We start from the raw sequence: 242,608 nt of genomic DNA on the forward strand, positions 1-242,608 counted from the left end.
TTAATTTGATTAAAGTTTGTTAACACTGCACGTGAAACCTTTGTAATGCATCATGTTGTTTCTACCTGGCTAGGTGTTATTTATGATATTCATTCCTTACAAATTCCTTTGTTTCAAAGCTAATATACCAGGGCCCAGCTCCCTGCATCTGGCCTGGGGAAGCAGTCCAGGATGGCCCAGAGATTTGGGTCCCTGCACTCACAGGCTGGACACAGAGGAGGCTGCTGGCTTTGGATTGAGTTAGCTCCGACAGTCAGGGTCACTGAGGGAGTGAATCCACCAAGGGAACATCTTCCTCTCTGTTTCTCCTCCTCTCTTTATATCTCACTTTCCAACTAAAAATAAAATAAATCTAAAAATAAATAAGTGAAGTTAAAATGACAAGTAGCATTTTTACTTTCACTAGTATTGAAGAAACATCCAAAATTAAAGAGATGAACTATCATTCAAGAAAGATTGTTTCATTAGTTTATTTGTATTATTAAGTGGTAAGATTTAGTTTATCTCCTTGGTCAAATAAAGTTCAAATGACATTTCCAATGTTTCCTTACAAAATAGTGAGAAAATCTGCTTTCGAATCCAATCCTTTAAGTCTGAAAATCATGGGACCCTTCTGTGTCCCTTTTGCTCATCCATCAGGACACGGTTAGCTCCCAAGCACACAAGTCTATCTCATAGGATTGTTGTGAGTACTAAATAAGCTAGAATTAAGTAAAAATATTAAATAAGAAGAAATGAGTAGATACTATAAGTCACATGAAAAATATATTTATTAAGCACCAGCATTGTGGCACAATAGGTTAAATGGCCTATTGTGACTCAGCCGGTCCATATCCTGGTAATTTGTGCTCAAGTCCCACCTTCCCTTCTGCTTTCAGTTTCTGGCTCATGTGCACCTTTGAAGGAAGCAGGCGATGGCTCACATGCTTCTGCCCCTGCAGCCATGGAAAGACCCTGATGGAGTTCCCTCTCCTTTGCTTCAGCCTGGCCCAAGCCCTAGCTCTTGTGGCCATTTCAAGGATGAACCTGTGGAGAGAAAAATCTGTCTGTTTCCATCTCTTCCTTTTCATCTGTCATCTGTATTTTAAATAAATAAGTAATTCAAAAATGAAAACTACACCAAATGGATAATCTAGTTAGTACAGTGTTTTAAAAGAAATTGTTGAGTACGTGTTCTAAGACCGTGTTTAACTCTTTAAGCCATAATGACAAAAGATGCTTTTGCTATCCAAAACAACCAACAAAGTGCTATGCATTTCATAGCCACTGTTTCCTTTTCAGAATGGTAAATCAGTGATTACATGAATCTATGGACAGTTTTCAAAGCAGGCACTGCATAGGTACTGTTGTGTTCACGAGAAAGCCGAAGTCAACGAGCTCAGTGTCACAGGCAACCGTGAGATGCCTAACAGGAGAGTGGAGGTTTAAATTTTGTCTATTTCCAAAATTCCACAATGATATTCATTTCTATGTTTCATTTGTTTCTATAGAACACGACTTTATGAATAAAGTTTTTGAAAGCTTCTTTCACTTGCTGGTTCCTCAGGGTATAGATAAAAGGGTTCAACATAGGAGCGATTGACGTGTTGAGAATGGCGACTCCTTTGGTCAGTGATGCCCTTTCCTTTGCTGAAGGCTTCACATACATGAATATGCAGCTTCCGTAAGAAATGGAGATGACAATCATATGGGAGGAACAGGTGGAAAAAGCCTTCTTCCTCTGAGTGGCAGATGGGATTCTCAGAATGGTGCTAATGATGCGTACGTAAGACAGGGTCACTAAGGCCAGGGTGAACAGCAGAGTGACAAAGGCGAAGTAAAAGCCAATCATCTCCAAAAGCCGTGTATCTGAGCATGAGAGTTGTAAAATTGGGAAATAGTCACACGAGAAGTGATCAATGACATTGGAAGCACAGAAATCTAACTTGAGGACAAGCATGAGTGGTGGGAAAATAGTCAGAAATCCTCCCAGCCACGAACTGAAGACAAGGAGGGTGCAAATTTTCTTATTCATGATGGTGGTGTAATGGAGAGGCTTGCAGATGGCAACGTAACGATCATAAGACATGGCAGTGAGAAGGAAAAATTCAGACACACCCATGCAGATGAAGAAAAACAACTGAGCCAAGCAATTGTTATAGGAAATGGTCTTGACTTTGGTCACGATTGATCCCAAGAATCTGGGAATGGATACGCTGGTGAATGTAATTTCTAAGAAGGAGAAATTCCGAAGGAAGAAATACATAGGGGTCTTTAAATGTGAGTCTATCAAGGTGAGAATGATGATGGTTAGGTTTCCAGTGACACTCAGTATGTAAGTTAAAAATAAAAAGATAAAAATTACAACCTGAAGCTCTGGGCTGTCTGATATGCCCAAGAGCACAAACTCTGTAATTATTGTGTGATTTCGCATACTGGTTTTCTTTCAATAAAATCTACTGGTGAAAAACAAAACAAAAAGAATAAATGCATATAAAGGATTTGAAGATTTAAATATTGATATTGATAGCTCTGATCCGGTGAAGCAATGGGCTTTTTCCCATGAAGAATTTTTTCAATATCCACTCAATTCAATTAGAGCAAAAAGTTGTACACATTCTCCTGTTAAAGGTGAATAGACTCACACTTGTGTTAAAATTTCACTCACTAGTAACTTTACGTAAAACTACACATAATCCAATTTTCTATAAGCATGAATCATCATTGATTTTTACATTACAATAATGTTTCTGAAATATGTCAATAGTTTCGTTATAGAGAAATTCTTTTTCATTTCCAAAACTCTGAGTTTACGGGTTTAATTTTGGTTTTAATTCTTATTTTATTAAAAAAACTTATAAACCTTAATGATGGATATTGATAACTTCAGCATCATACATGAGCTTCCTAATAAGTATGATTACTTTTGCTCAACGTGTTTTCTTTTAAATACAAATGCATTTGTTTTTGCTATCAAAGAAATAGTAGTATAGAAGTCATCTCAATTGTAAAGAAGAGAAAATTTCTGAAATTGTTGAAAAGACAACAGAAGTCAGATACAACAATTTTCAAACAAGCGGGGTTCAATAAAAATAATTCTATGATATCATAACTTGGGGTGTCACTTTACAATGTTCATGGAATGGAAATTAAAAGTTAAATTTATTTTGGTGCATACAATCATACACACTTTTTTTCATATTATGTAGTTTCCAACAACTTTTAAAGATCCATCTATGCATTGATTTCAAAAGTGTATTTAACTAGAAAAAATAATTTAAAATTTTATTTTCCATAGTTTTCCCCCTTAATGGTATATTCGTTATTTTTTGAGATACCATGTTTTTAATTTACAGTCAAAGGCTTCATGCTTCATTAAATAAAGAGTTGAAAAAGTAAAATTTTCATCAGGATAATAAAACAGGTCTGTAAACACTACTCAGATGAAAGGATGCTCAGCTTCACTCATATAAAGTAAATTAAAACTAGAAAATCAGAATAGTATATAATTCCTACCAATTTTGAACTACCTTTTTATTTATGGGCTTCTTTTTTGTACCTAATTTTATGTTCATTATTTAATCAAAACCTTGCTTGGATAAAACACTATTACTGCCTGAAGATGTAAAGAAGTTTTTTTTGATGTTACTTTACCTAATGATGTCATATTGTCTCCTTTCTTGAAGATCAAATAGTCAGAAAAAGGAAAACTTGTTTGGGATTTACCTCATATAAGCCAACATTCTGTAAAAAACAAAAACAAAAACAAAAACGCAGTCTATGTAACTTTTAATTACTCTGTTCCCTCCTTCTTAGCAACCAGTGTTCTCTCTTTGATCTAAGTTATCAGTGGTATTGTTGTATTTCATTCTTTCCTTGGCACGAATTTGACATTTCAGCAGGTGATAAGCATTTTTCATTCTGCACTTTTCTTCTCCTTATTTCATTTCATTTTATTTTATTCTTGTGATGGTCAGCACTTTTTTCCTTTGAGAGGAGACATATTTTGTTATTAATGCATTGGCCAAACTGAAAGATAAAAAGACAAAGAATCATGGTTTTCAGCAACCATAGATATGCTAAAGTGATACTATAACAATGATGCAATTGATTCCCAAAATTAAACTGAATGAAAGACAAAAATGTATTTGTTTTTCTTCAACAATGTATTTGTTAAACATAATTCCATATATGTCTGTTAGGGAGGTGTCCTGTTTACTTTTGTCTCTATGTAACATCCCTCACATGGAGCAAAAGCAAGCCAGGTGCATGTAAATTTCCCCAACCATAAGTAAAAATAAATTTTATCCATTTTATCATTCTGTACTAAACCTAAATGTTGTTTTGACACAAACTTCAAGAAGCTACTGTTATAATCCTGAGAGAGGTCTTACAGTAAGTTCCAGGAAATCCTACTTTAAGATACAGGAAAGTAAAACATTTCAGGCTTTTCTGTGTGAAATAAAGATTGGATAGGACACTATTTTACCTTCTCTATTCACTGTCTAAATTCCTGAGAGTGGAGACTGAAAGATTCCAGCAGGGATACATCTCAGGGATGTGGTGATACCATGGCATGCCTTTCTGCAAAGCCCAGCAGTGCTGCGAGATTAAAGCCAGCCCAGCAACCAGAAGACACCATCAACTCCTATCCCTTTGGCTGTGTTTTACTTTCCTAATATACGCCTGGCACTTGGGTGGCACTCCAGAGATCATTTGTTCTCAGTTCCTTTGGGGTTGGTTAAATCCAAGACTGAAGTACTCCTCAGTGGACCTTTCATGAAGACTCATTCCTATGTCTTAATCGTTTATACATCTCCATCACCATATAGCAGAGATGACAACACAAACATTTTACTATATTTAAAATCAGAAAAGTACTTGAAACTTCAGCCATCCATTAAAAAAAAATAAACAGCAATGTGCTTAGGTTTATGAAAAGCAAGGATCTGTCATTGTAGCGTGTAATGCCATGTGGAATGGTCCTTGTCTTCCAACCAAGATTCCTTTCCTCCACACCTTTAACCAGTGTTAAACATTTATCCTAAATTCTACTGGATTTTTTCTGTACATTTACACATGTACACATACTTGTCTCTTAAAACACTAATAATATTATACTATTTAAGAGACATCTGGGGCCCGGCGCAGTGGCACAAGTGGTTAAGGTCCTCACCTTGCACGCCCGGGATCCCATATGGGCGCCGGTTCTATCCCGGCAGCCCTGCTTCCCTTCCAGCTCCCTGCCTGTGGCCTGGGAAATCAGTCGAGGACGGCCCAAAGCTTTGGGACCCTGCACCTGCGTGGGAGACCGGGAAGAGGCTCCTGGCTTCGGATCGGCATAGCATCGACCGTTGCGCTCACTTGGGGAGTGAATCATCGGACGGAAGATCTTCCTCTCTGTTTCTCCTCTCTGTATATTCGCCTTTCCAATAAGAAAATAATAAAAATAAATCTTAAAAAAAAAAAGAGACATCTGCACTCCCATGCTTACGTAGCACTATTGAACACAGCCTAGAAATGAGAACAAGCGTCATGTTCATCAACTGATGAATGGATAAAGAACATTATATATCTATAATTATATATAACATATTTAGATATTTATATTAGTATATATTTATATAATATAAAGTTATTATATGATATATATATACACACACACAATGCAATGATAGTCATAAGAAGTTGACATTCTGTCCCTTGTAGCCACATTGATGAAACCAGAGGTCATTGTGATAAGCCAAGCAAACCAACAATGTGTAGAAAGGTAAATATCACATGACATTTGTGATATTTGATCACTAATATGTGGAGTATAGAAAAAGAGATGATCTTGGGCCTGGCACAGTAGCCTAGTCCTCGCGTTGCATGTGCTGGGATCCCCTATGCGCACCAGTTCATGTCCCGGCTGCTCCACTTCTCATCTAGCTTTCCACTTGTGGTCTGGGAAAGCAATTGAGGATGGTCCAAAACTTTGGGACCTTGCACCCATGTGGGACACATGGAAGAAGCTCCTGGCTCCTGGCTTTGGATCAGCTCAGCTCCAGCCATTGTGGCTGCTTGGGGAGTGAACCAGTGGATGGAAGATCTTTCTCTCTGTCTGTCCTCCTCTGTAAATGTGGTACCCATAAATATGCACAATTTCTGGATCTCTTTTTAATTATTTCATTCCTCCCTAACATTTTGAATTTTTTAAAAAAATAATGTTTATTTATTTTTAAAGGCAGAGTGACAGAGAAAGGAAGAGTGAAAGAGAGAGATATAGATATATATGTGTGTGTGTATGGGAGGGAGGGAGAGAGAGAGAAAGAGAGATCCATCACATACTAGTTTAGGTCCTGTTGACCAAAGTGGACAATGCTGATCCAAGCCTGAGCCAAGAGCCAGGAACTCCATCCAGCTCTCCTGTTTGGATGGCAGGGAGCAAGCACTTAGGTCACATTCCTCTGCTTTCTGAGGTGCATTAATTGGAATCTGGATTGAGAGCAGAACGGCCAGAGATTAAAACATCACTGTGATGTGGGGGTGACAGGATGGCAAGCAATGGTTAGCAGTGGCTTAAACTGTCTCATCACAATGCAAACTCCCATCTTGAATTTTGGATTGTTGATACCCACTTTACCTCTTTCTATATTGCCTGTATGTTAGCATACTCATTATTTTCTTAATAACTTTGGGTTTTGGTGGTTTTCTGTTTTGAGTGTGTTAAGAACTGTTCAATGTTGTGTTTTGCTTGATGGGCACTGAATCCAAAGACACAGTTCTGTACTTATTTTCTGACTGTGAAAGGTTGGATTAATATTGGGTGGCTGTTTCCTGTCTCTGGGTACTGGGGTGGTTGGGAGGGTAGGTGTGGTTTTTTTCTCATTGCTTCCCACCTCCCCCCAGATACAGGAAAAAGAAATGGAAATCTTGGAAACAATGATCACACCCACATTTCTCGAACCCTTGTTCCTTTCCACCCTGAATCAATCACGAAAACATCATCTAAAATAAAAATTAAAAAAACCCAAAACAAGACCACTACCTTAAATACTATACAAAAATCAACTCACAATGAAGGACAAGACAGGAAATCATTGAGCTGCTAGAGGAAAACATACATGGAACATTACAAGACATCGCAAAGACTTCTTGGGTGAGATCCGTAAGTATAGGCAATAAAGGGAAAAAATAGACTCATGGGATTACATCAAGCAAGACGTTTCCATGCAGCAAAGGGAACACACAAAGTAATGAATAGAATAGGAGAAAATATTCACAAAGTACATATCTGATTAAGGATTAATGAACAGAATATAAGGAACTCAGGAAACTCAGCAGCAAAATGAGCACTCCTGTCAAGAAATGAGCTAGGACAATGAGCATGTATTTTACAAAGGATGATATACAAATGTCCGAACAACACATGAATTAATTTTTAGGATCACTGACCATCAGAGAAATACACATAAAAGCACAAATAAGTTTTATCTTACCATAGTTAGAAAGGCTATCATGCAAAAATGAAAAAAATAACACATCCTGATGGGGATGCATGGAAGTGGCACCCTAACACACAGTTGGTGGGAATACTAACTAGTTCAGCCATTCTGGAAGGCAGGATGGCCATTTCTTCTGAATCCGAAAATAAATCTACGATGTGACCCAGCCATGCCTCTCAAAGACGATGAAATCAGTATATGAAAGACCTGTCTCCAGGTGTGTAGCAGCTCAACTCACAATAACTAAGAAATAGAATCAACCCAGATGTGCATTAACTGATGACTGGGTAAATAAATTGTAGTATATATACATAGTAGAATAGTACTCAGCCAGAAATAACAATGAACCCTGTTTGCAACAATATAAATGTAACTGGAAACTGTCATTCTTGGAGAAATAAGCTAGTCCCTGAAAGGCGGGTATAAGAAATTATCCCTGACTTTTGGTAAATAATATATAGGGTGTAAAAATAACATGATGCATGTGAGTTAATGTGTCGTTTTGGGATTTGGTCATTATTTATAGTCCTCGTTTAAACTCTTAATGAACGAATTTTTCTACCTATTATTTGTTGAAAATCTTTTTTAGTGAAGGGTCAACCCTATGAATATAAGAAAAATCTGAAGTGTGCCATTGTCAAAATTAAAAGAAAAACTGTGAAAAAGAATGAGGAGCAAGGATGGAGTGTGGGATGAAGGGAGGGTAGTGTGTAAAATATTGTGCTCTGAAATAAATTATAAACATGACATGATTATGCTTTATACAAATAATAAAGTAAAAAATAGGTAAACAAAATAGAAATACAATTATAAAATTAATACACATTTTAAAAAATGGTAATGCTGAGAAATATAATGTGTTTAATTCAGTGTGGAAAATACTCATTCTTTTGCAAAGTAATTCTACTTCTAGGTAATCACACATAACAAAAAATAAAAATGTGAGGAACATTTTTCTTTTTGATTTTTAATAATAGAGAACAGATTTCATGTATTTTACAGGTACATTCTTGTTTTAAATTTATTTATTTTTATTGCAAATTCAGATATGCAGACAGGAGGAGAGACAAAGAGGAAGATCATTCTTCCACTGATTCACTCCCCAAGTGACCACAATGGCTGGAGCTGAGCCAATCCGAAGCCAGGACCCAGGAGCCTCTTCCATGTCTCTCATGCAGGTGCTGTGTCCCAAGGCTTTGGGCTGTCCTCAATTACTTTCCCAGGCCACAGGCAGGTAGCTGGATGGGAAGTGGGCTTCTGGGACTAGAACTGTGCCCACATGGGATCCCTGTACGTTCAAGGCGAGGACTTTAGTCACTAAGCTACGGTGCCAGGACAGATAGGTACATTCTAATATAACAGCACTTCCCTCTTTTCCTCTCTCCTTCCCTCAATTCTCTATCCCTCTTTTCTTTCTTTGATTTAAAATGTTTACAAACATATCATTCCAAGCCACTCTAAAGTTACAGACATTATACATAACTGACCATAATAGTCAGCAAGTAAACGGTAGATTGCAGTTGCACAGGTGTGTAAACCAGAGCTAAAAACAGGTCACATTACAAGATGTCTCTTTAATTCCTATATATCTTTTGTATTCTATATTAATTACCCCATTTCAGAGAAAAACATATGCTGGTTGTCTTTTTCAAACTGGCTTATTTTACTAAGTATCAAGGCTTTCACTTGTACCATTTTGTTGCAAAAGACAAGATCTTGTTCTTCTTGTGGCTGAGTAGTATTCCATGATGCAGATACACCACACGTTCTTTGCCCATTATCAGTAGAGGTGTTTCTGAGTTGGTTTTGTGTTTTAACTGTTGAGCTGCAATAAACATGAGTGTACAAGTAACTGGTTCACATGCTGATTTTACTCTATTTGGGTAAATTCTCAGGGTAGTATGGCTAGCTCATATTGTAGATCTATTTTCAGATATTTGAGGGATTGCTCTCTTGTCTTGCAGAACATCTATACTAGCTTGCATTCTCACCAACAGATTTAGTTTTTACCCTACATCCTCAGTGAGATTTATATTTCTTATTATTTTTATTTTTAGAGGATGGCTATTTTAACTGGGATGAGGTGAAACCTCCTTGTGTGTGTGTGTTTTTTTTTTTAATTTGCATCTTCCTGATGGCCAGTAATCCTGCACATTTTTTCATGTGTCTGTTGGCCATTTGTATCTCATCCTTTGACTAATGCCTTTTCATGTCATTTGTCAACTTTTTAGCATGATTGCTTACTGGGAAACACTTTACTAGCAAATCATTTATACTAGTAAGACATTAAAATAATGTAAATGTTTTACAGTAGACAAACCAAATAACGATTTAACTCAGAAGCAGTGTGATAACTGCTACTGCTACTTAGCTCGGTGTTCTTAAGAAGCACACATGTATATGTGTACCAGTATTCATTACACTGCGTATATAAATCAACTTGGGATTTTCACTGTTCCCAGAGAGAGAACAGGCTGGTGACATTGCTGCTAGCTGGCTTGCGACTTTCCTAAATCACCTTTGATGAACCTCAGGGGTATATTCTCTTGAACTTTTCCTTAAAGTAGACTACTGGGGTGGCTATTGTGGGGGGTGGGTGGGGGACAAATAATTAGCAGTTTCTTGACACTGATTCCTATAGAAGAGTTTTATTTCAATAGATTCCCTTGAGTCTATACTAAATAGAAAGTGGTAAGGTTGCAGCATATTATAAGTATGTAGTTGGCTGTGTAGTATCTTTTTCTTGAAAAGCATTTGCTTTGAGCAGATGACTTTCTGGTTTTTAAGTTTTAAGTTACATTTCTCTTATTTTAAGGAGCAAAAGTGAAGTTTTGAGTAATAGGAATCTCAACTGTCTGCAAATTTCACAGTTTTAACTCATCTAGTCTGAAAGGTAGATCACCATTAAAATAATTAACATCTGAATGTCAAATTTCACAGTGAGCCTGACTTTGTGGGAATGTGGAAATTCTTTACAGAGCCACAGTGTGTGCATGCTGCCCCTCCAAAGAGAAATCAGTGGGAATAGAGCTCTCTACTGGAGAACAAAACAGAGTCAGAAAAGTGAGTAAAGTGGCCATCTGTTGTTAGTATGTAACTCTTGCATGTACACCAAGGGAAAGGATAGCCTAGAGAAGGTATATTAATTATAATTTTAGCTTAATTTCAAATTCAGAAACTGAAATGCATGTACTCTTAATCCAGTTTGAGGGGAGGGTTTACATTTAAGCACAAAATTCATATTTTTTAATCCCCTTAAATCCTAATTTAGTTTACGATTATGTATTAATAGATGTGAAATCTATTCACATTCTGTGACATCGGAATTTATATTCTGTGATTTGACTTATGAATTAGGTGGTATCCTAGGTGAAGTGATGCAAAAAACAAAAAACACAACTGGCCAGTAACTTTTATTTATAATTTGAGAGAATTTTTCTAGAACAATGTATTAGAGTCATGTATAGAAATTGGCTAACTCCTAGAAGATTTTTCAAATCAGATGTAGAGGAAGACTCAAAGTTTTAGATATTATGTCAGATGCATATATGTGTGCATATATCTATAGATATGTATCACAAAGGTATGTGTAGATGTATCAGAAATGTGTATGTACATCAGAAATGTAATATAAAATACAAATTTTTGATTGTACAGTATCTGGTACCTACACAGACTAAGTCATCATTTTAAAGAATTCACTAATATCTGATTCAAAGATAATATTGTGTATATAATATATAAATGTTATTTTCTTCCAAGTCAGTTCAGAAAGTGGGCTTTGAGAAGGATAGCAATATAAATAAAAGAAATGCAAAATACTGAAGAAAGAGAGCACTAAACATCTCTTTTAAAAGTGTGTGAATAATGCACTTTTAAAAGATGCACTTTTAAATGAAATGCTATAGTTCATATTATGGGCATAGTATACATGGAACTAAATAAAATTGTTATCTGCAGAAAGAAATACAGGAGATAACATTTTTATTGAGATATTCAATAGCTTTAAAAATATAGAGAAAGCAAAAAAAAAATGCCAAAATTATAGAAGCATATGAAAATACATTTCAAAAGGGTGAATTGAGTAGAACACATACTGTTCTTACTGGAATATGAGATTTCTTATTTTTCAGGTTTATTTTGTCTCATTTGCCTCATATGGTGGTAAGTCACTGCCATTTTAATACAGAAAAGAGAATCGAGAACACGGATGATAATACTGGTGTAATCTCAGTGCAGAGGAAATTCCAGAATCTATTGAACCTAACTTGTTCTCAGAAAGGTGTATTTACTTTTATTTGAAAGGCAGATTTTAGAGAGAGAGCAGGAGAGACAGAGACAAAGGTCTTCCATCTGCTAATACACTCCCCAAATGGCTGCAACGACCAGAGCTTGCCATTCTGAAGCCAGGAGTAAGAAGCTTCTTCTGGGTCTCCCATACCACTGCTGGGGCCCAAGGACTTGGGACACCCTTCCATGTATCCAAGGTTACAAGCAGAAAACTGGATAAGTTGAGCAGCCAGAATATGAACCAATGACCATATGGGATGTGAATGCTGAAGATGGGAAGTTAAGCTTATACTGGTCGTTGAAGCTGAAACAGTTTTACCATTAGAAACTGATATATGTTTTGTCACTGAAAAGCTCAAGAGTTGTGATATGATCACAAATGTTAATTTTGAAATATCACCCTGATGATCATCATGAAATCAATTTACCACAGTTTGTCTAGTTTGGATCAAAATAACAGGAAAGTAAATCTTAAGTAATGACCATGATTCGATTTAAATTATACATGGAGATCAATATCCATTTAGAAGTGATAGCAAAAAATCAATATGTTCCAATTGTATCTATAATTCAGATTCTGGAGACAAAATTTGAGGAATGCCAAAATGAGAAGTACTAGGTTATTAAACATGATTTTGTGTTCATCTGTGGTGCATACTTCTATGTCATACAGCCTTAAGCTATAAGAAGTAATTCTAAAAGAATATTTTTCCAAAAAAAGATTGTTTGAAAAGATATATTTTTCTGGATTAGGACATGTAACTACTAGCATCTATGGTGTTATTTAACAATCATAATAGGAAGATGGAATTAGAAGATTACTTTGGTGCAAAAATAATTGAAACCTGTGGGTATATTTTCATAATTTGTACAATGTGAACATTTGAAGTTGTCTACAATTGATAGGAACATATGAGCCTACGCATGTTTATATGAGTGTATTCTGATGTTGCTCCTTTTTTTCCGACGCAACTTTGGCAAGGCTCAGAGGAAAAAAAAATGAAGAATCAGTCCATGGAGATACAGTTCATCCTTGCAGGACTGACAGACAACCCACAACTGCAAATTGCTGTCTTTCTGTTTCTGTTTCTCAACTACGTCTTGAGCCTGACGGGGAACTTAGTCATTATCGTCCTCACTCTGCTAGATCTTCGTCTCAAGACCCCCATGTATTTCTTCCTCCGCAATTTCTCCTTCCTAGAGGTCATATTTACAACTGTGTGCATTCCAAGATTCTTGATAACCATTGTGACTAAAGACAAAACCATCTCTTATAACAGTTGTGTAGCTCAATTGTTTTTCATTCTTTTATTGGGAGTCACAGAGTTTTACCTCCTGGCTGCCATGTCCTATGACCGCTATGTTGCCATCTGTAAACCACTGCATTACCCACTCATCATGAACAGCAAAGTGTGCTACCAACTTGTCCTCAGCTGCTGGGTCACTGGATTCCTTATCATCTTCCCTCCTTTAGTCCTGGGACTCCAGCTAGATTTCTGTGCTTCTAAAATAATTGATCACTTTATGTGTGAAACTTCCCCTATTCTGCAGATATCTTGCACAGACACACATGTGCTAGAGTTGATGTCTTTCATCTTAGCTGTTGTGACGCTCCTGGTCACGTTGGCATTGGTGATTATCTCTTATGCTTGCATCATCAAGACTATTCTGAAATTTCCTTCTGCCCAGCAAAGAAGAAAAGCTTTTTCCACGTGTGCTTCCCATATGATTGTTGTCTCCATGACATATGCTAGCTGTATCTTTATGTATATTAAACCCTCAGCAAGAGAAAGAGTGTCTGTCTCCAAAGGAATTGCTTTGCTGTATACTTCAGTTGCTCCTTTATTGAACCCCTTCATCTATACTCTAAGGAACCAACAGGTAAAAGATGTCTTCCAGGATATTATACAAAAAATTTTTAGTTTAACAAGAAAAACGTTGTAAGAATATCATCCCAATTACAACCTTACCATAAAAATGAAAGAAAAAAATATTTCGATGATGTCTTTCTACCTCATGAGTTATCCTATTATTATCTATTTATTATTTTTCAATTATTATTTGGAAAATAGAGATATATATAGGCTGAATCATGCACTGACAGACCATAATGAGCTTGTTTCCTGTTGCTTGCCTAGCAAGCAATGTCAAGGTCTGAATCAGGCTGAAGACAAAAGCTGAGAACCCAATCCAGGCTTCCCATTTTACATAGGACAACTCTGCTGTCTCCCACAGCTTGCATTAGCAGGAAGAAAGAATTGGGAACTGGAATTGGAATTTGAACCTAAGCGCTCCGATACAGGATGTGGTTATCTTTTGCTTTAAATTTTTTTTTTCCATTTTTATTTCAAAGACTGTGAGACAGAGACAGTTTTAGAGAAATCTTTCGTCCTCTGGTTCAGTTTCCAAATGCTGACAACAGCAAAGGTTAGGCCACGCTGAAACGAGGGTTCCAGAAATCAACCCAGACCTCACACAAATGTGACATGGACCCAGATACGCGAGCCACCACCTGATGCATCGCAGTTTGTGCTGGAACCAGAGACAGAGCCGGGACTCAAACCCGTGTCCTCTGAAATGAGTATACAGGCCTCTCCAGCGTTGTTTTTACCTGCTGTACCAAAGGTCTACCAACTAGTCTCCATATTTTAACCAATTTATCCTTTAGCATATCTATTTCCAGAAACCGTGAACAATAAAATACTCCTGGTGTAATTGTTACTGACTTCTGTAATTCGTTGATTAACTGAACTTTTTAAGGTATGCGTTGAGCTCTCTCCCTCTCTGACCCCCTCTCTCCTTCTCTCCCTCCCTCTCTCTTCCTCCTTTCCCTCTCTTCACCCCCTCATCCTCCCTTCCTCTCTCTTTTCTTCTCTCCCTCCCTTGCTCTCCCTTTTTCCCTCTCCTTATTCACCTCTCAATAACAGAAGTATGGTAGTCCTTGCCTGTGATGCCAGCACCCCATATGGACACTGGTTCTAGTCCCAGCTGCTCCACTTCTGATACAACTCTCTAATAATGGTCTGGAAGGGCAGTGGAGGATGGCCCAAGTCCTTGGGCTTCTGTACTCAATGAGAGAGCCAGAAGAAGCTCCTGGCACCCAGAGCTGAGAATCAAACCCAGGCACTCTGATGTAAAACATGTGCATTCCAACCACTAGACCAAATGCTTGCTCCTGTTTATAATTAACACTATAAGTATACATACATAGGAAAAACAGTGTGATGTTCACACATGTGTATAATACATAATAATCAAACCAGCATGCTTGCTATATCCTTAGCCTAAAACATTTTATGTTTTTGTGATGCACCAAGTTATCATTGCTGATATTTCTGAGTTAATTTTTTTCTGGGAAACAGTCAAAATGTACTCTGCTAATTATGCATTACATTTTTCCTGGGATTATAATCTTGACATCTCCAATTATAGAAGTCATTGAAAATATATTGAAGATATAAAATTTAATATTAACTCCTCAGGGAGATCACTTTTGGGAATGATTTTCACTATGAACTGTCAGGGTGGTAAATCAGAGTACTGTTACTTTAAACACTCACGGATATTGTTGAAGTTTGGCATAGAGATGTAAATACAAGCAACAGAGATAGAGATAGTTAAGAGAAATACGTTAGAGATGTTATTAAACTTTCTGATTGTGGAGATAACGGCATGGAGGAATTGAGATAATTCACATTTTCTTAAAGATTCATCCATTTTTATTGGAAAGGCAGATTTACAGAGAGGAGAAACAGAGAGATCTTCCATCTGCTGCTTTATGCCCCCAAGTGGCCATAATAGCTGGAGCTGTGCCAATCCAAAGCTAGGAGCTGGGAGCTTCTTCCTGGTCTCCCATGTGGATGTAAGGTTCCAAGGCTTTGGGCCATCCTTCCCTGCCTTCCTAGTCCATAAACAGGGAGCTGAATGGTAAGTAGAGCACCTGAGACCAAGCCGGCACTGCAGGGGGAGGATTAGCAAGTGGAGCCACTGCGCCCGTGTTTTTTACTCCCAACACATATTTATATGTATGAATTTCAAAAATTGTTTTAAAAAGTAATTCATTTAAAAGTAAGAGTTACATAGAAAGAGGTAGAAAAAGAGAGCTCTTTCAACTGCTGGCTAACTCTCCAGATGACCACAATGGCCAGAGCTGGACGAGTCTAAAGCCAGGGGCCAGGAACTCAAACTGGGTATCCCACATGGATGGCACAGATTCAAACACTTCAGCTGCTTTTTAATTTTGCTTTTATTTTTTAAAGATTTATTTAATTTTATTGGAAAGTCAGAGGAAGAGAGAAAGAGAAGATCCTCTGTCTGCTGATTCACTCCCCAACTGGCCACAATGGGTAGAGCTGAACCAATCTTAAGCCAGGAGACAGGAGCTTCCCCCAGGTCTCCCACACAGGTGCAGGGTTCCAAGGCTTTGGCCATCCTTGACTGATTTCCCAGGCCATAAGCAGGGAGCTGGATGGGAAGCAGGGCCTCCAGAACTAGAACCAGAAACCACATGGGATCCTGGGGAGTGTAAGACGAGGACTTTAGCCACTAGGTAACTGTGCCAGGACCTGCTTTTATTTTTTAAAACTGTGTCTCCCAAGGCATTAGGTGGGAATTACATCAGAAGTAGAGCAGCCAGGACACAAACCACCGACCATCTATATGAGTTGCCAACATGACAGGTGGCAGCTTTACATGCTCAGCCACAGCACCAGCCCCCAAATTTCAAAATGTTTTACAGCACAATAAACATCTTCATATTTTCTTATCCAGGGCCATTATGAATTATCCACATGTACATTAAATGATTTTCATGGAGTGTTTTATGAGAGTGTTTCATAGAAGTTTGGGGGCACATAGAAAATAATGAAAAAAATATGTTCTCCAAAAAACCAGATTTGTTTTCAAATAATCAAAATGAACAAAAAGTCAACAAGAAACTGTTTTAGGGTGCTGCATTGTGGACATTTACTATCTGCTTCGTTTCTGTCTTGGTAGGCATGAAGCTATGTCTTAGGTTCCAATTACTTACTTTCTAAATAGTCCCTTAAGTCATCTTCTTACCCTGCAGGGAAATATTCTAACACTTTGTTTTGCCTTTCATTTTTCAAACCTTTCTTCCTTACCAGCCCTCCCCATTTGTTTTAGCAGTCCAGGTTTCCTGGAATCCTAGTCATTGTAATAAACACATACACAGATGACACCATTAGAAATGACTCCCTCATTCTCTCTCTCTATAGATACAGGTTTTCAGCTGCACAGAAATTTCCTCTTAGAATTCCAAAGCCAAAAAAAAAAAAGTAGCGTTTTCTTTTATTGGAGCTTTAGGAATTCACAGGATAAATTTTAACCAGTGACTAGTTATTAATACTTTGGTTCATTGCTTTTGAGTATTTTGTTAAATAATATAATATAATATAATATAATATAATATAATATAATATAATATAATATAATATAATATAATATAATATAATATAATATAATATAATATAATATAAATTTCTCCTGTGCCTGTATCTACAGATATTTTCAAATTTTCTCTATATGACAGAATCTCAAAAGGACAAATACTGTATATGCTGTCTCTAATAATATAAGGAAACCATAATGCAAACTAGGCTTTTGTGTTTTCTTTTTATTACTTATGTGTTGGTTATTCAGTGACAAATTTTTTCGACTCTATGTTGCTGTATTTTTTTTTCATTTTGTTTTTTGTTTTAACTTCATATCTGTTGTTGACCTTATTTCCTGACTTCTCATTTAAGGAAATGTATAGTGATGGGATAATAGAGACTACCATATCCAGATATGACAATATAATGCAATATGCATCCCTACTTCCACATCAAAGATGGATTCTCAATGAAACTGTTGGACATATCTAGAAAATGGGATGCTGGACTGTCTGACATTGTCTGTACCAGCAATGTCAGGGCACACTTTTGTAGCAGACTGATGGAATTATAATTTGTTATGAAGGGCTATACTATTGTAACAGTATGGGGAAAATCAGTGGGTGAGAAGTTGGGGGGAATCCCAGACCCTACATAATTGTACTATAAAATACAAAATTTAAAAGAGTGAATTTGAAAAAAAAACATATTTGAATCATTTAAAAAGTATATGTACACACACACACACACACACACACACACATATATATATATATATCAAGGTTCACTTGTGCAGCACATTGAGGATATATAACTATTATTTATAAGGAGTGATACTTGTACATAAAGATAGCATTTAACGATGGGTGTTGTGGCTCTGAGGTAAGCCATTACTCATGATGCCTACATGCCTTATCAGAAGGCTCTCAAGTCCTGACTATAATTTTGATCAATATTCGTAATGATGTGCAGGTAATGATTCAAGTTCTTGGGTCCTCATGCCATGTGTAGGAGGGCTAGTTGGTTATCCTGGCTTCAACCTGACCAGTCTGGCTGTGACAGACATTTACTGATTGAATCAACAAATGGAAGAGCTCTTTCTCAGTCTTCCTCTCTCTAGCTCTCTGCCTCCCTCCATGTCAGCCATTGTGACATTCTCCTTTTAAATAAGCAAATGAATAAATATTTTAAAAAAGAGCAGAATTTCAGGGCCAATACCAAGGTGCAGTAGACTGTGCCTATGACTGTGGTGTAGCAATCCCATATTAGTGCCATTTTGTGTCCTGGCTGTTCCACTTCTGATCCAGCTCCCTGTTAATAAGTGTGGGAAAGCAGAGGAAGATGGCTCAAGTCCTTGGGCCCCTGTACCCACATAGGGGATGCAATGCAAGCTCCTGGATCCTGCTTTGAATCAGCTGAGCCCTGACCACTGAAACCACTTGAGAATAATTCAGCATACAGGAAATCACTTCATCTCTTTCTCCTTTGCTCTGTGTAACTCTGCAATTCAAATAAAAGTTTTACAATCCTAAGAAAGGATAGAATTTAATCTTCCAGATTGAAGAAAACTATTTACTAGAGTATGTTGAAGATCTGATCAGAAAGGATGCAGAGGGGTGCAGATGCCATGTAAATACTCCAGGGGAAGACAGGCATACCTGTGAATTACTGCAGTTGAAGACTGTCTAACTTCAAGGGTCATAGTCCAACAGCACATTATTTATATACAAATTTTGTTTCATTGTTTTGAACATTACAGAATTTTTGAAGAATATCCCTAAAAGCTGCTTTCACCTGCTGGTTCCTTAGAGTATAAATGAAGGGGCTCAGTAAAGGCGCAATGGAAGTATTAAGCACAGCTACACCTTTAGTTAAAGTTACCCTTTCCTTTGCTGATGTCTTCAAGTACATAAAGATACAGCTCCCATAAGTAATAGAGATGACCACCATGTGTGAGGAACAGGTGGAAAAAGCCTTTGTCCTTTGTTGAGCAGAAGGAAATTTGAGGATGGTTTTGATGATGAATGTGTAGGAGAGGACCACTAACAGCAGTGTGATGACAAGTGTCACAATAGCTAAGACAAAAGCCATCAGTTCTATGACACGTGTGTCTGTGCATGAGAGTTGCAGGATGGGAGAGGTGTCACATAGGAAGTGATCAATGGTTTTGGAAGCACAGAAATCTAGCTGGAGTACCAGCACTGAAGGAGGAAAGATGATAAGGAATCCAGTGACCCAGCAGCTGAGGACAAGTTGGTAGCACACTTTGCTGTTCATGATGAGTGGGTAATGCAGTGGTTTACAGATGGCAACATAGCGGTCATAGGACATGGCAGCCAGGAGGTAAAACTCTGTACTTCCTATTAAAAAGAAGAAGAACAATTGAGTTGCACAATTATTGTAGGAAATTGTTTTGTCTCCAGTCAGAATGCTGATCAGGAACCGTGGAATGCAGACTGTGGTAAAGGAAATTTCTAGGAAGGAGAAATTGCGGAGGAAGAAATACATGGGGGTCTTGAGGTGGGGATGCAGCAGGGTGAGGAGGATGATGGCTAAGTTCCCCGTCAGGCTCAAGACGTAATTGAAAAACAGGAACAGGAAAACCACAATCTGGAGCACAGGGTCATCTGTCAGCCCCAGTAGGATGAACTCTATTTCCTTTGATTGATTGTTCATTTTTCTCGTGTCTTGTCACATCTGTAGAAAATAAAAATTAATAACACCAGCATGAAAAGAATTTCTTAACTTTAAGGCATTGGAAAATGCCTACTCAGAAACTTATGTGAAAATAACTATGTGAAAATAACACTCACAAATCAACCTAGAAATCGCCAGAATGGATATACCCCAAAGTCTGCCCATCACATTTGTAAGACCACACAGTCTTCTGTTTTCCTAAATTGGATGCATCCTCCGTACCATTCTCTAGGAGTCTTGGTCTCAATCGTTATAATTGTGGTTCTACATTTTAATTAGTCTTAATCTGTTACCTATGTTTCAAACGCTTTATCCTAACATATAATTTATGTATTTCACATGTTTTGAATTTTTGCATTTATCTTACATCTGAAGTCATTTATTACCTAAGCAACACAATGGGTATAGGAGCTAGTTTTATTTGTTGTAATAACTAACAACTTAGATTTCAACGTAGTAATAAGGAAAAAGTCAAAGAGGGAGCAACTCAAGGAGAAAAATACAAGTCTTAAATTACATGTGAAACATTGTGAATGTGATAATGATCCCACTGCCAGGAATGGTTAATGGTATTACCAAGACATAACAAACAAACAAATAAATAAAGCCCAGCACGATAGCCTACTGGCTAAAGTTCTCTTCTTGTGTTCTTGTGTTCTCTTCAGGATCGCATATGGGTGCCAGTTCATGTCCCAGTGACCCCGCTTCCCATCCAGCTCCCTGCTTATGGCCTGGGAAAGCAGTGCAAGATGGTCCAAGGCATTGGGACCCTGCAACTGTGTGGGAGACCCCAAGGAGGCTCTGGTCTCCTGGCTTCAAATCGGCTCTGCTCCAGCCATTGCGGTTGCTTGGGGAGTGAATCATTACATGAAAGATCTTCCTCTCTGTTTCTTTTCCTCTCTGTATATCTGACTTTCCAATAAAAATAAAATAAATCTTTAAAAAGCTAAAACAATTTCTTAAAAAATAAAGAAGATAATGCAACTTTCAAATGCTAGTAATCAGTTACACTGGTTTTAAAAAGAACATAGTTTTAAAAATGTGTTCAATTTCTACATTCTGTGTTTTTGTGTTAATAATACATTAAAACTAACAATTATTATAAAAATATTGACAAATAGTATGCACACTATATTAAGCAAAGTGGGGGCAGATATTGCAATACTATTGATTAAGCCAACACTAGGGATGCTTGTGTTACATGTAAGAACACTTGTTTGTGCTGGAGTGATGGCTCAGTGTCTAAAATCCTTGTCCATTCCATCCATCTCCCTGCTTGTGCCCTGGGAAAGCAGTCGAGGACGGCCCAAAGCCTTGGTACCTGACACCCACATGGGAGATCCGGGAGAAGTATCTGGTTTCTAGCTTCAGATTAGTTCAGCTCCAGCCACTGCGGTTACTTACGGAATGAACCAACAGACAAAAGATCTTTCTGTCTCTCTTTCTCTCTGAAATCTGCCTTTCTAATAAAAACAAATATTTTTTTAAAAGAATAGTTATTCAAGACCAGATTCCTTGTTATGAAGTGATTTTCTTCATGCTTAATAATTTTTAGTGCAAAATCTAATTTTATGATGGTCATTATTGCTGTAACTGCGCACAGTTAGTTCCCACTCTTAAATAATTTAGTTATCTGTTTACTTTCATCTATCAAATGCAGAGACAGAGACAGCCATACGTTTTTCATCTGTTGGCTTGTTTCCCAAAATCTTGTGACAACCACCATTTGGCTAGGCAGAAGGCAGGATTCAGTAACTCCATCCAAGCCTGTTGGTGTCAGGAGCCCATGTCCTCAGCCGTCACTTGCTGCTCTCCAAGGTGCTGGATCATAAGCAGAGGGGGATTTTGAATCTTGGCATTTGGATATGGGCTGCAGTATATTAAACCCTGCACCAAATGCCAGCATTGCTAAACATGAATTTGAGCGCTTTTGTTAGGTGTATGTGTGCTTACATCTTCCTGAAAGATTAAACCTTTTATCATTATGAAGTGCTTCTCTCTTTATCCCTTAAAAGGGGAGAGGAATAGGTTCTTTCACTTCTTCAGCTGTCTGCTAATGTGCCTGTGAAAGCAGAGAGAATTATCCAAGTGCTTGTGTTCCTTCCACCAATGTATGAGATCCTGAGTGTGTGCCGGCTCTTGGCTTTGGATTGGTCCAACCCTAGCTGTAGTGGGCATTTGTGGAACAAATCAGAATTTGAGAGATCTCCCTCTCCTTCTCTTTTTCATCTTTCAAATAACAGTAAACAAATATTTGAAAAAAATTGAAAACGAGTGGTGGTGTTTCTTATATAATAGTGCAAAAGTATTTAAAATATATAACCAGAGAAATAAGTCTAAGTCAATAACCAGAATTTCCTCACTATTTCTTTTACCTCAATGAATCAAAATTCTTCACTCTGATTCTTGAGTGATTTTTCTGAATAATGAAATTGGCTGTCACATATGTCAATATTAGAAAGAGGGAACAACTAGTTGCTTTTCTTGTGAAGGTTTCTATCCCCTCATCTCTGAAGAGACACTATTTCCTCCAATGCCATTTAATTATGAGCAGTTCAGTAATGCTGATGACATGGTAAGAAATAATGGTTTCTCTTGCAGTTCTGGTTTTGAGTATCAACAGGGCATAGTGATGCTTAAAGAAACAAAGATTGATAGAAGATGATAAATACACAAATGAATTAGGAAATATTCTGAGGAAGGAAAAATAAAATATAAAAAAATATTAAGGTGTTTGGAAACCTAAATATAAAAAACACAAAGTGTTTTTTTGGAAGTCAAAGAATGAGCTCAAGAAAAAAATAAAGATTTAAATTGTGTAAGTAAACCTATCAATAAAGGAACAATAATGAAAACACCTAATACAGAATAATGCTTAATACAGAAACATTTCCTAAAGCGTAGACTGAAAACATCAACATATTTTAAGGTACCACAAACTAGACAGAAAAAAAAAGAGTACCTGATAAATTTCAAACTCACAGAGGGCGGTAGGTTTCACTTTGGAGAGAAATTTTGGATAATATTTATAGTCACAACAAAATAGCACTCCTTAAATGCCAGGCAAGTAAGAAATGAATACAAAGTGACAATAATACATGGATGTATCAAGAACAAAGTATTCAACAACAATTATTTTCAGTTGTTTGCCTGTATTATTCAGAACAAAATGGTTGAATATAAAAAGTTGAACTGTATTGAGGCTTCCATTTAGAGGAGGAAATCAGATTAAGAGAAGCTGTTTTCAGAAGTGATGATTTAGAAAGCAAATTGTGGAGCATTCTTTGTTTAAAAATTATGTTGTTGGCATCAAAACAAATCATTACAAATGACCACTTAAAGTTAACATCATTTCACTGAGGATGTCAGTAAAATTATTTCTAAGTATATAATTGATGCTCAGTTGTTTCCCACACAGATAGGGTGGGATGACACAGATATTCCAGCCAGAAATAGCAGCAAGAGCAGAAGAAAAGGGTGAAGCATGGCCTGTTTAAAAACGATTGTGACTGTTCAGTCATCTCTGATAGAACCATTGAACTAGTGGGAAATACAGTGTCTCTCAGCCTGGATTGAGCTAACATAATGCATCTAGATTGCTGTGAAGCCATATTTTATAAATCTGTCGTCATTTAGACCAGCCATCCCCTGGCAACATTGCTACAAATGCGTGATTATTCAGCACGCCAAGAAAAATTCCAACGCATCAAGAAATAGACACCCCCCAATTCAACAATCACACCAGTCCCTTTCCATTCCCTGTAAATGAAGACAAACTCAAGTCACACTATAAAATCATCTGAATACAAGCCGAAGAAGGTGACTGGGTTAAGCTTTGTTAGGCATCACAAAATCTGATAAGTACGTAAGATAACATTTTTCAATTTAAATCATTCATGTATATTATTTATAATCTTTCACTCAAAAACACCTGCAAACCAAAATAACAGATCTTTTAGCAATTTAACAGTTCCTATTATCAGCTATGTTATGAAAAATGAATGCATTCACCTAATTTATATAAAGAGAACAGATCTCATGTATTCTATGGATGCAGTTCTACGTAAACACCTGGACACTTAGTCACCTGCCCTTCAATACTCAACTCATCATGAGGTAATAGGAGCGTACTGCTGCTAATTTCTTCCCACGAAGCACTTCATTCTTTTAAAATATTTGATTAAACTTCATGTTGTCTTACAATTTTTTTTGAAAAAAAAAATTTTATGTAATACAGGGAAACTACTAGATTTCCCTCCTGGCTACAACTGACACATGCTCAGCATTGGATACTTTTGAAAAGATACAGTGCAATATGAAATTAACTGTGTGCTGAACCCACAGACAGCCTTCTGTGTCTTATAGGGAGACATTTAACAATAATAAAGAATCCTCAGGGCAGCTGAGAGTCAAGAACATCATCCCCTTAGGGACTGTGACGCTGTATTCCAGAAGTGCCGTCTGAAGACACAGCAACACACAAGTGTAAGCACACACTTTCTTCTGTTGACTCTCCTTCCAGAAGATTCAGTAACGAATGTCACGACCTGTGATTGCTTACCATGTACCATGCTTTGGAAATCTCAGATAAATGGTTCAGTAGTTACAAGTGAATTGTAATACTAGTTCCCATAAATTAACATATTCATGAATATTCCACATTCATCTTTTCTTATTTTTTTTTTCTATCAATTTTTTTTTCTATTTTCTTCCACTTAGGAAAACCTGGGTTTCTACATGTGGAAGTTTGAAACAAGACTCTTACCTTATTTACTAGATAAAAATCAATCCCCCCAAAAGATGAAATATCCAAACCCAGAAACTGAAGCCGTCAACTTACTACAGGACAACACAGGAGAGAGACTACAACACAACAGCTTAGGCAAAGACACCTTAGCTAAGACCCCCAAGGCATAGGCAACAACATTAAAAATAGGTAACTGAGATTCTGTCTCACTAAGAAGCTTCTGCACATGAAAAGGAACCATTAACAATGTGAAGAGGCAATGGGCAGAATGGGAGGAGAGATCTGCAAACTATGTGTCCAATAATGGGTTCGTATCTGGAATATTTAAGGAGTACAAGAGATTCTTCAACAACAAATTAGAAAGCCCAATTTAAGAAACACACGAAGGATTTTTAAATTTTTAAATTTTTAATTTTTATTGGAAAGGCAGACCAGATTAATGCAGAGATAAAGAGACAAAAATCTTTCATTTGCTGGTTCACTCCCCAAAGGCCGCAATGGCTGAACATGAGCTGATCCAAGCTCAGGACATTGGAGCTTTCTCTGGGTCTCCCACATGGGTGCAGTGTCCCAAGGCTTTGGTCCTTCCTCTACTGCTTTCCCAGACCATTAAGCAGGGAACAGGATGGGAAGTAGAGCAGCAGGGATACAAACTGGCACTCCAAAATAAAATAGTGATATCTGAAGCAGAGGCTTAATCTGATGTGTTATAACACCTGCCCTAAGCTCACCCTTGGATATGAGACATGGAGGCTTATCTTCATTCTGCTGGCTGTCTGCACCCAATTTTCCCTGTAAGTTTATTTAAAAGACTTCTTTTTATAATTAACTTTCTGGCACTTTCTTCAAAAATTGTTTAGTTGTAGATATGAGGGTTTATATCTAGTATCTGTTCTGTTTGTGGATCTGCTTTCATGCCGTACCATGCTGTTTTAATTACTGTAGCCTTGTAAAATAGTTTAGTCAGGTAATATAATGTTTCTGCTTTGTCCTTTTGCTCAAGTTGCTTGGGCCATTAGATCCACACAAATTTCATCAATGCTTTTGCTAGTTCTGTGGAAAAAAACATAGTGGTTGCTTTTAATCTGTAAGTTACTTCCACTAGTATGCACATCTTAACAATACTTTTTTTTTATAATCTGGAAACAATGGGCTATTTGTCCATTTCTTTGTGTTTTTTATAATTTTTTTCACCATTAATTTTAGTTTTTCTGTGTAGTTTTAAAAAATTATTTCATTATACTTATTCCCTGGTGCTTTATTTTTGTCTATCTATTTATGTTTGCCTAACTATTTAAGTGGAATTATTCCCCTGCTTTTTTCTCAGCTTATTGACTAGTTGTTTATAGTCATGTTGCTAATTTTTGCACATTTGCTTTAGATCGTACAATCTTCCTGAATTTGTTTATTACTGCTAGTATTTCTTCAGTGGAATCTGGGGTTTTCTGTACATAACGTCGTGTGCAAACAGTTTGAGTTTGTTTCTTCCTATTGGCCAATTCCTGTAACTAGTATATCAATGCTATGTTGAATAAAAGTGGTGAGAATGAATGATTTCCTCTTGTTATGTGCTTAAAGTTTTAATGTTCAACATGATGCAAGCATTTGGCTTCTTGTATGTGCCCCTATTACACAGGAGCATTTCATCCTATAATATATTTGGCTAAAGTTTGTATCACAAAGCCATGTTGAATTTTAACAAATCTCTTTTCTCTATCTTTTGAAAGGTAGAAGATTTTTGAATCATGGGGCAAAGCCTATAAGAGAGATAAATGTTTTCTTTTTAAGATTTATTTTTTATTTTTTGATTGGAAAGTCAGATATACAGAAAGGAGAAGAGACAGAGAGGAAGATCTTCCATCCGATGATTCACTCCCCAAGCGGCAGCTATGGTCAGAGCTGAGCCTGTCTGAAGCCAGGAACCCGGAGTCTCTTCCAGGTCTCCCAAGCGGATTCAGGGTCCCAAGGCTCTGGGCCATCAAGCACTGATTTCCCAGGCCACAAGCAGGGAGCAGGATGTGAACCAGGGTTGCTGGGATTGGAACAAGCACCCATATGGGATCTGGGCACATGCAAGGTGAGGACTTGAGCCGCTAGGCTACTGTGCTGGATCCAAAGACAAAAGTTTTCTGAGTAATGGGTCAGTTCACTTTTCTGTTGTACAACCGCCTACTTGTCCTTGCACTTTCTATTAAGAATTGAAGTAGCATGCAAACCTCACCAGATGTAGTCACTCAAACTTGATTTTTCAGCATCAAAATAAACTTATTTCCTTCATTTTACTCAGCCTCAGGTATCCTCAGGTATCCTGTTAAGAGCAATAGGACACAGATTAAGAATCAGGATTAATGGATTCAAGTTCAATTAACTTTTTAAAAAGATTTGTTGACTTTTATTTCAAAGGAAAATTTAGAGAAAGAGAGAGAGGTAGACAGTTTTCCAGTCACTGATTCACTCTCCAAATGGCTGCAATGACCGGAGCTGAGTCAATACAAATCCAGGAGCCAGGAGTCTCTTCCAGATCACCCATGTAGGTGCAGGGTCCCAAGGCTTTGAGCCATCCTCTACTGCTTTCCCGGGCCGTAAGCAGAAAGCTGGATGGAAAGTGGAGCAGCAGAGACATGAACTGGTGCCCATATAGCACACCAGTGACTCAGGCTAAAAGATTAGCCTGTTGAGGCATGGCACCTGTCCCAAATTTCATTAACTTTTAGAAAAATACCTTTGTCTTTCATTTATCTGACCCTTCAATTTGAAACGACTGAGTACAATTAGGTTATGACTGGGAGATTAAAAAGTGAAACTATAAATACAAGAATTGAGCACCCAGATTTGGTGTGAGCAGAAATATGAAAAAACCTGGCATGTGGTGCAACGTGGAGGAGTTCTAACAATGCTTATTTTCAGAAACTTCCTCAGAAGAAAGTTTCTGTTGCAGATGTCTCGTTGTACCACATTAGCGTTAAATGCAACTGTTGCACCCATCGTTCTCCGGTAGCTAACTTACCAAGATAGCAGAGGCAATAAGAGGCTACTCTGGCACCTGCACATGCCCCCAGCCACCTACCTACTCCTCTGGCAAAACACAAACAGAGAGTTTAACCACCCCTATTCTGTCATGAAATGGGACAAATTTCCCATGAGGGATAACTGGAAGAACAAGGAAGGAATGAAGGAAATTCAATGACATCAAAACAAACAACACTGTAAAGAAATGGGTGAAGGTAATGAACAGACATTTTTCAAAAGCACAGATTCAAATGGCTGATAGACTCATGGAAAAATGCTCAGGCTCCCTAGCTTTCAGAGAAATATTAATGAAAACCATGTTGGGTTCCATCTAAGGTCAGTGAGATTGACCTACATTCAGGACTCTATTAACAACATCTGCTGTTGTAGATGTGGGGAGAAAGGCACCCCTCTTCACTGTTGGGGGGAGTGTAGGCTAATACAACCACTGTGGAAGTCAGCATGGGGGTCCTAAGAGCACTGAAAATTGATATGCCATATGACCCAGTTATGCCACTTCTGGAAATATACCTGAGGGAAATGAAGTCTACATATGAGAAAGGGATCTGTACTCCTGTATTTACAGCGGCACAATCTATAATCGCAAAGATTTGGGAACAACCCAGATGTTTGTCATAAGAGGAGTAGAAAAAGAAATCATGGTACATCTACTCTGTGGAATACTACTCAGCCATGAAAAAGTTTGAAGTTTTTCCATTTGCAGCCAAATGGTCCTAAGTAGAGACCATTATACTCAGTGGAATAAGTCAATCCCAAAAGACAAATATCATATATTCTCTCTGATATAAGGCAGCCTTCATGCAAAATACAAGCTCAATAGATACAAAGGTAAGCATGTATACATTTATTTATCTGCAGGATCTGCTTAATGAAGGGAAGTATACCATGAAGTGGGAATATCTCTACTTCTGAATAAAAGATGGACTCCCAGTGAAGCTGTTAAGTACATCTTGACACTGGAACGCTGGACTTTGTCAGGATACATTTAAATTGCAGAATGATGGGCTTGGGACTGTTGTTAATGGGCTGAACTATTGATACAATATGGGGAAAACACCGAGAGGGTGGGGGAAGGTTGAAGGAGAAAGCCCTGAGCCTAAGGAATTACATCCTGAAAACAAAGAATTTTTAAAAAAGAGACTAAAACTATAATCCATGAAACATCTAACAACAACAACAACAACAACAAAAGTATTGCAGTATCTTTTCCAAAAATAGATACTGACTTGGAGCCCGAAGAGCTACCAGTTATCTGTAAGGTAATGTAGGGGGCAATGTTAATATGTAATCTGCATGATTATAGTTACAGACTTGGGTGTCTCAGTCTAAAATTATAAACAATTATTTCCATAGGACCTCACACACCAACCTTGTTTTTAACTTTTTTGATGAGTTCTGAGTATTGGCTTGTCACACAGTGACTTCTCACCTAAGAAACAGACCAGTAGAAAAACAGAGGATTTGGCAAATTGAACAAGCATATTTCTAATGAACAAAGGGAGACTTCTTTGTTCATTTGTGTGTTTGCTTTCTTATCTGAATGTTAAGGAAAATGTTGCCAAACAGGGAAAATGTAAGTACTTTTAAAATCAAGCCCTTACAAAGACCGGGAATTTATTAACCCTGGAATCCCCCAACTGATGCTACCGGTACATTTTATGGACAGCATTCATCCGGTACCTTCTCCACATGGCTATTTATCGGACTCCACAGAGGGGCAACTAAAATGAACTTCAATTTGCAGCTGGATGCTTGAAAGTCAGGAAATCCTGTCTCTGGCAGACTTTTCTGCTTATTTCAATTTGCATGGAACAGGGGGCTAGACAAGGACACTCTAGTAAGATGAAAATTCACACCCTTCTTGGCTTTTGGCAATAATGTAATTTTGGCAGAGAAGAGAGAAAGACAAATATCACAAAACAAAGTAGGCATTTGTTTCCATCTCCTTTAAGCATTCAGGCTGGGGTTTTTAAACACTTCCATTACCGTTTGTACCTGCGTGTTCATAGCAATGCAGTGATGACAGGGCCATGGATATGTTTTGTCCTGTTGATCAGCCGTGTCACGTGTGTTTACTCATTCATGATTCCAAATGCCATTCCTTCATCTCAGCATTATTGCAGTAGAAACGAATAAACTGGAAAAGAAATTTGATTTCATGTAAGGGTAATTATTAGAGTTGCACAAGTGGTCTCCATTGACCTCTAGTCCCATCACAAGAACAAGCTGAAGAAAGGGCAAGTGAGTAAATCATCTATTCTTTGGAAGAGAAGAGTGCTTACTTAGAGAAAATGTAAGGGGTCAGCATTGTGAACTTGTGGGTTAAACCACTGCCTCCACTTTAGTATTCCATATAGACACTGGTTCGAGTCCCTGCTGCTCCACTTCCAATCCATCTGCCTGCTAATTTGCCTATAAAAGCAGTAGAAGACGGCCCATGTGCTTAAGCTCCTATAACAATGTAGGAGCTCCAGATGAAGCTCCTGGCTCCCCGGTTTGGTTTGGTCTGGCCCAACCCTGGCTGATATGACCACTGTTTGAATGCACCAATGGATGAAAAATTTATGTGTGTGTGTGTCTCTCCCCCACTCCATCTTGCAAAAACAAATAAATATTTTGAAAAGAAACAAACTTTTATTCTCAAGAGAGTGTCACAGACTTCAGATAAGAAGCAGAAACTACTATGAAACATGGAATACTTAACAAACCAACAACGCTAATAACAAGCTAATAATCATATACTTAGCTAAAAGCACCATTTTGCCTGAGTCCCACCAACCACTCACTCCCACACAAAATCATTTTTATTACTTCCAAATCCTCCTCCACACATCTGTGATTTCAAAATAAGAATGCATGTGAGAGAGCAACCACAGAAAAAAGTGGTTCATCCTGAACCCTCTGGTGTCTTAGTTTGAAGTAGATTCTCTCCAAACACAAATTGTGCTTTGCAAAACACTTAGTGCCTGGGGAGAACAGTTGTATAGATATAAGCATATAAGCTGCTGATCCTCTGGGAAGTGGTGGTTTGGGATTTTACAGACTTCTGAGAGTTCTTCAAATAATTTCCTTGATGGTACAAAAAAGGGAAAAAAAAGGAAACATAGGAACGCCACTAGATCGAGAGTGGATACATTTTAGGCATGATACCTAGACATGGAGCCAATCCAGAAATAAGTAACAGTGAAGTGGGAACTTAATGCACTCCTGTGCCTGCAACGAAGTAGCAATTCAAATCACTCCTTGGTTTGCCATTGCATGGATTGTGGGGCAGCATGGGACTGATTCAGAGAGGAAGTGTGTGCAATCCAGCAGAAAGGAAGAGAGAATCCCTGAGGCACAGATGGTAGCGTCTGAATATTTATTTTATGTGTGTCTATATTTTAAAAGATATTTCCACATGTACGGCAAATGCTTGCATTTTAATGTTCTAAAGTCACGCTTATTTTGAACTCAAAAAATAAACATAAGCAATATTTCTAAAGTTAAAAATAGCACTTCCTATAAGATACTTTCTTTGTTAAATGTTACCACTTTTAATCTTTTTCTCCCCAAACCTTTAGGAAAAGTAGAGAAAGAAGATGAACAATGTAGTAATGATTATGAATTGAAAAGCTATTAAAACTCTTAAGTTGATTTGATTTTCAGGATATCCAACAGAGCTGAATACTCAGGGGCCAACTTCTCATGGTTTGATCACGTGAATTCTAGTTATTTATTGTAGTATATGCTAAGGGGTCATTATTGTGTATAATTGTCAAACTCTTACTAAGGGATAATATGACGGGAGATTTAGGTGTTTTAGGTACATGGATTCCTACAAAGTTTGTTAATGGGTATTTTGTGTAATGAAGAAAATTCTACAGCAGACTCTCTCACAATAAGCAGAAAGCTCAAGGAATACACAAAAGGAAAAGGCACTATGCGTGTCTACATTTTTAACTTATAGGACACTGAAGCACTTTTTAAAGAAATGGAACAGAAAGATAATCATTTTGGTGCAAAGAGACTTTGAAACCAGTGAATGTGGTGGTAATAGGAAAAATTACACCTAGATTTCCAAAATAAATTTGCTATTTATTTCAATTTTTCTTTTTAAAAATTTTGTATTGCTATAAAGAGAACAGATTTTACAGGTACATTTAAAATGTTTTTATTTATTTTAATTTGAAAGTCAGATACAGAGAGAGGAAGAGAAAAAGAGAGGAAGGTCTTCTGACCAATGATTCACTGCCCAGGTAGCTGCAAAGGCAGGAGCTGAGCTGATCCGAAGCCAGGAGCCTAGAGCCTTTTCTGGGTCTCCCATATTGGTGCAGGGTCCCAAGGCTTTGAGCCATCTTCCTTCCAAGGCACAAGCAGGGAGCTGGATGGGAAGTGGGGTCACTGAGATTAGAACCAGCACCCACAATGGATCCCAGTGCATGCAAGGTGGGGAATTTCGCCACTTAGGCTACTGTGCTGAGCCCTGTAGATACAGTTTTAACAAGAATGATCTACAAACTTGTCAAGTCCCTTTGTGCCTGGTTTTAAGCACAGAACTCGATTATTGCTGCTGAGGGAACATCACAGGCTTCTATATTTCGTTTCTATAGTTCCTTTTCTGTGGAACTTTTCGCTATATCTCATTCTAGAAACTAATTTCACTATTACTGCAAACAACTTTAGTTTTCTTCAAATGTTTATTTTTGTGTATGTATGTTCCTTCCTCATAATCATCCTGATGTCCTGGGGATACAAAATATTGTGTTTTACGGGGCCAGGCAAGCACAAAAACTTAACTGTTTTATGTACTTGATGGTGAAGATGTCGTGAAAGCAATTCCCTTCAGAATTACTACTCATGTTAAACCCCAATATCCAATTTGCTAGCTCAGAACGCCAGCACAACCTTCTAGAGAAGCTAGCCAGGATTAGTATCTTACATGGAATGCTACCTGGTTATGTGAGTATCCTTTTAATAAGAAAACCTTTATTTCTGATTTTTGCAGCACTTTTTGGGGATTCATTATGCTTTTGGAATTTGTCAGATTGTCCTCTTCCGTATCAGGTCATGCTGAACTCAAATTATTGAGGCTTCCTCTCGTTACTGTAGAAAAAGAACAGAAATGTGGGTATGAAGAACAGACACAGAAGTGAACTTCACTGGTCAGTATTTCCTTGTTAGAACTTGCACTTAGTCACATCATTTCCTCTAGCTCATAAATATCCCTGGTTTTCTGTTTTCACACAGATCTTTTCTGCATCTCTCACTTTATTACTATTTCATAAGTCCATAATTCTCATGCTTCTGTATTTCTTTCTTCACTTTGTCTATTCCATTCAGAGAACTCTAACCTCAGAGGAAACTGTGGGGGGCTTGCCACACACACACAAGGTACATTGCAGCACTGTTCCTATGGGATTTGGCTGTGAGGTCCAGGCTGAAATGAGGGCGGGGACAACAGCAGTGAAATGTTCTTATTAAGGATAGCAAACAAAATGAATTCCTATATAATATTATTGTTCATTAAAGTTGAATTTGGCCTGGTACAATAGCCCAGCAGCTAAAGTTCTCACCTTGTACACACTGGGATCCCATATGTGTGCTTGTTCTAACGCTGGCTGCTCCACTTTCCATCCAGGTTCTTGTTTGTGGCCTGGGAAAACAGTGGAAGACAGCCCAAAGCCTTGGAATCCTACACCAGCATGGAAGACCCTGAAGAAGCTCCGGGCTCCTGGCTTCAGATCGGCATAACTCTGGCTGTTGCGGTCGTTTGGGGAGTGAATCAGTGGATGGAAGATCTTTCGCTCTGTCTCTCCTCCTCTCTGTATATCTGACTTTCTAACAAAAAAAAATATTTAAAAAATTGGAGCACATTAACCATGAGATTGGTTAAAAAAACACTACCAGACTCTATATTGATTTAGTTAATACAGTGATAAAAGTATACTAGCACCACATGAATGATGGCTAGGCCATACACTTTAAATTAGGTTTTGATGCAAAGCTTTAATTCTATTCAATTAAACTTTTAAATTGCACTGGTTCAAAATTGCATGTCTTTCTTAATGTGATTTATCAAGAGAAACATATTTAAGATTTTTAAAAATTCCTCCTTTTTTACATAAAACTGAAAAATTATTGCAATTATATGGATTTTTATCTAGTGTAATTGTAGGTTAAGGCTTTGTGACCTTATCCAGACACTGTAAAAATGCAAAACATTTTTCTTTATGAAATAGCCATCTTTAAAACATGAATGAACATCAGATTATTCCATCTGAAACACCTCTTAGTTAATGCTAAATTTTAATACAAGTCATCACTATTATTTTCCCATTGACATTGTTCTTGTTTCTCATCTATTCATACGTGATGAATGTCAGAGGACCATAATGGGAAACCACACAAAACTGACAGTGTTCATTCTAGCAGGTCTGACTGATGACCCACTATTCAAAGTCATGCTGTTTCTCTTTCTACTTCTCACCTACTTGCTAAGTATCATGGGCAATCTGACCATCATCACACTCACGCTGTTGGACACTCATCTTAAAACTCCCATGTACTTTTTCCTCCGGAATTTTTCTTTCTTAGAAATTTCCTATACCACTACATGCATCCCGAAATTATTAGTGGTGATGGCCACTGGGGACAAGACTATTTCCTACAATAGCTGTTTCACCCAGGTGTTCTTCGCCTTCTTACTCGGAGCGTCTGAGTTTTACTTGCTGGCAGCCATGTCCTACGACCGCTATGTGGCCATCTGTAAGCCCCTGCATTACACAACCATCATGAGCAGCAAAGTGTGCATGGGGCTTGTGCTCAGCTGTTGGCTTGCAGGTTTCTTTGTCATCTTCCCACCCCTGGTGTTGGGTCTAAATCTTGACTATTGTGCTTCTAATGTCATTGATCACTTCTACTGTGACACCACACCCCTCCTGCAGCTCTCCTGCACAGACACACAGACCCTGGAGAAGATGGGATTTGCCTCTGCGTTGGTGACACTCTTAGTCACGTTGGCAATGGTGATAATGTCATATGTTTTTATTGCCAGCACAATTCTAAAAATCCCTTCAACCAGTCAGAGGAAAAAGGCGTTTTCCACATGTTCTTCTCACATGATTGTGATATCCTTGTCTTACGGCAGTTGCATCTTCATGTATGTCAAACCATCAATGAAACAAACAGTGTCCATCACAAAGGGGATTTCTGTGCTCAATACCTCAGTGGCTCCACTTCTGAACCCTTTCATCTACACGTTACGGAATGAACAGGTGAAAATAGCCTTCCTTAATGTGATGCACAGGGTTGCCAGTTTGTCAAAAAAGTGAATGTTCGATAGAGTTACATAAAGGAAATGAGTTAAAAGTCTTGAATAATATCAATAGTGGCTTCAAAGACAATGTCTCCTTTTTATGCCTTTTTATTGCTTTGGTATTAACCTTGTATATTTTCAAGTGTTATTTTTCATTAAATATTTGGTCTGTGAAACATTTTTTGAAATGTCGAATTCTTAAGCTTTGTTACACTCCCTCTTTTAAATTTGCTACTTTTAAAAACATGAAAAATGTTGTTCTGTAAGCTTATTTTTCACTAGAGCTGTTTTCTCATCTTACTTTCTTCCTTGCGTTTTAAAGAAACTTAGCTTAATTTCTCATATGCCCTATTTGTCTTTTAAGACTTTTAGTGTTCAAGAATGTGAAATTTTTCATAAAGTGTGTTTAATGGGTCACACCATGCAACTATCAACAGTGTACTTTATCTTTGATCCATTACAACAACATAAAATTGGCATTTATGATTATGCAATACTACCAATTAACTAGTATATATTCAAATAAATGAAATGAATGTAACAGCAAGGATTAGTCACTGATGTCTATGTACATCTTATCTATATATGTTTATGAAGGACTATGCAATTGTAATAATAGAGGGCAAATCAGTGGCTGGAGGGATTTAGGAAGGGAGAAGGAAAATCCCCGAGCCTATGGAAATGTATCATAAAATAATAAAATAAATAAATTTTAAAAGTATATTAAATAATTATTATATACAACCATATATTATAAGGAACTAGCTTTTAGATTCTATTTGACAGAAGTTACATTTACCTGATACACCACAATGCCACAATACCAGTTGCATTCATTTTGGTGCAAGTGATAGAATGTCATTCTTTCTATAGCTGAATAGCAACTCATTATGTGTGCTTGTGTGTGTGTCACATTTTTCCTATTCATTCAGTTGCTATTGAATACCTTGATTCTATGTTTTGGCTGTTGTGAGCAGTACTGCTATAAACCTGTGGTATAGGTACCTCTTTAAAGAATTTGTCAACTCTTTGGGGTATTTACACAGTAGCAGGATGACTGGATCATTATAGCAAGTTAAGAAATGGCAAAGAACTTCAAAAAACAGTGCTAAAAAATACAAATGGCTGAACTTGGAGAGATGGTTCAACGACTAAATCCTTGCCTTGCACACCCGGGATGTCTTGGGTGCCAGTTTGTGTCCTGGCTGCTCTACTTCCCATCAAGCTATCTTGCTTGTTGTCTGGAAGAACAGTAGAGGATGCCCCAAAGCCTTGGGACCCTGCACCTGCGTCCAAGACCTGGAAGAAATTCCTGGCTCCTGGCTCCAGCCTTTGCAGCCACTTGCAGAGTGGACCAGTGAACAAAAGGTCTTTTTCTCTGTTTCTCCTTTCCTCTCTGTAATTCTGCTTTTCCAGTGGAAATAAATAAATCTTAAAAATATATACATACAAATGGCTAACAAATACTTTTAAAATGCCCCAACATCATTTATCATCAGAGAAATGCAAATTGGAACTACAATGAGATACCATCTCAACCCGATTAGAATGGCCATTACCCAAAAGACAGAATAACAAGTGCTTTTTTGCTTCCAAATATGAGTAGGAACATTTAGTATTTGTTTTTCTTTGCCTCAATTGTTTTGCTTAGCGTTTAGTTTCTTCAGAATTGATACAAAAGGGATATCTCCACTTTTCATATCAATATTTAGTGTGCTTCCTTCTTTTTGTTTCCAAATTCTTAATTATGTTTGTGGGATTTTGGAAAAGGATATGTGGAACACAATCTAATATTATGGTAGGTCATGCCGAATTCTGTAGAGACGTATTTCAAAGAAGCAACAGTAGCTGTGTGTAACATACAATTTAGGAATCTCTCTGGAAATGGTGTTCCTTGATTTCTGCTCCCATGAGAAGTCTTTTCGCTTATTAGACTATTTTTCTACAAAGACATGGAAGAGCTAAATCTTCCTTGACTTCAAGACAGTTGATTGTCATACCATACTGTGTCAACAACACTTAACATAATAAGATCAGTATAAATTGTAGAAAAGTGGATAATTTGATACCATTTCCTATAATATTGACAAATCAGTTAAAATATTAACAGTGAGAGAACACTGACATTAGTCGTATGTTTTAGGGTGGAAGGAAGTTTTAGGAGGTGGAGGCAGCATCAGTGCTCCAGTGTAAGAAGTTACTGCTGAGTGAAGAACGTTCAACTGAATATAATTACTAAACTTCAGAAGGGTTAGTCTTTTTGCTGCTTTTCACATTTTGACTATTAGATAGATATTGGTGAAGGGTCATAAATATAGTTCAACAATGAGCTGAAACTTAAAATTTTTGATACTTAAGTGATAGTGATAATATTTGGCAAAACCTAATACAATTGCATTTGTTCGCCATTGTTCTCAAATTTTTATAATCTGGTACTGTTCTTGTTTTTTCCTTTTTACAATGCATGTTGGAGGGAGGCATGCTATGTGTGATTGATGATTCAGGACAAAGCAGTTGCTTGATAGGATAAAGTTCCAGTTTACAAATTTGAAAAGGTGCTGGTGTCAATGTCACCCTTTGGATGATTTGTGTAAGTGAAAATATTTTATTACTATTTGTGTTCATTCACAATAACAGTGATGCAGACAGTGAAACACTCTGCATGTGTCTATGATTTTTCGGGGGCAAATTAAACAGAAAAATTTGAGTAATTGTTTCCAGCTGAATTGTGCTCAAGCCATTCTCTTTTCTACTACTTGTATTAGTGCATCTGCCCTTAATGTCTATCTTATCTCTTCATAGTCCCATAAGATCAACTTAAAGACCCATAAAGCCAAATTACCTTCCTGTAAGTTGCCATGGATAATGCCAGAAGTTGTCAACTGTTTGACTCTGTTCGACTCAGCTTTGGGTTCCTCAGATATTTGTTTCTGTATTGTCATACTTCCAAAGAATAATAATTTAGCTTCCAACTGAAGAAAAACCTTTGGATATCCTTAGTGTAGAACAAGTGATCTTATTGAGGTCTGTTTTGTAAAAGAGCTTTCATAGGAAAAAAAAACAAAACCAGAAAAAATGTTTTCCTAACATTATCACTCATTGTTTCGTACGAATTTTTCTTAAACTTGGCTTCTATTTGCATAAACTGTGTAGTTTTGAGGGCATACCTTCTGAAAGTAATCTCTTTCTCTCTGAATCCCTGATGCAAAGTCAAGGCGGAATACTGCCCCACATTTTACACTTCATCTCGCTGTGTGTGACATAATATATGCAGAGCCTTGCAAATAGTGATTGTTACCCAAATAGTTGTCAACAGATGACCATATTCGTTTCATTAATTGTCTTTTTGTCTGACACACAGATAACATTATTTTATTAATTATTTTTATGATTTCCTTGATTCACACAACACTTCAGTGTATTTGTACTGATCAAATTGGGGTGATTAACACTCCCACCCTCCTCTTTGTCATTCCTTTCCAATTGCAACTTTGCAATTCCTCACTTCAACTTGCTTAGACAATATATATGAAAGGTTTTTATGAAGGGTAGTCACCTCTCTGTGCTGTGTGACCCCAGGAAGCGACTGGAACTCTTGTGATGCATTCTCCCCCAGTACCCCCGTCCCGCTGAACCTTTAGTAATCAACGTTTTATGTTCAGACAGGCTTTTTTAAACCTTCTCCATAGGAGGAAGAACATGCAATATTTGTCTTTCAATGTCTGGTTTATTTAATTTCTTGTAATATCCAATCCAGTGCATTTTTTTTTACAAATTCAAAAATTGCATCACTTCGTGTTGGCTGAATAATTACATTATATACATACACAATATTTGCTTTATCTATTCCTATGTTGGCAGTCTCCTTTCTTCCATACCATGGTTACTGTCAATAATGCTAAAATAAATGTGGTGATGCAAATCTCATTTTGATATAATGATTTAATGTCATTTGGGTTTGTAGACAGTAGTGGTGTAGCTGGATAATATAACTTTTCTAATTGTACTTTTAAGGTGTTTTGTACAGTGATCACACTAACCTACAGTCTTACTAGTGCTTTTCAGGCTTTAGGCTATGAACAAGGAGATATAAAGTAGAAATAAAAACAAACAATGTATTAAACATTTCTACTACTATTGTATCTTTACTTACATGGTTATGTAGTTTCAGTGTTGTTAAACTGAGAAATTGTACCATTTTGATTTAGGTTTCCAGAACACTCTTTTTCTTCATCTTATGTTCTCTTTTCTTATATAAGTTGTTTGTGTATTTATTTGAAAGACAGAATGAAAGAGAGGGGTGAGGACCAGAGAGAAAGACGAAGTTTTCATCTGCTCATGCACTGTCCAAATAGCCACAGCAGCTCAGGCAGGGCCCAGCTGAGCCAGGAGCCAGGACTTTCAGGAGGATTCCTACCAAAATGCAAGTACTTAGGCTGCCGTTATGATGACTCCAAGACACATTGGCAGAAAGTTGGGTGGGGAGCAGAGGCAGGACCCAATCCCAGGTGTCCTAGTATGAGATGAGAAGATCCCTAACTTGATAAGCAATAGTGGTGGCTCCATTATTTTCCCTTATAACATTTCCTAGACTTAATTTTAAATGAACTGTTTCTACCACCCTTCATGTTGGTTTTCACATTACTAAAAATTGCCTGTTTTCAAAACCATAACTGAAAGCAGAAATCTAATTCTCTTTTCTACATAGCAACATTACCACGATGTTCAACATGAAATGATACAGAGAGGAACGTGATGTCTCAGATGATTGTCAGGAGTGTGAGGGGCTGAGAATTCCTAGAAGATAAGGCAGATAAACTTGTTCCCTATGTCTTATAAAAATACATCTGAAAAGCAACATATTTACCCATAAAAGGGCAACTTGAGAAGCAGACATGTAGAATGCATTAAACTGCAAAGGTGATCAAGTACTGGTTATTGATCTAGTGTAGGACTGTTTCTTTGGATGTGTGTATAAATGCCAAAATGTTGGTTTTGTATTTCTGTATTTTTGGTTATACTTCACACCTTTTTAAATTTATTAGGGAAATAATATACTATTTCAGCTCTTGCAAGTTACAAAGGGGGGAAAAGTACACTTTTCCAAATTTTGTTGATCTCATAAAACATTTCATGTAGAATTACTTAAATTATACTATATGATATGCAGTTTTACTTCTCTGTCATCACACCCAAGAATTATAAACTACTTGTCTTACGTTTAAAAGAAGAATGCACATTACATTATTGCCTCTGGAACATCACTCTCAAGTTAGCTTAAACGTTAGTTATCAATGTCCTTTTTCCATAGGGCTTATTTTGTTGCCCCCCAATCAGGCCTGGTCACAGTTGGAGGACAGTAATGAGAAAATACACAAAGTGTCAGTGTTCGTCCTGGTTGACTTGGCTCATGACCCAGAACTCCAAGTTGGATTATTTATCACCTATTTCTCATCTACCAAAGGTCACAGATGATCTGCATCATTATGCAAACTCTGGTAAACATTCATTTTCAGATCCCTGTGCTTTTTTTTTTTTTTGCAGAATTACTACTTAAAATTTTCCTTTACTATTGTTTTTATTCCTAAATTGTCCATTAGCATAGCAGCTGTGCACAAAACCATCTCAATATGTTACTGAAGTGACAAATTACTGAGATAATGGATAAATGTATAAATTCAAAAATATTGGATATATAAATATCTTATTAGAATTAAGTTTTGAAAATCAGATAATAAATGAACACTACATTTTAGAGTTACACGTATGACTGATGATCCCCTTGGAAATGAGTAAGAAGGACTTAACTCTGAACAATCCAAGTCTCTGTTTTATAACCTGAATAATTAACTGAAATGTAAGCTGATTTCTGCAAATAGGGAAGTTTCTGAATGGAGATTTTTCTATTGTTTAAAATGAAGAAATACCTCTTTTGATAATGATATTAATTTTTATTTTCTACAGATGTGACAAGACACGAGAAAAATGAACAATCAATCAAAGGAAGTAGAGTTCATCCTACTGGGGCTGACAGATGACCCTGTGCTCCAGATTGTGGTTTTCCTGGTCCTGTTTTTCAATTACGTCTTGAGCCTGACGGGGAACTTAGCCATCATCCTCCTCACCCTGCTGCATCCCCGCCTCAAGACCCCCATGTATTTCTTCCTCCGCAATTTCTCCTTCCTAGAAATTTCCTTTACCACAGTCTGCATTCCACGGTTCCTGATCAGCATTCTGACTGGGGTCAAAACAATTTCCTACAATAATTGTGTAACTCAATTGTTCTTCTTCTTTTTAATAGGAAGTACAGAGTTTTACCTCCTGGCTGCCATGTCCTATGACCGCTATGTTGCCATCTGTAAACCACTGCATTACCCACTCATCATGAACAGCAAAGTGTGCTACCAGCTTGTCCTCAGCTGCTGGGTCACTGGATTCCTTATCATCTTCCCTCCTTTAGTCCTGGGACTCCAGCTAGATTTCTGTGCTTCCAAAACCATTGATCACTTCCTATGTGACACCTCTCCCATCCTGCAACTCTCATGCACAGACACACGTGTCATAGAACTGATGGCTTTTGTCTTAGCTATTGTGACACTTGTCATCACACTGCTGTTAGTGGTCCTCTCCTACACATTCATCATCAAAACCATCCTCAAATTTCCTTCTGCTCAACAAAGGACAAAGGCTTTTTCCACCTGTTCCTCACACATGGTGGTCATCTCTATTACTTATGGGAGCTGTATCTTTATGTACTTGAAGACATCAGCAAAGGAAAGGGTAACTTTAACTAAAGGTGTAGCTGTGCTTAATACTTCCATTGCGCCTTTACTGAACCCCTTCATTTATACTCTAAGGAACCAGCAGGTGAAAGCAGCTTTTAGGGATATTCTTCAAAAATTCTGTAATGTTCAAAACAATGACACAAATCTGATTATAAATAAGATGCTGTTGGAACATGGTGTAGAAATTAAATAATATCTTGAATTACATTATCTTGTGTGTATGCCATTTTTCCATGGTATTCATATGGCTGGCTAGTTGTACAGTTTATTCTGTTCTTTCTATGCTATGGACCAGATGTCCTCTGCAGGCTCCAATGGACTGCCATATCCTCCGGGTGTATATGGGCCTGCCACCTGCTTCTCTATATTTTCCACTGAGTAAGATGAGTTTTCTCAGGCTGGCTGAAGGACACGAGCCAGATGACCCAGGCCCTACCATACTCCCTGCTCCCAGGGCTCATGGACTCGGCACCCACTGCAGTCAGGCCTAAGGACCAGGGCAGGTGACCTAAGCCCTGCTAGATCCCCCCATTCCTGGGGCTCACGGACCCAGCATCCATCATGCAGGAAACTAGGGCCAGGAAACTAGGACTCAGTTACACATCTCAGAGTAAGTTCCAAGATAAAGGTGGGACATAATAAGGACATTTGGGAATAATAAAGGCTCAATTGTTCTGTGTCCAGCCTGCTCTCAGTTCCAGCTCCTGCTGGTGGGTGCTGTGATCTACCCCTGCCAGGTAGACTCCTCAACCCTAGGTTTAATGTGTGCCAGTGAGTAGTATTCAGCGATGGGTACTGCCAACTACCCCAGCTCAGCTCTCCCACATCTACTGGTGCTTTGTTCTGACCATTAAAGGTTGTCCCGTTTCCCCTTCCAAACTGTTCATTTTTAACACCCTGACTTATCTGCACGTACAGTGGCCTTGTCTATGGAGGTTCCTCAATAGTCATTCCTCACCCAGACATGAACCCTCAGGTCCCTGCTCTCCCTCACTTGTGCCATACCCAGGTTCCTTGTAAGCCCATACCCTCAAGTCCCCAGAGAGCACAAATGGATGGCCTGAGGGCTTTGCCCAGTGTCATTGGCACTCTGGCACCTGATATGGTGTTGTGCAAACCACCACTGGTTATGAGAGATCAAGAAGATCCTGGGTGGGCCTGATATGTGATCCCTCCTGCTGTCTACAGACGTACGGGATCAGGAGGACCCTGAAACTACATATTTTCAAAAATCCAATTCATTCTATATACTTTACAGAAACACATACGATTCTTAACTCTGTTATACATGTATACTATATATATTTTTCTTCTCAGGCTATATTTTATTCTGTCTTTTCAGACACTATGTTTCAAGCAAATATTCTTTTAAGCAATATCTATGGCTTTTTAAAAAATTAAATGGAAAAACAAATGTTCTATTAACATAGGTTTATAAGAATATCATGAAGTAAGATGTATCTCTGAAAACAGTTTCCATTGTGATTGATTATATAAATTCTGGTCATCATGCAAAAATTATTTTCAGAGTTTCCTAACACAGTCTGAGCTAGAGATAAAAATCTTCCTAAAGGAAATGTTTATTCAACAACTCTACTTTCTATGTAGTTAGGAAGTGTGAATACATACTTTTTTTATATGTCTACACCTCTATCTATCTAAAGTAAATTACCAACTTTCTGAAAGTCACATGCAAATCACTGACAAGTCACTGCCAGTTAACTTCTATATCCGTTTCAGATAAAGCTGCAAGGGCTTTTTGTTGTTGTTGTTGTTGTTGTTGAATTAGAGGCAGGGTATAAAACCATCAATAAAGTGTTGTGCTGTGTTATTTATTTTTGATAAAACAATGAAATGCTACATTTTTATTAATCTTCATTAAACTATTTATAAATATAACTGCTTTTAAATAGAAATTAAATGACAAATTTCTATAGACTGTGTTTTAAAATAGAAATTACATTGATTTATTTTTAATATACACTTCCAAAGAGGAACACCAATATTGATAGTAATTTTTATTTAATTTACTTAAGCACAAAATACAATAATTAACTGGCACTGTGGCAAAAATATATGTATTAGTTTTACATTGATTGTAATTGAGCAAAAGTAAAGTGAAAAATATTAACCTTTACATGCACTAAATATAACTTTGAAATATAATGCAGAATAACTGAAAATCTTAGACAAAAGCAAACATTAAAATCTCAGCTTGATTTCTTTCAAATACTCACATGGAAAGAAAGTAAGATGAGACAAAATATATCTTTAAGGCTGAAAAAATTATGAAAATACATTTAAAGCTGAACAAGGATAATTGAAAGAGAAAGATAATTAAGAAAATAAAACAATCTCAAGTAAAAAAAATGTGCTTAGGCTTGGTGTGGTAGCCTAGTGGCTAAAGTTCTCATGTTGCACATGCCAGAATTCCATATGGGGTCCGATTCTAATCCTGGCTGCACTACTTCCCGCTTGAGGAGCAAATCAACAGATGGAAGATCTTCCTCTCTGTCTCACCTCCTTTCTGTATATCTGGCTTTCCAGTAAAGATAAATAAATCTTTAAAAAAAAAAAAGAACTGTGCTTTTCAAGGATTCTATTTTGTTGTGCATCACACTGAAAAAACACTGGGAAAAACCAAAGCAATATAAGAGCATAAACAGAAACTACTCTTGAAGACTGCTCTTGTATTATTGGAGACCCTTTACCAATTTCCTTTATATAACTCCATTGAACATTCACTTTTTTGACAAACTGTCAACCCTGTGCATCACATTAAGGAAGGCTATTTTCACCTGTTCATTCCGTAACGTGTAGATGAAAGGGTTCAGAAGTGGAGCCACTGAGGTATTGAGCACAGAAATCCCCTTTGTGATGGACACTATTTGTTTCATTGATGGTTTGACATACATGAAGATGCAACTGCCGTAAGACAAGGATATCACAATCATGTGAGAAGAACATGTGGAAAACGCCTTTTTCCTCTGACTGGTTGAAGGGATTTTTAGAATTGTGCGGGCAATAAAAGCATATGACATTATCACCATTGCCAACGTGACTAAGAGTGTCACCAACGCAGAGGCAAATCCCATCTTCTCCAGGGTCTGTGTGTCTGTGCAAGAGATCTGCATGAGGGGTGTGGTGTCACAGTAGAAGTGATCAATGACATTAGAAGCACAAAAGTCAAGATTTAGACCCAACACCAGGGGTGGGAAGATGACAAAGAAACCTGCAAGCCAACAGCTGAGCACAAGCCCCACACAGACTTTGCTGCTCATGATGGTTGTGTAATGCAGGGGCTTACAGATGGCCACATAGCGGTCGTAGGACATGGCTGCCAGCAAGTAAAACTCAGACGCTCCAAGTAAGAAGGCGAAGAATACCTGGGTGACACAACCATTGTAGGAAATAGTCTTGTCCCCGGTGGCCATCACTGCTAATAATTTCGGGATGCATGTAGTGGTATAGGAAATTTCTAAGAAAGAAAAATTCCGGAGGAAAAAGTGCATGGGAGTTTTAAGATGAGTGTCCAACAGCGTGAGTGTGATGATGGTCAGATTGCCCATGATACTTAGCAAGTAGGTGAGAAGCAGAAAGAAAAACAGCACGACTTTGAATAGTGGGTCATCAGTCAGACCTGCTAGAATGAACACTGTCAGTTTTGTGTGGTTTCCCATTATGGTCCTCTGACATTCATCACGTATGAATAGAGGAAAAAAATCTATGGAAAATAATGGTGACAACTCTTGTTATGGTTAACAAAGTGACATTTTAGGAACAGCAATATGATGAACATTTATGTTTTAAGGGGATTAGAACTGAAGGAAATACAGTTTGCTTTTTTCAGTGTCTCTGAAGATTGACCATAAAATTGAATTTGAATTGTATCAGAAAACAATATTTATTGTTCCAGTTTTTGAAATTGTTTTATATGAATTAGAAGCAAATTTGAAAAGCTTTAAATAAAACAAGGATTCCTCTCTCTCTTGATAATGCACATTAGGATGACATATCACACCCTGCTCCTTTTAATACTTCTATTATACACAATTAAAAGAAAGTTTACATACAAAATCCAGATTGGCATCTGTCATTTGAAGCACATCAAACTGAACTTTCCATACACATGAAGGCAAAGACATACCTTAACCAGTAACAATGAATAGTGATAGGACACATTTGCTGTTTGACTTAACAAATCTGATTGATGGCTGATTAGACCCAGTTTAAAATAAATAATAATGTGGCATAGGGATTAATTTCACTTGGTTTTAGTAAAAAAGAATATCACCTTGATTGCTCTTGTTACTTCTCATCTTTTCTACTCTGTACCCCAATATCAAGGCAGGAGCAATGGGATGGTATTGTAGGTGTGGGCAGGAGCAATGGGATGGTATTGTAGGTGTGGGCAGGATGCATTTGCAGTTTCCACGGAGGGTGAAGTTCTAACAATGGAGTCGCTAAATGATGAATAAGATGTAGGAATGTGGAAGGAATGAGAAATACAGATTCAGAAAATGATATGAAGCAAGAGCTGCAAAGAAAACATCACTGTATGGAAACCAAAAGACAGAAGATGGATTTTTAGAGCTAAGATAATGAGAAAAAAACAAAAAACCTCAAAAATGTAAAATTGGTAAGACATATTATAACAAAAAGATGGTTACTAGTGAAAGTCTCTCCCTCTGCTTCTCTGTTCTTCATCCTCATATTTTTGTTCTTTGTTCATAGGTAAGGTTGGAAACAGGCATAATTTTGACTTCAAGCATGGCCTAAAATAAAAGATGAAAAATATTTAGTAAATTTCAAAGGCACAAGGATGCAGAAAGTGATGCTGACAAAGATTTCAGACACATGTATTCCTGTAGGAAGTGAGGTCATTCACATGTCCACCTAGCACTCCGTCAGAGAGATAATGACCACGGAGAGCTCCTCCCTAATTCTGACACGTACTAAGTGAGTCAGGGGGATGCAGAAGGAAAGCTGGAGACTAGGGTTAAGATTTAAAAAAATGGTAATCCCAATAGTAAATTCTTTCTCAAATACCTTCACCACCAAGAACATCAAATATTGAAGTGATTTTCTGGGAACAAGCACCATGAGAAATGATGCATTTTTTCCCCTTGCGACAAGATGTTGAGATTATTATTTTCCAACTCTAAGATATGTATTATTGCCGAGTAGACAGAGGTACAAATAATAAACATCTAACAATCAATGAAATCTGTTTCCCATCAATACTGAAAGATGTTTACAGAGAATGATTCTAGGATGGATCTAAGAGGCAGATAAAAGAGACGAGACATCCCTCAGCAAAAAGAGCAGCATGAGCAAAAACACAGTACTCACACCTCAGTGTGCATCAGGAACAAATGCCAGAGTTCTGCTGCCAAAACCATGCACCCCGGGACTTCAAAGGCTCATAAAAAATGGAAATACTCGGTGAGCTTATTTTCAAGCTGAAAAACTGAAATCCAAGCACATTTTCACAGATGTTTGAACACCTCATCAAGGCGAATATTTCAAAATTTCTTTGCACCAAATGTACATCACTTTTTCCATTTCTCCCTGAAGTCATGGAGTAGCATCCTGTGCTAATACTGTGGACATACATAAGTGAAAAACTCTGCCTTTTGCGTCCCTTGTACATTCCTTTCAACTTTACATAATTTATCAGTAATCTGTTCTAGATTTTTTTTTCACTATGCAAGTTACTCAGTGGCAACAACTGTAGGAATCAATATATCTAAAACACATAGATCAAAATTTCATAAAGTCATATCATTCTTTTGTTCAACTTTGACACACACACAGCAATTATCCTCAAACACATACTAACTAAAATACATAAGCTTCACATTATGACATCATTGGAAGTGGCCTATGAAAGCTTAGAGGTGTTAAGCATTCTGAATATTAGATACCTTTAAAATAAAAAGGCTTTCCAATTCAAAATTAACATTGTTTACATTAATCTTCTTTCCTCTAATTTCCCTAAATTAAAAAAAATAGAGAAAAAAGATGAATGATTTACTAGTAAAAGTTTAACAAATTTAAGTTACAATATATCTAATAGGAAGTGTTGCCTTTAAAATAGCAATTATTTTCGTTTTTGAGTCTAAAACAAAAAGCTTTTAAATGTAAATGCTTATCTGAAACATAGAAATATCTGAAAAAGATAAAGACACAGATTAATTCAGACAAAACAACCTTGGTTTCAGCAGTGATGTGTTATTTTATCTTGTAATGAACTGAGCACACTGCTATGTCCTTCCTCTCTGAGTCAATTCCATGACAACTCACAATGCATGCCTACCTTTCTCTTTAATTCACAATCTGGGAGGAGGTTTTATCAGCTATTGCATTGTAATTAGAATAGTGTATTAACTTCCCCCATTTGCTCTAGTGTGCTTAACACTAGATTGGATCCTTGCCCAAGTATTACATACAGTGTCAGATAAAGTGTGCCAGCTCTTGATATAATGGAGTTTGGTTGCTTTTTGTATCCTGAAGACAATTACCTGAAGAACTCTCAGAAGGCTATGATATCTAAAATCATCACTTCCCAAAGGATCACCAATTTACATGCTGTACAACTGTTTTCCCCAAGCACTGAGCATTTGGGAAAGCAAAATTTGTATTTGAAGAACAGCTACGTTAAACTGATAATGTGAACTGTCTTAACACGTGCCCTTTGACACTACCATGTTTTGAAATCACAGATGTATAGATGAGGTTTTAGAAGTAGGAAAAAGAGGCATTCTATGTTGGGATGCAAGATGAGAGTAGAAAATGAAGAGCATAACAATTCTTAGACAAAAACCACCTTTAAGGTAAATGAACCATTATTAGATTGGCATGCACACCTGAGCTTTTCACATCCCCTATAATGTTTAATTTCATAGCTTCATTCTGTGATATTGTCTAGAATTCAGAAACTCTGCGTTTTTCCATGGAATAGAATTTTCCTTTGTCTAGTCTTCCTTGTACTTGTTATTGCCTTGGGACTTTCCAGGATAAATGATGGGGGAGGAGGTAATTGGTGTAACTTTTAGGAATTATCCCTTTGCACAAGAGTGCTGCGTTTTCCTTCCTGTTTAGTCCTGCTGAGGCTGAAGTGTAGATATAAATCCAAGCTTCCAGAATCATGAGGAATATATCCATAGCCTCAACACCATGGTGTGTTCACCAGCATATGGCCGTAAGAGTTTATGACACTTAAATGCACAGAATTAAATATCTATTTTGCTGGGAGGTACTTGTATTTCTCATACTGTAGCAAATATATATATTGTCCCAAACAAAAGGTAAGAAGATAAGGTGTTTTTTTTTTTTTATTTAGTCCTACATAAGGTCTCCTTGGTTAGCACTCAACGATTTTCTGGGAAACAGAAGAGGAAGGCCACTCTTCCGAGTCTTGCGGGTCAGAGTTAGAGAACTTGTTTCTCTACTAATACAGCATACAGCTGTAGCTTCATGCTCATGCCAGCTCCCTTTCTCCCAAGTCATACACATAGCAATGTGCAGGTGGAATCTGATGCGTGCTGTAGATACAATGTATCTGTAGGAGGAATGACAAGTTCCAAGTGTGGTAATACCAAATCTTTGAAGAGTATTGTTGTGGAATTCATAGATTAGTAATACTCTGATTGGTAGGGCCCGCTGTGATGACCCAGTGGTTAAATCCTCACCTTGAATCCTCACCTTAACCATGCCAGAAGCCCAAATTCTTTGCCTGCCAGCTCATTCATTCTAGTGTGTGTGTGTGTATGCGTGCGCACACGCAACTGTTGTTAAAGAGCTATTTTATTCCTTTGGAAGCCTTAAATAACCTTGATTTGTTTGCATTTTCTTGTGTCCATACATTGGTTTTGTGTATCTGCTAAATCAGCTTTTTGTATCAACCTAATAAAGTAATTTCATGATCAAAGAATTTCAGTTTCAATGTGTAACATGATTTTGGTTGGATATGTGTTACTTTGGTTCCAGGTGGGCAGTCTAGTGTAGGGTTTACAGATATCCTTTTTTCATAATTTTAATTTTTTAGTTTATGATATAATTCCAAAGGCTATGGAATTTACCTATCTCCTCCTCAAACTTCTCCCCCACAATGATTTCCCCTATTTTATTACAGTAGTATAGTCCTTTATAAGCAGCCCTAAGTCTATCATTCTGCTATTTAAGTACATCCTGGCATTACAGGTACAAACAATGGCAGACAGTTCAGCATCCCATTGTCAAGATATAGTTAACAGTTTCATTGGGAGTCTATCATTGATTTGGAAGTAGAGAACCATACTACATTGTATCTTCACATCTGGATATGATAGTCTCTATTACACAGTTACTATACATTCCCTTAAATGAAAAACTATAAAACAAAATAAAAAACAGGAAGAATGTTGAACAATATATAATGCCAAGAAGTTAAATAATATGTTACTGAATAACCAATATGTTACTGAAGAAATGAAAAAGAAAAGAAAAGAAACCTTCTTTTTTTAAAAAAATTTATTTTTATTTTTATTGGAAAGGTGGATAGACAGAGGAGAGACAGAGAAGATCCTCCGTTCGATGACTCACTCCCCAGGTGGCTGCAACGGCTGGAGCTGAGCCAATCCGAAGCCAGGAGCCTCTTCCAGGTCTCCCACGTGGCTGCAGGGTCCCAAAGCCTTGGGCCATCCTCAACTGCCCTCCCGGGCCACAGGCAGGGAGCTGGATGGGAAGCGGGGCCGCTGGGACTAGAACTGGCACCCAAATGGGATCCCGGGCGTGCAAGGCGAGGACCTTAACCACTGTGCCACCGTGCCAGGTCCCCAGTTTCTAGCTATTTCTTAACGCATTTAAGTTGACATAATAAAAGTGAGCATCACAGACAAGAACTGAAGACATATGCACCAATGTTCATAAGAAAATATATTTTAGCATCACAACTTTTGCCTAATCTAAAATATTCTGAGTCAACTTTTCTTAAATGTAGACATTATCTATAAAGTAGAAAGTTTTATCCTGATCCTCCCCTGTCAAATATGGAGAGTTGAAGGATTTTTTTTTGGATATGTCATCTTTTGTTATCATCTGTAATATTTCGGGCAGATGTCTGACACTTTGTAAGGTATCACTCTGGGACATCTACAACCTGTATCAGGTTCCTGAGTCTGGCTGCCAGCACTCCTCTCCATTCTAGCTTCCTGTTGACATGCACCCTGGGAGGAAGCTGGGGTGGTTTAGGTATCAGGTCCTTGGGAACACTTTAGAACTGGAATGAATTCTCAGCTCCTGGCTGCAGCCTGGCTCCATCCTGATTGTGGATGCACCTGCAGATGGGAAAGCTTTTGCTATTCTCTGGTTCTTTTTCCCAAATAACAAATATTAAAATAAATAAATGGAATATTCTTAATGTTTTCCGATTTCTAAAAACATGTATATCTATGATTTCCAATTGACATGTTTATTTGTATCTTCTCAATGCCCAACTAACAGTTCTCTAAACACATAGACTCAAAGCTTGTCAGTAATGGTTGTGAAATTGCTATTCAACTGCTTGCCCGGAAGCCTAGCAAACTTATGTTTACTTTGAAATAAATTGTGATAAGATCACAGAATAACTTAAAAAGTCAAACAATAGTCCTTCCAATCAGAAATCTTCCACAAGCTCATGTTATCTCCTGTGGAAAGGAGTCAGACAAATACTTATTTAACAAATTCACATTCGCCTATGGAAGGTTCTTTCCTTGGATCAGAGTAAAAGGCCAAAGTGTTTTGCTTTGCACCCCATCAGTCCTTCTATAGCATTTTAATTTGGAAAATTGTCTACTTCACCTAATCCATGTGGCCTCCGTGTTCTGCATGGAAATTCTGTAAGTCTGAGGGATGTTTTGAACACACAGCTGTTTTTCTATACTCTTAACAACACTAGCGGTATTTCCACTTCCTATTGCTAAGGAGTTATAAGAGATTAATGGACATTAAAGACCATTTTATGACAGAAGTGAAATCACGTATGAATCTTAGTTTTATTTTGCTTTTTAAGTTCCATAGATCCTGTGGTTTTCTTCCAAAACAACTCCTCTCTCATGAAGTTTTGAAGAAGTGAACACACGTCACGAAACTTGGCATTTTAGCACTAATTAGTAAATGTCAACTGTAATCTTTCCGATAAGCATTGGCAGAAAACAACTTCATTGAAGTTGTGTTACTGTGCTACTAAAAATACATGGTGTCTTTGAATCTGGGTAAAGCTTTAATATTACCAAACTCTATAATTAAAGAAACACCTTTTAACTGATTTACTCTGATGTTCTACTAAACAGCGAGGAAGAAACTCAGATTCTATATTTCCCAAGAATAAAATCCTTAGATGATAAAATATAGATAATATGTTATTTCCAGTACAAATACATAACAAAGTAAAAGCCTGAGGGTTTTTTTTTCTCCATCTAAGAGAGTATGGGGTGGGGGAGGGGAAACTGGTAAATATACAAAGCATAAGGGTGGTTTTTTTAATTAAAAAAAAAAAAACACTGTCTTTTCCCTATGCTCTCAGCATGAGATAGAGCTTTAGGGTCAGGCTGTGTTGATTTGGCAGCCACAAGGAAAAGTGCAGGTCAAAAAGCATTGTTCTGGATGCAGACACGGAAGAGCTAGGTGCTGCACCCTGCTCTTGCGTTCCTTTACTCACCACCTTACTTCAGTGATGGTCTCACTTCAGTGAGAAAACCTTAACCTTTTTGGTCATGTGCTTAACAGCATCTTTCACTTGTTTGTTTCTTAGTGTATAAATGAAAGGATTCAGCATGGGGGCAACGGAGGTGGTCAATAGGGCTATCCCTTTATTTAATGACACTCTTTCCTTTGCAGAGGGTTTCACGTACATGAAGATGCAGCTTCCATAAGATATGGACACAACCACCATGTGGGAAGAACATGTAGAAAAGGCTTTCTTTCTCTGTTGAGAAGAAGGTATCTTCACAATAGTTCTGAGAATGTGTGTATAGGAGAGAATCACCAACGCCAGCGTGACCAGGAGTGTCAAGATGGCGGACAGAAGCATCATCAACTCTATGGTGTCTGTGTTTGTGCAGGAGAGCTGCAGTATGGGAGAAACATCACAGAAGAAATGATCTATGGTGTTGGCAGCACAGAAATCAAGCTGGAGACCCATAATGAGTGGTGGAAAAATGATCAGGAAACCAGCTAGCCACGAAGCAAAGACCAGCACGTTGCAGATCCTGTGGTTCATGATGGTCGTGTAGTGCAGTGGCTTGCAGATGGCCACATAGCGGTCATAGGACATGGCAGCCAGGAGAAAGAATTCAGTTGCTCCCAAGAGAATAGTGAAAAATAGCTGTGTGGCACAATCATTGTAAGAGATAGACCTATCACCTGTTGCCATACTAACAAGAAATTTGGGGATACAGACAGTTGTGAATGAGATTTCTAAAACTGAGAAATTTCGGAGGAAGAAATACATAGGTGTCTTAAGATGTGAATCCAACAGGCTGAGCGTGATGATGGTTAGGTTCCCGGTAACACTCAGCAGGTAGGTGAATAAAAGGAGAAGAAATATGACCACCTGTAACTGTGGATCATTGGTTATTCCAAGAAGAATAAAGGTTGTCACTGCTGTGTGATTTTTCATAGCTGACTTCTACATTGGAAAAAAAAAGAAGAAGATATTAGAAATGAAGGGCAAGGGCCTGTATAACGCATCCACTTTCCTTGAGGCTTTCCGTAAATATGTTGCTACCCACACCCAACTTCCTTGAATATTCTGTAACTCATTAGCACTAGTCTACAAACATTTCCTGGACATAACCGTAGTTCAGAATTTCACTAACTGGATACAGGTCTTTGAATTTATTTTCTTTCCTCAAGGTCTACAAGTCCAACCATTGCAAAAAACATACCACTGTATTGATTCTAAAGGAAAAACATAAAAGTAAGAAGCACAAAAACTATCCGGTACACATTTTATCCGTCCATGATATTTAAAAGTTTTTCCAACATTCACTTTGCAAGCTCATTCTTTGTGTTTATTACTCTTTTTGGTAGACTGTGCTTTTCCTTAGGGTTTGAACTGAGGAATTTCAGTCTGAAAAACCGACAAAAAGCTGACTGGAATAGAGAGAGTGGGAATTGCAGGCCCTCGTCCAACATGCGCTGAAGATAGGTGGAGAATTGCATCCTCATGGAAGCTTTCCATTCCGCTCGCCTGGTTTTCCTAAAGCCTTGCCTTTACTTTGCTTTTCTCGTTTTCTGCGCCTAGACTGTTTTGTTTTTCATTTTTATTATGAGAAAAATTAGGTTTTTTTCTAAATGTATTGCCAATATTGGTGTTGAGTCATAAATCCTGGCTGTATTACCTCACTTCTCCTGTTGGAGTGCTCTTCTCTGACGTAGTCTCCTGCAGATACAAAGCAGAACTTCACATGCAAGAATTGTACTACTTACCCAGTATGATTTGCTGCAGGTTTGCAGGTACAAAGGTGTGTGTTACAAAATAAGCAACTGAAAACCTAAAGTGAGTCGGATAGTCCCACAAGTTTTCATTTGTACTTCTGTTCTGTGTGTTTTCCCCCAGTCACACTAGCCCCCCCCTTTTTTTCTTCTGTAACTTTATTCACATCACCCCTCTACTTTGTTTCTGACTCAAGACTTATCTTTCAAAATTTTGCTAACTTTAAATTTTTTTTCTTCTTCTTTTCCTATCTTCCTTTAGGTCATGCTCAGGATCTCATGTTTATGTCTTACAAATTCTATCACCCATTCTAAAGAATAATAGTACTTTCCCTAAAATGATTGGGTCGCATGTTTAACTGTATTTGAACTTTACTGTATTTTGTATTCTCCAGATCTGGTGTTTCAAAAAAATAATACAAGCATTTCCAAGGTTCCTTACCTCATTAATCTTTGTTTTCTACTTTTTTACCCTTCTTTTAAAATTCTTTTCAATTGACCATTCTCTAAATGTCTCTATTCCAGCCAGTCAAATATAATTCATGCTCAAATATTGGATTTCATTCAGGTAATTACTGAAGGAAAACAAAAACAAAAACGTTATTTAGGGTGGCAGAGCAGAAAGCTAGGAGTGGATTTATACAGACATGCAGATCTTGTCAATTCTAAATTTGAATTTCTAAAGAAAGGAAACAATAAATTATTTTACAGCATTAGTGAAAGTACTTACAGAAGTCAAGTCTGGTTAAATTACAGCAGGATGACTGCAATGACGGACTGCAGATCCGGGAGCATCTGTGACTCTCGAGAGAACTTACGTGTGAGGTTCTTACAGGATCTGAAAACAGCTTGACATGAAATGTTCACAGAATTCTGTGTAACTCAGTATCTAACAAATATGAAATAAGATTTCTCATATTCAGGAAAATTCACACTTCGCATCATATTTTACATGTCACATTCAAAGCACGTCCTCACAAACCACCGTGTATATTTTAGGCATAAACAATGATAATTATCAGGAAGAAAATAAGAATCTACTTAGCAAAGGCTTTTTTGTACACTGTGAAGAGAATCTGTTGAAAACAGTTTCCGCAAATGCAAGTTTCAAGGATGTCTCACGGTGAAATATAGTGAATGCTTGCTTTGAAATGAAAATCTAACTGCTTGCCATTCTATTTCCACAGTTACCTAAGAAAATAATTTTTGTTGTTCTGGCTTGATGCAACAAGATTAATAAGGTTAAAATAAAGATTTTTTTCCCAAACCTTTAAGTTTTTATGCTAATTATTTTCCCAATTTTATTTTGATGGAACTCCTGGAGAGACCATTTCTGAATTTCGTATATCCGTTATCTCTTTTCATGTTGCTTGAGTCTATCGTTCTTTCTTGATTTCTCACCTAAAAACACGTTAGCACCAGTAAAATACACTTGGGATGTTTAAGGAAAAATATATTTAAGGCAGTAAGTTCTATTTCTTCTTGCAGCTTTTTATTTATTTATTTTTTAGAAAGCAGTACTCTCTCCAATGCATATTAAATCTCAATCGTATTTTCCTTGGCTGAACATAAAAATACTTATTTTTAGCTAGAAAGGAAAGAAAAAGGAGATTTCAGTTACGCTTATTCTGACGGGTTTTTGCCCGTGTGAGAGCAGCGGCCTGCTTTGTAGACCTGCAAGAACGACGGTCCCTTTTGTGTCCTGTACCACTTGTCTCAGGAGGATTACATGACTTCAACACTTCCAAAGGGAAAAAGGTTTCCCTTGAGACCATTGTTCCAGGATGAAAAAAAAAAATGTGTTTAAATTGTTTTCTGCATAAGCTGTGACCCACACCTTTTATGTGAAAGCAAAACACAAACGCACTTTTTGAGGCAGTCATGTGCAGAGCACCCTAAAGCGGTGTGGAGTGGGAAATCAGTCTAGGAAAAAGAGCAGAAAAATGAAAGTCACCCTGGTGTAGTTTGAAAGTCCTCACAGACGAGACTCAAAGTTTGGACTCTGATGGATTTGCTGAGGCGCTCACACCGTGCCGCCCTAGGTTGGGTATCCAAAAGCCGTCTTGTGGAGTGACAGAGATGTTTTCAGAGATCTGTTTATTATTGAAACTCGTTAACCATCACTGGTTAATGCAACAGTGAGTGGGTGGACATTGTCATTTAAAGATTAGAATCATAAAGATCTGAATTTCAGATTCTCAGGATGAGTGACAATCAGCTAGGTTTCCATTTACTCTCGAAGTATCCACATCCAATGAGTAGCAAATCATTAAAATGCATTCTACAGGAAAAAATCCGGTTTTAGGTGCATTTATTTACCTTTCTGCAGTCCCAGGAATGAATGTTTAAAGTAATACTAGCTGCTGCAGCAGATGAATTTTAATGAGTTTGAGGTATTAAACACCAAATATTTTAAAAACATTTTAATGAAGTTAAAGCACATACCGGGAACGCGATTGTCAGAATTACTCAATTATCATAATTAGTTGGCACGTTCACTTTTCACAAACTGATTGTATCCATGTGAACATTACTTGGATAAGGAAACAGAATGTTAACCAGTAATCTGAAATCTCTGCTTCCAATCCTTTTGGATTATTAGTAGTTTAATACTAGTCTCTCTCCTTCATTCCAACAGCCCATCTTAGAAGTGCCAGGTTCTTAAAAATATTTTATTCAGAGATTCATTTATTTTACCTGGAAGTCAGAATTGCTGACAAAGTGAGAGACAGAGAAAGAGAAAAGATTTTCCATCCTCTTGGTAATAGCCCAAAGAGCTGATAACATCCAGAGCTGGGCCAATCCAAAGTCAGGAACTTTTCCAGGATCTTCTAAATAGATACAGACACCCAAGAACTTGAACCATCTTCTGCTGCCTTCCCAGGTCATATGGAGGGAACTGGATTGGAAATGGAGCAACCAGGACTCAAACCTGCAGCCATGTGGAATGATGGCAGCACAAACAGAGGTTTAACCTACAATGCCACTGCACCAACCCCTAAAGGTAAGTTTTGACAAAATATAAAGTCATTTGCTTAAAGCAAAATAAGCGGCATAGATGTCAGATATTTTATTTGTTTGATTGTGGGGTAGATGTTTTCGTTTCAGAGATTTCTTTAATTTCCATCCACATTCCATCAACAAGACCTCAATAATGTCACCACATCTAAATACAAAGAAGCCAGGCTACATGGTGTAGTTGGGTCTAGCAGAAAGTTTGGGGAATAGAAGACCAAAGCTGTGACAGCTGCCTGATCATAATCCAGTGAACTTATACCACCGGAAATTAATAGCCTGTAATATTCTTAAAAATAATTTTAGCCATCCACCTTCAAGTGCCAGCATCCTGTCTGGGCACCAGTCCATGTCACATTCCACTTACCATCCAGCTTCCTGATTGTGGCCTGGGAAAAGTAACAGAGGATGGCTCAAATCCTTGGAACCCTGCACCTGCATGTGAGACTCGAGGAAGCTAATTTAATTTGTACTGCTCTATCCAGAATGTAAAACAAACAAACAAAGGCTGTGAGACCCTCGTGATTCAAGAAAATGACAAAATAATATGTTTCTCTGTGAACTGAGGAGCATTTGTTTGTGTTCAGTGCATGGAACCATTGCATGTGTAACTCATTGGTGGACTCTGGCGCCTCCAGGTTTCGGAGTGGAGACCTCCCTTAGCTGGACTCCTGGCTTCTCTACAAGGAAGTCAGCTTCGGTTGGAAGCTGCCGAGGATCTGAGCCCCTGATGGAGAGCTGGGAATGAATGGGAAGCTTCTACAGTGGAAGGCCATCGCTGGGATGTTAAACTCTGATGACTCCCCTCCTTCCCTGCCAATCCACTGATTCCAGAACGAACTTTCAGAATCACGTGTCCACAGTATCAAGTGCACTGATATCTCATCGGGGCTCTAACTTGAACCTATCAGCTCACTCTTGATTGCAGTTATGGGCAATGTGTTTGAGGGTTCCCATGCATGCCTCCCCCTTGAAGTCATGTCTCAAGCATGTGTCACACACCTTGACTTTAGCCTGGGCCTCGGCAGGAAAGTTACCAGCTCTAGGAGAAACTCATCTGGGGAGGGTGAGGCCCTGAGGGGTAGACATTCCAGCTCTTTCTAGCAGACAATCCTGGAGGTACCTAGGCCCCTTTTAAACGGTCTTGTTGTGGGGTTGGAGTGGTGGTTCAACAGGCTGATCCTCTGCCCTGCATTCCTTGTGAGTGACAGCTTGTGTCCTGGGTGTTTCACTTCTGTTTCAGCTCTGTGTTTATGACCTGAAAAGGCAGTGGAGGATTGGTCATGTTCTTGGGCTATTGCACCCACATGGCTGACCGGAGGCGGACCCTGACTCCTGGTTTTGGATCAGCTCAATTCCAGCCATTGTGGCCACTTGGGGAGTGACCAGTGGATGGAGGATCTGTCTCTGACTCTTCTTTTCTCTGTAAAATCTTTCAAATAAAATAAATAAGTCTTAAAGAGAAAAAAGTAAGTGTCCCTCACCCTTTAAAAAAAAAGGTAGGAATAAAGGTCTTGCTGGAATTGTACTTGTTAGACCATTGGAATGTACTGAGCCACAGTCATGACCTTGGTAATGCACCTTACACTGGGTTTTTCTCTTTTGTGTCTCATTTCCCCTTTATCCATAGCATCATCTAGCGAACTCAAACAACTTGAGCACAAATTCTCCATTCAGGCTCTGCCTTTAGGGGATCCCAAGTGAAGATAGGTAACTTAGATTTAGCAAATCAAAATGTACCCCTAAGGATGAATGTTGGTGTTTTCATTGGTGAAAGCAGCTATACACGGCAGGGGAGAGTCTCACCGAATCCCTCCATACCAGACACAGGCATGAGCTGGCTGACTTCTTCAAAGTAAGGGATGGGACAGAAGTTCATACACCGTACAGCTGCTACATGGGCTACATGAGGAGGAGGAGCCAGTCTCCTGCTTGGTTTAGATCTTGTCAGACGCTTGCAGCTTACTCATCTCCTCGATACCTGTAGTTATCCAGGGGGAGACACTTTCCTGAGATCATTTTTTTGAGATTTATTTATCTGGAAGGCAAAATTACAGACAGGGAAGGAGAGACACAGAAAGAGAGATCTTCCACTTAAAAAGTTGATCTTCCATTTCAAAAGTTGCCGCAACTGGTGCTGCCGGGCCAGGTTGAAGTCAGGAGTCAGGAACTCCATCAGCATCCCCTCTGTGCGTCTGTTACCTTCTGCTGCATTCCCAGGCACATTAGCAGGGAGCTGGATCAGAAGCAGAACAGCCAGTGTCCGCAGGGACGTCAACGCTACAGGTGGTGGGTTAACACACCAACCCATCTTCTTTGTGTTATCGAAAGCCAATCCCCTCATTAATGAAACTCTCCTCAACAACAATACTAAAAGTAATAAAGATAAGAATGTCTGCTCTTTTTTTCTTATGCATGAACAGTGATATGCATAACATGCTTACTCTGGGAGGTAAATTCCATGTTCACCTCCATTAACGAGATGTGGAAACTGAAGTTCAGAGAAGTTCAGTAGGTGGCCCTAGGTCTCAGAGCTGAGCCCAGTTGTAATCTTGGTTTGTCAGAAACTGGAGTAGTGCTATATCCTGTTCTCCATCCACTTGACTGAATATATTTTGCTACATTAGACCAGAGTTTGCTAACCTTGACATTGTTGATATTTTGCATCAGATTGTACGCTGTTGTGAGGCATTTTTGTGCATGGTAGAGTATCAAGCAGCATTCCTGGACTATCACCACTAGATGGCAGCAGCACACTATCTTACCTGCAAGTGGCAATCCCAGAAGTGTTTACAGTAATGACTGCTAAACGCGCTCTGGGGATCCCATGGCATCACGCTTCTCAACCACTGTGTGACCCAACAGAGTCACCTTTTGTTTTGATTTGGATGGAGTTCCCTGACCACGTCTGGAAGCCATTGGATCAGCTGATGTTTAGTTTTCTAATTCAGTTCCAAAGGGGTCTAATGCTTTTTTGAAACTATATTAAAACTCTGCAGGCATATTTGCACAAGTGCATGCCCACATTTTTCTGGGGTAATGATTTATGCTTTTCTTCATGGTTTCAAGCCAGTGCACGAACTCGTCCCATCAACTTTCCATCCTTCAGGCTTCCCAGTCTGATGACTGGGCCTGTATGTCTTATTTTCACCTTTCTCCTTTGTCCTAAATCCTCACAGATGTCACTGCTAGATTGTCATGAAGAGAGGCTCGGAAACATTTTTCTTCTTGTTTAGTGCATTCTCTAATGAGAGGTTATGGACACCCTGACTCCACAATTGGGGTGATTAGTGGTAGCAGTGGAGAGAAAAAAATTTCTAGAGGACCACCAAGTTGTGGAGTAACAGTTTGTGGCTTGGCAGCTTCCATTGGACTAATAGCTTAACACTGCAGCTGAGACCTGAGGCACAGCAGCACCCGCTACCAGCCTGATTTGAGCAGGTGGCTTTGCCTCATCTGAACTCATTCCCTTGGTATCTCATCCCAGAAAGGCCCATGCTGATTGCAAACCCGTGCAGACCCCTGGTTCCCTGTGTGACTTGAGCCCTTGTGGGTCTCAGGGACTGTGCTGGGCACAGTGTCTAGCTGATCCCATATCACGATCCCCAAAAGCCAAGAGAGTAGGAATGCTGCATTCTATTTTAGCCACAGCAACAAAGTGGTGCATGAGGCCATGACCCAGGAACACAGTGTGTGTGTTCCAGGCACAATCCTGGTCATATCTATCCTACTTCCTTGCCCTGGCCCAAGTTATCTTCTGGCTAAATCTTTACCATCACACCTCTGAAAGGTGGCCTGAAGGGGGATGAATTTGTAACTGGAAATATATGAACTTCATTTCACAGGCAATTCTGTTCTCCCATTGGTGGCAGCAGGCCCAGTGGGCCATCTTTTGCTACCTTCCCAGACACATCAGCTGCGTCACTGCACCCCAGTGTGGGCTTTGGGAAAATCAGATTTGTGATTTAGAATAGTATGTTCTGATAATGATGCTGTCAGTACAAACAAGTGGAGAAATGTGGCAGGAGAGAAACTGGAAACCCTGTGGTGTTAAGTCAGGTGAGAGAAAAGGCAGCCTGAGATGCAGGTGTGAGATGCAGGCGTGAGATGCAGACGGGCTGTGTGGGATGCAGGTGTGAGATGCAGGTGTGAGATGCAGACGGGCTATGTGGGATGCAGGTGTGAGATGCAGGTGTGAGATGCAGGCAGGGCTGTGTGGGATGCAGGTGTGAGATGCAGGCGTGAGATGCAGGTGTGAGATGCAGGTGTGAGATGCAGACGGGCTGTGTGGGATGCAGGTGTGAGATGCAGGTGTGAGATGCAGGTGTGAGATGCAGGTGTGAGATGCAGGCAGGGCTGTGTGGGATGCAGGTGTGAGATGCAGGCAGGGCTGTGTGGGATGCAGGTGTGAGATGCAGGCAGGGCTGTGTGGGATGCAGGTGTGAGATGCAGGCAGGGCTGTGTGGGATGGAGGAAGGCACTGATTTTGGAGTCAATGACAGAAGGTGAAGTTTCCCTGAGTGAGGGATCTGCCTTGGTGCTCTCTAGACCCATCTTGGAGATCTTAGGGCACACCACCAACTGAAATAAATACTACAGTACTTTTATAGAAGCAGTTTTAGAGACCAGAATGAAGTTTAGAGATGATAGGAAGTTCCAGGCTCCTGGCCTGAGGAAAGCAATCCAAGGAAGAAAAGATCCCCCCATCCCTCTCTCTCTGGTTCTGCTTCGCCGGCACTTGAAGTTTTAATGAGGCTGGAGAAGACAGAACAGAACGCCTTGATGGAAGGCAAACAGACATAAACAGAATCGTGTCTGGCTTTAAGGAGTTTTCCATCCAGGTAAGTTAACAGAGGGTGATAATGGTAAAAGAGGTTGATGAGGATAATTATCACCACTGCCAAGACTGGCATGCTGGATTGGAGTCAAGCTGCCACATGGGACAGTGGCATCCCACTGAGGAACGCCTGTGTGAGTCCTGGCTGCTCTGCTTACGAGCAGTTTCCTGCTGGCAGTGGAAGTGGTTGGGCCCCTGTGACCACGTGGTTGTCCGGGATGGAGTTTGGGGTTCTTGGCTTCACCCTGTCTGTTGTGGCCATTTGGGGACAAAGACAAACATTAAAAAGAGCAATTACTGTCAGCATTTTTATCATTTATTCTTCATTAAATAATTTTGCAAGGGTTCATGATTAATATTGCCACTGTGGTGCACAATAATTAATAGAGTACTTAATTGCCATGATGACTAATGAGGGAACTGAGGCATGGGGTTGCTAAGTCAGCTGAGTCATCGCGCAGCAAAGCCAGGCTTTGACACAGCAGTCTGAGCTCAGAGGCTGCCCGCTTACACTGTATGTCGGAATTCAATAACGGCAGCTCTTTGATAGGGCTGTGAACATTCAGTTGATATGAGTGTGAAAAGCGCGTGAAACAGTTTCCTGGTTCGCAGTAAGCACTGGTTTATCTCGTCTCCTGCAGTCAAGGCCCACATTGGGTGGAGAGTTGGGATCACTAGATGAACCTTCGAGAAGCACAGGCCTGGGGCATTGCAGGAGCGTATGGGGGGCACCTGATTCCCACAGGGAGAATGGAGAAGAGCCTGCCAGTCGTCCAGAAGCTTCGTTTGTTTTGGGTTCTCACGAGGAAGAGAGGCACCTCGGCCCTGAAGACTTAGGCAGCAGAAGCGGAAGAGGAGAGGGAGACTGTGAGTTTTAAAAGCAAGCAAAATGCTTGAGGAAAATTACACGTGCGACTCGGGGTGGGGGATCCATTAGGTGAGAGGCTGGGAACAGGATGGGAAAGTCCGCGTCTCCAACTCCACTCGGTCTGTGGTTTGCGGGTGATTCGCCACGTAACATCATTACCGGGATACTACCATCATGAGGACGCAAGCGCACACACGCACACAGAGACAGGCGTGAGTCCCTCTGACAAGCAAAATACAAAGAAAAAATAATTCCGCCGCCAAACAAAACCAGGTCGAGTTAGGAACCTGTGTGGGCTGACTTCCGGCGTCCTCCGTTGCTAGGGAAACCGGAAGCGTGCCCTGTGGCCACGCCCACCAACCATAGAGTGCCGGAAGAAGAGGGAAGAGCGGAGGACGTGGGAAGAGAAAAGTGGCCGGAGGTTGCTTGGAGCTCGAGCCAAGATGACCACTCTGGTGCTTGATAACGGGGCCTACAACGCCAAAATCGGCTACAGCCACGAACAGGTCTCGTAAGTGTTGGCGTGCGCCTCGCCGGCCTTCCGTCCCCGCGCGGTGGGGTGCTCGGAACGGGCCGTGCGCGGAAGTGGGCTGCACGCCTGCTTTTGGCAACGGGAAATAAGCGAGGGAAATGGGCTTGTTGGGGTGCACTCCTCAGCCTGGGAGCTGCACAGATGAAGCACCCCAACACCCCCGTCTTGGGGTCAGTCGCATAGGCTGGGGAGGCGTGTGTCCCTGACTGTGGCATTCGTCACAGGGCGTGCTCATCAACTCCGCTTTTGCTCTTAGCCGGTTCACAGAATTTTGCTTTGCTTTCCTCTTCTCCCCTCTTTCATTTGTGTGTGAAGCGGACTGTCAGGGGCTCCTCTTCCTGGGGCGCGTATGTTGAAATGCGGGTAAGGTGCTTGGTGTTGGACTTGAGGGGGGTGCTCTGTGTTAGCCGTGGGCGGGAAAGGAGAAGCGAGCCAGGTGAGAACAACTAAGGGCCAGATGCAAAGCGTGCATGCTTTATTCTCTCGAGGCTGACAGGTTGCTTCTTAAGGCTCTGTCCTCAAGGAACTGTTAACAGGTGGGCAGAATGCTGATGGTGTCCTATGTGAATAAGCAGGTGCAAAATAGTTCGTTGCAGTTGTGGGGTTGATCTGTCTTCCCCATGTGGTGTGAGTTCATGGTAGACATACACCCCAATTTGAAAGTAGATCTGAACTTTCCTACTGTGTAACGTCTTGATCTCGCTGACTGTACATCTTGGGCTCCCTGGGAACTTAATTTTATGGCCAGCATTTTGAACTGCTTCAGTGATATTACGAATTTTCCGTATGAACGTTAGACTGTGAGCTTTACAGAGGCGTGGCTTTCATCTCTGCGAGGGCCCAACAAATAGCCATCCGCAAGGATTTCTTGATGATTGAGAGAGATGAAGGGTCCAGTAAAGGACATGTCACACACACACACACACACACACACACGATGTTTTAGAAATTCTTCGGGGACCAGTGTTGGGGCACGGCAGGTGGAGTCACTACTTGGGGTCCCACATCTCATATCGGAGTCCTGGCTCCCTGTTAATGTCCCTGGGAGGCAGCAGAGGGAGGCTCCAGTCCTAGGGAGACCCAGCTGGATGCCTGGCTCCTGGCTGCAGCCTGGCCCAGCCCTGGCTGTGGTGGGCATTCGAGGAATTGAATTAATGAATGGAAGATTTTGCGTGCGCACACGCGCTCTCTCTCTTTCTCTGCCCTCGAAGTAAAGAAACAAAATTTTTAAAAAATGGAATGAGAAAGCGTTCCTTAAGATAATCATTTTGCTACTGAGAATGGTAGTTCTGTAAGAGGATGTTTAGGAACTAAATGTTTAAGGAAAAATGATGCTATTTGTTTGTTTTTAGGGTTATTCCTAACTGTCAGTTCAGATCAAAAACAGCACGGCTTAAAACTTTCACCGCTAACCAGATCGATGAGATAAAGGACCCTTCCGGACTCTTCTACATCCTGCCCTTTCAGAAGGTAACCTCGCCGTGCGCCCTTTCTAGCGTCGAGGACCCAAGTTTAAAGATAGATTTTAAGTAAGACTGTGTGTATGCATGAGAATACTTCTAAAGCTCTGAGAAAAGATGATTTAAAATTTAACCGAGATGCAACTTAAACCAAGAATTGAAATTCAGTTGTTTTGATGAAAGTAAATAGCTTGGATTTAGTCATTGTTTGTGCGTACTGAATTTTATGTTGAATCTAAGTGGTGGACATGACAAATTCAAAAAGGTACAGAGAAGCATCTCTGTGTATTGGTGTGTCTTTGGAATTCTTAGTATTTTAGCTGTTCTTATTTTGTGATTTTTTTTTTCTTTTTTACTTTAAAAAAAAAATTTCCACATACTTGATTTGCAATTCATGCAGCGTGATTTGGGGAAAGGCAGCTATAAACGAATAGGAAGCAGTGCTGTGTTCATCTGACTTTTGAAAACTGCTCAAATATTCTTAAATAACTAACTTGCTCAAACATTGTTTTAGGGCTACTTGGTGAATTGGGATGTTCAGAGACAAGTTTGGGACTACCTTTTTGGAAAAGAAATGTATCAGGTAACAAATTAGAGTATGTATTCAAATTCTGCTTCTGTGTGTTAGTAAAAAAGTGAAGATGTTAACATTTATACACTTAGGAATACATCGTCAGTCCGTAGTTGAGTCACTTAAATGTGGTTTTCCCCAGCTTTGAGTTTCTGAATTTTTACAGCATACAAGATACAGCTTCCTTGAGTCCGAACGTTAACATTGTGTTCGAGATTTCTGTTAGACACGTTCACCATCCATGTCATTTTAATTTTATCAAGAAAATATTTTTGCCTACGTATCTGAGGGTGTGAATAATATCAGACTGCTTTGTGCTATTAGGAGCAATGGTGTGAGTGTATGTAGCCTAGTGTTGATAATTACTACAAATTATAAAGCATTTTTATTTTCTCTCATAGGTTGATTTTTTGGATACTAATATTATTATCACAGAACCATATTTTAACTTCACTTCAATTCAAGAATCAATGAATGAAATTCTGTTTGAAGAATACCAGTTTCAAGCAGTATTGCGAGTAAATGGTGAGTTAAAGTTTTCATTGAAAGTGAATTATCTGAATACAAACAAGTTAAAGAAACTCTTAAAAGTCCTAATGCTAAGTGGCATTATTTAGGTCTGAAGGCAATAAAATAGAATTTTAAAACTTAGTGGGGTCCAGTGAGGTAGCCTAGCAGCTAAAGTCCTTGCCTTGTGCTCGTTGGGATTCCCAGTGGCTCTTCTTCCCATCCAGCTCCCTGCTTGTGGCCTGGCAAAGCAGTCAAGGGTAGTCCAAAGCTTTGGGACCCTGTACTTGCATGGAAGACCTGGAAGAAGTTCCGGTTCCTGGCTTTGGATCAGCTCAGCTTTGGCTGTTGCAGCCGCTAAAACAGTGAATCAGCGAATGGAAGATCTTCCTCTCTGTCTCTCCTCCTTCTCTGTGTATCTGACTTTCGAATAAAAACAAACAAAAAACCTTAATGGACACTTGGATATTATTACTGTCTTGGGTTATACTAACCAGGCAAGGGAAATGTATTTTTAATTTTGTGGAATATACATTCTATGGGAAAACTACGTGGATTTCTTTCTTTCCTTTTTTACATAAAAGTAAATGTAGTTACTAATTCTATTTTCCATGAACTTCTATAATTATTGTCATATGATATGAAATTGCTGGCCATGTTTCTGATCTCTGAAATATTTACTGAGCTTCCTTTTTTGTCATTGATGTACTTGCTGTTATTGTTCAAAATAACATTAACAGCTTTGTCTGCCAACAGAAGGGTGAACAATCTAAATGTCATTTAGAGGCAAGTTTCTTACAGGATTATATGATTGTGTACAATGAAAATACTCAAATACAAGAAGACTTCCAAAGTATTCCTGGAAAATGGAATTCAAAGATATATCTCTTTTGATGCAAGAATTTAAAAATGCAAGCATATGAAGGGCCCTCAAAGGGTTAATGGGAAAAATGTATATTATGAAAAAGCTGTGCCTGCTATTCAGCTTGCAGGTTTCAAGTCTTAAGCTGTCCACGAGCAGGCGCAGGTTAGGCCAGTTAGGAGCATAGCCTCAAGAAGCATTCTCAACAAGGGCCAATTCCGCTTCCAGGGAACGTATGGCAGTGTCTGGAGACGTTGTCACAGCTGTGATGGAGCCACAGGCACCCAGTGAATAGAGGTTGGGAGAACCTTTTCGAAGGCATGCCACCTAGGTTGCATCCTGGCTCTGCCTCTTCGTGTTGTGTGACTTGACTTCTCCATGCCTCGGGTCCTCCTCATCTCCAAGAAGGATTGTTTGAATGAAATGAATCATGTAGAGTTTAGACTGGAGCCTGGCACACACATTGCTAACTAAATTTTGTAGTATTAACTACCATAAGTGATGAAGAAAATAGTTACTCCTCAAAACCAACACACATTTGTCTTTTTGTGTTCGCTGTGAACTGTGATGCTTTGAAGTTGAGCATTACAGAGGTCTTGCATCGATTCCGATGTCGTGACTTAACGTTTGAGCTTGCTGGTTTCAGCGTTCCAGGTTAACGTGCTTCTCCGTGTTGTCCGTAGCCGGGGCGCTCAGCGCACACAGGTATTTCCGGGACAATCCTTCTGAGCTGTGCTGCATCATTGTCGACAGCGGCTACTCCTTCACGCACATAGTCCCTTACTGCAGAAGTAAAAAGAAGAAAGAAGCAATCATTCGGTAAGCACATGTGATTTTCAATTATTTCTTATTTCTTAATGTTCCTCACGTTGAAATGTGTGATAACCAAATACAAATTCTTTCCTTTTAGGATAAATGTCGGGGGGAAACTCTTAACCAATCATCTGAAAGAGATCATATCTTACAGGTATGACTTAGCTTTGGTTGTTTGAAGGATGCGCTTCCGGGGGACGAACTTCTTGAAGTTACTTAGAATTATCGCTTAACTTATGTCTATGGACAGAGTTCTGTATTGTTGTTTTAAAAAAAAAGAATCACAGATATAAATCCTAATGATATTCATATCAGAAAGCTTTCCTTTCTGGTGTATGTAACCACTGCGTCTGCCCAGAGGCATTTCCACCGTCTAGGGAATGCATTGTTTGTAATAATTTAAGCTTGTTACTAGTGGGCATGGACTTGGTAAATTAACAAGATGTATATAGAGAACAAGGGTCTGAGCCACGAGATCCAAGATCCTTATCCCCATCTCCACGTCCCACGCACTCCGCACAGAGGACCAGGCTTGCATCTGCTTGAAGATGTTCAGCCTCCGTAAGCTCTAAAGACGGGCATGTTTCTGTATTAATCAGTGTTAGTAGGCTACCATTAAAAGATGAGGAATTTAGTGCACTCAGCCATTTCTCAACTCCCTTGCATCCTTAATGTTAATTTTACTATTTTAATTTTTATTGTGTTTTAAAAACAGAATTCTTACATCTCAGTTTCAAATGTATTAGCTTGGAATGATGTGTTAGCGTCAGTATTCCTTTGAAAACTCTCCTGTACTGTTTATGAGAAAGTGAATCTACATTGCTTTCTCTCCTTCTTTCCTTCTTTCTTTCTTATAATTTTTTACTATGAGGCAGAGAGATTTTTGACCCACTAGTTTACACCCCAGACATTAACACATGGAGCCAGGGCCAGGGTGAAGCCAGGAACCCAGAATTCAAGTCGGGTCTTCCACAGGTGTGGCAGGGACCCGGGACTTGAGCCATGGCCAGCCTGCTCCTGGGTGTGCGTTAGCATGAAGCTGGAGTTGGAAGCCGAGATTCGGGCACCTTGTGCAGTGTCTTAACCAGTGCGCTGCGTGTCTGCCCCTCCTTCCTCTTCTGTCTGTCATAGCACTGCTTTCTAAAGAACAGTGTTATTGAGATAGAATTCACATGCTGTATTACAGTGGCTTTTGGTACATATGTATATTAAAACAATCAGTTTTAGAACATTTTCATTAAGAAAGCCCTTAGTCATCGCCCTTAGATCTCATCCTTGCTAGCTTTAATATTTTTTTAAGTTTTATTTTGGAATAATATTGGACTTAGGAACCTTTAAGAATACTTCAAAATCTTTTGTGCCTTTAGTGACATTATATTTACCTGTATTACAATATCAAAATGATGAAATGGACATTGATATACTACTGTTAACTACATATTGTATTCCGTTTTCACCATTTTTACATGCTGTCATTTTTGTGAGTATACACATAGTTCAGTGCACTTTTATGCCATGTATAAGTAGTTTTGGGTTTTTTAAAAATATGGATTTATTTGAAAGGTGGAGTTGCAGAGGGAGGGAGCGATTCCACATCTGGTTTATTCTCCAGATGGCCGTAATGGCACTCCTTTCAGGTCTCCCACAAGGATGCAGGGCCCAAGCCCTTTGGCCATCATTGCGTTCCCGAGAGTGTTAGCAGGGAGCTGAGTCCCAAGTGGAGCAGCTGGGAATCAAATCGTTGCCCATATGGGGTGGTGGTGTCGGAGGCGATGGCTTAAGCTGCTGCTCCACAGCACTGGCTCACCGTGTATGAATTCTTACCACCACCACAAGCAGGATACAGAACTGCACCATCCCCACCGAGGGACCCCGTGTACCATCTGTTCCTGTTTGCTCTGCCATCCCCAGTGTCCTGGCTGGTGTTCACTGGGCATCAGCAGCTCCCGGAGGAGAGTCAGTGCTGGGCTCTCACTGGGCGGTGCTCATCTGCTCTTGGCAAGGAGGCCAAGAAGGGTTATCCTGGCCCGTTTGAACACATCGAGGACCACAGAGCTGAAATAAGTCACTGAAGAGGCAGACCAAACGAGATCGGCTGGGCAGCTCAGAGATCCAGAAACAGAATGGCTTCCTGTCATCCTGGACGTTTGCTTCCAGACTCAGCCTCCGAAACGGATGGTGAAGAAGTAAGCTGGAAAGGCACGGGCAGGCGTGCCTGGGATTCTGCTTTTACAGCTGAAATACTGCACACACACAACACGCTTCAATGGATTTGAAAGAGAGAGAGACTGAATAGTTAGTCTTGAATCAAACTTTTTTAGGAAAAAAAAATTATTTGAAAGGCAGCATAACAGAAAGGGGGAGAGAAACAGAGATCTTTTATCCACCAGGAACTCCACCCACATCTCACACATGAGGGGCAGGGACCAAGTGTTTGGGTGTCATCCTTTGCCTTTCCAGGCACGGGAACTTGATGAGAAGCTGAGCAGCCAGGGTTGTGGGCATCCAAAACAGTGGCTTAACCCACCATGCCACAACATCTACTCTGAACATAAAGTCATTTATTTTGCTTTTGTTTGTTTTGTGTGTTTGTTTTGTTTCCTGTTAATTTAGACCCTTGAGCACTGATGGTCCCGGTAATTGGGTCCCTGGTACTCGTGAGGGAGACATAGGTTGTGATCCTGGCTCCTGGCTTCAGCCCTGTCCTACCTTTTAACGTTGCAGGCATTCGGGGAGTGAAGAAACCGGTGGGAGCTCCTGTTGCTCCCTCCCCCCCTCCTCCCCGCTGTTAAATAAATAAATGAATACATTTTTTTTAAAAATGGTATCATTTCAGTCCAAATTAATGATTTTCAAATGAGGATGTTGCACATTTGTCACATGGACAACCTTGTTGACTGCTGATCAGAACCTAACTCCAAGTATCCAAGTATCCGTTCTGATGAACAATTTAACAATAAGCCAAGAAACTAAAGTTACTTGATACTCTGTCTCCGGAGGCCTGAATAAGTAATGAGATAGTAAGAGATACAGATAAAATGTACTTCATTAATTCTGAGTTGTACTTTTTTCATTTTTCACTCCCTGAAATTATGAATTTTGCAGTGTTGCTTAATACCTTAGAATTGTTACAAGTTACTGAGCAGTTTCTTGTGATGAGTCCAGTGGGACATTGGAGAGAAGGTGAACCACGACACTTTTATTGTTTAAAAGGTTGAAAGGGGAAGCCTACAAGCAAGTAGAAGTTTTTTTTTTCATTTGTTGAGTGCAGGGACTGACTGAGCTATGCATAAGACACACATTATGAGGATTAAACCTTTTACAATCCTATATATAGTTGAAAATATAAAAAGTAAACATGTGTTATATAGTAAAATGTACAGTCAGCTATCTGAGGGACTGGTGCTGCAGTGGGTTAATCTGCCAGCTGCAGTGCTGGCTTCTCATAGTGTGGTTTGAGTCCTAGCTACTTCACTTCTGATCCAGCTCCCTGCTAATGTGCCTGGGAAAGCAGTGAAAGATGACACAAGTGCTTGGCCCCCCATACCCCCTGGGTGGGCCCTGACGGAGCACCAGGCTCCTGGCTTCTACCTGGCCCAGACCTTGCTGCCGTGGCAATTTGAGAATTATCTCTCGTTCTATAGCCTTGCCTTGGACATAAATAAATCTTAAGCAGAAATACATTTGAAGGAAATAAGCTCACTTACTTCTTTTTTTGGCTTTTGAAAGTAAGCCTTTGCTTTCTTGAAATCGCTCATCAAATATTTATTCAATATTTTCTATGTCTCGGTACTGTATGTTGGTTCACAATGCTTCTATAATCAGGAAAGAAATACCAAGTAAGGCCTTGTAGCAAGATTCTACTAAGGGTGGATGGGGTGGGGGGAGAAGTTGGGTGGTTGGTTTTCAGTTTCCTTGTCCAAAAACTGGACCAACAGCCTGTTCTCAGAGAAATAATGTACAGCTTAGAGATAGAGCATTTCATCAGGTTAAAAGTATTTTATGCACTCAAGAGCTGAAGATACTGAAGGGTCAGTTGCTTGAAAATTTAATTCCAGAGAAAATGTTTTAAATGACTAATATACGTTATGTTTAAATTTTTTCAGTTTTATCTTTTTAACTTTTTATCAGGCAGCTTCATGTTATGGATGAAACGCATGTAATTAATCAAGTGAAAGAAGACGTGTGCTATGTCTCTCAGGATTTTTACAAAGATATGGACATTGCAAAGTAAGTGTAAGGATCACCTAAGGCTTGGAATGTTGGTTCTTGCATGGCATTACACATTATTGGAACATTTTATAAATCTCTGTTTTGTTTTCTAGGTTGAAAGGAGAAGAAAATACAGTAATGATAGACTATGTGTTGCCTGATTTCAGTACAATTAAAAAGGGCTTTTGTAAGGTAAATTCTGAGACCCTCGGTATTTGTTCTAGTGAACCCCTCAGCCAGTTTGAAGAGCACCTCCCTTCCAGGGAGGAGGACTGGCAGGTCTGTTAGGGAGCTGTTGCTGACTGTCTTCCCTGGCAGCCCTTGCTCAGGCACAGGGTGTAACTGTGATAATGAATTCCTCATAAAGTGCATGCAGGAAAAGGTCTTCCAACCTAATTGTAGGACATGGGATAACCCTGGAGATAGTCTCATTACTTGTATTATAGCTAGCAATTCTTTTGTCTTTTTATTTAAGAACCACTTAGAAATTGACGATTTTCTTATGAAAATTGTTGACAAGGCTGATCCAAGGTTGGAATTTACTTAGGTTTGGTCTAACAGGGTCAGGTTGTAGTTGAAAAGGGCAAAATCCATAAGTCAAGTGGGTGAACAATCAGAACTCCATAAACATCATAAGTTAATTTCAAGGATAAAGACTGCGTATCTGGTTAGTTCACTTAGACACTGATTTTTGAATCAACACGTAGTAACAAAATGTAAAGTTGTAGCTTTTTTGTACAGGGAAAAAGATTTCCAACTAGAATAGAATCCAACTAGAATAGAATCCGGGTGTCGAGTAAACATTTAAAGGTGGGGGGCAAAGGGAGACAGTCGTAGGATTAAAACACATGACAGATATTCTTAGAGTGCGTCCTTTACAAACTTAGATCTGTATATCATGATAGGCAGTTTCCTTCTTTCTATTTTAAAATGTGTAGAAAGAAGCTGCCAGATTAGTTTTTGGAAAATAGCCAATACAAGTCCGTAATTATTTGTTTCAAGTTAGCAATAGTAGACAAGGTCACATTCTACTGTTTTTTGAGAATCCTGAAACTTCTGAGAACATGATTAATAGGTTATTACATATTACTACGTAAGTTACGTGTCTTGGTAATGTGCCCTAAATTTTGTCTTTTCTTTTAGCCTAGGGAAGAGATGGTATTGAGTGGAAAATATAAATCAGGGGAACAGATTCTTCGTTTGGCCAACGAGAGATTTGCTGTTCCAGAAATTCTTTTTAATCCTTCTGATATAGGCATTCAAGAAATGGGAATTCCCGAAGCTATTGTCTATTCGATTCAGAACTTACCTGAAGGTACGGAACTAACACAGTAACGTATTAACCAGTAGGGGTGTTTCCGAAAAATCCCAAGTTCTGTGAACTCTGTTTAATTAGTTTAGGCTAATAGCGGGTCTCATTTGTGGAGATTTCCACATCCCACAAGAATTGTTTGATTTGTCCTAAATTATAAACTTGATACAGGAACAGTTATTACGGTTTGTTTAAATTTGAAAAAATATATTGCTGCATGAGAGATCAAATTGTCACGTTTTAGAAAACTTTTTTCAAACACCGATCTGTACAGAACAGATCGTAACTTAACACTGAAATCATGTCCGGCTATTGAGGTAGACTGCCTGATTCTGCCCTTTAGCACTGGAGGCACCTGCAGGGTAACTTTTGAGAAGTTAGTGTGGTGCTTCATAGTGAGTTCTGACACATGGCAACTAAGTAATGTTTTTTGTTTCTGTTTCTGTTTTTGTTAAGTGGCTTTTGCTCGCTCCCTCCCTCCTTCCCTTTCTTCCTTCCTTCCCTCCTTCCTTCCTCCCTTTCTTTCTTTCTTTCTTTTTCTTTTTCTTTTTTTTTTTTTTTTTTGTTAAGATTTAGTTATTTTTACTGGAAAGGCAGATATACAGAAAGATTTTCCATCCGCTGCTTCACTCCCAAAGTGGCCGTAGTTGGCCGATCCAAAGCCAGGAGCCAGGAGCTTCTTCCATGTCTCCCATGCGGGTGCAGAGTCCCAAAGCCAGCCTTGGCCCATCCTCCGCTGCTTTCCCAGGCCACAAGCAGGGAGCTGGATGGGAAGTGGAGCTGCCGGGATTAGAACTGGCACTCATATGGGGATCACAGTGTGTGCAAGTTGAGGACTTCAGCCATTAGGCTACCATGTCAGGCCCAGTAAATAATGTTTTATTGTTATCTTCTCAGTTTATAGGTTATATAGATAATGGGGAAAATTTAGCACATGCAATATGCTTTCCTCTCATTTAAAAAAAAGCAAATAATGCTAGCATTGTAACAATGATTTCATGAGTATTTTTATCATAATTTCACATTTGATATAAAGTTGCAGTTAATGATGTTTACAACATTTCATACTAGCCTGCTTTAATGTCATAGCATGAGCCTCAACTCAAGGGCCAGTCTTTACATTCGTAAGCAGTAGCATTCAGCGGGATGGCCAGCACTCACCAGTTCCTGGTGTGTTCCCCAGTAGTGCTTTGTAGGTTTAAGGCTGGCTAACATCCTGCAAGCTGATCATACTTAACATCCTTTTTAAAAGTGTTCCAGATTGTGAGTGCTTTTCACTGCCACAGGTAGGTGTTGCACAATCAATATCTGGCTTAGTGTGATGCAATGGACCGGCTCGGCCAGGAGCAATCAGTCTGACGGGAACAGGACCCCGGGAACGGTGGGCAAGGATTCAGCGAGTGACAGACAGACAGGACAACTCAAGGCAGTTGTATCGGAGTGCATTTTGCAAAAGCAAGGCATCAACTTATATACAATAGATTATTGCAAAGGGACATTTTCTTTGTTTATTCATGTGGTTACATTTCTACAAACAGTTATTCCAGGGAGGCAAGCGGGGCTGTTGAGAAGATTGTTCTCTAACAGCCTGGTGACAGACTGCGGTTGCTGTTTCTTGCGGACGCGGTTTGGCACCAGCTGCAGTTGTAATCATTAAGCGGTTAGCTCTCATTGTGCCTTGTTCCTTACATTGGTTTTAATATTAACCTGTCTGTTTTTCTTAGTTTTTCTTCCTGTGTGGCTTTTGAAGCTATAGATTTCTACTATAATCTTCTTTTTAGGAATTCTCAAAAATAGTCCTAGGTAGGTTTATTAAAGTTAGTGACCTGACAGTTTTTATCCCATACTGCTTGCAATCCTTGTCGTCTCCTGTCAGAAGGCTTCATAGAACTATAAAGGAATATTGAGTCTTTGCTGTGCATAAATAGTATTATTCCAGCCACAAAGATAAGAGCAAAGAGAGTACAGCCAGGAATGCCAAGACCACTAGGAATGCAGCCGAATCCAGGAGGCATCCTTCCTTGAAGCTTCCGCCTCGGCCTGGTGATTTCTCACGCAGGCTCCACTGGAGGTGGTGTGACAGTGTGATTCCCTAAATGTGGGCTCACAGGAACCTCCAATGCGCCAGCTTGCGTGTTCATAGTATGGCGCCAGTGGTCAAAACCTCAGCCTTGCCTTCTGAAGGTGGCCGGGGTCATATTTCACTATGGAAGATCTCTGAATAAACTAAATTTATTACAGATCTAAGATGGACCTCAGGTGACACGGCGTCACAACCGGTAGCTGCAATTACTAGTTGCTTTTACCTACTCCCTCATCTAAATCTTTCCAGAAAGATAAGTGAATGCTTTTCTAATGGTTTTTCATCCCCCCCCCCCCCTTTGTTTGTTTTAAAGAAATGCAGCCGCACTTTTTTAAGAATATTGTTTTGACGGGAGGAAATCCCCTTTTCCCTGGATTTAGGGATCGGGTTTACTCAGAAGTTCGATGTCTCACTCCAACAGATTATGATGTTTCTGTTGTGCTTCCTGAAAAGTAAGTATTCGATGATACAGGATCAGAATATAAAGTTGACTCGTCACTAAGTGATGCACCTCACGGGCCTGGCCCAAAGCCTGGTTCTGCGTGCTGCCAGCTGGACTTCACCTGTTGGATCCTCATTTCTTCCTCTCTTTGGAATTATAGATCTTACGTCTCATGAGTTAAATAGCGTCAGGGATGAAGGATGAAGTACCAGCTCAGCCATTTGCTTCCTAATGAGAACTCGGCTAACCTGACATCACTTCTGTATAGTGAAGCAGTCCTTTGTTCCCGAGACTTTCATAGACGAGAAAATAAGGGAGGCACCTGTTTATCTGTGATGAGAACTGAGTCGTGAGTTAAGTGAGTGTAGGAGGTGCTCGTGGTTTGGATGTAGTTGTACAGTGGAGTTCCTGCGTGTTTCCTGGCTCCAGCTTCCGGCCGTACACATCCTGGGCAGCGGGAGTGCTGGCTTCGAGAACTGGCTTCCTGCCGCTTGTGGTGGAGGCCGGCTTGAGTTCCAGGTCCTGGCTCCAGCCCAGCCCAGGGCCAGCCATCACACACATTTGGATGTGGACTTAGCACATGAGAGGTGTCTTTGCTCGTCTCTGTCTTTCTGTGTCTCCAGAATAGAACAACAACAACAAACATTTAATTCATAAGTCGTTATGGAATTTTTAAAAAATGATCTATTTTAGGTAAAGTTATATACTTGGCATAAAGTTAATATTTAAAGCATTTTATCATTTACCACCTACCCTGTTTATGAGGGAAAAGAGCATCGTTTTTACTTCAGCATTAAAAATAAGGAAGAAGGGCTCATCACCCTAGTCGATCCTTGTTTCTTTATAAAGAAACATGGACTCATGAGCTGCCAGGCGCCTTGGTGTTGAGTTACCAGCAGTGACCCAATGAGAACTCAGTTCTCTGACTTTATTCGGGAGTGCTTACCCACATAGATGTCCGAGGGGCCCCTCCCTAGCGTAGAGGTAAAATTTGCAAGTAACACCTTACATATTTGACCAACCAGAATTAATTTTAGAGTTTTGTTTAAAGCTAAAGGAAAATTTTCCCAAATCAATGTGTCAGATTCTATCAGAATAAGCAGTTATTAAATATCCTATCAGTGTTAATGTTCCTATACTCTATTTTTAAAAAAATTTGTTTATTTTTATTGGAAAGTCAGATTTATAGAGAGGAGGAGAGACAGAGGAAGATCTTCTGTCCATTAGATTCACTCTCCGAATGTCCTCAGTGGCTGGAGCTGTGTTGATCCAAAGCCAGGAGCCCGGAGCCTCTTCTGGATCTCTCATATGGGTCCCAAGGCTTGGGCTGTCCTCAACTGCTTTCCCAGGCCACAAGCAGGGAGCTGGATGGGAAGCTTGGCTGCTGGGATTAGAACCGGCGCCCATGTGAGATCCCGGCACGGGCAAAGCAAGGATTTTAGCCACTAGGTTACTGTGCAGGCTTACAGAGAGAAGGAGCCTTAGAGAGGGGCCTTTCATCCATTGGTTCATTCCCAAAGTGCCTGCAGTGGCTGGAGCTGGGCTGAGGTGAGCTGATGTCAAGATTCTGGAACTCTAATTAAGGTCTGTCAGGTTGTAGCAGGAGCCTGGGTACTTGGGCCTTCTTCTGCTTCTTTCATAGGTACATTAGCAGGGGGTTGGATCAGAAGTGAAACAGCCAGGACGTGAGCCAGCACACCTGCGGGATGCCGGGACGGCAGTCGGTGGCTTAGGCTGCTGCCCACAATGGTAGCACACACTCTTAGAGTGAGAAGCGTATTGCATTTCTATCCTGCAAGCACACATTATAGCCAGAGGACCACAGGAATAGACTTTATTCAGTCTTTATTGTACAACTAGTTATGTATTTTCAAGATATATTGAATTGTGACAAATCTTCATAAAGTTCATTAAAAAATGCATATAGCTTCTGGTTCTTTTTCATTAACTTTTTAAAATCCCCTCATATAAGTAAGTGACTTTTTTTATAAAAAATGAGAAAACGCAGTGCACACAATAAGGGATACTTGTGGATTGACTTTTTTTCTGCACCTTTTTCAATTTTGAAGCTGTGAATTGGGGGGAAAGAAAAGTAGAAATAGAATTGAGTGCAAACACAGTATAATGTCAGTTGCAAAGAGCGAAGCCAAACCACACGCTTTATCTGCTCTCATTTTTTCTGTTCTTTCTGTCTCACTATATTTTGCAAGTGTTTCACTTATTAGAGACAACAAAGTGGAGCCACAAAAGCACAGGGTGCAAAGTAAGTCTAGGATAAACCCTAGGTCCAAACTTGGTCAGTTGTAATCTGTACTCATTTTCCAAGTTTCTACAATGGGCACCATAGGCTGTTTCCTGGGCTGGTGTTGGAGTGAAGATGATGCTTTTCTGCTGTAAGCAGCAGCGGGGCCGGTTATGATACGCTCTTCCGCTTAGAGAATCTGTGATGATGTGATCGTGACCAAGATGTCCTTTCTTTTTGAATTTTCTGTGCTCATGTGGAAGTTGTCTACCTTAAGTCATTTTCTGTTAAATTGTTTAGAGTTTAAATGATTTCCCTGAATTTGGTTGCCATATTTTCATTTTTAATGTTTCAGGCATCTTGTTCATTTATATAAATCGTTTCTTGTAAAATCATCTGGTTTCACTTATGCTGTGTTTATTTGCAGTCCTATTACCTATGCCTGGGAAGGTGGAAAATTGATATCAGAGAACGATGATTTTGAAGATATGGTGGTAACACGAGAAGATTATGAAGAAAATGGACATAGTATCTGTGAAGAGAAATTTGATATTTAAGAAACATTTCTGAAAGAAAATTGTAACTAGTTGTGACTGAAAGGTTTAGTGTCAATGTTTATTTTAAAGGTGAAGCACCTGTTACCTTTCATCCAAAGATACAGTCTTAACTAACTCCCTTGATCGGTGGTAACTTTTCACAGGCTTTTTAAGCAGATTAGAGGAAGCTCTGTGTCACCTCGCCCATGACGTCATGTGGGACCTTGTGAGGTGATGTCGGGTTTGCTTAGGAGACGAAAGAGCGGATCTGTGGTCAGCTTTACTCTTCACCACCGGAAGCACACACACTGTTCCATTATCTTAGAAGGTAGCTTTGCATTACTTTGGAAATTGGCGAAAGTGTTAATAGGCTGATATGATTTCTCTTTTAGACCTAGTATTTTATTTAAAAATAAGCCATTTTTATTTATACATAATAAAGTTGGAAATACTGACATGTATGATGTTTATTTCTTATTTAGAATGAAAAGGTAGCAACCAAAGCCAATTTAGTAGAGATCTTTTCTTCTCTTTTTATGATATATTTATTTGAAAGAGTGAGACAGGGAAAGGGAGACAGAGCGAGCAGGGAGGGGGATTCCTGCCTGCAGTGACTGGGCCAAGCCAGACCCACACGCCTGACGGCTCTGCTGGGGTCTTCCGTGTAGGTGCCTGGGCGCAGACGCGTAAGCCGTCTCTCCGGTCTTCTGTGTAGGTGCCTGGGCGCAGCGTAAGCCGTAAGCCCTGTCTCTCCTGCTTTTCCCACCTTAGCAGGGAGTTGGATCAGATGGGAACTTTGTGGCCACTAACTACTGTGTTGGCAGAAATGTATCATTTCTCTCATAAAGCACACTACACTTTGCACAATAAATATACTTTTGAAGTAAATCAGTTGTTCAAAACTCAATATAATCGTGTTTGTTTTTAAAACTTTCGTTTGATCCACAGTAAACAGATTTTTAAGGTGTTAAAGAACAGCTTTGTGATGTAAGGAAACACGCACCCGATAGTGACTAAGCGCAGTGGGAACTCATCCAGCTGTCTTCTGTAGCATAAAAGACATCAGCAGGGCTGGAGAAAAGCTAAACCAACAGCCTTAGGAAGGACAAAAACCAGGGAAATTGCAGGAATCTTCTAGAGCCTTGCCCTCAAATCAGCTCCCGTATTTAAAATTGTTTTGTGCTCATGAGTCAGATCCTAGCCGTCTGCATGTACAGGGCCCCAAGGCTTTGGGCCATCCTCTGCTGCTGTCCCAGATCCTAAGCAGGTAGCTGGAGCCAAAGCGGAGCAACCGGACTCAAATTGGCACCCATATGGGTTGCTGGCCCTGCTGGCAGAAGCTTATCCTGAACATACTACCCTCCAGCCCAGGTCTTTCTGTTTGTCATGTATGCTCAGATGCTTGGGAACCTGTCACCTACACAGGAGACCTGCATTGCGTTCCAGGCTCCTGACTCAGGAAGCCGGGCCCACCCCTGGGGCCTGGGGACATTTGGAGAGTGAACCAGTAGACAGGATACCTCTATACCTCTCTCGGTCTCTCCCCACTGCCATTATGCTTTACTTTCAAAATAACAATCATGATTGTCAGTTTCTAGAAATTATTTTAAATTGAGGACTAATATTTTAGAACAAAGACTATGTAACTGGTAATTTCATTTATAATAGTTGAATATATATTAAAATATATTGAAAATGTGAATGTATATTCTTATCGATCAGTCCCTTCCTGCCTCACAGCTCTGGTTCTGAGAATGTCCTCAAAATTCCTCTGTAGGCAGTGTTGGTGCCCACATTCCATGTCAGGGCTACTCTACTTCCAGTCCAGATTCCATCTGATTACCCGGGAAGCAGCAGGTGACGGCTCACGTGCTTGAATTCCTTCTGCACATGCAGGAGATCCTTGCTACAGCCTGGCCCAGCCTTGGCTGTTGTGACCTTTTGGCTAGCAAATCAGTGGATGGAAGATCTGTCTTTCATCTGCCCCCAGTAGACAGCAGTGCGCTCAACTGCAGGCACAGCCTGAGCAAGTGGGGATTATCAGCAGGATGTGAGATGGGGGGTCTGTGATGGTTTGGATATACTCCCCCAGCGTGCTAGAAACTTAATCCTTAGTATCAGTACTGTGGTACGGTAAGTTAAGTCACTGCCTGCAGTGGTAGCATCTCATATGGGTGCTGGTTCAAGTCCAACTGTTCTGCTTCAAGCTGGCTCCCTGCGAAAGTGCCTGGGAAAGTAGGGGCGGAGCGCCAAAGTGCTTAGGTCCCTGCACCTAACCTCCTGGCTCCTGGCTTTGACCTGGCCCAGCCCTGGCTGCTGTGGCCATTTGGGGAATGAACCAGCAGATAGGAAATCTCTTCCACTCTCTGTTTTCAGATAAATATATATTGTTTTAGAAACAGTCTTCTCCTTTGGAGGTGAATTATGCCTCTCAAGAAAGAATTCCTGATAGAATAACTTGGCCCCTCCCCCACCTCTTGCACTTTTGCTCATCTATCCTCTGCTATCAGATGAAGCAAAAACAGCTTTGCCAAATGTGGGCACCTTGACCTTGGCCTGCCTAGTCTTTTGAACTGCAAGAAACAAATCTCAGTGGTTGCTTTTTGGTATTCTATGGGTTTTGGGTATTCTGCGATAGCAGCATGGGGACAGAGGATGGAAAATTATCAAGAGAAAACCTGAAGGGCGAGTTAAGATGATTCTGACTACATTGACCTAACAGGATTCTTGCTGAAAACAAGCCCAGGTGGTCAGACATCACCTGGGCAGTGGCGGAGGAGGCGGAACTTGAACCGAGGTGGAGCGTGCTCAGGTCCCGAGGGTGGGGGTTCTGGCCTAAAATGAGATTTTATATGGAAATGCACAGATGGGCCTAGGAGAAAGACTTTGTCATGACTGAGACTGTGACTAACTGAAATGTTCACAGCGCACATCATACATATCACACAAATCTCATACATCATAAAATGTCTTAATTCTCATGACAGCTTACTAAAATTTCTTAAAGGATGCTAAGGGCCAATTGATGAAGGCATTGTACTTGATTTTGTTTATTTACACAGAGAAAGAGTGCTTTGCATATAATAACTCTCCAAAATATGTGGTTTCAAGTTGAAAGGTAATACATACTCTTGGAAATTTAATTCATTCATTCTTTACTGACTCATACATCATATAGCAGCAGCATTTTCTTCAAGAAAATTCTTGATTTTCATTTCTTCAGTGACACAGTAGTCATTCAGTAGCATGTTATTTAACTTCATGGAGATTTTAATTTCTTTTTTCTTCCTGCGGTTGATTTTGTACTGTGGCCTTTCATTTAAGGGGATGTATAGTGTGACTGTGAAGGAGACTGTCATATCCAGATGTGAGGATACAATGCAGTATGCATCTCTACTTCCAGACTAAAGATGGACTCCCAATGAAACTGTTTACTATATCTTGACACTAGGATGCTGGACTCTGCCATTGTCCATGCCTGCCGTGATGGACATATGACTGTGTATGAAGAATTATACTGTAGTAATAATATAGGGGAATTCAGTGGGAATTTGGGGAGGGGGTAAGAGAAATCCCAGGAGCCTATGGAACTGTATCATAAAATAATAATAACAAAATAAGTAATAAAACAAATTACAGCTGTTTAAGGGAATAACTTGAAAATTCTATTATATTAAGGAAGTGTGCACTTTCTTCAGAGAGCTCATATGCCTTTCCTATGGGGAAAACTTTGAAGGAAATTAATATTAGGCACTAATAAGTGATTTCAGTAGCATAATGATCAAGTGAATCAAGCGTACATGAAGACTGAGTTGATTCCTTTTTAAAACCTCCTTAACATATTTTAGACATGATTATAGTTAAAATGCCTGGAAGCCATCTTTTCTTTGCAGTCTTAAGTATGGATGTTTGAAAAACTACCAGATTGGCACATATTCCCAAATGGTAGTTTCTTGTCCCAAAAAGTATCAATTCAAAGCTTCTGGGTGGTGTTTTTGAAATTCCTTAATCAGTTTCTTTTTTTGTTTCAGAGAGATGTTAGGGTTACTGTTAATCTCAAGGGCCAATTGATGAAGATATTGAATTGTCCTTCCCTTTTGATTTTCAAACTCCTTGCGTGTCATGGGTTGGCAAAATGTAAAGTCTAAAGAAAAAAACATACATAAGAATTAGAAAAGCAAGTTAAAAAAATAACTACAACACTAACAGCTACTTATATGCACTTGCCTTAAGCTGAACTATAATTTTTCCAACATGTAAATAATGTGACTTATATTTTCTTTGCTCCAAAGTAATAGCCTCACATACATCATACATATATAGTCTCCAAAGTAATTCCAACAAGGAGCAGAAGCAAGAAACTACACTCCCAGTTCAAGAGGAATACACAAAGAATTTAGTTAGCATGGCTAAATAGATTAGAGGCATGATCAAAACAGAAACAAAGAATTGGGGAATGCTGGCTCTGGGCTGCCTGCTGCTCTCTGAACCATCCTGGCCTGTAGTGCTTCCCGACCCATCTGTGGGTGAGGGTACCTTCACTGACACCTCAGCATCCATATACATGAAAACAATTCTTAGAGTCAACATTTGAATTTCCGAAGCCCATAAATGTCAGAGGTTTTGTTTTACTCTATCTTCACTATAACAGGCTTCAATTAAATACACCTGTGGTGATGCCTTGGCATTAAACTGCCTCCAAAAGTTTAAATGCCCATATTTATTCAGAATCAATACCTTACAACAGCTTACAGTGAGTGCTTGTCGTGTCCTAAGTTTCTGGTAACTTTTCTCTTTAACTCTTCTGTATTCTAAGCTATGGATGTGCAGGTATTATTATCAGTGATTCCTTATTGATGAAGAAACCAAAGCTTGGGACATGTGGCTGGCAAGAGGTCAAGGAAGGATCCATATCCAGGGCTGTCCTGTCTCAGGGCCGGGGGTTTCCATTACTAGCAACAGCGTTCAACTCAACTCTCTTCTAGGGTCTGCATCAGCAGGACGCTGCAGGGAGCAACTGGAACTGGGGATCAAATCTATGCACCCAGCATCTTACCTGCCAGGCTCAGCACCTCCCCTGTTAACCTTTCTTTTCCAGCTGGCCGTGACATACAACCTCTCTAAGCTCCACTTAGCTGATAATAATGGCATAAGTGGGATCATAATTGACTTGCACAGATTATTGTGAAGAACAAATAATAAATCTACTTTAGTGTTCAGCATAGGGTCTGACATTCAATAGGGCTCAGTATTAGTGTCAGTTAAAATAATAACTCAAGTATGTTTATTATAGTCAATGTTACCTATCAATATAACATTTAATGTATTGATATATCAACTACTTAATAACTGCACTGTGAAGTAAATGGTATCACTCTTGCTTTGTGGATGAGGAAACTGAGACAGCAAAGAGCTCACTGATTTACCAGGCATTTTGGCCTTAGCATTCAGAGTTACAGCTTTGATGCTACTTAGTCTCCAATGTGACAACTCCAGAGGATTTGCATTAAAGATACTTTATAGTCTTAAAAAAATTCTAAATTATGAAATCAGATCCGCTGCCACCAGATAAGGACCCTGGAGCCTAACAACTGGGGATTCCATTTCCTTCTTTATAAAATGTGATCCTTCTACAATAGAAGGTGGCAGAGCCAAGAGAATGGAAAACAAGAAGATAACAGAGAATAAAGCAGGAAGTAATAGGGGATTGGTTGGAAGGGGTGGCGAGGACTGGCAGCAGCAATGAGAAACATGGTGTGTAGCTTCATTGTCCCAAGGGAAGCCAACGACGTGCTTCCAAGAACAGAAGAATTTGCCCTGGGGATATTAAAAAATAACCTAAACGCTACCATAGTTAATGATGTCCTATATGTATTACACATTCGCTTCCGGTATCTTTTCACCTCTCCTGGCCACAGCAGTCAGGGATTGGAAGGAGCAACTCCGAATCCATACCTGAGATTGCATCAGGATCTTCTCCATGCCGAAGCTTCTTAAGTTTCCTACTGATGAGATCCAGTAAGGTGACTGGTGTCTGCAGAAAGAGAAGTAGTTTCAAATATGTGACGTGATTCTTTTTTCTTTTTCTATCTAGGAATCCAACATGAGGAAGAAAAAAAAGCCTCTCTATTTTTGACCTATAAGCTAGAAGAAAATTGTAAATGAGGAGGTGGGGCTATGGTGGCTTTTAAAGTCCTGTGAATCATAAATTTGTATGTATTCTTAAGACTCTTTGTACTTTTATATAGCAGCATATTCCCAAAAGCCCACTGGAAAACGCATGAAAAAACTATGAATTTAGAAAATTTTTGTACCACCATATGTTGTGTTTTTTTTTTTTTCCAAAATTTTCTAGAGACAATAAGGGATGTCCCATTCATCATTTCACTACCAAAACGCTCCCAAATAGCCAGTGTTGGGGAGTGGCTGATGCCGGGAGCCAGCAGTGCTGACTGAGTCACTCACAGCAGAAGCATGAGCTCAGTTCCCCGGCCCATCACCACTGCCCCCTAGGCACACTGGCAGGAAACTGGAGCCAGGAGCTGAGCCAGGAATTACACCTGTGCACTCAGATGTATGATACCAGAGTCTCCACTGCAGGCCAAATGCATGCCTCCCTAAACTCACCTAGAACTCCATTCTGTACAAACCTTAACACTATTGCATAAGTTAGTTTTGAGACTACTTTAACAATTAATGAAGTGTTCTCCTGTGGTTATAAAAATATTTGAAGTTCCATGCTAGTATTCATAAAAGTATATTACGGTTCATAAGTTGTGCCCACTAACTCATTCTGTCATTCAATAAAAAGTTAATGTGTCAGATAATGTTCTAACAAGGAATGCACGCACAGATGAAGTTTCTGAATTCAAGGAAGCCATACTCTCAGAGGAGAGAAAATCAGTTTTTCAAAACATCAACAAATATATTTCAGGTACTGATTTAAAGATTTATTTTAATTTATTTGAAAAGCCTCACCCCACCTGCCCCTGCCCCTTGTCTTGTCCCCTGTGGAAGCTCCAGAACCCTTGGCAACCCTTTCTTCACTGTGAGCTTTTTCCCTGAGAAATCGAAGTAGCCCCTGGAGCTAAGGAAGATGATGGCTACTGCTTGGATTGTCCTCTCAGCCTGATTAAAATAAAAGCCTACAAATTTGTGTGTGATCTTAATCTAGCTCAAAATGAGCGAGGCATCTATGGGATCAAATTGTGGGAGCCACAGGCTTGCCTCAGAACAAACTGGGAAGGCAAATTTCTTAATCATCCCCCTGGGTGATTTGGGAATTCCCCCACTCTCAAATGAAGGCAGATAAGAATCACAATGGGAATGTAAACAGAGCCAAGCAGGTGGTTAGGGATCAGGGCCTAAACAGCCGCCTTTCCTAACACCACTGCCCTAATAATACAGTCCCTCTGGAGGGTAACTGTAGCAAGGCTGTGGCCTGGGGGCTCAGTGTTCCTGCAGAGCCAAGGGTCGCTTCCACAGGTGCAGTCTCTCTTGAGGGAAGGCGTATGGATCTTGTGAAGTCTTCTCTCAGTTGAGTCAGGCCAAGTGGCTCCAGGTCTAAGTCTCTTTTTCACGCCCCATGTTGGACGTTGGACACCAGGGAAAATATGTTACTAGAAAAGCCCTGTGGGTTCTTTCGTCAGCTTATTGTAGAAATAAAAAGCCTGTTGCACACAGAAAAGTTTATTTGCAAAGGGATCAGATGAGCAGAGAAGGGAGGCAGAAGGGGAAAGCAGCTCCTGAGAGAGAGCCAGGAGGTGGGGCGCCTCTCAAAGGAGGGAGGGACACCTATAAGAATTTGTTAAAAAGCAGCTGAATTGACCACTTCAGTAATCTGAGCCATAACCTCCGTTTATTATTTTCATGAAAAAACTAGGTTGGAGAGTATGTAACTATGAAGTTACTAGTGATCTTTGAGAATATGTTTCACTCAAAAATTATAAATGGGGGAATCACCTGTACACAGTATTGAACTGAGAAGGAGCTGGCATGGAGGCACAGTGAGTTAAACCATAGCTTGCAGTGCTAGTATGGCATTCTGGATGACTGATCTGAGTACTGGCTACTTCAATCCAGCTCCCTGCTAGCGTGTCTTAGGAAGGCAGCAGAGGATTGCTTGTTAGTCGAGCCCCTGCCGCTCCTGTGGGGAGACCAGGATAGAATTTGCAGCTTCTGACAGGCTTGGTCCAGACCTGGCTGGCATAGCATTTTGGGCAATGAAACAGTGGGTAGGAGAAGTCTAACATTTTGCCTTTCAAACAAATCAGTATTTTAAAACATTGAATAACTGAGGAGATAACTTCAGCTACAGCTGACAGAACTACAACCAAATGCAGTTTTTCTAATCCCAGTGCTGCCCCCTTCTCTTGCCTCCAGATCTCTGGAAGGTTGTTCTTTCTGCATTCCACTTGCCACTTGATCATTTATTCCCAACCCAAAGCCCGAGCTCTCTTTATAAACGTCATCATTCCCTTCCACGGCGATGCTCAGAACCTGCCATCCCTCGGCTTTACTTCAAGGAGAAGCAAGCTACCTGGGTCACTCTTTGCACCACCTGCAGCTCCTGCCTACCAGACTCCAGCACCCACTGAGTCTCTCTGACCTTCCCCCACCCTTAAGGCATTTATCACTTCCTATCAAACTACAGGACTTGATAATTGATTGTCCTTATTGCCTGTCTTCCCTGGATAGAAGCTCCTCTAGGCCTCCTGCCTCTTTGTATTTCGTTCACAGATTCCGATCAGCCAGAACAGTAGCTGGCATGCAGTGCAGCATAAGAAACAAGTTGAATACTTTAATGCATATATTTGCAAATACAGAAAGGTTTTGAAGTCAGCTTCCTTCTCTTTAGTGGATGCAGGGAAACAACATTCCTTTAAACTTTGCTCATTACAGTTACTCAGTAAATTGTTAAGTGGATGATTTGCCTTTTTGCTTGACATAAATAGCTCTGTAATAAATGTGTCCAGGCAAAATGCCAGTGGTACCTTGAAGAGCTCAGCATGGAAGTCCAGTAGGAAGCAGGTCAGTTGTTCTGCCCGGACTTTTAGCAACGATCTGGTTTGCAGAACTGCTTTGGCAAGAGTTTTCATGACCACTGTTTTGTTATCACACTGAAAATAGGAAGATGAACATAAGCATGAGATATTTACAACACAAAAAAAGTTTAAAAAAATTGTAAAGCTATAAATGTTTTCACCTGTTTTTGCAACCTGTAGCCAGTGGGCTCTGATGCAACAGCCATAAAAGTGAGTAGCCGACGTAACTCCTCCCTGACGTTGGGTGATAGCAGTCTTAGGTAGAGCTGGGTTGCTTCAAGCGCTTCTGCTCTCTTCTCATTTTCTGTATGGCAATGACAAAGAAGGCGAAGAGACGATGGGGGGTAGGGTATCTAGCAGTTGGTTAAAATACTAGGATGTTGTATTTGGTTTGCAAGTTGCTCTTTTTTTTTCATTGCAATTCTTACTTGAAAATATTTCAAATACAAAGGGAATTATTTAATTCTACATAATACGAGGTGTGATTACAGCCACATTACCAAATAGTATGATGGTTTTATTTTTGGTTTAAAGATTTATCTGAAAGAGTTACAGAGAGAAAGGGAGACGGAGAGATCTTCCATGCACAGGTTTACTCTTCAAGTGGCATGACAGCCAGAACTCAAACTAGCACCCATAAATGATATTGGTACGGCAGATGATAGCTTTGCCCACTATACCACAACGCTGGCCATGGTATCATGCTTTTAAGATGAAATCATTTGACTACTTATGTGCTGAAAAGGTGACATCATATTATTCAATCTTTGTTGTGCTAAAAGGTCACCAAATTAATAAAAGTTTAGCTTAGTGGCTAAATCTCTGCCTTGCACATGCTGGGATCCCATATGGACACTGGTTCATGTCCCAGTGGCTCCACTTTTCCTCTGGCTCCTTGCTTGTGGCCTGGGAAAGCTGTCGAGGATGGCCCAAAGCCTTGGGACCCTGCACCTGTGTGGGAGACCTGGTAGAGGCTCCTGGCTTCAGATCGGCTTGGCCATGGCAATTGTAGCCACTTGGGGAGTGAAACAATGAATGGGCAGATCTTTCTCTCTGTCTCTCCTCTTTTCTGTAAATCTGCCTTTCTAATTAAAGAAAATAAATCTTAAAAATTATATATATATATATATATATATTATAAGCTGGTGATTCCAGAGATCTCATGCCTCTAATCCTTGTGCTATATCAATATATGTTTCTCAGAAGATTCTGTGATATGTTGTATCTTAGATTTTGGCTTTATAGTATATAAAAAGTGTTCAAAATTTTATAAACATGCATATTATGAAAAAACATATATGGATTTAAAAAATCTTATGCACCAAAATAAACTTCTTAAAAAACATTCTTTTTATAGGAAAGTCAGATTGACAGAGACAAGGAGAGACAGAGAAAGTTCACTAGTTCTTTCTTACCTAAAAGTTCAATAATTCCCAAATGAATATCAAAATAGTCATCAGTTAATAGGCAACATCTCTCTTGTTGACTGTAATATTTTACTATGACATCAAAGAGTAATTTCTTCTGAATATCCAATCTTGCCTCTTCATTTTCGTTTTGCATTAGCTGCTGACTAACTTTAACTATTAATTGGTCAGGGAAATACTCCAAGCATTCAACTGCTGCATTAAGCCAGTTATCAATTCTGGATGGAAAATGCAAAACAAAATAAATCATAGTTAATATTTATAGTTATAAAATACATAATATATCATGTATATTATATATTCATATAGAAATATATTTATAAACACAAACATAGATTTATAAAATATTTATATGTTTATATATATTATATGACATATTATATATAAATGTATAAAATATATAATATATGATATATATTTCTATATAAAATATATAATCATAGTTATTATTTAACTAAAAAAGCACTGTGTAATAAAATTGAAGGTTATCTTTAACCAAATCTAAAGAAAAGTCCATTTTTTGAAGAGAACAAAGTCAACGTGTTTGGCTGGATGATTGAAAGAATGAGTAACAGGATGACTCCCTTGCCAAACACCACCACACTCATGTATTCAACTTGGGCGGATTTAAAATACTTTGGGTGATCTTGTTATTTATTTATAACTGTTTGTCTTTACAGGAGTCTATCGGAATCATTCCATTCCCTTAACAACCATCAACTCCCCTCTCTCACTCTCCCAGGAATAATAATGAGATGATGTGGTTTTATCATTTTTTGAAAATAAGATATTAAACACTTTTACAGTCCAGAGGCTCTGCTTACCCCAAGTACACTGCTTCCTTTTCTGACATCTCCCCCTTTCTCCCTCCCTCCCTCCTTCCACTCCTCACATCCCCTCTTCTTCCTTCATCCATCTCTTCCCTCCTTCCATTTCTCCCCTGACGCATGAACCTTACATTTGACCTAAGGTGTGATTCCTATCTTCTAGATCCTAGTACTGTCAGGAAGAGACAAAAGGTTGTTTTTCTCTTGCAACTCCTACGGCAGGCTGGTTGCTATTTGTTCTCTGCAGCAGCACCTGAAAAACACCTCTGTTCCTTTTCTTAGGGTCTTGAAGCAAGGCAGGGAAGACTCAGCCCTTTGTGGGGAGTTCTTGGCTAGTGTGGAAAAGGGGAACCTGCCTTGTGTAAACAGAACCACATGTGACCAGCCACGTGGGCCCACAAGACTATGATCACTCAAGTCTTCCAGGATCTGGAATCTGGAATCTCCAGGTACTTAGCCTGGGAGTCTGCTGTTCTTTCCTAGTGTTGGCCCACAGGGGGTGGGGGGGGTGGGGGGGAGAGCATACACTAGTTCTCTCTGCTGGCACCTAGCAGAACTCAATATCTTACAAGAAGCTGCTTTATTTAAGAGTGACAAATAGAATAGTGACAAAATCAAAGAGAAGGAAACCCTAGGAAGGGTAACTTATGGATAAGAATTTCCTGAGGGCCCAGTACAGTAGCCTAGTGGCTAAAGTTCTCGCCTTGCATGTGCCAGCAACCCATACAGGTGCTAGTCTGTATTCCAACTGCTCTGCTTCCCGTCCAGCTCCCTGATTGTGGCCTGGGAAAGCAGTAGAAGGTGGCTCAAAGCCTCGTGACCCTGTATCTGCATGGGAAACTTGGAAGAAGCTCCTGGCTCCTGGTTTTGGGACAGCTCAGCCCGTCTGTTACAGTACCTTGGGGAGTGAATCAGCAGATGGAAGATACTTCTCTCTGTATCTCTTTCTCCTGAGGAACCTCAGTCTTTTCTGCTTTTGTGGTTTCTGCCTTGCTTGCTTGGCTTGCGGGCGGGGGTGGGGTGGGGACCTCCAGGACCCACAGCCCAGGTGCTGACCCAGGTGCTGACCCAGGTGCTGACCCAGGTGCTGACCCAGCAGCAGGTCAGGCAGGCAGAGCATTCCTTAGGAAGGAGCCCCTGGTGTGCTTTTTAGATAAGACTTGCTCACTACCCCACAGTCCACCAGTTTGTACTATTTGAAAGATGCTTGCTTCAAACCTACCAATGGAAGCTTGCCAACTTGTTCTTTTTAAAAGTTAACAGCTAGACTGACCAATCACGACTGTGACATTGTGTGGAATTGATCTAAAGTGTATAAAAGCCCCGTGCTGTCTGACCTCGGGGCTGCTGCTCTCCCAGTCCCGGAGGGAGGCGGCTGGGAGCCCAGGCTAGTCTGCATAGACTGTCCTAGCGTTCGCATCAACTTCAGATTCCTGAGGATTTCTGGGGAGCTCAAAATCTGGGGACAATACTCTCTGTAAATCTGCCTTTCCAATAAAAAGAAATAAATCTTTAAAAAAAAAATTACTCCCTCAATCTCTCACCCAGAAATGAAGCTTATTTTATGATAAGGCTTATTTCCTTGGGGTAAAGTTTTTATTTTTTTCTCTCATGTATCTCTCCCCTACCAGACTATGGATTCATTTATAGCAGGAGTAGATAAATCTGTAGAAATTGTGATGATTGTATTATTTTAGGCTCATATAATGGAAATGATACAACTCCGCCTGCTGCAGGAGAGACAACTGATACGTAAATGAATTCACATGAATGAAACCAATTTCCAATGATCTTGCAGATCACAGCCAGTGACTTTGCTAGATCAAATTAAAATTCACAGTGATTCAGGTGCGAAAGATGGTGTCAGCTTACAATATGGACATATTCTCATGTCTTACAGTAAAACATCAAGGGCAAATAGACGAAAAAGTTCTTCAATTGTAAATTGTTTAAAACAGCTAGAAGGTCACTTACTCAGTTAGACACAGGCTTGGAATCAGCTCTCTGTCCAGGCAAGTGTTAGCGATAACAAGGTCTTCCTCCTTGCTTACCCCAAGACTGTGTGTCTTAGCTGGAGCTTTTAAAACATTTTCCAAGAATGGAAGGTGAATCAGCTGCAGAATACATAAGAATGTCTGTTGTCTCCAGATAGCTTCCACAGCTTAGAAAGACAAAGCCAAGCACTGATCACACACATACATAGTCAGCAATGCTAGGAAATTCTTTCACTTCTAAACACAAAATCAAATCTACTTTAATAGCACTAGAATGAATTAATTTAATGACAGGACCATTTAAATTTGCTATGTTGCGATTTTTCTCTCCAAGATTCAGCACTAAATATACATTAGAGTTAAGAGTAATGTTGATTTTATTTTCTGGTTATCTTGATTTAAAAACGCTGTCAGCTAGATTTTAAAGTCAATCTTAAGCTAGTTCCAAATACAAAAAGCTACTAACCACACAAGTTATTTTATACAGCTGAGAGACTATGAAAGTATAAAGACAACTCCTTCCATTCAAAGCAACACAAAGAACTAATATTTTTAAATTCAAATACAGCATTAGGTAAATTCTAAACTTGAGCCTCTGAGCATTTCTGTTGTTAAGTTCTGTTTCACTCTAACCATCAGATTAAGGTCAATGTTTTCTCTTTTAATTAAAACAACTAACAGAAGCAAAAGTTTACTAAATCTTGCAGCGATCTTAACTCAGTACCCTAAGTTTGGCTCACTGTCAGAATTTGTTTGGTTTTAAGATAACTTTGATGGTTTTTGTTTATTTAATTTTTACTTATTATTTGAAAGGGAAAGAGGCAGAGCCATCTTTCATGTACTAATTCATTCTCAAGATGCCGGCAGCAGCCCTGGCTGGGCCATGCTGTAGCCAGGGACCCCGAACCCAACACATGCTTCCCTTGCCAGTGGCCAGGGACCCTTCATTACAATATGCATTACCTGGAAGTGGAGGGGCCAGGATTTGAAAGGGACACTTTGATATGAGCTGTAATGATGCAACTGGTATTCTAACAATGGACCCAAATTCTTAACCCAGCTATAAATTACTTTGAAGAACCAACTTGTGTAAAAAGGGGAGCAATTTCATGTAAAATTCTGGGTTTCAGCTTACTATTAAAAAAAATCATACATTTTCTTCTGCCTGGCCCAGCCCCAGCAGTCATTTAGGGAGATTAACAAGCGGTATATACACACACGTCACTACTCCCCTGCAACTCCACCTTTGATATCAATCCATCAATCAATCTTATTTAAAAAGAGAATGACTTTAGCTTTGTTGATACCACGACAAGAAGTTAAATGACAATAGGAGAAATAGCTTCAATTCTTTGGAAAATGACCCCAAAGATAATTTGGGAAAAATGATACTGTCAGAAACTGTGTACCATAGAAAGGAAGTATAAACAAGAAAAATGAAAATACTGCAGAGGGGAAATAGGAGATCCGACAAAGGAGAGGCAAAAGGTAATTCCCACAACGATGGGAAGAGAGGTCGTGGTGTGACAAGACTGCACCAAGCAGAGAGAGCAACCAGCCATCTCAGGGAAAGGACATCCACAGAAGGGGATGCTGATAAGACACCTGATGCATCTGAATACCCCAAGGGGTGATTTAGATAAATGGTGAAGAGTTTGAAATTGCAAATGTGTTCAAATGTAAAAAAGCTAAGCCAAGCAACAAGTAGAAATACACTTTCTCTAGGAAAACAAAACATTGTAAGGGAAAGGGAATTGCAGTTCAGCTTTGAACAACATTTAAAAAAATATTTACATTACTTCTTTTAAAAAAAAGGATTTATTTGTTTTTATTGGAAATGCAAATTTAGAAGGAGAGACAGAGATCCACAGGTTCACTCCCCAAGTGGCCACGATGGCTGGAGCTGAGCAGATCCAAAGCCAGGAGCCAGGAGCTTCTTCCTGGTCTCCCGTGTGGGTGCAGGGTCCCAAGGCTTTGGGCTGTCCTCTCTGCTTTCCCAGGCCATAGTCGGCAAGGTGGAGCAGCCAGGACAAGAACTGGCACCCATACTGGTTCCTGGGGCTTGGAGGTGAATGATTAGCTAACTGAGCCATAGGTTGAGGCCTCATCATTACTTTCATTTTAATCAGATTAATAATTATGGCGAGATATCCACATAATAGTCAACACATGCCTTCCTTAGTTCATGTTGCATTTATGATATGGTCACACAGTATTTCAAAACATCAATTCTTGTAATTTATCTAATAACTTCATACTGACGTATGTTAGCATACAGCCTTCATGCACATGTTATCTTTGAATAGAAGCTTTGGCCAAAATCACATAAACGTAGCTTATTCTCCTCATTAGGGTAATCTGTTTCTATCTGAAGGATGAAATTTTGATAAGATAGAAATAAGGAAGGAAAGAGGCCCAAACCCCTCTGTGGAAAGTAGATGTGCCAGAAGTTGCAAAATCATAAAGTAGCAATGCCAACATCCTATTTAGAGATGTGAGTTGTAATGGCTGTCTGGGGAACTGAGGGAGAGATCAGCGGGGAGCAGATATTAAAAAAAAAAAAAAACCTTGTAGAGTCATTTGAATGCTTTATAATATGTGTGTGTACCGTAAAGGTAAAAGTAAAAATGTTTAAAGGAACAGGTTTTGCTTCATAGTTAAGTTCTCTATATCCCAGGCTCAGCCCAATCATTCAACCGGTTAATCCTCCACTTTTAAGTGCCAGGATCCCAGATGGGCGCTGGTTCATATCCAGGCTGCTTCATTTCCCATCCAGCTCCCTGATTAAGGTCTGGGAAAGCAACAGAAGATGGCCCTAAGCCAATACAGAGTGTAGCACCTCCAATTAGTTGGGTCATGGTCAGGATGAATGATACACTTCACCTGCCTTGTCTGATGTAACTACACCGTAGAGGGAAGCTCTTCCAGCGAAGCTGAGAGTCAGTAACACACACATTACTTCCATTACATCTACGTCAGTTTTTGGAAACAGTACTAGTGTAAGGGAGGAAAAGGGAAGCTCCAAGGATTTTTAAGGCAGTGAAACTCTTCTCTAAGACTGAGTAATGGATACATTTCAACCTTTCATCATGCATTGTTCCAAACAATGCACATTGTTTCAAATGCACAACACCGAGATGGTGTCCGAAGGTTGACTACCGGCTCTGGCTAGTGATGAAGTGATGACGTGTCAATGCAGGTTTGGTAATACCAGAAAGCACTTCAAGACTGTAGAAAAACACAGACTTAACAGATAAGCTGAGGTGGGCCTGGCGCGACAGCGTAGTGGTTAAAAGTCCTCACCTTGCACGCGCTGGGATCTCATACGGGCACTGGTTCTAATCCCAGCAGCCCTGCTTCCCATCCAGCTCCCTGCTTGTGGCCTGGGAAAGCAGTTGAGGACGGCCCAAAGCTTTGGGACCTGCACCCTGAGGGAGACCTGGAAGAGGCTCCTGGCTTGGCTTAGCTTTGGATTGGCTCAGCTCCAGCCGTGGCGGTCACTTGGGGAGTGAACCATCGGATGGAAGATCTTCCTCTCTGTCTCTCCTCCTCACTGTATATCTGACTTTCCAATAAAAATAAATCTTAAAAAAAAAAAAAAGATAAGCTCACTTTAGTGCAGAAAATATGAAGTCCATCCATAGTGTTTTCATACATACTTTTCATGAACAGAATTCTGGAAGACCCTTCATATGCATGGCTTTATATATATATATACACATATATATATAAATAAATACAAATATATTAACATGTTAACATAAAGGATCCTTGTGGACAGCACTCTGATAACTGGAGAGGGTTTGAACAGGTGGGTGGGAATGTACTGAGAACTCGGTGCTTCCCACTTCACTGCTGCGGACCCAGTATTTGCTTTAAAGACACCTTAAAAAGTCAGTTCTTCATTACAAAGTTCTCAAAACAATAATGCAAACTCAAATTACCTTCTTTTGAAAGCTGGAGAACAGGTTCATTGATCAGGATACGAGGTAAGCGCAGATCCCCACTCACTGCATGAATAAGTTCCTCAGTTCTTTCCTCACAGAGCTCATGTGCTAGAGGATTTGAAATCATTTCATCTTCTGCTCTGCTAAAAAATAATATGTAAACATTTTCATTAAAAACAAGTCTAAAATGTCAAGTATGCAATTTAATTTGTTTATTAAAATTTATTTATACATTGCTTATTTCCAAAAAGGATTTCTGATACCTTACAATAAAAGATAATAAGAAATCAAATAGAATAAAACATGAAGAAGATAAACTAGGATTCTAAATAAAGGCAAATTCTAAAGTTCACATTACTGTGATCGAGTAGAAAAATTTTCTTGCATTTCCACAGACTCCTGATTTTTTTTTTTATTAAGATGTAATTTATTTGTTTGAAAGGCAAAGTTACAAAAAGAAGAGAAGTTGAGAAAGAGGTCTTCCATCTGCTGGTTCTCTCCCCAGATGGTTGCAACAGGCAGAGCTGGGCCAGGCCCAAACCAGCAGTCAGGAGGTCCTGCCCTGTCTGCCATGTAGGTGCTGGGGATTTAGGGTCTTAGGCCATTTTCTGCTGTTTTCTCACACCTTTAGCTGGGAGCTGGACTGCAAGCAGAGCAGCTGGGACCTGGAACCAGCAGGCCAAAGATTAAGCAGCTCTGCCACAACATTGACCTGAATTTCTGGCTTTTATTACATTAGCTAAGTCATTTTTCAAAATTAGAAAGCATATCAATTTTTCAGAGGACATATAAATTCTGAACAATTTAGAGTAAAATATAAAAGTGGATTAGTTTTGTAAAAATTGCCTTCTGCAAAAATCTGACAGAACAATATTCACATCTGGCTCAACAAATACGGTCTTTGCACAGCCTAAACTCAACATTTTGTAGCACCTCGGTTAATACGAACCTGGAAAGATTCTTTGTATTCATGTCACCCATCAGTCCATGCACAGCATCTTTTTTTCTCTTGCAAAAAGCATAAGACGATTTATTGCCTAGAAATCTGTAGAGACTGCTGCTGGAATCTTCAAATTGCAGTTCCCTGTCGTTTTTGAACAGCTTCATTCCGACCGGTTCAAACACTTTATGCGTCATTAGAAGTTGGCAAAGGTGAACTCCTTTAAGACGAGAGATGTCACTGCTACTTAGGCACACGTTCTGCATAAGATGACTTAATACTACATCGACAGCATCAGCGCCAGTGAAGCAGTCTCTGTGTGTTCGTAAATGATGCCTCCTCCTTTTTATTTCCACCTGGGTCTGAAGAGAGTGAATAATACCATCCCATAGCTGAGTGGCTTGAAAACGACCAGAACAACCTGCAAAAACATATAAATAAATATTCTTAATTATACTACTAATAAATATGAGCATCATATGCAATGCTAGTACTTGAAGGAGGATTAGCCAATTGAGCCATCGTGCCAGCCCCTGAATGATTTTGTTTTTAAAAATTAGTTACAGTAAAGCTTTTTTACTGATATAATTCACATACCATAAATCTCACCATTAAATTCTGTATTCTCAGTGCCTTCACAAAGCTGTGCGATCATCACTATTATGTAATTCTAGAACATATCACTCAAAAAAAAAAAAAGCCCTCTAAAGAAAGTAGTCACATTCCCCATCCCAGTAAGCTTTTAATATGTACCAATTATAAGGGAAAAGTGCAATACCTAGAATGTTGTTTCTATATGTTTTGGGGCTTAGAAGCCAAGAATTTAATGTCTCCTCCCTTGGCAATTCTTGTACATGCGATTTTACATGACAGTTTGGTATTTATGACAAAGTGACAAAAAAAACCCTTTTTAAAAAAAAAATCCTTTTGTAATAGAAGCTGCGCTTTCCCGGCCTTTCCCAGGGCACTCCAACAGGAGTCCGCGCCCGCAGCCCGGGACCCGGCAGAACAGGTGGCGCGGGAAGGGGACGTGGTCCTGCCACCGGAGGGGCAGAGTCCACACCGACCGCCGCGTCCCTCCCAGAATCCTAGCCTAACATCCAGGCAGGGCTACCTGTCCTCCTCTTCCGGCAGAAGCCACCTGCAGGGACCCCGGCACGCCGACCACTCCGGCCTGGGCCCGCCAGCTCGCTCTGGCTGCCCAGGTGACGGAACCGAGGAGTCAAAAGAACCGCCATCAGATCCCGCGCGGGCTCCTCCCCGTGCTCCTCGTCCCGCCCCCACCTGACTGAGGGGGCGGGGAGAGAGCCCGGCACCGCCCCTTCCGAGGCCACCGGAAGTGACGTCATGCCAGGCCCGCAGGTCTGTGCGCCTTCTTCCCCCTCCCTTATTCTTGCTCCCCAGTCCCTCCCCTCCCCTCCCCCCTTCCTCCTCCAGCTCCAGCCTCGGCGGCCGCGGGGCTGACCGAGGCTATGGAGTAAACCGGTGACCGCGGCCAGGTGCGGAGACCGAGCAGGGACAGGCAGGTGGCTTTTCTGGGGGCGGGAGTGGGGGTGAGCGATCCCCAGCACCGCCCCTCCCAGGAGGAGAGGAGAAAGGTGAGTGATCACTGGCCCCGGGCAGCCTGGCCCCAGGGGCCGCGCTCTCCCCTGGCTCCCCGGGCTGGCGAGGAGGGTGCCAGGAAAGGACCCGCGCCAGGGGTGGGCCTTCTGGGGGGTCCCCGGGGCCGCCCACTGTTGCCTGGCGACGACGTGGAGCCTGCGGGCCGGCCGGGCCGCGCGAAGCCTGGCAGGGTTGGGTGGGGGGCGACGGCCAGCCCTGGGGAGTGGATCGTCCAGGACCGAGGTCCCCTGGAAGAGGCCTGCAGGCGAAGGGAGACCCGAGACCGGCCTCGTCTGTGGGACGGAGAGGCCCCTACGCGGGCTCCGGAGCTCGGGTTTCCTGAGCGATCTTGGTCAGCCTTTTGGGAAATTGGACGCTACCTTGGGACTGGGGGAGACGCCTCCCCTCAGTCTGAGATCTAGCCCCGTCACTTGGGTCTCCAAGCCCAGGCCTTAGCTCTGACAGTATTTACGATTCTAGCAGGGAAGGTTATTGTGTGTGCGAGGTGGGTGGGGCAGGTGTTTTGTTAAGACCCTAAAGCACCTTGGTGGCTCCTGCCCTCTTGTTGTCCGGAAGCGAGGGAGAGAGAGAGTGGAGGAAGCTTTGGAGCCATAGAGCTCGGGGAAACTTCTTGGGCTCCAACCCCTAGGAGCAGTGTTTGAGGAGACCAGGGTTGTCAGATCCAGCCCATCTCTGTCCGTCTCCAGCGCGAGGCCAGTAGTCAAAGTTGCCAGCTAGGATTTTGTAGATCTAATTCAGGCATAATTCTGCTCGGTGATACTTTAAAAAAAAAATGTTGGATTCCATACATGAAGAGGTTTTCTTAGTGGCATGTCTCCATTCTGGAGATCAGTAGTTCAATGAAAATGTTCCAGGCTGGTGTGTGGTTGTAAAACAGGGGCCATTCTGGTGATGACTTTAAAGACAAGGCCTTGCAGACATTATTTGATTTTCTCTCTCTCTCTCTCCTTTGGATTGGCTTCCTGTCATTCTTTCTTTTGTGTAAATATTCTTCAAAAAGTTCATGGTTTGTGTAAAAACGACTTCTTGGAATCAACATCAAAGTCTCTTAACCCTCCCATTTGCTTTTGGGGGTTTTCTGAAGGAAAGGAGCCTAATGGAAGATAAGGAGATAAGGGCTTTCATCCTGTTGACCTTTTTTCAAACAAATAAAGAAACCTATTGCTTTGTCTCTTGGATCCAAATACAGGCAAGTAAATATGAGCACATTGTATTTTCATACAATAGGATATTTTTGGACAAATTAACCCTATAATTGTGAATTACTACTCATCCTAATGTATTTGAAATCCTTTGACCACTCACCACTCAGGGAAAAACAAACTGGTCGTTTGGTTGTGTTTTTTCACTTGCAGTAGCATCACCATCCATTTCTTTCTGTAGGCGTTAAGGTTTGGCAGTTCCTCTTTCTGCTCATCCTACTTGATGTCTCCTGGGGATTTTGCCTCTTAAGTCTTCCTACTCCTCTTCCTCAGTAGCACGAGCTCTGCCTCTTCTGTGGCCGCTCTGCTGTGCCACACCTGGCCGAGTGGACTTGTCACAGTGTGCTTCTAGGACATCCTGTCAGTAGCTTTTTAAGAAAAGCCGCAACTTGAAGGGGCCTTCCTGTCAGCCTCCTGTCCCAAGGGCAACCTTCCACTCCTTTTCTCCTTTCGCCCCTACCTGTCCTCCTTTTGGTTCTCAGTTCAGGAGCACCACTTCTTCGGGGTATGGAATCTCCTGAGATGTCCAAGCGCCTAGAAGTACTCTTGCTTACTTTAGCCAATTAATGTCAACTCAGCAGTCAGCCATTTCAAAGAAGACGTTCCTGATTGAAATAGTCATGATTCTCATGACACCATGGCAGAGTTGCCATATTTGTTACTCCTTAATAACTTCATAAGATGTTCCTCCTCTTGTATTGAATGTTCAGTGAATGAATTCATGGAACGCTTGCTGGATGTGCCAGGAATGCTGCATCATCATCATCATGAATCCTCACAACACTCAGGGTAGGAGTGGCGTCTTTCCATTTTTGTATATTAGGAAATCATGTTAGGGAGCTTTGCTGCTGGTGACAGCCCTTGTAAGCATCAGAACTGACCTTTGCAATTGGGTTTCCTTGCCACTGAACACTATGCACTTAACCCACTGATTCTCACACTTAATTCTCACAGTTTGTTGTGCATCAAGAATCACCTGCAGGTGCTTGCTCAAGGTGCAAGTACTCTAACCTTTATAAATTCTGGTTCCAAATGTTTGAGGTGGTACATGGCAATCTGTAGTTTTTTAGATGTTTGTGAGAATTTAAAACCCTTGTGTTAGTACTTTGTTGCTTTATGAGTTTGTTTTCACAATTTGTGCTAAAGATGTAATACTTTATTCAGAAAAAAAAAAGTAGGCACTGGCATTTGGCCTAGCAGTTGTGATGTTGCTGTGGTGCTCACGTCCCATGGCAGCACATCTGGGTTCACGCGCGGGCTCTCCTCCAGCTTCATGCTGCTGTGTGCCCTGAGCGGTGGCTGGTCATGGCTCCGGTAATCGACTTCCTGCCACCCGGATGAGAGACCCAGGTGGAATTCACAGGTTCCAGTTTCAGTCTGGCCCTTCTCCTGGCTGTTGCCTTTGGGGAATGAACTAGTAAATGAAGATAGTGGTTTCTGTCTGTGTGTCTGCGTGCCTTTGAAGCAAATAAAATACATCTGTAGAAGAGAACTGTTCAGCTACAAAGAGACCTCAGTGGTCCTTTTAGTGTAAGCTCTTATCAGCTTTGCCTTTTCCCTCTAGCTGGAGGGACTGGCCATTGAGAAGTTACAGCCCTACTGCTACTGCTATTTCCTAAAAATTATTTTCGAAACGTGGCCTTTTGGCTAAAATCAAGTATAGTAAAATCTGATTAGCGCTAAAAACTACCCTAACTGACCTGTGCTTGAAGTTCTTGCAAAAGAATTTACTTGAATGTGGTCACTGCTTAGATGTTATTGCTAATGTTACTTATTTGATGTGTAAGCGTGTGTTGCCTTTTACATTTTCCTTGCACAGTAGTCTCAGGTGTGTAGTGAATGCTGCAGACCAAACTTTTCTTGTTTTTCCCGTTGCACTTCCCGTGACCCTTTTCAAATAGTGAATGCCCAGTAATAATGAATAGCTGCGTACTCACTGTGCATTGCTAAAAGTCTCTACATTTTTTTATGAGTGCTTTTAAAATCAGGCTTATTTTCTGTTACTAATCTGTTCTGATTAACTGATGGCGATAATTAGATAGTTTCACAACAAAAATGGTAATACTCAACTAGTACAGTCTTTGTTCTTCAAACTTCAAAGTTTAAACATGACTTGTGTTTAGGCTGAAGAGTGATCCCAGCCATTTTTTTTTTAAATCCTTTCTCTGAGTACTGCCAAAAGAAGAAATATGTTTTTCAAGACTGAATCTCCAGATTGGCTTTCTATAAACAGGTCTTCATCTGGAATGTGGGTACAAAATTTTTCTCTCTCTAAGGGATAAAAAAGAATATTGGAGTTCATTTGTGTTTCCTTTTTCTACAGTTCTTTGTAGTCAGCATGTATGATTTGGTGCTTATTGTCAGCGTATTCTCTGCTAGGTGCCATGAAACAAAGTTGTTAAGTATAATTTCATTGTGAGGTGTCATTACAGTAACCTTTCTATTTGCATTGCATTAGTTACAATAAAAGCAAGCTAATTTTGCTTTTTTAATATTTATACCTCTGGAAGTAAGGTCTTTGAGGTTGTGTTATTTCAAAATTGAGGAAGTTTCTTTAGGCTAATTTTCACCCATTATTTTCTTGCTGCCTCTAGAGTTCATGACCAAGGCAGAACTGAAAGAACTGCCAGTTCTTTTTCATCTACCTGGCATCAGGTGCTGTAACACTCAGCCCACTTTCTGCCAGGTGAGCATAAAATCTGTGTTACAGGAAATTTGCATACTTGCTCTGCTAAAAGCCAGGTCATGACTTGAGTCATGAGATTCTACTGAAGCTTCCTCAAATCTTAATTTTCCTAATATTTGGGATGGGCAGAGGGCTGAGTTTCCAGTGATTTCTAAGTAATATATAAAGAAAAATGACCAAACATTTCTTTGATTTATACTTTTTGTCTTTGGAAAAATAGGCTTATTTCTGTACTTGTAAATCAAGTGAAAAATTTTTTAAAAAAAATCTGTTATTATAAGAAAAGATACTTGGATTATAAATTTTATTTCTCTCGACTAGCAGTTGCTAATAAATCAAAATCTCATTGAAGTTCAGTGAGATGGCTTAATGGCTTGATGAGATCATTCTGTTCTTACATATCTGTTATTTTCAAGATATTCTTGTGTTCTTCATGGATCTCTTGGGAAGACCTGTTTTTTTAAAAAAAATTATTTAACATTTACTTTGATTGGAAAGGCAGATTTATAGACAGAAGAAGAGACAGAGAGAGAGAGAGAGAGCTCTTCCATCTCCTGGTTCACTCCTCAAATGGCTGCACTAGCCAGAGCTGAGTCAATCCAAAGGCAGTGGCTTTTTCTGGGTCTCCCATGTGGGTGCGGGGCCCAAGGACTTGAGCCATCCTCCACTGCTTTCCCAGGCCACGAGCAGCCACAACCTGAATCGGTACCAATATGTGATGCTGGTGCTGGCTGTTAAGCCACTGCATCGGCCTCTGGAAGATGTTTTTCAAGACCATAGTCTTTATTTGGGCTCATGGAGACCATATTTTTATCTTCCATTTAGACTTTATTTTAGATAATGCAGGTTTTGGTCTGCACATGTAAAAACTTCCTAGGTATCTCCATATGAACATCATTTAGAAATCAACAATTCTGCATGCCCCAAAATTGAGCTGTTTCTCTCACATACTATCAGCTGTTTTACTGTATGTCCTGCCTTCATGAATGGTTTTATCCTCCGCTTCGATTCTGATGGCATGACATTTCTTTTGTCCATTTCCTTTATCTCATTGATTCAAGGTTTTCTTAGTTCTCTGCTTGTTTATTTATTTTTTTTTCTTCTTTCTTGCTGCTATTTCCATACTCCATCAGCCTCCCCACCTTTTAAACTTTGAAATGTGCATTGTTGGCCCGGCGGTGTGGCCCAGCAGCTAAAGTCTTTGCCTTGAATGTGCCAGGATCCCATATGGGTGCCAGTTCTAATCCTGGCTGCCCTGCTTCCCATCCAGCTTCCTGCTTGTGCCCTGGGAAAGCGGTCGAGGACGGCCCAATGTTTTGGAACCCTGTACCCGTGTGGGAGAGCTGGAGGAGCTCCTGGCTCCTGACTCTGGATCCGTGCAGCACTGGCCGTTGCGCTCACTTGGGGAGTGAATCATTTGATGGAAGATATTCTCTCTATCTCGCCTCCTCTCCATATATCTGACTTTGTAATAAAAATAAATACATCTTCAAAAAATATGAAATGTGCAGTGTAGCATGAACATTCATAGCATAGTTGACTTTTAATATATAATAATTATAAAACAACATAACACTTTTTTTTATTAATTACATTGTATTATGTGACACAGTTTCATAGGCTCTGGGATTTCCCTTCCATCCACCATCTCTTCCCCGTCTTCCCTGTCCATATTTCCAAGTGCACTTTCCTTATTTTCTTGCTTTGTATGTATTCTAATTGCAAATATCATCTGTGACTACATATTAACATTTTCTTCAGTCTTGCCATATTTCCTGCCTCTGCCCCTAGTATGTGGTTCATTGTGCTTGGTAGACAGATAGACCATTTTCCTGCTCATGTCTGAGACCTTTCTGGGGCTCATCACAGCTTGCTTGCCTACTAATGAGTGCTCTTGCTGATCTGGCTTTTCTGGTCCCCTTTGCCAGACTTTCTTTTCGTCCAGCTCTTATCTGAAGTGCTGTGTTTTCACTCCTGCAGTTTACCCATTCTCTTGCCCATTCACTCCTACTCGTCATTGGAAGCATCATGTGCATTACTGCTAGGAAATCATTCTGTCCTTTTTGCTGCTGTAACTCTGTACATGTATATTGGGCAATCACTGTGACTCTTTAACTTTTCTATTATTCCTTTCTGCTAAGAATGTTCACAGCCTGTTTTTGCTTAACTCCCTCCTCAGTCTCTTAAATCCATGTGGTACCAGGTACATGGTGTGGACCAGTGTTGACTTTTTAGATCATGGATAGGCAAGCCCAGCTTTGAATATCAGCTCTGAAAACATCCTTTGTTTTCATTCTGAACTCTTGTTTTCAGATCATCCTATAATCTTTCTCCCATGAATAGCTTGGCATTTGATAATTCCCTCTTTTTGGGAATATTCCTCCCCTTTTATTCCTACCTGAAAAACACTGTTTTTGAGCACATCCCCAGGTTCCTCTAGCATGGTACCCATTTACTCCTGTAGTTAGTTGGTACAGTTCTGCACTTTGAGTCTGCAGCTGCTGGACTGAGTCCCTACAAATAAGAGGCATTTTCATGTACATTGTAGTCCCAGGGCATAATAAAGTACACAGCATGTAGTAAGTAGCTGTTCAGGCAGAGTTGGAAGGATGGATACTCAAGTTTAAAATCACTTTACCTCTCCATCAAAATCCACAGCAGATGTTCATGAAGAACAACTTGGCATGACACAATGCTGTTTTCATAATTCCTATAGCAACATTTTCTAACTGCTTGCCGAAATGTCACATTAAATTAAAATAGGAAAGTAAGTGTTTCTGTTTACAAACAGTTCAAATCTTTAATAGAAAAAGATAGGTTATATTTAAATAAATGCAGTTAACGGAAAACTGGATACAGATAAGGGGTACCTTGGTCCAATGATCTTAAAATGTTTTTTGCTTTTGTTTCCAACAAATAATTTTTGAAAGACATTGTATCCCTTTGGCATTCTCAAGTTAACGACAGCTGGAGTTTTGTTGTTGTTTTTAAGAGTTTAAAGATTGTTCCAAGTTTCTAGCTTGCTGTTATTGTCAGTCTTCATCAAAACCTTGAAGTTTGTTTATCGACTGAAATAACTGTGTTCTGATACATCTCTCTTGGACAGCCCTATTCTTTTATATATATATATAATTTACATATATAAAATATGTATATATAACACATGTATTATGTATATAAAATATATAAATTATATTGGAAAGACAGATCAGACTCACAGAGAGGAGAGACAGAAAGATCTTCCATTCACTGATTCACCCCTCCCATGTGGCCGCAGTGGCCAGTGCTGAGCCAATCCAGAGCCAGGAACTTTTCCGGGTCTCCCACATGGATGCAGGGATCCAAGGCTTTGGGCCGTCCTCTGCTGCTTTCCCCAGTCATAGTCAGGGAGCTGGATGGGAAGTTGAACAGCCAGCACACAAACCAAAGCTTGTTTGGTATCCTGACATGTGCAATATGAAGATTTAGTCCCCGAGTCATCATACAAGGTCCCAAACATATTCTTATCTTTTTTTTTTAAAGATTTATTTTTATTATTTTCTTATTGGAAAGGCGGACATACAGACAGGAGAGACAGAGGAAGATCTTCCGTCCGATGATTCACTCCCCAAGTGAGCCCAACGGCCGATGATATGCCGATCCAAAGCCAGGAGCCTCTTCCGGGTCTCCCACGTGGGTGCAGGGTCCCAAGGCTTTGGGCCGTCCTCGACTGCTTTCCCAGGCCACAGGCAGGGAGCTGGAAGGGAAGAGGGGCTGCTGGGATAGAACCGGCGCCCATATGGGATCCCGGGCGTGCAAGGCAAGGACCTTAACCTCTGCGCCACCACGCCGGGCCCCCAAACATATTCTTAATTGTAATTCTCTGATAGAATGAGATCTGTTAACATCTTCCGGGAAGAAGTGAAACACAGCCTTGTTTATTCTTTCTTACCTTTTTGCTTTACTCTTCAGGACTGTTCTCTCAGAATTAATGCATCATCTAGCTTCATGCCCTTTTCTTTGCAAAGATTTTTTTGACTCGCGGAAATGCCCTGTAATAAGACGGAGATGACTAAGAGAAATGCATTTTTTAGTCACCTGGGGAAAGGCTGTGAAGAAAGAAATGATTAAGGAAAATCTTCAGAGCACAGACTTGTTCTGAAGCAAATTACCGTTAGGAAAGAGTACACATGAGGTTGAAGATTATGTTGTGAAAGGGTTTTTCAACTTATTTTGTGCCATGAATCCCTTAGACAAACTAATGAAGGCTACGGATGCTTTTTCAGCATAGTATTTTAAGAATCTATTTGTCTCTACAGATGCCTGCTGGGGTTCTAACAGAATTACAGTGAACCTGTGGGTTGATGGAGGGGGGAAACTGATGCCTTAAAAACACTGAATTTTCTAATTATCACAATTTATCTTTCCATCTATTTAGGGGTTTTTTTTTTCAGTCTCTTAGCAATTTTTCTTTTGTTTTGGTATTTTGATATTCTTGATATTTTGATATTCTTGAATATTCTTGAATATCTTTATCCATTGGTATTTCACATAGGAATATCTATGAACTTTAAAAATATGTTGTTTTTAAATTTTCATTTTTAATTATTTCAAAGAGAGGCAGGAAGATTTTCCATCCTCTGGTTCAGTTCCCAAATACCTTCAGTAAGCAGCGTGGGCCAGGTTGAAGCCAGGATTCTAGAACTGCATTTGGATCTCCCTAGTGGGTGGCAGAGACTCAGCTACTCTGCCATCATTCACTGCCTCCCAGAGTGCATTGGCAAGAAGCTAGAATTGAAATTGGAATTGAGACTGGAACCTAGGCATTCTATGTGGGATTAGACACCTCAGAAACACAGTATTACAATTTCATTGTTTATTTGTATGTAGTATTTTGAAATACCATGTGTTAAAAAAATGAGTTGTTTTTCATTCTGCCATCTTGTTAAACTCATGTGATAGTTCTGGTAACTTCTTCGGAGATTCCTTTGGATGTTATATATTGTAATCATGTTAATCAGGAGAAAAGCGCTTTATTTCTTAACCTGCATAACTTCTTTTCCTGCTTTTATTGCTTTGACCTTACATACATTGGAATATTGAAGTGGCAAGAATGGATATTGCTTTCCAAACTTAAGTAGAATGTGGTCAAAATCTTTTAATATGGGATTAGATGTAGATACTTGAAGAAGCCATTTATCAGGCCCACCGTTTCTGTTCTTATTGTGTGGACAGTTTTTGTTGTGAATGAATGCTGAATATTATGTATTTTTTGATCCCTGTGTGTTCTGAAAAATTTTTTTCAGTTCAATTGTATGGATTTTGTTTGCTAATGTTAGAAAACTGCATTTTTAAGTGAACCACTCGTTTGTGGGGTTGTATTTAACATGCTAATGTTGTGTTAAATTTTTTACATGTTAATAGGGAGTGTCAGTATGATTATATGATTGTTCTGTTATAGTATTACTTGGTTACCTGTTGATGTCAAGGTAACATTGGCTACTTAGCACGAAATGGAAGCTATTCTGTTTTCTGGAATAAGTTGTATGGTTGTGGTATCATTTCTTCCATAATCGTTTGATATGAAAAAATACCTTATTCATAGAGTCTGTAGGACTTATATAGGATTAAAATCCATAGGATTTTGTCCTATTTTTGGAAGGCAGCCGTGCTCACCACTATACCACCAACGCTGTGTTCTATTTTTGTTGCTGGTTACTTGTGTTTACTTCCTTTTCAATTTTCCTGAAAAGTATGGCTGGAATTTTACTAATTTCATTGATTTTTTTTTAAAAGAGATCTTGGCTTCTTTTGTTTTTCAGTAGCATTAGATATTTTCAGATTTGTTTTGTAGCCCAAAGTATATTCTATTTTAATGAGTTTGACATGTATGTATAAAGAACAATTCTCTGATATTAAGTGTTTTACATCAGGTTAGTTGATAGTATTGCTGATGCGATTATATTCTAACTGATTTTCTTTCTACTTGGTCTACCTTTCTTTTGGAGAAGTTATTTGTTTCTTCTGTCAGTTTTTGTTGGGTTTATTTTGCAGCTGTCTTATTGCATAAATACACATTGTAATTGTATCTTCTGGGTAATTGCCAGTGTTACCACTATGAAATGTCTTTTGTGTTGAAATCTCTTCTGTTATCAGCATGGCCACTCCTACTTGGCATGTTTTCATATACTTTTGCTTGTGTCTTCATGTTTTTAAATGAGGGTTTTTAAATTTGTTTTTTATAGGCAGCATAAAGTTACGGCTTGCTGTTTTATACAGTTTGACATCTCTGCTTATATATCGCATAATTATTGATATGGTGTCTGTGTCAACCATCTTTCTTAATGAAAAAGATATTTTTATTTTAAGGCAGATTGATAGAGAGAAGGAGAGTCCAAGAGAGTAAGATCTTGTGTGTTGGTTCACTTCCTAAATAGCCGCCATGGCCAGAGCTGACAAGCTGAGCAGTTAGGAGCCTCTTCCAGGTCTCCCAAGGGTGCAGGGTCCCAAGGCTTTGGGTCACCTTCCGTTGCTTTTCCATGCTGCAACCAAGGAGCTGGACTGAAAAGGAGCAGCCAGGACACAAACCAGTGCCCATATAGGATACTGTCTCTTGCAGGTGCAGGCTTACCCAGTTGAACCTTTACACTGGACCCTAGGTCAGCCTTTTAACTGTTGGTTTTCCATTTGTCACATTTGTTCTTTGTTCTTGTTTCTTTTTGTATTTATCAGTTCATTTTATGGTTCTGTTTTATCTCTACTATTGCCTTTTTAGTTATAATTGTTTATTATTTTAATTGTTCTAGGATTTACAATGTATAATTTGCTTTCAAATATTGTTACACTGTATCACATATAAGGTAGGAATCTTTAAGAAAACCCTTTTGTTTCCTACTGTCCTTTGTTTTGTCATGTTTCTTACTTCCATATTGTAAACATGAGGCGTTTCTATTCTTTTTTCTTCAAATCATCTGTTTTTTACAAGAAAAAAGGAAAGGTCTGTTGGCTTATGATCAGCGGACAAGGCAGGTGTTCCGTCCAGTGCTTCATCGCCAGGTGCTCACATCGGCCACGTGTGAGTCCAGCAGAAACCCAGAGCATGAACTCTGTCCACTTGGGCCCTCTTCCATTGTCTTCCCTGGCACAGCAGCGGGGAGCTGGACTGAAGCAGAGCAGCAGTGACCCGCCCCTCCGATGTGGGATACCAGCATTGCAGGCAGCAGTTTAATAATGCTCTGTGCCATAATGCTGGCCTCGCCAGCTGTCTTTTAGATATTTTTCAGAGAAATCCTTTTATGTACTTCATTTCTTTTGTACATGACACTTTCCATCTTTTTGTTTCTGCTTGAAGAACTTTCTTGGCAGCCAGTGTTGTGGCATGTGGGTGCTGGTTTCTGTCCAGTCCAGAGGATGGCCAAGTGCTGTGGCTGCTGTCACTCCCATGGGAGGTGTGGGTGCAGTTCCACGCTCCTGGCTCTACCCAGCCCAGCCCGGCCCGGGCTGCTGCAGCCATCTGGGGAGTGAACTAGTGGGTGAAATCTCTGTCTTTTCCTCTCTGTAACTCCGCCTTTCAAATAATACATGTCTTTTTTTTTTTTTTTTTTTTTTTAAGGAACTTTCTTTGGTATTGTTTGAAGTGATTATCTGTTGATAACAAGTTCTCTCAGAGTCTGTTTTTCTGACATTTCTTTTGCTTTGGTTTTTGAAGGTTTTTTTTTCTCTTCTACTAAATTTTAAAGATTCATTTATTTCAAAGGCAGAGTTGCAGAGGAGGAGAGGGAGAAGTAGAGAGAGATGTTTGATCTGCTGTTTCTCTCCCCACATGGCTGCACAGCCTGACTGAGCCCAGCTGAGGCCGAAAGCCACGAGCTCCATCTCGGTCTCCCGCATGGGTACCGGGACCCAGACACTTGGACCATCTCTCCCGTTGCTCTCCCAGGCACACTGTCTCGGAGCTGTGTCAGAAGTGGAGCAGCTAGAACTCAAACAACAGCCCACATGTGATGGCAGTGTTGCAAGTGGTAGCTTGATCTGTTAACACCACAATGCTGGTCCCGCATATAATAATGTATCAACTGCTGTATATTGTGCCTTATCCATCAATATTTTTCTTAGTAAATAGTCTTAGGTGATTTCATAGTTAAATTATTATTTAAAAAAATGTGAAAGTATTGCTTCTTTTATAGCATTAGCTTCTTTTGAGTTTTGTGTTATTTCTAGTGTGAAATTTTACTTAGAAGTTCTAAAACCTTAAAAACACGTTAAAGGATTAATGTTATGCAGCTGAATAGCATTCATTCTCTTCCTTCATATTAGAGGCAGCTGTGAATATGCCGTTCTTGCCTGAGAGAATTAAATCTATACTCAAGTGTATTGGCTTCTTTGAAGATAAAAACAACTTGTAATTTTTATGCTGGTGTTTTGGTCATTGTGTGGGGATAGTAAGCTTTCTATGCTAAATTAAACATAAATGTTCATACAAATAAAGATGACTGGTTTTCCCCCGTCTTCCTGTGTTTCCAGGTAACTGGAAGCACCTCCTATTGCAGCCATGGAGTCCATGCTTAATAAACTGAAGAGTACTGTTACAAAAGTCACAGCTGATGTCACCAGTGCTGTAATGGGAAATCCTGTCACCAGGGAATTTGATGTTGGTCGACACATTGCCAGTGGTGGTAATGGGCTGGCTTGGAAGATTTTTAACGGCACAAAGAAATCAACAAAGCAGGTGAGTTAATCAGAGTCCAGTAGGAAAAAAAAAAAAAAACATCCTAAGTTGTATGTAGTGCATGTATGCACTTTTATGTTAAGAAATGCTAGATGGTTTTTGATGGATTCTTACACGGCTCTTGAGTTCTCATTTCCTCTTAGGATATCAAAGAGAAATGCTGTGAAAATGTCCTGAATATCATGGTCAGAGATACACTGTCCATAACATCTTGCAATCTCGTTTTGTTTGTTTAGCAAAGTAAACATGTCAGATGAGCAAATTTGACTTTATTAGAAATAATTAGCAAAGTACATATCTTATTAAAATTTGTCATGACCCTTAAGTTTCCTTTCATATCCATCAGTAAATTATTGACAATATACCCAGTTCTGTTTTTCAACATTGAATTTCTTATTTATTGCATTCTTGGCTTTCTTTTTTCTATAGCCTTTAAAAAAGTAGACCGTTGTAACTATTTTGTGATAAAGCTGATGTTTTTTTACTCTTGGGATATCAATTGTGGAATACAGTCTTTAATGTGTCTTAGGATATACTTGTTACATAGTTATTTTGAAACTAACTTTCCTTTTAGTGAAGAGTGGTTTGAATAGTTGTTGTTTTATACTCTGGTTCCGAAAAATATGGGGGGATCATTAGTGTTTTATATATACATATATATTTTAAATATTAAATACCATGAATTTCTCTTTTTAATTTTTTAATTATCTAAATTTTATTTTTGGTAATTTTTACCTATTTGATTAGAGAGTAAAGGGTTGAGGGCTAGAGGAAAGTGGGTAAGACCTTTGTTTTGACATTCTTGTTTTTCCTTCCTGTATCTGGGTAGTGGGGAAAGATAAAGAAGAGAAGCACCACCCAGCCTCCCAACCATCCCAGGGTGCCCAGTGTGGGCCCTGCTCAGAGATTCTTGCTCGAGTGGTTTTGATAGTTCAGCAGTTCTGTATTGCTGCCGATCTTGCCACTCCAATCACAGTGAGATCTCTCCAGACTCCATTGACTGACACAGTCCACCTTACAGTCTCCATTGCCCATGGATTCACTGCCAACTCTTGGCTGGGCTAGTTGATCAGTTTGTTTTGTCTTCTGTCCTGTTATGGCAGGTGTCCTCTGCAGGCTCCCGTGTTGTGAGTGACAACCTGATGAATATCCACAGGGAATACACCCATGTAACTAACATTCTGATCAAGAAATAACACATCACTAGTAACGGAAGTCTGTTTCTACTTCTTACTCTTACCTCCCATTTCTTCAGCAGTAACCACAATCCTGTCCTTTAACACTGTAGAATAATTTGACCTGTTTCTAAGCTGTATTGAAATGAAATTACATGGTGTGCTGTTGTTTGGCTCCTTAGCATCTTCATGATTGAGTGTAACAAGTGTTTTTTTTTCTCTTTCATTTATTCATAGCGTGCTGTTATGAACATTTCTTATGAGAGCATGAACTGTTGTTGTATGTGTCAGATCAAATAGATATGGAGTTGGTAAATTTTTGTGGCTGTGTTAAATGCTAAACAGTTTTCCCAGAGGCTTATACCAATGAATACTTCCACCAAGTTTATCTGCATCCCTGACAGCATTGTTACATTTCTTTTAAACCTAGGTATTCTGAATGGAAGGTTTATTTAGGTTATGCAAATTAAGAATATTCCATTCTCCCCTTCCTGTTAAACTTTAAAATTTATTGAGTTATGAAGTTTCAATCCCTAAAATATATCTAGGCATATAAATGACACAAAGTTATCTAGTGTTATTTCTATAAATAGTTAACTAGGGAATGTCTTTATTTGTCAAATTCTCTAGTAGACTAGTGCCTGAGTTTCACCAGTTGAGTGTATTACAGCATTTTCATTCATTTTCCTATGCCTTTCATTACTCTGGTGTGAATATGATGGTTTTAAGTGAACAATAAGTGGCAAAAGTGGGATTCCAATTTAGGTTTGTGTAATTGACAACTGGGCTTTGAAGCATGCCACACTGCTATATGTTGCTGATTGTTGTCTCTGTGTAACACAGGAGTGCAATAAGGTCTGTGTTACAACACTTTGTTTAGCCTAATGTGTTAATGTTCAAAGACCTAGAAATGGACAGTCTAATGAGTCTCCTTTGAAGATACTTCATGACTATTGGTCTTGTATGTATCATTTCTCAATTTAGGATCACAGAACGCTGTTACCAGTAACGGAAAAATAACAAAATATAGAGCATTGTTGTTAATCAATGCCATGACACTGATAGCTAGCATTTAGTGAATGTTTATACTGTATCAGGTATTGTGATAAGTTCCTTTCATATGCACTTGTTATTTGTTCTTCACTGATCCTGTAAGGTTTTCCTAATAATGTATCACATAATAATGCCACATAACATCATTAGGAATAACGTATAGGTTGTCACCCATCAGTAAGGCTATTTGCCACCTCTCAGAAGGATTATTTGTTAGTTGATTTATTAAGATGGTGGAACGGGGTAATATATTTTACCTGTAATAACGGAGAGTGATGGTAAGATGGTTTGTGCATTTCGTAGTGGGAATAAGCTGTGAATGCCTTCAGAGAGAGATGGTAGGGGACCAGTTTTATGTACTAGTAACCATTCTTTATTCCACTCCATAGCAAGTTGTGGATAGAGGAGATAGTGTGGAGAGTAGGGCTTATTCATATGTCAAAGATTGTTTGCATATTAGTTTTTATAAGTAAGTGCTTCCTAACTTTACTACTTCCCTTTCAAAAAGCTTTTATAGGGTTACTGATCACTAGGATACCAAGTTTTTTATTTCAGGAAAATGTCACAATGGTGCTGAAATTTTCTGTGGCATGGGTTTATAATGATTTCTATTTGTAGACTAAAGTGAAACTCAACCTTAATTTTGTTCCTTTAATAGGAAGTGGCTGTTTTTGTCTTTGATAAAAAGCTGATTGACAAGTACCAAAAATTTGAAAAGGATCAGATCATCGATTCTCTGAAGCGAGGAGTCCAGCAGCTAACTCGGCTGCGGCATCCTCGGCTGCTTACTGTACAGCATCCTTTAGAGGAGTCAAGGTAAATGCTTACGAAATTCAGATGTGATATTTCCTGAATAATAGTTTTAAAATAACTCTGACGTATATTGCCAGTGAAAACTTCTTACCAGCCGTATGTTAAATACTTACGATCATTTTCTTAAAATTGATTTGCATTGTCTTTGTGTCTCTTTTTGAAATGTTATAATTTTCTTCACATTTCCTATGTGTCTGTTTAATTGTCTCCAACTCCTTTAGACACCCTAGGTTTTTAAACCTTCTGCACAAAATAACCCCAGATTTTTTTTTTTTCTCTTTAGCTGATTCGATTTCTGGCTGTCAATTCAAAAGTCCTTTACAGATGTGCTTTTATCAAGGAGGGTACTTCAGAAAGTTGTTTAATAACTGATTTTAAAAATAATTTTAGTTTGGTACAAAAATTTTGAAATCCATTTTTTCATACTACACATTTTATGAACTTCACATATTTTATAAACTTTATTAAGTCAGTAACTTGTGATCTTCAGTACCTGCTCTTTACTCTCCTGTATGCCTTTCTTAGCCCCTTGGCCACCACCCTCTTAAAGTCAGGGGATTCTTTCAGGACATCTACATCATGTCAAACACTATACTGAGTACTTTATCTTGTTTCACTTCCTGGCGTTTCTCAATTGTGGAAGAGAACAGCAGAGATGTTCTTAAACTGGTGGGGGGCGGGCTTTGAGTGTCGCCTCGAATTCATCACCCCATCCTGAGGCTTCTTTTTTCTTTCTTTCTTTTTTTTTTTGATACCATACCTTACCTTACCTATTCAGAAATATGCTTATGTCTTCTACTACTGTAAGATATTTTAAATTTCTCCTTTTTGTGAGTACACCCTGAAAACTTAAAGTAGCTATCTCTTATATTATAACACTCAGTACTGGGCACCCTTCTAAAATGATTTTTTTTTTTTTTTTTTTTTTTTTTTTAAAGATTTATTTTTATTATTTTTTCATTGGAAAGGCGGATTTACAGAGAGGAGAGACAGAGAGGAAGGTCTTCCGTCCGATGATTCACTCCCCAAGTGAGCGCAACGGGCCGATACTATGCCGATCCGAAGCCAGGAGCCTCTTCCGGGTCTCCCACGCGGGTGCAGGGTCCCAAAGCTTTGGGCTGTCCTCGACTGCTTTCCCAGGCCACAGGCAGGGAGCTGGAAGGGAAGCGGGGCTGCCGGGATTAGAACCGGCGCCCATATGGGATCCCGGGCGTGCAAGGCGAGGACCTTTAACCACTTGCGCCACCGCGCCGGGCCCTCCTTCTAAAATGATTTTATCTTATTTTATTTTATTTGAAAGAGAAGAAATTTCCCCAGCCACTGGTTCACTTTCCAAATGCTCACAGTAGCCAGGAGTGTGAGTGGGGTCAACATCAGGAAGCAGGAAGTGAATCCCACACAGACCTGGATGAGTGAGCCCTCATGTGCTGCCTCTGAGTGTGCGTGTTAGCAGGAGGCTGGAGTTAGAAGCAGAGCCAGCGCTCGGCCAAGGGCTTGGGCGTCCCAAGCAGGGTGTTCACTGCTGTGGCAGATGCCTGTCCTCGTTGTGCTTTCTAAATCCCAAAGTCGACTGGTTGGCCACAGTTAACTGCACTCTCCTGACTGCTGTTTGCTCCGGAGTGTTTTATTCAAGACAGTAAAGTCACCTCACATATATTTTACATTGTGTCTGTAACTTACAGTGAATGGTTACATTGTAATTGTCTTATGGGAGAAGCACCAGAATATTAGCTTCTTTTATACTAATTTAAATATGAGGGAATGATCTTTTGGTGCAGGGGTTTAAGGAGCTGCTTGGTCTGTCCAAACCACACGAGTCTGTCCCGGCTTTGAGTTCCATCTCTGCTTTGAGTTCTGGCTGCTGCTGATGTGTACCCTGGGAGAAATGGCAGAAGGTGGCAGAGTGCCTGGGTCCTTGCTGCTGCTCACTGGGAGACACAGAGCGTTCTGGACTCTATGACCTCCCCTGGTCCTAACTATTGTAGGCATTTAGGAAGTGAGCCAGCCTTGGTTGTCGCACCATTCAGGACCAAGTGGATGAATCTCTCTCTCTCACTGTATGTCTGTCTCTGTTGCTGTGCCTTTGAGGTAAATGAAAATAAGCAAACATGAAAGTGAAAGTTCAGGAGTAAACAACTGGAAAGTAGCTAAGGTTGTAGGAGGTTGCCTTTGAGAAAATATGGCCCTTCTCATATGTGACTGTTTGTAATTGTAACAGAAATTGGTATTTGGAAAGATTAGAAGACCTTAGACTTTGAAGCGTAATTATTTGGATATTGACATGTCTAAAAATGATTGTGGGGTCAAGATAGAGGATCAAAAAATCAGAGTTACTAAAATAAGTGAGTGTTGGAATCATAGGAAAGTGCGAGGAAGACAAAAATATCTGAGCCATTTTTCTCCATGACAGTTAAAGCACTGTGTTAAGGAACTGCGTGCTGGGAGTTGAAGGTAGCATCGCTGAAGGTGAGCGAGCAGGCAGGACAGTTGCATCCTTTCTCTGCTTCAGCCAGGGAAGTCCTGTATGTGTCTCGTTTGTTTCCAGCTTCTGTCTGTGTTTTCATGAGTTTAAGGCAGAAGAAATGTTTCTGAAATATCATGCACAGATGGGAAGCAGAGGTTATAAACTGCCAATAAACAGTAGTATCCAGGCCCTGTGGCTTGATTTTGTTATTGTTTCAGCTTGTAGTTTTCTTCATTGTCAGTTTTTGGGCCCTAAGCACTTGATCGTTAAAGAGGTAAACATTAACATTTGTTGTCCTTATATTCTGTGTATTTTGCGTGACTATCTCACACACTCATTACCATAATGTTTCTAGGTGGATTGGGTATTCTACAGATGGTCACAGTGAGGCCCTGCAGTAGAATCCAGAGTTGCCAAAACAGGGAGTAGAGATGTTGAGAGTTAGGCACCTCTCTGTCTTCCAAGCCTGAACATCTTGATCATTATTCTGTAAGGCTATTGAATGTCAATATATAACATTTTCTGCATTTGTAGATCTTTTAATGCTGTACAACAGAGTAATAATTCTAACAATCTAAAGACTTGTGGACACCTTTCAAAATGATTTGTAAAATAGATCAAAGCTGCTTTGCTTGAAATGGGAATGGGGCATGTGCAGCTGTGCCCTGTCCTTCCTCCCTCATCTAGTCAGCTCTGTGGGGAATCTACAAGTTCCTTTGAACACTTTCTGAAAATTACAGCCTGAGAAATCAGTGTCATGATTGAAATACAACAATATTTTAAATTATTTCCCATTGGTTTCCCCATAAATGATGTCAGTCACTTGAAAAAGCAGAGCTTTTTAATGTGTTGACTTTCTAAACCTTAAAAAAATGTATCACCATTTACAACAGTTTGAAAGCCTGAGTGATTCATCTAATAGAATTGCTAAACAAAGCCTCCTGACCTGTTGGTTTAAGTGTACTGTTACTTACGCTGAAATTAACAAATATAAAAGTCTTCCTTCTTGTTGGCAGTTTAATGGGACAGTTAGTATTTTAAATATATTTGATTTGGACGATGTGTAAAGAAATAGATAATAAGTAGTTAATGATTTCTCTTTTTTAAAAACAGAGATTGTTTGGCATTTTGTACAGAACCAGTTTTTGCCAGTCTAGCCAATGTCCTTGGTAACTTGGAAAACCTTCCTTCCACCGTATCAACGGACATGAAGGATTATAAACTTTATGATGTAGAAACCAAATATGGCTTGCTTCAGGTATGCGCTTTTCTTTAACATGTATAAAAGCTTTTTTTCTTTAAAGTTGTTTTTGGTTGATTCAAATTAGCAAGAGGATGAGCAGTAGGGAGCAAGACTGGAGAGCTAATGAGTTGCTGTGTCCTGTTAGGCCCTGAAATTTAAAAAAAAAAAAAAGGTTTTACTGAGAAAAGAAGGAAGGCCTTTGGCAGCATTAAGGACAGTGAACTGATGACGGCTATGTTGTTTTAAACAAATGACTCCAATTGCTGTCATGAAAATTTTGAGCAGAAATAGAGGTGAGTTAGGTGGTTGCTTCTTTATTCTGGGCCAGACAGGATGTTCATCCAGGGAGTAAGACAAGATGGAATTTAAATGAGTTTTAACAATGGGTGTATCAAGGATTTCTTGTATTAAAAAAGAAAAAAAAAAAAAGAGTATGGTACAGTTCAAAGATTTTTTTGTTTTAAGCTGCCAGACCAAATGAAGTACCACTTAACCGATTGGGGAAAGCAGTGATGGAGAAGAGAAGTTAATTCTGGAGGAAGCTCAGTTTGGAATTCCTTTAACATTTAGATACTTAACAAAACATAGACGGGAAGTGAACTCAGGAAGGCTGATGATCCAGGCTAGACTTCAGAGCAGGAACTCATCCTGGAGATTTGGGGTGTGATCAGCATATACATAATAACTGAGAAAATCAAAAGAAATGGAAAATTGCTGATCTCCAAACATTGAGTGTAAGAAGTAAGAGGAGGAGCCAGAAAGACAAACAATGACTAGAGGAGTTGGAGAAAAACCAAGGAGAGCAGCATTCTGGAAGTTAGGCATTATTAACTGACTGAAGTTTACCATTTCCTAGAAAGAGAAATCCAGCCTTCAGCTTAAGTTTACAGATTCTTTGATAGACTCAAGCACAACATACAAAAAGATCAAATATTAATCTGATGTGAGAGAAAGTGAACCTTGGTCATTTGAATATCTGAAAACTGAGCACAATGCTGTTCAAAAAGATTAAAAATTACTATAGGATGTAAATGTATAAAAATACAAACATCCCACAAATCTGTAACACTAAAAGAGATTCCCTTGCTTTTCAAACTCTAAATAAATTTGGACAGCAAAAGGTGCTTTTATTGTTTTCTTTTGCTTATGTATGTGTAGAGCAAAACTTTATAATAGTCTTACTCTAATTTAAAACAGTTTTCTCCACTAATGCTTGAATTATGGCAATTGAGAAGATACATACTTTTGAACTTATGATGAAATTTGAGTTTTGGTTGATATGCAAAATTCTTGGGAAAATCAGCAATAATATGATTTTTGTGAGAGATTGTAATTGAAAAGTTTTATTTAATGTAAAGATACCTTTTTTTTCCATGTTTACAGGTTTCTGAAGGTTTGTCATTTTTACATAGCAGTGTGAAGATGGTTCATGGAAATATTACTCCTGAAAATATCATTTTAAATAAAAATGGAGCCTGGAAAATAATGGGTTTTGATTTTTGTGTATCATCAACCAATCCCTCCGAACAAGAGGTAATGGATACGTTAGTCTTCTAATATTTTTTTAAAACCGTGGAAATTTGTTGTTATGTCTAGAATGGATCAGGGAATTATAAACCTGATACGTGTGCATTTTACAAATTTTTAATTGTGTTTTATTTATTTGCAGGCAGAGAGATGAGGGAGCAGGGTAAGGAGGGAGAGAGTCAGAGAAGGAGAGAGAGCATGAGAGAGAGAGGCTAGATCTCCATCCACTGGCTCACTCTCTAAATGCCCTCAACAGCTGGGGCAGGGCTAGGCCAAAACCAGGCACTGGGAACTCAGAGCAGGTCTCCCTTGTGAATGGCAATACCCCAGCTACAGAAGCCATCACCTGCCAGCCAGGGTGTGCCATCAGGAGTGGGTCAAGGATTCAAAGCCAACACTCCACTCTGGGATTCCAGCATCCCAGACAGCACCTTCAGTCACTCTAACCACCTCTGAATGTAAATTCAGTGGTTTGCTTTAATTTAAAATATTTAATACATATAATCTCTTTTTGATATTGTTATAGCCAAAATTTCCGTGTAAAGAATGGGATCCAAATTTGCCATCGCTGTGTCTTCCGAATCCTGAATATTTGGCTCCTGAATACATCCTTTCTGTGAGCTGTGAAACAGCCAGTGACATGTATTCTTTAGGAACTGTCATCTACGCTGTATTTAATAAAGGAAAACCTATATTTGAAGTCAACAAACAAGACATTTACAAGAGTTTCAGTAGGCAATTGGACCAGGTATTTGCCTGTAAATATTTTCTTGCATTAAAAATGTAGTAAATGTTGTTTTGATTTTTGTTTAAAATGTGTTTAGAAAACTCCAGAAATGAAATAAAATGTGTGTCTCATTTTAAGTTTACATAGTCACTATAATTTGTTACTATACACTTAAAAAGGCATTTACATGAATATTGGAGTATGGTTTAAAGTTTTGGACATTTTAGGACTAGAAACAATTTGCATATGAAAGATAAATGTTTTAATTGTGTCAGGACAGTCAAATTAGTAATTTGTTCAGCTTATAAATATGCTAAGTACATTTTTGAAGATTTCTTATTAAGACTGAATGTAAGTGCATTCTTTCTGCGTATTTTCTATTCACATGTGACATTATCACTCTCTTGACTAGTTGAGTCGCTTAGGATCTAGTTCACTTACGAGTATACCAGAGGAGGTCCGTGAACATGTGAAACTACTGCTAAATGTAACTCCGACTGTGCGACCAGATGCGGATCAGATGACAAAGGTGAGTGCGCATGTATTCCTTAGAAGGAACAGCAAAGTAGAGAAGTAGATTAAAGTTCCTCTAAAGCAAGATGTGGTCATACATATCATAGTTGTTGGAGCGTCTGTGTTTTTGACCATATTAAGTATTCTTTTCATATTAGAAAGCCAAGTAGTTTGTGTATGTAGCTGCTGTGATGGAAAGCTGCTAGTTGAAATAGAGCTCTGCCGGGTATGCAGACACTCTGGACTCACGGTGCCCTCCATTTTCCTTTCTTAAGCGTAAATTTTAATAAATAACTGGTACTCTTAATGCCCTCAAAATATTTTACTTAATCTTTCAAGACTTTAGGACTGTACTCCTCAAAATTCTTTTTTCCAGCTAGTTTTCAAGTCACAGATTTAAAGTTGAAGAGAAAAATAATTTATCATTTTCTTATTTTGATTTTTACAAAATTCTGTTAAGATAATCTTCAGTATCTTGCTATCTGTATCTGAATATTTTTCATATTCGTATTTTATGTGCCAGTTTCAGATATGAGGGAATCCTTTTAACTTACTGTTTATCAAAATAACTTATTTCCCTATTTTTAGATTCCTTTCTTTGATGATGTTGGTGCAGTGACGCTACAATATTTCGATACTTTATTCCAAAGAGATAATCTCCAGAAATCACAGTTTTTCAAAGGACTGCCGAAGGTTCTATCAAAACTTCCCAAGGTATGTAGTTTATTAGCTTTCTTTATTGTTACCATCATTTTAGAATTTAAATTTTATTTTCAGTTACTGTATTCTGTTAAAGCAATAATACATCATTAGGTACAAAAAAGTTTAGTGAGTTTTTTTTTTTTCAGATTTAATTATCTATTTGAAAGTTAGATAAAGTGAGATCTTCCGTGTGCTGGTTCATTCCCCAGGTGGTCGCAACAGCCAATGCTGAGCCAGGTCAAAGCCCTGAACTTCATGACCCCAGCACTTGGAGTGTCTTCCTCTGCTTTTCCCAGGCCATTCAAAAGGGGCTGTTGGGAAGTGAGCAGCCGATACATCTGTAGAATGCGTGCCTTCAGCACTGACAAGTGTCACATCATAATGCCCCAAGTGGACCTTTATTTGTGTAGTCCACAAAGAAGTTTAACCTCTCAGCTACTCAGAGTTTATCTAGTCCTTTACTGAGATGCTATGAAGAGTAAAGAGGAAATGTGAAGAGAGAGAATGTCTGCTGTCAAGACTCTTAAAGATGATGTAGGTAGAATTGACAGGAATCACACCGCAAGATAATATCTAAATTGTGTGGTATGGTTCATAAGTAATTCAGAAATCAAGAGAAGAAACCTGAGTGAAGATTAATTAGGGAAGTGACCCTATGTCACGCTTTTCCTGATAAATTTTCAATTTGTACTCTTCAACCAGGCATGATTAGCAATAGCATCATCCCGTTTTACTCTCAAGTTTGTACTAGTTCAAGCATATGTTACATAATCACCTTAGCTAAAAGTATTGGAGGTTTTCAACTTAACTAGTATTACAGAACACTTGAACTTAATTTCAGCTTTCTAAACATGTTTCTGCTTTTCAGCGTGTCATCGTGCAGAGGATTTTGCCTTGTTTGACCTCAGAATTTGTAAACCCTGACATGGTACCTTTTGTTTTGCCTAATGTTCTACTAATTGCTGAAGAATGTACCAAAGAAGAGTATGTGAAGTTAATTTTACCTGAACTTGGTCCTGTGTTTAAACAACAGGAGCCAATCCAGGTATGTTGCAGATACTTTTTATACATGTATATACTGTTACTCATAATGATGAGTGACTGAAAGTAAAAGGAATCAGCATGTCAGTGTGTGACATTTTAAAAGTGAGGTGTCTGAGACTTTTCATTAGTCACACAGTATATGTTTGAAATAACCATCTCTAAAATTATAATTAAATTTTGCAGGGAGATTCTGGCTTGCCACAAGTTTCCATCTTAGAAAATAAATTGCAAAGAAATTTTGCATCTAATTTCTATTGCCATTGACTTTATTGAAAGTTAGATTTAGGAGAGGAAATATATATTTTCTTTGTGCACTTTTAGGTATTTTTGTTATCTTTTTAAAAAAATCATTTTAATTGTACTTACTTTGAGTATGTATAAAGTGATAATTTGATACAAACATTCAAAATGTTTGTGTTTAAGTTTTAGACAACTTGTGTCAGCTGTTTGTTTTATTGCTAACAAGAGTACTCTAATCAGAAAAGGGAAATGGTCCCTAACTAAAATAATGTACATGTGTGTTGTAAGTGAAAAAGTATCAGTCTGTCATTCAGATTCTTTGAATATTATTTGCTAGATTCACTCACCTGGATTTGAATCTGGGCTTTGTCTTCTCACTGGAAGTATAAGTTGGATAAAGCATCATTTTAAAGGTTTAATATTCTCATTCCTAAAATGAAAGCGGTGTTGAGACTAAATGGAAATTTTCTGACACATTGTAAAAATTGTTGTATTTCTTCCACAGTATGATCCTTCCCCAAGAATTTTTTTTTTTTAAGATTTATTTTATTATTGGAAAGTCAGATATATATAGAGGAGGAGAGACAGAGAGGAAGAACTTCCAACTGCTGATTCACTGCCCAAATGGCTGCAATGGCTGAAGCTGAGCCAATCTGAAGCCAAGAGCCCAGAGCACCTTTTGGGTCTTCTATGTGGGAGCAGGGTCCCAAGGCTTTGGGTCATCCCTGGCTGCTTTCCCAGGCCACAAGCAGGGAGCTGGATGGGAAGCAGGGCTGCTGGGATTAGAACTGGTGCCCATATGGGATCCTGGGTGAGAACTTTAACCACTAGGCTACTGTGTCTGGCCCCCAGAACTTATTTATTTACTTATTTATTTAAAAGGCAGAGTGATGGAGAGAGAGGGACAGTCAGATCTCTGTCTGCTGGTTCACTCCTCAAATGGCTGGGCCAGGCTGAAGCCAGGGACCATGAAGTTTGTACTGGTCTCCTATGTGGGTGGCAGGGGCCCACCTGCTTGAAGCATATTCTACAGCTTTTCCATGCATGTTAGGGCGCCTGACTCGATTAGAAGTGGAGCACCTAGTGCTCAAACTGGCACTCTGATATGGGGGTGCCAGCATCGTAGACTGAAGTTTAACCCAGGGTGCCACAATATTGGCCCCAGATGTGGCAATAGCATGTTAGTTAACCATCAGTGATCTGATAGAATGGCTGTTGACATTCCCTCCCTTTAAAGGAAGGAAGCAGAGCACAGCGTTCGGGAAGAGAGTCCTGTGGACGAGAGAAAGAGCAAATGAGGAAGCTGTCAGCTTTGAAGCAGACTTCCTGCAAACTCTGGGGTTGACCGGAAGGAAACTTGGCGTAGCCACATGTTCCCGAAAGCATGCCACAGTCCAAACACGGTCTGCAGGAATCTGTCCTCTTAATTGCCTCCATCCTTGGGCATTGTTTTATCCTCAGTTCCCAGTTAAAGTTTCTCAGAAGGAATCTTTAGCAGAGCTTTGACAGAACTAGTGTATTTCCTGAATAGAAGAGGAATGTATTCTTCATCATTTGGATATACAGAGGCAGCTAGCTGAAAAATGAGTGATAAGGGATAATTAGTCCTTTTCGTGCTGTACCTTTTTTGCTCTCAAACTGTCTAGAAGTTGGGTGAGTGAATCTACCTGTTGGAACATCTGATTTTACTGCTTTTAAGGGTTTTTTTTTGTTTTTTTAAACCCAATGGCTTTCTAGTTGGTTTGGTACTTGAGGGTGTGTGGTATATTACCATAAATACGTGAGCTTTAGGAAATGAGTCTTTATTTTCATATCTAACTTGAAAGCAGATGTTAAGTAGTAAAATGCTTCCAGAAGTGTAAAAAACTTGATCTGTGTGTTTTTGTCTTCCATGCCTTCAGGCTAGCAACATGGTGAGTGTCAAAACACTTACTCCTTTGAAGAAACTACCTTTTGTTGTATATTGATTCTCTTTACTGGCCTTACATGCATTGTTTCCTTTTTTTTTCCTAACAGATTTTGCTAATTTTCCTACAAAAAATGGATTTGCTGCTAACTAAAACCCCTCCTGACGAGATAAAAAACAGTGTCCTGCCAATGGTTTACAGAGCGCTAGAAGCTCCTTCGATTCAGATCCAGGTAGATTGATTTACTTTTCTTTCATAGTGATTTTGATTTTTTTTTTAAGATTTATGTATTGGAAAGACAAGTGCAAAGGAGAGGGAGAGATTGGTCGGCTGTCTGCCGGCTCACCCCAGAGGCTGCGCAGTTGTTTGATGTTGTTGTTTTATGGCTCTTCACTCAAGGGGATGTATAGTAACTGTGTAGTAGAGACTATCACATCCGGATGTGAAGATAGAATGCAGTGTGCACCTCTACTTCCAAATCAAAGATGGACTCCCAATGAAACTGTTGAATGTATCTTGACAATAGGATGCTGGACTCTCTGCCATTGTCCCTGTCTACAATGTACACTTAAATAGCAGAATGATGGACTTATAAGTGATTGTGAAGGACTATACTATTATGTTGACGTGGGGGAAGTAAGTGGGGGAAATTGAGGGAGGGAAGAAATTAGTGGAGGGGGGTGTGGAATTGAGGGTAGGAGGAAGGGAACTATGGAACTGTATCATGGAATAATAAAATAAATTAGTTAATTTTTTAAAATGTTAAATCAATCTAATGCAGTTTTTGAAATTGCTCACCTGTTAAATTCAACAAAGAAGTTGTTTTTCATCCCTGCCATCACACCAGTTATCATGTGTAAAGCAAGAGGCTGTCGTTCTGAGAATTTGCCCGTTAGCTTTCCTGGAGGTTTTGTTTTCCGTTTCCTGTTCCTTCAGTTCTTGTCTCCTCCTAGAGCGCTCTCTCTCCCTTAGTTACGGAGCTTAGTAACCGGAACTCAGGATCCGCTTGCTTGTCGCCTCCTGCTCTGACTGGGACTGTCCGGCACTGTCAAGTTGCAGTTTTTTTTTTTTTTTAATATTTGTATTACATCATGTGTATATTAAACAGCTGAGAAACCCCTTAAGGGGACTTTACTTGTTTTCGTACTTGATTTTCTCTCATGTGAAAGATACAGAAGTTACATGTTGCTGTTTTTTAAAATAAATGAGGACTTGTGTTAGCAGGGAAAGAAATGAGGCCGGAGAGTTTTGAATACCATGGACTAGCTGTAATAAACTGCTGTAATAGAGAGTAAGGTCTTCTGAGCCATTTCTCTATCTTGAAAATAGAAACGTAATAGCTGTTCATTTTTTCAACAAGTTACTTAAAGGGTCAAATAATAGAACATATGTGAAAGTTTATTTCAAGCTAAATGACAAATTAGCTCTGCAAATCTAAAACATTTATTTACTGTGTAAGGAAAAGGATAAGACAGTGTTTCCCTGGGATTGATCCAACTTATTTTCTTAATAGGAGTTATGTCTCAACATCATTCCAACCTTTGCAAATCTCATTGACTACCCATCCATGAAAAATGCTTTGATACCAAGAATTAAAAACGCCTGTCTGCAAACATCTTCCCTTGCTGTAAGTGGTTGCATATTAATTTTTATGTTTTATTTCTCAGTGGTAAAATCATTTTTGTATGATCTAATAACACTTTTATAGATTGTTCATATATTTTGTCTTGACTAAAGGTAACATAAATATAATCATTTGAGTGTTTTAATACAAAAAAACTAATATTTTTCCTAATCCTTTTTGTTCTAGCTTGAAATTTCTTTTGTTGTTTTAAAATAATGATGAGAGTTTAACATGGTTTAGAAGGAACGGTTTCCTTTTATAAATTGCTATTGATTTTGGCCATTTGTTTCTAAATTTCTTACTCCTAACTTACTTGTTCCCTTCAGAAGAAGTAAAGAGTACATTAAAGCAAATTAATATGAATAAAATCACTGCAAAAAAAAGGTAGACCAAGGGTAGTTGCTTTTTTTTTAATATAAAATTTATACGAAATTAGTTGTTAGTCAAGGAGTGTAGAATAACAGTTTTTGTTTCCTGACATCAGGAACAATGAATGTCCCCAGCCTTTTAACACTGAGTGTATTGTGTTGCAGTAACATAGGGATGCCACACGTGGAGTTTACATTGACTGTTCTTGTCAAGGCGGCTTTAGAAGAGATGGGTTTTCCTTTAGGGTTCTGTTCTTTACACTGATGTTCAATGATGGGCATAATATTACTTTTGCATTTTATAATACTGGTTCTTTTGGAGAGCCCATCTGTTGTTAATGTAATGTGAATTTAAATAAAAATACTAATGATTTAATGAAATTACTTAAATGGCACATTTTTACCTTATGTCCACGTAAGCCATTTTAGTTCGTGTTTATTGGTAGGCAAACTGAGGTGAAAAGCATAATTCCAAAGTAGAAAAAAATGCGTTGAAATGATAAGCATAAAGTGAAAACAAGAACTTTGAACTTTTTTTTTAAGATTTATTAATTTATTTTCAAAGTGTGAATTACAGAGAGAGAGAGGAAGAAACAAAGAGATATCTTCGTCTGTTAGTTAGCTCCCCCAGATAGCTGCACTGGCTGGTGGTGGCGCAGACCTAAGCTGGCAAGCAGGAGCTTCGTCCGCTCTCCCACTTGGTTTCCTGGGACTCAAGCACTTGGAGCATCTGCTGTCCCAGGCCATTAACAGGGAGATGGGTTAGAAGCAGAGCAGCTGAAACACATACCAACCCCTTTGGGATGGCACTTCTTAATCAACTAAATTAATTTCTGCTTTTCTTAGTTTTTTTTTTTAATTGAGATTTCATAAAACTAATGTGTGACATATTTATCAAAAGCAGTCGAGTGAATAATTTTGATTAAGATCTTCTAGATATTAGGGTTCAGTAATAATAGTGTTAAAGATATGTGTTTTGTTTATTTAAAGATGTTTCTAAAGATATGTATTTACATATATTTATATTTCCATATAAACTTTGTATAAAGACAAATATAGATATGCTGTAATTGTAAAAAATACTTAAGAATATTTTAACACAAGTTACATCAAAATACTGGAATTTGATAAAAGTATTACTTGGCAGGAAGAATATGGTCATTTTTATAATTCAAGTATTCTCCTTAAGGTGTTTTTACTAAATATATATACAGTAAAAACTTTATAGATTATAATTTCTTCACCTAAAAATGTTACAAAATTGGAACTAGTGTGATGGCTCCATTGGTGAATCTTCCACCTGTGAGTGCTGGCATGTCATATGGGTGTTGGTTCGTGTCTTGGCTTCTTCACTTCCCATCCAGCTCCCTGCTTGTGGCCTGGGAAAGCAGTGGGGGATGGCCCAAAGCCTTTGGACCCTGCACCCACATGGGAGACCCGAAAGAAGCTCCTGCCTACTAGCTTCACTTCAGTTCAGCTCTGGCCGTTGCAGCCAAATTAGGAGTGAACCAGTGGATGAAAAATGTTTCTGTCACTCCTCTTTGTAAATCTGCTTTTCTAATAAAAGTAGTAAGAACTGATCTTTTAAAAAAGTTACAAAACTGAGGTCAATTTCGTGGCTTAATGTGACCACCACCTGCCATGCTGGCATCCTATGTGGGCACTGGTTCTGGGTGCCTTTGCTCCACTTGGAATCCAGCTCCCTGCCAATGTTCCTCAGAAAACAAAGCTAGGGGGTCTCGCACATCAGCTGCTGCACCCAAGTGGAAGATCTGGAGATATTCTAGATTCCTGACTGTGACCTGATCTAGCACCAGCCATTGCAGCCATCGCGGCCAAATAGGAAATGAGCCAGGGGAAGGAAGATTCTCTCTCTAATACTGCCTTTCAAACAAATCTTAAAATAAATAAATGTTACAAAATTGAAGCCATTTCTTATGTTTAGCTGACTCTATATGTCCTGGATAAATAATCATGAATTCTTAGCTAAATAAGTAGGTAAAGTTGGTAAGTAAGTGTGTCTTGTATATGGAAATTAGATTTACATTTAAATATTATGTTCTGGATTACAAAGACTTAAGTGACTAATACAATTTACCTCTTTTAATAGGTCCGTGTAAATTCATTAGTGTGCTTAGGAAAGATTTTGGAATACTTGGATAAGTGGTTTGTGCTTGATGATATTCTACCCTTCTTACAACAAATTCCATCCAAGGAGCCTGCAGTCCTCATGGGAATTTTAGGTAGCCAAAAACTTACTGTCACTTGATGCTACTTTATCATTTTACAGTCATGCAAATCAGTCTTCCAAACTATAGAACCATTATACTCTCATGTGTGTAGCATTCAGAGTCAACAAATCTAGGCTAAAAATTGAAACCGTGACATTTCCAAAGGAGGAAGATATTTTACAATCCTAGTATTACAAATATCACAGTATATTTCCTCTGAGATGGTAGAAGGTTAAAAAAAAAGCGAACAGAGCTACTTGCAATGCTGATTCTGATCTGGCAGTAAATCTCTATTTGGGTTTGGTTTGATATTCAGTTTATGAGAGGCAAAGAATTTTCTCTGTATTGTCCTCCCCCAAGTTCAGTGAAGTATAGATGTGTTACTTCTGTTTACAGCAAGGAAGCTGAGAGTCAGAAAAGTTGTTTAGGATCATACAACTGATAACAGGAAGAACCAGTTTTTAAGTTTAGCTATGTCAATCTTAACCAATGTGTTTCACTGCTAAATGATGCACTGTAGAAGCATCTTAGCCTTATAGCACATTCTGTATTACTACTGTAATTATAAAATACTCTGCCAAAAAGCTCTACAGTTGTTTCTAAATACTGAAAATTATTGGAGTCTAACCTGGAAATGCCAGGGATCTGCTGTACTGTTGAAACAGACATCTGTAGAATTATGGGCACATTAACAAATTCATTTTTTACTAACTTTTAAAGTATATTACTCATTTGTTTATTCTTGACATCTCTGCGCATAGTCTGTGTACAAAACTCAATGTAAATATTTGTAGAAATGGTTAGCAAGTGCTGACTGTGGGCTCTATAGACACAGGCGTAGATGCAGTGGTGTGATATGAATCTTTTATGCTCAGGAAGGTTTGACTTGTTGAGTAAGAGTTTGGTATAGAAACAACCCTGGCTCAAATCTTGACTTGCTCAGTTCCTGGAGTAACTTTTTAGTTTCTTCATGTAGTAAATGAGGATTTATTGAGACAAATATGAGAATTCAGTGAAACAAAGGGGAAGTAATGAGCGTAGTGTTCAGAAAATAGCCATTTACTAGATATATAATCCTTGTGGACATTATCAGAATAGTCGGTATGGGTGTGTTTTCAGACTTTGAATTATATGCAGAACATAGAATATTCAGCTAGGAAAACCTGAGTTCAGTTTACCAAAGACTTTAGAAAATATATATGGCACACAGGTTAGATAGGATACTCAGGAAAGGATTGTGTGCTGTTAAATTTGTGTCAAATCTGATATCCTGAAGAAATGAATACTCACTGTACTTTCATATATACAACTTGGGAACAAATCCTTGGGTTTGTGTGCAAGACCTGCAACGTGTATTTATGTGTATTTAGGATAAAGGGACGTTTTCTGTGACCTTATTGCTGTTATGCTAAGAACTGAATCTGGTCCTGGTTAGTTGTATTTATCACTGCATGCACCATAAACTCAGTATCAAATATGTCATGGTATGTAAGTCTAGATAAGGCTGACATTCTGATCTGTTTATAAGAACATCTGTATGTAAGAATTCAATAAGAAAAATCTGTACTGCATTGAACCTTACATGTGAAACCTTATTGAAAGATTTTATGTAGATATACTGTTTTCATGACTTCTGTTAATTTAACCTATACAATTTGTCACTTTCTTTCCTATCAGGGATTTACAAATGTACTTTTACACATAAAAAGTTGGGAATCACCAAAGAGCAACTGGCTGGGAAAGTATTGCCTCATCTGATTCCCCTAAGTATTGAAAACAATCTTAATCTTAATCAGGTAAGAGTATTGGGGGCTTTATTCAATTAATTTTACTTGCTGTTGTCTTGACCTTAAATATACAAATATATTACATATGAAGTATTAAAACAAAGAAATACATGCCACAGTTGAATGAATAAAGTGTGTGATGTGTAAGGGCAAATTTTTGAAGACCTCATGTGGAGATAGTAATGAGAAGGATGTTCAAAGATGTATGGGATTCTGATCATTTTAAATTTAGGGCTGAGAACATTTAAATTTGGGGTGAACTTACAGAGTATATTTGGACAGTGTATCCATTATTTTTACTGCATAAAAAATGACTCCAAACCTAGCAGTTTAAAGCAAAATACATATGTTTTTATGTCATTTCTGTAGTCAGATGAGCCAGGGCACACAGTTTAACTGGGTTCTGTGCTCAGGGTTCCCTCAGTGAGCATTAGGGTGTGGGGATTCCTATGCAGGTCCATAGAGGAATGATTGTTTCTGAGCTCATGCACATGGTTGTGGGCAGGATTCAGTTCCTCTTGGCCTAGTGGGTTGAGGGCCGGCCTTGGTCGCTTTTTTGGGTTGTTGGACTGAATGCTTTGTGTCCTTAGCTCTCAGCTGAATGCCACTGTCCCTCACTGCATGGTCCTCTCGCACATTGTAATAGATTCAAGGAAATGATTCTGTGTTATCTTTGCCATATTCTATTGTTGATCGCAGAACTAACTGACAGGTCCTACCTGCCCTTAAAGATAGGGTTAATTCCTGTCTTTTAGTGGATGACAAAGAGGAGGAAATAGTTGGGCATTGTTCCAGGACTGCCTGCCATAGGCAAGGGATAATCTAATTGGACTGTAAGTTATGTAGAACACAATAGAAGAATAATGGGAGAAGGATACTTGAGATGAGAATGGGTAGATTTAAGTGCTTTGTCTGGTTGTTGAACTTCCAGGACGTGCTAAATGTTTGAGTAAATGGTTTGTGTGTTCAGTGACTGTCACAGACTGCTCTTTGTATACCCTGTTGTAGTAGCTATAAACGTATTCCTCAAGATTAAAAACTTCTCAAAGGCTGGTTGTTAGTTTAGTTTTCTTTGTAACCATAGTCATTAAGGCCAGAAGAGAGAAAATGTGAGTGACAAAATAATGAAAAGCCGTTTTTGTTTATAGACTGAAGTTCAGTAGGAGAGCTTTTGGCACTGGGTAGATTGCTGAGTGGAGCTTTGGAAGTGAGAAATCTAGAATTAATCAGAGCCAGCATCTCCTCTGAAGTAGTAGAGTAAGTCTCCGGAAATTTGTCCTTGGCTTTCGGTTTGGGGCTTGACAGTTTCTTCCTATCTTGGATAGCAGGGTTGGGCGTGAGAGTGACAGTAAAAACTTAAAAGAAGTAGGACAAAAGGCCTCGAACACCCCTGAACTTTTGGTTGTTTCTGTTCTTAATTCTTCTATTTCTGATTTTTAATTTTTTTTGAATTTTTCTAAAAACATATTTTGTAACAATATAATGCCACTGGAAATCTTGTGATTTCCCCCCCGCCCCAGCCTTATGATTTGTTCTTTAGGACCTTTTTTTGTGAACAGACGTCCTTTCACTCCCGTCTTCTGTTTCACGGTAGCTTAGCATGGATGTGATCTGCTTTCCTGTTTATTTCATGATCAAAGTTCCTGATGAAGACTCTTCTCTGTCAGTTTTGGATTATGCTAGAAAAATCAACTTCTGATTTGAAATAAATTGAGTCTGTTACATTAAATTTAAAAAGTAACTCAGGAAAATGCATTTTTAGAATTTTGACTAAACTAGCAGTTGTCATGTAGCAATCACACTGAATAATCTGTAACTTGTATTTGTGGGGTTTCCTAAGATCACTCCCAAATGGAATGACATTCAGTAGGAGGACTCTCAGGACTTAGCATATAGTCATTGCCATGGCTATGATTTATTGTGGTTAATGAATATAAGGCAAGTCTGGGAGCTGGCATTGAGGTAGTGTGTTAACTGCAGCTGATGACAGCATCCCCTATCAAAGTGCTGGTTCTGAGACCCAGATGCTCTGTTTCCCATCGAGCTTCTCACTGATCGAGCTTCTCAAGTATTTGAACCATGCTTCCCATATGGGAGACCAAGATGGTGTTCCCAGCTCCTGGCTGCAGCCTTGCCTTGACCTGGTCATCAGTAGGGGAGTAAACCAGCATGGCAAATATCTGTGTGTCTGTTTTTTCCCCTACCTACTTTCCCTGACTCTTTCAGTGTCTGGGAGAAACCAGACATGAGCTTCCAGAAACTTCCATGGAATCCCAAGTAGTAAGTTATGACAGTAATGTCAAATGTTGCCAACCTTGGACACTCATTAGAAACTCAATCCCTAGAGGTTTAGTTGAGGGCTAATGAAGTAGCACCCTCTGTCTGGCATGTACTCAAATTCCAGACTCACACAGGAAAGCAGGTGGCCAGCATAGAATGCACTCTTTGTGCCATTTAGACACAGTGAACTACTGTTCCCAGTTGATACTCGGAACTTTCCTGAAATTTAGGTTCACAGACACCAGCCACAAGCCAACCCTGGTAAGCGGGTATTTCCCCCTCCACGCCCCCCGATGGTAGCGGTTCAAGCCCAATGTTAACTCTTCTGAACAACTACATGCCAGGGTCAGTCTTGAGCACAGGAAGCATGCATAGAAGAGGACTTACTGAATGAGTCTGCTTACATGAAATACAAAACAGTCTGAACGAATCCATGCTACCTAATGGAATCGTGTTTATGCATAGGGAAAAACTGCGAGAGTGAGCACAAGGAAGCTTTTGAGGTGCAGATAAAATTCTGTTTCTCTGTCTTGTTGCTAGTCACCCTGGGTGTATTTGGTGTGTGAATTTTTTGAACTGTGCCCTTATACAAATAATTTTTTCTGACTGTATTATATCCTAACATAAATATTTAAAAGCCTGGTTAGCAGAAGGGTATGACAAATAACTAAGGAACTGTCTTCGTTCTCATGGTAAGATGTAGAAGCTGCTGATAAAGCGTGCTCCAGCGCAGTAAGCAGAGGAGAGCAGGCCGGTGCTGTTGTCAGTTCTGTGGCAATTGGCCTTTATCCTTTTAGTATCCCCAAGTGAGTTCTTTTGTCGCTTGTTTCCTTATTTGTAAAATAAAGGTAATAGATCTACTTTGAAGAGTAGTAAGGATTGATAAAATAGCATATTTATGAGTACCCAGCATAAAGATGTAGTTAGGATTTGGAGAGAGGAGAACAAAGCAGTTTTCTAGTCTTTATTACACCACCTGGTGGTCTTGAAATAAAATATTTCTGATGATCCTGAAGTGCCATGAGAGGTATTAACGATTAACCAAAGTCTAGCCAGACTTTAAATTATGCTAAGATATGTTGATATACTTTGTGAAATCTCATTACTTGAAAATTGAATTATATTCATGTAGCATTTTACCAACTTTTCAGGAAACAGAATTATTCTAGTGAGACATGTAGTGTTTTATGACAATTTAAATAAAAGTTTCCTGTGCATTACCAAATGTATTATTTCTAGATGGGCATAAATTCAGATGTTCAGTTTTGGATTGTCCTAGAAAAATTAACTTCTTGGACCCTTAAACAACAGCTCTTATATAATCCAGGGTATAAAACTTCTGGAGACATGTTTTCTGGAACTTAAAAACATAATTGTTTTGTTGCCAGAATACAGATATATTTTGAAAGCTTCCTATTTATGCTGAGTTTAAATATATTATTCTTTTTGTGACATTGACTTTGAAAGGATCTTAATCCAGTGGTATGAATAGAGATGATGATGAATTATTTTACTTGATTACATTTGCCAATAATTTGAAATGTTATAATTGTATCAATTCCTTATTCCACAGTTCAATTCTTTCATTTCTGTTATAAAAGAAATGCTTAGTAGATTGGAATCTGAACATAAGACTAAACTGGAGCAACTTCATATAATGCAAGAACAGCAGAAGTAAGTATGTTGCAAATGAATTGCACCATGTCCAAGTGAGATTAAAATGATCTCATCATTAACCTAGAATATAGAATAAATAATTGCTGGACTTTAACTTTTTTTAAGATTTTCAACCTATAAAAACATTTTAATAAGTTAATTCTGGTTAAATAGCATGTTACTAAAAGTGTAGTGTAACATCTGAGTACAAAAGCAAACTTCCGTTTCTGAGAAAAATTCCTTGCCAGCTTAGCCACTGTCATAGTGGTTGCCGAACACCTAGAATACCACTTAAAAATGCTTTCCAATCTGTAAACCCAGGATGTTTCAGTTTTCCCCTTTCTCTTCCTCTAATTCCAGAAACGCTTTTAGAGCATTCACTTCACACGTAGTGCCAAGCAGTCACTTCACTTTCTTTTTAGAGACATTTTAATTACGAAACAGCAGGCCTTAAACAAGGAAAAGGTGGAAATTATTCACCGGTTAGTGCCAGTTTGTTAAAATCTGAACTCTGCTGTTATCTTTGCTCCAGGGCAAATAAATGAATTTAGGTTAGCAAATGACATTTAATCTTGAACCAGAAAATGCCTGGAAACCAGTAAATGGCTAGCGTTCGTGAGCAGAGCTCACAATAGAAACTCTTTAGCCTCCACCCTGATGTAGAATGCAGGCTCTCCAGAAACAAAAACACACCCTGAAGAAGCAGGTGAAATGGCCCTTCCTGTGCTTTGGCTGTTCTGTGAGCAGCATGCCTGACAAGGTTGACCATCTTCACATAGAATTCCAGAAAAATAACTTTTAAATGTCTTTTAAGGGTTGAAACAAAGTTTTGATGAGGGGGAATCAACTCTTCCTTTTTCTTTATCTAAAGCCTGCCTAATTTTTAAGAAAAATCTAGCTTGTTAAACAGTGACTTTACCATTCATTTTCAGTGTCATGGATTCTAAATCTAATCACATTAAGCTCCTCATTCTTGGCGCAGTGGTTAAATTGGTTAACCTTTTGGCAACAGGCACCATGATTCTCTGAATAAATTCTCCAGTCGCTCTCTGCTTGTTGAGCAAGCAGACATTAATAATACAAAATAAATGGAAAGGATTATGACTTTCCTTAAGGAAGTTTCGGTTGATTTTGGGGTCTAATAACTTTCATATGGATAACAGTTTTTAATGTAAGTGTCTTAAAATTTACCTTTATTTTTGTTATAACTCAATTTTCTTCCAGATCTTTGGACTTAGGAAATGCTTCTGAGGAATCAAAAGTTGCAAATATTGGGAATCAGGTAAGATATTTTAATTTTGTTGAAATTCTTTGACAATGTACTTCACTTGGAGAACCTTAATTTTGGGCATTAAAATCACAATTCTGTTCAAGTCTATTCAAACAACTAATTTTCTTTTTCTTAATTTCAGCAGATTGACAAGGTGTTTAACAATATTGGAGCAGACCTTCTGACTGGTGGTGAATCAGAAAATAAAGATGACACATTACAGAATAAACATAAAAAAGTTAGTTTCCTTATTCTTTTTTTAGTATTTTTTATTTCTGTTGTTGGGCTTCCTATAAGCTACATACTTTTTGTTGGTAAATGCCGTTTAATATCTTAATAAGAAACAGTCTATGATTATGAAATGCTTATAGATGAAACATGTTGAGAATAAACATGCTTGACAACCTTCGCTTCCTTTCCCACTCGTCCTCCCACAGGCATCATCTGCCTCGCTTGTCTTTTCTCCTGTACTCTTGCAGTGACAAGTCCTGTGTCTCAGCTCTGCCCCGTCCCCACGGGGTGGCGTCCGCTGTGCACTTGTGCAGGCTGTCTGCCTTGTGAGCTCTCTGATTATTTTTGCTGGCTCTTCACTATATTGAATTCTGTCCTGCTCATTCAGCTAACCTATGCTTTTTTCTTTTCATTTGCTAGCTTGACAAATTTAAATTTTGACAAATTTAAATTTTATGGGCAATCAGATTTTTAACCCTGATACTTTTGAACCATGTCAGATAACATGGTTCTCAATTTGATTTTGATTATGTTTGTGTCTTTTATTTTTGTGGGGAGGGAGGTTGGTGGGGAAATGATGATGCACCCCTTGGGGCTCGTTTCATCGAGGTAATAACATTGACAAGTGACTGATGAGGGACTCAACAGTGCTGCAAGCAGGACTTTGAATACGCTTGATTCTGTCTTTCTAGTAGCTGGAAGATCTGAATGGATTCTTTTATTTGTTTCTTCTTAATATTTTTCTCTCCCTCTGATTTTGAATAGTAAAACTGTAAAATGGTATTTTCCTATTAAGCTTTTGATGACTTTATATTTCTTTATTTGGAGACAGAAATACAGACAGAAGGAGTGGGAAATAGAAAGGGAGATAGACCATGTTCTGATTCTTTCCTCAAATGGCTCAAAAAGCCCTGGCTGGGACAGGCCGAAGCCAAGAGCTGCGTCTGGGTCTCCCTGCTAGGTACACGGGCCCAAGCAGTTGGATCATTTTCTGCTGCTTTCTCAGGTGCACCAGCAAGGAGCGGGGATGGAAATGGAAACTGGCACCCTTATGGGATGCTGGGCTCACAGGCAGTGGCTTAACCTTGGTTCCTTGGTTAGCATTATATGTACACATTATATACATACATACACACATAGATAATTATATATTACATGTACATATGTGTATATGTATATAATACATGTATCTGTGTGTGCGCATGTGTGTGTGTGTGTATATACACACATGTACTTACACACATTCTGCTGAGAACATTATTGTATTCATCTGGAAATATGAGACCAAGGGACTACTCAACGTGGTAGTTTACAGAATTACAAAAATATATTGTGAGTTTTAGTTTATAAAACTTTTAAAAGACAAATAATGAATCTAATGCAGACATTAACAGTAGAATTTGTTTGTTTGTTTTAGCTTTGTATGAGTTCCTAAGATAATTTTTGAGATTCGATTTCTCGTTTTTTTTTTTAGAATAAAGTGACTTAATAACTAATGAATTAAGGTTTTAAAATAATACTTGTTTTTATACTAGAAATATTTTAGCACACATCCTGCTATCTTTTATCTTTAGTTAAATCTTATAGTAATTTCAAGTGTAATTTTATTCATGGCAGGCATAGTTTGCTTTACATTGAAATAGTATTGTTAAAATACCAAGATATGTTTTACTCAAAAAGGCACTTTTGTTTTATAATGTTTTGTTTTACAGTGGAATTATAATGTTGCTTATTTTGCTTTATCTTGTTTAAAGGTATCACTTACACTTGAAGAAAAACAGAAATTAGCAAAAGAACAAGAGCAAGCACAGAAGTTAAAAAGCCAGCAGCCCCTTAAACCCCAGGTGCATACACCTGTTGCTCCGGTCAAGCAGGTCAGAGTTCATTTCTCCTGCATAAGTTCAAGTATAGAACTGTTGAGGAGTTAGATAATCAATTAGTCTCACAGTAGTTTACATAGACCTGTATTTCAAAAACTGATTTGTAATTCCTAAGAAGCATAGGCAGAAAGGATTTCCTGACAGTTCCTCTGTAACCTGCCTGATGTATATAATGTTTCATAACAGTGCTTGTGACCAAGAACAAACTTGATGAATGTAAGAGGGCTTTTTTAAGGTTAGTGCTCATAGTACTAATACAGCTTTGTTCACAGAGAAGTGATCAGGAGTCTTACATTTATGCTCTTAAGTGTTTTTTATGTAGAAGTAATTTTCTGTTTTTGTCTTTTCAGTTCCAGGTAGGATTGTAGCTTGATTTAGGATGTACATAGCCAGTGTTTTTTTATCTTATGTTCCAAGTACTCAGGTGCTAGTGCCATGGCAGCAATGCCCTTCCTGAGAAAGTTTGTAATCCTACTGAATTCAGAAATGTCTTCATCTTAAATACTGCCTTTAAACTATTTTTGTTACTTCCTAATCAGTAAAATTCTTCTGGGATAAAAGGAAAGAAAAAAATATTTGCAGGCCAAGAGGCAAAGTTTGTGGGAAAAATGGAGCTTATTTTGGTGCAGAAAGTTTTGAAATCCATACAGTTTATCTCTAGTACTTGTTTTCTCTGAATATTTTCAAGAATGCTCATGGAAGAATGGAGAAAACAAATTCCAACAAAATTTTGATGGAATTCAAAATCTAAAAATACTGCAGCATCTTTTTATAATACAAATACTAGAGAGAAGAAAGCAGCTCTGTTTTGGAGAAAGAACATTTTGATTAACTATATTTTGTGGTTAATGTTTCCTATCATGACATTAATTGCAAATGTTCATCTGTAAAGACCATGCAGAAATAGGAGGCAAGCTGTATTTGCCCTTTAGAGCGTGGATTGCTTCCTTAGGGTGGTATGATCACCTCAGTTTTAAATTTTCCTTTATGTTTTCATCTGTCAAGTGTTCGCTAAAGTAATTTGGGTTTCTTGGAGGCAGTGATTCTCTCATATTTTTCAGACTAAGGACTTGACAGACACGTTGATGGATAACATGTCGTCTTTGACCAGCCTTTCTGTTGGCACTCCTAAACTTCCTGCTTCAAGTTCCTTCACCTCTGTTCCTTCCTCGGGCCTGGGCATGCTGTTTTCTACACCGATTGATAATACAAAGCGAAATTTGACAAACGGCCTAAACGCCAACATGGGCTTTCAGACTTCGGGATTCGGCATGCCAGTTAATCCAAACCAGAACTTCTTCAGTCATTCAAGCACTGCTGGAGCGACCAAGATGGCTGCGGGACCACCTGCCGCCTTTACAGGTCTCGCTGACTTGAGTGTCCCACTTGCTGCTGGGGTGAAACAGACCCAACAGAGACCCACAGATATGTCTGCCCTTAACAATCTCTTTGGCCCTCAGAAACCCAAAGTTAGTATGAACCAGCTATCACAACAGAAACCAAATCAGTGGCTTAATCAGTTCGCTCCTCCTCAAGTTTCTCCAGGTATGGGTAGTGCAGTAATGGGGACACAGATGAACATGGTAGGACAACCTGCCTTTGGTATGCAGGGCAATCCTTTCTTTAACCCACAGAACTTTGCTCAGCCGCCAACTACGATGACTAACAGCAGTTCAGGCAGCAATGATTTAAAAGATCTTTTTGGGTGAGGTGTCCTGCTCCTGTTTTTGAAGGATTACTTCAGTTTTAGTCACGGAGGAGCTGATTGACATCGTTGTATAGATGGCTTGAAGGAAATGGTTCTGTGACAGAAAACACGGTTTTCCATGCCAGCCAACATAGTAACTGTGTGGACTCCGAACCAGTTGAGTTTTTTAAAGCACTGAGGATTTTTTTTTCCTCTTACCAGTTCCTCTTCAGGTTTTTAAAGATTCAACTCTTAGCAATCTCAAAGAGAAAAACAAACAAACAAATAAAAAAAAACAGATCAACTAAGTTATCTTCAGTAACAGAACTTTCAAATCACATGTTTATTTTGACTTGTAAATCTCTGTGTTATTTTAAAATTGAGTTGACTGTAACTGCAAGTGTATCTGTTGGGTTCCGCTTGGCAGACAGGCTGCCATTCCAAGTCATTGGTCTTCACTTGAATATGTAAAAAATCTTGATGCTGTACTTATTTATTTAGTATGACCAGCTGAGAAGATATAAGCATAAAGGGGAAGATCAGGTCATTGGCTTTTTCCAATTTTATTTGCTTTTCATAGGATGAACTAATATTAAGTACAAAAGACAGAGCAAATGCTGCGAATTATACTTGCCCTGGTTTCATTGGTTTAAAATGCATCATTAACCATCTTATAATGCAAACTGATCATTGTAAACTATATTTTAGCATGATCTGCCTCAAATAGTAATGTATTTTTCTGCATTTACTTGAATGTATTTAGAATCACTTTTTTCCTACTGTATCACAAGAGTGTGTACTTATTTGTACAGGGAATTGACAAAGCATCTGATGTAATTTCCCTGACTTTTGCCTTCATATTTCATTTTGAATTCAAACTTCTGAGGCTACACCATATAAAAATTACATTTTCAAAAGGAGATTTGTAAGAATTAAACTATATTTAATGAGTAAACTTTTGAGAATTCTGCTTTATTGTTTCAAATGTAATAAATTTCTCTAAAAATGAGCAGTTATATCTTCTGGCCACCAATAGATTAATTTTCAGCTTGCTGTGATACTCTGAAATCAGTGTTATGGAAGTTTAATACTTTTTCTAGGAATTTCAGGAACTTTTGTTCACATTTTAATGTCTTTTAATGAGCCATTTTTAGAAAGGAAAGAATAAAATCTTAAGAGGAGACATGCTTTGCTTTTCAAAATCTCTGATGGTTTTCTTTAATTTGCTAATTACTCAACCACTGAGCCTTATGCTACGAATGTCATTTGTATTTTTAAAAGCTATATTCTACCGTTATGTGATAATTTTAGTACTATCTTTTAAAGAACTATATGTGTCTTACAGAGGCTGCCATATAATTTGTGGGTTTTGATTATCTGGAACCAGCAATCATTTAAATAAACCATATGAAGTTCAGTCAGTGTGCTGGTCCTAAGCGCTTATTCATTGAATATTAATATTCACTGAAAATATGTATATACACACATCAAACATACATGTGCTCAATATGTAAAATTCAGACCTCAATCATGAAGTCTAACGTGGTGATACAGTTCCTGTTAGCATGAGTGAAGAGGGTGCTTTCAGATCTGGTGTCTGTGACCTGATTGATGTATGCCCTTGTCTCTTACCCTCAGAGGGACCAATAGGGTTGCTGAAGAAGCTTAACCAAGGAGTGAACAGAACTAGAAGATCAAAATGTTTTTATCAAATACATTCACAGCTTGACAAGATTGTGTTTTTAACATAATAATAGTAATATGACTTTGGGGGAAACTTACATATGGAGTAAAGTTGCTTAATGTTGAATAACTTCTCTTTTCCACAATGCGCTATTCACTATTGAGAAAATGTTCCTTATTTTGTCAAACAACGTAATGTCAGTACTAAATTAATTAGAAGAAAAACTTAATATACCAATTTATGTAACTTGAACTTACAAGTGTGAAAATAGATTATTTGAAAAAAAAAGATGTGTTACATAATTTTCACATGTTAAAATGAACTCATTTATGGACGTAGTGGTGCTATATTTTTACACAACCATTGCTTTACTTTTCTACCTTGAAAAGCAATGGAACTGTTGCCATTGCCTTTTTGTGTTGTGAAATTACAGCTGAAAAAATATTGTGATATGTTTAGGCTTCAGTGTGCCTAATGTGAACAAAATTTCCTAATACTAAAGTACCTTAATATTATTTCAGACATTGGAAGAGTTAAGCCCCTTGTGCTCTGAGTGGAAAGCTGGTAGGTTAAAGACGACCTGCAGACAAAAGTACAGCCATCATTCCCTATCGTTTGGCTTGCTTCTGACTCTTCTTTTAATGCTAAAATGTGTGATATCTGTAGAGAATGTGCATAAGGAAGTGGAATGGTGTAAGTGCAGTTTTGATTTTTATTTTGGAATGCTTATGATCAAATAAGTGAAGGAAGTCTTTTTTTTTTTAAACAACTGTAACATACCTCTGATGTTTGCTTTTACATTTTGAAGGCAAAGATGAATGTGAGAATGCCTAATAGGAAGCAGGGTATTGAAGCAAATAAATTTTAGATTTGATTTTAAAATGTCCATATTAAATTTTGATTGTATATTTATGATTCACTGGTCTTGGAATAATTTTAGAAAAGATGAATCTATTACCATCTAAACTACCTCGGATTTTAGGAAATTACCCACATCGGTGGCTTTCACACTCGCATGCTCTAAGAAACAACTTTGCATTGAAACCACTACAGAAACTATATACTTGAAGCAGAAGTTTTAGAAAATGCATTTCATAAATGTAGCGGATTCCATTTTTTATTCCAGGAAAAATGTTTTAAGTTGATATGGACATTTTGAGGATTTCATGATAGTTAAAATTGAAGTAATCAGCCCTACCTCTTTCTGACCAGTTAGAGAAACAGGGTCCTCAGACTTACAGAACCCCAAGAGGTCGGAGTTGGGAACAGAAGCTGGATTTTATCCTAACTAGCAGCTCAGTGCTCCATGCTCTACTGCACGCCTTACTGTATGGATTCTTGTGGAGGTACTTTATGAAACTGATTTATGCCGTCAGTATGTGTTCCATGCTGACTAGGAGCCATAAATGTTTATATTAAGAAAAATAAAAAGTGTTGAAGAGGGAGAAGTAGGGGAAATGACAGAAAAGAAACCTACATTGTCTAAGTCAGCCTCTGGGCTACCAAATGGATTGTCGCCGAGGAGGTAGGGAGACATGGGTTGGTGGTTAGCCGTTCCCGGATATCTAGCAGAATGAAGGCTCATCACCTTGGGTCGGCATTGTGCATTAAACTGTAATGTACAACACTGGCATCCCCCATGGGGAGAGGGTTGTTTCCCAATGCACCATTTCTGATTGGCTCCCTGGAGGATAGGCCAAGTCCTTGGGCTGACCTGCCTGCTATGGCCATTTGGGGAGTGACCAAACAGATAGAAGATATTCTCTCTCTCTTTCTCTTCCTCTCTTTCTCTCTCTCCCTCTCTCTCTCTCTCACTGTAACTCTGACTACTTTCAAAACAAATACATTTTTAAGAAAAAAGATAAAAAAAAACTTTAAGAAGATGCTCATTTGAAGAACCATTTCACCGAAGTGAAGTTTGTTGGGTATTAATAAACTTGGCCCGGGCCCGGCGCGGTGGCGCAAGTGGTTAAAGGTCCTCGCTTTGCATGCCCGGGATCCTATATGGGCACCGGTTCTAATCCCGGCAACCCCGCTTCCCTTCCAGCTCCCTCCCTGTGGCCTGGGAAAGCAGTCAAGGACGGGCCAAGGCTTTGGGAACCTGCACCCGCGTGGGAGACCCGGAAGAGGCTCCTGGCTTTGGGTTGGCATAGTATCGGCCCGTTGCGCTCACTTGGGGAGTAAATCATCGGATGGAAGATCTTCCTCTCTGTCTCTCCTCTCTGTATATCCGCCTTTCCAATAAAAAAATAATAAAAATAAATCTTTTAAAAAATAAATAAATAAATAAACTTGGCCCATGCAAAGCAGCCAGATGGTTTCAGCCAGCCAGGGAGGACTTAATTATCTAGCATAAGCACAAATGTAATATTTTCCAGTAATTAAAATCAGGTAAGATTAATTTAATATATTTTAACTTAATATATTCAACATGCTATTTTTGTATGGGATTGATTTTATTTTTGGTGCTTAGTCTTTGAGTTCCATTGTATTTTAATTTTTAAAAAAGATTTATTTTATTTGAAGACAAAGTGATAGAGACTGTGCATCCATTGGTTCATTCCCCAGGTAGTCCCAATGGGCAGATTTGGCCTGAGTGGAAGCTAGATCCCAGAACTCCATCTGGGCCTTAGAGCTGAGTCATCCTCACCTGCCTTCCCAGGTGCGTTAGAACAGTCAGGAATTGAACTGGCACTCTGATGTCACTACACTACAATTCTTATCTATATAAGAATGGTGGTTCTTTTTAGTTTGTTTTAATTCTTTTCATGTGTCTGAAAGGCAGAGTGACACAGAGATCTTCCATACATTGACTGATCCTCTAAATGGCCCAAATGCCAGGGCCAGACCAGACCTAAGCAAAGAGCCTAGAACCCAGCCCAGGTCTCCCACATGGTTTGGCAGGGACCCAACTAGCTGAGCCACTGTTCGTTGCTTTCCCAAGGTAAACTGTATCAAAAGGACAGTGAGGACTGAAACCAGGCACTCCACTATGGGATCTGAGCAGTCCATACAGTATTTTTTTTTTTTTTTGATTAGGCAGTTTTATATAGAGGGGAAATGATCTTCCATCTGCTGGTTCATTCCCTAAATGGCCACTATGGCCAGAGCTGAACCAATCCAGAGCCAGGAACCAGGAACTTCCGGGTGCCCACTAGTGAATGCAGGGTCTCAAGGCTCTGGACCATCTTCCATTGCTTTCCCAGGCCACAAGCAGAGAGCCGGATTGGAGCATCTGGGACACGAACTGATGCTCATATGATGTCATGGCACTTGCAAACCAATCAAGCTATCGCACAAGGTCCCCTTAACCACTGCCTGTCCCACAGTTGGCCTTTTTCAATTCAGACTACTCAGATTTGCAAAACTCAAAAGCCGCCTGTGACTAGTCACTGTGTGTTAGTGTGAGTGTGTATGGAAACTGAGTAGCCAAACAAGAGAACTATGGTGATAATGTTTTTGCTATGTGCCACTCGGGCTGTCCTCTAGGAACATTCCTTCATTGTTTGGCAAAATGCCAAGCGTATTCAACAGTGGTTCCTGGAGTGGCACTGCAAAGCAACAATAACAAAAGACACTTGGGTTCTGGATCTCCAGTTTTATCTGCTCCATGAACTCAGCAGCCCGAGCAGGACAGCACTAGCGTAGTTGGCCCTGATGCAGCTCTACCGCTTGACCAGCTGGCTCCCACTCTGGTCGAGGCACTCCCACAAATGTCACTCTCCCGGTCTCCGGTTTGTCTTTGGTTTCCCCCTACTTTTTCTCAGCAGCAATAGTTCTTTTTGCCCATCTTTATGCTTGTTTGAGTTCTCTTTCACTCTTCTCAATACGTACTCAGCTTCTAGTGGTGAACTTTTGGCATTGTTAAACTCCCTATTCAAACTCCAGGCATGATTTTGGATTGTGCTTTGCTGTCAGTAAAAGTGTATGAACTGTATATGCCTAGCTGGGGAGGGCAAAAGTTTGTGGAAACTATTAAAAAGCCTTACACACAAGGCAGATGTTTGACTCATGTATTAAGATGGCACGTGGGAAGTCCCGTTGCTAGAGGGCCTGAGTTGAGCCCCGGCTCTGCTACTTCCATCTTCCTGTGAATGCCTGCTCTGGAAGGCAACAGGTTGATGGCTCAAGTACTTGAGTCCCTGCCACTTAAGCAGAAAATTCAGATTGAGTTCCGAGATACTGATTTCAGTGTGGCCCAGTCCAGCCGTGGCTGTTTGCAGGCATTTAGCTGCCCTAACCAGGGTCTGTCGTGTTGCAGCATGTTAATTTACTTCTTGGGATGCCAGCATCCCAACCTGGAGTGTCAATTCAAGTCCTAGCTGTTTGGTTTAACCATCCAGCACCACCCACCTCACTAATATGCCTGGATAGGCAGCAGATGCTGGCCCAGGTGCCCGGGACCCCTGCCATTCATGTCAGAGACTCAGGTGGGTTTCCCGGCTCTTGGCTTCAGCCTGGTCCAGATGGGGCCATTGCAGCAGTTTTGGGAGCTGAACCAACAGATAAAAGACCTTCTTGTCTATCTGATGCTCTTTTAATTTTTTATGTAAAGGAAGTAAACCAATAGGTCAAAGACCGTTAGCTTTTTGTTTGCCCTTCAAATAAATAAACATTTAAAATTTGCATAAAGGGGCCTGGCATGGTGGCCTAGCAGGTAAAGTCCTTGCCTTGAATGCGCTGGAATCCCATATGGGCACCGGTTCTAATCCTGACAGCTCCACTTCCCATCAAACTCCCTGCTTGTGGCCTGGGAAGGCAGTTGAAGACGGCCCAAAGCCTTGTACTCTGCACCTGTGTGGGAGACCTGGAGGAGGTTCCTGGCTCCTGGCTTTGGATTGGTGCAGCACCAGCTGTTGCAGTCACTTGGGGAGTGAATCATTGGATGGAAGATCTTCCTCTCTGTCTCTCCTCCTCTCTGTATATCTGACTTCCCAATAAAAATAAATAAATCTAAAAAATGCATAAAAATATGTTTTCATTCCATTTTTTTCCTAAATGTTTTCAAGTACTCAGATAAGGGATTTTAAAAAAAATTCTTTCTAAAAATTCTTTGGGAATGTGCCTGTAATGGGAAATACAGATTAGGTACTTTGTACCTACTTGATGCTGATCCGGTTTTGTCTTGTCCGTGCTCCCACGCTGTTGCGGATGTTCCTTTATGTGGTGGTAAAGCCAGTGTTGGACTTGCACACGACGGTAACTGACGCAGGAAACTTACTGTCTAGTTCAGGTTAGGCTATTTCCAAGTTCATGTCCCAACGCTAGCAACAGTGAAGCCACAGCCAAAAGGGGGCATCTCCAGGAGCATACAAGAAAAAACCTAATGAATCTTAACACCAGACGAAGAAGCTGGATGTTTAAAATATGAGGCTTACATTATGGCATCCATGTGTGATGCTTACAGAAAGGGGAGTCTTACACATTTGTTCCTATGTTGGAACAGATCCAAGACATGTTTCTACGAAAATCTTATGTGTGACAACGTGTGCTTTGTGGGTCACTTTGGTGAAGAGATGGAAGAGGCTTTCAGCAACAGACACCCTTGGCAATCAGATTTCCTGTGAGGGCATCAATTCTGTCCTGAGCCTCAGTGAGTCTGTGCATTCTCCCCCAGTAATCCCGGTACTCCCAGGTCTTGTCGGACCAGCATTTAACTCTGTCGCTCCAAGTTACAATTTCCTGTTTGAAAATTATTTGTGGAAGAAGCTGTTTCATTCAAAAATTGAGCAAGTTGTTCATTTCTCTGGAAAGTCTTGACTGAGCCCATCGAGACCTTTATGCCCACGTTGCCTTGCTGGAGCCACAGAGGAAGCTTCCTTTGTCACACTTAGCCTTGAGCTGTGCTGTGAAACCTGCCTTCACACCAGGGATGCCACAGAGTCATTCTAACAAACAATAACTTCTTTAAAAACTGGTTTGCCTTTACCTTGTATACTCTCATAGACCTTTTTAAAATTTTTTAAAGGTTTATTTATTTTTATTGGGAAGTCAGATATACAGAGAGGAGGAGAGACCAGAAAATCTTCTGTCCGTTGATTCACTCCTCCAGTGGCCACTACGGCTGGAGCTGCACCGATTCGAAGCCAGGAGCCCAGAGCCTCTTCCAGGTCTTTAAATACACCAATCTTTTTTTTTTTATTATTTAAATATTTACCCTTCAATTTACAAGTTATCCCAGCTGTAAAGTGAGGGTCACATCTTGTTAGTAATAGATAACACAGTGCTGAGTGCTGAAGACATACTCCCACTTTCCTAACCATTGATACAGATCTCTTACATAAACTCTGCTTAAATGAGAAGTGAATATCTCACTTAGCACAATCTGCATGCATTTGTTCTTCAAAAATATGTTTAAAAGGTGCTATAGGCTTGGTACTATAAGGTTGTTGGGATGCAGATGGGAAGGAGGTATAAGTCTTGCCCTCAAAAAGTTTGTCCTATGGTTCTCAGGCAGCCAGGGAAGTAGTTACCTACAGAACATTGTGCTGCAGCTGGGACTGAGCCCTGAGGAGGAAGGATGCCCGAACTAGTACAGTGGAGAACGTGTCATGGAGGAAATTAGACCCAGGCTTGGTCTTATATGGAGACGTGTGTGTGTGTGTGTGTGTGTGTGTGTGTGTGTGTGTGTGTGTGTGAGAGAGAGAGAGAGAGAGAGAGAGAGAGAGGAATCACGTAGGTATCCTGTGTTCCTGAATTATGCTGCACAGACTGGGAGGGTAGATCAGGTCATTCTCAACATCCTCTTGAATTTATATGAAAGCTTCCAAATTATAGAAAATCTGACCAAGTAACTTGATGACCAAGAAGAGCATAAGAAATGTTAGTTGCTTAAAATGTTTTCTAGTAGTGCCAGAGATGACAGCAAGGAAAGGTCGTAATAAGTGAGTTACTTTATCTAATTTATAATGTTATCTAATGTTTCCAAAGTTTAGGAATCCATATTGAGGAGCTCAGTAATAAATCAATGGAATAAAGAAATCTCTTTTAAGACAGTTGCTGATGACTCGGGGCAAGAATATCTGGCATGCGTGTATTTAGACTTCAAAACTACCAGGAGATGTCACTGTCTTCCAAGTAATCCTCCATTGCATGAACCCTTTTACTGATGCACGTTTTTGAACACAGATTGGCAAAATATGAATAAACATACCTGCCTTATGTTATTGAGTCACAAAAAGGGGATCTCATGAGAAATACCTGTGGAAGGTACGTGGGTTTGCTCTGTCTTGATTTTCAGTATTAAATACTAATAATCCTTATCACTGTTCTGTCTGTCAAAATGATCTGGATACCCAGGGTTCCTTCAGCAACTTCAAGAAAAACGAAGGTGGCAAAATAAACTCCCCCAGATCTTCTTTCTGCTCCAAAGTCCTCCAAAGATTCAATTGTACCCCCATGGTACAACTATGTCTACTAAATGACCATACTTGCTGGAATATTTTAGATTGGGATGCAAATATTATGGAGTCTTTATTTTTTTTCCCCAACTCATCATACATGATATGCAAAGCACAACTAAAGTGCTAGGGTTGGCACGGTGGCATAACAGGCTAATCCTCGGCCGTTGGCACCAGCATTCAGTATGGGTGCTGGTTCCCATCCTGGATGCTCCATTTCCTATCTGGCTTTCTGCTAATGGTCTGGGAAAGCAGATGGCCCAAGATCTCTGGCCCCTGTACTCATGTGGGAGACCAGGAAAAAGCTCCTGGCTCCTAGCTTCAGATCAGCTCAACTCTGGCCATTATAAACAATGGATGGAAGATCTCTCTATTTCTCTTTACCTCTTTCTATAAAATCTGCCTTTCAAATAAAAATAAATTAAAAAGCTAAGGTGTTCCTATGCAGTTAAAACTGGATAGAAAGAGTCATATTTCCCCCATTTTCTCACAAGGGGAGGATTCAATCAAAACCTAAATGGAAGCATACACTATACAGTGCATGGAAAAATGAAATTAGAAGATAAATTAGAGGGGAAAAAAAGATTTTTCCATCATCTATGCAGTCAGAAAACAGATTAAAATACTAATAATTGAGTTTCTTATGCTGAGGCTGTTGGCAGTTATATCCTCCAAGGTCAGATAATACCTAACTTATCCTGGGCCACGCGCTCTCACTCGTGTCTGTGCTCCTACATACCTTTCTTTTGCTTGCCTCACTCTTTCTCACCCTGAAAGTTAATACTACCATCATCTCCTCGTGGCAGCCTTCTCCCACTCCCGTTTTTACAGTGACTTAGGAATGGAGGGCCATATTTAAGTTCTGCAGCCTGTTTCTTGAGCTCTAACACTATGGTTGACAGTACTCAGGGAGCCTATCATCTTTCTGTGGGTGATCAAGAATGCCTTTATTTTGTTTAAAGTTTTATTTATTTATTTGAAAGGCAGAGAGAGTTCCAGAGAGGGAGAGGAAGAGACAGGGAGATACATCTTCCGTCTGCTGCCTAGGTGGCTGCAGCAACTAGGGCTGCGTCAAGCTGAAGCCAGGAGCCAGGAATTCCATCCGGGTCTCCCACGTGGATGGCAGGCGTCCAGGTACTTAGAGCATCGTCCACTGCTTTTCTAAGTGTCCTAGCAGAGAACCGGATTGGAAGTGGAACAGCCAGGAACTGAAGTGGCTCGATGCTCATATGGCATGTCAGTGTTGCACAAGACAGCTTCATCCGCTGTACCACAGCATGAGCACCTACAAAAATGTGTTTGACATAACTCAGGAAAGATGGGCTCCTTTGAAGTACCTCCTGAGGCTGTTTGTGTCCCCTCAGCCTTCTGTTGTAGCACTGCTTGCACTGCGACAGACTCATCCAGTTTCTGATTTATTTGTTTCTTGAAGAAAAATACCGCAGTTCAACCTATCTCACGAGTGTCCAAAGAGGCCACGTAGCAAGCTCTCATGAAAAGGCGCAAGTGAATAAATGGGTGAAAGGAACCTCAGTTATGCGAAGTCTGGCCTTGTATTTTCTTATTTCTATTACCAACAGTTCCAGGATAAAAGTTTTGAGTACAGGCTCTGATGTCAAACTTCTTTAGTATAGATCCCGTCTTGTTCTTCTAGCTGTGTGAACCTGAGTAAACACACGCACACACACACGCACACACACACACACACACGCACACACACACACACACACACACACACACACACACACGCACACGCGCGCGCGCACACACACACACACACACACACACACACACACACTTTGGCTCCTGGAGGACTGGTGTTGTTTTATAGCAAATTAAGATGCCTCTTGCAAGGCTGGTATCCCATGTGAGATCTGGGAAAGTAATGGAAAACAGCCCAAATGTCTAGGCCCCTGTATATATCATGTGGGAAACCTGGATGAAAAGCTTCAGGCTCTGGCTTCTAGTTTTGCCCGATCCTGCCCGGTGGGATCATTTGGGAAGTGAACCAGGCAATGGAAGATCTGCCTCTGTTCTCCCTTCCCTCTAACTCTGCCTTTCAAATACATAAATCTTTACTTTAAAAAATCCATAGACCTGAAGCATAAATTTTAGACATAAGAAAAATTTTAAAGAAAACTAATCATTTAAGTTTCAGAGAAGACAGAAAGGGAGAGAGAGATAGAATATCAGCAGAATGAGCAAGATGCCACCCACTGGCTCAATGGCCCAGAGCTTTAAAGGCTGAGGCTGGGCTCACTGGATGCTGGGAGCCAGGAACTTAGTTGGGGTCAGGAGAGAATATTGGAGTGGAGACCTCAGATTAGGCAATGACTTATTAGCTCTAACAGCAAAAGGACGGTTCACAAAAAGGAATACCTTACATCTCATCAAATTTCAAAGTCTGAACTTCAAAATACTGTATGAAACAAGTGAAAAGATTAACAGCAACCTGGAAAAATATTTGGGAAACACAAATATAATAAAAAACACGCACCCAAATTATACATACCCATGTGCCTCAGTAACAAGCAGACAAAAGACTATTTTAAAGCATGCTTAAAGCATTTGAAAGCAAATTTCACACACACACAAAATCTATCAATGGCTAACAAGCACGTGCAAAGATGGTTAATGCCATTAGTCATCAGGGAAATGCAAATTACAGCCACAATGAAATAGCATTTCACACTCACCAGAATGGTTGTTCTAAAAAGGCAAACAGCAATCTGGCAGGGCTGTGAAGGAAGAGGAGCCCTCACACCTACTGGTGGGATTGTAAACAGTGCAACCACTTTGGAAATTAATTGGGCAGTTTTGGACAAACGTACCATATGATCTAAGAATTCTACTCCTGGTATTTACCCAAGAGAAATGAAAGTATATGTCCACACAGAGAATTGCTTGCACATGATTCCAAAAGTTTCATTCATGAAATTGGAAATAGCCCACATGTCCATTAGCAGGTCAATAAATAGCCAATATGTGGTAAATACACACAATGAAATACTGTTTGTTGATAAAGAAGAAAAAGAAGCCCCTGATTCATGCTGTCGCTCGCACTGATCTCAAATTTAAAACAAAGGGAAAGAAGCCAACCACAAGGGATCTCATGACTTGGTGACAAAATGTCCAGAAAAGGCATCTCAATCCATGACAGCAGAAAGCAGGTCGAGGGTGGAACCTGGTGGGAGGCGGGAAATGGGGATGAACAGTTGGACATGAGCGACATTACTGGGGTGACCGAAGTTGCTTTTCATTTGACTAAGAATCACTGAATTGTTCTCTTGAATGAATTACATGAAATGCAAAATAAAAGAGAAGCAGGAAGATAGAGAGGGAGGGAGACGGAGAGTGGGATGGAGGGAGAGAAGGAGGGAAGAAGACATGCAAAGAGAGAAACAAGACCAGGGGTAAATTCAGCTATTGGCTCTGAAACCCGACTCTGCTACTAGCTAGCTACATGATCACACACGTCTAAGCTGCCTGTTTCCATCAGTATAAAACTAGAGAAAATAAGGTATTAACCACAAAGCAGTGTGGGGGAGACTGCAATGCTATTTAAAAGAATGCTTAACACAGAGTTTGGACCATAGCAAAAGCTCAGTAAATATTAGCAAATAAAGAATGAAATCTTACTGTTTTTAACATGATGGACTCAGCTGGAAACCATTATGCTTAGTGAAATAAGCCAGTCCCCCAAAAGACAGACATCATATGTTCTCTATGATATGTGACAGTAAAAACAAACCCCAAAAAACCCTATAAACTGTACAAGGGAGATCAGCCTACTGGGAAACAATGAGTAAATACAGTATGCGTCTTTACTTCCAAATAATAATAGAATTACCTTTGCTATTTGTAATTATGTTTTAACATTATGTTACTTTATTATACTTGTTATGCTGTGATACATTTACTTACTAGAAAGTGAAGCTTGTAGTGATGGAATGAATGGCTATGCCATTTTAATAACTTGGGGGAAAATAATAGAGTGAAGGGATTTCAGGGAGGGAGAGGGGAGAGACTTTGATCCCCTGTGTTTATAAATCTATTGTGGAAAAAAAAATCTTATAGAAATTGCTAGCAATATTTAACCTATCAAAGATCCAGTTCCGATTTGGATTCATTTAGTTCAAATTCAAGATTTGGACTGCAGCTTGCAAAGGGCAAAGATCGGTCCTGGGATTATGACTCCAGGGAGACGGAAGTGCCGCCCACAGCGCAGTGGTCATTCCTCGGCTGTCCCCACGGGGAGTTGGGCCACGGAGGGAATCTCTGTCTCAGGGGAAGGCTGTGTCAGAGAGACACAGCGTCCAGCAGCCCGGAACGCAGGTGCAATGCAATTGTCCATTCCTAAGTCTAACGAGGACTTTGGTTACACTGAGTTCAGGGGATTTGGAGGTATGGAGGAAGAGGGACCCTTTGCTTTATCTGCCAGGGATCCTAGAGGGCATGATGTCCGGACGAGGCTTGGGGCGCCGGAAGTGACTGTGACGCAGGGTCAGGCTAGTTCCCCTGGTGGCAGTACAGCTTGGATAAACTCCGGAGGCCACAGCTCAGTAGTGTTGTGGACACTGAAGGACAAGAAACAGGGTTCAGGGGTCCCACGGAGGGAATCCGTTGATAGGATGAAAAATTTTTCACCTATTTTTATTTATTTTTTAAAAAATTTTTGCTGGGGACAATGAGGAGCCAGTGCAGGTTCTAAGCAGGTGCCAGGACTGGCTCTGATATCTTAATCAGTGTCCCTAGTCATGTCTACATACCTTCCGGGAGCCTGCTCTGTCCATGGGAAAAAATCAGATGCCCTCCTGCGTGTTCAGGGCCTGGGTTCTGCATTGAGCCCACTCAAGTACAAGTGTTTCTCTGGGCACTGCACCCAGGCTAGCATCCGACTGAACGATTGTTTCACGGCTCCCACAGTGGCTGGGAGCCTGTGAGCAGCCCTCAGAAAAAGCACAGAACTCGTACATGTTTCAGACACTAAGCTTCTCCCCGGGATGCCTGCTCAGGTCCAAGGCTTCTGAATAAGCCTCAGCAGTCAAGGGCAGGTGTTGTGCTGGTTACTATAGCACCCCCTGGAAAGGAACACTCCGGGATAGTCACAGGCTGTGCAGGGAGGTAGGAGGGGCTGGACTAGGCCGCAGGTGCAGCTGCTGCGCTGGGGGCTCCGCATGAGCTGGAACCCACCGTGGCTTCTCCAGCTGCAGGCTGGAGAGAGGCAGCGTTCAGTCCGAGAGTGGCTGTCCCAGGCAATGGCCACCGGCGGTGGCTGCTGCTGACTTGTAGCTTTTTCAAGGGGCTGAATTCCCAGCCAGACAACTCTTGGCTTTTTTTTTTTTTTTCTCCTAGGAGGGACTCCAGAAGGGTTGGGAGAGGAGAAAGTGGTCTTGGAAAATCTGGGCTGCATTTCTTCTCTTTTCTGATTCTAAGCTCTTCCCTCTGTGAGAACGGACTTCCAGGTGCTCCAGGAACCAGAGCAGTCTCCACTCGTGCCAGCAGAAAAGATGCCAGTTTCTGGAACTGGCTGGTGACAGCTTGCAGGTGCCTCTCCGACTCCCTCCCGATTCAAAATGCCGTTCAAAGCTTTTGAGACATTCAAGGAAAAATTTCTGAAACCTGGGAAGGAAGGAGTGAAGAACGCCGTGGGAGACGCACTGGGGACTTTACAAAGGTAAAGTTGGGATGCAAACGTGAGGTTTATTTCTGAGTAGCCTCACGTCAATCAGCAATTGCCTGAGCGACTTTGTATTGTGTTTATAAAACCACAGTTTAATGAAGTGAGGTGGATCAGGGTAGTTAGCTGCTGTGGCCTCTGGTTGTTCCAACAGTTCAAGTTGGGAGGCTGATAGAAAAACTGCATCAGAAAGTATTGCGCTGAATTAAGAATACTTAGTTCTTGTTGAAATAAGTGTGCTGCTGAGAAAGCAGAGTGAGCACTTACAGGAGATGGGGGCAAGGCATATGGTATGTTTGGCCTTGGATCAGAAAAGATTTAAAAGGCAGTATTTCATGTTAACTCAATGGCAAATTTAGTTATGCTGAAATGATTTTTGAGGTTTTTTTGTTGTTGTTGTTGGCAAGAATCATTACCTTGTTTTATATATAGAATCTCTAAAGTGGTTCCTGATTGAGTGGCTTTCAAAAAGGAAAGGAATAGTACAATAATTCGAGGAAACTTAAATAAATTAGTAGTATTCCTTCCAGCACAAAATCTCAAATGACTGTTAAGTGGGAAAATGTTAAGTTCTGTCATTGTATTGAATGAGATTTTAACTCACCCCCCCCAAATATTTTAAAAGTAAAATACAATGTTATTAGAAGGAGAGTTTGTCATGAATGAATGGTTTTATGTGACATTCTAATTTGTAAAATGCTACAGACATAGTAAATGCCTCCTCAGGTTTAATAAATGAGTTAGTCTGTGGTCCTTATGTGCAAGATTCCTTTATTGTGTAAAGATTCTTTTATGTGTAAAGATCTTTATGTGTAAAGATTCCTTTATTTCCTTGGCATAGATATAAAAAATACTTTTGAAAGGCTTTTTGTGTATCTGAATCATCATTTTTGATCTTGGTGAGTCCCCATACCACCCAGCATTGCCCATTTAACTGTGCTATGTCTTTCATCTAAAATCTTGTGCAAAGAAAGGATTGTCTCTAGGTAATGTACACCTGTTTCTGAGACTCTTCCAGCTTCTTGTGTTTTAATAACGTACATGCTCCCTTCAGTGCTAACATTGCCACTGTGCCGTTCTTGTTGTGCTTATGTAATAGGGGAACAGGTTGGGGAGCCTATTGATGTAGTAATTACAGTAAAAAAGATCCAATTGAACCTCCCCTCAATGATCATTTTTAGATGAAAACCTAGCCAGTGACAGCCGCCAAAGAGAATGACTGTACTAACATTTTAGAGGCGAATGTTTGATCCTTTTGTTGCACGTTCCTTGGGGAACCTCTCATTGTGCTGATGTACATTTGATTAAAAATGCAAAAAGAAGGCACAATGCCTTAATTGGCTTTTTTCAAGTGATGGCAGACAAATTTGACAAAGTTAGGAACAAAAATCCATGATTTAGGGTCATGCTCCCCATTATAATCACCCAACTTTACCCGAGTTTTTAAAATGCTTAACAAAAGTACTTTAGAATTTTTGAACTTCATCCTGAGAATGGCCTCTTAGGACAACAGAAAAATGACCAGCACGGTGTTTAAAATCAGTCCTTGTTATTGTGTTGGCTGTCGTAGTTGTAGAGGTTTTAGAAAAAATGAAGCAAAACTCTTCTTTCAATTACCTCAGAAGATTAACTATCAGCAGAGGAAGGAAAAATAGAGGTGACTTGCTGGATCTTCCAAGCTGATCCTCAGCTCCAGTGGTCTAAGCTGAGTTTCAGAATAATCCAAGCCAGCTCTAATGTGCACTTGATATTAGCTGCATGTCTATAAGATAATGATATGAAAGCACTTTGCCAAGAGCCTGGCATATAATGTGCAATTCTTTATTACCCCATTGATTTTCACATAAAATGTGTGTATGTATGTATATATATATAAAGTGAAACTCATGGCAGTTTTCTGCATTACAAAGGGCATTTGGAAATGAAAAACCCCTGCTTCCTAGCCTGGCAGGCAGTGTAAATCATAGATGTTTAGTAATGTTTGAGGCTGACATCATCATCTAAATGGGATCCTTGAGATGCTTTTTAATCAGAGTGTTTTTCCTGCGGGAGGGAGAGGCAAACGCCCAGAGAAGCTTTTCAGAGTTCACACATGGGGTTGATTACAGTCAGGCATCATTAGCCTTCCTGGAAAACAGACATTGTTAAGAAACAGACGAGCAACTAATCAGCTGAAGGAACAACAATCGTTTTGAAGTGTAGGAATATAGGAGATGTACTTGCTTATGGTCTAGTGTTAGACTATACTGAGCTTTAGACCTAGAAATTAATGTTCATGGCAGGGTGCAATAGCCTAGTGGCTAAATTCTCACGTTGTATGTGCCGAGATCCCATATGGGCATCGGTTTGTGCCCTGGCTACTCCACTTCCCATCCAGCTCCATGCTTGTGGCCTGGGAAAGCAGTAGAGGTTGGCTTAAAGCTTTGGGACCCTGCACCTGTGTGGTAGACCCAGAAGAAGCTCCTGACTCCTGGCTTTAGATCAGCTCAGTTCTGGCTGTTGCAGCCACTTGGGGAATGAACCAGTGGATGGACGATCTTTCTATCTCTCCTTCTCTCTGTAAATCTGCCTTTCTAATAAAAATAAATAAATCTTTAGAACAAAAGACCAAGATTAGTGTTTAGAAATTGACATGCAGCTTTGTTCAACCTAAATGACATGTGATGCGTAGGAATATAATGAAATAATGGCAAACACCTACTCGTGTTTTTTAGGCTCTGTAAATGCATTGAATTCTGTGAGAGTACTTCTCAAAGTGTCAAGAGTTGCATGTTCAACGCATGCATCACCTGGGCACCTGACAAAGGCAGGTGTGTTAAGGCATGCTCTGAGATTACACAATCCTGGCTTTCAGTTGCTTTTATTTCTTGCAGGAACTCAGGCCACATGGCTACAAAGGGTGATTCTTTCTAAGTATGGGGAATTTTTGTTCTTCAAGAGCCAAATGTTTAGATACTTGTAACATCATTTGCAGACCATACATAATTATCAATTTAAAAGTCAACCTTCTGTAGATTTCTTGAATTTTGAGTTGTACCTGAAGTTGCCAAAGCAAATGATTTTGTGGACTTTGTATGGCTCGTGGGCCCAGATCCCATGCTCAGCTCCTCCCCGTGGTTTCCCACCTCCCTCAGGGATACCGTTAGTCTCCTTTGCGTGTCCTCTGCGGTTCCGTGCTGTCTGTGGGACCTTGAAAAGTTTCTGACTTAATCTCTGGCATTCTCATCCTGTTCTATTCCACTTGGGACTCTGGCCTTTCTTGCTCATACAGGAATTCCTCACACCACTCCCATCTGGTCCCTTTGCACCACCTGGTCCCTTTGCCTAAATGCTTTTCATCAGAATGGTCTGATGGCTCATTCCTTTGGTTTCTTTCAGCTCCTGCTCAAAAGTCACCTGTCAAGGAAGACTTCCTGGCTGTCCGGTTATAAGATGGTGCTCACCTTCCCTCCTTCCACTTATTCCCCTGTCCTTCCTCGCTATTTCATTGTTATTTTGTTTTATTGCACCCCTGCTTTAGGCAAGGTTCTCTGGGTCCCAAGGCTTTTGGCTGTCCTCTACTGCTTTCCCAGGCCACAAGCAGAAAGCTGGAAGGGAAGTGGAGCAGCCAGGACCTGAACCTGTGCTCATGCGGGATCATGGTGCTTGGAGGTGAAGGATTAGCTAGTTGTACCGACAAGGTTCTCTGAAAGGCAGAGACTGAGAGAAGGATTTGGGTAAGGTCGGAATGTGATGTGTGAAGGGACAAACAGCTCAGTTTTAAAATGTCTAGAAGAAACATGGTAAGCATGATGCAGGAAGAGATGGAATCAGGCTGGGATTTGAGACCACATCCTTTATGAGTAATGCAGCCTTCCAAGAGCCCAGCACGCAGTGGCATAGGGGCCATACCCACTGGGGAGGCTCTACAGTGTCAACAAAAACTGACTGAGAGAACTGTCCCTGTGTGGCAGGTGGGGTCAGGCCTCAATACCTCCATACCAGGCAGTCCTGCATGGGGCATTGATTTAGAGGCGCCTTAGCAGTGGGCAGGTCTCCTGAGATGGAAGCCTTGAAAGCTGTTAGAGTGAACAGTAGCTCCAGGCGTGTGGCCAGCCTGATAAAGGCACCTAGGCATGTGCTCTATAGTGGCTGTCTCAGCCCACTGGCTACACCCTTCAGCTGCACTCGATCCTCCTGGGCAGCTCATTCCACCCAGGCACAGCTGCCCCAAGACTCTGTATGGGGTCACAGTTCCTCAGGAACCTCTCTATCCCTGCTCAGTGCCCCTCACTGCTGTGGGTTTGCCTGTTGTGCTGACACAGACCTTTGTTTCTGAGGGTCTGGCCCTAATCAGGTCAAGATGGCTGTATTTATTCGTTTACAGGTAAAGCCAGATAAAGCAGTATCAAGAAGCGTTTCAATGGATCACTAGCTTCTTAACATATTTCTCCCAGCTTTCATGATGACCCTTGGTCTTTTCTTCTGGCCTTGGCATGAAGATCTCAAAGAGATGGAGTGGCAGTATCAGTCCTTGTGTGTGTATGAATTTTAACATTTCTTGGTACCAAAATAAACATCTTCAAATATTTTTATAAATTATTTGATCATCAGATAATGGCAGAGATAGTGGTAGAGATAAATGCTAGACAGATAAAGGGGGAAAATTCACTCCCCAAAGGCTGCCAATGGTTATGACTGGGTCAGGCTCAAGCCAGAAGCTAGGAGTATCTTCTGGGTCTCCTATGTGGGTGGCAGGGACCCAAGAGCTTGGGCTGTCTTCCACTGCTTTACTCAGGTCATCAGCAGGAAGCTGGATTGAAATAGAGCATCTGAGTTTGGGGCTGGGGAGCAGAGGGGTCATGAGTAAAATAACTACAACATTCTATTTCTGTTCTCATGCTTCACATTTGATGGGATGTCCATTAATGTTCTCAAATAGAAGTGTTCTTTCTTATGAATCACCATTTCTAGACCCATAGAACCTGAAGATGAATATAGAAGATTTGTCAAGTACTTAATTGCGGATGAAGATGAGTGGGACACTCTACTCTGTTTCTCAAACTTATGGCTTGTGCCATGGAAGACAGCACCTGTGCTAATTATTAGCTTATGGAACATACCGTATCCTGCAGCAAAGGGTACAGTCCTCTCAGGACTTCATCTGCAAACAGAGACTTGAGTTGCATTGTAAAGAGCTTTCTCAGCTCCACGAGGCTGCCAGCTTCTGGAAGTGCAATGGCACTATGCTGAGCCCATTGCTGTACTACAAAAGAATGCTTTGGTCTGAGTCCTTGTTATGTGGTATCCCATGTCAGCAAATCTGACCCTCTGTGGGTCCTCAGAGTATAATGCTGGCCGAGACTGACCAGCTAACAAGGCAAAATTATATGTGGGCTATGTGTCAGCCCCATTCAGATGGAGTTGCTACACTTTTCAGGGTGGAAGGGGTCTTAGATAAACCACTTTCCGCCAAGTAGCTGGTTGTCTTCATGGGGACTGTGCCATATCATGGATGTAGCACTGCTTTTGTTGACAATTACAGTACTCAATCAGTCATGCTGGATTGGAACCCATTTATAGCCTCTATTCCTGTTATCATGGCTACTTCTTGCATAAATCTACTTCCTTGGCACTGGGTGGCTGTGAGAACAGAAGCTAGTTAATGTCAGTCATCCAAGTCAGTCTGTCAGTTGGCTGTTCAGCGTGTCTTCCAAGTGGAAGCTCTTCACCATGTGTTCCTATGTGAACTAAAATTTACCACGTTGTGTCCACTCTCACAGGTGAATCCAAATGTCTTTCTCTAAGAAAGAATGCATCAGAACAAGAAAGGCAATCTAGGTTATTTTTGTGGTGGTTTGCTGTGAACCACCATAATCCATTCTTGCTTCTGTATATGTGTGTTTTTGGGAGGAGGTTAGTAGGGAGCCAGAATGTTGAGTTAAATGGAGATATAAAGGAATTACTATTCCTGTTTCCTTCATATTTCTGAAGGTGAAACCGTTCTCTATCATTCTGTAAAATGTAATACTATTTTAAAAAATTTTAAATTTTTAGATGAAAGAGATTCAAGAGAAAGAGAGACAGAGAGAAAGAACTTTCATTCCCCAAATGACAGCAATGGCCAGAGCTGAGCTGATTGGAAGCCAGGAACCATGAGATTCTTCCAATCTCCTATGTGGGTGCAGAATTCCAAGGACTTGAGTCATTCTTTGCTGCTTTCCCAGGCCATAAGCAGGGAACTGGATTGGAAGTGGAGTAGCCAGAACTCAAACTGGCTACCATATGGGATACTGATGCTGTAGGCAGAGAGTTAGCCTACTGTGTCAACAGCACCAGTTCCTGTAATATTATAAATCATCCTACTTGGGAACGACAGTTTCAAGGGTATTTATTATCTAACCTAGGGATGGCAGTTTTGAAGACCTTTATTTGGTCTTTTCTACTAGAGTAGCTCTTGATCTGCAAACCAAGGATCCAATGTAAGAAGAATCTTACCAAATCCTAGATGTCTCCATCCCAATTATGTGGGGATTATGCATGGGGAAATGGCCACTGAGTGGGTCTGTGGATCAAGTGAACCCACCATGGAATGGACCTGAGCCAAGACTCTCCCAAGATCCATGACAACAAGGGGGATATGTTAGCTCTGAGAATATCAACATCAGCTTTCACTTGTATTCTCCAATCTTCACAACTTCAGGGCGTCCTCTCTTTGTTGTATGTTTACCCGAGTAAGTGGCTGTTGATCTCTTTGGAAAATTATTGGAGGAATACAGACTATGGTCTCTTCACATATTGCTGGTTCTTTTGCTGCGGAGACCCAGCTTATCTTTCATCCATTGAACTCTGGCCTTGAAGGTGAACACAACAATGTGCTTTTCTCCACTGGGGATTGGGCCCACCTTAGCCTACTGTTGATATCTTTGTTGTTGATCTTTTTCTGATTGTGAATATAATGCAGTATCTGTTTGGGCTCCTAGAAGCACCAAGTTCTGTCACTCATTTCTTATAGTAAGATCCTACAAGTCTCATTTTAATTTTGCTGCCTTTGTCTAAGAAGGCTAAGCATTGCCCTGTCCTCTACTATTCTAGAATTCTATCATCCGGATTGCTTTAGTTCTGGAGTAGCTCCCCTTGCTGCGAACCTCAATTGTAGCTTTTGAGGCTCTCAGTGGTGCTGGTGGCTCTATTGTCATTGAATTCCTTATGGACTTACTGAAGGGTTGTTCCTTGGAGCCTCCTGAAAAATACAGTTTGTTTTTGCATTTCTCTAGTCTTGTATAGGAAATCGGTGACTGAGTGTCCATCTCTTTGAGACTTTTGATTCCTTTCTCCATAATCTTTTATAACAGTTCCAGCAATACTATTTTTAAAAAGTCAATTAAAGAGAGACATTTTAATTGATCAAGAGTAGGATTAACATGAAGATAAAACAATCATGAATTTTTAAATTTCTAGTGACAGAGATCAAACTTAAATTGGATAGAGGCTATCCAATTTAATTCTTACTAATGTATTTCTATAATTAGATCAAACTGAGAATTCTTTAAACCAGGCATTAAAAATGAAATAGGACTACAAATTAAGTACATGAAACACTGATAGAAAAAAGAGGACATGGACCTGGACCAAAGAAAGGATGTTCTTGTGGCCTTGAGTGTTCTCTCTCAGGATAAAAATTGGCAACAAGAAGAACAATGTTGAGTATGATTATTGCATCATGACCTGATTTCATTGTGTCCCCACTTCAGGTACGTATGCCAAATGGGAAAATGCTCAATTTGAAAGGCAGAAGTCACTGATAGTCAAATGTGCTTCAAAGACATCCTCATCTCATTGATGAGCCACAAGAAACCCAGAAGTCAGTTAAAAACTCATAGTCTTCTCTGAATACAATGCAAAAATTGCTGAAAATCAGTACATAATTACATTAAATTTTATCGTTGGACTCTTCTTAATATTTCTGTTTTATGTAAGCTTCCAAGAACCATCTTTGCTTATTAGAACCATTTTCCTACATGTTTACCAGATGTTAAGTTCTGTGTCATGAAGAAAGTGTCCTTTTTATCACCTTTCCAGGGCTTCTTCAACAAAGCATTGTGATCTAAATGGCTTAAATCAGCCGAAGTCTATTCTATTGTAATTACGGAAGTTCAAAGTCAGGAAATTGGCAGGGCAATGCTCCTTCAGAAGGCCCTAAAGGAGGAGTCATCCTTGTCTCTTCTTGGCCTCTAGTGATTGTGGTAATCCTGGGCACTTTATTTTGTTGAGGCCTTACTCTAATTTCTGCCTCTGTTGTCACATTTTCGCTCCTGCCCTCTCCCATTTCTGGGTCTACAGATCCACATTCAGTTCTTCCTAAAAGAACGTCAGCCACTGGATTAGAGTTATTCAAATCCAATATGATCTCTTCTTAACTTGATTACATTTATAGAGAGCTGATTTTCAACTAAGATCACATTCATAGGTATTGGAGATTAGGACTTCAGCATATCCTTTTGGAGGACACAATTCAATTCCATATTGAGAACTTCTCCCTAATCTATCTTTCTTATCCCATCCTTCTGTGAATCCAGAATGTTCAGGATCCATTCCCAGGCATCCTTTCTTGCTTCCTACTGTAAACATTAGCCATGTCCTGCTCCTTTGGTGTAAAGCCTCGTCCACCTCTGGGAGGTTGGGCACTTTCCCAACATGATTCATGCCAAGGTTCAACTCTAGTTATTGACTTCACGGCCATAGGGGGAAAATGAGAGCAAATCCAGAGAATGGTCCAAAGCAATGAAGGTTCCATCTATCCCCCCAGAGTGAAGTCCTCCTTACTACTCAACTAGTGAGTAATCAATCCCCAGCATCTAATCTTTAGGGTCTACTTTCAAGATCTCCTATGGATCCCCTTACTTTAGAACACTGCTGAAGAGGTAAGCTTCAGGACCCCTAAGACTGTTTAGGAAAACACACAAGTGCCATCGCTGCCTGCCTCAAAGTTGTGATGATATTTATGATTTGTTCCAGAAATTCTGCCATGATAGCCACAGAGGCACCAGTTGCCTTGGCCATTACATTTGCTGCTTTTTGCATTGTCATTTTCCCTGCAGACTGTAGCATTTTTTGTCCCATCCTTCAGTGTTTCCATCCTACCCAGGGATCTCTGATTTGGTGGGATCCACCTCGCACGCCTGTACTATAGCTGCAAGAGAGCCAAGGCAAAGCAACTTTGTCTGCTGCTCAAACGAGACTCAAAAATCAAGAGAAGGTGAAAACATCAGACAGCCATGAATGATGATCATCTACTATATGCTTGCTATTAGTCTAATTTTAATTTTTCCACTTAGGATAGAGATGTGAGTTTGAATGTGTTTTTTTTTCTTTCTTCTTTGTTTTAATTTTAAGAAAAGCAGCATTGTATGTGTAATGTGATTTGACAACTGAGCTCTTGCAGGGGTGACCGTGGGGATAATGGGTACTGTAATAACCTGGGAGCCAGTTTACACACTGGTTGCCTATCCTTATGGTAGAAGAAAGGAAGTAGAAGGATACTGGCTATGTCTTGCCCTCATGTGCCTCCCAGGGTGGTTATTTATTGCACAGATCATTTCCCTTACTCCTCAAAGCAACCATGAGAAGCAGGGTTCATCCCCATTTTCCAGCTCGGGTGATCATTACAGACAGAATTCAAAAATGTCCCCCAATTTTTGTACCAAAACAAACATTTAAAAATTCCATTTCCCACAAACTGAAGTATCCTCATCCTTACCACAATAAGCGAGAGAATGGATTTTATAAATAAGCTGTAGGTTCTGCCCATGTTGTGCTCTAAATGTTGACCAGGTCACATAGGGAACAAAGCCAAGCGTTCGCTACAATTAGTGGGAACATCTGCATGTTCATAGTTCCATCAGTGCCTAAAGGCTACTTAGCATAATTTGTACATTGGGCATCCTGGGGCTTTCTGGGCAGTTGTGGAGGTGGACAGAGGCACACACAATCCCAGGGTGTAAAGCTCCAGCAGTCTGTGACCACAATTGTCCATTTTGGGAAGCAATGACAGATGTCACTCTGATATAAAGACCAAATGCAGTCAGAAACAGAAAGATCACTAATGAGATTAAGCAGCTGTTACAGATTATTCAAGTCTTCTGGTTTAGTAGAGTCTTCTTAAGAAAGCAGGGTTTTTATTTGTTTCTTCCTTTACTCTTAAAGTACTTTCCCACTACTTTTAAAAGATTTATTTGAAAGGTAGAGTTCCAGAGAGAGACAGAGGCAGAGAAAGAAAGATCTTCCAATTGCTGGTTCATTCCCCAAATGGCTGCAATAGTCAGAGCTAGGCCAGGTCGAAGCCAGGAGGCAGGAATTTCATTCATATCTCCCATAGGGGTGCAAAGGCCCAAGCACTTGAGGCATCTTCTGCTGCCTCCTAGTTGTGTTAGGAGGGAGCTGGATTAGAAGTGGAGCAATCAGGACTTGAACCAGTGTTCCTAAGGGATGCTAGCATTTCAAGCAGTGGCTTCACCCTTTACACCACAGCCATGGCCCCAATTCATTACTCTTTCAGCAGGAAATGCAGTGTAGCACATTATTAGAGAAAAATTCTGTAATGGCGCTTGTCTCCCATACCAGTTAACTTGGTTTCCTCACCTGTAAAATGGCACCATAATCTCTACCTGCCTCACGAACTAAGGAGATTTAACTCATTTAATGCTTACAGCAGTCTAGCAGAGTATCTGGAATGTATGTCGTTTTAGTCAACTATGACTGACTTTAATCACAGCAATGCTAACTTTCTAAAATGCAGATTGTATTTGGGTTTCCAATGCTGTTTTCTTGGTATTATTTTTTTCCTTTCACCCCATACACTTTTTCTCCTAATGCTGGAATTTTTTTTTTCTTTCTGTCTGTTCTTTTCACTATGTAGAAAACTTGATGGGACCAATGAGAAGGAAGATCACATTGAACTGAATGAAGAAGGAAGACCCGTGCAGGCCTCCAGGCCCAGGCCCCCGTTCTGTGACTGCCGCTGTTGTGGCATCCCTAAGCGTTACATCATCGCCATCATGAGTGGGCTGGGATTCTGCATCTCCTTTGGGATTCGGTGCAATCTCGGAGTAGCCATCGTAGAAATGGTCAACAACAGCACCGTATATGTCAACGGAAAACCGGAAATTCAGGTTAGTGTTATTTTTAGTGGCAAGTACTTGGATGACTGCAGGTTGTAAACCCCTTGTGGCATGATGAAAGCGTGGCAGTCATTCATTGGCAGGACAAAAACCATGGAAAGTCTACTGTTGAAGCTGGGCACTGTGCTGGGTAAGGAGGAGAGTTGGGTGGGCCCTTCATGGAAGCAAGCAGGTGCTGGCAGTGTGGGGTGACGTGTTGTGCTGGAGTATGCGGAATGCTTGATCATAGATGAGAGCCCTAGTTGCACTTCTATATTGTGAAAGAATTCCCAAAGAGGGAGATCATAGGACCCGGAGGATGAAAAAGGTTTTGGTGAGGAGAGAAGGAAACTTCTTGAAGAAGAAGGAACTTGGAGTATGAAAGAGAAAGAACATGATGTGTTTTAGGAAAGGAACCAAGGACTATTTCATGCCCTGGAATCTTTGGTAATCTCATCAAGACTTATGAGATGTTTGTTAAAATAGTGCTTGGAAACCTTGAAATAAAATATATAGGATTACAATAGAATTTAGTTATGTTACAATGCAGATATCAAAATATTTAAATATTAAGTATGTGACAGTATATATGAGTCAGAGGACAAAATGCATTTGCAGGCATTTGAAGTGCACACATGAGGCTTTGTGATGTGGCAGCAGCTGGGATGGGATCGAGCACAAGTGTGATTCCAGTGAGGGAATACCAGCGTGGCTTGTTGTTCATGGTCATAATCACAGAAGCAGATCTGAGAAGCCAGTGAAAATAAATTGTTCACTTTTTGTCTATCCAAGTTAACTAACCCACAGGATTCCTTCCAGTTAAAAATTAACTGCAAGTTAAAAATTCCCCAATAGTAAGGCCGAGCACCCAAGGCTTGGAGACGTCCATATAAATCAGTGCTTCTTCACACCGATTCTCACCAGTCACACAGGGAATTCTGGAGGGGCTTTGGCAGAGCTGTCCAAGTCTGTGTCCTCTGCCCACGGGGGAGTGGCTGGCCTCCATGAGAGGAAAGTGGAGGCAGCCGACCCCATTCTGCAGCCGTTGACTTAGGCATACACGCTCTGATGTGACTTAAACAAGCAGGCTGTTTGAATGAGTCACTGAACACCTAAAATAAGGCTTGTCTCATAAGGGACGGCCTAGAGAAAGGCTGAGGTCCTGGCAGAGGAAACAAATGAGATTGCGTGCCCAGGGGACACCCAATAAACACATTCTCACCAAACTGAACGCCTGGAACAATCTGTGACTTTGTGGAGAGGCAGCTGCTAGGTCTCTGGTCCTCACCTGTTTCTGGAGAATCATTTAGACTGGAGTTTCCCAAGCCGGAGTCTGGGCAGCTATTGCTCCGTGAGCTGTGCTGTGAACAACTTGCAGGACGTGTTGCTTGTGTGTGCTGTGTCCACTGAGACTCTTCGCGAGAGGGTGGGGGTAGGGGGCTAGTACTTCCTGAACTGACTTGATGGCAGATGGTTGCTCCCTCTCATGCCACTTCTCCCAGCATCATCTGCGACAGCCTTCTGCCGAGCACTGGTTTGGGAAAATTGGATTTGAATCCATTAAAAAGAAGTGTTTAGTTGGCCTGCACGCAGGATCTTTTTTTTTTTTTTTTTTAAACTAAGATAATTCTGCTAGAGGCCAACAGCACCATGGAGATTCTCTGGCAAATGTCTAAGGCCCAGCTGCATGAAAAAATATTCTTCCCTTTTGGGGATGTGAGCTGTGGGTAGACCTGGCTGGGGTGCCGGGGAGGGGGAGAGGTGGATATCATGCATTATTTAAATAAAGAATGATGTATAATATCAATGTTTCAGATGGGTATCACATGCATTCTGTCAGCCTTTTGTGAGCAAGGCCAGCTAATTAAAACTTGTCTGTTGAGGCCAAAATGAGATGCTGCTTTGCATTTATTTGTTGCCTGAAAAGAAGGCTTAGATTAATACAGCCCACCTTGAGGTGTATGGAAGAGACATTCTGATGAACCCAAGGAGCAATGTTAGTGGCTGCATCCTAGTTGCTATGGTTTTGTCCTTTGGCGTCTTAGAGAAACCGAGTAAGATCTAAACTCTATTCAAATAAAAGAAAATATAAAATATACCATATTTTCTCTGATGTCAGAAGTGGAAGTTTGGTAGCATGTCAGAAGTTCTAGTGCATTCTGATTTATAGCAGGTCATTTTTCTCTTGTGCAAACAGAAAGCAACTTGTCTATCAGCTGAGCATGACAAAATGTTGTGAATGGATGGGGTTTGGGTTTGGTTTTCTGTTGTGGGGCGGGGGAGAAGTGGATGTTTGCACTGAGATATTTTCAAAAGCAGGAGACAAATAAGCAGTATGAACAGGAAGGCCTTTCCAACAAATAGTGGCACTACAATGTGTGATTTTTGGCTAATGTGTGAATAACCGCTTTTGGCTAATGTGTGTAACCGCTTTTTTTTTTTCCGTAATGATTATGAGTTGAAAGATGTGAGACATTTACAACACTGGAGTTTCCCAAGCCGGAGTCTGGGCAGCTATTGCTCCGTGAGCAAGTCAGTATGACATTCAGGGAGAATCCCATGATGAGGAAGGGAGGGTCTTGGAAGGAAGTGTAAGCCTGGATACCGGAAGTGGCACTCCTTTTAGTTCTTTGCTAACTCATATTGCTGTTATTACAAAATGGGAATAAAAAGATAATGAAAGAACAGGTGAAATAGTCCATATTGAGTACTTATATTCATTTCCTAAGACTGCAGTAACAAATAACCACTAACTTGATGGCTTAAGACAACAGGAATGCATGCTCTCCCACTTGTGTAGTGCAGAGTCTAAAAGTCAGCTGTGGACAGGGTCCCCCTCTTTTTGAAGGCTTTTGGGGAATCGTTCTTGATTCTTCTAGGAGTTCTTTGGTTTGGGGCTGCCAAACTGCACTCTCTGCCTGCCTCCTCGTGTGGCCTTCTCCTCTCTACTCCTCAGACCTCCCTTTGCCTTTCTTTTATAAGGATATACATTGTCAGATTTATGGCCGTACTACATAATCTAGAACATTTCTTCTTAAGAGCTGTGACTTGTTCCCATCCACAAAGACTTGTTTGCCAACTAAGGTAGCATTAAAAGTTTCTGGAGGTTTAGTAAGGATGTCTTTGGTTGCTATCAGTAATGGTTCATTCATGGACTATTACAATTTTCTTTTTTTTATTGTAAAGATGTTTATTTATTTATTTGAAAGGCAGAATGATAGAAAGAGAGAGAGGAACTTCCATCCACTAGTTCACTTCCCAAATGGCTGGAATAGCTGGGGCTGAGTGAGGCTGAAGCCAGGAGCCAGGGGCTTCATCCAGATCTCCCACGTGGGTGGCAGGGACTCACTCAGGTCACTATTGTTGCTTCTCATGTACATTAGTGGGCAGCTGGATTGGCAGTGGAACATCTGCGACTCGAACTGGCACTCCCATAAGAAGTGTGGGCACTACAAGCAGAAGCTTAATTCATCACGCTACAACATCCATCCCATTTTTAACTTTGGAATATTTCTCTGTAATAATAATGCTTAACCTGAGAGCTACCTCTGTAACATTTTTTTGAAGTTATCTATTTTCATTTGGAAGGCAGGTTTACAGAGAGAAGAGAGACAGAGAGAGGGATCTTCCATTTGCTGGTTACCCCCCAAGTGGCTGCAATGGTTGGAGCCATGACTGGAGCTGGTCCAGTCTGCTGCTAGGGGCCTGGAGCTTCTATGGAGTATCCCACATGATACAGGGGTCCAAGGACCTTGACCGTGTTCCCATATTTTCCCAGGTGCATTAGCAGGAAGCTGGATTGAAAGTATAGCAGTCAGGAGTCAAGTTGGTATCCATATGGGATGCCAGCACTTCTTGCAGAGACAGCCTATTATACCACAGCACTGGCCACTTTTAAGCAAATTTTAAAATGTAAAATACTTGGGGTGTTAAAATAATTAGTGGAAAATTTGTATTATGAAAAACCAGTGCACGGGTTTAAAATATTTGGACTAAAATAAAATTATTTTTTTATTTCAAATATTCTACAAGATTTTTTAAATCCCACATGCATTACTATTGACTATACATATCTGGATAAATACATAGAAGTGGAATTGATGAATCATTTAATAGCTTCTTATTTTTAGTTATTTGATCATCTTCCATATTTGCTTTCCACGGTGGCATTACTATTCTGTCTTCAATCAACAGTGCATGTGTAGTCCAGTTTCCCCATATTCTAGCCAACGATTGTCATCTTATGTTCTTATTTTTGTGATAACGAAGTGATATCTCATTGTGATGCTGATTTCATTTCTGTAACTGTGACATTGAGCATCTTCTGTCATAGCAGGTGGCCATTTCTGTGTCTTCCTTTGGAGAAATATTTATCAAGTTTCTAGTCTCCCACGATGGTCTTGGTAAGGCTCAGATGATGATGAAAGCAGGTCTAAGGGTTCTTCTTGGGTCATTCTTTCAAAGAACCATGGAAATTCCTCCTGTCAGGCAGAAAGGATGATGGGATAGAGAATTAGCAGGGGCATGAAGTGGGACTGAAAACCATTTCAGTTTTCCCTCTGCCTTGAGTTTTTGGATTGTTGTGCAGCTTGAGCCAAAAAAGTCTTGTGTCTCCACAGTGAGAATTTCAATCTCTGTTAGGAGGTGGAGAGAGTGTAGCTTTTGTGGTTAGGGTCGGGGTGGGATCAGAAGGTGGTAGGGTGTCAGGCAGACTAGAGGTTGTGATCTCGACAACTCGCTGGGTCACCTGGGGTGAGTACATGCATGTTTAAGCCTTTGTTTCCTCATCTTCTAAAAACAAATTGATAACAATTATCTGCAAGTGATTGTTCCAAGGATTGGTGCAAGAAGTAACTTGAAAGTAGCTCAACAGAAAGCAGATGACGTTTGTGTTTTAACTTTGCGGTGGCTTCTGTCTCTCTGTGTCCTTGTGGTGACTTAATGAACCCATCATGCCAAGCACAGTCATCTCACTGAAGTCAATCCTGGTTCTTCTGTCTAAAATTTCAGTTCCCTCCCCTCCCCTTCCCTCCCCTCTCTTCCCCTCCCCTCCCTCCCCTCTCCTCTCCTCCCCTCCCCTCTCCTCTCCTCCCCTCCCCATGCTTCATATCCCACTTCCTTGACTGTTTTTCTCCCTTTCATTGTTGGTCACCATTCATTCACCAGTGAGCATCCACACTGGCTTCTTCATAAAGGCAAGGGTTCTTGTTCACTACTGGAACCCAAATGCTCCCAACAAGATGTGACACAAAATAGGTGCAAAATGAACATTTGATGGGAAATTTGAATGAATGATTACTGTGTTATTCTTACTCTTGAACTTTCGTTTCCTAATTGACACAATGCTAAGTATGGTAGAGAAAAGTACACAATGTCATTTAGTGTGTGGCTTGAAGGCCAAGGTGATTCCTGCTTGAATTAGTATTCATATTGTTTGGCAGCTGACCCATATATAGGAAACACTAGGTAAATGCTGACTACATGAACAAATAACTGTGCTATGAATTGTACTAGAAAAATAACTATGGTAAGAGTTCACAAAGCATTATATATTGATAATGAAGAATGCCAACCCCACACTTAAATGTTGACATCAATGATGCTCAAAGCTCTTACTTTATTCATCCACTCAGCAAATATTTACTTGCATCTTCTGATCAGGACATGGAAGCCTTCCTAGAGTGTCTCATCCTTTAGTGTTAGAATCAGACACTGACCTGCCACTCTGAGGACAGCACAAGGTGGCACCAGGGCTGTAAGTTCACAGCTCTGTGGGTCAACCCCAGGGAGAAGAGACTAAGTTGATTTGGGGTGAGATGGTCAGGAAACCTCCTTAGAGGAAAGGCCATTTGCTGTAAGTCTAAAACAAGGAGGTGCTCTCCCTGGAGAAGGAAGTGAGAAAAGGGGCTCCAACCCCTGGGAGTCATTTTCTCAATAGTCTGAGAGTTGTAGAAGGGTATGTGGGATCCACCGTCGCCATTAAAGTAGCAGTAGCGGCAGCCATCAACGAGGCTGCACTGTGTGTCAGCAACTATCCTAAGGCAACGTCTCTCAGGATCCAGGATAAGCCCTGATGCCATCCATCCCAGTGTTCTCCATGGGTGTCCAGAACAGATCTCACTATCCTCATTACGATGGGAGAACCCAAACACTGCTTCTCATTGTGCTCTCACTAAGCTGGCTTCCAAACCAACTAGTAAACCAAGTACTAAACAACCTCGTGACACTGAAAATACCATAGTGACATTATGGTAAGCTGTTGTATTTTCTCTTTCATCACTAATTGGTCGACAAACAGGTATTTAAGTGTGTGCCTGTCTCTCTCCTTTGAAGATGTGCTCTGCGAGAGGTGGGCTTGGTTGTGTTCACTGGCATAGCTTAAGGACACAAGGCAGCCTCCAGAACCATTTATTCAAGAAAGGAAGGAAAGAAATGTCATTGGAACTATGAGGCAGGAGCATCGGTAAGACCTTGGGGTGAAGTGTTTCCTTACAACTCTAACCGTATCTGGTTTCTTGTCTCCAGACAGCGCAGTTTAACTGGGACCCAGAGACAGTGGGCCTGATCCACGGATCTTTCTTCTGGGGCTATATTGTGACCCAGATTCCAGGTGGTTTCATTTCAAACAAGTTTGCTGCTAACAGGTAAGATAAACTGGGCCATCAGTAGTGCTGCACAGGTTACAGTGTGGCTTGGCACCTTTGTAAAGTCTGCATGGCCAACTCCAATTTGAGGTGGAAATAAAAAATGGGAGCCATCCTGATATATGCCATTTGCAGATCTTGATCACAAATGGTTCCTATTCTTTTGTACATTATTGAGAGAGACTTCCCAAATGCCCACAAAAGCTGAGGCTGGGCCAGGGTGAAGCTGAAAGTTGGAAGCTCACGTGGGAAACAGGAACCCAATTACAGGACACAGCACGGCTGCCTTGTGGGGAGTGCAGGAGCAGGAAGTTCAGGTTAGGAGCTGGAGCTGAGCAACAGACACAGGCATCCTAATGTGATAGATACCTGGGCATTTCAGTTCACACCATAAGCACTAGGCTACACGCTCACCTGAACCTATTTCTCAGTGTCACTCTGGACTTAGTCTTTTGACCAAGCTAATTGACCTTGTAATTTAACAAGTTATATGGTAAAAATAACAATGAACTCCAAATCAGGAGAAATTAATCCTGGCTCCTAAATGGCTCACTGTATAACCTCTAGTGAGTCATTTTCCTTCACTCTCAGAGCCTCAGTTTTCTCATCTGTAAAATGAAATCATTGAACTATATTGTATTTTAAGCTTCTGCCTGTGCTGCTGGCTTCGCATGTAGCTGTTGGTTCGTGTCCCAGGTGCTTATCCAACTCCATGCTCATGGCTTGGGAAAGAGCCAGAAGACAGCCAAAGACTTTGGGCCCCTGTACCCATGTGGGAGACCTGGAGGGAGCTTCTGGCTCTTAACTTTAGACCCTCCCAGCTCTAACTGTTGCAGCCATTTGGGAAGTGAACCAGCAGAAGAAGGATCTCTCTTTGTCTCTCCTTCTCCTGCTGTAACTCTGCTTTTTCAAAGAACAAATTTAAAAGAATCAATTCTCTTTCATCAATGACTGTATTTCAAATCTATTACTAGTGACATTCGGCCACTCTATGAACTCATAACAGTTTGTCATGGCAGTAGTAAGGGCTTGCTTCTAACCTACAATATGTGCTTTGCATGTCCTGGAGACTTTACAGTAGGGGTTGGAACAATTAAAAACATCTAAGAACAGGATGAGCAGTGTCAGTGTGGAGTGAGTCCTCGCTCAGCAGAGGTCGTTAAGCAGGAGAGGATGACCACTTGGGGGAGATGCAGAGTAAAACATGCATGAGAGAGGAATGTGGGCAACACCTCCGCTTCCTTCCTAATCCTATTTCTCGTATAATTTTATATTTTGTGCAGTACGCTGCATTTCAGAAAAGTGCGTTTTAAACTCTAAAAACAACTTCTGAAATGGTTGTGAATTTAATTCAGTGATTTAGCCACAAGTATTTGAGAGGTCAAGAGAAAAAAGAAATAGAATAGATCTGTACAGAATGGTAAGTATCTGAGTGCACTGCATGTCAGAGCAGCCATTGGTTTTGGAAACTTAGTTCATTTGTGTATAGGAGCACAGACTGTATTACAAAGTGTATGTTCTTTATGAGTGAAAAGAAAGCCCATTATTATAAGATCTAAAAATATGTAAGCATAGCTTTTTAAAAAACTCATGCTATTATTCAATTTGTGCCTTTGATTTATTGTTACCTATTCTACTCTTGTTAAAATTTTCTTAAATTTATTTTTTAATCTCTTCGCATTTTTTAACAGACTCAATGTAGTTCCTCGATACAGTTCTGTGAATATGACAGTGCCCTCACCTCCTTCTTCCCCGCGCTCTCTCATCCTACTTCCCTCCCCTCCTTTTTTTTTTTTGTTAGCATACATACCTTTACTATACATTACAGTCAAATGCTTGCTTAGTGCTCGAGTAAATAAAGTGTTCAATCAAGTAAAAAGCAAAAAGATTCTAGTTTAGGGAAAATGTAGGCCATCTATTCTTCTTATAAAGTGATGAAAGCGCTAACTATTGGCAGGTTTGGTCTCCTAGGTTACTGCCCACACCTCTGCCCTAATGTGATTGTCTCACATGGGAAAAAGGCTGAAGGGATATTAGCCTGTGGAGGAAGATGAAAAAATGTTGGGTTTTTTTTCTCTTGCCCAGGATATCATGAGCTGAGCAGAGTAGAGTGGGCAGGGGTGCTGCGTGGGGGCTGCGGGCCAGAGCAGGTCTATATCCTCTCTTGGGCTTGTCTGGTCCTGAGGCAGGAGACACTTCCTGGAGGGTTAGCATCCAGGACTGGGGGAATGGTCCAGAGTGGACCATTCACTGGGCAGCTTGGCAGGCCTCCAAGTCCGTTCAGGCTGGTGAAGGGAGCCATCCAAGAAGGCAGCCTAGTGCCAGCACGCCTCAGTCCGAGGACTGGAGCTGGGCAGTCCGAGCCACCAAGTCCAGCACGGAGCGCGGGAGACCTGATGCCTTTACTTCTTGAACTCATTCTTCTGCCGCAGCCTCAGCAGGTCTTCCCAGTAACGGTGCTTTGGTCCTTAGGGTCTTTGGAGCTGCCATCTTCCTAACTTCGACTTTGAACATGTTCATTCCGTCTGCGGCCAGAGTGCATTATGGATGTGTCATGTGCGTCAGAATTCTGCAAGGCCTGGTGGAGGTAAGAATCCAGTCCTTAGGCTTCTTGATATTGACGCGTGGTCTTTTAGAATATTCAGCGGAAGGACCTCCACCCCTTCCTTCCTGCCTTGCTTCTTAAAGTGACATTGCGTTTTAAAGATTTGCTTTTTTTTTATAAGGTAGAGTTACAGAGTGAGTGAGTGAACGAAGACAGATCTTCCATCCGCAAATGGGCACAATGGCTTGGAGCTGGGTCAAGCCCAATTCAAGAGCTGAAAACTGCGCTGACCCTCACTCGGGAGAGCAGGGGCCCAAAGTACTTGAGGCATCTTTCGTTGCGTTCCTAGGCACATTAGCAGGGATCAGAGTGGAACAGCAGAGATTCGAACTGGCTTTCATATGGGATTCTGGCATTGTAGGCTTAACCTGCCGAACAACAACACAATCCCCACCCTCTCCACCAAGCCCTTTTTCGATAGTTTTCCAATTTCCACATTGTCCTGATATCTCAGCTCTCTGGTGATGGCTATAAGGATAATAATAATAATTATTATTAAATATTTATTTTATTTTAGTGTGAAAGAATTATACACAAAGAGAGAGAGAGAGAGACAGACAAAGAGAAAGAGGAGAGAGAGAGAGATCTTTCATTTGCTGGTTCACTCCCCAGGAGCTTCTTCTGGGTCTCCCACGTGGGTGCAGGGGCCTAAGGACTTGAGCCATCCTCCACTGCTCTCCCAGGGCTTAAGCAGGGAGCTGGATGGGAAGTGGAGTAGCTTGGGTACAAACCACAAACTTGGGCTCACTTGGGGTGATGGTGCCACAGACAGAGGCTTAGCCCGCTGTGCCAGGGCGATAGCCTCAGATGGCTGCAACTGTGCATATTTTACTTAAGATGGCTTGTGTTATTTCCCATTAGTATCAATTCACTTAAAATTAATAAAGACACACCCAAAAATCCTTTATTCTGCATTATAGTATTTTGGAAATTATTGCTTTGAATATGCACTAGTCTGCTTTTTGATCTTAACTTAAATATCTAAGCAGAGTTTCTTGGGATGGAAAAGGCTTATTTTAGCTTATAGCATGAAGGTTATGTTTATGGTTGGCAGTCCTGTCGTCTGGTGGAGGCTTGTCATGGCATTGAGGGAGGCACAATTACATAGTGGGCCAAGGAGAGAGAGAGAGAGAGACAGACAGACAGAGAGAGGCAGAAGGGCAGGGATGGAGCTAGGTAAAACTTGACCTCAGATAACAATCTACCCTGTTGTAAGCATCACATCTGAGGATACCTCTCCAATGACCAGAAGACCTCCTACCGGGCATACTTTTAAATGTTATAATTAGATTAAGCCACCATCTTTAATTCATCAATCATTAACATTACAGCATCAAAGTTTAAATATCTTGCTTGAATTTTGGAAAGACAAGTCTTATTTAACTTATCAACCCCATAACACTAGGTTAATTTTTCTAAAATGTATTAGAACATGCTTGTAATAATTAGATTAAGAAAATAAATCGTGGGCCTGGTGCGATGGCACGGTGGATAAGGTCCTCGCCTTGCACGCCCGGGATCCCATGTGGGTACCAGTTCTAGTCCTGGCAGCCCCGCTTCCCATCCAGCTCCTTGCTTGTGACCTGGAAAAGCAGTCGAGGATGGCTCAAAGCTTTGGGACCCTGCACTTGCGTGTGGGAGACCCGGAAGAGGCTCCTGGCTTCATGATGACTCTATCCTCATAATTTATGCATCCCAGAGACCTATCTCCAAACACTGTCATGTTGAGGATTAGGTTTTAACATATGAATCTGGTGGGACAAATAGACATTCAGCCTGTGGCAGGGTCTATGAATTGGTGTTATAAGTTGTAGTCTATATAAAGAAGCAATATCCATGTCTTAAGCAAACAAGAACTGGAGGAAAATGAAATGATCTCTTTCCTACCCCTCTTCTAGGGTGTGACTTACCCGGCTTGCCATGGGATGTGGAGTAAGTGGGCACCACCTTTGGAGAGAAGCCGGCTGGCCACAACCTCCTTTTGTGGTGAGTGTTGTTAGGACTTCAGCTTCAAAGTAACTGAGAGGCCCACTGAGGGCATGAAACAGTCTTTTCTCACGTCCCAGCATCGCAAAGGTGAGTGGCTGTGGCTGCTGGTCATGCTGCTCTGTGAACCGTGCAGGGCTTGGCAGGTGCCCTTCACTAAGAAGGCAAGTGCTTTCCTGAAGTCCCTTCTTGGCTGTAAACTGTACCTGAGCCATACACTGCACTAACTGCAAAAGATAGGAAAGCAAGTGCCTACTTCTGTTGGCTCTCTAGGAAAGGAGAGAAAAGGATTGGATACAGCTGTTGGGTTGGCCATAAGATGACATTTGCCAAGGGTAAATGTGGAAGAATTAGGGTTGTTATGCCTCCCACTTTTCTTTTTTTTTTTTTTAAAGATTTATTTTTATTTTCATTACAAAGTCAGATATACAGAGAGGAGGAGAGACAGAGAGGAAGATCTTCCGTCCGATGATTCACTTTCCAAGTGAGCGCAATGGCTGGTGCTGTGCCGATCTGAAGCCAGGAGCTAGGAGCTCTTCCAGGTCTCCTACATGGGTGCAGAGTCCCAAGGCTTTGGGCTATCCTCGACTGCTTTTCCAGGCTACAAGCAGGGAGCTGGATGGGAAGTGGAGCTGCCAGGATAGAACCGGCACCTATATGGGATCCCGGGCGTTCAAGGCGAGGACTTTAGCTGTTAGACCATGCCGCTGGGCCCCCCACTTTTCCTTTTCCTTTCCTATTTCCTTTGAAATAATATCTCATTGACTTGTACACCATCACACAGACATTGCCCATAGTTACACAAATACAAGTCATGGAGCCAGAGCAAGACTACCTGGTGGTTGTGCTGCAACTTTTCTTACTACACACTACTAACCCTGCATTAGCCCATTTTTGGAAAATGTAATGAAAAACTTGGGATAGACTAACTTTATAAGGAAAAGAGAACCATTCAGTTCCCAGTTCTGAAGACATAAGGCACAAGTGCTAGCAGTGCTCAGCACTGATGAGTGCCATCACTGATGGCAATCGTGATGGATAGCAGGAACACAGGCAAGAGTGAGAGATCGCAACCAGCAAACAGAAAGGTGGGTAGGCTATGGTCCCACAGCCCATCCAAGGCACACCCTCAGTCACCTGAACCCTTCTAGGCCGCCTCTTACTTTCTATTTACCTGTTAAGTAATAATTCTTGTAATAATGATAGAGATCAAATATCTGTCAAACTTGGTGTGAACTGCTCAGCAATGTGCCCAATGTTTGCCTACGCTGGAATTGCAGGCACAGTTGAGATGTCTCCAGACACCCTAACTGGCCTCTTTATTTACATTTCAAGAATACCCCTGGGCCGCCTGCCCCCTGAGCTTGTCTGGACTGTAGAGCTGTGTAAGTCTCTACCCAGCTCACCATGTAGGTTGTTGGATCCCAGACCCTACCTTCTCGGGATGGTTGATTTGTAAGCCTTCTCATTTTGATTTGCCAGCAAAAAACAAGAATGACGAGCAGCCACTCCCCATTCTTAGTGTGTCTTTACAGCCCTGGAAGTGCTGATTTGAAAAATAATTTAGCTCTCAAGGAAAGTAACATGGTCAAGGTCACAGGTCCTATTACCTTTCCCAGCTAAGGTGTGGTCTTGATTTCAAGGGAAAATGTCCTTATAAGGAAAAACAAATCTGGAGGCTAATTGAATGTGAATCTCAAAAGACTTCAGAGTGAGAAGAGACTAGAAAACATCCAGTCACACTGCCTTGCTTAGAACTTAAGGAAACTTGGGATCAGGAAGAAGAAAAGGAGTTATATCTTCAGGGCTTGTGAAGGCCTAGCTGTGAACTCTCCTACCCCTGATTCTGTGACTCTCCCTTCCCTTGCCATCCACGTTCATTTGAAAGCCACATTTGTCTTTCCTGGTTATGGTGAGCGCATGGGGGCCAAGGGGCAGCCTGCTCCCGGGGCAGCCAAAGGAAGGGCTCAAAGCTTGTGGATGACAGGAGAGGGCCTTGGAGCCTTATCTGAAAGGATATGGAAGTCTTTTTCTAAGAGATGATGTAGACGAGCAATTGAAGTTAAGTTGTAGTATTTTCCCAGTGAAACAACACTTATCGTGAAGAGTTTTATTGGATGTGTTCGAGTGAGGGAGGCAGAACTGAGGACCTGTGTTCTGAATTCTGTCACCCACACCTGTGTGACCTCAGGTAATTCATTACCCTCCTTTACCAGGATGATTTTCTTTCTTGTGAAATGTAAATGATATTAGGATCTACTTCCTGATGTTACAGAAGGTTGAATAACATCATAGGAACAAAACACTTAGAAAAGGACTTGGAGTTGAGAGAAGGACAAGGAGCTAAGAACTTCCAGCATGCCAGCCACATGCACAGCCCCAACCTTACCAACTCGTGTGCTAAGTCAACTCCCCTTAACACCTGGCACAGCTGCCACACCCACTCCTCATAGTGCAACTAAGCCTCGCCACTCATCAGATGCCATGATGCCACACAGGCTGCAGTCCCATCTTTTATCCTATGACAAAAAAAAGACCCTTCAGTTTGGCTGTGATAAATTCTCTTGAGGTTGTCCACACCCACTTCTGAGTGAGTATTAAATGCTTTTTTCCCCCTCTCTATCCATGTCTCCTGTTTTATTCTTATGTGTAGGAAGTTAAGAACCTAGACTAACCCAACCCAACCAGGACTCTCCGTCCCCACAACATATTTTGAAGTTCCTATCCCCACCACAACGGTAGGCACTGCATCTCCATGGACCACTTCACATGGACCAGTGAAGTTGCCTTACATGCTTGAGGAATTTCAAGGTTTAAACAAACAAGCAAAAATGGTTGTCATTCCATGTATGATAGTAGCAGTAACAATTGGCATTGTGAGTCCCTCTGAGCTTACAAAACAGCTTCACAGACATCCTTGCCTTGAGCCTCAAACCAACCAGAGATGGACATTTTCATCTTATCACTGCGGAGCAAGAGTCTCAGATATCATGACATTCAGACCCCAGGTACCAGGTATCTTCCCTAGAAGGTCATGGCCAGTTTGGAAAGCTGTGTCCTAATCTGCTTGTCTGCAAGATCTTCCATTTCGCTTTCCTAACGATTTCCCTTATCACTAAGTTGGCAATATAGAATTTCATTTTGAGTTGCTCAGTTTTTCTGAGCTAAGAGAGTTGGTGTTAATTTTTATTTATTTATTATTTATTTGTTTGATGCCCAGCCCAGGGAGGATTTTAGGTAGTAAACTTTTGAATTCAGTTAATATTTGTTGGGAGTTCCCAAGGTTCATGTTTCCTTACCAGATATCCTGGAGTTTCAGCAGATAATGAAGGCTGGGTCACTGCCTCTATTCATTATCTTGTCTAGACAAGATAAACTTAAGTAAGTATATGCAAGGTTAAGTATTTAAAAAATAAGAAAAGTCAAAGAGCAGCACTAAAGTAATTTAAAGGTCTTTTTTCTTCATTTTAGTTTTTAACATTTGTGGTTATCATGTAATACTTATTCACCTTTATGTGGCAAAAGACAATATTTCAACAGGTTAATCTAGTTTTATCTGATCAGATCAGCCAATCAGCATTTCCCCATTTCCTCATGTTTGAAACCTGCTAGCTTCTCTATTCCTGCTCTTCATGTAGCATATAATGTATGGTTGTAATCTGTAGTCACCTTGCACTGCTGTGGTACACACAGTGTCCTGGCTGTTCCACTTCCCAGCCAGCTCTCTGCTTGTGGTCTGGGATAGCAGTAGAGGGCAGCCCAAAGCCTTGGGACCCTACACCCATGTGGCAAGTCTAGAAGAAGCTCCTGGTTTCAAATTGACTGTGGATGGGCTCAAGTCTGACTGTGTGGCCATTTTGGGAATGAACCAGTGGGCAGAAGATCTTTCTGCCTCTCCTTCTTTCCATAAATTCAGATTTCCAATGAAAACAAATAAATTTACAAAATTATTTCCTGTTAAATGCAGTAAGGAGACAAAAAATATAAAAATGATTAATGGCTAAGATTAGGTTATTTTGAGTTAAATTTTCTGTGAAAGGGTTAAGGCAGAGGCAGCTTCATTACTAAGATAATTGAAGATGGACTTTCTGGGAAATCAGCCTGCTCTGTCTCTCAGTTCTCTTGGTTTCTTAGGGGGTCAGATTAGTTCCAGTTTGCCTATGTGGGGCATTAGCAGGAAGTGACTCCATCTTCAATTTTAGTTTAGTCTGTTGGTGTCTAGTACAGAGCCTAGTTTAAAACAACGACTTCCTGTAATTTTTATTTAACAGAAATAAAGATCAGCCAAGAGGCAGATGGGGACAGCAGTTCTACCATCTTGGAATTAAACTGTTTTCTATTAAAAAACCTAAAAATCATAAAAACACGATCTTTTTAATAGTGTGATGTCTTTTGCTTAAAGATTGTTTGTGAGCATCCTCTGAACTGTGAGCCCTGAAGGTCAGATTCTCTGTGTTTCTTTGCTTGTTCTCTTTAGCGCCCAGTATTGTGTCTGGTTGAATCTTCATGATTTTAAAAATTTCTTCCATTTTGAGATTCTACTCCCTGATGTGATTCCAAGTGGTCCTTGAGCAATCCTTGTCTAAGTGCTACCGCAGTCCCCAGAGGAGGTTAAAGGGCAAGCTGATGTCATGCACGGGGAGGCTGCCCGTCTCCCTACGGGTGACAGCCCGGCTCCTGTTCAGTTGGATTCATTCTCGACCTTACCCCAGGGACAGGCTTGCAGGAAGATGGGTCGACTTCCCTCCATGTTTTCTCATTTCAGGTTCCTATGCAGGGGCCGTTGTTGCTATGCCCCTGGCAGGGGTGCTGGTGCAGTACATCGGATGGGCCTCTGTCTTTTACATTTATGGTAAGTGATTTGACTTTGTGAGTTCCAAGGATGATTTGTAGTTATGTAAATGGACTACCCGTGATTCATTTATTTATATTCAAGGTTTTTTTTTTGTTGTTGTTACAAATAGGCAGATTATACCAGTCAACAATGCCAGGAAAATCAACAAAATCCTTTTCTCCTGCTCGAACACAGTGTCATTTGGGTGTGTTTTAAAAAAAATTTAAAAAGAAAAAAATAGAAATAAAGAAGAGAGATTGTATCCTCAAGCCTTTCATGTTTCAACTGCAGGGATGTTTGGAATCCTTTGGTATCTGTTCTGGCTGCTGCAGGCCTACGAGTGTCCAGCCGCTCACCCAACGATATCCAGTGAGGAGAGAACATACATCGAGACAAGCATAGGAGAAGGAGCCAACTTGGTTAGTCTAAGCGTAAGTATTCACGGGCCGATGAAGCCCTTCTTTTTCTCTAGCAGTATTTCTGTTAGTGATGGTGTTGTCCTCTTGAACAATAAGGTGTCCGTATCTTCACTAACAGATGTTTTTATTCCTTAGAAATTTAATACACCGTGGAAAAGATTTTTCACATCCTTGCCAGTCTATGCTATCATTGTGGCAAACTTTTGCCGAAGCTGGACCTTTTACTTGCTTTTAATAAGTCAGCCTGCTTATTTTGAAGAGGTCTTTGGATTTGCCATCAGTAAGGTAAACGCATAGATACTTCAAATACTCTAGAACTTTGAATTTCTTGATGCCCCTGAGCTTATCTGAACATGATAAAATAAATTTGTTGGTCATGATTCAGAATAGATCGTAATAACTTGGCAGTGGGAGAATGCACATACATTCTGTACAGAATACACACAGCTATTTAATTTCTTCTTAGTATGGATCAGAGATGTATTAAATTGCTTTGAAACATTTATGTTCTGTTCGATATCTAAGTGTGTTTGACGTTTTCCCGAGCACTGCACATTAGACAAGGATAAAGAGACTTGAGGGGCTGGGGGTTTCTTTTTCCAATAAACCATTCAGTAGCACTGAGAGCTCATTTTGCAGCTGACTCCTCTTTTCAGAGCTGTGGTTTTATTGGTAGCTCCCATAGTTTGGGATGGTTGAGAAATAACCCCGTGCAGTGTCAATTAAGCTATCTATGTTTTAGGGGCAGTGTTTGTATGGTAAAACATAAAATAACTCGATAAAATCATGAAGCCTCATTGTCACAAAAGAAAGAATAGCAGCCGGGCAGAGGTAGATGTCCACCCAGCTACTGGTACTGTCAGAGTGGACCATGGAAAAACTAGCAAAGTCAGAGAGTGACTGCCAACAGCGAAAGCTTAGCCCACACTAAAGGCATTTGCTAAGCTGCCTGTTGGGGTCTCCATAAGGGATATCACAAGTCAGCTTTGATCTCCAGGAGTTTCTGATATGGTGGAAGAGACAGGTTTTTATTAAACTCATTGACTCATTTGCTCTGTTTTCATTGAGAAAGGCAACAGCGTGTGGATCCTAGCTGTGGGGCTGGGCAGGGGCCTAAGGGTATAGCTTTCAGCAGCTGTGAAAAATAGCTCACTGTTTCATTTCTCCAAGGTGGGTCTCTTGTCAGCAGTGCCGCATATGGTTATGACGATTGTTGTACCTATTGGAGGACAACTGGCTGATTATTTAAGAAGCAGAAAAATTTTGACTACAACAGCTGTCCGAAAAATCATGAACTGTGGAGGTACTGTGGCTTTCATAGTGACATTTGTAGAACTGGAGCAAACAAAACATTTCAGAGGGGAACAGGGGTCTTTGGAATGGACTTTAAAATTCAGCAGATCTTTAGGTAATGCTCATCCTACTGTTGCCACTTGGTCATCAGCCCAAGCTCGTGCAACCTGAGAAGGCATCATAGGCAATGGCTGATAAATTAGGACACAAGTCACAGAAGTGCTTCATTTATCTACTTGAGCACCATAGCAGCATGATTTCCCATTACATATTGTTTATGATTTATCTTTTTCACTTGCCCTTTCATTATTATTTATTTATCTATGTTATTCCTTTTCTGCATATACATGTTTTGGTAAGAAACAGAAAAAAGTATTTTCTCTGGGTAGCTATCTTTCCTCCCAGCATATCTGTGTGCCTGGGTTATGTGTACTTGCGGCCTGTTTCCACACATGCACACGGGTCATTTATTCCCTGATTTACGTTTTGATCATGTAAAGACAGTGCAGTTAAGTGTCCCCCCTCCAAAACAAAACAAAATAAAATAAAACCAAAGGTAGTTGAAAGGAACTGTAGCCTGTGTAATAGTCAGGAACCTTCTGTTTTCTTATCTTGTTTGGTTTTGCTTTTTAAAATGAGCATTATGGAATGCTCTCTATGTCAGATGCTATGTAATTTACAGGAGGAAAATGGAGGCAACATAAAGACTTGCCTGAGTGGTAGATTCTGTGCAAGATAGCAGGTTTGTTTGAGTCCATTGCCAATGCTGACTCACTCTTTGGGGCTGTGTCTCCAGGGACCTGGGGATCAGCCTGAGCTGATGGGAAACTGAGGATGGCACCATCTAAGGGCACGCAGTCACACCTGGGATATTAGATTGAAACAGAGAGGATGTGCATGCTCTAACTCCTGATTGGATTGAGTCAGTCCTTTTTAGAAGGAAGAACATGTAGGGGTCATTTGGGGAATGAACCAACAGACAGATGATCTCGCTCCCTGGTTCTCTCCCCTATTGCTGTTATTCTAACTTTCAAATAAATGCAATATATCATGGGCCCAGCGGTAGCCTAGTGGCTCAAGTCCTTGCCTTGCACATGCCGGGGTCCCACAAGAGTGCCGGTTCTAATCCCGGTGGCCCCACTTCCTATTCAGCTCCTTGCTTGTGACCTGGGAAAGCAGTGAAGGATGGCCCAAAGCCTTGGACTCTGCACTTGCGTGGGAGACCTGGAAGAGGCTCCGGGCTCCTGACTTCGGATTGACTCAGCTCCAGCCATTGCGGCCACTTGGAGAGTGAATCAACAGATGGAAGATCTTCCTCTCTGTCTCTCCTCCTCTCTGTATATCTGCCTTTCCAATAAAAACAAATAAATCTTAAATATATATATATATACATATATATACATATATATATATATATAATAAAAAGAAAAAACTGAAGTTTTTTTTTCAGGAAAAGAGAAGATGGAGAGAGAAGAATATCTTGGTTAGAAATCCACGTAGGTACCACACAACATTGTGGGACTAGAAAACAGCTATCGGAGCTGTAAGAAAGAGCTTAGAACTCCATGTGGGAAAACGGCAGTAAAATACACACTTATTTTGATGCAAAGACTTTCTGCAATCCATGTGGAGTTTCTCATAGTGTACACTTTCTGTAAACCTTAAGACTACCTCCCTCCCCTGCGTCACAAGACAGAGAGGGCTGACTGTGGAATGGATGGGGGAGTAGAGAGGTGAGAGCTGGCAGAAGATCAAGTGGGACCTGGGGCCCCCATTTGTGCAGCTGTGTCCATGTGCCATGTTCAATGTCCTTTCCATCCAATTTCATCTCCCAGTGCCCAATGAAGTTAATCATATGATTGTCTCCAGTTTGGGATAAGGAATGTAAGACGTGAAGGAACTGGCCTAAGGTCACATGATTGGTGATTCTGAAGTAGACTCTGACTTTATAGCCCAGTTTCCAAAGACAGATGATAGAAGATTAGAGAAGAAGAGACTGGGCTTGGTCAGAATGTTCTGCTTTGTTTAGCAGTGGAATGAGGGGAACAGAGATTTGCTTAGGTTGTGTTGTTCCCTTAAAGGCAACTGCAGGTCAGTGGTCTAGACGGGAGTCAGCTGTGTCCAGAATGTCGCTGCACTGATTTCACTTTCTTCCCAGGACAGTCTGTAGGCTGGTGAGTGCTATCTGTGTCAACTTCCTGCCTGATGTTGGCTGGAATCCTTTGGTGAGAAGGGGCTTCTTAAAAATCTTCCAATTCTTTGTTATTGTGCTGGATCCACTTATTCTGAATGGAAGGAAGCAGAAAGCACTTCCGTCCTGTTGGACAAGTTTTAACAAACTGGCCTGAGAGCTTTGGTGTGTTTCTAAAAGGGAAGAATGTCACCCTACAAATTACAAGTAGTTAGACTGCATTTGACTTTAGATAACCTAGTCTTTAAAAATTTTGTATATTTTCATTTTATTTGAAAGCAGCCCCTCTCCCTCTCTCTTTTCCTCTTTGTCTCTCCTCCCACCCCCTTTTTTATCAGAGAGAGAGAGAAACACTAGCCAGGATCCATGAACTCCATCTGGATTCCCACATGAATGGCAGGATTCTGAATACTTGAGCCATCATCTGCTGCTTTCCCGGCATTATTAGCAGATCTTGAATGTAGGTCTTGAATCAGGCAGTCCAATATGGGAAAAGTTATTCTAAGCAGAGATTTAAGCCACTGTACTAAATTCTAGGTCCATGGAGAGTCTACATTTTTTTTTTGTTCCTTCGGAAACAATATTAGTGTGTTTAATGCTTATGTGAAAGGCTGTAACATATGCAGACAATGGCCAGGGGCGTACTGGAACTTTCTGGGACCATTTAGTGTTCTAAGTGTACAGGAAAATGTTAGAAAGTTCATAGAACACTCCAGTAATATTAACATAGTGATAGTGCTGAAGCATCAAAGTAATGTTGTAAGCACTGTGATAGATGGTGTATATTTAAAACTTTATTCCATGGGAGTGTAGGTTACTTCTTATTTGATGAATTTGTCAACTGATTGGTATAAAAATGACACATACCCCTGTGGTTTTCTTTTGCAGGCTTTGGCATGGAAGCAACCTTACTCCTGGTTGTTGGCTTCTCCCATACCAAGGGGGTAGCTATCTCCTTTCTGGTGCTTGCTGTAGGATTCAGTGGCTTTGCTATATCAGGTAAAGTGTGCTTTGGGCTTCTGGGTCTTATCTATTGACCAAGCATGTCTTGGGAAGAAGGCAGCACGAGGGAGTTGCAGCACCTTCCTTCAGAGCCACTGCTCAGAGAATTTCCTCTGCAGAGGGTGACTTTGTGAAGATCTGGGATTTTATGGTCCTGCCTTTCTATGTTGAAGGAGAAGACACAAGGACAGGTGGACCCCCGAGGCGCCAGCAGAGACCCAAGCACGTGTCTGCAGCGGGTGACCTTACAGATGCTCCTGGGATCTTCTCAGTCCTCCCCTCCTGTCACTGCTACTGTCAGTGCACATGACCGTGTCATCTGACACACAGTCACAGGGTCAGAAGTTGCTCAAAGTGGAAATCTTTAGATTTTGTTTATTGCATTGCTTTCATTTTCCAGGCAAGGGAAGGAAGGGACAGAGAGCAGATGTGCCTTTCTGCACAGGGCAGATGAGGTAGGAATACAATGGGAAGGCAGGTAACATCCGCCAAGCACAGACACAGCCAGGCAGAATTCAAAGGCCTCTTAAGTGTGTTAAGCTCCATCTTCTTCCCAGCTACCCTAGGAGAGTCAGGGGCATTAAAATTCTGAATTATCAACAATGGAAACTGCTCTACCTCATGTGAGATAGTATAATCCTATCACACAGACTGCAGTGATATAACAGAATGAAAAGGCAAAATCCAGCTTTTCACTCATCTTGAAAACACTGGAAAAATAAAAGTTATCACTTACAGAAGGTACATACATTGGGTATATCTCCCAGCATTGGTAAGTAGTAGGTATTCCTTAGTAATTGATGGCGAATGAAAGACAAAAGCACAACTTGGTCTGACTCCAAGTTTATGTTTTTTCTATTGTTTTAGACTAATTTAAGTATCCACCAGCATAGCAATGTTCTCAAACGGAAAAATATGACAATTCTGGTCTAAATTATCCTAAAATAGGGGCATAAGTCTCACAATGCTTAGTGCTGGTGAATAGTTATATTAGAAAAAGAAGGTCTATTTTCAGAGTAGCTTAATAAAATTTGGATTTAGAAGCACACAGATCAGATTTGAAGCTGCTTTTTGTTATGTATTATCTCTAAAAAAATTGCTTAATTTAGATTCTTCCATCTCAGTTTTTTTTTTTTTCATTCAGATATCAGACACCGTAACAGTAACCTTTAGGGTGGCTGAAGACACCTTGAGGTCGATTATGCCTTTATTCACACGTCCTGTGAGGCAGGCACCATTCTTGTGCCTGGTATTAGCACAATGAGTCAAAGATTCAGATCCAGTTTACATTCTGGTAGAAGTAAGGCATTAAAGCCTTTAACCTAGATCCAATGCATAACAACTCCATGAAGCGCTGGGTGATGCTGTTGCTCCGTGATGATGCACTGCACACAGACACGACCAGGATTGTGTAGGATGCAGACGAATGCTGCTTGAACTCTGCAGTGATGCTGGTTGGCCATCCACACTTCGAATAGCAAGGGGACAGCACTCACAGCTTGCTCCAGGAGGAGGCTGAAGGATACCTTCCCTTGATGCCTCTGTGATGCCAAAGCGGTTGATATCCTGCCTCCAGAGGTTCAGATGTCCCTGGCTTGTTGATCAAGTCACCATCACAAGGAGAGATGCGCAGTACAGACATTGTTTTTGGTTTTTGTTTTGTTTTAAGACACTTATCCCATGCTTACCACGTTTAAAATATGGTATTATTTAATCCCTGATACAAGCCTAGGAGAAGGACACTGCTACATCAGTGTTACTGACAGGAAGCAGAAAGAAGTGACTTAACTTGCCCAAGTATATCAAGTGGTTTGGATTGGACTCAAAGTCTGACCCACTAATAACCCTGTGGGTGGGACTGTGCAGCCAAGGCTGATAGTGGTTCCTCAGGCTTTTCTGCCGACTTTATTACAAATAGATAACAATACAAGAGAAGACTGACACAATACAAACCTATTATAGATGGAAGAGTTGGGACAGGTGAAGTTAAACAGATGCAAGGGCTGAGAGATGCCTGCTGAGGGAAGTGACCTTGTGGAGAGAAGGCAGTCTCTCCCCACTTGCGTGCAGTCATTTTTCATCTGCTACCAAACTCTATTGGTTTTTCAGAGATTTCTCCCAGCCTACCCGCATGCCAGAAGGATGCAGTTAGAAACAAAAAATGGCAGTTCTCACATTATCTGTAGCTGAGGCAGATGCCTGGGCTTTGTACAAGGATATAATACTCAGCAATCATATTAATTGCTTCTTATCTCTGGGTTCTTTTTCTAATAAAGTATTTATCTCATTAAAATCAAGAGAAGATTAATTAATCTTGCAGCTGCTTTATCTTCTGATTATCTGGCATTTTGATTCAAAAGAGAAGGTATGTTTATTAGAAAAATCTTTTCTCCCTAAATGGAAGTAAGGAAAACAGCCATTCAGTGTGCCAGATTAGGAAAAAAAAATGTAAATTCTATTTTCACATCCTTGCATAAAGTAAGCAAAGGGAAACATAAAATGACTGAATCCCAGAGCCCTGTGCTGGGATTGATTAGTGACTAATTAACTGTTTGCTGAGTGACTACATGTGTCAAACTCGTTGCTGGATAAGGCAGTGGTGCACAGGATTGATGCTAACGACCTGTAAAACTTGTGTGTGACTTCCATCTCTATGTCCCGTTAATTAGTCGACTTCCTTTTCACAACACTTTTCTAAGAATCATTACAAGTTATAGATCAGAAACCAAGGTTCACCAAACTTAGATCCTAGTTCAGATTTGTGTCTCAATTGAGCTGCCAGGACCAAGTCTATCCGACTCTCATATGCATCCCTGGGCAACACCTGCCAAGGTGGTGTCCAACCTTCTCTTTACAACTTTGTCCATGCCTACCCTTTACTCCTTCCCCGTGTTCCAAATGTCCTCTCCTGAGAAGTAGATTCAGTGAGCTTTTACAGTCTTTTACATTTTGCCACTTTTGAGAAAAGACTTCAAAGAGAAGGAGATGCTAGGAGCAGCAGTGGTAGGATGGTCGTAGTTAGCAGTGGTAGTAGTTAGGGGTGGTCGCTAATAGGTCTTAACTATTTGCCAACAAGTCTCACATACCTATTTTCCCTGAGTCTCATTTTAATAACTTTGAGTTAAGTAGTAATAGGATTTCCATTTTATGGATTTAGAGGAAATCAAGGCCAAAGGAAAAAAAAAATAAAAGACTGGTTGTCCTAAGTGGAAGTAAGATTTAAGTCCAAATTTACAAGCTTCAAATAGAGTAGGTGTGTGGAAGTGCTTATAAATTACAGAGTTTTGCCAGTTTTAATGTTACATTATTGAACACACCCTTTTCTGTTATATTGCATGATCCCTAAAGCAGGCATATATATATGCTGTATATATATATTCCTGGTAGAGTCTCCATGAGTTATATACTAGTCAGATACACCAAATACCCTGATGACAGGTGGGAGGAGCTAACCATTTTCCAAAGTGTGTTTGCAATTCTAATTCTGTTCTTTACTCTGACTTTGAGGTTTTGGCTTCACTGCAGGTTTTAATGTCAACCACCTGGACATTGCTCCCCGCTATGCCAGCATTCTCATGGGTATTTCAAATGGAGTGGGCACCCTCTCTGGTATGGTCTGTCCCCTCATTGTTGGTGCAATGACCAAGCACAAGGTAATGATTTCCTATGGGATAGTTTCAGGAGATTGAAGTCTTACAGAAACCTGCTATCTGGAGATGCTGCTCAAGCCCTTAAATGTCCTTGACCTTGACTAAGTCAAATGAACTGTTTTTCTCCTCTTCCCTCTCTTTGTGCCTCCTCCTTCTGTGCGTTAATATCCATTGCGTGTTAAGTGTTTTTTTTTTTTTTTTGGGCTCCACATTTTCTCAGCTGAGACATGAAAGCTTAGGAGAGAGAGGTGAAGGCAGTAGAAAGGGTTTGAAGACACAAAGAAGAAACCGAGGCAACTTTGGATTAATTAATTACTCAAGATTGTTTTATAGTTGAAAGTTATCACCCTTTATAGCCTATTTCCATTTATTGCTTAGTGTATTCTAGCATAAAAATATGAGTGCTGTTGTACTTCCCTGTTAAGAATGTAAGGGGCTGGTGCTGTGGTATACCATCAGCATCCCATATGGGTGGCAGTTTGGGTCCCAGTTGCTCTACTTCCAATCCAGCGTCCTGCTAATGGCCTGGGAAAGCCTCAGGAGATGGCCCAAGTGCTTGGGCCCCTGCACATGTGGGAGATCTGAAAGAATCTCCTGGTTTTCGACTGGACCAGTTCCAGCTTTTGCAACCATTTAGGGAATAAACCAGTGGATGGAAGGCTTCCTCTCTTTCTCTCCCAGCTTCTGCAATTCTGCCTCTCAAATAAAAAAAAAAAATCTTAAGGATAACAATACAAAGTTACCCTGCCTAAAATCCTATAAGGAGTGGCATTCAGTCTTTACTGCATCATGTGTTTATACCAGAGTGGGTAGAAATGGAGGTTCCCATGATCCATCCAGCATTCAAGTACAGGCTAAAAACATCCAACATCAGTCACAGAAAATGTTACTTTCTGCGAATGAGAGTTTTTGGACACAACAGATTTCTTTACCCAATTGTTTTCCTAGTTAGTTGTCTGCTACAAATATGGCTACTGAAACTATTGTGTCTTCCTAGAAAAGGAAGGATTAGGCAATTTTTCTTATTTTTTGACAGAAAATAAGATGGGATTTAGAGATTTTATAGAAAGAGGACTTAAATCTTCTCACTTTGTTGCATGAGACAGTAAGGCTGGTAACATGGCTTTGGAAGTCAAGACGCCATCTTCCTTTAAGAACACATTCCCATCATTTCTTTTAACATAGAAAATACAATTGCAAATTGACTATTGAAAGATTAAGGTGTTTTCTTGCTTAAATATTCTGTATCCAACTTCAGGCAAGGAGACCTATAAGATTTAAAACTGGATGACAAAACAAGTTGAAGTTAGCCTACTATGGGAGAGGAAACCCCATTTATAAACTCAGAAGAATTTTTCAGTTGTGCCACAGATGTCCTTACATGTTGTTTATTTTAAACGACAATTTTCAAATGAAAAAAAAAAAGCAAATTTATGGTAGTCTCTAAGTTTCCTATTTATAGTAGTCTTCACTTCTGGTTTTTGAGGACTCATGTCTTGATTCAATCTTGGATACTGCTTCTAACACGTACCTTCTGCAGAAGCAGAGCTCTGCCTTTGGGTGGGCATGTGCTTGTGTCCTGGTGGGACCCCCTGAGATGTGCTGCTAATCACCCGTTTTTGGGAAAACGCTAACGGACCCTTTCTTTTCTTGTTCAGACCCGCGAGGAGTGGCAGAACGTGTTCCTCATAGCAGCCCTGGTGCACTACAGTGGTGTGATCTTCTATGGGGTTTTTGCCTCTGGGGAGAAGCAGGAATGGGCTGACCCAGAGAATCTCTCGGAAGAGAAATGTGGGATCATTGACCAGGATGAATTAGCTGAGGAGACAGAACTCAACCATGAGACTTTCGTGAGTCCCAGAAAGAAGACATCTTACGGAGCCACCAGCCAGAACTGTGAAATCCAGGGAAAGGAGTGGAGGGGTCAAGAGGGAGTGATCCTGGAAGAGGAAGAGTTGGCTTCCTACCAGAATGAAGAGCAAAACTTCTCAGATGCGTCCTAACGTTTGAAGGCTGCTTCCGTCTTCTGCTCACTTTAGGACCTGAAAGTATCCATGGCTATCATCTTCCTCATAGTTGCTCTTGCCAGAGAGCCCAGTATAGGCACACTGGAGGTAGGAGGGTGAGGGCTGAATCAGTAATAGGGAGAAATGTCATCTTGGGACACTCATGAGAGTGAGGTTTGTGCTCAGTTAGTAAAACAGTTGATCACATTTCTTTTTGATTGGCACTTGACCCATCTCTCAAAGGACAACATTTATTCAGGAAGAATAAGGAAGAAAATACCTTGCTGATCAAAGAAAATTGAAGGAAATGGGAATAATTGGCCTGGAAGAGAGTAAACAATATTTGCTGTCCCATATCCAAGGTATAGGGGGAATAGGAGGGCTCCCTATTTGTAACAGACTCTACTCCTGAAGGCCCTGTGTTGTGCCAGGTGCTTCATAAACATGATTTAATCCTCACTACTCTATGGTATCTATTTCTTATCCCCCATTTTAAAATTAAGGAAGATAAACCAGTAAGAGAGTGACTTTTCTTAAGTCCTTCTACCAGTTTCAGTGTTATAGACCCATACAGAGAGCAGTTTTAAACGAGGAAGATCTCAGCTCAGTGTTGGAAAGATGTTTTAATAAAGAAAATGGAAGACAGAATGTGTTATCTTGTGGATAAGCTCCCATTTTTGTCAAGTGTGGAGGCTGAAAAACGTGGGGTTGATGAGGCAGAAATTAGGACTTCAGCATTGTCTGGGAATTGAGCCCAAAGACTCCAGGGTCTTATATTTAGTGAAGAGTTAAATGATTCTGTGAACTCATAGTAAGGGCTGTATACTAAATGAGAGATTCAAAGTGGTTCAAAAACAAAAGCATGAAGCAAGATAGTCAAATTTCTTAAAATTGAGAACCAGAATGGCTGAACAAGGATTTTGGCACTAAATTTCAACTCTATAGTATCAAGAATATGGTTAGTTATCAGCTAAAATTACTCATGAACTGCGAAGACAATAATTAAAAAGATAGGTTTATGTGTTCCAGTTGGTAAAATTATTAATTCTTTCGTTAAAATGTATCTTCGCTCTTTCTGCTGGGTGATGATATTAGGAAGTATGATAAAATTATGCAAAATTATGACTAAGATATTCTTGGGGAGTTTTGCAATGATATTCAGGGAAACCATAATAATACAGTAGCAGTTATACAGGCAATTATTAGAAGGAAAACATCTGGGGCAGCTAGATCCGTTATCAGCATTGGAAGATTCCTCTTTATAAAGGCAATGATATGGATATTCTTTAGAAATATTTTAAAGTGGAATGTTGGCATGTAAAAGGTTATTTGAAAATAAAGTTATTTTCCTGTTCATCGGTTTGGAAATATTTATTTCTGTATTTAAAAAGAAAACCACAATATTGTAGAAAAATATAGAATTGTAGTTTTACCATTATAAAGTGTTTTATTTTCTAGTTTCTTCCATTTATATATTTCTTCTCCCTGTTGTACCAGCGGAATTATAGCATATTTTATAAAATGAAAATCTTAAGAAAAAAGTTCTTATTTGATGATTGGGATATAACTTGCACCATTAGACATCTTTGAAACTCTCTACTGACGGAATCCATACAATATCCTGGAATAGTTTCTGGCATGTAGAAAATGCTTAATAAATAATCCTCATATTCAATGCATTTTATCAAGGTTGGGGAATTTTTAGCTGAAACGAAAGCATGCTATGTCATTTCATCCATTAACCACAGAACTTATTGTAAAAATTGTGCTGCTTTCTAAGTAAACAAAAAATGGAAATGTATGATGACTGGTATTTTGTGTTGTGTTAATAAAGTCAAATAACTATAGTTTTAAAAACTCATGATAATCTTTCAAGTAATTTTAAAGACTGTTACACAAAGTTATATTTATTCTGCACTTACTGTTGGTGATTTTTAGAAATTTTGGCTGTAACTTGTCCTCATAGTATTTTTTAAAAATGGTGCCTAGGATCATGGTGCTGAGAGTGGCAAGAGACCTATGCTTCATGTGATGGACGTTTTAGGCTGCCTTGGACAGACAGGTACATCTGAATGCCAGACAGATGCAGTTTGCAAGTCATTGCCTTTTTCGCTGTACATGGCTATGTGTAGAGCAACCTTTGAGGGCAAAACAAGATTTCCAGCAGGAAGGGAAAGAGGCCTGAGGGTGCTGGATTCTTCAGAAAGGTCTGATGCTCAACAAAGAAAATTTTGGAGATTCATGAATATGCCCCTGTCCCCCAGCAGAAATTGGGAGGTTTATTTTCAGGAAGAAGTAACTCTGGATTCAAGAACATACATTGTAGCTGAATATAAAAATTCTCCAAAGGGACATGTTTTAGTCTATGATAATTACTGATGTAGGTATCTCAAGTACTTAGAACAGCACTGGCATTTTATAATCACCTGATCTTGTCCAGTGAGTGAGCCATGTGAAGTACAGTTTAAAAATATGCAGACTGAACAGTGACCATCTTGGACTGAGTGTCCAGAATTCTGCCAGCCAGGGGCTTGGAGGATTCATGAGGTTAGAAGTAGGGATTCAATGAGAAAAAGTGACAGCAGCCATGAATATCTCAGGATTTCCACATGAAAGAAAAAAAGAAAGAAAGAGAAAAAGAAAGAAAGAAAGGAAAGAAAGAGAGAAAGAAAAAGAGAGAAAGAGAGAGAAAGAAAGAAAGGAAAGAGAAAGAGAGAGAGAAAGAAAGAAAAAGGAAAAAAAGAAAGAAAGAAGAGAAAGAAAGAAAGAGAAAGAGAGAGAGAGAGAAAGAAAGAAAAAGAAAAAAGAAGAAGGAAAGTTCTCTTGACTAATTACTCCTTGTGCAACTCACCTATCATACCCTGCCCATGGGAGTAATTAAATATTCTCATTCTTTTATTTGAATTATTTAGCATCTTTCATAAGCACCTTAACTTTTGAGGTGCTGTTCCAGGGGCAGAAAAACAGTGACCAAAATAAATATTAGGAAGGTAACATCTTAGAGGGAAAAGACACCAAAAAGGTAGAGCTGATGAGTAAATTCAGGAAATAGTATGTCAACAAGTGGTGAACGCTGACAGCACTGGCATAGAACAGGGAGAATGGGAAGGTTGGTGTGCTATGTGAAGTGTTCAGGGAGAAGTGACCATTGGAGGCAGTGTGAAGCAGCAACGCCAGATCAGGGCAAAGGGTTCCAGGCAGAGGAAGAAGCCAAGAACAAAACAAGGACACGCTTGTCATACTGAAAGAACAGCAGTTCCTGGCAAGTGGGCGGATTCTGGGTGTGGCTTCAAAGAAGCAAGATCTGTTGAGAGGGAGAAATTGGCAAGTGAACAAGATTGTTGAGTAGGAATCAGGAGTTTTGCATTTGAGTGTCCTGCTTGCCTATGGATGTCCAAGTGACGGTGTTGGCGACAGTGTTTTTCATTCAGAACAGCAGCTGTCCACTTGTGAGTTAACAACACATCACATCTCTGGTGTTTCTAACCTCGAGGCTGGAGAAGCTGGAGATTCCAGCGAAGAGAAGAAAATGGGTGAGCTCTGAGGACACTCTGGTCTAAGAGGTCAGAAAGAAGAGGAGGAATCAGCCAAAGAGATAGGAGGGGAGGTAGGGAGGCGGGAGAGAGTTCTGGAAAGTGTGGACCCGTGGCCCTGTGAGCGAAGGAAGCATGGTACGGAAGGGACCATCCCTGTGTGCAGCTTCTGCTGGCTCAACTATGTGAAGTCTGAGAATGGACCACTGGGTTCATAGAGATGTGCCAATGTGGCGATGCCCACACAGCCAGGAGCGGAGGGTGTTCATTGTGCCAAGGGATAGTCTTCCCCTCCCCTAGGGACAGACATCCAGGGATCTCAACAATTCCGCAACATTTCCGTCACATAAAGCAGAGCCCAACACAATCGGACAAAAGGTACTCGGAGGAGGCCAAAATTTACTTTAAAAGAAATGTTGCAGACCTGAGACAAAACAAAACAAAACAAACAAACAAAACCCAGAGTTTTACTTTTAAAAAGAGAAGCATCCCCAGAAGAACAAGCTAGGTAGACTTTTGAATCTGGGAGAATAGTCAAGAGTCCTTGATAACAGTTTAGAAGGAGGGCCTGAACCAGCCACAGGGGCAATGAAAAGAAAAAGAGCGCGGTTACAGAAATTTAAAAAAAAAAAAAAATTTTTTTAAAGTAATTTATTCTCCTTGTAGAAAAGTTTTATAATACAGAAAAATGCAATGAAGGAAATCAAAACTCCCTTATTATTTCAGCAGATGTAATTACTCTTAATATTCAAGCAAATAAGCCTCTGATCTTTACAGATATGTGTTTTTTAAAAAGAAATTTGGGATAATTCTGACTATGCAGTTTTTATTTCCTGCTTTTTGTACTTACCTATATACAATAAATTCCTGTTTAAAATATTTCTCAAAAAATGTCATTTAAAAAATTCACTGAAGGCACTGGCACCATGGTGTAGTAGGCTAAGCTTCCACCTTTGGCACTAGCATTCCAGCTGGTCACAGGTTCGAGTCTAGGCTGCACCAGTTATGATCCAGCTCCCTGTTTATGGGCTGGGAAGGCAGCGGAGGATGGTCCATGTCCTTGGACTCCTGCACCCATTGGCTTAGCTCCAGCTGTCGCACCTACTAAGGGAGTAAACCAGTGGATGGAAGATCTTTCTTTTTCCGTCTCTCCTTCTCTCTCTCTAAATCTGCCTTCCAAATAAAATAAGCCTTTAAAAATTCACTGAGATGATTTGTATCCAGTGAAGTGCACAAGTCTTGGTTTTACAGTTTAATCGGTCTCACCTATGTGAATATACACGCATGGTAACCACTATTTGGATTTGTGTTGTTCTGGATTAGTTTTGCCTGTTCTTAAGTTTCATATAAATCAGACAAAATCAACTCTTCTGAATCCTAATTCTAACCCTTGATACATTTAAAAATTGAGTTGTGTTATTGTATTTACCTGTGTTTGTGTTTTACTGGTGTGTATACACATTTTATAAATATAATGAGTTTTGTTGATTCATTTTCCTATTGAGGCCATTTGGGTTGTTTCTACTTTAGTTTAAGGGAATAATCATGAATAAAGCTCCTACACATATTTTGTCTCTTTTGTAGAGATTTTTTTAATTAAGGAATAGAATTTCTGGGTCATCCAGCGGGCGTATGTTTAACTTGATAAGAAATTATCAGACGATTTTTCTGTTGTGGTTGTACCATTTTACTTCCCTACCATTCATGAACGTGAGTTCAAATTGCTCAACATCCTCATCAGTGAGGAAGAGACTTTTTTCATGATTTCCTATCATGTCTAGATGTTAGATGTTTTAGGCAGTTTCTAAATGTTCACTGTTACAATCACAGTGATGAAATCTTTGGCAACAAATCTTAGCCTCCTTCATAAGAGCTGTTTTCAAGAGATTTTTTCATTTGTACATTATGATTCAGTAAGTAACTGGTTAAATTCATTAGCAGCAGTATAGTACAGATTGTAAAAGCACAGCTGTCTGAACGACAATGTTAAGGTGGCTTTGAAATGCATTGCTTTCGGAGTTGCGTTTGAGTTCGTGAATGATGGGGATTCTGGGGCTAGTAGGCACTCCAACACAGGTATATCCCCACCTCTCCTCAGTTTCTTCCTTTTCTCTCGTTTCTTGCTCTCCCTTTTGTCCTTCCCTTGTTTTCTCTTTTCTTCCTTCCACATACACATGTTATGCATACTCCCTGGCTTCTGAAATAGGAGTTAACCTATTGGACCACACTAGAGCAGGAGAGAATTTCAACCCCTTCAGCCGTTGGTGGGCAGCCAGTTGAATCCACGTCCCTTTCCTCCTCAGCTTTCCCCAGTGGGAATGGATGGCCGCACCTTCCAGCTGGAGCTCCTGTGCAGCGGACCTAATCTTCCTTATCAAGCCAGGAGGAAGAGGCAGAGCTTTCCTGGTGAACTTCCAGCTTTGCCTTGCATTTCACATGGAGAGAATGACCTAAGCAAAACGGAGCCATTTGTTCTTGAAGCTGGCTGAGCATCCTGCCCGGGTCGTGCTGGTATGGTGTCACCACCCCAGTGGCTTGAGGGGAGACATTCAAATATCTTCATTTGAAATCCATGGCTGGGGCAGGAGGGAAGCCGGCAACCTGGCACTGGAACTCCTCAAAGCACAGGGACAAAATGTTGGGGTATCTGCTCCTTTCTGAGAAGAGAGTCTTTCTCCTTTGTAGTTTTCACCACACTCTGAATGCTGTCCATGCTCTAAGAGAGGCTAAGATTTTCTTAAAATGGGCTACAGATAGGTTGCTAAGTGGCAGGAAATCCAACAATTATGTTGCTGCTTTGCAGCCTCTGCATAGGATGTCATCAGTGGAAATGCATGTCATCTGTGGAAGTTGATTCCTTGGTTCAACATCTAGCTCGTCGTCCTCACCTTCTTTCCTCTTCACCCAGTTCCCTTTGTTGGTTCTCTTTCGTATTTTTCTGCCATCTTCCTTCATTTGGGTTTTTCGCCTTCTTCCTCCATACCTCCCTTCTTCTTTCTCTAATACAGTGGGAGAGTGTGGTAGGAAAGAACATTTCCAACCTATTTCTTCACCCCCTAGTCCCATCATTCCAAGCAGAGACTACAAAATATCACAGTTATGCAGATTAACTCTGTTTGAAAGCACTTGCATAGTTTCTTATCAAGCCATATAGTATCTGACTATACCGTGTAATAAATCAGGATGGTGAAGATAATGCTAACATTCTTGAGAAATTAGTGGAAAATACCACGAGATACTGTGAATACACACAGTCATAAAGGCTGGTTAAATATTATTACACAAAGAGCAAGTTTTCAAATGTTATTTATTCAAGCAAAGTGAGCTCTGTTTCTTTGCAGATGAAATAATTACACACAGCAAGAGCAAGCATCCTGGCTTTTACTAATTACAGCCATTTGTTTAAAAAAAAAAGTTTTTTCTTTTTTTATGTTTGGCATCCTGGTTGTTTTAGAGTTCTTTCCAAGGTTGCATGTTCAATGATCATCTTCTAAGCTTCTGCATTTTTAAGAATGATGTAATACTTCCTTGATTATTTCAACATACCGCAGAATCGAAACACTGCAGTTTAGGGTTCAGAGACACGTCCTCACTAATCTGCTTTCGGGACACATTTTATAATGAGTTCTGGCCTAAGATGTGATCCTGGTTTTCATCAGAATTTTTAAGGGATTCTATTCTTAGCTGAAATGGGTTAAAGAGTCAAAGGCCTTTTGGCTCTTTTTGGGTCTGGTGTTTATGATTTTACAGGGTTTCAATATTCTTGAGGATATGATTTAATTTTGAAGGGTTGAAGGTGCCTGTTGGTCCAACACAGATTTTTTTAAACTTCTCTTTCTCATAAAGCCCATAATATTTTTTATCTTTGTAAGAAAGAGTGAAGGCCTCGATTCTTATGGATGGATCAATATATTGGGGACAAAATTGGTCTTTAAAACACAAGAATGTTGTTGCCCTCCTTATTTAAACCTTCAGCGGTTTCTGTGTTACATCTGTATCCCTGCACTACCTACCACTAGTACACTTTTGTGATTTTAAAACACAATACTCATTTGTCCACAATTCTGTGGGTTAGTCCTCAAAATTGGGCTCAGATAGGTGGTCATTCTGTTGGTGGGTGTGGTGTCATTCCTGTGACTATGGCCATCTGGGGGCTTAGCTGCACCTGACAAGCTGCTGATGCGCTGTTGATGCCGTCAGCCATGGTCCTAGTCCATATGACTTCTCCTACTCCGGCTGGATAGGCTGGACCTTTTCTCTTGGTAGAGACAGAGAAGCAGGATCAGATGGAGAGAATGGAAACTCTAAGCCCTCTAGAGGTTGAATCTCAGGATATCTCACCGTGTTATTGTTTCTTTATGTTGTTTTTCACAGGGCTGGGCCCAGGTCCGGGAGAGGTAGAGTATATTTCCCCTCTTGATGACAGGGGTGTGATGCTGCATTGCAAAGAAACATCCACGCAGGGATGCAAGGGTTGTGGTGGTCCCCTGCAAACAATTTACAATCGGGGAAAGGTGTTGTGGTGCAGTGGGTTAGGATACCACTACATTGGTTGCTCACATTCCGTATCAGTTTCAGTCCTAGATTCAGTCCTGATTCCGCTTCTAATCCAGTGTTCTACTGGGTGCACATTCTGGGAATCAGTAGGTGATAGCTCACATACTTGGAGCCCTTCAACAAGTTGGGGACCGGGGGTGAAATTTCTGGCTTCTTGCTTCAGTCTGGCTCAATCCCATCTGCTGAAGGCATTTCAGGAGTGAAGAGCAGATGAGGCAAAATCTATTTCTCCCCCTACCTATTCCTTGCCTTTTAAATAAATACAATAAAGATTTAAAAATGATCGATTGTAGCTTCTTATAATGAAAACACACACACACACACGTTCAAAAGCCTCATATTCCTCCTGCCTGCCTTTCTTGCCAATGTCCTCTTGCTCCACCTGGCCTCCTTTCTGTTGCTCCAGGTTAGCCTTCTTGTTGGTTTCTCTGTCTGTTGTGCTCCAGCCTCAGCTCTTGGCTCCTTCTCCCTATTCATGTCTCAGTTAAAAGTCACCTCCTCCATCCAATGTTTAAGTTGTGTCCTCTACTTTCCTCTTTATTACTGTGTATATGTTTATCTACTTATCACTCTCTGAAATTACCTTATATGTAAGAAGAGACTGACAGCTTATTTTCCCATTAGGATAAAATTTCTAAGAAAGTGAGAACTTTGTCCCACCCCCTTTTCCTTGTATACTTATAGGTATTGAAATAGTCTCTAATAATTCTTCTTAACTTCGTAATAATGACTCTACCTAGAGGGCAGAGTGATGCCTGGGCTATATTTTAAGTCACTTTTTAAGAAAATGTAGATTTGACTATGTTCACAAACAGTGTTCCTAAGTGTATTCAGAACATTTTTCAGCCACTGTCACTATGCATTCAGAACTTTTTTATCACTCTAAAAGCAAATCCAATTCCCATAGTCACTCTCCAGTTGTCCTTTGCCCATTTCTTGGCAACACTAATCTTCCTTCTATCTATATGGATTTGCCTATGTGAAAAATTCATATAAATGGAATCACATATGAATCACCTATGAAATTCAATATTTTCAAGGTTCATGTGTATTTTAGCATATGTGCTATTTTATTCATGCTTTTGGCTACATAGTATTCTCTTTTGTGGTTATACCATAATTTTAAAAAAGATTTATTTGTAGAAAGAGCATGACAGAAAGGGAGTGACAGAGTTTTATATCTGCTTGTTTACTCTTCAAGTGGCTACAACAGCTGGAACTGGGCTGAAGACAGGAGCCTGGTACTTTATTTCAGTCTCCCACAAAAATGGCAGGGGTTAAGCTAACTAGTATCATCTTTAACTGCTCTCCTAGTTGAATTAGCAGGAAATGGGATCCAGAACCGAGCAGCTAGAATTCAGATCAGAGCTCAAAGGAGACGCCAGCATTGCTGGTGGTAGCTTAGCCCATTGCACCAGTGCGTCTGTGAATTGTTTGTCAGTTGACAGATCTTTGAGTGGTTTCCAGTGTTTGGCTGTTGCAAATGATGCTGAAGCCTTGCATCTTTGAGATAGGCTTTACAACTAATTAACTAATTCCTAAGCCATTTTCAATATTTTTTGAATACTACAGAGTATCTCATTGATTCATCAAATCATCAGAATGATGCTGTAAGAATGGAAAATCGTGTTCAGATGATGCATTCTCAGACGTTCAGCCCTCACCATTGGAAAGGACACCCTCCTGCCTGTCCCACTGGGCTTTGCACATTCCTTCTTGCTTCCTGCTCTGTTTTCCTTCAGACTTCTTCTGCTCCTGTTTATCTTGCTTATCTAGCTTATATTGTTAATGTCTTTTCCACTTAAATGCAAACTCCACGAGGACAGGGATTTTTTGGGGTTATACATTTTTTTTTTCATTCAAAAGTTTTAAACTGTACATATTTTGTAGGATGTGATCATTGTATGCAGGTACACAATGTGTCATGATCGAATCCGTCATTAGTGAATTTATCTCCTTAATTATGTAGCGTTTTCTTTGTGTTGGGAAGCTTCAATCTATCTGATTCTTTCTAAGATATACAATGGATAATTGTAAACTCTATTACCCTACTATGCCACTGAACATTAGAACTTAATATTCCTACCTAACTGTATTTTGGCAAAGGTATAAGTTTTGTGTGTTTTGTTCACTGCTATACTCCCAGCACCTAGACTAGTGTCTGGGAAATAATATGCTTGATTAACTACATGTCAAATGAATGAATGAACATGCCTCAAGTCAGACTGTTCAAATGATATAGAATACGCTAGTTCTTTGGATTTGTCTGTGAGTGTAGCCACGCAACATGAATGAATAACTCATGCAGATCAGAAGTTCTGAGGAGCGTATGCCTTATTATGCTCTCTCTCCCTCTCTCTCTCTCTCTCTCTCTCTCTCTCGCTTGATATATGCAATTTACTCGACAGGGAAAAAACCATTGGAAGCCTTGGATATACACGGGAGAAGAAAAAAACGAATGCTCCCTAACAGTAAGGATCTGGAAGAGCTTCTCCAAAGCACCGTTGAAGAGGGGCTGCTGACAGCAGCTGATCAATAACAGAAATGTCAGGGGTGAGAGGGAAACTGCGTATTGAATGTTTATCAGCACATATCATTTGACCAGTCTGTTCAAAGTTCCTGTTGCAACTCCCTTTGGCAACACTTGTGTAAAACTGAGGTAGCTGTAAGTGGCAAAGGTTTTATTTATCTCGTTATTATCTGTTGACTTTCAAAGGGCCCAATAACGACTAGCAGCAGGTTGGCCAACTGGCTGGAAAGGATGAAACAACGTCTTGGGAGGCCCCCTAGGAGCTTTCCAAGTCAGCTGGGGTCACAGGCTCCAACCCAAGAAAAAGAAGAGCATGTCTCAGGGCACAGGCTCCTTTACAACTGTGTGAATGGAGGCCCACAGCCAGAGCATCTGATAAGAATCTGGTCAAAGTAAGAAGAATTTGAGAGAGTTTGTGTTCCCTGCACTCTGATTCCATCAGCACTTTTAGCTAGCCTGTCACCTCATCAGCACTACAACTTTGTGAGATATGATTATTTCCCCCATTTTATAGTCAAGATACCTGTGAGTCATGGGTCTTTTTTCTTTAAACTGTAATGATGATTGTTTCTTTTTATTATCTTTTTAAAATGAGTATATCCTTTATACTCCACACAAAACAAAAAGTGCTTGTTGAGACAGTTCTTGTCCATAGCCACCTCAGAACATCGTGAGCACAGCAATTCACTAGAACAGAAAGCTCAAGTCTGATTTCTGATTTTAGAAAATATGGAACAGTTCATGAAGGTGCATGTCATCCTTGGCAAGGGCAGGTGACTCAAGCCTGTATTCTTCTGATGTTAGAATCTGAGCTGCCAAAGTGAGTATGAGACTTAGCAACGTGTCCAAGCTCCCAAAGGTGAGAGCTGGGATCCCAAGCTGATTATCCTTGACTTTGAAAATCTTTGATCTCTTTCTGTGACTTAGAATGTCTCCAGGTGAGACAATCACCTTCGCTAAACGTCCTTTGACATCTACAAACAATGATGATAATCATGTCATGATAGCACACATTCACCGGGAGGCTTTCTAGTAGCAGGCAATAGTGTAGTTTCTGTGAACACAGAAATGAAGAAAGGGAACAAAAATTACTGCCCTTCTTGGAAAAGAGGGTAATATAATATAAATGAATATGGCATTGTTTTTTACAAGGGTAAAAGTACAGCAAGGATTCTGAAAACAGCAAAGAATAGAGGATTGAAAGGACCCAAAAAAGTGGCAAGTTCAAATAGGTGATCATCAGGGAAGTCTTCAGCAAGAAGCTAACGTGGTGGCAAAGACTTGAGGTGAAAATGCAACCGTCTGGAGTGATTGAAGCAAAGAAGAATGATTGCAAAACCCTTAGGTGAAAACATGTGCTGTGGGTTTGGGGAGCATGGAGATGAAGAGAGCTAAAATAATGGTATAACAGAGGAGCGAAGATGAGGGGAGGTGAAATGGCTGGGTGGGGCTTCCCAGAGGCCACTGCAAGGATGTGAATTCTTACTCTCAGCAAGTGAGGGGCTCTTTGTGAGGTCCTGGGCAGTGGAGACTGCACCCAGCCCGCGTGTGGAAAGGATCCCTGTGGCTATTGAATTGAAGGAGGTGAAGAGTGAAAAGGACAAGCTCATATTGGAAACTCATATAGGAAAATATTTTATTATTTGCTAAGATTTATTTAATTGAAAGAGATACACACGCACAGAAAGAGAGGCAACGATCTCAGACGCAGTAGTCTTTACACACTACACACAACACTAGCCGCAGAAACTACTTTGATAATCTAGGTCAGAGATGCTGATGGCTTAGACCATGGGTGAGGCCATAGAAGTGACTGGTTCTGGATACAACTTGGGGGAGATTTTTTTTAAAAGATTGATTTATGTATTGGAAAGGCAGATTTACAAAGAGAAGAGATAGAAAGAACTGTCTGCTGGTTCACTTTCCAGGTAGGTGCAATGGCTAGAGCTGAACTGATCTGAAACCAGGAGCTAGGAGCTTTTTCTGGGTCTTCCCACATGGGTGCAGGGTCCCAAGGTTTTGGTTCATCCTCTACTGCTTACCTAGGCCACAAGCAGGGAGCTGGATGGGAAGTGGAGCAGCCCGGACACGAATTGTCACCCATCTGGGATCCCGGTGGATGCAAGGTGAGGATTTAGCTACTAGGCTACTGTGCTGAGCCCTTAGGGAGATTTAAGAAGAAAAATGATGCTTCCAGATTTTCAATCAGAAGTCTTTCTCCTCCCATTGTTCCTCTAAGAAACAATTCTATAAGGAATGGTCAGTTCAAGAACCTTCTCTCTCTCCTATCTCTGTCAGTCACATGGAAAGTTTTAATTTGAGATGAAAGCCAAGTGCTGTTAAATATTTTGCCCGATTGTTCTACATAGGAAGACTCAAGACTAATACTGTTAGCTCTCTGCTGTATCTGTAATCAAGGTCACCACTTAGTTCTTTGGACCTCACTTTATTTTTTTGTAAAATGGGGCTACTATTCCTCTTACAGCCACTTTGAAGGGTTCCTGCTGCATAGTAGGTACGCTATACATCATCACGAAATGACAAAGCAGAAAGAATATAGTCAAAGGCCTTTTGGAAACATGCATAAGTCCATGTTAATTATTAGCAAACCTAGGCAACTACTGAGACAGGCAGCTTTGAGGGAACCCTGAATTCCCAAGATGATAACTGCTTTGACTTAGCCTGTCATTTCTAGTTGTTCACGTAATGGAGGCATGAGGAAAATCCCTCAGTCTCTAACCTCTGAGGTACTCACGCATTTTCATAAACCAACAGCACCTGGGCAACTTGTGCAAGGACAGCTTTTATAAGCAGTCTTTTAGAAATTAAGAACACCTGCTGTTTTAAGCAATCTCATTAGAGAATTTCTTTGCAGCGTGAATCTGATCACTGGGGGAGCTAACAGTGGAAATGCATAAAGCACACATAGCCAGCCAGGGGGAGCACAGTTCAACCAGAGCCAGTGATGTAATCCACAAAAGCATACAAGCCTGACTATAGAAAACACTTAGAAAGTGCTCATCGTTCTTGCTATCTGTAATTCCTTACTTCCTTGCTTCCCTTCCTTCTTATCCTTCTTCATCTAACCATTCATTTTATAATTTTTTTCTGATGTCTTGTATTTTTGGTTAAAAAAAAAACATTATTGGGGAAAGAGAAGGGAGGGAAGATGGCTGAGTAGATGAAAGGGAGAAGGAGAGAGTAAGAGAGAGAGAGAGAGAAAATGAGAGATCTTGTTCATTGATTTATTCCTTAAATATCCACAATCACTGTAGCCAGGAAGGATCAGAAACTCAGTCCAAGTCCCCACGTGGGAGAAACCCAACCACTCCTGTGTCTCAGGGTGTGTTAGCAGGAAGCTGGAGCCGGAATTTGAGCTAAGTAACAAACACAGATACACTGACGTGGGATGTCGGTGTCTTAACCAATGTCTTAACATTGAGACTACGTCCCCAGCCCGACACCTGCTAGGTGCAGATGCTATGGTGTATGTAGAGGATATCCAAATGAATCAGACACTGCTCATCAGTCACGTGAGACTGATTTGATTAGTAAACAAGGTGGAAATGGCATCTGTCCAACTCGTCTTTTCCTAACATTATGTTAATAGAACATAAGTGTTTTGGTTAGTGTCCTGAAATTCTAAGGACTTTGCAAGTCCCCTTTTCTATTGGAATGAAGTGTCTCCAGCTCTGTCATATCTACTGTGAAGAACCAGGTCTGTGTCTTAGGTTTTCTAATTCCTCCTGGCCATTTCTTCCTCCAGCTCCTTTCTTGTTCTTCAGGTGTCCTTTCCTTTTTTAGATTAAAATGTTATTATTTATTTATTTGAAATGGAGATAGAAATTGGTTTTGCATGTTCCTGGTTTACTCTGTAGATGTCTGAATCAGCCAGCATTAGGGCAGGACCCTGGAAATCCATCTGAGTCTTCCCCGCGAGTCACAGGGACACAACAGCTTGAACCAGAGTCTGCTGCCTCCCAGACTCTGCATTAGCAGAAAACTAGAACTGCAACTTGAGCCAGCTCAAACCCAGGCTTTCCCATGTAGGATGCAGACACCCCAAGCAATGCCTTAACGCTGTGCTGTATTCACCTCCAGAATTTCTTTGGTGTTACAGGTGATAGTTAATGGCTTGGATATGGAATTTTAGGGAAAAAAAGAAGATTAAGGATGTCTCTAAGATTTTTGGCCTGAGAAACAGGAAGACTAGAGTTAGTAAAAGGAGCTCATAGTTAATACAGAACATGTAGAAACTAAAATTTAAGTGAGAAAAACAGTGTTTCGCAATTCTTATAAGTTAAGCAACATCAACAGTTTGGTGTTTCAATCTGATCATTATTCTATGCTAATTATTTTATGATATTTATGTATGGAAAATATGTGTATTATATATATTACATATATATGTACTTACTTTGCTTTCAAAATAAATTTCACATAGTGAAAATAGCTCTGTGTTATTATTGCCCAATGTTTGTTTATAGGCAGCAAAAATCAAACACACTTTCCTGCTGTATTTTTTTTCTAGTATTCTGACTTTTTCCTCATGCCATTAATAGGTTTTGGAAAAGATAATTTTAATAGATTCATCAAATATCACATTACACTGATGCAATTATGGCTTTAACTATTCCTATATTATTGGACATTTAGATACTTGTTTTTGTGCTACTAATAGTAGTACTTCCATATTTGTACATAAATATCTATGCATGCTAATAAATTGTTCAGTCTGAAATCCACAGGTCAGTGTTTTTAAAGGAAAAATATGACTTCTTGATTATCAACCATTTCCCAGCATCACAGCTACCACATGGTGTTGAGACGCTGCGGTTTTGATGTCTGCAACTACAATCATTTAAACACTCAGTTTCTCGCCAGGCTTTTAAAATCCGTCTCTACTTTCCAAGTTTGATTAGTCTGAAAAGACTAGCAATTATTAATGTGTGTTAATGAGCCTGGCGAACATTTGAAAGTCATGTAGGAACTGCTGATTATGAAATCTGACACACAATTCAGTGCCTTTTATTTAATTAGAGAATTCCTTTTTTCACCAACTCCATATCAATCTCATTTTCTCTCCCTCCTGTTTGGTAGGGAATGGTCCTAAGTACAATGTTAGACATTTCCAAAGCTGAAAGCTAGATCTAAAAATCATCAACATTTTCCTAATTGTATGGCCTTCCCAGCTGACAAATAAGGATATCACTAGGGATGATAAGAAACGATTGACACCTGTAAAACAGCCTGGGGAGGGGAATCCAGACGTGCAGTTGTGGAGACACGGAGCAGCAGGGATCGCTCTCCAGCCAGGAGCAGCTCTAGGCTTGCACACTTCCGGCTGTGTCCTTGTTTCTGATTTCACCTTGCAGAGTGCACAAAGTGTGATATATTATTCACATGTAATAGATTTGTTTCTGTGTGTGCTCCTTTTTGGCTCCTGCTTCCTTCCTATCTCCAAACCCACACGTCAGATGAGTTTAATTGCTTAATTGTTGGTTGTGAAACATTGTAGCAATATGAGGAGTCAAGGCTATTCAAAAAGTTTAAGAAGTGTCACAACCCACCTCATCCCTGGGAACCCCCTTTCCAGTCATCCCTGTGGCAACAGTCTCATTTGTTCTGGATTAGCCTTCTGTTGCACACACGAGCAAGAACATGTATTTCCCATACATAGCTTCTTCTTCTTTTTTTTTTTTTTTAATATGAAGACTAGAATACTATATACACTTTAGCACTTTGCGTTTTTCCACTTGGCAAACAGGACTCCTTGTATAGCACTATCATGCTCATTTTATGGATACAGATATTCTGTGATGAATGATAAACTTATATCCTGATTAAACCCATAGTAACTTGAGAATATAATTAAAAGTGTATCGGTGACCCTCGCCTGTTAGCACAGTACATCACGGATTGTGAGCCGTAGACTCTGGTGACTGCAGCTGACTGGGACCTGGGACTCACTGTCGTTGCCCAGGATGGAGACACAACATCATGGGACATAGCCCAGGATGCTGGGGAAGATCACAGGGCACATGCTGACCTCTGGAAAAGCTCAACACTCAGAATGTGAGGGATGGTTTCTGCTGAATGCATATCTCTTTTTCACACCATCACAAAGTCAAAAAGTCCTATGTTGAACCATTGTCGTTTGGGATTTGGTGATTTAATCTCCAGGTATTATGTTGTTCAATATTTTGCAGTTAACAATAGATGCAGTGAGCAACATGTGTGTATATTTGAGTATGTGCACATCTCATATTTGTGTATGAAAATAAGCTTATGGTACATTTTCAGTGAGATCCTGAAGGCAGATGCAACTTTAGTCCTGAATGTACTGTGAAATCTGAATGCATGGATGACGTGGGCCATGAGTTATACAACTCAGGGTGGATAAAGCAATGAATTTTAGGACATTCTTCAAAGTTTATGTTCTCAAGGTATTGTATTGAAAACCAATGTTTACAATGCAGAGACTGATGAAGTAGTTCTGGAATCCCAGATCAGATTATTAGAATGTCACCTATGTTTATGGAGAAATTTTCTTTGGAGCCCGCTATATTGTACAATATAGTGGAATTGAGCTCAGTCAACCAAGCTGGAGCAAATGGACCATTGCCAGTATGTAAACTGCCTAAAGTTCTAAAAAGAGTTTGCAGAGAAAGACAGCATCGTTAAAGGAGGGACAGTAGATACATATTGGAAAACAAATCTGCTTGAGAGTGGAAGGCTATAGACCAGCCAACTTGAGAGAATGGCTTCAGGTTACAGAGAAGCTTGGTCATCTTTGGAAGTAATCCCAGATACCATGAACTTGGACCCTTTCACGTTGCCAGTAAAATAACAAATGGCAGCAATGAAAGGACTATCGATCCGGTTTTGGAAATGTTGAATACTAAATCTATCCATCAGTGTGGTGTTTCAAGGAGACAGTGTAGGAAACTGCATCCAAGCTCTGCCCTCTGCCTTGCCCTTACTTCTGTCTTCATACAGGAACTGCAGTGAGTCTCTGGCATGAGACTTACAGACACATCCTTAAAGAGAGCACGTGAACATGATGACATTGCACAGTTCTGTGTGATAACTTCCAACCAGAAGATGCAAAGCTGAAGACAATGTCCAATGTGACACTTATCATTTATTTCAGCATTTTCTCATTTTTGAAAAATAATCGTCAGCAGCTAATATAAGTACATACAGTTTCTCAATTTCTGTCTTGTGAGATGAGTAAAATAGTAAATACTTGTTTTGAACACAAAATGCATATTATGAAAAAATTGATAAACAGGTTTCAACATTTGTTGTGCCAAAATAACTGACCATTTAGTTCTGTTTTGATAAACATTTGTTAGTAGGTGGAAAGTGCTCAGAGAATTCCGATTGGAGTGAATACAACCAGACACATCTGTTAGACATTCTGAACTCTAAGAATAGAAAAGATTAAAAAGCTAGAGAACTTCTAAAGAGAGAGAAGAAAGAAAAGACAAAGGGGAAACTTAGAAAGGAAAGGAAAAAAGAAGTTGAGTAGCAGCAGACTTCCCAGTGGTGGAATGCTAAAAAGGCCAAACTTTCAAAGGCTGCAAGGATTTGGTTTGGAAACTAAGGTCCCATTTCCCAGCAAATCAGAATATAGAGTGAATAGCTCAAGCTTTGTAACTCAAAGAGGCTTCTTGACTGTGCTACCAGAGCCAGAAAAGGTAAAGTGCCAGGGAAGAAACTGCCAGCTACAGAGAAATGACAAAACAATACAAAGGATTAATAGTCAGATTTATACTTGTTACATAAATGAGAGAATTACAAGAGAATCATAGGGTTTAGCACTGTCATACAGGCTATTAATCTGTAGTTTTGTGGTTTGAAATGCCAGCATCCCATTTTGGAGTTCAGGTTTGAGTCCCAGCTACAGTAGTTCAACCCATCTTCCTGCTAAAGAGTACAAGGCAGCAGGTGATGATCAAATACCTGAATCCCTGCCACCACATTGGAGACAAGGATGGAATTCCAGGTTCCTGGCCTTTACTTGGATCAGTTCAAGTTCTTGTGGCCATTTGGGGAGTAAACCAGAAGTTGGGAGCTCTCTCTGTCTCTCTGTGCCCCTCTTTCTTTCAAATAAATAAGCACATCTTAAGAAGGATTTAAAACCAAGAAGGAGGGCCCCGCTCTGTGGCCTAGCAGCTAAAGTCCTTGCCATCAATTCGCTGAGATCCCATATGGGCGCCAGTTCTAATCCCGGCAGTCACGCTTCCAATCCAGCTTCCTGCTTGTGGCCTGGGAAAGCAGTCACCAAGCCTCGGGACAACACAAAGCTTTGGGACCCTGCACCTGCGTGGAAGACTGAGAAGAAGCTCCTGGCTCCTGGCTTCAGATCAGCTCAGTTCTGGCCATCGCGGTCACTTGGGGAGTGAATCATCGGACAGAAGATCTTCCTCTCTCTCTCTCTTCCTCTCTGTATATCTGACTTTGCAATAACAATAAATGATAAATCTTAAAAAAAAGAAAAGCAACAAGAAGGAGACTGTTAGTACAATTACAGCAGCATCAGAAAGTAACATCCACCATACAGTGGCAGAAAAAAAGGGGAGTAAGACTTATTAAAATGTAGGAAGTTTGAAAAGGAGGCCCAGGTAATGAAATGGCCTGAGGAAGGCTGTTGTCCACCTGTACTGGTGTCTCAGTGTGGGAAAGGGCATGACAAAGCTTATTCCACAAGTAATGGCAAACCACAAACTGCCTTCCATTGTTGCTGTGGAAAAGGCTGCTGCTGGCTGCTAAAGCACCACTGGGCTATCCCACGCAGGAACGGGGAGCAGAAAGATTGCCGCAAGATGTCAGGGAACAGCACACTATCTCTTCTAGCTTTGCAGGCTCCTCTGTTAGCCACCTGGCAAAGCTGAAATGGAATACACACAGTTCCAGCCCAAATATCACCAATCAAAATATCGGCTCAGAGTCCCTTAACTTGGCAACTGGCACAAAGAACACGTATACACACAAAGGAAAATGTGTTTGTTCCACTGATACGTGACTGAAAAAACCTGATGCATGTTAGCCTAAGAATAATATCTTTCCAAAGAAAGAAACTTAAGAAAAATGTGTGCTAATTGGACAGAATATTTTGATTTTGCAACACAGTTAACAGATATTTAGCTTCAAAAGATTTAGCTTAAAACTTAGCTTAAAAAATTATAAATGCATTGTTTTAGAATTGTCAGTTTTTACCAACCACATGCAATGATCCTCATGCTACACTAGCTCTTTGCAGACATGACTTGGTTCTCAGAACAACTCTATGGGGGTTGGTGCCGGTAGAAGATAGAAAAGATATGGAGAAAATATGATAGATTTAGTTTTGTTGTTTCTGAATGGTGGGGCTATAATTTAATACCAGCTGTTCTGGACTCAGAGTTCTTTCCCACGCCCTTTCCTCTTCTTTCTACCCAATTAATTTACCTTGAACATTTCTGCAATTCTACTGTTATCTCCCAGAAAGTATGCCCTGACCCTGTCTTCTGTTACAGCCCTGCATAACATCGCGTCCTTCATTTACCAAAGCACACTGAGGAATCAATGTATTACACTGAGAATGGAATGTCAGTGAGTCCATAAATATTTATTCTAAGTGAGGGGAGAGGGATAGCTTATCACATCCATTCACAATTAAGCACTTGGCAAAACCACTAGCTAGTAGTGAAATTTGAAGTTGGCTAGTTTGTTCATTTGCTGCATGCTATTGTCAAAATTATTCATCAGCCTGGTTTCATGCTGACAAGCAATTATTTCTCTGGGACTGAATGATTTCATGATGCAAACCCATAGGAGAAAGGAAACTCTCTAACAAAAAAAATTTGGAGATTTTCAGTTTATCTGTCAATGGATGATTTCGATCTAATTCTCCATTAGGATAATAGAGTCAAAAATATAAATGAAAGTCTCAGCAATTTGGAAGTACTTGGAAAAAAGCTCTAGCTCCCGTTTTTCATTTTATTTTTTGGCTAAATATTTGAACATATTTACAACTAAAGAGCTAAGTTGATATTTTTGAGGTACATTTTATCAAAAAAGGGGGGGTCAGGTTTAGGTTCATGGCACATTGGGAGAAAGGTATAGCTCTTTCCTATATATAAATTCCCTTCCTCCTCATTTGTACAGCCCTCCCCATCAACCTCTTACACCTGACTTATGCACGAGTTACAGTTAGACATGCACAAGCATGCTCCTACCACCCAAAGTGCATGGTTCATATGTAGTTCATACTTGATGTTGTGCATTCTGAGTTTGGCTATCTACAAATACGAACTGTGTCTCATTTGCCTTTGTAGTCTCAAAGTATTTTACTTCCTCCTAGTACTAAATTATGACTTCTGTCACTTTTGGGATAGTTAATATCTCTTGGACTAGTCTTTCTCATAGCTTTTAGCAAATTTCTCTTTCTTTTATATGGTTTTTTTTTTTTGCTTTAACAGATTTATTCATAATTTGAAAAGAAGAATACACGAGAAAGGGAAGGAGGATGGGAAGGAGGGGCAGAGAGAGAGAGAGAGCGAGAGTGAGAGAGAGAGAGAGCTGTTTCATTTGCTGGCTCACTTCCCAGATGACCACAATAGCAGTGGCTGGGCCAAACCAAAGCTAGGGTCCATGAGCTGCATCCAGGCCTCTCATGTGGGTTGCCAGGACCTAAGTACTTGGGTCGTCTTCTGCCGCTTTCTCAGGCTCATTAGCAAAGACCTGGATCGGAAGTGAAACACCTGGGACATGAACCAGCTCCCACATGGGTTGCTGGCTTCGGAGGCTAAATCCAGTACACTACAATGCTGGTTTATTATCTGTCATTTTAGTATTGATATTTTTCTGAATTGCAGGAACTTTCTCATTTACTTACATCGCTATGGTGACCAAGGAGATGCAGAAGATGCTTGTGCTGACAGGGAGACTTTGGCCATGAATGTCAATGTCTGTGGTACCTTCATAACAATGATGATGTTTAAATGGTGCAGAGAACCGTAAGTCTGGAGTTAGCATGTTCCTGGGTGGGGCATGGGTTTGCAGTTGTCATCTGGCAACCCCATTCTTTCTACCTTGTAGATCTATCATTAGAAGGGCATTTCTCAGCTTCAAAATGGTGGCTGCCCTCAGAGGAAAAAGAGTAGTGAACAGTTGGCCTAGATCCAGATAGAGAATATGGCAGCCCATTTGGGGCCTCTAGAAGACATCTGTTACCATAGCTGAAGAAAGAGAGAAGAACAGATTGGACAACTACCCCAGCCCAAATATAACAGCAAATATTTGGCAAAATGGAGACTCTACGTTAAACTATGTCAGCCAATGGAAATTGAAAGTGTTTCCTCATCTTTGGGTCGATGAAATCAACATTTCAGAACTGTGCCAACCACCTGGGCAGAACCCTTGAAACGTATGCCACATCAGGGTCAGTATTGGATGGCCATTCCCCATCATTGGGTACTAGGGCAGTTGGGAGGCGAGGTGTGGCTTTTCCCCTAGTCTTTGTCCTCCACCAGATACAGGAAAAAGGAACGGAAAACTTGGAAACAATGATCACATCCACCTTTCCCTGACCCTTGATCCTTTCCGCACTGACACCCTGATCAATTATGCAAGCATCATCTAAAATAAAAATTGAAAAAAAAATCTTTCTTAAAAGTTCCCAGAAGACTTCCCTTTTGCTTTAGAAATGTATCATACACGAGTATTCAACTTCAATCAATCCCTGGCTAGAGAGGTGAGCTTACCATATTTAACTGACTTGTATTTATCACATGAATGCAGTATAACACTTTCTGAATGAAACTGTGATTCTGTAAGCAAAACATATGGGAAGAAGAACTGTTGGATGGTTGATTGGTGGTGTCCGAGATAAAACAAACAAACAAAAATGACCAGCTCAGATCCACCACATGAAGTTTAGATCCATTCCTGCAAATGCCTATGAAGTATCTCAGACACATGAGAATCCACGGCCTCATCTTCTCTGAGAATCTCATCTAAATCCCAGATCTCTCACCCACACAGTCATCTCCTTCTACATGAATGAGACGGATGGCATTACCATACATTCAGTTAGAGCAGAAACCGAATTATAATCCTAATTTGGCCTATCCCTTAGGCTTCATATTGAGCTAATAAAGATACATTCTGTCAAACGTATCTTCTAAATATAACTCAGGTTTATTTGCCTTTCCTTCTGCAGAAGCAAGCCAAACACCACATGACTGACCTGCCAGCGAACCAACTCATTTATATACTCTCTACAAAGTTTATTGACTGTGGTTTTAATATCTTCCATAGAATTGCATAACACCTGATAAGAATTTGAACTTCAGTTACTGATGGATAGCATTTTTATGAATTCTAAGCAAATTCTCTAAACCCGGAATCCCTAGAGAGTGTGAAGCAAAAAGCATATAAAAAAAAGGAAAATCACAGAACGAGAAAATTAAATGGCAAACAAATATAGCCAGTAACAAAAGAAAAAAACACAAACTAAATGGTAACAAGATACCATTGTATATCCACTAGATTAGCATAAGGTTAGGAATGTGATGATGTTATAAAAGCTCATGAAAAAACAATGGGACCAGGCAGAGGTAAAAAGGGCTTCCAAGTATGTGTAGGGTTTTTATTTCTTTCAAATACAGAACTGAATTAAACCTGACAAAATTGTAGGCGTTCTTGAGTTTGATAGGATTTTGAGAAAATGCTAGAGGGAGATACTTAACCTACAAGATAAGGCACCAGGTAAGATTCCAGCATCTCATGTTGGATTGTCCAGATTTAATGCCCAGCTCCTGATCTTGACTTCAGGATCCTGCTCATGCAGGCCTGGAAGGCAGCAGTGATGACTCAGAGAAATCGGTCTCTGCCACTCCTGGGAAGATCTGGATAGATTTCCTGGGTCTTGTCTTTTGTCCTGGCACAGCCCCAGCCACCGTGAGCATTTGGGGATAGAGCAATGGAAGAGATCTCCTCCTCCTCTAACCCTCTCTTATTCTCCATTTCAAAAATCAGAAAAAAAAGTGATTCTTGAAAAATATTTTATATTTTAAATGATTTTCATTTCATTTCATTTTTAATATTGTTTACTTAGTTGAGGGGTGTGCACTCCTGTGTGGGTTGGGAAGGTTGAAGTATAGAGGAAGGTAGGTGGGACAAATGTTTCAGTTTGTTTTTTCTCCTGTGTCCCCGGCAGGGGAAGGGGAGGAGACCACTCCTTGCTATTGAAATACATCAGCAGCCAATGGATGGGGGGCAGTCATTTGATGACAACTTAGAATGTTCCAAGGGTGTTACTCCAGTGCTTTAGTTTGTTCTAAGACATTGTCAGCTTCATTGCACCAGAGTTGAGAAAATCTTTACAAGATCAATGGGGTGATCAAGTCCACTTTGGTGCACTTGACGTCCTCTGTTGGGCTAGATGAGCTGGCTGCCATGTCCCCTGTGTGCATCTGGGTATGCTGTCCGCTGCTCAGGCATCAGCAACTGAAGAGGCCCAGTACCAATACATGTATTCCAAGGCCAGACTACACATGCTGTGATTTTCTCTGTGACCAGTGTCTGAGTTCAGAGATCTAGTTGGGAAACTTGCTAAAGAAACCTTGCCCGGGTGACCTCAGACCTGACTCCTATGTATACCCGCCAGTTCAGAGTCAGGTTTAGTCTGTCACTTGCACTGGCCAACACACATACCAGTGGATGCAGCTGCCTAGTCAGTTCTGTCCCCAACCCCATCTCTCATGTGAACCGATGAGTGTTGACCTACCCCAGCCCAGAAATCCACAGGCTGGATCTACACACACCCCAGCAGGTACAGCGGCTTAGGCTGCGTGACCTCAATAACCCATACCAGGCATGTCCCCAGTCCCAATGTTTGCATGTGTCAGCATGTAATACAGCCTAACCTGGTCCATCTTGCATCCCATCTGGTTCTTGTGCACCCCCATGGGTGCTGGAGCTTAGCTCAACCAGACCCACCCCAGACTTGGCCCGCACAAATGCTGACAGATGCTGCCATCTTGACCAGTCTGGCTGGCCCCCAGCCCTGGCTATCATGCTCACCAGCGAGAGGTGCACTCCAGCAGGGGAGTGTCCACAGTTCCCCTACCAGGCGCACTCCCAGTCCTGGATCGTGTGCTCATGATGGAGTACAGGTGGTCCATCCTGACATGTCTTCACCTAGTCCCAGCACTTGCCTGCAGGTAATGTGGTCTAGCCTTGCTGTCCTGCACCCGGTCTGGCTCTCATGCATGCCAATAGGAGAAATAAAATTATAAGCTTAATGAAATTAAAATAAAAATCTTAAACAGTACTTAGAAGCAAACTACAGTTAAATTCAAAAGCATGCTACATAAATTAGGATTGGTTGAAAAACATCCTATCACCTTTAAATGCTAAACTTTCAATTAATTTACCTCTAAAAACAATAGAGGTTGGTTGCAGGATCTTTCTACACGGATGTTTCCATGTGGAAGAGGAAAAGAAATGGCCAGAAAAGAGGAAATAAGCAGAGTTTATTCTAATGGATAATATGATTAGAATGCCTGTCACACTCCTATTGATGTTGCCGACATTTGCCAGTATCTGTAGAGTGTACCAGATCGAATATTATTTTAGTTGCTGTTGCCATGAACCAAAATAAAAGCATCAACAAGGAGAAAGCTTACTTTCATTTGATAGTTTGCATAGCCCAAAACAGCAGTTTGGCCGTGCCAAGGACCTAGGACCCTTGCACCTTGTTGCTCTGTCATTCACACAGAACATCCTGAGAGGCTCAGATTGGTGGCTGCAGCTTTCATCTGCAGGTTTACACCACACCCACTAGGACAGGGGTAAAAAGAACATGGCGGACAAACCCCATCACTAGAAGGCAAGGCAGCAACACGTTATCTCCTCTGTCCTCAGTACTGTAATTAGCCCAGGGATGACATAAAATAAACGGGAAGAGGAAGACCTTTGTAGGTTGTGTGTAAATACTATCCCGTTTTCTGTAAATACTGGAGCACCATTGAGTGTTAGCATCCCTGGAGGCCCCTGGAACTAACTCGCTATACACAAAGAGAACGACTAAGCTCAACATCCCTCTTCAGCTTGACCCTGGCTTGAGGCATCTGCACCCAAGTTTGGACATTAGTTCCCACATGTCTTACTGGTTTTCCTAGGGAATACACTGCTTCATCAATCTTGCAGCTGTTTTTCTGTGTTTCTACAGTGTGGTCCTGAGAAGTGAGATCCATTGCCTCCTCACTGCCCTGTCATTAATTGAACACATAACAGCAGGGCCAGTGTTCTAGTAGAGTAGGCTAAGCTACAGCCTGAAGCGCTGGCATTCCATAGGAAAACTGGTTCAAGTGCTGGAAGTTCTGCTTCTGATCCAGTCCCCTACTATTGCACCTAGGAAAGCAGCAGCAGATGATCTAGTGTTGGGATCTCTGTGGGAGACTGTGATGAAGTTCCACAGTCTTGGCTTTGGCCTAGACCAGTCTTGGCCAGTGCAGCTATTTGGATAGTGAATCAGCACATGGAAGTTCTTTCTATTCCCTAATGTTGCCTTGCAAATAAATCTTTTTTTTTTTAATTGTTGTTTACATTGTATTACGTGGTACAGTTTTATAGGCGCTGGGGATTCCCCCCACCCCTCCCATACCCCTCCCCCCATGGTGGATTCCTCCACCTTGTTGCATAACCATAGTTCAAGTTCAGTTGAGATTCATTGCTTGCAAACACATGCCTAGCATAAAGTTCAGCGTCTTATTGTCCAGTTAAGTTCAGTGGCCTCTTGGGGAGACCTTCTCTGGTCTGAAGGTAGGGCTAACAGAGTAAAGATCCGGTCAGTTAAAAGCCCCAACAAAACCTCAGTATCAATATACAACATTATGGAATTAATTGACATAGAATTGGGTAAACTATATGTTAAAAATAATGCAAGTTCCATTCTTTGAAACATCTAGGTTGAGACAGTATCAATGACAGGTTCAAGAAATAATAAACAACCAAACAAAAAAATTACAGGTTAAATCAAGGCAAACATGTGGTATCTAACCTTTTGGGATTCGCTCATTTCCCTTAGCATTATAGTTTCCAGTTGGGCCCATTTAGCCACAAAGAACTGCATTTTGTTTTTTTTAATAGCTGAGTAGTATTCCATGGAGTAGATGAACCAAACATCGATGAGGTACCACCTAACACCAGTAAGATTGGCCCACATAAACAAGAACACCAACGACGCTTGCTGGCAAGGATGCGGGGAAAAGGGAACCCTACTCCACTGCTGGTGGAGCTGCAAATTGGTACAGCCTTTATGGAAATCAGTCTGGAGAACACTCAAACAACTCAAAATCTGCATACCATATGACCCAGCAATAGCACTCCTTGGAATATATCCAAAACACCTGTTTTACGACAAACCAACATGCATCCCTATGTTCATTGCAGCACAATCAGTAATTGCAAAAACATGGAAACAACCGAAATGCCCATCAGCAAATAAATCTTTAAAAAAAGAAAAGAAAATGTGACTCAAGACACACCACACCAAAATGCTGTGTATATCAATAATAATGTTTGAAAATTTTGGTAACTATAATCATGAGAACAAGCACAAAGAAAAGCCAATCTCTTTAGCTCGGGCATAGTTTTGGCTTCTCTCTAAGAACTGACACTGAACTTTTAAAATGCTGTTGTCTTATGACTCAAGGTAAAAAACTGTATCCATTATTTTAAAAAATACTTTGCAGCTCAAGTAGACTCAGCTATATACCTTTTTGTCCATTAATTCATTCTGTCATTCTTTCAAGTGCTATAATAGATAATCATGCATTAGTTATAGTTGTTAACTGTCATATAGCATTGTATTAGTTGGTTGATTTATTAATTGGCCAAACTGACAAAAGACCCTGGGCTAAGAAACAGGATGTTGGGGAATGAAAAATACTCTTACTTCTCAAAGAGTTTACAGAAGGGAAGGCAAAGTTGCAATCAAACAGTTGTGAGGCATTTATCACTTAGACATGCATGATGTGTTGTGCTTGTTAATAGCTACATGCTTTTTAAATTAGAGCTCTTGGCGGGATCTTTAAGAGTAAAAAAAAAAAAAAAATACAGCAGAGCAGCATGGCTCACCCCATTTTCAAGCAACTGTGAGTTCTCTGGTCATGTTTATAGAACACGGCTTGAGAAAAATATTTCCTGTTAACAAGCCAGAATGTGGTTTATAATTAGATGAGAGGGCTCCACAAGAAGGGGTGATGGGAATATGGATGAACATTTTGGAGACGATCAAAAGGAAACATTTAGAATTTTCCCTGTAATCTTAGGAAAAAAAAAGGTAACAAATCCTTATGAACCATTTCTCTTAGAAGATAAACTAAATTGTGTCAGGGATGTCTCTGTTGTGCTAATTGATGAATTGAGGTAGAATGTGAGACCAGGTTTGACTCCCAGAGACCTGGCAAACTGGTGGGGCCCAGCCCTGAAGACTTGGTGAGTGATGGGCTAGATGACCAAGGTTACACCCATTCCACTTCCACTTGTTTCTCTGTTCTTTTCTTCTTTTACCTCATTTACTGAGTACCTGACCTGTGTGCAAACCCTGATGATAAACCAAGGACAGATATCAAGATCAATAAGGATGGCCCTTGCGCTTGAAGGGCTTATGTTCTTTACTGCTAGAAGAAATATTCTTGAATTCCTATAACCCAGCTACCACTTCCAAGAATATAGGCTTGGAGAAGGAAATGGGCCCCACTCAGATGGGGTCAGATAGATAACTATGATCATTCTAGATAACTGGGCTCAGTACAGGGCACCCTCTTGTGTGTGTCAGTGGTGAGTTGTCAGCAGACAGCTCCAGACTCCTCTGCTTCTCAGTGGAGGGGAACCCTCTCCACGGACATTTCCCCGTATGGAGGAAAAGGGCAGTGTTGAAAGACAACAGGGTTTAGTTGGAATTCTACTCTTGAACTTCACATCCCTCGATTTTAGGTGAACACCTTAGTTAGCTTTGGTCTCTCCAGCTGTAAAGAAGGAGACAGAATCTGCCCTGGAAAGTTTGTAGAAGAATTGTAGTAATTAATGTAAAATGCCAGACCAGTGCGTGGCAAAGGATTCCTCTGCGGTGTGGGCATTTAAAATCGAAACAATTAAGTTCATTGGCATCATACCATGTGTCAAAGTTTTGATTCGGAAGTGTGGTCCTTCTAATGTTGCATTGTACCTGAAGATATTTTCTATTTTTGAAAAGCCTGGGGGGCCTGAGCCTTCCCCCACTCCCTCACTGACTTGATTAATAATAAACATGTTCCTTTTTCTCCAATTGCAGAAGATTTGCTTGATATTTGAGATTCTCTTCTTTATACTAATTTCTTTTACACTTTAGGATGGACTCTGGTTCTGACTGTAAGTTAGACTTCATGTGTATTAGTGATACATTTGTTCCTTTTGTCATATGGATAACAGCTTTGCTTTTTCCGTATGGTGTGCTCAACAACTAAATTCAAGGAAGCTCCCATTTGCTGATAGGGAGTTAATATCATGCTATAGGAACAGTAATTTAACAAATAGGATATTCATTTTGAAATTCCTTGATCAATTGTACTTGGTCCTTAATCAGTTGTATTTGGTCTTGACAATGAATTCACAAAGAAGTTATTGTCAAAATGGTTACTAAAGAAGGGTGTTTAGAAACGAATTTTAAGAATCAATTATGAGGGCCCGGCGCGCTAGCATAGTGGTTAAAGTCCTCACCTTGAGCTTGCCGGAATCCTGTATGGGCATCGGTTCTAATCCCGGCAGCCACACTTGCCATCCAGCTCCCTGCTTGTGGCCTGGGAAAGCAGTCAAGGACGGCCCAAAGCCTTGGGACCTTGCACTCGCGTGGGAGACGTGGAAGAAGCTCCCAGCTTCGGATTGGCTCACTCCAGTCGTTGAGGCTGCTTGGGGAGTGAATCATTGGATGGAAGATCTTCCTCTCTGTCTCTCCTCTCTGTATATCTGCCTTTCCAATAAAAATAAATAAATCTTAAAAGAAAAGAATAAATTATGAAAAAGGGTTGCTAAGCCAAGTGTACTCCTGGATAGGTAGTGATTAGTGATAATAACATAATAAAGTGAAATAATAAAATCAGCAAGGATTAGAAAAGCAGCCAAGACTTTGCTTCAAAAGAAAATGATAGGAGGCATCACCAAATTAAACCCACTAATTAAAATCCAAATTAGGAATAATCTAAATTGCTTTATAAAATAATGTAGGGCCTTGTTCTCATTCTGACCGTCTGATTTTCTTTGATGACTGCAGTAGCATGGAAATGAGATTAGATAAAATATCAAAGCATTCACTCTCCCAGCCTGTCTGGGGCCCTTCAGCACAGTGGTTTCTGTACCCTACTTAGGGGACTCAATTTTTTGGCAAGTCTTGGAATCCTTGGTCCTCGAACCCAAACTTCCTATCAGCTTCTTTTAGCTGTTCCCGATGAAATCTCCCTCACCAGCAAATCCATACATCCCCTCTGACCATTTTCTGCTTCTTAGGGACATCTTCCCCCTCAAGCACTAAGTGATGGAGAAACCCAAGGCAGATTAAAATCTCAATGAGGACACTGGAAATGCTGGGGCGTGCACATGTACATGCAAATGCTATTAGCAAAATCATTTTGATAATTGGAAAAGCTCACATGTCATTGGGTTTCCTTTTGTTGGTGTCATGTTCCAGTTTCAGTGACGTCCACACAAGCATGCTGGCATCACATGACTCAGTCCCAGGACTCAATGTTTCTCTCCTCTCTCAGATTCCCAGCAGAATCTAAGGTGGACTATCAGATGGTAGTTACTGCTTTGTTCCAAGATGTTTTGTAGATGCACATAAGAAAATACACAAGCTCTGTCTTCTTGCTTGGACTGGTAGGCTTTCTTGGAGAGCGACTAGGAAAGATGAACAACGATTATCCCACTAATACATTAATACTCTGCTTTACTGCGTGTTGTGGTGGCTGGCTTCAGTTTCTCGTCTCAACACAAAGAAGAATTCAAGGAAGTGACGTAGGTAAATGTTAGCAGAGAAGTCAGATTTATTTGTATGTAAAACAGAACAGTATAGGCATGCTCAAGAAAGAACTGCACTCCATAAGGTCTGGGGCTATTCAACTAACATGAAAGAAAGACATGGGGGGTGATGTCTGCAGTGGGATTTAGTTGAATATTTATAAGAGAGTTTGGAGTGGGGCTCAAGTACATCTATTTTTTTTTTTTTTTTTGCTCCTTTTGGAGCAAAATGTCAGCAGGTGTGTCAGCCACAGTGATTTTGTTACACTGAGCTTATAAGGAACTAAAGATCATTGTGGGGTCAGAACTGACAGCCAAGTTGGTAACTTTGGCTGGCATTGGTTCTAAGCACTGAAACCTCAGAAGCTAGGATTTTCTACTGCCCGGCGTGGGTAAAGGCTGGTTTCATCAGGGAAGAGTCAGTGACCTCAGTGCATCCTTGCTAGCTTCCTCCTTATCAATGCCAGCTGGTCTTGGCTGAGATTGACAACTCTTGGAAGCAAGATTTGAAAACTGTCTTCATTTAGTTCATTTGGAACCAAGATGAGGAATTACAATTGCTAGGTTATAGAGAACTCATTTCTTTCATTTGCCTTTGTCAGAGGATGATTTATATATTTTATTTTGAAAGAGTTGCAGAGAAACCGAGGGACAGAGAGATCTTCCATGCACTGGCTTACTCCTCAAATGGCTGCAATGGCCAGAGGTAGGCCAGTTTGAAACTAGGAGCCAAGAGCTGCTTCCAGATCTCCCGTGTGGGTGCAGGGGTCCGTCCTCCAATGATTTTTAAGGCCATAAACAGGGAACTGTATTGGGCGTGGAGCAGCCAGGACATGGCCTGGCATCCATATGAGATGTCGGTGCGGGCAGGTGGAGGATTAGTTGTTACTTTCCCACAATGGAGAGGGAAGGGCTGTTCTCCTTCAATTTTTTTTCAACATACTGGAGATGTGAATCTAAAAGAAATAAAATATCTAGCTTTGAAAAAACGTTCCTTTGTTTGGAATGGAGTTTCTTTTCCAAATATGTGCAGTTTATTTTTTCCCTCCTATACTACTCTGCTTTATTTTTTTTTTAATTTTTTTTTTTTTTTTAGAATTCAACCAGACTTTATTTAACAATACAATGTGGCCAAAGGAACAACAAACTTAAGACAGCAGAGAAGACACTTTTATCTAATTTATAATTAAGTAACTAGTCATTAAATGAACAACAAAGTAATTGAGCTTGTTGGAAGAATTCTTTCTCTAGTGCCCGTACCTGCCGTACCTTGAGCCAGCGAGAGATGCATTGGACGTGGAAAGCTTGATTGCAGACGCCCCATGCCACGGTGCACTCTTCCGAGGTGGCAGACTCCTGGTTAGCTTGATGCTCGATGCAGAGATCCGGACTGGGTTTCCGGCAGATAGCACAGTTGTTCACCACAATATCCCAAGCCCAGAGGGCTCCGAATCCCACTTCTTTACTGCAAAGCTCTTCTTGCCCGCCCCGCTGTTGGTGCTGCTCGGGCTATCTACAGCCGTTGCAGCCGCCATTTCGGATACACACATTCCATTGTCCGTCCAAGGAGCCTATGCAGTAGCACACGTCCCGCTCGCCTCCACTGCCGGGCACATCCTCTCCTCTCTGCCTTTAAAAATGAAGGATCAAGCCTGGTGCAATGGTGCAGTGTTTGAATCTTTGCTTTGCAAGCACCAGCATCCCACCTAAGGCATTGGTTCATGTCCCAGCTGCTCCACTTCCCATCCAGCCCACTGTTTCCGGCCTGGGAAAACAACAGAGGATGGCCCAAAGCCTTGGGACCCTACACCTATGTGGGTGACTTAGAAGAAGTTCCTGGCTCCTGGCTTCACATTGGCTCAGCTCCAGCTGTTGTGCTCACCTGGGGAGTGAACCAGCAGATGGAAGATCTTTATTTCTGTCTCTCCTTCTTTCTGTAGGTCTGCCTTTCCAATAAAAATACATATTTTCTAAAAAAAAAAAAAGTAGATCCAGGACACCGTTTATCTTCATTTCTTGGCAGCTGTTGGATCTTCATTCTCTTCTGGGCTATACAACTAAACACAGTCTCCTTGTTTTTGGAGTGCTTTGGTCTCTTGATTTGCTGATGAGCATACGTTTTCAGTGCGAAACCAAGGACAGCACTTCCAAACATCCCCAATTAGGTTCTGGACTCGAACAAAACCCATCCTTGCTACTGGGTATTTGTGGCAGCCATTGATTGACATAAGGCTGAGGAGGGTCTATTAGATAAATGATAGGTTCAGCGCTTTTAGTTTCAGAAACTAAGTTTCAGAAGACATGAAGGGACTAATTTAATCATGTTTCCTCAGCTGAGAAAGTGGAGCCTAAAAGCAGCTGAGAAGCCTTCAAAGTATTGCAGGAATTGCATCTTCCATACATCACCCCACTTCTCCAACTGTGGGTCAGAACCCATTGGTGTGTCAGAAAATCAACCTTAGTGGTTTGGGTTTTTTTTTTTTTTAAGTATGGAATAGAGTAAAAACGAAACAAGAAAACCATGCAAATGATGATGTCAACACAGAAAATATTCCTTGCGATCTTTCGTTTTGGCCACATATATGTGAATGTGTACATGTTTTTACTGTATTGTGCTATGAAATCTACTTGCGTCACAGTCCAAGAGTTTACAAAAGCGCCCACTCTTCACAGCGCTTGTCCGGAGTGAGGTTACATGAAGTGTGATTTGGGGGAAATGATTGACAACAGAATGCCTTAGGACCAGAGCAGATGAGATGGGTGGTCTAATTTTTATCATACGAAAGCTGAGCTTTTGTTAAGAAACTGTGTACATAAACACACCGATGAAGCATTTCATGAGAGATCTGCTTGAATCAGAGACCTCTGGAGACCACCACAAGTAGCTGTGTAAGTCACTGAAGGCTCCTTCTGGTAAACGTACATTTTCTCTTACTCTAGAGGACAAATCATTCTATTCACCGAGGATTTCCTGTGTATTTTTCTCCTAAATACTGTATACACAGACTCTCTTGAAATTCTAATGACAGCTTTACAAGGTTGGTATTATCCCCTCAGTTTAAGATGCTGGGATACACAGCAGGTGATTGAATTGCCAAGAATGAAAATTTAGACCCAGGTCAAGTTGCTCATCATTAAATCTCATCTGAAGGGAGGGATTGGTATCTTCCTTTGGAATCTGTTCCCTTGATGTTCAAAATCTTTTTTTTTTTTAATTTTCTGGCAAAACTTTTCTCTGATCACAGTTTAAATTGCTTGTGCTGCAATCAGGCCCCCTTTTCCTCTTTGTCTCTTTTTGTGGTGCCAAGGAACAGCTGGTCACCATCCTATTGACAATGCTGCGTCGTCAAGTAGGGGACAATAATTGCTCTCCTTGAGAACCGACAATCTCAGCTCCTTGGACCATTCTCCCTTGGCTTTGTTTTCTGCAACCCTTCAATTATTCCTTTGTTCCCTGCCCAGGCCCTTGAGGATACACAGCTTCACTGCTTGTCAGCCTGGGCTGTGAGGGACAGGAGGAGATGGAGGCACTTGTAGTTTATAGTCTTCTGAATTTTCCTGGGATGGGCACCATAGGACTGACTTGCAATCTGTGCTCAGCTTCTCCCTGACCTTTCCCAACACTGACATTAACAGCCACACATCCATTCACCTGGTACAGGGCACACGTGTCCCCAGGGACCTTTATCATATTTGTGGCTTGCTGTTGTTAAAACCTGTCCCAACGTTCGGTATTCTGTCTCTCCCATTGTGAAGCCCTCCCCCGGCCCCAGTATTCTTACAGAGGTCTTGCTCGAATGCTCAGCCATCCCTGATGACCAAAAGTTTGCAATCATGCCTATACCTGATCAGCTGCATCCCCTTTCTGCTTTTTTTTTTTTTAAATTCTGTTGCTTCCAGCCTCAAATTTTTATGTGCATGTCCTTTCATGTTTAAAATGTTAATCTGTAGCTTGATCTTTCTAAATGGTAATACATGCACATGGTATAAAATGTACATGCAGTAAGTATGAGCCCTAATTGTTGCCTCCCAGAGGCAGCCAGCTGGTGTTACCAGTGCCTTATAGTTGAAAAAGCTCATGTTAACTTCAAAAATCAATATTATGAAAAAAAATGCCTGGATTTCAAAAACCATTGCATCAAGATAAACTTATCTTTTAATTCCATTTTCTGTGAGCCTTGTGAACTATTCTTACGTACATATTTGCACTGTCCACAAGTTGGATAACACCATAGCTTTTTCTGTGCTTTCTGTTCAATTGGTGCTATAGCTCAGGTGGTATTCCATTCTGAGTTTAAACAGTTTCTTCATCTTTGTGGCTGTCTATGGTTTCATTCCAAGACTAAGTTCTGATTCATTTCATTAATACTCATTGCAGGACATTTGGTTTTCAAAGTGGACTTTACACGAGGATGTTTCAATAGAATTCTAGCTTTATCACTTACTGGCTGTATGACTTGCATAATACACTTTTCTCTGCTTCAATTTTCTCATCTATAAAATGGGAGTTATAATAAGACTTCTTCTTAGGTTGGTGTGAGGGCTAAATGCTAATGTCAAAATATAAGCTAGTGTGGTGAACATAGTAAATTCCACTTAAACGTAAGCTATTGATTTTCTAAATGCCTGGTTGAAAATTTCGTTATTGGGTCTGTGTTGCAATAAATGACTTTGAACAGAAGAGTGATATGCAAATATGCAGCAGCTGTTACCGCATGATCGATCAGAATGGTGCTGCCCTTAGTGCTGCAGGGTAGTCTCAGAAGCTTCCTGTAGTGTCAGACCTGGTATTTACCTCTTTGGGTGCTGAGCAACGGCAAATGTCGGGATTCTAGGAAGAAGGCAGCAACATGCAGTCTCTGGATGCAGACCCATGAGGAGGAGCCGGGATTTCAGCGTTCTCTGTTGAACTAGCACATACCACCATTGCCAGAGAGTGTGCCCCCTCACCCATGCAGGTTTCAGGTTGCTGAGAAAATCATCATCTGATTTTGCACCTGTGCAAGAGGTACATAAATGACGAGGCCATGGACAAGTGTTCCCGGGACTGTTTCACCAGACTGTCTTTCTTACATAAAGAATGTGAATCAGAGTGTTTTCTAGCAGTAACAATGTGAAGACCTAAATGGAAGCATCTAGAGGCTAGCATTCATACCGTCTGCCTTGGATTACTCTGCTTTTTCTCCTTTCCACTCAATTTTTTTCTTCTTTTAAAAAAATTTATTTATTTATTTATTTATTTATTTATTTATTTATTTATTTATTTATACCTGAAAGATTGAGAGAGAGAGAGAGATCTTTCATTCCTGGTTTACTCCCCAAATGGCCACAATGGGTGTCACTGAGCCAGATGGGATGCCAGTGCAGCAGAATCAGCCTGCTGAGCTGCCGCACCAGCCCCTCCACTCAGTCTGTTCCTTCACCTTCTCTTTGTCTCTCCTTCCTCTTATCTGTGCTGTTGCATCAGTTTACAGTGCTGCTGTATCATCTTCTCAGAAACTGTAGCTTCAGCTTTTGGTGGAGTTGCGGGTGGGAACTGTATGTGCTTAATGCCATTTGGAATTTCTGTCCTGATTAGTTCTTGTTTCACTTCTTCAGTTCTTTGCTTCTGTTTGGCATTTCCCACTCAAAATTCCTTCTCTCAAAGTTACCTGTCAAATTGCTTTCCCTTGAGAAGAAAAAAGCTTACTGTCTTCTATCAGCAAGATTGTGAAATGTAGAAACTAGCCTATGGGACTCAGCGTCCCATGATCTGACCTAGCTTTGCACCATCTGTTCTCTCAGCAGAACAGCTTCAGCAGCCATGGTGTTTTTGCTGACACTGCAGAATATCAAGAAGCAATGCACAGGGGCTCTGGGATTGCCTTCTCTTTTGTCTTTTATTATGATGGAGTTTCAATGTTGAAAAGAGAGAGATAGGCAGAGATAGGGAACTTTCATCCACTGGTTCACTTTCCAGATGGCTGCAATGACCACCAGTAGATCAAGGCAAAGGCAGGAGGAGCCTGGAGCTTCTTCCAGATCTCCCATGTGCGTGGCAGGGGCCCAAACATTTGGGTCACTTGTTTGCTGCTTTGCCCAGGTCATTAGCAGTGGCGAAGTCAGATGGTAAATCAGTGCCCATGTGTGATTGCTGAGATATAGGCAGTGGCTTTACTCACTGCCACAGCGCCAGCCCAGGCATCCATTCTTTCATGTAACTATAGAGGTTAGCCAAGCACTAGAGCAGGGTCAGTACTGTTCTTGAATTAGGGATACAGACATTGAAAGCACAGTATGGATCTTTGGGGAGCTTATGGACTGGTGAAGGAGACAGATAAGAAAATGAATGTCCACTAGACGGCCCATTTTTCTCATGGGGGTAACATAAATACTTTGAGAATATGCAAGAATGGTAACAATTATAGTTCCTGTCTCATCAGGAGATTCCCTAAATGGTGTTCAAAATCCCTGATGCTTATTAAGTGCTTGTTCTCTGTGTGGAAACAGATCAATTCCTCTGGTACCTGGTTGGCACCTTTGTTTCAGATTCAGTGCTAAGGTGACCAGCATCGTGACTCTGATTCTGTTCCATGATCATGGCCCATTCCCAGGTCCTGAACACGAAAGTGCTAGTATAAACACATCATTACCACAATGGGAAGCTCTAAACTTTGACCTTTCTGATTACAGTACCTTTGTCTCCTTTGTCAGCTGTATTTTCCAAACAGATGTGAAATTTCCAAATGCCCAACAGGCCATATTCTCTAATTTGGCCCTTTGTTCCACCTATTAGTGATCTTTTAACCAGATGCGGATTTTGAATGTAAATTAGGTGTAGCACAGCACTTAGACACAACGTGACCTTTATCTTTCTGTTGTATCTTTTATGGAGAACTTGTTGCGAATGTGTCACATCCATTTAACCCATGTATGAATGCACGGCATTAAGTGGGCCATCCTATTTTAAAACTACTTTTCACAAGAGTTGAATACAATCTGAACAGTCTATTCCAGCTGGGGCAGGAACAATTGAGCACATGCCTTGGGTAGAACAATAGTTTCTAAATACCCAGATTCTCTTATGTTGGTTCTGGCACACAGCTGATTCTTTGCAATGGTCGGTCCATGCTACAAACCTTCCAAGCAGCTCATACCTCATCCATCGAGGCTGAGACCTCACACTGCAGTTATTAATGGTATTTGGCACCACCATGAGTAAATAAAGAACCCCACTGTCTCATCAGAAAGAATATTTTAGGAATTAATGGATGAGGCTGGGTATATAATTTGTGGGAGTCAATTGAAATAAAAATATGGAGTACTTTATTAAAAATTAAAGTTTAAAAACAGTGATCATAGAGTATTAAATATGGCTGGGAATGAGGAAGGCTAGACCTACAACCATAGACATAATTTGATAAAAAAAAAAATAAATGGCAAAGGGAAGTATACTTTATTTGCCACATATTGGAAATTTATAACTTTTTCTTTTATAAAACTACGACTTGTTATTTTCAGTAGTTAATTCAGTGTACATTTGAAAGGTTCTATCATATTTCTAGCAACACAAGTATTCTGATAGGGGAGAAAAATTGGAAGCATATCCTGTTCGCCAGTCTTTTTTCCCTCCAAGTTATGCATAAAATCCAAATCTTTCGGGCTTTGACTTAGGGGAATTTTCAGCAGTTTTCAAACTTTCTAAATTATGACTTTACAACTATGTTACATTGAAATCTGAGTATCAACACACAGACACACACACACCAAAGAAACAAAAGCTCCGTTCATTAATATTTACCTTTGTTCTTGCAATGCAAATATTTGCCATGTTATTCATCAAAAACCAACAGACGCTAGTCATGAGCCACTAAATAAATTTCATGAATCACTCATTGGTCATATCACACGATCAAAAATATTTCTTGAATGTCCAAGTGGTATCTTTGTTGGATGGGTAGGTAAAGACTGGGGTCACCTTAGAGAAAAGTTCTTCAGGAAAAAAGAGCCAAGTTCCTGATGTTCTGGTCCCAGGGCAGGAGAGAGCCACACTGAGACCATCACTAGGAGTTGTACACACTGCACAACCTTTCTGGAAGCAATTGGCTAAGTTAACTGTATAGTCTTTAAAATGCTTGTCCATTCCAACTCGGTGATTCTGCCTCTGAAAATCAGACTCAGGGAACCATCACTGATTTCCGGGTAAGGGATTAGCCACAAAGAGTGATAACGTAATGTCCTTTATAACAGAGGGAAGCTGAAAACAAATGGAATGTTCAACACCAGGGCACTGGTCAAATGAAGGCATGCACCATAAATTACATCAATAGGATATTTAAGAATCCTCTATGTTTAAATTTGATTATTAATATTTAGTGTCATATACTAAAATGTTTATGTAATATTAAGATACACTGCAGCATATACTTTATGACATCATTTTTATAAAAAGAAGATGTATGTCAACTTGCATTTAAGTGACTAGGAAAAAGCAAAGCAACCACTAAAAGTATCTTTTAGTATAAACTGAGAAGCTTAAATAGCAGAAATTTGTTTCTCACATTGCTAGAAGATAAAAGTCCAAGACTGAGGTATTATTTTGGGGAATTCAGTGTGAAATACAAAAGCGATCTCAATTCTCGCTGCTCACGAAAGAATTTTTTTTAAAAAGATTTAAATGGGGACTCTAAGGTTGACTATGTCAGCCAACGGACGATGAAAGGGTTCCCTCATCCTTAGATTGGTGAAACTGACAGCATTTCAGAACCATTGAAACCAACTGGGCAGAACTCTCAGAGCGTGCAGCACATCAGGACCCTGGGTCGATATGGAGTGGCTGTTCCCCATCCTTGGGTCTTGGGCAGTTGGGAGGGGTGGGTATAATTTTATGTTACCTCATCCTTCCAAAAAACAGGAAGAAGAAATAGAAAATTGGAAACAACGATCACATCCATTTTTCCCTAACCCTTGATCCTTTCCACCATGATCAACTATACAAACATAATTTACATTTTTTTAAAAAAAGATCTATTGGAAGAGCAGAGAGAAGGAGAGAGAGAAAAAGATCCTTCATCCACTGGTCCATTCCCCCAAATGGCTGCAATGGCCAGTGCTGAACTGATCTGAAACCAAGAGTCAGAAGCTAGGAGCTTGCTCCAGGTTTTCCCATGTGTGTGGCATCCATACAGGATCTTGGCCCTTGCCAGGTAGAGGATTAGCCAGTTGTTCCGATGCACCAGGCCCATGAAAAAAATTTCATGCAATTTCAGTAAGCAAAATAAAGATAGAAACCTCCTGCTGCAGCAGAAGGGTTTTCAAGAGAGAAGAACCTGAAAATGATGGAACGGTTTCTTTTAAGCACAAGTTGGAAAGAGGGAAAAACAAAAAAAGCACTAGAATGGCAGTTAGCAATCACCGGCCTGAATTCTAATCCTGTCTAGCTTACTCAAAAGCAAAAGAGATGGAAATTGACATTTTCATCTGGTCAATGACAGTTTCTAGAGGAGCCCTTTGCATTCTCTCAGTGGGACTTCCTGACCCTCTTTTAGGTTTCCTGCTAAAACTGGAGCTCACGGAGGTGGAATTCATAATCCAGTAGGGTCTTCATGCAACAACCCAGCTGAAGTCATATGGTGAAACCAGGAACCAGGAGTTGCTTTCTGAAAGAAGCAAAAATAGGGGAGATGCAAATATATATTTTCAAAGGACAGTTTCACAAGTGACTATAACCCTAACTCCTTACGGTGTGGGGTGGTCTGGTCTGGTTTCCCTTGAGGCTTCTCTCCTTATTTCAAGGTGCCATCTTTGGCCTGTGTCCTCACATGGCCTCTTCTCTGCTCACACACACTCTTGGAGTCTTTCTTCCTCTCTTTTACTTCTCTTCTTTTGAGGGTGCCAGTCCTACCTGAGGACCTCATGTAATCTTAATTTCTCAGGAAAGGTCCTGTCTCTAAATATAGTCATCTTGAAGCTTAAGGCTATAACTTTTAAGTTTTGACGAGACACAGAGTCACAGCCTGTGACTTTTAGGATTACAGGTAGATTTTGCTTTTATCTTTTTGGTTATTGAATTTTTTTAAAGTTTTATTTATTTGAAAGCCAGAGTGAGAGAGAGAGAGAGAGAGAGAGAGAGAAAAGGAGGGAAAAAGAGAGATGTTCCGTCTTCTCATTCTCTTCCCAGGAGGCTGTGGAGGCCATAGTTGTGCCAGGCTGAAGTTAGATGCTCCCATGTAGGTGGCAGGAGCTCAGACACTTGGCCCATATTCCGCTGTTTTTCTCAGGCCATTAGCGGGGAGTTGGATCAGAAGTGGAGCACCTGGGAGACAAGCTGGTGCCCATATGGGATATCAGCATTGCCGGCAGTGAATTTTTCCACCATGCTACACCGCAGCCCTTGATTATCTGAAATCTGTAGCTTTTCTGTGATGGCCACTGAATGATTTAACTTTAAATGTAACTTGTGCAAGTAGATAAACAACCAAATAAAGGATTCCTCCAAGACAAAGGGTGTGCAGAAAGATAGAGTATGCCACATTTTTTATGTAGGATGTGTTTCTTTCCCTGAGGTCTTCTTCAGGACCACAGAGTAGTGTTTTATCTCACGGATAAAGGTTCTATAAAGCAATTTGTGAATATTTTTCTTCTTAAAAGGTTGTGATCACCATGTACACTAGTGCATTGGGACAGAAAGTCACAGGAGCTGATTGTACAGAGGTGAGTGGACTTCCAAAAACTGCTAACTTCTAGAAAATTCTATTTCCATCCCCCAAAATACATGAAAGAGGCATCATCCAGTAATACAATGCAGTATGCATCTGTGCTTCCAAATCAGAGATGGACTCCCAATGAAGCTGTTAGATACATCTTGACACGAGGTTGTTGAACTCTACCACCACCCATACCTACAATGTCAGGATACACTGAAAGAGCAGAATGATGGACTTATGACGATTTATGAAGGACTATACTACTGTAATAACATGGGGGAATCCATGGCTCTGGGAATTCTGTCTAAGAACATAGCTTCTCCAGGTTTGTGGCATCTAATAAAGAAAGAGAAACCACTCAACTCTGCATATCCCAGGTATCTCACAGGAGGCAGAGTTAGTGTTGGGACAGGTTCATGCTGAGAGCCAGGCCTGAACCAATGAGGAGAGGCCGGCTTAGTTCTCCACAATCTCGCCCCTGCTACTCGTTGTCCATATTAATGTCTGCCTTGCGCTCCTCCACATCCCCGCACCAAGTCTGTCCTTTGATTCTGATTCCATTCTCAATACAACGTTCAAAGAAATCTGTTGTGAACTAATTCACTGGGGTCCAGGGAATCTTCAATTAAAATGGGAGGATCATGGTACAGATAAAGACATTAAAGCATTAATTTAAAAAAATCTGTGTGCAGAGATCTTTTTTGGCCAAGGTGGCTTTCTAATATTATACCAGAGTTAATCACCAACAATATGTTAATGGCTTCTTTCAGCTCTGTTCTAGTCAGCCACTAATTAAAATATTCTAGTACTGATAAGCATGTCTCAGAATAAATATTTTGATCTCATTCTGCTGGGGTTGATAGTGAAGGATAGAAGAAAATATATCAGTTTTGAAGAAAACAAATCTGAATTTTGAATCTTACTCTTTCGCTTTGATGAGTCACTGAGTCTCTCAGGCTTCGTTCCCTCCTAGACCCTGTAGCGACTGAGTTGAAGAACCTTCCATTTTCTAGCGCTGTGCTCTAGCCAGCTTTCCCTGGTTCATGACAATTCATTGTTAAAATCTCAGGAACTTCTGAACTGGTTGTTAAACACAGCTTTCAGGACAAGAAATAGATTATATAAATTTACAATTAAAACCATTTTTTTTAAAACAAAGGTCTAGAAATAATCTCATCGTGTCCTTATTATTTTACTGTATTTTCCAATGATCTTTGTGCTCAGTGTGAAATAAAGGTAATTAAGCTAGAATAACCCAGGAAATGAACTGTGCAAAGATGGAGGCAGGAGAGGTTAGTACATGTGGGCAAAGGGGAGGGATCTTTGAAGAGACAGGGATTGAGAAAATTTTAGAAAAAGATGTTGCAGCTAAGTGTCAGAGGTAGAAGCAGGACCCTTAATATCAGACATTTTATATTTATTTTCAAGGCAACTGAACTCTTGGGGGTTTTAGATGAGAAGAGGCTATAGCAGGCTGTTGGCTGTATAATAGGCAGACAAGTCTTTATACATATTTTTTTTCTTTTTTATGATACAGTTCCATAGGCTCATGGAATTCCCCTTCCACCCCTCCATCCTGTAGTTTCCTTTATATTATTGCAATAGAGACAAGAAAAATAACTAAACACTTTAACTGCTCATGTCATGCTCACCACAGCTTCTAAGACAGCCTTTCTATACTCACTCTGTGGGAAAATGAAGACTCAGAATCTAAGTGTGTTGCTCAAGGTGAGATTAATGCATGGGCCTCTGACCACAGCCTGTTTTACAGTGCCATGCAATTTGGAAAACAGAAAAGAAAGCACAGAGAAGCAAAAGGAGTCATTAGACCAATGGAGGCCCAATGGAGTCAAACAATGGGATGGGTTGGAAATTAGAGACATTCCAAGGATAGATTCAACACAAAACTGTTCTTACTGCTATTGGAGGCTGGGGAGAGAGAAAGGTGGAGATGCCTGGGTTTCTAGCTTTAGTCCCTGGAAAGTACTAGAACTATTCAAAGACATTGGAAAGTGAGAGAGGGAGGATGGCAGTTTTTCTTTTTAAGATCTATTTTATTTTTATTGGAAAGTCAAATATACGGAGAGGAGAGACAGAGAGGAAGATCTTTCATCCAATGGTTCACTCCCCAAGTGGCCGCCACGGCTGGAGCAGAGTCAATCCGAAGCTGGGAGCCAGGAGCTTCTTCCGGGTCTCCCACACAGGTGCAGAGTCCCAAGGCTTTTGGTTGTCCTTGACTTCCCAGGCCACAAACAGGGAGCTGGATGGGAAGTGGAGCTGCTGGGATTAGAACTGGCACCCAAATAGGATGCGCATGCAAGGTGAGGACTTTAACCACTAGGCTACAGTGCAAGGCCCAGGATGTCAGTTTTGAATGATACGTATGGAGAGCTGGGTTCCCATGAGCCAGAGAAGTAAGTGTTCAATGGCAAGTTGTGGGGCCCCTTGGTTTTCTCTCATTTTCTATGATGCTATCCTGGGCATTTGTTCTGGGAATCTCGAGGCTTTCCCAAGTTTCCTTTCTTTGTTTACATCATTAGCAGGGAAGGATTGTTAATGACTAATCTGTGTGCATGAGGCACAGAGCCAAGAGGAGATGCGGCTGTGAGGCTGGAAGGCTGCCTGGGATCATCCACAGCTTCTGCTAGAATTCTCTCCTCCTCTTCCTCACCCCACTGTCCCCTGACTCACCCCAATGTGAAATCCAGTTCTGAGCATGTATATAGCAAAACTGCTTGGGTGTGGAGAGGAAGGTTGATTCCAGAATTCTCCCAGGCCTTGGAGGTTCATCTCTGGTCCAAAACAATCCAAGTAAGTACCTCTTGCCTCTGGTGCGGGAGCATCGATCTGTACCACAGAGGACAGACAGTCGCTTACAGTTTCTCTTTGGCATCAGTGATGTTCATTGGTGAATTTAAAAATTCTGAATAACAGAGTTTAATGGGTCTCATCAATATTTACCTACTGAAAAATTATTTGAGAATATACTTTATCATGGTGGTACCCCCAAAAGAATTATGGGACACACTGGGTTTCAGAAATACCTGTTAATAATTGGACCTGTGTGGTATGCTGCTTTCTGGTGATTTGATCATCAATCAATGTGAGTTTTTGGAATATTGCTAACATCAGATGTATTCAGAAGGAGCAGGGCCTTTAATCCATGCTTTATTAAAATGAAAAATTTCCATAGGACAAGATTAGGTTTACAAACTTTTCCCCCTTTGACTTCCATTGTAAGCACTTCTGTTGCTAATATTAATATCAGACAGAAGTATCACATGAAAATAATGGAAGTATGGAAACAATAAGAATGAGCTTTATTATTAAAGTTGTCCAAGGACCCCGTGTAGAGATAAGGCAGCTTCTTGTCTGTTTACTGACAGTGAATTAAGCAGCTATGGAACTTGGATCACTTCTCTTAATTGGTTTTTTATTTAGAAAGGAGGGTTGGAAGGGAAGAGACAAATGACTCACCTTGGATGTTTCCTCCAAAAAGCTCGCACGCACACTTTGAGCTTGAAAGGAATCTGTGTTGTCTTAGGACAGCAGTTTTGACAGAAAGGAGAGGACACTTTCACTAGAATTGGTAAATAATCAGAAGCTAGAAGGAAACTGTTGAAATTGATGGGTACATTTGTAGTATAGATTCTGGCCATGATTTTGAAGGTGTATAGTTATTTCTAAACTCATCAAGATCTTTAAATATGACAGGACTTCAAAAGTGTTTGTGGAAATGTATATTCTGAATACAAAGATGAGTGGATTTCAGTAACCTTATATGTTTCTGGAGTTCCTGACGCGGCTGGGGTAAGGAAAGCTGCCCGGGAACTCTCACACAGTTTCTGGCTGTGATTTTGTCAAACCATAGATATGTTCAACTTTGTGCCATCTCTCAGTCTCCCAATATTCTAAATACAAAATCTGTGCCATGTGCCCCTATGGACTTTACTGTTTTGCTGAGATGTTGCAATTTGACTGATGCAATTTCTGGTTAACTAATAGAATACTGGTCAGGGACAAAGCTTTGTCATCCCGAGGCCTGTGCTCACGCTGTGCTGCACTGTTTCCGTCGTGTGCCTCTGCCCTCGCTCCCTGAAGCTGGCAGGGACATACTCCTTGTCCTTCTCATGTCTACCACTCCAGTATCTGGCCACATTATGACAGAATACCTCATGATCGTGAGGCCCCGCACATTCCATAGGAAAAGGAAAAAAGGGCTGCCTGTGGGTGTGAGTGTGTGACAGAGCTAACCTGTATTCGGTGTCCACCCACAATGCTAGCCTTTGCCCAAACCTCACATCTCCTTGAACAACAAACCCATAAGGGAAGTTTGTCCTATGCTTAGTTTGCAGATGAGGAAACCGAAGCTCAAAGAGGAGGCATAGACTGTCCATAGGCAGACAGAAGGTAGCAAGACCTAGAGTGTAGGTTTTCTTGACTTGGAAGCCCCTGCCTAACTCCTCTCCCATCCGTATGTTGTTGGAGTCTTGGCCAATGTGGAATCTGGAAGGACAGGGATGCAGGTGGAGTATCGGGCAAACATTGCATCTTGACAGGGCTGCTTTGAAGATTCCGAAAGCCTACTAGATGGGTCATTGTTTAACAACTGTACCATTGGCAGAGGAAGTGGAAAGTTTTCAACACTGCTTTTGCCCAAAAGCCAACTTTGGAGAGCTGATGGTATATGAAGGTCCTTAGCATTTTAATTAAAGACCAGAGGGAAACTGCTGTGGGTTGCAGGTGCTGTGGGTTGCAGGTGCTGGGGGTTGCAGGTGCTGTGACATGACGTGATGGATTTTCAAAGGCTCACTTCTTAACAGGTGCATGCATAAAGGAAGGAAGTAGGATTCTTGATAGGGAGAGTTTTCCTTCTAATTTTCTCCCAGTTTCATTTTCCTCTTAAATCCTAGCAGCACGGATCATGACAAGTCTAAAAGGACTAGGAATGATGCTCCCCCCAGGTTTTTCTCATTGCCCTACACAATGATACTTCCAAAAGTTCACAGAAAATGGAATTTTAAAAAACCATGTGCAACATTTTAATTTAAAAGTTCACATAAAGTGCATTTTATAAAAATCCAGGCATGGATTTCATTTTGGGTGGGTGGGGGGGGAGGGACTTAGGGCAGAGGAGGCCTCAAAAGCAGCTATCATCAGTTTCAGTTTGAATGAAGTTTTTGCAGATTGCGTTTCTACTAGTAGGGATGTAGTTAAAAGGTGTAACTGTGAGTGTCTTTAGGCCCCAAGTTGCAGAGGAAGGCAAAAGTCATAGAAATTTGCATCCTTCTTTCTTCTTTCCTACGTCTCTCACTCCACTGTGTCATTGCCTAGCCCTGGGGTCCTTAGAGTCCTTGAGAAAGGTATTTTCTTCCTCATTTTGCCCCTTTCTAATTTCATTAATAAAGGAACATTCTTTTCCCTCTTTGTAAATAAGTATCAATGCAATGTTAATACAATGCAATTTATTACAAAGTTAAATTGTAAATTTGCACAGGGAAAAATAATGTCGTTTGTTACTTGATGGGACAAAAAACCAATTCTGATGATTAAAATTACACAACTGATTATAAAATAAATCTTATTTTTATTTTTAAGACAAAAATCTTAGCTGCATTTTGAGATTTTGATTCTTACTTTACAAAGTAAGATGATATTTTCCTTCAACAAGCCAGGGATGACTTGGTTCCCTTATACTTTAATTAATGTTGTTAATTCAGAGAGATGAAGAAACAGTGTGGCTTTGCAATTTTCAGTCTACAAATGCATTTAATCTGTGTATTTGGAAGGAGTGGTGGATAATTCACTAGTCCATGGGGAAGATAGTACTAGTGCTAAGGGATGTTACTGATAAAAAAAAAATTACAGCACTGTGGAGCTGAAACAGTCCCCAGCCTTGCAGAAAATCATTTTCTGCCATTCCCTTGAGAGTAGAAGCTGCCAGAGTAGAGGCTGAGTCTCTTGCAGCATGGGACTTATAGAATGCACAGTCCGTGGTCCAGAGTGGGGAGCAAGGACAGGGTGGAATTCCTGTTCTCCCGGAATCAGACTTTGAATCCAAGGTTGTGATTGGATCTCAGGAAGGCAGCGATTCTTTGAGACTGTGCTTTAAGTGTGTGCATTTACAGGATGCATTTAGGGCAGTGGATGTGCTCTTTACGGTGTTGTTACAGTGGATGATGTCACCACACATTTGTCAAAACCCACAGAATGTACAATACCAATAAACACACGAGACATGTGAATATAATAAATACAAAAATGCGAATGAATATTCACCTATTAGAGGAGAAGAGAGTAAATTTGATAATATTTGAACTTGGGAAAAGTGTATGGGAATCTATGTTCTTGTACAAAGTAAATTATGATCTTTTGGCAATAATGTGCCAGTGTAAATTCATGGATTACAAAACAAAACAAGAAAGTACCAGTGTGGTACCAGATGTTGATAGCTGGGGAGAGGCTGTGCACTTGTTCAATTTTGCCTTGGAGTGAAAACTTGCTAAAAATGTTCCTTTTGTTTTTTGCATATGTGCATTTTAGATGTATTTTCCTACAGGGAAATGTATACTTTTTTTTACTAATAAAATAATTGCTGCATAATTATACATATAAATAAATATATACATACATAATGCATATTCCAAAATCTATCAGATAACCGAAATATGTCTGCTTGTAGCATCCAACCATAAAATTGGCAGCATAAAGGAAAGAAAATGATATTTTAGGGGATAGTCCTTGATGCACTCTTCTTATGAAGTTATATCATGGCAACTAAGTTCAAAAGCTTTTTCCTCAACTCTGTTCTTCTCTCCCTCTCCCAATCTTACTTGAGAGGCACAAATGAGAGAGACAGAGAGCGAGAAGTCAGTGATACAGAGACCTCCATAAGTGAATATTCTATTTAGTTTTAGTTACACTACTTTGCGTTTTTATAATTATTATATTCAGATGTTTCATGTTTATCGGCCGGTGGAGTTTCCACTTCAGCGTTTTTCCTTTATACATCCTTTGCCAGCTCCTCCTTGGTGTTGTTTATCTTTCTTATTTACAAGAACTATTTACATATTATTTTGACTAATATTTTGGCTCTTATGTTGTAAATGTTTTCTTTTAGCTTCATATATTTAGCTTTGTTTATGATGTCTTGATTTATCTTACATTTCGATGCTATCTTATTTACTCAATAATTTTTGGTTTAACAAGTCAATCCGCAAGTTCATAAATATTGTAAATATGTTTTCCTGTATTTTTCATCAGATAACCTTATAATTTAAGTTTTTAATTCATCTGAGACTTGCTTTCAGGAAAGGTAAGGATCTCCATTTTTGTCTGCGAAGGAATGACCAGTTTTCCTCACGTGACCTCCAGATTGGCCTGTTCTTCTCTACCAATTATTATCCACCACCATCAGAAGTCCTTTATGTACTTGCATATTACCCATGTATTTTCCCAGAATGTGTTTGTCTCATCCACCACTGAATTTTCAAGGCTTAGACCAAGCTTGCAATACAGTAGGGAATCAACTAATGTTGGAAGAATGAATGCACCAGCTTGTGTTCTTGAGGCAACCTCAGCTTGCTTGTAAGGCAGCAGTCTCAACACCATTTAAATTGGTATTTCCTTGCCCAATTTTTCTACTATGTTTTTGGAAGAATAATTTTTTTCATCCTTCTATGTCTTCTATATTTCTAGGAAGTGTATATTGACTGAATCAGCAAATGAATGGATGAAAATGATGTTGAGATATCATTTTTATTTATTTTTCTTTTATCTTTTTTTGATACAATTCCATAGGCTCTCGGATTTCCCTTTCCTCCTCCTAGATTTGCTACCCTCCCACTGTTTTTCCATATATTTGTGCAATAGTATAGTCCCTCAATAAGCAGTCATAGATCATCATTCTGATACTTACGTGTATCCTGACATTGCATGTATGGACAATGGCAGAGTCCAGCATCCTATTGTCAACATATATCTAACAGTTTCATTGAGAGTCCATCCTTGATTTGGAAGTAGAAATGCATATTGCATTGTATCTTCACATCTGGATACGACAGTCTCTATTATACAGTTACTATAAAAATGTTCACTTTAGACAACCACAAAACAGTAGCCTATGTGCCATATTCTTCAACTGGCAGTCTCACGGTATTGGACAAGCCACCCCAAACACACTTGCTTAAGACAAAAATGATAGTTATTTGTCTCAGATTTTTGATGAGGTGTTTCTTCTGTTGTTTCCTGGTCTTAATCATATAACTTATTTCAACTGGAAGGCCAGCTAGATTTCACTGGCATTTGAGACCTTGATGCTGACTGCTAACTGGGACTCTTGGAGTGCCTCAATTTCTTTCTCTACAGCAGTTCATCCCTGAATTTCCCTTATCATGGCACTGTCACCCTAATCTTTCCAATTATATCTTCCAAGTTACCACAGGTGGCCATTTTGCCAACATGAGCAACCTCTTCTCTTGTTCCTAATAGTGGTTTTGTTTTCTGATCTTCAAGTGATGGTCTCCTTGCTGCCATCCTATTCTCTGTCCATCTCCCAATGCCAAAGCCAAACCCCTAGATTTTAGTAATATTTTTAAACAATATCTCCCTTTCAGGTGCTGAGTTATATATTAATTATAATTAATTTGCAATACGTGCTTCAAAGCTTGAAGCCTTAAAATAGTAATAATTCATTAACTCTCATGTGTCTTTGTGTCAGCTGAGTATTCTGCTGCTGCACTGACTCAGGTGGATCATTTATGTACAAGGCCAACCAGGGTGGGCAGGACCAAGATGGGTTCACTTCTGTCTGGAATCACGGTGTGGCTGTTCACCGGGAAAACTGGTATAACCACACTTCATCTCCCTGAGGTTGTTAAATTTTGTTTATCTACAAACAATGTATTATTCTTAGGTAGGGTCAGATGTCTTAGGTAGGGCAGTGGAAGCTGCCAGACCTTTAAAAGTCTGACTCAGGAATCCTATGGCCTCATGTCCATCACATTCAGTCAGTGATATCATCCAGCCAGCTCAGGTTCAAGGGCTGGGAAAGTATGCAGACGTCAAGGGCTGACCCGGAGTGACAAACTAACATTGCAAAACAAGTGTGGGAAGGAGAGAGTTGTGGTTACCTTTGCAACAATGTGTGCCAATCACAGGCACAACATTTCAGCAGATCCAGTGAAGTATTTGAAAACAGATGACAAATCAGCCAGTTACAGTGAAAGCATAAGTGAAAGGCTTCTTGGCTGTTTTGACTAAAGTGGATAATGGGAAAAAAGAAAAAAAAAAGCCTTTCGCCTTCAATTAAGAAAATTAAGGAAATAAAGAATACTTTACATGTTGGTTCTAATGGAAGATAAATTAATTAAGGAAGAGATTTGGGAGGATGATTGAGAGATGGTCGGTTTCTATGGAGACATATGGACCTTCATTGCTTAA

General features: G+C 40.3%; 11 protein-coding genes and 2 pseudogenes across 17 annotated transcripts; 7 read left to right on the top strand and 6 right to left on the bottom strand.

Moving 5' to 3' along the window:
- Positions 1-1,474: 1,474 nt before the first annotated feature.
- LOC121163282 (olfactory receptor 6C3-like) lies at positions 1,475-2,413 on the bottom strand. Its single transcript, XM_040990743.1, has one exon. It carries the CDS (start codon positions 2,411-2,413, stop codon positions 1,475-1,477), a length of 939 nt encoding a protein of 312 aa, XP_040846677.1.
- Positions 2,414-12,752: 10,339 nt separating this feature from the next.
- Positions 12,753-13,700, top strand: LOC121161521 (olfactory receptor 6C6). The gene has a single exon (XM_040987956.1). The coding sequence runs from the start codon at positions 12,756-12,758 to the stop codon at positions 13,698-13,700; it is 945 nt and encodes a 314-aa protein (XP_040843890.1). The 5' UTR covers positions 12,753-12,755.
- A 5,165-nt stretch (positions 13,701-18,865) lies between these two features.
- Positions 18,866-19,825, bottom strand: LOC121163287 (olfactory receptor 6C6-like). The gene has a single exon (XM_040990757.1). The coding sequence runs from the start codon at positions 19,823-19,825 to the stop codon at positions 18,866-18,868; it is 960 nt and encodes a 319-aa protein (XP_040846691.1).
- Positions 19,826-33,997: 14,172 nt separating this feature from the next.
- LOC121163294 (olfactory receptor 6C74-like) lies at positions 33,998-34,936 on the top strand. The gene has a single exon (XM_040990770.1). It carries the CDS (start codon positions 33,998-34,000, stop codon positions 34,934-34,936), a length of 939 nt encoding a protein of 312 aa, XP_040846704.1.
- A 5,969-nt stretch (positions 34,937-40,905) lies between these two features.
- Positions 40,906-41,898, top strand: LOC121161528 (olfactory receptor 6C6-like). Its single transcript, XM_040987968.1, has one exon. It carries the CDS (start codon positions 40,906-40,908, stop codon positions 41,896-41,898), a length of 993 nt encoding a protein of 330 aa, XP_040843902.1.
- A 2,548-nt stretch (positions 41,899-44,446) lies between these two features.
- On the bottom strand, positions 44,447-45,385 carry LOC121159160 (olfactory receptor 6C74-like). Its single transcript, XM_040984165.1, has one exon. It carries the CDS (start codon positions 45,383-45,385, stop codon positions 44,447-44,449), a length of 939 nt encoding a protein of 312 aa, XP_040840099.1.
- Positions 45,386-52,410: 7,025 nt separating this feature from the next.
- On the bottom strand, positions 52,411-62,095 carry LOC121159144 (olfactory receptor 6C74). The gene is made up of 2 exons (XM_040984164.1): positions 62,081-62,095; positions 52,411-53,358 (listed from the first exon to the last, which is right to left on the bottom strand). Exons 1-2 carry the CDS (start codon positions 62,093-62,095, stop codon positions 52,411-52,413), a joined length of 963 nt encoding a protein of 320 aa, XP_040840098.1.
- A 1,170-nt stretch (positions 62,096-63,265) lies between these two features.
- On the top strand, positions 63,266-78,908 carry ACTR6 (actin related protein 6). 4 transcript variants are annotated; one of them, XM_040984166.1, is made up of 11 exons: positions 63,266-63,398; positions 64,772-64,889; positions 65,394-65,462; positions 65,852-65,975; positions 67,503-67,638; positions 67,730-67,786; positions 71,764-71,862; positions 71,958-72,036; positions 72,988-73,159; positions 75,553-75,691; positions 78,351-78,908. In XM_040984166.1, the coding sequence occupies exons 1-11, from the start codon at positions 63,331-63,333 to the stop codon at positions 78,478-78,480; spliced, it is 1,191 nt and encodes a 396-aa protein (XP_040840100.1). In that variant the 5' UTR covers positions 63,266-63,330; the 3' UTR covers positions 78,481-78,908. The 4 variants fall into 4 exon arrangements, with proteins under 4 accessions (XP_040840100.1, XP_040840111.1, XP_040840103.1 ...); XM_040984177.1 differs by having other exon boundaries at positions 63,267-63,393; XM_040984169.1 differs by lacking the exon at positions 65,394-65,462 and having other exon boundaries at positions 63,276-63,398.
- A 4,362-nt stretch (positions 78,909-83,270) lies between these two features.
- Positions 83,271-96,994, bottom strand: DEPDC4 (DEP domain containing 4). Its single transcript, XM_040990782.1, has 8 exons — positions 96,648-96,994; positions 95,696-95,841; positions 91,732-91,909; positions 88,919-89,148; positions 87,665-87,807; positions 87,453-87,578; positions 84,415-84,493; positions 83,271-83,308 (listed from the first exon to the last, which is right to left on the bottom strand). Exons 1-8 carry the CDS (start codon positions 96,902-96,904, stop codon positions 83,271-83,273), a joined length of 1,197 nt encoding a protein of 398 aa, XP_040846716.1. The 5' UTR covers positions 96,905-96,994.
- Positions 96,995-98,046: 1,052 nt separating this feature from the next.
- On the top strand, positions 98,047-141,844 carry SCYL2 (SCY1 like pseudokinase 2). 3 transcript variants are annotated; one of them, XM_040984200.1, is made up of 19 exons: positions 98,047-98,236; positions 110,652-110,856; positions 113,743-113,900; positions 117,475-117,619; positions 118,988-119,137; positions 119,658-119,879; positions 120,271-120,387; positions 120,960-121,085; positions 121,942-122,118; positions 124,259-124,270; positions 124,374-124,496; positions 125,778-125,891; positions 128,367-128,499; positions 130,165-130,283; positions 134,128-134,228; positions 135,435-135,492; positions 135,623-135,718; positions 137,466-137,585; positions 138,653-141,844. In XM_040984200.1, the coding sequence occupies exons 2-19, from the start codon at positions 110,680-110,682 to the stop codon at positions 139,298-139,300; spliced, it is 2,796 nt and encodes a 931-aa protein (XP_040840134.1). In that variant the 5' UTR covers positions 98,047-98,236; positions 110,652-110,679; the 3' UTR covers positions 139,301-141,844. The 3 variants fall into 3 exon arrangements, with proteins under 3 accessions (XP_040840134.1, XP_040840131.1, XP_040840123.1); XM_040984197.1 differs by lacking the exon at positions 124,259-124,270 and having other exon boundaries at positions 135,626-135,718; XM_040984189.1 differs by lacking the exon at positions 124,259-124,270 and having other exon boundaries at positions 98,048-98,236.
- A 12,093-nt stretch (positions 141,845-153,937) lies between these two features.
- Positions 153,938-191,895, top strand: SLC17A8 (solute carrier family 17 member 8). 2 transcript variants are annotated; one of them, XM_040990796.1, is made up of 12 exons: positions 153,939-154,039; positions 164,940-165,192; positions 171,706-171,824; positions 174,297-174,411; positions 176,328-176,415; positions 181,181-181,267; positions 181,541-181,680; positions 181,804-181,953; positions 182,839-182,971; positions 186,041-186,151; positions 189,680-189,807; positions 191,463-191,807. In XM_040990796.1, exons 1-12 carry the CDS (start codon positions 153,939-153,941, stop codon positions 191,805-191,807), a joined length of 1,770 nt encoding a protein of 589 aa, XP_040846730.1. The 2 variants fall into 2 exon arrangements, with proteins under 2 accessions (XP_040846740.1, XP_040846730.1); XM_040990806.1 differs by lacking the exon at positions 181,804-181,953 and having other exon boundaries at positions 153,938-154,039; positions 191,463-191,895.
- A 16,942-nt stretch (positions 191,896-208,837) lies between these two features.
- Positions 208,838-209,546, top strand: LOC121163317 (annotated as a pseudogene).
- A 14,130-nt stretch (positions 209,547-223,676) lies between these two features.
- LOC121161536 lies at positions 223,677-224,017 on the bottom strand (annotated as a pseudogene).
- Between the last annotated feature and the right edge of the window lie 18,591 nt (positions 224,018-242,608).

This window comes from Ochotona curzoniae, unplaced genomic scaffold, assembly GCF_017591425.1.
Source record: "Ochotona curzoniae isolate NIBS_2020 unplaced genomic scaffold, NIBS_Ocur_1.0 contig_1014, whole genome shotgun sequence".
Lineage (NCBI taxonomy): Eukaryota > Metazoa > Chordata > Mammalia > Lagomorpha > Ochotonidae > Ochotona > Ochotona curzoniae.

Bases quoted from the DNA above. Each gene is read 5' to 3' on its own strand.
- LOC121163282 (XM_040990743.1), bottom strand. From the start codon at position 2,413: ATGCGAAATCACACAATAATTACAGAGTTTGTGCTCTTGGGCATATCA.
- LOC121161521 (XM_040987956.1), top strand. From the start codon at position 12,756: ATGAAGAATCAGTCCATGGAGATACAGTTCATCCTTGCAGGACTGACA.
- LOC121163287 (XM_040990757.1), bottom strand. From the start codon at position 19,825: ATGAACAATCAATCAAAGGAAATAGAGTTCATCCTACTGGGGCTGACA.
- LOC121163294 (XM_040990770.1), top strand. From the start codon at position 33,998: ATGGGAAACCACACAAAACTGACAGTGTTCATTCTAGCAGGTCTGACT.
- LOC121161528 (XM_040987968.1), top strand. From the start codon at position 40,906: ATGAACAATCAATCAAAGGAAGTAGAGTTCATCCTACTGGGGCTGACA.
- LOC121159160 (XM_040984165.1), bottom strand. From the start codon at position 45,385: ATGGGAAACCACACAAAACTGACAGTGTTCATTCTAGCAGGTCTGACT.
- ACTR6 (XM_040984166.1), top strand. From the start codon at position 63,331: ATGACCACTCTGGTGCTTGATAACGGGGCCTACAACGCCAAAATCGGC. The intron at 65,976-67,502 runs GTGAGTTAAAGT...TGTTGTCCGTAG, and splicing joins AGCAGTATTGCGAGTAAATG to CCGGGGCGCTCAGCGCACAC. The intron at 73,160-75,552 runs GTACGGAACTAA...TTTGTTTTAAAG, and splicing joins GATTCAGAACTTACCTGAAG to AAATGCAGCCGCACTTTTTT.
- DEPDC4 (XM_040990782.1), bottom strand. From the start codon at position 96,904: ATGCAGAACGTGTGCCTAAGTAGCAGTGACATCTCTCGTCTTAAAGGA. The intron at 87,579-87,664 runs GTGAAAACATTT...TCCTATTTTCAG, and splicing joins GCTACAGGTTGCAAAAACAG to TGTGATAACAAAACAGTGGT. The intron at 83,309-84,414 runs GTATGGATTCGG...TTCATCAATAAG, and splicing joins AGATCCTGATGCAATCTCAG to GAATCACTGATAATAATACC.
- SCYL2 (XM_040984200.1), top strand. From the start codon at position 110,680: ATGGAGTCCATGCTTAATAAACTGAAGAGTACTGTTACAAAAGTCACA. The intron at 124,497-125,777 runs GTAGATTGATTT...TTTTCTTAATAG, and splicing joins CTCCTTCGATTCAGATCCAG to GAGTTATGTCTCAACATCAT. The intron at 135,719-137,465 runs GTTAGTTTCCTT...TCTTGTTTAAAG, and splicing joins TACAGAATAAACATAAAAAA to GTATCACTTACACTTGAAGA.
- SLC17A8 (XM_040990796.1), top strand. From the start codon at position 153,939: ATGCCGTTCAAAGCTTTTGAGACATTCAAGGAAAAATTTCTGAAACCT. The intron at 171,825-174,296 runs GTAAGATAAACT...TTTGGTCCTTAG, and splicing joins AACAAGTTTGCTGCTAACAG to GGTCTTTGGAGCTGCCATCT. The intron at 186,152-189,679 runs GTAAAGTGTGCT...GCTTCACTGCAG, and splicing joins CAGTGGCTTTGCTATATCAG to GTTTTAATGTCAACCACCTG.